We start from the raw sequence: 288,358 nt of genomic DNA on the forward strand, positions 1-288,358 counted from the left end.
GTGAAAGACCGTTGAGGTCTCGATAGGTCAAGCTTTGCCACTACAGTCCGGATTCTCTGTAGTCTCCCAATCAGGTACCTTAGGGACTCCAGCAGCAGCACATTGCCATAGCCCAGATGACTCAGGATTACACACCTTTCTACTTACGTTTGTGCCTGTGTTGGTAACAACGGAAGAATCTTCCGAAGTACTCTCATTAGAGAAAAACTGCTCCCCACAATCTTGTTTACTTGGGTTTCCAGATTCAGCTTATTGTCGAAGGTAATTCCTAAATTATGTACCATTTCAACGGGTATGAGAGGTGTATCCGTGGAGATGGGCCAAAAGCCCATTGGGAGTGAAAGTGGCACTATACCTTCTGCACAGCATAGTATCTCAGTTTTATCGCCGTTGAATTGCAAAGAGTTGTTTCTCAGCCAGTGCTCAGCATGGGAGGAAATACTTGCCCACTTTGTGAAGTCATCTGTGTTTGGCTTTTAAATGCAGGCACTCTTATAAGCAGGAAACCTGGCTCTAGCATAACGGTCATTGCTATGAAGAACATATACATTTTTTATGGGATTTTTGTTTTGAGCATGAGTGCTGCACCCTCCTCGCTTTGAGTACCTTCAATCTGCACATTTTAATGAGATTTACTCTACTGTTATATGAAATGCTTTCGCTTGGCGAAATTCAACAACATGTGACGGCAAATCATACTTAATAAAGCAGTGCTTTTAGTGGGATTGAAAAACTGGGCGGTCTCATAAAGGGGCGTGGTCAGTATAATTAAGGGTGTGGCTTAAACATGTAAGCTAAAAATCTGTGTTTAGCATAGTGTGCTGCCCTACTTGCATTTTGCGTTTTTTGTCATATGATACAACAAGTAACATCATACCTACAACAAGTCAGGACTATTGGCTTTATCAATGGCTGTTAGTTGCCTGAGATAAATAAGCAGCAACTATGGCTTGTTTATAGTATTGAAAAAGCTTCCACTTGCAGCCCTAGTGACACCACGACAGTGTTGCTGCTCCTGAGTTTCAAAAAGAGAAGGGAAATCCATAGAAAAAATAACTCTCTTTGAATGATTTCCCTTCCCCCTAGAATGCCCAGCTGGCATGACGTCATGCCGTAACTTCTCCACTATTGAGAAGTAAGCAGTCTGAGTATGCGCACATTGATATGCCTGCAGTCACTCCAGTCTGTGCCAGGGAATAAAAAAGAGCCCGATAGAGAAAAGTTTCGAGGCCCCCTTTAAAAAACTGCTGGTTCTCAGCACCGGTGAAACCTGGCCCACTTAAAGCCCTGTATTAAAGTAAGGATTATCCCTAGTTTAAAATCGTAAAGAAATGTGGGTCAAGAGAGGAACGCGCACGACACTGCTGCAAAGCATGAACTAACACATTTGAAAAGAACGTTAATTTGTTAATAAATGACCTGCATATTTTCACGCACCAAAAATGCTGCATGGTTACAACATAATGCAAAACAACATCGGGCTAAGATGAAATAATTGCTGCTGGCTGAGCTTGTGATAGGATTCGAGCTCTTCTTCCATGTGTGCTGTCTGCCGTACCTCTGCACCGCCGCAGAATCCGCCGCAGTAGCAGTTCTTCGGGCTGTAATGAAACAGAGTTACCGCGGCAGATCCTGAGACAATGTATTTGAAATAAACGAGGCTGTGCTAGCTAATTGTGTTGTAAACAGATTATGTAAGCAGCAAAGACACTTTCAGGATATTAAGTTAGGTTTATTAAATTACATAGGATAAGACAGCAGAGCAGTAAAACCCCACAGCTGACCAGACCAACTGCCAGGGGTGGAATCCTCCACACCACAGATAGAACACACAAAGGTACTATGGGAGATAGAGAAGGTAGGAACACTAAGAAAGTACTACAGACACCAGGTAGTCATATTGATGTAAGTATAAATATACAACAAATTGCTTCTATGTTTTCAAACGCACTGAAAATATGGGAAGATTGCCTTATCAGCAAATGATTTACAGATTAAAAGAAAGCAACGTTAAACAAACCGTGCCAGGAAGATCACTCCGAGTAATAAACATGTGTATTCCATACATGTTCATTGCGTGCCATACCCCTGCACTTTTGTAGAATCAGTGCTGGGATCTTGTTGCAGATGAAGTATTTAAACCCGTAATCGGAGAAAGACAATAATCGTGGCGAACATGGCAGAAGAAAGTGTCTCTACAGTGTGAAATGAATGGCATTCGTACATACCCTCGCTGAAGCAAAATCGTTACGTAGAGCCAGATTTTAGTCAATAAACAAAATAGTGCTCACCCACATATAACGTCGACCGTGTAACTAGCCAAGTAAAATGCTCAGTGGTTATGGGCGCTAACAAATGGGGGGAGAGTGGGAGGGGCTTCCAGTGCATACACTAATACGGCAGGCGGGCCTCGCAGAGCGAGCAGCACGTGTGAGCTGCCCTAGTCTGTCTTTTAGCTTTGTTGTCTAGCAGCACATCTGCTGTTTAGCATGGCTGAAAAAAGCCCTATGATGCGGCCATCGCAAACCACGTCATAAAGCTTTTTTGTGTGAGGAGAGGCAGGAAAAAAAACTCAACATTGGGGCAAAGAGACTTGGCGTTGGCTCATGATCCTGTGATTCTGGGCTTTCAGTGACTTTCAGCCATGCTGAACAGCAGATGTGCTGCTAGACAACATGGATAAAAGACATTAACATTGACAAGGCCAATAGCTCGGGCATTGCCGAGACCTATTGTCTTTGCCAATGCTTGTCTAGTTCCTGTTCTGTGCTCTTCAATAGTAGCTCTATCACGTACGAGATCTGTCAGTCCACACCTTTAATACATCATCAAGTTAAAACAAGCATTGGAAATGCAATAGGTCTCGCATTAGGAAAGTTTGAGCGATTGTTATTGTAAATGATACTTTTTTATTTATGTGTTGGTTTTGAAAATAGCTTTGTCAGTTACAATGTCAATAGTTTTAACTTTCGCAAATGTGACATCTATAGCATTTGTAATGCAATGTGTGTTGTATTTACGTGACTTAGATGTATTGATATTACAAATAACAATGGCTTTTATTTTTGTAAATAATTAATACTTAAATAAAAGTTATTGTAATTTATAATGGCAATACCTTAAACGTTTGTAAATAACTTTTGTGAAGATTATGTTCAGTGTATTTTATTGTGACGAAAATCCAAGAACATTGCATTTGCACCTACACACACACAGAGCCACACACACACACACACACACACACACACACACACATATAGATGTGGTGGTGGTGGATGTGTTGGTGGATGTGGTGGTGGATGCGGTGGTGGATGTGGTGGTGGTCATGGATGCGGTGTTGGTGGATGCAGTGGTGGTGGATGCGGTGGTGGATGTGGTGGTGGTGGATGCGGTGGTGGTGGATGCGGTGGTGGATGTGGTGGTGGTGGATTCGGTGGTGGTGGATGTGTTGGTGGATGTGTTGGTGGATGTGTGGTGGATGTGGTGGTGGATGTGTGGTGGATGTGGTGGTGGTGGGTGTGGTGGATGTGGTGGTGGTGGGTGTGGTGAAAGTGGTGGTGGATGTGGTGGTGTATGTGGTGGTGTTGGATGCGGTGGTGGTGGTGGATGTGGTGTTGGTGGTGGATGTGGTGTTGGTGGATGCCGTGGTGGTGGTGGTGGATGTGGTGGTGGTGGTGAATGGGGTGGTGGATGTGGTGGTGGATGTGGTTGTGGATGTGGTGGTGGTGGATGCGGTGGTGGATGTGGTGGTGATGGTGGATGTGGTGGTGGATGTGGTGGTGGTGGATGCGGTGGTGGTGGTGGTGGATGGGGTGGTGGATGTAGTGGTGGTGGGTGTGGTGGATCTGGTGGCGGTGGATGTGGCGGTGGATGTGGCTGTGGATGTGAAAAGTTTGAGCTTTTGGTGTGTAAAATGTAAATACATTTTATTTTTTGTTTATGGATCTACAGATGAGCACAAACAATGAGCTATGGAAGGAAAGGGCTCTACAGATTAGCACTGAAACAGTTAAGGAAGGAAAGGGCGCTACAGAGGAGTACTGAAACTAGCTTAGTTAGGAGAGGGTTCTGCAGAAGAGAGCAGCATCAACAAACTTAGGAAGCAGAGGGCTCTACAGATGAGCACGGAAACGAGCTTAGGAAGCAGAGGGCCCTACAGATAAGCACAGAAACAACTAGCTTAGTTAGGAGAGTGTTCTGCAGAGGAGAGTCACATCAAAAACTTAGGAAGGAGCAGGATCTACGGATGAAACTTGAAATGCACAAAACGGCATGCTAGCACCTTCAGAGATGAAGGTAAACTACAGTGTCGTATTCGATTTAGCTTGGCTAGGCTTCAAGTGAAGAGTGGCCTTCAAAAATGCGTTTTATCGGCAACCAAGGATAAGAGACGAGCTAAAGCACATGCATGACGTGTTGCGACAACCTAACTGGTCATGTGTGATTATATTAATTTCAGGTTCACAGAGAAATATTTAGGCAGTGCACCCAGGCTTACAGTCGTGATTCGGGTGGGGGGACAACAAGTGAAAAGGTTAAGAACCGCGGGCGTACTGCATTGCTTGGGTTGTGCATCAAGCAGCGCCCACAGTCTGAACTTCCGACAGCACATACCAACAAAGCTTGCCAGAGGCGCGGCGCCCGTCTCGTCCCCGATGCAGAGGGCTTTACCTCGGTGACCCTTACGACTCAAGCCAGGTGTGCAACAGTCACAAGCGACGCAATTCCAACATTCTCGTTTGAAGAACGAGTCTGTTTAAATTCAGCTACGTACGTGCTATAACGAGGGAAAAGGAGAGTCCACTTGAACAGAACGAACTATGTAAATTAATAAGCTGATACAAACTTGAATTCTGGCGAAATGCAGACTGGTGATGGCAGAATAAAACGAGAAAGCAAGCTTGCTTAACAACATTCAAGCATACACAATGCAAGAATTCACATAATTGCCCGAAAATACGCAAAGATAGAAGAAGACGGAGGGAAGGCAGAGAAGGGGAGGGGAGAGGAGAAATGCGACATGGCGGGCAGGGGAGGGGGCGGAGCGGGGAGAGGGTGTGAAAGCAGCAGGGGCCTGGAGTGCCATACGTCGTCTTCATGTCATGTTAGATAGGGGGTGGCCTCCCCCAACCAAACAAGCTTGGTTAATCCTCGAGCTGGAATGAACGCCACACATCCTGTTGTTGCCAAAATATGGCGTTTCTCTATCTCGCATCTTTAACTTGCTACGTACGTGCTATAACGAGGGAAAAAAAGAGTCCACTTGAACAGAACGAACTATGTAAAATAATAAACTGATACAAACTTGAATTCTGGCGAAATGCAGACTGGTGATGGCAGAATAAAACGAGAAAGCAAGCTTGCTTAACAACATTCAAGCATACACAATGCAAGAATTCACATAATTGCCCGAAAATACGCAAAGATAGAACAAAACGGAGGGAAGGCAGAGAAGGGGAGGGGGGAGGAGAAATGCGACACGGCGGGCAGGGGAGGGGGCGGAGCGGGGAGAGGGTGTGAAAGCAGCAGGGGCCTGGAGTGCGGCTGAGGGAACGGAAGAAATGCGACACGGCAGGCAGGGGAGGGGGCGGAGTGGGGGTGTGGGAGGAGTGCGCCTGGGGGAGGCAGGCGGCTGGGGGCATGTGCACGCGCTTTCAAGCTCAATGCGCATGCGCATTGAGCTTGAATTTCACGGGCACTGCAAGGAATCGCCACGATTCCTTGCAAGTTGGTTAAAGAGTGTTTAAGCCCCCATAGTCTCGCAAGCTCGATGCGCATGCGCATCGACAGGTGAGAACTAAAAAGCACCACTTCTAAGCTGTTATGCTTAGGCAAATGGGTACATACACCCATGCAGCTTCACTTACGTCTTCCTAGTCTTGGAGTCACTCTATCAAATCTGTTCTTTTAGTATAACTTGGTCGACTTTGCAGTATAATTCGGTCCTGAATTGCCACATAATACTGTGGCCTTGAATATAATCAGGGCCACCGGAATTATGCTATTGTGCAGCCGCTGCTATTTTCGCCTAACTATTGATTTGCCTCAGTTGCCACTTAATTCATCATCTGCTGCATAATCTGCAGATTTTAACAAACAAAATGTAGTTTGTAGCTCAAACGGTTCAAAAGTTACTAGAAACGCAGCAACATATATGTTGCTGCGCCACGGAAGGCCTTTTGCAAAGATTGACTGGTCATCTTTCTGTTGCTTATTCCTATATTTGAGTGATAAACTGGTACTAATGAGATGCACCCAATGCCCAGACAGTGTTAACAAGTGTAAAATGTTTAAAATAATGAAGTAATACTATGATAAAATGTGCCTCATTAGGCGGCATAATATGTCTTTTCTAGCAGCATAATTTCCTCAACACTACTGCATAATTTGGCCTTCATCTGCTGCATAATTCCAGTGGCACTGATTATTAGGCATGTGATAAAGTGGGGGACCATATCCTTTACTGCTGTATGTCCAAGTGCGCTCACAGAGTGTATTGGGTCTTGTGCTCTGTGTACCTTAACATCTACCATGATTTTGCTTAAAACCAGGGCTTTAAGTGGGCCGGGTCTGAGCACCGGCAGGTATTTAAAGGGGGCCTCAAAACTGGTCTCTATCGGGCTCTGTTTTGTGCCCTGGCACTTTGACTGCAGTGACACAGTCTGTAAAAAAAATGGACAGCTTGTGCCAGGGCACAAAACAGAGCCCGATAGAGACCTGTTTCAAGACAGAAGGCACATCATGTGCGCCTGCTTACACTGCTCACTTCTCACTAGTGGAGAAGTGATGGCATGACGTCATGTCATGTGAGCATTGTAGGGGAAGGGAAATTTTCTAAAGAGAGTCATTTCCTCTGTGGATTTCCCTTCTCTTTTTGAAACTCAGGAGCAGCAACACTGTTGTGGTGTCACCAGGGCTTTAAGTCGAAGCTTTTTAGGTCTCGACTGGCGTACACTGCGCAGCAGTGTCGCGCAGCTCGAGAAATTTTGTCTTTCAGTTACTCGGGTTGAACCCGCCTCTCTCTTCCATTGGCTAGCTCCATAAATGGAGGCTAACCATTGGAAGAGAATAATGTCACTCATTCTTGGAGCAGATTCGTGGGCGTTTCTGTGTTTTTTAAAGCCCCGCCCCCTTTGTTTCGTCATGAAGAGGTGGCCCATTGTGGGTGTTTCCTTTTTTTTTTTTTTTGCCAGGGCTGTTTTTTCGTCAGTCTGTGCCAGCTCCCCGCTCGCTCGCAGTCTCCTCCCTGTGCTCCCACGGGGGCGGCTCTGACAAAGCTTGTTATTATTGTTTGTGCCTTTCCACTGCAGTGCTTAAACACCCGACGATGGCTGTTTTAATCTGGTTACTTTAAGAACTGCCGGAAAATCAGGAATGGATTCGCACTTTGGCCTTTGTGTAATCGCCAGGGTCAGTTTGCGAAGTTGACGCCTCTGTCGTGATGTTCCTCTGGTCTCCCCTGCCTTTGAAGTTCCTCCCTTTGCCTAACACATGCAGTAGGAGACCAGGAGTGGAGGTTGTTGTTCAAGTGCCATGCGGTGGATGGTGCATGTGAAATGGTGTGCTCGGTGCCGTGACATCAGGCGGTGTCGGGTTTCCTGGGCTCTGAGGAGCAGCTTCAAAGGGTCTGAGCGCGCGCCCCGCCTCTGTGTGCCGGACCTCCGTGAGCCTGCACCGGCCCCGCCGTGAGCGCGTCTCCTCAGCGCAGAGCGCCTCGTCCGACAGCGGCAGGGCTGTGAGTATGGCTCCCCTCGTACCGTGGTGTTTGTCTGTTGAGCGGGACATGAATGTCAGTTCTCGAGTGGGGTGATGGAAGCGGTAAGATAGTTGTGTGTGGATTTTCGTTGCCTCTACCCCCCAGTGCACTGCTTTTCCAGCCACGCTGCTCTGCTTTGATGAAAGTTGCAGCCTTTGCTCCACTCGTCTGAAATGCCTTGATATGAGGGGCACTCCTGCACTCTCTATAGCACATTTACTTCTGAATGCCGCAGCTGTGTAGCCGTCGTTGGAGGGATATTGGAGGTGTATGTACATGTTTTGTTTTTCTTCATTCAAAGTTATCCAAGTCTGTGTGGTGTAGCGGGAACAGCGACAATCTTTATCTTTAGAGTTAAAGGGGTAAATTTCCAGAGGGCCCTCCTCGCAAGCAGCGATCTATGCCAGAAAACTGGCATTCTTGCGCTCGATTGGCACCTTGAGACATTTTTCAAATAAATTGGGGGGGAAACCAATCAATGAATTAATTTATATCTATAAAGGAAAATGCATCTCTACTGCAACCTACGGAGCTGGTATTTGGGGCATCGAAAAAGCACCAGGGCTACAAAGTTGTGAAAACCAGTTCCTAGCTTACTTGTTGGGGGTATCTAAGACCACATCCTCATACATCTCGCATATAGAAGCGGGCTTTTCCCACATAACGGATATAGTAAGGATTTCCCCAATCCTTCTTTGGCATAAGATCTGGGTTACCCCAGAAACCCTATTAAATAGGGAGCTAATAACTGATTGCTTATTGCTTGACAGGGTGTCCAAAATCAAATGGCTACGCCATGCTAGAAATATGTTTAGCGAGCTCGGTCACCCGGAATATTTCATAAAACCTAGCTCGATGAAGAAGGTACCCAGAACTCAAATTAAAAAGATGGCTTTACATCATCTTGTTACTCAGAGGTGGAACGCAGTAAAAGGAAAACAATCTATCCTTAGATACCAGCAAATCACCCCTCATGAAGGGCTACAAAAATACCTAACTCGAGTGATTAGACCTTATGCTCGTTCATTGCTTACCCGTTTTAGGTTTGGCTTTTTCTTTCGACTTGTTACTTTCCCCCAACCTAACATCTGGACCATGTCTAATCTTGTTTGTCCCTGCGATGACTTGTCGTATCAATCTGATATTCATTGCGTTTTATTCTGCAAGTACTATCAGGCACCACGCAGGGCTTACCTACTACCAATCTTAAGGACATGGGGGATTCGAACATGTAAACGAGCTTTTATAAAATTGCAACAACTGGAGGAAGATAATGTTATTCACGCACGGAGTTGCTTCTTAAAACTTATAGTAAAGTTCCGTACATAATGAACTGATTATAGATATACCCTATGCATTTTTCACTGGATAAATATGAACTGTTTTCGATTTGGATATGTGTATTTTAGCAATGATTATCTGTTTTTAACTGTTCTTAACATGTTCGCTTTTATGATTTGTATTTCTAAATCGAATAATGCATGATTGAACTGAACTGAGTTACACATAATAAAACCAAGCTGGATTGCTATAACACTCATACTTTGCTATGTTATAGCTCCCAGACTTCCTTCTCATCCCGAATGTAATTTCATTAAATTACAATGCGTCCTTTTCATCATCAGACGTGTTTCTGTTGGCACCATCAGCACGTCTAGCGTGATTATGGCATGGCACGTATGCCCAGTTCAGCATTGTGTCCTGTAGTTACATTCTGTACGTGTTGAGTTTACTTAGTGATGGACGCAAGGAGAATCATGAAAAACAATCTTGCTTCATAGGAAAGCAGGCGGTCTCAGAAAAACAATGCAGTCAACGCGCCCCCTGTTGTGGGTTTATAGCCTCCTATAATGCACACTATATGTTGATGCTGTTTGGATAGATCCTAGATTAGTAATGTGAAAGCGTGAAACGAAGCCGACTATCTATTCCTGAGTACCTGCAGTTGATTGGAGCCAGTGGCCTCCTAATGAAAGTCACACACCCCTCAGAGAAGAGCTGACACACACTCCCTCCTAATGAAATTAAGCCCTGGAATGCAAAGACTGAGGGTATATACAGATTTCAAATGCTGTCCACATGTTCTGCCAAACTTGAGAAACAGATGCATTTTCCCTCGGTGATCTATTGGGAAGTGGCTGGGCACAATAAGCAGCGCTAAGCTGAAATACACATTGCCAGCTCTCCACATCATAGCAGGCGATTGTAAGCTGTGTATTTGATCGGTTCCCAAGACACATTCACCAAGGTACTTAATGCCTCCCCTTTAAAGCGCGATCACTCCCGAATCACTGAAAATAAATGGTCTCCAGGGGTAAAAGCAAAAGATGTGCCTGGTCACCAAGTTCTTAATTTATGGTGAATTCAACATGTTTCTTAGTGCTTAGGCTTTCTACAGATAGACATTTCTACTAGTCCGATCCATTGGAATTGTTACAGGAGAAAATTTGTATTTTATTTTTTTCATAAGTGCACTTCAGCTCAAGGTGAAAGAGCACTCCACAAGGCAGGGGTGTGGGCAGTGAAAGAACTATTACTCTTACATTGCCTGTGTAAATGATGGGAGCATGGGGTGGGGGGGGGGGCAGCACTAGTAGGCCAGAATTTGATTAGTGCTAAAAACAATTGAGGGTGTGTTTATAAATCCTGTCTTTGGGCGGGGTGGTGCAGGTGGTGTACCAACAGTTGTGTGGTGCCTTAGGAAAGCACTTAAGTGGTAGCCTGGAGGGTGTTCGAAGCAGGGGGATTTCTTTTTGTTGCAGCTGGCCCAAGAGATAAGGGGAGCAGCAGTGTCCTTAACAAGCTTACAAACTTTGCAACATGATCATATGAAGGGCCTGGTATAAACCTTTGCAGTAGTCAATTTGTGAGTCACCAAAGCAGAAAACGCAGAGATGTGTATTGGTGGGTGTAACAAGGAAGAATAGGTTTCCGAGTGTGCAGTGCACAAGAACAGGGGTAATGCTACTCCATTGACTTAAAAAGAGCATAGTCTGGTCTGCCTCGAGGTTAACCCCAAGGTTCTATACCACGTTTACAGGGAGTGACAGGTAATGATAATCTCATTACTTCAATCAGGCAGTAGCCACTCCACTCAAAACACTATATTTGTTCAAACCTTTTCCTGCAGCTGAGAACACACCCTGTTTTACAACACATGTTGTGTAAGTCAGAGAACCTGTCATGTTTGAGGCGGTTTACCAATCTGTTGTCGCAATGCCTCTGCTATTGTCACTAGCTCATCTACAGTGATGGGCCGCACGTAAAGTGACTGAGCGTTACAGAACACACTATCCCACTGTTCTGGATGGGAGTTTTCTCTTTCAGTGCACAGCTATGGCTTCCCACGCATTGATATTGTGCAGGGAGGGAGTGTCCCGGTAAAGAGGTGTAACTGGCCCTGTGGTGTTTACTTCATCACACTGTGTATTACTCTTCCCCTTGTACTTAGTTGTAAAACTATTAATATTGTCTGGTGTATGTTAGCACTTGAAGTGTGTTTTAGAACCAATAGGCGCAGCTCAAAGAACTATGTACTTCAAAGGTCATTTTATCCATTGGTAAACTGCTGCATTTTGATGCATACACTGACATTTTAGCTCAGTGCACAGTGCAATGGCCAAGTGTGCTTGTTTGCTTTTAAATGTAATACATTGAGATTGATGTTTTAAACAATATAGTTTGAGTGGAATTTTAGGAGATGTTTATGAAATCGGAATGACCAACAGTTCTGCTGCCGAAGCCAACATGCTCCAAATCTGCTTTCTCCATCACTTGTAATGGCCATACAATATTGCACATTTTTTGTAGGCTATGTAACTGAGAATGTACAAAGGGTCTTTTGAGAACGCTGCTGGTGGCTGCTTGCTTGACATCAGCATCCTGGTATTCTGAAAACCACACACTACTTTGAGATGTGGTCTCTAGTGATGACCTATTTGTAACATAATTAATAGGATGCCTCACCCTCACACCCGCACCCTCACACCACCTCACCCTCACACACCCTCCCCCTCAATCCCCCTCACACCCCCTCACCCTCACACCTGGCGCTCTGTATGTGTGGCGCTGTGTGTGTGTCTGTGTGGCGCCGTGTGTGTGTGGCACTGTGTGTGTGTGTGGCGCTGTGTGTGTGGCGCTCTGTGTGTGTTTGTTTGTGGCTCTGTGTGTGTGGCTCTGTGTGTGTGTGTAGCTCTGTGTGTGTGTGTGTGGCTCTGTGTGTGTGTGTGGCTCTGTGTGTGTGTGTGGCTCTGTGTGTGTGTGGCTCTGTGTGTGTGTGTGGCTGTGTGGCTCTGTGTGTGTGTGTGTGTGTGTGGCTCTGTGTGTGTGTGTGTGTGGCTCTGTGTGTGTGTGTGTGGCTCTGTGTGTGTGTGTGTGGCTCTGTGTGTGTGTGTGTGTGGCTCTGTGTGTGGGTGTGTGTGGCTCTGTGTGTGTGTGTGTGTGTGTGGCTCTGTGTGTGGGGGGCTCTCTCTGTGTGTGGGGGGCTCTCTGTGTGTGTAAGGGACTCTCTGTGTGTGTGAGGGGCTCTGTGTGTGTGTGTGGGACTCTGTGTGTGTGGGACTCTGTGTGTGTGTGTGTGTGGGACTCTCTGTGTGTGTGTGGGGCTCTGTGTGTGTGGGGCTCTGTGTGTGTGGGGGGGCTGTGTGTGTGTGTGGCTCTGTGTGTGTGTGTGTGGCTGTGTGTGTGTGTGTGTGTGTGTGTGTGGCTCTCTGTGTGTGAGTGTGTGTGTGGCTCTGTGTGTGTGTGGCTCTGTGTGTGTGTGCGGCTCAGTGTGGGGGTGCAAATGCAATAGGTCTCACATTTGCGAGAGATTAAGCTATTGGCATTGTAAATGACAGTGCCATTTATTTATCTGTTTTCAAAACCAACACATAAATAACAATTTTGTCATTTACAATGCCAATAGCTCTAACTTTTGCAAAGGCGAGACCGTTGCATTGTAAATGCTTGTTCTTTTTAAAAAAAAATTCTTTAATGATTTTATTTCAGCGAACAGTCAGGCATTGTACAGAGAATACAGCAAACTTATCTTTGTACAAGACATAGAACACAAAATAGACACAAAATGAAAGGGAGAAGAAGATACACAGTATACAGTAAATTAATTCATTTGACAACATATAGCTTATATGAGCTAATAAATTGATAGATTAAATTAAATCCAGTTCTGGATTGGTGCCCAAATTTTTAACCCAAATCTTTTCTTTACCACGCTCTTAGATCTATAAATGGCCATTTGGAGTTGATATATAGATAACATTTTGGCTTGCCATTGGCTAAAAACAGGGATTCAGGATCAAGCCAGTGAAAGGTGATACAGAAACGGAAAGCTGCCATACAAATGAATAAGAAAACGTCTTCAGCTAATGTCCTAATTCCTATTTGATTAGTTTCCAAACCGATAATGACCATTTCCACGTTTAATTTGACAGGAATACCCAAACTATTATTAATAAAAAATTCGATATCCACAATGAATTGAGAAAGTTTAGGACATTTAAAAAACATGTGACTAGAATCGGCAGCTATTTCATCACATCTATGACATTTATTACCATGACTCCCTTTCCATTTTGCCAGCCTTGCCGGTGAATAATACAGATCATAAAAGGCCATGAAGTGTTGGCTCTGCAATGAGCCGTTAAACAACACTCTAGTTGATAGTTTGATGGATCTTGCTATATTAACTTTAGCAATTCCAAATTTTCTTTGCCATTTAATTTCGGTTAACTTCAGATCATCGTCCATTTGATTCACTACTAATTGATATATTAAACCAGATCTCCCCCCCTTCTAATTGCTTCCAGACCATCATTTTTATTCATGCAAATATTGTCGAGTAGCCCTTTTATTTCTAGAAAGTTACGAAGCTGAAGATATTTTAAAAAATCACGTCTTGACAAATTATATTTTGCTTGTAGGCTGGAAAAAGAGCAGAGTTGAGTACCGTCATAAAGATCTCCCAGAGTACGAATCCCTGAAGCATACCACCTTTTCATAACTTGATCATTAAAAATCTCGGGGAGTACCCTACTCTTCAAGACTGGAGTATAATAATTAATATCTTTAAGATTAATAATTTTCTTTTTAAACTGCCTCCAGATTATGGCAGCCGCTGCTACAATTTTAAACTTTGTCTTTTTATAGTAACTGATTTCCAAGATTTTAACCAAAGATTTAGAAACATCCTCGCCCAGTAATATTTCATAAATTGACGGATATATCGCTTGATCAATAGTAATTCCAGGAAATATTAGTATGCCCATATATTTTAATAAAATGAGCCAGTAATATAGTCAAAAATTAGGGACCCCCCAGCCACCTTTCATCCTTGGGAGAGAGCACCAATTTATAGCACGTCTAGTCCGATGGTAGCTCCATACAAATCTGGATGCCATTCTATCCATTTGAGAAAAATAAAATGTCGAGAACAATGAAGGGATTGTGCGAAATAAATATAAGAATTTTGGGAAGATCAACATCTTCAAGATATTAGCCCGGCCATACAGGGAAAAGTGTAGATTATTAAGCCTTTCCAACGTGGCATTCGAAGATTTTATTACAGGTTCAATATTTAAACGTACAATATCCTCAACTTTAGGGGATATTGTGATTCCCAAATATTGAGCCTCAGATGCAAACAACATATCTTTAGGGCGACCATTTTCGGAATGAATTATCTGCGTTTTTTCTATATTTAACTTATAACCTGATAGCTCCCCGAACTCTTCCGCCAAAAATATTATCTTTGGTAATGCACTTTTAATGTCTAACGTGGTAATAGCGACATCATCCGCGTAAGTGAATATTTTAAAGTTGTTTCCTCTAATCGTTACCGGGGTAATTCCTTCCTCAGTTGCCAGTTTACGGAGATAGGGCTCCAAATACATAGCGAACAACAAGGGGGAGCAGGGACAACCCTGCCTAGTCCCCCTTGATATCCCAAAAGATTCAGAGACTGTATCAGTGATCCTGATAGCAGCTTTAGGTTGGTGATAAAGTGCTCTAATAGCATTCAGAAATTCATCAGGGAGTCCCATCCAGGTCATAACAGCCCATAGGAACCTCCATGTGACCCTGTCGAATGCTTTTTCAGCGTCCAACAGGGCCACTGCTACGGGGATTCCGATGCTTGCGCCCAGTCTAACAAAGTTATTATCTTTTTGATATGATCCGTGGTGTCTCTTTTCGCAACAAATCCGTGCTGCCTTCTAGATACAAGAAGCGGCATCACGTTATTTAGTCTATTAGCTAGAATTTTGGAAAGAATGTTGCTATCAGCGGATATTAGAGATATGGGCCTATAAGACCCCAATTCTTCACTAGGCTTCCCTTTCTTTTTAAAAATGGCAATAGTAGCTAACGACCATGACTCTGGAGGAGTGCCAGAAAATGCCAACTGGAACAGTTTTATGAGTTCTGGTTTTAGCACTCCCCTAAATATTCGATAAAATTCTAATGGTATACTGTCCGGCCCTGCTGCTTTACCAAGATCCAATCCCATTATTGCTGCTTCAATTTCTTCCCATGATATTATAACCCTAAGAGGTTCCCTCTGATCTTCCGTTAGCTGGGTTACGTCTACGCCCTCCAGATATTGAGATATTCTAGCTTCTATATCGTCTTTATTTTTAGGTTGACAATAGGAAGATTGATAAAACTCGCTAAAGGCAGATAATATTTCCTTCTTGGATACTTTGACAGTCCCACTAAGATCTCGAATTTTAAGAATTTCATTTGCTGTTGTTTTTTGGCGCAGTCTTTGAGTCAAAATCTTGCTTGTTTGCTCACTTAACTCATAGCTTTTGGTTCTATGTTGTCTATATTGCGAAATCACTCGCTCCACAATATGGGAATATACCATGCTGCGTTTTATAAAAAGATCAGTTTGGGATTCTTCAATATGGGTGTTAGACTTAATGCTTTCTGCTAGTTTTCTCTCTGCCCGTGAAACCATATCACAGTCTTTTATGAATTTGTCCCGTTTACTTTTACCTTGAAAGTTCAAATACTTTAAGGTTTCTCCCCTTACTATAGATTTAAATGCACCCCACACCACTGGAATAGGTGCACTATCATTGTTAATATAAAAAAATTCCTGTATGATTTTGGTCATATATTGAATATATTCATCATCAGATAATAGACTCCTCTGAAATGACCAAGTTGTTTTAGGCCCTTCCCAAGCTGATGGCAGACTAATGTTCATTACTAAAGGATTGTGATCCGATAATAATCTGGGGAGAATTTCCATCTTTACTTTGTCTAAAAAGAATTGGGATACATAAAAGTAATCAAGACGAACATGCTTCCGATGTGGGGCAGAGAAAAAACTATAACCAGGGTCTTTATTATACATAGAGAACCAGACATCCGTAGGACAATTATCCGTCAATAAATTCCTCAAGGCTCTGAAAGTCCGGGGTTTAAGGCCCGTATATTTATCGTGTCTGATGTCAAAATTAGCTTCTAAGTGAATGTTTAAGTCCCCACAAAGAATAATAGAAGAAGTACAAGTAGATAGCTCCTGATTTAAAGAATTAAATAGCTCGGCATCTTCCAGATTGGGGCCGTAAACAGTGTATATTACAAACTTCTGTTGATATAATAACAGTTCTGCAGAAGCCCATCTTCCCCATTTATCCGCAGTTGTTTTAATACAAGACCCTAAATTATGTCGGATGAAAATCGCCACTCCCCGCTTAATTCCCGTTTGTTTAGAGCAAACCAATAAATCTAGTCCTAAGTTACTAAGGAGCCCCCTTTTCTCCCATGCAACATGAGTCTCTTGCAGACAAAGAATGTCTATTCGAAGTAATTGTATCATTTTGGCTAGGGTCCCCCTTTTTTATTATCATTAAGACCATTAATATTCAGAGAGCATATTTTTATTTTCATTTCCATTTAAAGAAGCAAAAAAGATTCCAGGAAAGAGAAACCTTCGACAACATTAAGTTCCAAACAAATTTTCTTATTATTTCAGACTTCGCTATCATAATACTTCTGTGTCAGCCAGTCCCTGGGAGCTCAGGATGCCACCCCTACCCCCCCCTCCAAGTTCTGAAGGAGAGATCCAAAATTACTTCCGGTCAAATCTACTGTCTAAAGCATTGATACCATCAATAAACAATTAAAGTTTTTACAGTCTCAGTGAAGTAACAACAAATATTCATAATGAGGCCAAATAATCCTTAGCAACAATTTCCGAAAAGAAAAATGTTGTTTGGCCTTTTACAATGACCTTTAGTTTGGCAGGACTTTGCAAAAATACTGTGGCTCCCTTCTGCTGAAAACCAGCTATCAGCTGTCTCAGGTGCCATCTCTTTGACACAGTTGCCTGACAATAATCAGGTCTGACAAAAAAGCTGAAATCCTTGCCTGAACGTTTCTTATCTGGTCTCGCTAGATTGAATACAGCTTCTCTTGCCAGAAAATTACTGAATTTAACCAGGATAGCTCTAGGATAGACATAATTTTTCTGCTTATTTCTGAGAACAAATGGGAAACGATAAGCTTGTTCAACCACCACCGGCCAGTCCCATATTCCTAGTTCCGGAAACGCATCAGAAAAAAGTTTGCAAACAAATTTCCGGACATCAGAACCACCCAAATTTTCTGGCACTCCTAAAATTCGCAGATTGTTTCGACGAGCTTGATTCTCCAATTCAGTTAATTTTGCACTGATGTCATCTCGTTGATCTTTCACCAGAGAAAGTTCTTTTTTGTGAGCCACAACCTCATCTTCTAATATTGAGATCCTGGCCTCAGCTTCTGAGACTCTTGCAGCCATGTCAGTACATATTTTTGTGATACGTCGAGTAGCATTCTGTACCTTCTGACAGGTAGCCTAGGTGCGTGCAATCTCGCTTTTTGTATCAGACCTATGGGTTAGCAAGGTTTGGTATATCATTGTTAGTGTGACTTCCGAATTAGAGACTGCTTGAGTCAAATGCCGCGGGTTGTTCATCTAGCGAATTTAAGTTCTCCGATTCGTTACTTATCTCTCTTACAGATTGTGCATTCCGAATTGACTTTTTCTTAACTGTAATGTCTGAGAGAGGTGATGCTTCACCCTCCCCCACTTCTTCCTCTATACTAGTATCATCCGCTGGGAAATCAGCCCAGTCTTTATCCAGGCTTTCCTCCGAGGTCAGGGCAGACATTGAGTAAAATTGATCGTTAGTGTCTTGCATCATATCTTGACAGTGAGCTGCTGAATGTTCTGGACTTAGATTATTTTCTAAGACAATATTTAGATTTTTGTTCACACCATTAGTTCCTGTTTCGGATTGAGCTACTGAACTGACAGGGACTACATCTCCCATAATCCCATTCTCACATTCAGGTGAAGAATTAGTGTTCGGCACCGGGTCTGGCTCCGAATTAATACCAAATGATTCAGGCACCCCTTATGCTGTCTGCGCATTATTATTGACTTGAGTCTGTAAACCTGGATCTGCATCACTACCTTTTTCACTTAGTTTAACCTGATGTTCCTGGTGTGTAATTACTGGGGTAATTACTGCTGTTCCCCCAAGCAGTGTGCGAACATTGTTAGCAGACTGTTTCTGGAAAAGTTTGGGTACTGTTTGTACAGCACGCTCAGCCCCTTTCTTAGAAGTTTGGGACCTCAAATTAGCAGTTGAGTCACCGGATTTTATGTTGCCCGGTGATCCGCTTATTGAATCCTCTTGCTCGTCGTCAGCTGCAACAGTTACTTTGTTTCTTCCGCTCCGTGTGGAAGGCACTTTCGCATTTTTGGGAGGCATGACGATATTACTCCCGCTGGATGCCGAAAACGCTTGGAATACCTCTCCGAGCCGAAATGGGATACACCAAGCCCGAATGGAGCACTGAAGTGCACGGGCAGAGAGCAAAGCCACAAACACCATCAAGGGCGGAGCCGCAGGTCCGATACTTCGTCTTCGTCTCAATCACAGGAAGTACACCACCATCCACGACAGCCAGACCGCATCAACCTGAACGGCAAAACGTCCAAAGCAATCCCTTCAAATCAGGTCAGCAGCTCACTAGTTCATTCCTTCATGGGGAATACGAAAGTCAGTCTTCGTCGTCCACTCTTCCCCTTCAGAACGGGAGCGGAGGAGCGGGCAAGCTTACACCGCTAGCGTCGCGGTCGCCATCTTGCCTCTACCATTGTAAATGCTTGTTCAATATTATATACAAGCCACAGTTGCTGCTTATTTATCTTATGCAACTAACACCCATTGACAAAGCGAATAGTCCTGACTTGTTGTAAGTATGATGTTACTTGTTGTATCATATCTGGATGCAATGACAGAAACAGCAAAATACTAATCGGGTGGCCCACTATGAGAACCACAGATTTTTAGCTTACATGTTTTAAGCCATGCCCCTAATTACATTGGCCACGCCCCTTTGAGAGACCCGCCAGTTTTTTCATCCCACTTAAAACCCTGCTTAAAACTAACTCTCCCTTTGATCTTAGTTCTAACTTTAAAAGATCCCCCTGCTGCATTCTTAGCGTTCTTTCCATTTTGCCACACAATTACATTATTTGCAAAGCACCCGGTGCTCCATTATCTTCTGCACTCCGTCTGTTACTGCAAATTCTTCTGGCCCCTTTTGTTTCCACATTCTTTGTATTTCACTCTTGTTAAATTCAGTAAAATATAGATGATGGGTCCTTGTTGTAATGTTCATGTAGTATATTTATTCTTGAGATTAGATAGAAGGTACAGCATTAAAGTAGAAATGTAGTCTGGTAAGAAACCCCACCGGGAGCAGATAACTTCCTGCTCAGCCTCCAGGTAACTGATAAATCGCTTGAACAGCAACAGGTAGAATCCTGGATGTCATCACAGAGACATGATATAGACAAGCAGACACTAACACTAAGGAGGGGCAAAGAGAGAGAAAGAGCAGGATATAACAACTCTGCTGTGGGGTCCTAGCTCCTCCTCACACACTTAAGCATTTCTTTCACTTTTCGAAGCCTTCACAAGGGCCTGCATAACGATTTGATCTGAAGCTTCCCGATGATAGTGTGTGGGGCCCCACTAAACCATAAGCCATGTTCTATCCTTCTACTCAATGCTAGTGTTCCCGCGCAGCAGCATTTTATGTGTGAGCAGTCCGCATCCATGCACCATGCTCACGGTGGCAGACATAGACACACTCCATGACTTCCGCATGTTGTGCTGTGTCCCGGTATGTTGTACTGTTTGCATTTGTACATTGTTAGGCCTTGTGTAATGTAATGTAATGTAATGTAATGGACATTTCTACCGCGCTACTTCCACTCCAAGGAGTATCTTGGCGCTTACACAACTCAGATGGAGAGTTGGAAAGGAAGAAGGTGTCCTAATCTCTTCACACACATTACACCAGGGTCCGGCACACGGCATCAGGCAGAGAGAAGATCCAGGTTTTCAATGCCTTCCTGAAGGGGGCTTCTTGAGAGAAAGACCGCAGGGAAAGGGGGAGTTTATTCCAGGCCTTAGTTCCCAGAACGAAGATGGATTTGCCACCTTTAGTGGTCAGTTTGAAATGGGGTGTAGAGAGTAGGTTCTGGTTTGTGGATCTCAAGCAACGCGCTGGGTGGTATCTTTTGAACCCCTTTTGTAGGTAGGTTGGTCCACGTTGGTGGAAAGCCCTGAAAGTGATTAGGAGAAGTTTGAATAAAATTCTCTTCCCAATTGGCAGCCAATGCAAAATATTCAGGGCTGTTGAGGCTGACGATCTACGGGGCAGACGCAGTACAAGGCGGGCTGCCGCATTTTGGACCATCTGCAATTTGTGGAGAACGATCTTATTTGCTCCAGCATAGAGTCCATTGCAATAGTCCAGCCTAGAGTTAATTAAGGCCACTGCAACTGTTTTCCTGGCCGAGAGAGGCAGAAGGTCAAAGAACTTCCTGAGTGCTTTAATGATTTGGAAGCACATGCCTGCTACTGCTATAGCCTGGGGTTTAAAGGATAATTTGTTATCAAATTTTATACCCAGGTTCCGGGCGGATGCGATTGTGTTGGGTGGCACTTCAGCATCTAATGGCCAGCATGCTATAGGGGAAAAAGGATTATTTGTCCCTACAGGTAGAATTTACGTTTTACCGGCGTTGCACTTTAAATGGTTGTTGTTCATCCATTTAAATGTTGCTGCAAGACAGTCCCTAAGGTCTTCCTCGGCACCTGGCCGTTCTCTGTCCAGCACCAAAATCAGTTGGGTGTCGTCAGCGTATAAAATAGAACTGATCCTAAATGACTCGATCAAGTTCATCAGGGGTGTCATATATAGATTAAAAAGGGCAGGGCTCAAACTGGAGCCCTGTGGCACCCCTGAGCTGACGTTTTTAGCCTCAGATTGATATGGGCCTAGCACTGTTATTTGGCGTCTGTCAGTGAGGAAATTCCTACACCAGGCTAACACCTGTCCTCCTACCCCTGCGGCAGCCAACCGGTCCAATAAGATGTTGTGGGACACGGTATCAAAGGCTGCCGACAGGTCAAGTCGGATCAGGACAGCCTGTTTTCCTTGGTCCATTGCTGCTCTTAAAGTTTCAGCAGTGTATAATAGAGCTGATTCGGTAGAGTGTTCTGACCGAAATCCTGACTGATTGGGATGGAGAACGTTATACTTCTCCAAAAAGTTAGTCAGTTGACTATTGACAAACTTTTCAGTCAGCTTAGATAAGAAGGGCAACAAGGAAATAGGGCGTAGGTTGGAAAGGGTGGTGGGATCGGCAAGGGCCTTTTTTTGGAGTGGCTTAACAGCTGCCAATTTCCAGTCATTGGGGATATTTGCTGTTGCTAGAGAGGAATTGATGATTTTGTTAATGATAGGATTGACCATCTCTATTAAGTAATGCAACACCGGAGGGGGACAGGGGTCGAAGGGGGAACCCGATTTGCTGGCTAAAATAGCTTTGGCAGTTTCTTCTAGAGACACTGGGGTAAACTCATCAAGACGGAAGGGGGAAGTTGTCTTCACTATCTCTTGATCATCCATTATCGTAGTGTTTTCCAAAGGAAAAGTCTTGGTAATAGTCAGGATTTTATTGTCGAAGTAATCAGATATCGCATTACAGAGTTCTTGGGATGGAGGGATCTCTTGCGATAGAGCTGAAGGATTCATAAAATTCTTAACAATCCCAAAGATTGCTTTTTGTTCTTGACCTGCTAAGGAAATGGCTTGTAGATAGTGAGATTTTTTTGCTAGTTTTATTTCTGCGTGATACTTCCGTCTTGCTGCAATATAGACGTGACGAGCAGCGGTGTCGTAGTTACGACGCCACCTTCGTTCTAGTGTCTTTACTTCACCTAGTTCAGACTTAAGAGCTGGTGAGAACCAGGGGGCATTTTTCTTATTTTTCTTATTTCTAGGTTTAGAGTTCTCCTTATTAGATGGTTTAAGCAACATGCCCACGCCAGCAATCCAATCACAAAAGATCTGATAGTCTGAAGAGGTGCAGTCAGCAGGGACAGGTAGCCTATCTTTAAGTTTTTCGGCAATATCAGCTCTCGTGGCTAGCGATTTCCAGTCCGGGGTGGATTTCGTGTGGGATTTATCCTTACAATTTGAGGAGTTTATTGTGGGTTTCCGGGTCCCAGCTATAGAAAAGGGAATAAAAAAGTGATCTGTCCAAACCTGAGGACAAGGGGATTTAGTTGTCAACGTGGGGAGATTAGAACAGATACAGTCCAGTAGATGTCCTGCCTGGTGAGTGGGTTCACAATTCACAAGCGTAAGGCCCAGCACTTCAAGTGTGTCCAAGAAGCAACTAACTCCAGGATCATTTAGGGTTTCGAGGTGCAGGTTAAGATCACCTAACACCGTAAAGTTAGAGGACCTGAGAGCTAGATCACTGAGCACGTCACCGACAGAGTCCAGAAATTTAGAAGAAGGGCCGGGAGGACGATAGATAAGGGCTCCAGAGAATACAAGGGAATCATGGATTGCTAAAGAGAAAGCCAGTGCTTCTGAATCTTTTATTTCAGTCAATTCTTCTATAGAGCATTTAAAAGTATTTCGATAAATGATTGCAAGTCCCCCTCCTCGTTGATCACGTCTGTCCAGACGTTGGATGTGGAAGTCAGTTGGTAGTGCTATAGCTAAGGAGGGGTTGCACCACGGCTTCAACCAAGTTTCTGTAATGAAAAGACAGTCCAGTTGAGATTCAGTAATTAGATCATAAACGTTCTGGGCGTTTTTTACTAAGGAGCGTGCATTAATTAGCCCGCCTCGAAGTAGAATAGAGTTTGTGGGTGTCACAGTGGGTAAGTCGTGAATTAGGGTCTGATGACAGTGGGCACAGCGAAACGGACCATGCCAGGTGTGTGGGGCCAAGGAGTGATGACAGGAGGCTTGGGGACCGCGAAATGATAATAAGAGCTCACGTGACATACCTGAAACAAGGGGTTTTGGGGGACGGCCAGGGACGTGAACTGAATCTCCCACCTCTCGCGCCTCCTTAGCGCTGACGGGCGCAGACGGGCAGACTCTGGCTTGACTCAGGCGAGAGTCAGGCGCTTCCGCTGCGCGTCTCCGCTGCGCGGGGGGGGGTGAGCATTAAATACAGGCTCACCTGGTGTTCAAAGCTGAGCACTAGAGCGCTCAGAGAAGTGGCACAATCGAATAGTGAGACTGCCCCAAGATGGCGGCCGGCGTCTCGAGTAACAACTAAAATACCGGAGTAGTCCGCTCTACAAGCGGTGAAGGCACAAATTTGAGGTGCAAGTATGTGGGCGTTAGGATGATTTTAAAAAACAGAGTTTAAGAAGTAGGAAAACACAATTCACAAAATTCGGCAAATTTTAAAATATTATTCTTGCACTGCGCGTCTACACACACGCTAGTTCGAAATGCGCGTTTAGAATGAGGCACACCTTTCCTAAGGTCGAAACTACTCCAGGTGCTCGCCTTAAATACAGGCTCACCTGGTGTTCAAAGCTGAGCACTAGAGCGCTCAGAGAAGTGGCACAATCGAATAGTGAGACTGCCCCAAGATGGCGGCCGGCGTCTCGAGTAACAACTAAAATACCGGAGTACTCCGCTCTACAAGCGGTGAAGGCACAAATTTGAGGTGCAAGTATGTGGGCGTTAGGATGATTTTAAAAAACAGAGTTTAAGAAGTAGGAAAACACAATTCACAAAATTCGGCAAATTTTAAAATATTATTCTTGCACTGCGCGTCTACACACACGCTAGTTCGAAATGCGCGTTTAGAATGAGGCACACCTTTCCCTCTCTGGGCAACCTATAGTCCGGATTTTGGGAGGCTGAAGGAAAGCAGTGTAAAATGTCCTGCACTTCATTATTTCATCACAGCATTTGTTCCCTATAGAAACTGTTTTCCAGATGTCTGCTGCTTTCTGCTTCCTCAGACTGTTGCACGGATACCCTCTCCTGTTACCCCTTCTGGGGTGAATGTTTGAAATCCTTAGGTTCCTAACAAATCCTCCTCTTCATATCACCTGGTGTGGTGTAGGTTGAGTTTATGTTTGTGTGTGTTTGTGTATGCATGTCTGGAAAGAGGGGTGGAGTAGTGTCTGTGTGTACAATTGTGTGTATGTGTGTTTTTATGTATGTATGATTGTGTGGGTGGGTACATGCGTGTATGCATGTGGCTATGATTGTGTGTGGATATATGTGTTTATGTGCTTATGCATGTGTGTCTGTGTAGATGTGTTTGCATGTGTTTATGTGTATGTGTGTGTGTTTGTGTATGATTTTGTGTATGTGTGTGCATACATGCATGTATGCATGTGTGTGTATATGTGTAGATGTGTTTTTGTGTGTATGTGTGTTTGTGTATAATTGTGTGTATGAGTGTGTATATGTGTGCATGTATGTGTGTATGGTTATGTGTGAGGGTCTGGGTGTCTGTGTGTGTGAGTGAGAGAGTGTGTGTGTGTGGCTAGAGGGGTGTAGAGTCTGTAGCTCTAACGCTGATGTACTGCTGTGGCTGCATGTTTGTGCATTAGAGACTTATCACAGACTCCATTAACAACAAAGCTTGAGACAGATCCCCTAACAATGCAGGTCATAAACAGTTGTACACTGTATTCTCCATTGATGTGTGTAGACATCCTGCGAGCACTGAGCAGCAACAGATGCTCAACAGCGCCCAGTAGTCTTGCTGCACTCACCGGATATGAAGGATGAATACTGTACAGTCACACCACGTGTGTTGGTAGACTTCGGTGACCCCCACCAGCACCACCCTCGCTACCATGTGCGGCATCCTCTCTCGATGACTGTACTGCATAGAAGCCCTTTTTAGGTCTCGACCTGCCAATGCGCTTGCGCATTGCTGTCGAGACATATAGAGGGCCACCAGCAAATCCTGCCAAGAGGTTTTGGATTGCGGATTCTCCCCAATGCATGTGAGGCATTCTAGCGCGAAGCTTCACCAGCGCGCGCTCGGCCTCACTTCTCACTCACACCCCATATGCTTGTTCCCTCCCACTCGCTCGCTCCCCTGCTCCCCCGCCCCCCCCATCCGACTTGAAAGGAAGCTGCTTGCACACCACCAGTCCACCATTTGTCTGAGCTTCGGCATCAGACTACAAAGGAATGCCTCCCGCTCTCCCGCCCCCTGACTCACCAGATGCTTCTGAGGGTGCCTGTTCCTGTTCCGTGCACTTCCCCCTCTTGTTTGATTTTGCGGTCGCCAATACATGTTGAGAGATGTTCTTCCTTTCCTGTCAGCATGAAATTGGACTATTGGCAGATAAGGGATTTACCACGCAGTGCTATTACAACGCAGGTTTTACAACGAAAACCATTACACCGCATTGCGCTGGGGGGCGCTCTAGGATAGGGAATAGATTTAATTTACTATCCAACACCTTCCCTAGTGTCCACGGGGACTGGAGTTGGAATAGTACATTAAACTATTCACTATCCAGCACCCCAAAGCGCTATGCGTTGTAATGGTATGCGTAGTAAAACCTGCGTTGTAACAGCATGCGTGGTAAACGCATGCGTTGTAACGTCATACATCCTGGGAAGAGCTGTGAATCTCATCAGTTTCTCACCCGAGCGTTTGATACTTTGCCTGTGTCTGCTGGAATCCTCACTTGCAACATTACTGTGAGTGACTGCGCTGCAGTACTGAATTCTTGTTCCTTTCGCTCTGTCACGTCTATCTCTTAACTTTCCCCTGCTCCTGCCTCTGTCTGTCATATCTGTCCAGCCTTCCATAAATATCTTCCTTCTACCCGCCTCACAGTGGCTCTGTATCGCACTGCTTTTCTTCATTCACCCGCCCCACCTTTCCTACACGTATCTCTCCATTTTCCCTTCTATCCAGTCTCCGGTGATGTTTCCATTGTGCGTTATGTCTAACTCACTACTTCTCTCTTTCTTTTCTACTACATTACGTTAGGCCCTTTTTTGTCCCCTTTCTTCTATCCCTTCATTTCACTCTTCCCTACGTGCTCCCATTATCCCCTCAGTCTTTTTATCCTTATTTACAGTTCACACATTTCTCCTCTTATGGTTTTCTTCTCTGTCTTTCGTTCTTTCTCTCCGCTCCAATTCCTCTTTCTCTGCTCCCCTGATTCTACATCTCGCTCCTGAACATTTCCATTCTCCCTTGTATCTCTGAACCCTCCGTTTTTCTCTGCACTACCTGTTTTTCTTCACTCTTTCATTTGCTCTTCACTCTTAATCTCTATTCTCCCTGGGATTTCTCTGTTCTCTCAACTCTTTCTCTCCTTCCCATATCCCCTGCGTCTCTCCGCACATTCCTCATCTATCCTCTCCCTTTTATCTATCCATTCTCTGCATTATCTCTTTATTCTTTCATCTATCTTCACTTTGTCTGGTGTATCCCTCCATTATTTCATTCCTTATCCTTTTGACGTGTAGCTCCGTCGCATGGCTCCCTTAACTGTTTATAGTGTAAACACTGAGCCAGGCCCCAGGCAAGTGCTGGAAGAAAAATATGTGCGTTCGACCTGTTAAGTAAACTGCAGCCTAGACCCTTTATATTCCGTAGAGGGCTTTTTATGTGGGACAAAAACGGGGTTCCTCTTTCTCGCCCTACGATTGATGGATAATAATGTGACTGTTTTATATTGATCTATGTACCCCTCCCTTCCCTTCTTGTCCCGCTCTTAATGAGGACATGATTCCTTTCCTTGGAACTGAAATATATTGTACGGTATCATTGAAGACAAATATTGGAGAACTTTGCAGTAGCCATCTTATGTTTAATATTTTTCTTTTTGATCTATAATTGCTAATAAAGACATATATGAACAGAAAACTGCAGCTGATGCTGACAGGCTGTGCCGCACACCCTGGTGGGACTCGGTGCCGCTGAACTGCCTGCACCTCTAATAGCTACGCCGTTGGTGCGGACCAGTGAATAATGGCTGCTGGGAGTTTCCCTGGAGGGCCACTTATTTCTTCTTTCCATCTAGTTCACATCAAGGGAGCATGTTGTTTTATATAGCTGGTTCTAGTTACTTTAGGGAGGATGGATGTGGCAGGTTACACAACATTCCCCAGTTACACACTTTTAGCTAGATTCAGTTTTCACAGTGGTGGCATCATCCTTGTACTATTGGTCTGAGTGGCACATTGCATATGGGCACAAAGGTCCCATGCTGCTTGCACGTTATTGGATCGAGCTGAATTATCTTGGGTGAGGTGCCACTGACCGCTGACTTGTTACACTGAGAGCACAGGCCCACATTCTTGACTACCTGCAAGTCAAGGGTCTTAACCTAATCCTCTCGAAGGTGGGAGGGTGCACTAGTGCCTTCTTGTGACAGTTCACAGCTAAGTATTTTTGCTGGTTAAACAATGTTTACTGTACTCTCATAGCCACACACAACCCCCCCCTCACACACACACCAAACACACTCCCCACACACACACAAACCCCACACACACACACAACCTCTCACACACAATCCCCCACACACACACAACCCCACACACACACACAACCCCACACACACAACCCTCCACACACGTACAACCCCGCACACATGCACAACCCACCCCCCACACACAACTCCACACACACAACCCCACACACATACAACCGCACACACACAACCCCACACACAACCCCCCACACACAACCCCCCACACACAACCCCCCCCACACACAACCACACACACACAACCACACACACACAACCACACACACAACCACACACACAACCACACACACAACCACACACAACCACACTCAACCACACGCACAACCACAGACACAACCCCAAACACAACAGACACAACCACACACACAACCGCAAACACAACACACACAACCACTCACACAACCCCAAACACAACACACACAACCACACACACACAACCCCACACACAACCCCACACACACAACCACACACACAACCACACACACAACCACACACACAACCACACACACAATGACACACAACCACAACCACACACACAACCACAACCACACACACAACCACACACACAACCATCTATCTATCTATCTATCTATCTATCTATCTATCTATCTATCTATCTATCTATCTATCTATCTATCTATCTATCTATCTATCTATCTATCTATCTAATGATCAATCGTCCTCACTCTATTTATCTATCTATCTATCTATCTATCTATCTATCTATCTATCTATCTATCTATCTATCTATCTATCTATCTATCTATCTATCTATCGCCCTCACTCCATCTATCTATCGCCCTCACTCTATCTATCTATCTATCGTCCTCCATCTAACGCCCTCACTCCATATATCTATCGCCCTCACTCTATCTATCTGTCACCCTCACTCCATCTATCTATCTATCTATCTATCTATCTATCTATCTATCTATCTATCTATCTATCTATCTATCTATCTATCTATCTATCTATCTATCTATCTATCTATCTATCTATCTATCTATCTATCTATCTATCTATCTATCTATCTATCTAACTATCTATCTAACCATCTATCTATCTATCCATCTATCGCCCTCACTCCATCTATCTATCGCCCTCACTCTATCTATCTATCTATCGTCCTCCATCTAACGCCCTCACTCCATATATCTATCGCCCTCACTCTATCTATCTGTCACCCTCACTCCATCTATCTATCTATCTATCTATCTATCTATCTATCTATCTATCTATCTATCTATCTATCTATCTATCTATCTATCTATCTATCTATCTATCTATCTATCTATCTATCTATCTATCTATCTATCTATCTATCTATCTATCTATCTATCTATTTATCTATCGCCCTCATTCTATCTATCTATCGACCCCACTCTATCTATCTATCGCCCTCACTCTATCTATCGCCCTCACTCTATCTGTCTATCTATCTATCGCCCTCACTTTATCTATCTGTCTATCTATCGCCCTCACTCTATCTGTCTATCTATCTATTGCCCTCACTCTGTCTATCTATCGCACTCACTCTATCGCCATCACTCTATCTATCTATCTATCTATCTATCTATCTATCTATCTATCTATCTATCTATCTATCTATCTATCTATCTATCGCCCTCACTCTATCCATCGCCCTCACTCTATCTATCTGTCTATCTATCTCCCTCACTCTATCTATCTATCTATCTATCTATCTATCTATCTATCTATCTATCTATCTATCTATCTATCTATCGCCCTCACTCTATCTATCTATCGCCCTCACTCCATCTATCTATCGCCCTCCCTCTATCTATATATCGCCCTCACTCTATCTATCTATCGCACTTACTCTATCTATCTATTGCATCACCACAGCATCACTCAGCACCACCACAGCATCACTCAGGGTCACCACAACATCACTTTGGGGCCCACCAGTAGGTGGGGGGGGAGAAGCACTGACCACAGACTCCAGAATAGTGTGATAAAGGCTGCTTTATTGGAATCAGGTACACCCTGAACAACACCCACCTGGCCTGTGCCGAACAAAACTAATGCTCACTAAATAACAACTGCCTGACAGCCCCCCACCCCTAAATGGACCCCCAACCTTGCAACCGAAATACAAACATCCACTCTGCAACCTACCCCCTACACACCAAACTGCAATGACCTCAGTGACCTCAATGACCTCAACCCCCACCTACTGAGAAAGCCCAAGGCCTCCTACAAATACCCCCTTTCTTATTAGGAAAGCGCCACTCGAAAGCCGCTTAGCGACTTTCGACCCCCCCATAGGACTCCTGCCCCCTAGGATACCTGAGCACCCCCAACGCTCCATCCAACGCCTCCTTCAACTGCACTATGTACAATTCCATGCCATACCTAGATAGGTGAACCCCGTCCTCCCTGAAAAAATAGACCGCCCCCGTAACGCAACTCCGGGTGCTCCATCCTACCTACCCCTTCCTTGGCACAGAAATCCCTCATCTCCCTGTTAATCTTCCTCCTAGCCCTGTCAATAGCCCCTGGGCGCTCTGCTCCTCTTCACATCCGCCTGGGGATAAACTCGGACCAAATCACGTAACAGCCCGCCCATTGCTTCTTGATTTCCCTCAGGTCCCTCTTCATTTGCCTGACCAACGCCAGCCCCTTACATTGCACCAGGTCATTTTCGCCCAAATGTATCACCACCACATCCGGGCACACACCCCCCCTGACCACCGTATTCAACAAAGGCATTAACTCATGCCAACGCCTACCCCCCTTTCCCCTCCAATGACTACGATACAATCTTTCATCCAATCCCAAATTGAGTTTCCGATGTCTGTCCCACTTCGCCTGTTCTGCCCGTTTGACAAATGAGTGTCCCACAAAGTACACATTCAAGATTGCCACCTCCGGCCCCGCCACAGCACCTGCAAAGACACACATATCAGAAGGCAAAAATCAATTCAAAACCCCCCATCCACCTCCCGCATCCTCACATACGTCCGGTAGCAGTCCGACTTCCATCTCCCCAGCCTCTTTATCTCCTCCTTCCCCCACCCCTTCCGTGCCGCCTCTGTCGCCGCCCCGATCCGAAAGGAATGCGTCCCGAAAGCCAGTGGGTCCTCACCCATGTACCGCAGGGCGTGTCGCAGAACCTATAACGCCTGAGCCGCCGTCACTCTGCCGCCGCCACCTCGACCAAAAACCTCCCCCTCCCCTACACACCAGCTCGCCACCAACCTCCTCCCCACGCTGCGGGACACACCCCCCTCCTGACCGCCTGGGCCCAACACCACCCAGGTCCCCACCCCCCGTTGGTCCGTCTTGGAGCGACGCAAGCGCACCGCCACCTCACGTGCTCGCAACTCCACATCATCCCACAACACCCCCCGCCCCCCTCTCGCGCCCACCAACTCCGACACTCGGAACGCTCCAAAAAACAGCCAGGACATCAGGGTGGAAAACAACACCGTCTCGCCCCCATCCTTACACACCGATGGCAACGCACCAAGGATCCCCTCAAGTAAAACCACCGTGATGGGTCGACGCAACCGCACTTTTGCACCCCTCTCCCTCTCCCACCCCTCCAGCAATCGGTTCCCCAGTTCCCCCGCCGACGGGGGGTACCCCCACCACAGCTTCCCCATGAACGCCACCGCCGACAGCTTGCCCGCAATTGTCACCCGCGACAAACCCTTGTCCATAAGCACCAACATGAACCTCACAACCTGCTCCTCGCGCTGCCACCGGTCCCCTCACCTTACCGCGCCAGACAGAAGGAATTCCTCCCAGGCTTGCTCATACACCTTCCAAGTAGAGACTGCTACCGACGCCTTCACCGGCTGAACGACCCGGCCTCGCCCACCGACCACAGTTCCCTCGAGACCGGCGTCTTGACTTCTCCCGCTGTCGTGGCTAGCCCATGGAATCTCTGCCACTGTGAACGAGACAAAGCATCCGCAATGTCATTGTCCACCCCGGGGACGTGGCGCGCATGAAACAGGATGTCATTCTCCAAGCAACGCAGAACAAACACCCTCATCAACTTCAACACCTGCGGGTTCCGCGCCAACTGCCTGTTCACAACCTGCACGACGGACATGTTGTCCACCCAAAACAATACTCGCTTGTGCGCCAGCTCCGCCGACCAGACCGAGACCGCCACCACCAACGGAAACAATTCCAAGAAGGCAATGCTCCGCCCCCCGCTTGCCACTGCGCCGGCCACTGCTCCGCGCACCATTTTCCATCCCAGTACAGACCGAAACCACTGCCGCCCGCCGCATCAGAGTACAGGGTGACGTCCCACTCCCAGTCCTCCGCCGGTGCCATGGGCACCCCATTGAAACGTCCAAGGAACGCTCGCCACATGCACAGATCCTCCTTCATCCCCACCAACAGGCGCACATGGTGATGAGGCAAGGTCAAACCGGACAACGCCAAACCCAACCGACGGCAGAACGTTCAGCCCGTCCGTACCACTCGACAAGCAAAATTCAGATGCCCCAACAGCACCTGCACCTCATGCACCGTCACTTTCCTCTTCGCCAGCATTCCATCCACTAAGGCCAACATAGCTGACCTCTTGTCCTCTGGTAGGCGTGCTTCCATGGCGACTGAGTCGAGCTCAATACCGAGAAAGGACAACACTGGACTTTGACCGTGCGTCTTCTCAGGTGCCAGGGGAACACCAAAATCCCCCATCAGCCCGGCCAAACCGTCCAGCTGCCGCTGGCAGTCTGTTGCACCGGGCCGCCCCACCAGGAAAAAGTCACCAGGTAGTGCGTCACTGACTCAGAGCCTGTGCGCCTGGAAAAAACCCACCGCAGGAAGGAACTGAAGCACTCAAATAACGCGCACGAGATCGAGCACCCCATAGGCAGCACCTTGTCCACGAAAATTAGACCATCAAACTGAATCCCCAGCAACTGGTGATCTGCTGGGTGGACCGGGAGTAAACGGAAGGCCGACTTGACATCACATTTTGCCATCAGCGAGCCCCGCCCCGCCGCTGACACGAGCCTCCACGCCACATCAACAGACGAGTAGGTTACCGATGACAGGTCCGCCCGAATGTAATCATTCACTGACTCCCCCTCCGGCTAAAACAGGTGTTGTATCAGCCTGAATTGACCCGCCACCTTCTTGGGCACCACCCCGATGGGGGAGATGATCAAGCCCAGCAGCGGCGGCTCCGAGCAGGGGCCCGCCATCCGGCCTTCCCATACCTCCTTGAACAGCTTCTCCCGCCCGATGCCCTTGTGCGCATTCACTGACTTCAGATTGTCCGCCCAGCGAGCAATTCGCGGGCCCTCATAGCCCAACCGAAAGCCCTCTAAAAACCGCGACACAGCACCGCAGCATCCTCCACCCGTGGATATGCCGCCAACCAGGGCTCCATCCGCTCCAGCTTAACCGGTGTACGAGCCTTTGCCCAAAGCTCCGGCTCCCCCCCTGCCTACCCCCTGCCCACCACCTTGCCCCCCCCCAGATTGTGCACTTCCTTGGGCAGGCTGCGGCCCCGGGGCCGACCCCCCAGCAGTGCACCACTGGGTGACGCCGCCCGCATTTGGAGCACTCATGCCGGAAGCGGCACACCGTCCGCCCGCACGTTCCCTTATTGAAGTCCCAGCAAGCCCCGACCGTGGCCTGGCTGCTAGACTCGCCCTGCCCCACCCCCCCACGGGAGGGGCGGGCCGCAAAGGGGGTCGACACCAGCGGCAAACCGCTGCCTGTATAGATGGTGCGGCCAAACTTGGCCCCGCCCATCATCTGCTGGTATAAGTCTGAGTCCAGCTCCCCCCATGGTGCCTCCGGGTCGGCTGCCATGCGCGCCCGAAACTCCTCGTCATAATGTGACCATGCGAAACCGCCGTAGGTCACCTGTGCCCTCCGCACCACATCCATGTATTTGAAAAGCGCTACGGACCGGTCCGGAAACTTCTCACAATACACACTGGCGTATATGAGGAAAGCCGCCGACCAATTGTCCAGCGTCAGGGGCACCTTCGGACATCTAGCCAATTCCTGCTCCTCTTCTTTAGAACCCTCTTTAGACGTCAACTCCCTGTGCAGTAGCTTCAGGATGTCGATGTACTCCCCTTTCCATATCTTCTCCTTTGGCGCTAGCGAATGGTGCGCCCCCAGCGGCTTAGTCAACCCCATGTATGGCAGCTTACGCACCGGCACAACACAACTCTCCTTGCCCCCTCCCGTTGTGTCTTTTGCGCCGACCGCCGCAGACCGGCCACACACGCCTGACCCGTCGCCACCTGCTGCCGCGCCGTTCGTACCCACTCCTGCGTCCTGCACGTACCTGCCTCTCACTAGACGCCAACCGTCTTCCCCCCGAGCCTATCCCCACCGAAACCTGCACGCAGCGCCGCTTGCCACTCCCCGCTCCATTTCCCACCTTACCTGGCGTCAAGGTCGGCGTCCGCGCCGGATCCTGCTGCCTAACCAGTGGAGCTGAGGGGGCCGTCCCTCTGAGCGCGTTTTGCCTTGCCGGTACCTGTAACACACTGCCAACAAAGTTACTCACCCCACTCCTCGCGGATCTCCCCCTCCTCTTCAGACTCCCCCTCACCAACATCCAGGCTCTCCCGGCCACCCCCTAGGGGTTCCAGCGTGCTCAACCCCGCCTTCTCCCTACACACCCGCATCAAGTCAACCAGATCCACGCCCCCCCCCCTGCCCATCTGCCACACTCGCACCAAAAGCAGAAGTATGCGCATCCACAAGCATCCCCCTGCCCCCGGCGGCCGTAGCGACCCTTTGGGGGGGCGGCGGAGACATCTCCCGCCTCCGTCTGTTGCGGTCCCCTGCCAGGTCCCTCGTTGGAGCTCAACCGCCCGTACTAGGCAGAGCCGGCCCATCCTCTTGGTGGTGCGGAGCCGCATGCTGCTCACCCGAGCGCCTCACTAACAGCTCCTGCCAAGGAACAAAGGTGGAGTCCAGCATGCCGGGGTGAAAAAACCCACCCTCCTCCCCCACGCGCTCCCCCCACGCGCCACCACCCCCCCATCACCGTGACGCCCCCCGTACCCACCCCGCCGAATGACCTCCGTGCCTCGCCGGGATCCCCCGCCCACACGACCCCATCCCCCCTCCCAGTCCCAGCCCACCGGCCCCCCCCACCCTCCAACCCCCCAACTTGGCCCCGAGCCCACCCCACCCCCGCCACTCTCCTGTCTCCCCACGCTTCTCCGCCACTCCCCCCTGGCACACAACCCCCTCGCCCCCCGGCCTGGCTCCTCCCCCCACCCCTCCCCCTCAGTGCCCGCCCAGGCAACGGAGACCTGCTCGGGCCCACCACTCCCCCTCCCTCCTCTGATGACGGTGACCCCCAGTCCAGCTCGGTATCCCCCCTCCCCCCCACCCCCCGCCCCCCACCTCCTCTGGCTCTGACTCCTCAATTAAGAGCAGGGACCCCGCCCCCCCAGCGTCTCCCCTCCTCCTGGTGCCCCCCCACTCCTCCCGGGGGACTACTGCTTCTCTCCCAGCACCCCCCCACTGCCCCGTCTCCTCCCCCTACCCCCAGGACCATACCCCCACCTTCCGCACCCCCCTCCACTGCCATCTCTTGACCCCCAGGGCCCGCACCCACCCCCCCTTGCCCTCCTACCCCCGAATCTCCAGCTTGGGACGTCCTCTCTCCCCCGGTCCCCCCAGGAGCCTCCCCACTCCCTCCCGCCCCCTCCACAAAATCAAGGGCCTTCTTAGCGCCCTTTCGCATGCTCCCCCCAGCCCCTCCTCGCGCCTTCTTCCACAGCACATCCCTACCACGCTTCCCCCCGCCCCTCGCTCCTCCGCCCCCACTCCCGCTACTTGGAGCCGGCCGCGGTCGAGACCGCAGCGGCTCACAGGCCAGCACCGCTGCCACGGCGCCGTAGGCGGCGCGCCACAGCAGCCTTACCTGGAGATCGGGCCGCACCAGGTCCATGCGCCCCGCCTCTCCCCAAAGCCTCGGTCACCCTGGGGTCCTTCAACGCCGCCATGACCACACAAAACCGCCGCAATCCGCTCCGCTAACCGCCTAGAAACAAGTACTGCCACCAGCCTTCCGCGCCCGCCGCGACAACACCTCAGGCCTACCCTTAAAAAACTCGGGGCCTCACTACACCCGGCTGCTGTGTCACTGTGCCACAAATGGTGAGCAGTGACACAAAATGTCCGGTTAAATACGGACCAGCCCAAAAAGAGCCCAACAAGCCCACCTACAGTCCAACCAGCCCAACCACGTATGGCCTACAGTGCTCCCCTAACCCCCCCTCCTACTGCCCCAAATTTCCCAGGGGGGCAAGCCTCCCGCTGGTCGGCTGCCCCCCCAAATCCGCAATGTGCTACCCCAACATCACTGAACGCCACAGCATCTCTCGTCGCCACCACAACATCACTCAGCGCCACCACATCATCAATCTGTGCAACCATTCAACAAAAACTGGTTCAAATATGTTCTCTCAATGTTTCAAGCTTTATTACAAATGTATATGAACATCGTCTGAAACGCCCACAATGAACCATTGTAACTAAATGGTAAGACCAAGTAGGGGATACCCTTATCTGTTGTATGTGGCATAAGACCACACACCCAACAATTTGTTGTGTTCACTACTAATTGGTGTTGGTGTAAGAGCTGAATGAAGGAGTTATTGATTAACTCTAATCTTCTAGTGGACTCATGCTCAGGCAGAGGATGAAAAGAATGCGAGGAAACAGTAGAAGGAGGTGTGGGCTGTGTAGTGGGTGCAAAGGTCACTTGAAAAGAGAATAAAGGTTCTCCCCACAACCTGTCGTCAGAATAAGGGGTGCTTCGAATTCATAAGGTCCAACAGAAAGAGACATAGGACTAGAAATCAGGTTTCTAACCGGGGGGCCAGAAAAACCTACTGAAACATTCATTTCGCCAGACAAAGGTGAGCCAGGGAGTTTAGAGTGCATAATAGAACTCTTTGTAGCACCAGTATCCAACAGAAAAGGCTCTGACACACCTGATGTAATCACCTCAACATAAGGTCCATTCTGATCTACTGGAACTGAAACAACTCCCTCTCTTTGTCCATGGCTGTCCTAACAATCATTACCATTCGCTTTGTCACCTTCAACATAGTAATCATCATCTACATAGTACTGTGCTGTCCTACCAGATGAACTTTGCTGCTGATCAAAACTATTCATTGAGTTCTGTGGAGGCAAAGGACGTACGTTCTGTCCGCGACCTCTACCTCTAGGCACTTGTTGAGTACCTCTACCACGTACACCAGAAGCACCATTTGTACGCTGCAACAAAACCGGACAACTATTCTTGTAATGACCCTCTTCTTTACAATACGCACACTGATTAGGACCATATGGGAAACGCTCTTGAGAAGACTCGTTCCTTTGCGAGTTTCCCGAATATTGCTGAGGCTGCTGATAGTCGCGCTGACTATTAGTACGGGGTGGATAAGCTTGTTGTAGAAGAACTTTAGTTTTCAATTCCTTAGTCTTCCTATCCGCTTTCTCTAACTCATCTTTGCGCCTATTTTCATAGTACTGGGCAGTAGCCAAAATTTGTGCTGATGTGGAAACAGCCCAAGCACTTTCAAAATCCTTCAACTTATTGCACAATTCAGGAAGCAAATTATGTACAAATTTGTCAACAAACAATCTCTGACCACCCTCGGTAGCCATATCCTGACCACTATGGTCGACGAAGGTCTCTTCGAACCTCGTGAAAAAGTCAGACACCGTTTCGTCTTTCTTCTGCTTACATGCAGACAACTTGTCCCAATTGACACGCAATTCGGGCATTAAAGTCTTCATATACGTAATAATCTTATCAGGAAGATCAGTAATCAAATCCTCAGGCTTAGCACCGCCTACTTGCCTATTGTCGGCATCTCTAAGATTAACCCATGTATCACCCAATTCAACCGCATGATCCGTATGACGAATCTTACTCCAAATAGGTTGTGGAACAACATTGCCAAACAACATGTCGATGTCCGCCAAATTCATAATACACGAACCCACAGTCTGAGTCAACTCTTTATAGTACCCTGCTGGATTTTTGCGTGGATCAGGCAAAGACTGCTTAATAGCTAAAACTTCAGCACGTTTCCAGGGAACATGCACCCAGACACGCTGAAAATGAGCCGGTACAAGTGGCGGATTATTATTTGCACCAGCAGGCACTTCTTCCTTCCACACCGGAGGAACCTCTCTCATTGGATATTGTCGTGCCTTTCTCCCAACTGAAGAATCAGGCCCGAACAATTGTCGAGAAGGAGACTCACTCCTCAATGACAACAACATTGCGACCGCTTTCCCAATATCAGATGAACTTACAATAGTTCCTTTCGCAAACTCGGAATGTATGCTATACAACTCGTCAGGAGCTTGTCCCACTTCCTCATCCCATTTTTCAACAAGAAAAGCACACATCGTATCGAAAACGTACCGTTGCTTCGGCGCTTCCCATTGAAGGAAAACATGCATAACACCCTCAAGATCATACTGTGTATCATACATAATCCATTTACGCGCCATGTGGTCCAAGATCGTACGCTCATCCATATTGGGCAACTGACTACGTGACTGTCTACGCTCAGTAACAGGGGACATACCCAATTGTCCCAACAAAGGAGTAAAGAAACCAATAACTGCAGTAGTCATTCGTTGTCTAGCAGAAGGAGAAGGTGAAACAATAAGAGAAGACGGAACAATAGCAGAAGAATTCAAAGTCGGAATGGAGGGAGCATTAAGAACAGGCGTAGGAGTAGCAGACGAAGAAGGAGGCAAAGTTGGCGGCCCCTGAGGGGGCTGCGCCAAAGGAATAGTAGCCAACGGAAAAGGAGCTGGCTGTGGTGGAATCACAGGTGGCACAACAACGGGGTTTTGTGCAACCACAGCTGGTGGCGGTGGTGCCGTAGCATTTTGTGCATAAGGAGGTGGCGAACTCAAGAGATGTGACATTAAAGGATCTTTCTCAAGATCTTTCTTTTCTTCCTGTTCTTTACGCGGCAAAACTGGGTAGCATCTATCTACCGCTAACTTCTTCACCCTAAGCATCTGTTCGCTTTCTTGCTCTTCCTCATTATCCCTAAACGCAACAGCAGCTTGTACCATTGACATACCTCGTTCTCGTTTATTTTTCTTCGCTAATGTAATTTCTCTCTGTTCGGCTTCTTTGCGCCATATGCGAAAAGAGTCAAACATTGCCGGCCGGGCTTTCTTCTTAAAAAGTTTAACCTCCAGATTATCCAAAATCTCTGTGTCATAACTACCATGTTGGGGCCATTTTAAAACACCATCTTTCCTGGTGTATCGGATCCATACTTCATTTTATGCGATAGGGCTTACGCCGTGTTTCACATAAAGTTCATAGGTTGGAGTTCCAATCGGAGGAACCGGACACGAGTCCTCCAATCGGGATTCCCTATTACAACCAAGACAAAACAGATTTCCAAGTCTGCTAAGACCAGGCATCTTCGCTCTCTAGTCTAGCTTCAAACTTCAAAGGATTATCGAATACGATAGTCTCGTGAATACACGAGTCCCTCGGCTTTGGTACTTGCAAGTTCTAAATCAAAGCGATCCCAAGGGGATACCAAACTAAGAACCAAACTAAGGACTGGGAGACGCTCCACTTATACTTAACTGAGGTATAGATGACGTCACCAGAAGACTCGTCCATCGTTTCGCTCTACCAATCATCAAGGGTCCAAAACAGAGCGATAGTCAGGGCAGCAGTCCTTCGTAGCCGTCGGGAAGCGGGGAACCTCGCAGCAAAGACTTTCGGACCACGTCGACATAAGGGGGCGATGAAGTGGCGGCCTTCCTGCAGAATTTTCACACGAAGCTCCTCACAAACCTCTGGCTTGGACCGGTACCGCTGAAATCGCCCCACGTTGGGCGCCAACTGAAGTACTGGGTTTTTAGAACCCAGCGGTGCCAGGGAACACACCCTAAGACTTCGAGTCCTTCCTGTTTCAGACTACAGAAACACAGAGTCTTCTTGGTGAAGTCAAGGATCGTATTTATTGGCTGCAGCCAGTAACAGGTATCCTAGAAGTACAACACAGTGTATATTCTCAGGAGACTGCTCAACCTTACAAAGCCAGCCTTCCCTTTTTATACAAAACATTATGCTTTAGGCAAACATTCCTTATTTTACAGTTGACCATTCACATATTTCTACTACAAAGAAAAAGCAGAGTATTGATAACAAGCCCATATTTCAGTTTGTTCAGCCCACAATCAATTACTCGGCAAGGCCCAGTATTTTCATCAGATATCGACGGACCCCCAATAAAAACGGGCACCTCCTCCTCGTAAAGCAAGTCATAATGAAAGAAACAGGGACAGGTGTGTGTAAGATTAGGCATGGTTTGTGTGCGATGAAAGGTTTATGACATGTTGTGCCTTGATACTAATCTCATTCGGCCACTGGGAAAGGAACTGGCCGAACAGGTTTGGTTCAGACAGTGGAGTCAGCTTGCCCAGGTCACAGAGGAGTCAACAAAGGTGTACGTGTCCTTCAGACTCGTTTTTTGGTCCTAGTCATATGGCCTATGTGAGGGCAATCACAAAATGGCTGCCGTTCACAAAATGGAACCCGAGGGTTCAGGACGGAAACTCTGTTTTCAGGGTGATTTCGTAATCCGAATATGATGAAAATGCTTGTGCATAGTATTTTAATCATTCTCGGTCTGATGATACCAAAATCGTCATGATACTACGATGTTTTTAACACGGGTCCGGAATTTTCAGTACCACAACTCCCAAGGGCAGGGACAAGGACAGTCAAAAGACTAAGGCACCTCAAAAGAGCAGGGACACTCCCAAGGACAGGGACACTACTAAGGAAGGGCCCACTCCCAAGGGCAGGGACAAGGACAGTCAAAAGACAAAGGCACCTCAGAAGAGCAGGGACACTCCCAAGGACAGGGACACTACTAAGGAAGGGGCCACTCCCAAGGGCAGGGACAAGGACAGTCAAAAGACTAAGGCACCTCAAAAGAGCAGGGACACTCCCAAGGACAGGGACACTACTAAGGAAGGGGCCACTCCCAAGGGCAGGGACAAGGACAGTCAAAAGACAAAGGCACCTCAGAAGATTAGGGACACTCCCAAGGACAGGGACACTACTAAGGAAGGGGCCACTCCCAAGGGCAGGGACAAGGACAGTCAAAAGACAAAGGCACCTCAGAAGAGCAGGGACACTCCCAATGACAGGCACACAACAGAGGAAGGGCCATCTCCCAAGGGCAGGGACACACACAGGGAGAAGGTGTCTTCTGGAGACAGGTACACCACAGACGACAAGTCTGCTGCCAGGAACAGGGCACCGTCCAGGGAACAGGGAAAGTCCAGAGACAACACTCCTCCTACGGACAAGGCACATCCAAGGGACAAGGCTTCTCCCATAGACACTGGCGCAATCAAGGACAGGCATACATCAACCCTGGCTTCACTGAGGCTGATGTTGTTGAAGGAACGGAAACAGATGTCTCCGCGGCGGAGTACCCCCATACCTCCACTCCCATCCTGGCACGTCAGAAGCAGAGGAAGGAGACCCCTGTTGTTGCATCCCCCATTACACATTATGCTGAGTCCAGGCGGCAGCCATACAGCATACGACAAGCAGGGTCCAGCACGTCCCCAGAGAGAAGAGCCCCAGCAGCAGATGCTCCACCTTTGGTGGGTGATGTTTCATTGGAGTCCGCACCACTTGCCAGTCCTGTCATGTCCAGGGTGCCCTCACATATCCCAAAAAAACGTAGACACACACCATTGACACCTGACCACACCAATGTGGCTCAAGTACAGCTATCCCCAGCTCCCAGAGCCAACCTGCCACCTGGCCCATACAGCCCTGTGCCTCATCAATCCGGTGTTCTCAGTGGCGCATCAGAGGCTCACTCTCAGTTGTCAGATAGTGGCACTGTGTCTGTTGTCTGCTGTCATGCATCATCTTGTGGCACTGTCTCAGTTGTGCCCTCTCCTGTTTCTGGTGCTGGCAGTGTGTCTGGGTCTATGGCTCATGTGTTAGTCACTAGAGCTGTGGCTGTGTCGCACACTCCTATGTCTGGTGCTGGCAGTGTGTCTGGGTCTATGGCTCATGTGTCTGTCACTAGAGCTGTGGCTGTGTCGCACAATCCTATGTCTGGTGCTGGCAGTGTGTCTGGGTCTATGGCTCATGTGTCAGTCACTAGAGCTGTGGCTGTGTGTCACACTCCTATGTCTGGTGCTGGCAGTGTGTCTGGGTCTATGGCTCATCTGTCAGTCACTAGAGCTGTGGCTGTGTCGCACACTCCTATGTCTGGTGCTGGCAGTGTGTCTGGGTCTATGGCTCATGTGTCAGTCACTACATCTGTGGCTGTGTGTCACACTCCTGGTTCTGGTGCTGGCAGTGTGTCTGGGTCTATGGCTCATGTGTCAGAGCCTGGCACGGCGGTGGTGTACCGGGCCTTGCACGGCGGTTGTGGACGGGGCCTGGCACGGCGGTCCTGGGCCGGGCCGGGCCGGCCGGTGTACGGTGGATGATGCAATGTGACTGTAAGGGAGGTCATGAACTGCCATGTCCATTGACATCATCAGAAGGTTGTGTTGGCCTGCACCTCCCCCGCGGAATACGTGCACCGCCATGGTGGCGCCAGTGATGGGACAATGTTGCAAAAGTAGCATCCATCCCGGAAGCTTGCACATGCGGTTGCCTATGTCTGACCGTGACGGTCCCTGCGCATGCAGCCAATGGGAAGAGGGAACGCGGCCCGCGTATGCCCAATCGAAAATAGCGGAAGCAGAGCACCACAATGGCGGCGCCAATGATTGTATCTTTTCAGACGCTGCACCGTGGTGTATAGTCTGCACTTGCGTTATGAGGGTTGTGAGCGTGATTGCGAAACTTCATATGTCATGCTCTATTTCATGTGTGTTCATACTATGCCCATCAATGTGCACACAATGTGCTACACATGTGCATGTTGACGAGTTGACGTCTGGTAGTTCCCTACTGTCGTATCAACTTCTTCACGTCTACACAGTACATCACGGCTGTATCACCACATTCTGAATCTGTTGTCAGTGTGTGGTTAATGTGTGGTAATAGCAATGGTGGGGGTAGATATGCATTCAGTGTATGCGTATGTGTGTTGCCTGTTGTGTCACCATGCATGTAATGTCCGTATGCTCACCATTTTTGGTGTTGTCATTGGTGCATGATGACATGGAGCATGTGTATCATTATTGTTTTGTGCATGCATGTGTGTCTGTGATAAGGCTTCTACACATTTGGGTACTGACACATGTCTTGTTGGCAGTAATGTTGACATGAGACTAAGTTGCATTGCACATGTAGACACACATCATGTTGCTAGTGGCTGCACATTGTTCTTACAGCACTCCGTGTTGTAGTGACATTCAGAGATGTCAAACATATGACAATTGTCCACTACATTTTTATTGTTGCTAGAGTTGGATGACATGTCATTGAGTTGCACAGCCATGCGTTGTTTGTGAATTGACTTCCATTACATCTACTCCCACACAGGAGGGCTCCAAATGTCCATCGCCCATACACTGTGCTGGAGGATATGGTTGACAAGGAGGTGATCAGAAAATTCCGGCTGGATCGACGTAGATTGATGGAGCTTGTCGACCAATTGTCTCCTCACCTGCAGCCACGAAGAACGTATCCAGGTTCCATTACACCCACAGCAAAGGTGATGGCGGCACTACACTTTTTTGCAACTGGCACCTTTCAGTACACAGTCGGACATGCCGGGGGGATGTCACAGTCCATGTTCAGCATGGTACTTCGGGATGTTCTAAAAGCCATGATGCTGTACAAGGATGACTACATCCATTTTCCATGGCCGGAAGAGTTGACAGCAGTCAAAGCAGACTTCTATGCCCTGGGCCAGATACCACACGTAGTGGGTTCCATTGATGGCACACATATCGGTCTCATTCCACCACGGGCACGTGAGCAGGTATATAGGAATCGGAAGCACTTCCATTCCCTCAACGTGCAGGTGGTGTGCCTGGCCGACAACATCATATCCCATGTGTGTGCAAGATTTCCAGGCTTTGCACATGACTCCCACATCATGCGGAGCAGCATTGCCCCCCAACTGATGGCAAATCTGCGTCCAGAATGTGCGTGGCTTGTTGGTGAGTATGCTGTGGGGACAGTTGTATATTCTGTCTGGCATGGGGTACCCACCAATTCTGGTTGTGATATTTCTGTCTCTCATCCCCCTACATAGGCGACTCGGCGTACCCAAACAGGCCTTGGCTGCTGAGTCCCATACATAATCCAACTACAGCGGGTGAAATGCGATACAATGATGCCCATGGAAGGACACGTAGGGTGGTAGAATGTACTTTTGGACTGCTGAAGTCTAGGTTTCGGTGCCTGGATAAGACCGGAGGGGCCCTGCCTTACTCACCAGGCAAAGTATGCAGGATCGTGATTGCCTGCTGCATGCTCCACAACGTGGCCCTGCGCAATAACATTGAATTGCTCTTGGACCCTGAAGACCAACAAGTTCCTCGGCCTCCCATCCCACCCATGTCGACTGATGAGGATAGTGGTGAGGAGGAAGGTGTGGACCAGAGGCGGCAGCTCATTGATCGCTACTTCCCTTGAATGTGAGTGACTACCTCTTGTGCCGGTTGACAATGCGTTATGTATGTTTGCTGGTGGTGTGTGGATGTGGTCTGCATCAGCTGGGTGTTCTGCTATGTGATGTTTGCATGTGTGTGTGTATTTTACTTTGGACATGCAAGTCTCCATGATGTGTGTCCTCTCATCCAATGATTTTGTGATGAGTGTGGTTTGTGGAATGTTGCACTGCAGTGTGATGTGATGGGTGTGAATCAGTTTCCTGACGTGTGTTTGCTGTCTCTGATTTTCCCTAGGCCACTCCCACAGCGGCATGATTATGTACAACTTGGATCCCTGCACCTGGTAGCGTCTGTTTCTGAGACAATCATGTGAATAAACATGGAGGCAACACATCATTGAGTGAGTAAGTGAAATTTATTTACAGGTTGTGCATTGGTGCTGGTGGATATTTACAAGTAAGTGTGGGGTGGGGGAGTGTGAGTTGAAGGTAATGGCAGATGAAATGTCCGAGCTGACACCAGATTGGGTGATGTCCGGCTAGTCCAGCAGACCTGTGCCAATGCTTGGCTATGCGGGACAGGATAGTTTGCAGGGTGAATGGCAGGCTCAGCAGTGTCAGAGTCATTGTCGGCCCCTCTTTGAGCGTGTGGATGGAGCATTCCCACTGCTCTCACCCACTTCCAGCCTCGGATGGCCCCACCGTCTTGGAGCCGGAACGGAGTCAGCTTGGGGGGCAGGTTGCTCAGGGGCCACATCTGTGTCCAGGGGAACAGGTGGCGGTGGCGGTGGTGTTGCTGACCGTGGCGGCTGGACATTTGGTTGGGGGGGGGGGGTGTTGCGGGCTAACCATTCCCTCCACAGTAATATCTGCTGGCCCATGAGGTCCACTATTTGGCCAAGGCGGCTGTCAATGGCCCGCAACATATTTGTGTTGTCAACCGAGTCCTGGTGGGCACGATCAGCCTGTTCCTGGACATGCTCATAGGAAGCCTTGACTTTGAATAGGGCTTCCAGTGACTCAGCTACAGGATTGGGTGGGTGTCCTTCCCCAGCTCGCCGGGGTGTGGTACTCCTGCTTGTGTGATGTTGCCTCGGCTCTCTCCTTTCCCGTCCACTCTCCCTGCTGGGATGTCGATGGCCCTGCGTCGTGCCATGGGTTAGGCAGGGTGGCACAGGCAGGAGTGGTGGTACTGGTGGTGGTGGAGGTGGTGGTTGTGGCTCTACAGCTCACTGTGGCAGGTGTTGCAGGAGTGCCACAGGCGACGGTTGTCGAGGCAGGGATTTTCAGTGAGCCAGATGGCCCTGGCAGTGTGCTTGGGCCCGCTCCATCCTCCGCATCTGAGCTGCCTGTGGCATCGTCCCCAGAGAGTCCAGGATGTGAGTGAGGCGAGTCTTGCGGCCGGTTGCTGGTTTCACCAGTCAAATTACGATCACCTGAGGGACAAGATTGTGCTGATCAGTACTGTGGACATTACATGTTGATTTCCAATACATAACATTTCAGTGTCCTGTCGCACACACCCCACCCACCACCACCGCCCTCCCTGTGGACATGGGGGCCTGTTGGGAGTTGTAGTAGTGACCTCTCACACACCCCACCCACCTCTCGACACCAACCACCACTGCCCTCCCTGTGGACATGGGGGCCTGTTGGGAGTTGTAGTAGTGACCTCTCACACACCCCACCCACCACCACCGCCCTCCCTGTGGACATGGGGGCCTGTTGGGAGTTGTAGTAGTGACCTCTCACACACCCCACCCACCACCACCGCCCTCCCTGAGGACATGGGGGCCTGTTGGGAGTTGTAGTAGTGGCCTCTCACACACCCCACCCACCACCACCGCCCTCCCTGTGGACATGGGGGCCTGTTGGGAGTTGTAGTAGTGACCTCTCACACACCTCACACACCAGCACCGCCCTCCCTGTGGACATGGGGGCCTGTTGGGAGTTGTAGTAGTGACCTCTCACATACCCCACCCACCACCACTGCCCTCCCGGTGGACATGGGGGCCTGTTGGGAGTTGTAGTAGTGACCTCTCACACACCCCACCCACCTCTCGACACCCACCACCACCGCCCTCCCTGTGGACATGGGGGCCTGTTGGGAGTTGTAGTAGTGACCTCTCACACACCCCACCCACCACCACCGCCCTCCCTGTGGACATGGGGGCCTGTTGGGAGTTGTAGTAGTGACCTCTCACACACCCCACCCACCACCACCGCCCTCCATGTGGACATGGGGGCCTGTTGGGAGTTGTAGTTGTGTCCTCTCACACACCCCACCCACCTCTCGACACCCACCACCACCGCCCTCCCTGTGGACATGGGGGCCTGTTGGGAGTTGTAGTAGTGACCTCTCACACATCCCACGCACCACCACCGCCCTCCCTGTGGACATGGGGGCCTGTTGGGAGTTGTAGTAGTGACCTCTCACACACCCCACCCACCACCACCGCCCTCCCTGTGGACATGGGGGCCTGTTGGGAGTTGTAGTAGTGGCCTCTCACACACCCCACCCACCTCTCGACACCCACCACCACCGCCCTCCCTGTGGACATGGGGGCCTCTTGGGAGTTGTAGTAGTGACCTCTCACACACCCCACCCACCACCACCTCCCTCCCTGTGGACATGGGGGCCTGTTGGGAGTTGTATTAGTGACCTCTCACACACCCCACCCACCACCACCGCCCTCCCTGTGAGTATGTGGCCCATATGCATGGGTTGGGGCCTGGGAGATATGTCTTCTCAGTTGTGTGAGGCAGACCATGTTGTTGTGCTCGTGGTGCTTGGTTTGTACTTACCAGCCTCTTCTCCTTCCTCAATTCCTTCCAGGCTCTCTGGGTGCAGTATTCCCAGCACCTTTTCCTTCCAATCGGTGTAGGGTATGGGCTCCGGGGGTGTGCCGCCGCCAGTGTGTTGTGCTCGTAGATGGTTTTTGGCACGGATGCCTTTGACCCTGGTTTTCAGGTCATGCCACCGCCTCTGGATTTCGTGCTTTGTCCTTGGCACGGTCCCGACCGCATTCACCCGACTTACGATCCTGTCCCACATGTGATTTTCGTGTGCCACGGTGGTCTGCTGGACAAGAGCCCCGAATATGTGGGGTTCAACACGGATGATTTCATCCACCATTACCTTCAACTCTGTCTCCGTGAATTTAGGGTTTTTCTTGGGTGCCATGGTGTGTGGTGCTCAAGGTGTGGGTTGAGTGAGTTGGGAGGTGCAGGTGTGTGGTGTGTAAGAATGGTGTGGTGGGTGTTTGTGTGGTGGGTGTGTTTGGGTGGTTGTTGTATGTGTTCAATTGGTGTGTGCTGTCGGTCGTCTTGGGCCTCTTGCTAGCAGCTATGCTGTGATGCAAAGGATTGTGGTAGTGGGTGGGACTCATTTTATAGTCTGTGTCGTGGTTGTGGACCAATGGTTGTTGGCAGTCAGGTGCTAGGTGGGTGTGTTGACTAGTGTGGATTAGTAGGTACTTGGGCGGGTGTCATTGTGGCTTGTGATTGGTGTTGGTGTTTCAGGTGGATGGTAGTCCTGTTTCGTGTGTTTCCTATTTACTTCCGTCACACTTTTTGTCATAGGTTTGACGATAGGAGTGTTGTTCATGTTGGCATTCCGCTGAGATGCACCGTTTGTCGTTGCATTGTTTCCGCTGCGGCCGTGGATTGAGGTGCGTACCGGGGTACAGGCGGCGTTATCCTAATCGCGGACACGGAGCCTCCGCAGGTATTGCGGTGGCTGGGACTCTTCCCGCGGTCATGTTGGTCCGCGGCGGTCGGTGTTTATTCGGTTCCGTCCGCTTGCGGCGGTCTCAGGTGTACTCCGTTCGCCGCGGACGGAGTTTGCTGTGGTCCGTCCTCTGCGGTCGTAGTTTCGTCCCATTTTTATCCTAATCGCACCGGCGGTTTATCCCCGGTGCGGTCGGGAGTATTTTGTCCGCGTCCTTGGTGGACGGAACCCGTTTCCGTCCGCCATCCTAATCGACCCCTATGTGTGTTGAGACCCTGTCTCCACCCAATTATCCCAAATTTCCCAATATTTTATTTTTTGGGTAATTGCATGCATGGTCAAGTCCTGTCGTCCTTTGGATGGGATAAATCCACTCAATTTCTGTGGGAGGACATATTAATATCCATTTAATGCACAATTCCCTTCGTGCTAATAACATCAGGGTAAAAAACAAGGCATTATGTTTCTTTGTTAATATTAAATCACCCCCCCCCCCAGGAAGAATCCCAAAAATTACTCATTTCGGGGTTAATGTTATTTCTGTCCCCATAACATATGATGTGATCTTACCCACTTTGTTCCAAAATTCATATATTAACGGACATCTCCAAAACATATGGACCTCGTTTGCGTTGTCTTCTCCACATTTAGGACATTTCTTTATCTCCCGATTTCTCATCTTTGAGATTCTCCTCGGGGTCCAATATGCTATGTGGGCTGTAAAAAGGTGATTCTTTTTTAATGGTGCAGCATTAATACATGACCAAAGAAGTGACATTGATACTTGCCCCAAAGATTTGAGGTCTTCGTCTGGCAGGTCCTTCTTCCAGATTTCCATAAATGAGGTCTGCTCCTCTTCTCCCTTTTGTACCAATAACCAATACCAGACTGCCACCTCCTTTCCTTTATTGCTTTTAGAGCAAATCTTTACTGATAGATGTGAATTTCCTTTCAGATCTTTTCCCACTGCTTTTGCCCAATTTGATAATTGGTAGTATTTAAACTTTGAGATCGAGTTTCCAGTTATCGTTGATAAATGTGGCCAAGATATAAGATCTCCATCAATTAACAATTGGCCACACAGTAGGATTATACAGTTTCGCAAAGGCAATGCCAATGCATCTGTCAAGCATGCTGCCGTTCCCGGAGAGTTCCAAATGGGGGTAATATCATTAAAATATGGAATTTTCAAGAGGCGACTTACTTGTGATCAAAGTTTTATAGCTGTCAGTAAGGTCTTCAACTTCACCTTTTTTTTTTAATTTCGGATTGCCAAATTTTAGAAGAAAACCGTCGGTTTGTTGGGTTACTGGCTGTGTAAGTGCTTTAAAAAGGGTTGAAAATACACTGTGCTGCATCATTAATTGTCGAAGGTTTTTTATCTGGAATGCACACATATATAAATAGAGAGCTGGGCTGGCAATCCCACCGTAATCTCTTTTCTTTCTAAGTTTTTTCAGGGAGATCCTAGGACTCTTATTCCCCCATATGAATTTTGTAAAGAGACCCTGCGCCTTCTTAAACCAGTTTTTGGGAAATTCAAGGGGAACGGTGTTGAATAAAAAGGTGTATTTAGGAAGAATTGACATTTTTATTAAATTGGATTTACCCAGGAAAGAAAGAGATATGGTCCCCCAAGATTCTAGGAGTGAACTTACTTCTTTTGTAACCTTATCAAAATTGACTTGTGCAATTTTATCTATGTTTTGGGTTATTTGTATTCCCAAATATCTTATCTCCTTCTTTTCATAGGTACTTACAAACTCTGAATTCCACTTCATTAACTCTGATTTTGTTGATTTAACAGGTATCCAGAGGCCTTTCCAAACCTCTCTATCTCTAGCCAGATTTCTGGGTAAGATTTTTCTATGTCCCCACTGTATACCATGAGGTCGTCAGCATACAACCCTATTTTTTTTACCCATCTATTGTAGCTAAAGGGGATAATTTTCCGTGATGTTCCTAAATTAAAGGCTAAGGGCTCAATATACATATTAAATAATAACGGAGAAAGAGGACACCCCTGTCTTGACCCTCTTTTGATTTTGATTTCTCTAGACAAATTCCCATTGACCAAGATTTCCGTGGAGGGGTTTTTGTAAATATTTTTAATTGCTTCTAAGCAATTTTCTCCCAGATCAAATCGCTGTATTACCATAAATAAGAAATTCCAGTTGACTCGATCAAAAGCCTTGGCGGCGTCGAATGTCATTACCGCCAGAGGGATCTTATATGTTTGCGACACATCTATAGCTCCAATAAGATCTTGAGTCAGCTCACTTAACTGTCTCCCTTTCATAAAACCTTTTTGGTCCAGATGTATGAGTGACCCCAATACTTCATTTAATCATTGCGTGAGAACCTGCGCATAGATTTTATGATCGCACTTAAACAGCGAGATTGGACGATAGGATTCACAATCTCGCGGATTTCATTAGGTTTTAACAAAATTATTATTATTGCTTCCTCCCAAGAAACTCTGGGACTATTTCCTTCAATGAAACAGGAGTTAGGTAACTGTACTAATACAGGTGTTAGTTCATCCTTTAGGATCTTATAGATGTCGTTTGGGATGGGGTCGAGGCCAGCAGCGTTTCTTTTTTTTAAGGAGTTAATTACTTGATATATTTCCTCTGTTTTAAAGGGACCATTTATGACCTCTCTATCAGCTTGTTGTAGAGTTGGGAGATCTATCTCAGATAAAAATTCTTCCATGCAGGCTTCATCTATAATTTCCTCTTCTGTGTACAGATTTTTTTTAAACTGGGCAAAAGCTTCTTCAATTTCATTACTTTCAGTGACAATCCCTCCACTGTTGGGAAGTCTTATGTCTCTTATCCAGTTTCTTGTTTGTTCTGTCTTTGCTTTCCATGCAAGAAGTTTACTGCATCCTTCTCCGTACTAATGGTGTGGCAATTTGCTGGCATCCCATTTTTTATTTGGTATATCTTCTAAATAGTTTACCAAATTTTGTTTTGCAGCTGTTAAGCTACTTATTTATAGTCGGGTTCTCCTTATCACCCCTCCAAAATATCAGACAGTCTCTGTATCTCGTTCTCCAACTCTTTAGTCTCCTTTTTAATTTTTTGGGTTTGTGCCCAAGATAAACTTGATAACACCCCCCTCAGAGCTGCTTTGTATGTATCCCATACAATTTGAATTGATGCCGTATTCAGGTTTAGATAAAAAAAACTCTCTGGTTTCTGCTTTCAGCCTATCGATTGTACTCTGCTCCAATAATAGTGCTCTGTTTACAGTGAACCTTTTCTGTGTCTGATTTTCACAGACATTTATTTTTAGGCTCACAGCCGAATGGTCCGACATATGCTCAGGAACATGCCTAACTTGGCTGATGTTTTGTCTAGCTTTTAACCCAACAATACAAAATAAGACCCAGTCCAATGGTGAACTCATATATCAGTGACTGAAGGGGGGTCCAACAAGTCCTACTCCCCACTACTCTCCTATCCACATTATAATGAGATAATGCACTGTACTCCGCCGTGTTTAAAATACCTGTTCTCCAAGACAACACAACAGAACAAAGCACTCAGAGTGACCCAAATTGTAGTGGTTGACAATAGTCCACACTCCACATTGGACCTTACTCTGAATAGAGGAAAAAATGTGCGAGAAGCAAGTGACCCCTCACGGAAACACCGCCAACGGGGTAACTGGTATGCAATTTCCAGACAGGCCCCTGTCTCATCATCGGTGGTCACCCCCTTCTCGAAGAAAAATAAGATGAAAGGAAAGGAGAAGTGTCCAAAACAAACAACATATAAAGTGACAAAGTGAAGTGCAGAAAAATCTGCTAGTGACAAACACACACAAAAATAATAATTGAGTGCCTAAAAACACACACAGTCCACCAATCCCTTAGCCAATTTTATTCGTAGGGTGGAAATTGCATACCAGTTACCCCGTTGGTGGTGTTTCCGTGAGGGGTCACTTGCTTCTCGCACATTTTTTCCTCTATTCAGAGTAAGGTCCAATGTGGAGTGTGGACTATTGTGAACCACTACAATTTGGGTCACTCTGAGTGCTTTGTTCTGTTGTGTTGTCTTGGAGAACAGGTATTTTAAACACGGCGGAGTACAGTGCATTATGTCATTATAATGTGGATAGGAGAGTAGTGGGGAGTAGGACTTGTTGGACCCCCCTTGAGTCACTGATATATGAGTTCGCCATTGGACTGGGTCTTATTTTGTATTGTTGTCTGTGAGTGGAGGGCGACTCTTTCCGTATTCCCTCTGAGCTCCTATAGTGTTTGAATAGCTTTTAACCCAACCAAAAAGAAGTCTATCCTTGACCTATGTCTATGTTTTTTGTTATGGAAGGTAAAATTCCCACCCTTAACTTTAGATTTAGTGGCTAATTCGCTCCAAATGTCTATTAAGCCTAGATCTTGCTTTATTTGTTTTAAAGTTTTTCTAATTTTTTGTGTGTTTAATGTTGCTCTATGAGAGGTCGAATCCTTACTTGGATTGAGCACTAGACTAAAATCTCCTCCTAAAATTATGTGATTATCACCTTCTACTAGCTGCGGCATCAAGGCATACAAGTGGGTTGGGTTATCTATATTAGGCCCATAATAGCTTGCTAGCGTAAAACCAACTCCATTGATCTTTATTTTGGCAACGGCCCATCTTCCCCCTGGGTCTACTATACTTTCTTCCAGTACCGCAGCTGCTGAATTTGTAATAAGAATAGCCACTCCTTTCGTTATCCAGGTCTGATTTGTACATATATATTGTTCCACCCACTTCTGTTGTCTTAAAATTGAGACCCATTCTTCCTTTAATAGGTGAGATTCCTGGATAAGGAACATTTTACTCTCTGATAGTCTCATATATTCCAAGATCTTATTTCTTCTCTGCATGACCCTCAGACCATTTACATTCCAGGTCGTTATTTCTAATTCTTTTAGCCTGACGTTAGCCATAAAATGTTGTGTCTACTTCCTCTATGTCTTACATTGACGAATGAGGCCAGAAATTTACTTTCGTCTTCAAATGAGGATAATTGTTTTTTTTCCCACTTGCTCCCCACCCATTGTGAACTAAAGATATACATATTTTTTGACAGAAGAAACCAGCCCCCACCCCATGGGGAAACCTCCCCTTCTACTATCAGAGGAAAACCTCCGGTTTCAGGCTCTTTTTCTACGCAGGGTTTTTCTTTTTTTCAAAAGTGCTATACGGATGAAGTACTCTTAATTTTACACAGCAGGGCGTTTGCTTCGGCCGGATCTCTGAATGTGTACATTTTATTGTCCCACATAACTTTAAGGGAAGTTGGAAATCGCAAATTTGCTGAGGCACCTAGCTTTTTCAATTCCTGCATAACCTTCCCTAGCTCCCATTGTTTTTCTTGGGTCATGTGGGATATATCCGATCTAATGCGGAATGTCCATGCGTGTCTCTTATATTCTCCAGCTTTCAAACCTCCTGCCAATATCTTCTCCTTTAACATGTATGTCCTGAAATTAACCAGGATTTTCCTGGGTTTTTTCTTGCCAGGGTTTTTTATATATGGATCACGATGAACTCGCTGTATATCTTCCTCTAGACTTTTCTTATCAATATCAGGATGTAACTCTAGTAGGAGTTTTACTACAAAAGTTTTTACGTCTTCACCTTCTGCATCTTCAGGGATGTTTAAAAATCTGATGTTTCTTCTGGTAGCATTTTCGAGACTTTCTAGCTTATCTTTCAGGGATCTATACTCGCTTCTTAATGCCTGTATTTCTTGTGTGTTTTTATCCACTTGTTTTGTTAGGTTCTCCACCACTTCCTCTATAGCGCCCACTCTATCAGAGATTGCGTTCATCTTAGTTTCAAGTGTTTCGCAGGCGGATTGTATCTTTAGTTGGTTATTCTCAGAGACCGCAAACTTATCCCTGATTTCTGTTAACAAGGTTGTTAAAAGTCCCTCCGTTAGTGAGGTCGCTCCCTTTTCCCTTGCTATGTCTATGGTGTTTGATGCTCCCACTTTAATTCCTTTTCCATTCATGGTGGCGCGTTCTATATTGGCCTGTACAAATAAAGAAGCATGAGGCGGTACAGGAGGTAAGTCTATTGCGTCCTCATCTACCTCTTTCGTCAAAGGCTCATACCTATTCTCCAGTGGAACTGGCTCCATTAATCCCCTACTAGCACACCCTAATTGACAAGAGGGACTGGTTTCCTCTACTACTATTGCTATTTTTGGATCTGCCGCGTTTTTTGCTGATACTGATTGTGTATTCTGTACCTTAAAAAAAGACCTTAATGATGGAGTGACTCTTGTGCCTCACGTTCCGCTCGTTTTATTTTTGGCAAGCTTTTTTCGTTCCTTCTTTGAGGGGGTATTATTAAGGGGGTTTGCAGTTTTTACTTTTACTTTTCTGTTTGAGCTTGCGCTTTTTGCTACTTTCGCCTCTTTTATCTCTTTTATTGTTACTGTAGGTTGATCTCCTGCCGTGTTTAAATCTGAAATTTTATAGGCAGAGCTCTCCGCTCCCCAGATCTCCCTGCTCCTAAGTGTATATCGGTTTGGTTTGTTCTTCTCTGCTTCCGATAATGAATTCCTAGCTTGGTTTTCCTGTAACTCGCTCTCCCTTTCGTAGTGTAACTTTGGCCCCCAGTCTCTCCTCTTCTGCCTTACTGTCGACATTAAAGTACAGAAAACATTTTGTTCACAGGTTACTGGTGATAATCGTATCGGACATGCAGGAGCTAAGCTTGTGCGAAGTTCCAATCTGGCCGAAACTCCCCTTCTAATTGCCAGGCCTGCGGCTGCTTCAAACCAGCGTCCACCAGTAAACAGCAAATCCTCTCCTGTCGCCACTTCTCTGCTCTTTGGATGGGCTAGGTGCCTCTGCACCTGGCTGGTGTCTGAGCTGTTCGATCACTCGGGTCTGGCCTACATGGGGCTAAGTAGGTGGCTGCTCCAAATAAGTTAAAAAACAAAAACAAACTGCGCCCGGTGTCCCTGAAGCGTGCACCGCACTCCAAATAATAACAAAATAAAAATAAATAAACAGCGCGTGTCCCTGAAGCGGTCGCCGCGCTGAACGTCAAACTTTAAAAAATAAAATTTAAACTGAGCGTGGTGTTCCTAAAGCGGGTGCCGCACTCAGCATGCACATACAACAAAAAAAGCAGGCGCCATTGTCAATAAAGTAAATAGTGCTCACCCACTAGATAAAGCATGCCGTGTTAGGAGTGAAGTAAAAGGTCGAGTCCTTATGGGCGGCAACAAATGGAGGCAGGGAGGTACCAAGGCAGGACTTAGAAGCCTCATAATGAATCGGAAGTCAGCGTTTACCAAGCACAATGACACCAGTCAATGAAAAATATTGGAAGTGAGTAAGGGAGGCTTCCTAAAGCATACTTGACTACAGCATGCCTGGCAGAGCGAGCAGTGCATGCACTCTGCCGCTAGGCTCGACCTAAAAGGAAAATGCTACTTACCAGTATGCATCTGTTCTTGGCATGTAGAGCTGCAGAGTTACACACTGTGCATAGATCGCCACCTAGTGTTGAGCCCGAATGTTTGCAGTTTGTTTTTGTCCTGAAAAGTCTTTGGAAAACACAGGATAGGTGACTCCTCCTTCGGACCACATTGCGCATGGGCATTGGCTCCATCCTCAGATTGTTTTTCGCCACTAGGCAAATGATGGAGCTTTGCAAGAAAAGGAAGGATGTCCATGTATGTTGAATCTAATTAAGATAATACTGGAACAGATAAAGGCAGCCGGGGAGGCGGGTGGGCGTGTGTAACTCTGCAGCTCTACATGCCAAGAACAGATGCATACTGGTAAGTAGCATTTTCCGTTCGAGGCATATGAGCTGCAGATTACACTTAGCAGCAACTACCCGTATCTGTTGCAGTAGTTTGAAACAGTGTTTTGAGTACAGCTTGGCCCACAGTAGCTTGTTGTTTAGTTTGCACATCTACACAATAGTGTTTTGGGAAAGTGTGCGTAGTAGACCTTGTAGGTGCTTTGCATATGTCATCTAAGAGAATGTTCCCTAAAAATGCCATTGAAGCCCCTATCTTTCTTGTAGAATGGGCTTTAAGAGGAACAGATAGCATACGTTTAGCTTTGTAGTAACAAATTTGTATGCATCTGACAATCCACCTAGCTATCCCTGATTTTGAGATAGGGTTGCCTTTGTGTGGTGGTGAAAAGGACACAAAAAGCTGTTTTGTTTTGCAAAAAGTTTGTGTTCTTTCAATATAGTAAAGTTTTGCTCTTTTGACATCCAGGGTATGAAGAGCTCTTTCTGCTCTGTGGCTGCGAGAAGAATACAGGCAGCTCTACAGATTGATTTTGGTGAAAGGGTGAAATGACTTTTGGAAGGAATTTAGGATTAGATCATAGATCAACTTTATTGTGGTGCATTTGCAGAAAAGGCTCTTGAATGGTGAATGCTTGTATTTCACTAACTCTTCTGAGATAAGTAACAGCTACTTGGAAAGCAACTTTCTAAGTTAAGAATTGCAGTTCACATTTATGTAAAGGTTCAAATGGAGGGCCCATTAACCTTGTAAGAACAATGTTTAAATTCCACATTGGGGAAGGTGGTGTTCTAGGTGGAATTATTCTTTTGAGGCCCCCATAAAAGCCTTTATGGCTGGAACTCTAAAAGGTGATAGATGTTATCTATTTTGAAGGTATGCTGCAATGGCAGCAAGGTGCAGCCTAATAGACGTGCAAGCTAAGTTACATTTTTGGAGGTGTAGTAAGTATCCTATGATGTGTTGAGGAGACACATCTAAAGGATTGGTTTGTTTGTTTTGACAGTATATTACAAAACGTTTCCACTTGGCTGCATAACATGCCCTAGTGGTAGTACATCTAGCTTCTTTAATAACGTTCATACATTCAGGGGGAAGGTTAAGGTACCTAAACTCTATGATTTCAGGAGCCAGATTGCCATGTTGAACTGAGCTGGGTCCAGGTGTCTGATCTCTCCATGGTTCTGGGTTATAAAGAGTGGCGACAGGTACAGATTTTGGTGTGGTACCACAGAAAGCTGCAGCAGTGTGTTGTACCACGGTTGTCTGGCCCAAGTTGGCGCTACCAGAATGAGTGTGAGGGAATGCTGTTGTAGTTTGCGTACCACTAATGGAAGTAGTGGGAGTGATGGAAAAGCGTACGCAAATTTGCCGGACCAGTTCATCCATATCGCCTTGCCTTTGGACAGCGGGTGTGGATATCTGGCGGCGAAGCTTGGGCATTTTGCGTTTTCGTGGGTAGCGAAGAGGTCTATCTGAGGTTGTCCCCACATCTGAAAGAATGGTTGAAGAACTTGTGGATGAAGTTCCCACTCGTGAATCTGTTGCGTTTGACGGCTTAACAGATCCGCTATGGAGTTTTGTGCTCCTGGAACATGTTGGGCTATTAGAAAATATTTTAGTGGTATGGCCCATCTCCAAATCTGCTGCGCTAACTGAGAGAGTTGCAGAGAGTGTGTCCCTCCTTGTTTGTTGATGTAATACATAGCTGTCATGTTGTCTGGGTGGACTAAGACAGCTTTGCCTGATATTTTCTTTTGAAATGCGTTTAGGGCTAGAAATATGGCTAGTAACTCCAGGTGATTGATGTGGAGTAACTTTTGTTGTGGTGTCCACCTGCCTTGCATGGTGTGCTGCAGTAGGTGAGCTCCCCAGCCGGAGAGCGATGCGTCCGTTGTTATGACTATTTGATGGACTGGCTCTAGGAACGGTCGGCCCTTGGAAAGGTTTTTGGTGTTCCACCATTGCAGAGAGCGGTGAGTTTGTAGTGTAGTTCCTATTTTCCCAATAGGCTCTGCGCATTGGAATAACATAAACAATAGTTTAGACGTAGGACTGAGGTCGACTAGGTCTCTATTGAATTTGTTAGACTTAATTTAGCAGTCTTCTTTCTTATGCAAGAGAAATGAATTGCCACGATTGCAATACTTGTTATAAAGTAAAGTGCGTACAGTAAAAGGAGTATTATGAAATAATACTGTAAAAGCATTGATATGGTTTCTGAGCCATATGATACTTAAAAGGTATAAAATATATACAGTTACATACAATGATAAACGTTTGACTAAATGTACTCAACTGGTGCTTCTAAATACGCCTACCCCTTTGTACCTAACCTAAGCCTAGTACGTGGGAGGGAGTAAATGAGCTGCAGTTTAAGTTAAGTTAGTTTTAGCTAAGAGTCTGACCAAAGAATTCTCTAAGGATCTAATCTGCTCCGTACCTTGGTTTTAGAATGAAGGAGGTCTTGTATCTCGCTCTCAGGACTCGATCTCTCGGTAACCCGCAAGGGTGGCTGGAAACACTGGAGCTGGATTTTCTCGGCAGGAGAAAAAGACAGCGTCTTTCTCAGTGCGTCAAATGGGAGGGACGGATTCCTTCGGCACTCGCATCAGCTGGGCTTCGGATAAGTAGATAGCCGCTCTGTTCCACACCACTGTATGTTGCTTAAGGCAAACGCTGGTATATTTATACCTGGAAGGTGCCGTGTTTGACGTAAGGTTGGACATAAGACGTCAATAAAAGATGTCACTAAGAACTGGACGTTCTTTCAGTGCTCGCAGGAGTTCTAGGACAAATCAAAACAAAAGTATGGGGAATTCCCAGGTTGCTGGAGGTTTGGTTTGTTGAAAGAACTCGTTGTACTTTCTAGGAGTCTAAGGAAGTAGCCTTGCCGTATTTGGTTTGCATTGGCTATTACTAAATATGGATTTGATTCTTATGCCTTTATAAGGGTAAGATTTGATATAACCACATAAGGGTATACATTGGGAATATTTAATTAGGGTCCTAGATATGATCACAACACCCACTCCACGTATAATGTCCATCATTACTAAATACTAAGCAATATATAAACATATAGGTATGTATGTGTTTTCCAGCCCACCCCAAAATACATCAAATGCATTTGAAATGGTATAGATACACGAAAATGAGTATTATACTGTACGCATTCAAGCAGTGGTATCATTCAGATAATGCAAATATAAATATCAGCTGAATGGATTGCGAAAATTACATTTATGAAATGGCTCTTAATAGAGAAGAGAGGGTCGAGACCATTTCATCACATATTTATACAAGATTGTAAGTGTGCTACAGGCTGATTCAAAATATTGTCTCTACCGTCTCTAGGAATAGAAGCTCTGTTCTCTAAGAATAGTTCTACTTTAAGCAGAGTTACTTGTGCCAAAAAAAAGGTAAATATTTTGGAAGTTGCGAAAATAATTTTTCTTTCAGGGGAAAAAATAGTTCCAAGTGTTTTCAGCAGTGTTGTTTATAAAAACTGAAGGCCGAATTCAGAGTTCAGGGAACGCTGTGTGCTCTCTATTTCAATTGCTATTCTCATTGTTAGGAGAGAACATCACCTCAAATAGACCAGCAAAAAACGCGTCTACCGCAGTAGGTGAAAGTTGGGCCAACTCCGAAAAAGTTGAAATAGTGCATATATGAGATGCATTGCCATCATCGGTGTCTAGATTAGCAATGTTCACAGAGGGTTGTACCTGTGTGCTGCTGCTTTCATCTCGTACTTCACCGCCACCTGATCATAATGGTGAAGTCTCAATGAATGCCGTCATCAGAATCGGTAGCCGCTGGGGACAACACGTTGCGTGAGTCATTACCGGGCAAAGCAAAGCGTCGACATCCATTGGTACTGTTGATGGCAGTGTAAGACAGACGTCCAACACGCATTCTTCTCCGCATAGCAGACATCGAAGCACAGGTAAGATGCAATTTTGCCAGATCGGTCTGAATGAAAGAAACCAGGTAGTATTCAGATCTCTTAGCCGGGCCAATTCGAGGACCTTAGTGATACGGTCTCGGTATCATATTGCTAGGATCGTTTCTTCCATCGTAGCCTGAGTTTTGTCTGTGACTTGGCTTGCCATATTGGAGCAGAAGGAACAAAAATAAAATTCCTGCTACGAGTCCCAAAATAAGAGGCAGGCCACCGAAAAGAGAGTGCACAAAATTCGGGAAGATGCCCAGAACCGTTTCAAAAGGTGTTAACAGTCCTGAAAATATTGTCTTAAATACATGCGCGATGCCACTGGTATCTGACATGTTTAAAATTTGGCTTAACATTTCTACGAAATGCACGGGGCAGTTTGTTGATAATAGGGTATGTATCTCTGCTGTTATCCTTGCAGCTTGCAGGTCATACGTCTCTTTGGACGAGGTTAAAGGCACAGTTGTCTGTAAAAGAATAGACTTCATTCTGCTTAAACTATCAATTCGAATAGAAGAGATATTCACAGAAGACCATATTGCCGCCTCCATGTCTGGATTGCTGTTTGGATACAATACTTGCATACAACAAATGACCCAGGAAGTAACGCTCACGAGATAGGGTTTTCCTGGCATCATGCCACAACAGCTGTGGTCACTTAATATAACGTAGCTACCGTTGGAAAGATGTCTGAAAAATGGCTCTATCTGTGTAGCCGGGTTACCGTGCAGATGACATGAAAGGTTGTTTGATGAACCTCTGCAAGATCCATGCAAGTTTATACCTTCGCATAGGAGTGTACCGCTCAGTGATGTTTTACAATTAGTACCACTAAGAAATACCTCTTTCTTGCCCCCACTCCAACATCTATGTGTAAAAGGTAAATTCCAGGTTGATTTGATGTATCCTTTACCCAACCTTTCATACAGGCCTGCTGGTATATATTCTTGGCAGTATTGAAACTAAAAAGTTGTTATCGGGATTGTAATGGTGCCATGTATTATCCATTCAATGACAGGTCTTTCTGACATTGTCAATGGTAATCTCTCAAGTTTTTTAATGCTGAGCACCGTACAGTCTGCTCCTATTTGTGCCAACGAGATTTGTCTATCAGTAAGGTTAAAGATAGAAAATAATGACGTTATGTTGATTAGACGCCATGGCACGTGACCTGAACGAAGGTTTTGTAACGTCCAGCCTAGCTGTACAATAGAACGCAGTTGGGACTGACCATGTTGTAACATTATCATATCCTGTTCTATTATACCAATAGCAGATAATACAATACTGTCCAGTGAATTGATTCTGGAGGACAGAGTCGTTAACCCATTGTCCACTACTGAAAGTGTTTTTTTCCAAATTAATACGATCAATCTCTCGAATTTTTCAGCAGTTTCAATTTGATTTAATTTCCAAGCTTCATTGTATGCTGCATATATACCGGCGTATATGAAACGTTTTTGACACTGTTTGCGAGGTCCCAGTATGAAATCTCGCAAGTCAGCACCTTCTTTAAGTAAAGTTAAGTGTTGCTTAATTTCGGGAAGTGTGGATTTCTGTAGCCAGTCGAGGCATAGTTTTCCTACACTGTATGTTGTAACTATCCCTGGATGTTGTCTCTGGGAATATCTTGGGTCTGTCCTGTTCTGTTTGAACCCCTGTATTTTGTTCAGGAATCTATCATGACAGTTATTAGTGTCTGTGGGCCAGATCAACCATTTGTTCCAATCAGGAAGTGTTCTGTTTTGTTTTAAAATATAGGCCACGTCTAACCCTTCATCTGTAGTGGTGTTTCTATCAGGCATTGGCTTTAGTATAGACGGGTTGTTTAAATCTTTTATCTTGGCTAAACCAAGACAGGTTGTTTGCTGTATTCTGTCATTCAGGAACATTATTTGTTCTGGGATCATGCAGGCTCTGAACAATGCTTCTACACCTTGTACCTGCCATTCTTTAGTACCCCAGATGGTTTTTGTCTCAATGTTGTTTTTCCAAAATTCAAAACCACATGTAGACATTTTCTCATAACATTTTTCAGAATAAATCAGTTTAGTGTTTCTCAACATGTTTTTCACTCCTGTCTTATTGAACATTTTAAAATAGAATGTTTCAGGATCAGTGACATTAAATCCCGAGAAGTATGGAAATTTCTCATAAAATATTTTTGAGCTGACTTTTGGCGGGGTTGGACAATGTTCCCATTGATTATAACTGAAAATATTTGTAGGATTTTTTGCAGATTTATGCAGATAATGATGCCCAAAGTGGTTGAAACAGTACATTTCCTCATAACTTGACGAACCCTGTAAATAATCATGTGCTGTAAATTTTGCTGACATTTCTAAATCTGACATCATATTATTAATATTTTCAAAGTCCCAATCATCAGAGAAAGTACTAGGTGATACAAAGTCACTTAAAGAAATCTTAAATTGGTGTGGATATTTCAAGAGCTCAACCGGGCCATAAATTTCATAGACAGTTTTGTCCCATGCTATGCCACCAGGTATAGGGATGGCTGTGATGTTCACTGATGACAGTTCTCTTTTTTCGATGTGTGATGAGCTGTGTGGTTTCAGGACCAAGTTGATGTTCTGACTTGCTGTGTCCATTGTACTATATTTTCCATCAATAAATCTACCCAAACTTAAAACCAAGATGAGCCATAGAAGGAGGAAAAGTATGCCTAACACAATCCATATTTTAATCCATTGTGAAGTTAGATATGTTTCTCTGAGTTGTTGAAAGAGTTCTGTGATTTTTTCTTTGAATGTTTTTGTTGCTGGCTTGTCTCCATGTTCGCTTGGATCATCGGAAAAGTCATCAAAGTTGATAAAGTAGCCAGATGCCGTTCTGTCAATTGGTGGGATTGCTTCCGGATTTCCATTGATCTTTGTATTTTCTTTTGTTACATTTGTATAGTCCGAGGCTACATTGTTGTAGACTGGTGTTTCTTGTTGAACTGTTGCAATTTGGGTTTCAAGAGGCACAAGTTCCATGGCTTTGTTGCATAGTCCTTTTTAGGTCGAGGTACTATCCGCTTCGTCAGAACCGGAAGTAGCGAGATCTTATGTTTCTTAGAGGGGCTCTTCATCCCGCCTCTAATTTTGGCTCTCTCCCATTGGCTGGCTTCCTAAATGGAGGCCAGCCATTGGAGGAGAGAGCCGTCACTCCAAATAGGCTCCGTCCTTTTCGGATTTGGAGGTGGGTTTGGTGTTCTTCTTTCCACTTTTTAGCCACGCCCACTGAACACGCCCCCAAATCCGACAAATTTGGAACCTTCCGTCGGCCATTATTTGGTTTCTTTTCCTATGAGGATGGTCTCGCTGTTGGTGGCTCCCGCTGTCCCCCCTCCCGCTCCCTCCCGCTGTTCGTGGCTCCCGCTGTCCCCCCTCCCGCTGTTCGTGGCTCCCGCTGTCCTCCCTCCCGCCCCCTCCCGCTGTTCCCGCCCCCTCCCGCTGTTCCCGCCCCCTCCCGCTGTTCGTGTCTGTCCGCTAGTAGGATACATGGTGACGCTGCCGCCTTCCACCCACACTGGAGCCGCTTCCTCTGCTCTGACGCGGACACGGGCAGTCAGGTAAGTTTCTTTTTTTTAAAAATGTATTCCTCCCTCTGCCCTCCTCCGTTGCGCTCTCGCCTTTCCCCCCTCCCCTCCTCTGCTGCAGCTCTCCTTCGTTGTGCTCTGCCGCTCCCCGGCCCCCACTCCTCCCTCCTGCCTCCTTAAAATTATGTTGTGACCTCCCTGCTCCGCTCGCCTCCCCCCTTCCCTCTTCCGTCGCGCTCTCGCCTCCCCCCCCTGCTGCAGCTCTCCTCCATCGTGCTCTGCCGCTCCCCGGCCCCCACCCCTCTCCCAGTCCTGCAGCTCTGCGCCTCTCTTGGCACGAGAGACCCTTTAGCACAGCTGTGACCCGTGTGGGCCAAGGCGCTACTTGGGCAGTGGCTCCGTGAACCGGCTCTTCAGCCGTGTCTTTTTCCTGCTCCCCGCTGGTAGTGGAGTCCGGGGAGCAAGCACTGTTCAGTGACAGTCCAGTCACTTGCATACAGCGGTCTAACTGGGGTTCCGAAAACACATTCCAGGTAAGGGGACTGGGGCTGTGATTTGAGACATCGCGCCCAAAGGAAAGATCCGCTAGTATGAGACACCAGACTGCCTTGTGAGGGAGCGCCCCCCCATTTCCTCTGCCCGTAGCTCTCCTCTGTCCCGCTCTAGTTTAGGACTTATTATTTCTGTTTCACAATGTCATCGTTGCGGTTTCGCCACTTGCTTTGCCATCCCCTCGCTCTTCTCCTGTGTCGTTGCTCACCTGTTATTGCACCGTCCCCCACGTCGTCGCTCAGCAGTTGTTGTTCGTTCCCTGTCCTCCTCCCACATAGTTGTTGTTTTAATTGCCCCGTCCCTACTGTAGCAAAGCTTGACCTTCCTGGCTGGATTAACTGAGCATGATTTTATTCAAGGCAGTCCGTGAAAGATTCAAACAAGAACAACCAGATGTACTTTTGATTTTTTTCCACTAATCGCTTTACTGCTGCCCTTAGTTAACGACACTAGCTTACTATTCAAGTCAGTATAAGGTGCTGTTTAGGATTCTCTGCATTTTTAAAAGAGCTGTGTGGAAAGTAAAAACGATATCTCTCTTTGGCACATCTCAAACATAACACGAAGATCAATCCCATTCCTGTATAAAGCCTGCTAGCTGGTAACACACATGCACTGCCTCCATGCACTAAAAGAAACCAACAACATTGCTACCTCATACAGTTCACAAGTACCTTAAGAAGAAGAGATAGAAGGGCCATATTCAACTGAAGGATAAAACGTCTAAGATTAGTTGTGCAGATGGCAACAGCACATATGGAAACTTCATATACATGTTTTGCCCCCATACAGCATAGTGTGAGGTTCCCACCACAACCAGTTACATTTACAGGCAGAAAACGGACTAAAGCAGGGCCACTTCATCCGATGACATCCTAAATGATGAGACGTTCAGAACGAGCGTTGTGAGGGCTTGAACAACATTTCAAACAAGGGGTTCATTTCCAGCTTTTCAAGCCCCTGGCTACAAAGGGTTAGAACGATTTTATTTCTGGGCAAAATTGAAGGTTAGGTCCACATAATCGAGCGTAATTTCTAGGATAAAGAAGAACCTGGATTATGTTTTCACTCAATTTTACAACTCATTTTTTTCATGTACGCATGTTTTTACTTCTTTGGTTGTTAGTTAGGGATTTGTCATGCTCAAACGTTTTGCAAGCACAAAAATCTACTAAACCTTCGAGTTTTGCAGCAATGGTATGACTGAAAAGCCAGAAGCTGGCAGCAGTGACTGGGGATTGGAAAACACTAAAACTGTGGTAAAGCCAATAGGTCTCAACTAAGCGAGAGTTATTGACTTTGTCAAAGTTTTGTTTAGCCATGTTGTACAGCGGTGCACCTGCTGTGCACCATGACTGAAGGTAAAGGAAAAGAAAGTGCTGTGGTGCAACCAGCACTAACTGCCTCATACTAATTGTTTTACTGATGTAAGAAGTCTCTCACCCCTTCACTAAGCGAAGCTAGATTTTTTTTTAATTCATGTACTATTGACTGTAAAATTATGCAAAGTATTACCTAATGCCTACAAAACTTTACAATTCTGGGTTCAAAACATTAAACGCCTCTTAGATTACAGATTAATACTTCAGTAGGCATATAATGAGCTATTAGTCACTTTGTAATTTGCTTGTGAATAGTTTTCAAAATGTGCTGACGGGTCACCTTCGCATTCGACTTTTATGCAGCTGCACCAAGCAACCTAGAAGTCAAGCATATATGGACTGGAATTATTTGGAAAATACAATTGATTGTCAGAGGTAATCATCATTTCAGAGAAAATACTTCTTGTAAAACATAATAAATCGATGTTTGCTTCATTTTATATTGCTCTTCTGGTCTTTACAAGTTTTGTAAATAATTGGTGTTCGTATCACCAAATATGATGGTACCAATTTAGTAAACTGGGAAGGAGTTGGCCCTTAGGAAATTGAACTCCTGATTTACAGATCACAGAATATAACAGCGATGAGCATTTAATTCAGAGACCAACAAAATAATATGTAAACTACATCATAGCATATTCCTGTGTAAACAGCAGAGTAGTACAAAATGATTGAGCCGCAATCTTCGAAATTTAGTGAGGGGGCCACCAAAATTTCATTTAGCGTAGTTGCTTCACCTGTACACAAGTCTTGAGCCAAGTTTGGGGCCTCTGATTGGTGGGCACTGCTTGTGTTATTGTGGGCAATGCTTGTGTTATGCTCATGTTTGTAAGGTTAAGTAGGTCCAGTTCGAAGTATTTTAATTTTTTGAGAAGCATTACCTGAAACTTGAGGACATGTTAACTCCTCATGGACATTAATTCTACAAATAGTGTAATCTTTTCAGCAAGATTATTTTAGTTTCTCACAAATACTGCATCATTTTAATGCTGTATGGGCCAAAATCATAGAATCGATGATTGCAGCTTAGCCTTCAAGGTTTGTTTCCAACCCCAAACTGAACGTCGAACAATTTTAGTAGCATCTTGATCTGGCATGGCATTTTCAGCTCTACATAGCACTCAATCCTATGCAAATTTAAGTCATTGATTTACATGGTACAAGATCCAGTGTAAACCCTAGGGATCTGGCATCGGTGGTAGTATTTATCCTTTAAGCTCCTTAGTCACAAGTCAGTCTCGGGACTAGGTCTACTGTTAGGGCTGTTTGGTAAAGTTAAAAGTTTGGATACAGGTTTGTTATAACAATACACACTTTGAAATGCCATGTCCCTTTACATACTAGATACAGGCATAATTTATATATTTGGTCACAATTATATACACGTTCCTCTATACACAAAATGAACCCGCGATTGTAACAGTCCTGCACCCTGTAGAACTTCCAAAGCGGATTGCCGCATTTAAACCACAGAAAAACTACTTTTCTATCAACACCAGTTTTAGAATATAATATTTATTACCTATGGTCGCTGCACCCTGGCTCAGCCAGCACTGTATTATGGTTCTACACAGGGACCTCTAGTAACATACTGCGATTCTGCACCCTATTCACATCGCGCAGGAGCCTGGCTCTGTATATGCGAAAGCTGGGAATGATCAGCAGCTGAGCACACAAGTGGCTATTGTGTCTCTTATCATCTATTGAGGCTTAGGTTTGATTAAGCGTTGTTACGAGTGCTTCTTCGAAAACACAGGGTGTCTCTTTCACACGATTTAAAGCCAGCAATTAAGCCACGATATAACGTGCCGTATGTCAAAGTCGTTTTAAAGCATTACAAATGTGCAAGCACTATGCATACAACTAGGCTAGGGGTGCATCAGGTAACGACAACATAACATCGCATGCTTCAAAAGTAGCAAACTAAAGTGCACTTAACCTACGCCCAATGTTACGTATTTAGAAATGATTATGCGGGATACTCCTACTACAAAGCACTGCAATAGTCTGCGATATTTTACCTAATGGAACTGACTGCTACCCTGCACATTTGTCAACGCAGCGCTAGAGCACAGCTCTACAGGGACCTCTAGTCACAGACTGAGACACTTCACCCCTGTTCAGCCAGCGCTAGAGAACGGCTCTAGAGGGACTTCTAGTAACAGACTGCGAATGTGTGGTTGTGTGTGGCTCTGTGTGGATAGCTTTTTTTTGTAGGTGGCTCTATGTGTGGGTGGCTCTGTCTGTGTGAGCTTGGCTCTGTGTAGGTGGCTCTGTGTAGGTGGCTCTATGTGAATGACTGTGTGGGTGGCTATGTATGTGTGTGTGTGAGGCTCTGTGTGGGTGTAAATGCAATAGGTCATGCATATGCAAGCGATTAAGCTATTGGCGTTGTAAATAACAATGCCATTTATTTAACAATTAAGCTATTGGCAATGTAAATGACAATGCTATTTATTTATGATTTAAAAAAAACAAATGTCATGAGCAATGCCAATAGCTCTACCTTTAATAATGCAGAGACCATTGCATTGTAAATGCTTGTTTAATTACTGCAGGTTTGTCAAATGTGATTAATCTCTCAGTTTGAACCTCTTGGATTGTGGCAAGATTTGGTCTTCTGCTATTTCTTGGGAGTCCACTGGGCCTACTACTTATTATTGGCCACATGATTGTGGTTTCACTAGGTCGATTGATACAACTCGGTTCTCCTTTTTTCCAGCAAGTGGTGGTAATACAACTGATCTTGTTCCGCTGACAGCTAAGACAGGTACTGCTTTTCTGTAAGAAGGCCCAAATTCCTTCTTCACCGCGATCTTCTCTCTGACCAGATCCCCAATCTTTGGAATCCAGAAAGGTCTTGCTGGGACAGGTGGTTTTCTTCAGTGGTAGTTGGCTTTAGCTTTTCGTTACTCAGACTTTTTCTTGTTTCATTTAAATCGTGTAAAACAACCAAACGATCTTTGATATCAAAGGCTTTTTGTTGCACCACTGAAGTCTGACAATCCAAGTCCTGAATGATCATTCTGGTACCAAACAAAAGTTCATACGGACTGATACCTCCTAGAGAATTTCTTAGCGTATTATTAAGACTATGTTGGACACTTATTAGATGTTTGACCCACCCATCACTCAAACCTAATACCCTCGCTGTTATAGATTGCTTTATGTCCCGGTTTTTTCTCTCCACTACCGCATTTCCCTCGGGATGGAATGGACTAGAATACCGCAATGCAATGCCCATGCTGGCCATGGCCTCCTTGTAAGCCCGAGAGCTAAACGCAGGACCCTGGTCAGAATGTAGCATGCCAATTGCGTATGTGCAGATAAAGACTCGCAAATCTTTTATAACAGTTGTGGTGTCAGCCGAGTGCTGGGGCCACAGCCAAATGAATCTCGTCTTAATTTTTATGGGACCGCATTTGTCCGGTCGGACGTTTGCACATAGATAGCCTGATGCTGTCTAATAGTGGTGTCTGGGCTGGTGTCTGGTCCGGTTCACAACTGCGATCTCTGTTGTAGTCCTCATAATTCATTGCAAATTTATAAATGTCTACGCTCATCCCCGGCCACCAGTATTGTGACTGTAATTCTATTAGAGATTTCAGGATCTCTTGGTGCCTCAGACCCAATCCCATGTGTTCTTCTTGTATCAAGAAGACTCTCCGGTTCATGTTTGGAATTACTCTATCCCCCACTCCAGGGATTTGAGCAAACGGAACGGAGTTCGCATCAATTATGTAAGTATTGCCGATTGGATAGTTTAGAGGTAACGCCGCATAATTGCCTTCAATTGAGGCTTTTACAGCAAGCTGCGTTTCGCCATCTATCTGTTTTTTCGTACGCTTTTTTGTGGCTACGAAAGCCGAGTGATCAGCTGCCGCAGTGGCTCTGTCAGCCAATGAGTTCGCTGCAACGTGAACGCCATCACGTTGAAGACTCTGCGTATGTATCACGTGAGTCTTTTGTAGTTCTTTCTGTAAAAGAACTACTTGTTCCTATAGTTTTTTATGCTTTATTGGGGGACCTGTCTCATCTTTGTAACCATTTTTTATCCAGGTCTGCATGGAATTATTGTAAGATCGGACACAGTAATGTGAATCGTACACTATTAGTGTCGGGAATTCGCGATCAGCATTTTCCAGCGCCATCTTTAGAGATCCTATTTCAGCTCGCTGAGCTGTACAGTTTCTGAGAGATTCAGTTTTAGTGACCATCGGTCTGAATTTACCTAAGCGCCAGCAAGCTTTAACAATCGCGCATGCTGCATTGTAAATCTGTTTTTCCACAACGTAGTGTTGAGCAAATCTGTCCGTGTAGATTACACAGGTGTACTGTTCGAGAGGCAGAATTTCGATCGGCAGAGGACATTCATTTTCATATTCCAGATATTCTAGTTTTTCATTTTCGGATCAAATGCGTGTGTCACGTCTTTTGTTGCAAGAGAAGTTTCCCATTTTATTCATTTTGGATCTAGAGCTTTAGCATTAGGATTGCCTGGTATTGTTACTGCCTCAAGGGCTGATACAGCTGTTAAAACAGATATCCTTTTTTCCTGGACTAGGGCTCTTTCTTTGCTACAGAAGTTTGAACCGCAGTTAGAATTTTTCCAGTTGAACTGAATTTCATTTCAGCTTGTGTGTACAAATGTGATTTGTAAGCTATTGGTACAGTTTCTCCCTCATTAGAGGTCAGGTATGTGAATCCGCATCTTCCTGGGATGACTCGGATTACAAGGTTGCGTTCATTTGCGCGTGTTTGCAGTTTTGTTTTAGTTAACATGTCTGTCTGTAATGATCTTAAAATTTCTGTGTTTTTGAGTCCAATTAATTGGTTTGAACTAAGAGTTCTCCGCTTGACATTTTTTCAATGTCGGAATGTGGTGTGTAGCTGGCTATAACCGGCCATGTGGCTCCTGGTCTATCTAGTAGACCGAGCCTGGTAATGTGATTTTGATGTTTTAGGGCGCCATTAAACAAGAGCAGGTGCTCTTGGTATGCTAGTGGAATTTCAACTTCCTCGAAAGGAGAGTATTCCTCTGGAGATTCCGCTATTTTGTAGTAGTGGAACTCATGTGTTACAGCGTGTGCTGCTGGAAAATGTATCCAGGAATAGAATATCTCTGGCTGCCGAAATTCATGGGCCTCTACCACAAATATGACTGAACCACCTCTTGATGATACTCCATTTTCTATAAGTTTTATAGTTATGGTTTTCCTTATATTGACCGGGATGATTATTGCATCATGGTCGTCTTCATTGAACCCTGTAAGGTCTGAACCCGGTTGATTCGCATTTACTGCGGCTTCACCGGTTTTGTTGTTGTCTCCGTGATTTGACATTGTTTAATGAAAGTTTCTTGCAGAGCAAGCTTTTGAGGAAACAAAGATTAGGTGCACAATATTTTGGAACACTGTATCCTTCAACGTTGACTATACAGTAAACTAATACATATGATTCTCATCCTACTAAGTTTCGGCGGATATTAACCTTTCACCCACTCCAGACGTCTATTGGAGTTTTTACGGGAAAAGGGGTCTGTATGAAAAAGCACGACTGAGTTACTCTAGTATCCTGCGTTAGATTACCAAACGCTGGGCGCCATGTAGTGTAGCTCCTATTTTCTCAATAGGCTCTGCGCATTGGAATAACATAAACAATAGTTTAGACGTAGGACTGAGGTCGACTAGGTCTCTATTGAATATGTTAGACTTAATTTAGGTTTGCCAGCTAGCTCAGAGGTCACTAGAAACTTTCTCGAATGAACAGGGAGGAGTGAACTTCCCTGATTAGACAAGAAGGGATTCAGCTTCTGACAACCGCATAAACATGACAACTTTGCTCCCCCAGAATAAGGAGTATATCTCCAGAGTCGTGTGAAAACAATAGATAGCTATTTCACTCAGTCAAGCGTGCATACTTAGTTTCACCAGAGTGCAGAGAAATAGAGAGACGGGCGTTTTCAATAAAAGGTGTTATTTATTGAGCAGTCTTCTTTCTCATGCAAGTGAAATGAATTGCCACAATTGCAATACTTGTTATAAAGTAAAGTGCGTACAGTAAAAGGAGTATTATGAAATAATACTGTAAAAGCATTGATATGGTTTCTGTGCCATATGATACTTAAAAGGTATAAAATATATACAGTTACATACAATGATAAAAGTTTGACTAAACGTACTCAACTGGTGCTTCTAAATACGCCTACCCCGGTGTACCTAACCTAAGCCTAGTACGTGAGAGGGTGTAAATAAGCTGCAGTTTAATTAAGTTAGTTTTAGCCAAGAGTCTGACCCAAGAATTCTCTAAGGATCTAATCAGCTCCGTACCTTGGTTTTAGAATGAAGGAGGTCTTGTATCTCGCTCTCAGGACTCGATCTCCCAGTAACCCGCAAGGGTGACTGGAAACACTGGAGCTGGATTTTCTCGGCAGGAGAAAAAGACAGCGTCTTTCTCAGTGCATCAATTGGGAGGGACGGCTTCCTTCGGCACTCGCATCAGCTGGGCTTCGGATAAGTAGATAGCTTCTCTAATCCACACCACCGTGTGTTGCTTAAGGCAAAAGCTGGTATATTTATACCTGGAAGGTGCCGTGTTTGATGTCACTAACAACTGTCCGTTCTTTCAGTGCTCGCAGGAGTTCTAGGACAAATCAAAACAAAAGCATGGGGAATTCCCAGGTTGCTGGAGGTTTGGTTTGTTGAAAGAACTCGTTGTACTTTCTAGGAGTCTAAGGAAGTAGCCTTGCCGTATTTGGTTTGCATTGGCTATTACTAAATATGGATTTGATTCTTATACCTTTATAAGGGTATGATTTGATATAACCACATAAGGGCATAAATCGGGAATATTTAATTAGGGTCCTAGATAGGATCATAACAAGTTTGACCATCTACCAGCACCAGGTCTGTTAATTGACCTTGAGCCTGGTTCCATTGACGTGCTAAGCACTCTTGAATAGGACGCATTTGTAGCCTTGCATGAGGTACTATGAATATGCAAGAAGCCATCATCCCTATGAGTTGCATGAACACTCGAGCTGGAAGATAGTGTTGCGGTTGGAATTTTGTTAGTAGGGCTTGCATATTTGTTATCCTGGCAGGACATGGATAAGCAAGTGCTGTTGAGGTGTTTGAGGTGTTTATTGTGGCACCGAGATATTGTTGTACGTGAGACGGTTGTAGGTGAGACTTGGTGTGGTTTTTTTGTGAACCCCAAGTTGTGGAGTAATTGGATGGTGGTGTGAGTGTGTTGTACACACTGACTGTGTGAGCTGGCTTTTATGAGTCAGTTGTCTAGATATGGGAAGACACGAATGTGCTGTCTTCGTAAGTGTGCTGCTACTACTGCTAGGCACTTGGTAAACACTCTTGGTGATGTTGTGACTCCGAATGGGAGTACTTTGAATTGATAGTGCTGACCGTCTAGTACAAATCTGAGATACTGTCTGTGAGGTGTCTGAATAGGAATGTGGAAATAGGCGTCCTTGAGATCTAGGGTAGCAAGGAAGTCGTTTTGTAACAAACGAGGAAGAACCTGCTGAAGCGTGACCATGTGGAAGGGGTCTGATTGTATGTACAGGTTTAGTGGCCTGAGGTCTAGAATAGGCCTGAGAGAGCCGTCCTTTTTTGGGATAAGAAAGTACAGGGAGTAAACTCCCTTGTTTTGTTGTTGCAATGGAACTAACTTTATTGTGCTTTTTTGTAGGAGAGATGTTACCTCTTGTCTTAGTAGAACTAAATGTTCTTGTGACATTGGTCGCTCTTTGGGTGGTATGTTTGGGGGGTAGATGTTAGTTCTAAACAGTAACCTGACTGAATTATTTGTCGCACCCACCTGTCTGATGTGATGTTGATCCAGGCAGGAAGGAATTGTTGTAGTCTTCCCCCAACTGGAGTGGAATGTGGTGGGGGAAGTTGGGGAAAGTCATTGGGCGGGGGTGGAGGCAGAGTGGGAGTTATTATTTTTGCCTATGCCTTTGTTATTGTTACCCCTGTAACCTCCTCTTTGGTAGCCTCTGCCATAGCTGGATTGGGTAGGGGCTTTTTTAAGAGGTAGAGGGAGTATCTGAGGAATATCCCCTGTTGGTGCTTCTGTAAGATGAGCGACGAAAAAAACGTCTGGGAGCTTGCGACTGCAAGGCTCCCATAGATTTTGCTGTGTCTGTATCTTTTTTCATTTTCTCGAGGGATACGTCCACATTAGGCCCAAATAGGTGTTGCTCATCAAAGGGTTGGTTGAGGATGGCACTTTGTACTTCAGGTTTAAAACCTGAAATGCGTAGCCAAGCAGGTCTACGTAAGAGGACACTGGTATTAATTGCCCTTGAAGCAGTATAGCTGCATCTAGGGCACAGCGAATAGAGGTATTTGTGATGTTTTTACCCTCTTGTATAAGCTCATTTGCCCTATCTTTATATTTACCTGGAAGGTGCTGCATTATGGATTCTAATTCATCATAATGTGCCCTATCGTATCTTGCCGGTAATGCCTGAGTATTGGCAATACGCCAAATGTTTGCAGCCTGTGACGCTGTTCTTTTTCCTGATGCGTCAAGGAGCTTAGACTCTTTATCTGGTGGGGGAGCCTCGCCTGATGTTTGTGAATTTGCTCTCTTGCGTGCGTTGGAGACTACAAGGGAGTCTAATGGTGCAGGGCCTTTAATGTATGCTGGATCAGAAGGGGCAGCATTATACTTCTTTTCGATTCGGGGGTTGATGATTCGAGTCCTAACAAGATCTTTGAAGACTTTTGATGCGTGCTTAATAACCCCTTTAAGCATAGGTAAAGTTGAGGTGGACCTTTGTGTATTGTCAAAGGTATCCATAAGGAAGTCTTCCTCCACTAGGGTAGTATGTAAGTCAACCCCATGATATTGGGCAGCCCTATGTACAAGTTGGTTAAATTTCATAGTGCCTTCTGGTGGGGAAGGCCTGGAGAGATATACGTCTTCTTGTGGGACGTTAGGGACATCTGGGGTGCTATAGTCATTCCAAGGGTCAGGTGAGCCAGGAGGAGTTGAATTATCTGGTGACTCACTGTCTGCACCATCCCCTGTGTCATTAGAAGTGTCCCCATCATCATCTGGTAACGGAGTAGGAGATGGTATAGGGCAGTGATGTGGTAGGGGAGGATGTGGTGAGGGAATGTTAGATGGAGGGGTATCCTTAGAGGAGATGTTGCAATGTCCTTCTTCTTAGGATGAGGAGCCGGTGCAGGTGCATCTAGTGGCCTTTTCTTAGATGTAAGAGTCATTAGACCAGTCTTAGGGTCTTTAAATAGAGTCTTTTATGTATGGTGTGGACGGAAAAGGTCCTCTGTAGAGGGTAGTTCCCTCGGTGCAGAAGGTTTTTTGGGCACCGAGCTGTGAGCATCTTTTGGCTTTGAAACATGTTCCTTGGTAGTGTCTTTGGTTGATGGAACATTTGTTTTCTTTGGTTCCGAAGGTTTTTTTGGGTTCCAAGAGCTTTTCCGGCTCTAAAGCTTTTTTCGGTTCCGAGGGATTTTTTGGTCCCGAGGTGTTTTTTGGCTCCGAAGTGTGGGAGTCGGGTGCTTTCAGTGGCATTTTCTTGCTCGGCTCCGTGTGTGGTTTAGGTGCCGAGGAGCCGGTGCCAGTCTTAGACGCTGAATGCTTAGATGTGGAAGCAACTGGAGTGGAGGAAGAAGATGAATTCTTTTTCGGTGCCGGTAGGTGTGCTCCGGCGCTGGGGGTAGGCTGACTCGAGCCCAAGTCGCCTAAAGGGTTATTAGGCTTCTTTGCCGAGCTCGAAGGTGGGGCATGGGAAGCAGTCTCTTGGTGTGCCTGAAGGCGAGGGTGTGTGTGAGAAGTTGGCCTGTTAGGTAATGTTTCCAATTCTGGAACCACTTGGTAACAGTCCAAACAAACCCCAAAGATGTCTGGTTGTAAGTCAACCTTGTTAGACAAGCTATCCTAGTGGTAGCATGGACTAAGCAGCCTTAAAGGCTTAACTTAAGAGGTCGTGTTAAGCGAGCTGTTTTACCACATACAATCCTGTAATCAAATGAAAGGACACCACACAGGTATATATTATAAAAATATATGTATTTATTTCTAAATTACTCCCCAGTACTCTTTATGAGGAAAGGGGCACAAGCGTTAAATCAAAAGCACAGTGAAACATATAAAGTTGCACAATTATGGATGAGGGCGGGTGGCCACTCAGACCATATACTAAAAAAGTGGTATAAGGAACACTTATCGAACAGTGGTTAGGCCTAGGGCCTAGAGATTCGCTGGGAGCAGTCAGGACTAGCAATGCTGAAGTCGGGAGTAGCCCACAGGAGACGGGTGTAGCACGGAAAGTGCGGCTCGCACCAATGTAATGTCAATGGTGCGTAAAAGTTAGATAAAGTGAATTAAAAGATACTTCCGCTGAACCTAGAGGAACAAAACTTTAGACACAGACCCTAGAGGTGTGTACCAGTGTGGGAACACCGGCGTTGCAATGTTACCTCACCCACAGGCCGTGGGTGCACAGGGTCGAAGTGGCGTCGAGTTTTGACACGCAGGCTCTTGGTGCTTGAAGCTGTTGCAGCTGCAGGCGAGGTGAAGCAGAAGTGTCCGGTGGATCCAAGGGTGGATCTGAAGTGGTGAAGACCTGAAAGCAGAGGGGACAATGTTCAAAGTCACTGACCAGTGACCACCGTGGAACCAGATTGGAACCAGGCAAAGTCGGGTGCAAGCAGGTGATCAGGGGTTGCTTCTCTCTGCAGTTGCGTGGACACGAAGAGGTCAAGGACGTCCAGGAGTCGTTCACGAGCTGTCTCTCAAAGGCTCTAGCTGATGGCGGTGTCGGCAACTCGATTGACGCAAACAAGCCTTGGCTAATGCAAGCCACGGGGAAAGTAAAAAAGGCTTATTACTCGGACCAGCGAGGTCAGAGTGGGTACTTCTTTCTACAGGAGCGAGGGCAGGTCTGGAGCAACCAGACCCATAGTGTAAATTGTAGGTTTCGTTGCCAAGATGGCCGCTGAACACGTGACAAGCGGCCGGGATGGCGAGTCGAGTGGCACAAAACAAAAGGGCCCCACGCAGATCGTGGAGATGCTGGAGGGCTGATATTTGGTGCAAATGCTGCTCGGTTCTGGGGCTTCTTAAACCTCAAAGCACAGAGTCGAGGGTGCCTCGGGTGCTGCGCAGTCAGCGTCTCGGGGGTCTTTCAAGATGGCCGCTCCCACGTCTCTCGGTGCCTCCACGGGTCCCTTCTTTGCAGGGACTGTGGATCGGGCTAGGAGAAGTCTGGGAAGCTGGGTCTTGTCAGGCTCTGCACTCGGGCTCCGGCGGGAGGCGGCGGCAAATCAGACGTCGAGGTGCTGGGTGATGCCTGTGTTCACAGGGTGGCCCCTCCTAGGCCACAAGGGAGATGCTCTTCAGTCTTCTGTCATCAGAATGTCAAAGTCCAGTCGTATTCTTAGTTTAAAGTTGATTTCAGGATGATCTGAGTTGCATTGGCACTGCTCCCACTCTTATTCCAATCTGAGGGGTGGATCTCCTGCTAGGTCCCTCCCCTATGGGTGGGACCAGGAAGGGGGGTGGTTACACCCCCTTTCCTTTGTCCAGGTCTCACTGGAGCTGGGGCTGGGCTGCCCCAGAACCGGTTTGACCGGATTATGCAAGGGGAAGCCTTGTGCTCCCCAGGCACTGTCTGGTTTCATTCAAACCTCCCTGCTACAATCCACTATCTCCTGTCTGGGGTGGTGTCACACCTCCCTGTGGCAGGAAATCCTTTGTCCAGGCCTCCTCTGCTGAGTTTCGGTCAGCAGCAGGAGGTCAGACATGTGTCTGTGGCAGAAGCATCCATTTTGTGGATCTGAGGCTCTTTTAAAAATCAACCGCGTTTTAGCAAAAGTAACATGTCGTCCCCTCTAGAGGGGTGGAATGCTACCCCCGTCGCCAGGACTGGCGAGGGGGTAGTATTCCAAATCGTATGACACCTTACACGACATGTTTTGATAAAGCCAAACCAAAGTTGACATATAACCGCGAGGATTATAATGCACTTAATAGTATATGGTTTGGCATTATCCCGGAACAGCTAAGGGAATTGGTCCCGACAGCTGCAGACAGGCTCAGCTCATGCTAGAGCACCATCTCACATTAAACCACGCACTCTGCCTTCAGGATTGTTAAGGCCTGCCATAGGAGTGGCTCACAGGTTTATATGTGTCCAGATAGGTTTAGATATAGGCATACTATATCTAAGCAAGGGGTGATTACACCACCTTGCCCCAGCTGAGTGATCAGCCAGTTGTGTCAATTTTAGATAGCCAGCCAGGGGTGGCAAAAGATATGCTGCAGCCCCTGGTAGGCCTTGGATGCACCTATGCCCTGGGCACCTATAGTGCTCTGTACAGGGGCTGATAAGGTGACCCAAGCCAATCTAGTTATGCACCTAGGGTACATGGAATCCATTTTACAGAGAGAGCAGATAGCCTGGGGCCCTGATTAGCAGGGAACCAGGCCAACTAAGTCGAAAACCAGCTAAACACAAGGCAAAAAATCTGGGGTAACCATAGTCAGGTAGCCACCTTCCTACATAACCCCCCCCCCCCCCAAACGAAAGGAGATAAAGCTATCCTTGGCCAGGTAAGCCTTTATTGCCTGAGTGGCCATATAAGGAAGTACCTGCACTAGCATGGGTACCCCCTGTCTCATGGTCCACTAAGCAGTCCCTCACCCTAGGGGTATTAGAGGGTCTCCACCATAGGGAATCACTACCTTGGGTGTGTTTATGCAAAGTTAAAGGCTGGTTTGGATATGGAGTATTGAAGTGAGACTCCACTAATTTTGGGCTCAACTTCCTCCAATTATCTTCCACCATGTGGGGCTTTATTTCTTCAACTGAGTTGCACTGAGCTCTCAGGGTCAACCTCTGGCTACCTAAAGCTGGAGGCTGGGTCCCTCTGTTTAGCTTGCTGGAGGGACAGTTCAGGTTTGGGCCCTTTGGGTCCCAGGTTTGGCTGTGCCCAACAGAATCCATCTGTGGGAGGTCCCTAACTACTTTTAAGGGGGCTCCCTCAGGAGTTTTTAAAGTTTTCACCTTACTAGGGCTACTAGTTTTGGTGCCCCTAATCTGTTGATGGGGGTGCTTTATTTGACAGGGGGCCCTCTGGGTCTCACTGTCCTTCTTGTCCTCTGCAGCCCTGGGCTGACTAAGGCAAGGTAGAGAGGGGCAGGTTACCTGCTCCAGACTGGATCCCACCTGAGAAGGGTCCACTGCCATCAGAGGCTCTGTCAGGCCAGGCCTAACAACCTCTGGGGCAGTTCCTTCATCAGGGGTAAGATCAGTTCCCTGAGGAGGCTGATCCTGTCCTAATGTCTGGTGAGGGGAAGATTTATCTTCCTCCTCCATGCTCTCAGTTTGGGTGGAGTGATCCATCATTTCAGGCTTCACAACAACCGTATCTGTTTGAGTGTGGGCTGTGGCCATCACAGCCCCACCAACCTTTTCAGGAGGAGACTCAGTTTGGGTTTCTGCTGTTATCATAACAGCTTTGCTATTCTGGTTTGGAAGAGCTTCTGGTAAAGATGGGGCAGAGAGTTTCTCAGCCCTACCAACCTTTTCAGGAAGGACATCTTGAATTGGGGCTATAGCCAGTACAGCCCCACTAACCTTTCCATTGGAGTTTACCATTCTAGAATGGATTTCCTGTTCAACCTCAGCCCAGGCTGAGATTTCCAAATCATTACCCAGTAGACAGTCTACAGGCAAGTTTGGTGACACTGCCACTCTCTTTGGGCCAATGACACCTCCCCAGCTGAGACTTACTACTGCCATGGGATGATTTGTTTGGATGCCATCAATGTTTGTTACCTGGTATCTGGCACCAGGTAAAAGTTGCTTAGAGGGGACTATACAGTCAGCCACCGTGGTGATGCTAGCCCCTGTGTCTCTGAAAGCTTCAACTTTCAAACCATTGATGATGGGTTCTTGTCTATATTTGCTCAAGGTATTTGGGCAAACAGAGAAGTTGGCAAACCCCATGCCAGTCTCATAAACAAGATCATTTGGGGATGGGGACCTGGATAGGCCAGGGTCCCCTTGGGCTCCAAAAGTAAACCCACCCAGATTCCTGGGTGTGCTCCCACTTCCTGGGGGATTACTGCTGACAGTAACAGGAGGTGTTGGAACTGGTTTTGGAGGTATGTTTTCTTTATTGCCATTCTTGGGACAACAGCTGTCTGTTTTGTAATGCCCAACCTGTGTACAGGCATGACAATAAGGCTTTTTCTCAGTTGATGAAGTGTCTTGGGACCCACCCCCCTTCTTGGAGTTTTGGGGCCCTGGGGAAGTGTTTTCTTTACTTTTATCCCCACCCTTATCTTGAGGCTTGGTAGACTCCTTCTTCTGGTTATTGTCCTGATTCTTAGGCCTAATCCTGGTTCTGACCCACTTATCTGCCCTCTTTCCCAATTCTTGGGGAGAGGTCAAATCTGAGTCCACCAGGTGCTGGTGTAAGAGCTGGTTCTGACAATTACTTAGGATCTGCTCCCTCATAATCAAATTATACAATCCTGTGAAGTCATGTACTTTGCTGCCATTTAGCCAACCCTCCAGAGCCTTAGTTGCACAATCAACAAAATCAGTCCAGTCCTGAGTCTGTGTCTTCTGGGTGTCTCTGAACTTTAACCTGTACTGTTCAGTGGTTAAGCCAAACCCATCTATCAGAACACTCTTCAGGACTTTGTAATTGCTGGCATCCTCATGTCTGACAGTGAGGAGCCTATCTCTCCCTTTCTCTGAAAAGGAGTACCATAAGATTGCTGCCCACTGTTCCTCAGGAACCTGCTGTACCATGCAGGCTCTCTCCAGAGCAGTCATCCATTTGTGGATGTCATCCCCTTCCTGATAGGGGGGCACAATCTTTGTCAGGTTTCTACTATCATAGGACCTGGGTTTCTCTTTAGGAACTTTGCTGCCACCAGTGGCATCTAAGCCACACAATTTTCTTTCTCTTGCTAAAGCAAGTTTAGCTTGAGCCAAGGCTACCTCTTCCCTTTCTATTTGGAGTTGGACAGCCCTCATCCTGGCCCTATGCTCTTTTCTCTGGGAGGGAGTCATCCCTCTTTGAGATTCTCTTGAGGCACTAGAAAGATGAGAATCCCCTGATTGAGATCTCACCCTCCTGTTACCTGGAAGAATTTGGTTATGAGATCTGGAGTGGTGCTGGCCCTCTCCATTCTCATGTAGGTCTAGGTTGGCCTGGTTAAGCCTGGCAACCTGTACCTGGGTCACCCTCTGATCCTGATCTTCAGGCTCTTCTAAATCTGAGCCTTCCTCTTCCTCTTCCTCCTCCTCTTCATCTTCTGGAAGATTCTCATTCTCAGGGGAGTGTATCCCTTCACCTGATTCTAAGGGAGCCTGACTCACCTTATCTAAGTCATCCTTTTCCAGGATAGCTATTAGGGAAGGAATGGTAGGGCCTCTGCCCTTTTTTAGCCCCCTGGCTGTGCACAAGGCACTCAGGCCTTTGTGGCTAAGGTTGTCATATCTGGATGTTGTCCCTATAGGATCAACTATTACAGGAGCAGAGCCTGAGGCTCTACCTGTATCAGACATGACTGCTAGTGAGGTGTAAGTGATGCACTTACCTACACTAAGTGTTTTCCTACTGTACCTTGCTAGTGAGTTGTAGTCAGGGTGTGCTAATCCCTTTAATCTACAACTACTAAGTTCAGTAGAACTTAATATGCTAAGCTTTTGATTTATATGTACCTAAGGTACTTGATGTGATCTTTCAATTTGATGTAAAGATTGCAATGGTAAAACAAACAGCAAGCTCAAATCCGCACCGCTGCACACCAATGTGAGAAGTTGGCCTGTTAGGTAATGTTTCCAATTCTGGAACCACTTGGTAACAGTCCAAACAAACCCCAAAGATGTCTGGTTGTAAGTCAACCTTGTTAGACAAGCTATCCTAGTGGTAGCATGGACTAAGCAGCCTTAAAGGCTTAACTTAAGAGGTCGTGTTAAGCGAGCTGTTTTACCACATACAATCCTGTAATCAAATGAAAGGACACCACACAAGTATATATTATAAAAATATATGTATTTATTTCTAAATTACTCCCCAGTACTCTTTATGAGGAAAGGGGCACAAGCGTTAAATCAAAAGCACAGTGAAACATATAAAGTTGCACAATTATGGATGAGGGCGGGTGGCCACTCAGACCATATACTAAAAAAGTGGTATAAGGAACACTTATCGAACAGTGGTTAGGCCTAGGGCCTAGAGATTCGCTGGGAGCAGTCAGGACTAGCAATGCTGAAGTCGGGAGTAGCCCACAGGAGACGGGTGCAGCACGGAAAGTGCGGCTCGCACCAATGTAATGTCAATGGTGCGTAAAAGTTAGATAAAGTGAATTAAAAGATACTTCCGCTGAACCTAGAGGAACAAAACTTTAGACACAGACCCTAGAGGTGTGTACCAGTGTGGGAACACCGGCGTTGCAATGTTACCTCACCCACAGGCCGTGGGTGCACAGGGTCGAAGTGGCGTCGAGTTTTGACACGCAGGCTCTTGGTGCTTGAAGCTGTTGCAGCTGCAGGCGAGGTGAAGCAGAAGTGTCCGGTGGATCCAAGGGTGGATCTGAAGTGGTGAAGACCTGAAAGCAGAGGGGACAATGTTCAAAGTCACTGACCAGTGACCACCGTGGAACCAGATTGGAACCAGGCAAAGTCGGGTGCAAGCAGGTGATCAGGGGTTGCTTCTCTCTGCAGCTGCGTGGACACGAAGAGGTCAAGGACGTCCAGGAGTCGTTCACGAGCTGTCCCTCAAAGGCTCTAGCTGATGGCGGTGTCGGCAACTCGATTGACGCAAACAAGCCTTGGCTAATGCAAGCCACGGGGAAAGTAAAAAAGGCTTATTACTCGGACCAGCGAAGTCAGAGCGGTTATTCCTTTCTACAGGAGCGAGGGCAGGTCTGGAGCAACCAGACCCACAGTGTAAATTGTAGGTTTCGTTGCCAAGATGGCCGCTGAACACGTGACAAGCGGCCGGGATGGCGAGTCAAGTGGCACAAAACAAAAGGGCCCCACGCAGATCGTGGAGATGCTGGAGGGCTGATATTTGGTGCAAATGCTGCTCGGTTCTGGGGCTTTTTAAACCTCAAAGCACAGAGTCGAGGGTGCCTCGGGTGCTGCGCAGTCAGCGTCTCGGCGGTCTTTCAAGATGGCCGCTCCCACGTCTCTCGGTGCCTCCACGGGTCCCTTCTTTGCAGGGACTGTGGATCGGGCTAGGAGAAGTCTGGGAAGCTGGGTCTTGTCAGGCTCTGCACTCGGGCTCCGGCGGGAGGCGGCGGCAAATCAGACGTCGAGGTGCTGGGTGATGCCTGTGTTCACAGGGTGGCCCCTCCTAGGCCACAAGGGAGATGCTCTTCAGTCTTCTGTCATCAGAATGTCGAAGTCCAGTCGTCTTCTTAGTTTAAAGTTGATTTCAGGATGATCTGAGTTGCATTGGCACTGCTCCCACTCTTATTCCAATCTGAGGGGTGGATCTCCTGCTAGGTCCCTCCCCTATGGGTGGGACCAGGAAGGGGGGTGGTTACACCCCCTTTCCTTTGTCCAGGTCTCACTGGAGCTGGGGCTGGGCTGCCCCAGAACCGGTTTGACCGGATTATGCAAGGGGAAGCCTTGTGCTCCCCAGGCACTGTCTGGTTTCATTCAAACCTCCCTGCTACAATCCACTATCTCCTGTCTGGGGTGGTGTCACACCTCCCTGTGGCAGGAAATCCTTTGTCCAGGCCTCCTCTGCTGAGTTTCGGTCAGCAGCAGGAGGTCAGACATGTGTCTGTGGCAGAAGCATCCATTTTGTGGATCTGAGGCTCTTTTAAAAATCAACCGCGTTTTAGCAAAAGTAACATGTCGTCCCCTCTAGAGGGGTGGAATGCTACCCCCGTCGCCAGGACTGGCGAGGGGGTAGTATTCCAAATCGTATGACACCTTACACGACATGTTTTGATAAAGCCAAACCAAAGTTGACATATAACCGCGAGGATTATAATGCACTTAATAGTATATGGTTTGGCATTATCCCGGAACAGCTAAGGGAATTGGTCCCGACAGCTGCAGACAGGCTCAGCTCATGCTAGAGCACCATCTCACATTAAACCACGCACTCTGCCTTCAGGATTGTTAAGGCCTGCCATAGGAGTGGCTCACAGGTTTATATGTGTCCAGATAGGTTTAGATATAGGCATACTATATCTAAGCAAGGGGTGATTACACCACCTTGCCCCAGCTGAGTGATCAGCCAGTTGTGTCAATTTTAGATAGCCAGCCAGGGGTGGCAAAAGATATGCTGCAGCCCCTGGTAGGCCTTGGATGCACCTATGCCCTGGGCACCTATAGTGCTCTGTACAGGGGCTGATAAGGTGACCCAAGCCAATCTAGTTATGCACCTAGGGTACATGGAATCCATTTTACAGAGAGAGCAGATAGCCTGGAGCCCTGATTAGCAGGGAACCAGGCCAACTAAGTCGAAAACCAGCTAAACACAAGGCAAAAAATCTGGGGTAACCATAGTCAGGTAGCCACCTTCCTACAGTGTGACTGAAGCCTTTTTGGAAGGTGTCGAGGAAGGGTCGGGGTTGACGTTCTTACTTACCACCCTCTGCGCCGGAGTGATGTCCTTGACATCTTAGTCTTCGGCCTCGGAGTTGCTGTCGATGGAATGTTCTTGCAGTTGTTCTGGGACATCGATGCCTTCTTCGAAGATGTCGTCCGGGACGGAAGCTGACGAGCGCGTCATTGTTCTTCTAGCTCGTTGGTCCGGAATCATCTTCCTGGAGCGGAAAGAGGCACACGCAGAACAGTCTCTGGCCTCGTGCTCCGGTGAGAGGCAAAGTTTGCACACGTCATGGAGATCGGTGTGGGGAACTTTAAACCACATTGAGACATTTTTTAAATGGCGCCCTTTCCATGAGCTGGAAAATGAGGCCTGGGTAGGCCCGAATGCCTCGTCGACGACCGAAATCGAAGAATTCGGAGTTGAAGAGTAGCGTTGATTGGAAACGGGTTCGAAACAATACCGTCAGAGTAGTTGAGGATTGCGCGCCAAAGGAAAATCTGTTCCAATGCGGAGCGCAGGAAACACATCCGAGCCCGGTGGTGGAAAAAAACAATCTGAGGATGGAGCCGATGCCCATGCGCAATGTGGTCCAATGGAGGAGTCACCTATCCCGTGACTTCCAAAGACTTTTCAGGACCAAAACAAACTGCAAACATCCGGGCCTAACACTAGGTGGCGATCTGTGCACAGTGTGTAATCTGCAGCTTATATGCCTCGAACAGAGGGTTTCTTTATTTAAAAGCCAACACATACATGGTGGTCTGCTGTCCACAGAATGCCACCATCCCTATGTTATTACGCATTGCCAATGGATCACAAATTGAGACCAGCCTCATGAATATTGATGAGGCAGGTTCATTGGGACCCTATTGGGAATCACTATTGTGTCCGAGACACATCAGTACATTTCATTTTGGCAGAATCTTATTGCGAGTTGCAAGAAGTCGCAATTAGAGACTCGCAGAATGAAATGGTCGTACATGTGGCCCCAAATGTTTACATTTTGTGGATGGGTGATTGTGCCGGTAAATGGGCCTAATTGTATGGGAAAACGGGAAGCTTGCACAATTCTTAAATTAAGGGGTCACCCTCCATATCTCTCAGGCCTACCACAGATCATAAGTCATACACCAAAATGTGCTCACACCTTAATGTGGGTGTTCAGCGCGTACGTGCATCATAAGGTACTCATCAACTAGTAGACCTTGTCGACTGGGGTTTTTGCAACATGGGGTCACCATGTTGGAATTCCACACATCTGATACACCTCTTAGGTGACCCCCAATCATCCCCTGGCAGGCGTCCAAAGAGTCCTCAGGCGCCAGCACACCACCAAAGATGCACCCACTGTTGGCACGTACTGATAAAAGCAGTGCAGCCGCGCACTCACAAATGCCCCATCTCCTTTCAGCTGGGAGAGAGCCCGAGTTAGCTCTCTAGGCACCACCTGCCACTGAGGAGCCCCCCTGCCGCAAGGTGAGTGGAAAGGCAGGGAGAATAGAATGGTTACAGATCACTTTGGGGGATTACAGCAACATGGCATGAGACAACCAGAAAAACTGCCAATTCAGTTCAGGAGGAGATATGTGTTAAAGGAAGGATAATGTATGATTTACTTATACCCTATTTATTATTATTTGATCCTAACTACATAGCATACGTGGTATCTATGAACACAATTGTAAATCTTGCATTGATTCTGCTTTTCCTCCCAGGATGGCTTAATGCCCAGCAGATCATAGTGAATAGTCTCAAATACAACCAACATTACACAGATATTACTAAGAACATACTTTGACATCACTTCAGTCGACGAGAATGCCAAGAAGTTACAACTCAAAACAAAATATATTTTATGTAAGCCATGCCCCAACAAACACTCTGATACTCCTATGCATCACATAGCACCAAAGGCATATTTTGGGAAGGGTTGCCACATCAACAGCACAACCATCTGTAAATCAATTTACTCTAGACCTGGGATCTCCAAACTTTTCTGTAGTGAGCGCTGCTTAGGATAAATGCAAATCTTCCCCAGCTACTAATATTATTAGAGAAATAATAGTAACCACATCAGACGAGATTACATTAGTGGCCATCATATGCAAGAGGATCAGTAACGATCACCTCAGAACAATCCGGCACGGTTGCCAGTAGTAAAGGAAAACTGCTTTTCCAATATGGAATGCCTACACATTGGTAATGCTTTTAACAGCTGTAGCTGCAATACCCCTAGGACCGAGTTAATATTAGTAATGGCTAGGGGCGCTGCCCTAGATGAACCCTGGTACTCTCATGTTCATAACATAGCACCAGAGCTATGGAATTAGAAAAGCATTGTCAACTCAACAGCGCTTTCGGTTGTTTGATGTTACAACGCGATCTTTTAGATTGCGGTACATCACAACGCATATTTTACAACGCAAGTCGTTACCACGACTTGCGCTGCAGGGGGCTGGACTTAGGAATAGTAAGATTTACTATTCCAACTCCAGCCTACGTACAGTAGGGAAGGTGTTGGAATAGTAAATCTACTATTCCTTAGCCTACAGCGCCCTCCAGCGCAAGTCGTGGTAACGACTTGCGTTGTAAAAGACGCATGGTAATGGCAGCGCAGTGTTTTGACCGCATTGTTATGGATGTTCCCTGTGCTTTCCCGCTCCACATCAACATACATTCTTTTACTGTTAACTTAAACATATGACATCATCAAGTACACATCATATTAAAGATATATATTTGGACACTGTGTGGCCAATGAACTTGTGACACAGTTTTATCAACAAAATAGTCATCGGTGTTGTTTATGGTGTCCTGTGTATGGTATTTGTAGGGTCACCTTTGTCCTCACATCCGCAGAGCTTGGGGTAGCAATGCTATGCCGCTGGCCACGTGCCCTGCAGCGCGACACAGAAGAGATCGAATCTTAGCTTTGCTTTCCTGCTAGATAGGATGGGACGTTTCCGCTCAAAAAGGTAACTATAGGTATAGAGGGCTGCCCCTCCTATGTTCATTGTCTTACAGTGTCCGAAGTGGACAGGGTGAGGCCATGCGGTTTATAAGGAGTCAGGACCCCTTTTGTGGTTGGGCACCCCACTCAACCCACCCTATATAATAAAGAAAAAATAAACTAAATAATACAAATAGAAAAGAAAAATAGATTTTGTTTTGAATGTCCTCCTTTATTTTTGCAAGGAGGGTTAACAAGGGGATCCTAAAGCTTTATACAGCGACAAAGACCTCCAGGTAGTGTATCTTGGAGTCAAAAGGAAATTCCCCTGTAAGTCATGACCGTGGGCCTGAGGTGTAGTGACGGAACTCTTTAGCCCCTCAAGGGGCTGTTGGAATCCTGAGCATCTGTGGAGACTGCCCGGGCCTCGTTCTGACTTGTCGGGAGCATCACACAAACATGTGTCAAACTACGTTAAGTGAATGATTTGTAAAGAACTGAAATGCATCTGATTGGTGCTGATACCACCAAAACGACAGCAGCTCCGGCTTTCTCAGGGTGGGCGTCAGTTGTTCCGGGAAATCAGCAGTTTCGCCTGAATCGCTCGTAAGCGTCAAGCGAACCCATCCTGCGTGATCAATAAACGTACTCGAAGTGGCGTAAAACAGGCCCCTGCAGTGCGGGGGGGAGAGGGGGGGGGGCAACCTTTAGGGGGGCCCTACAGCAAAGGCCTCTGGTAGGAGGGCTCCCTATTTAGTCGAGAGGGGGCCCCTCCACGTACCGTACAAGGCCCCCCCCCCCCTCAAGTTTCGTTTGCCAGTGCTTACTTGCAACACAGTTCTATCCACAAGCGAAAGAGCTGTCAGTGTCATTTATTGTGTGACTTGTGTTGAATTTATTTGCAAGATGACCTTTGTCCTCAGATCCTCCAAGGGCAGCAATGCTAAGTCCCCGAGGCAGTCTGTGGGACTTACTTTGAAGGTACTCCTCGGGCATTTTTTGGGGCACTGATCTCCTCTGAGGTCATGCACCGACCTCATTAGGGCACGGATTCCGCCCCCCCCCCCCCTGAGGTCAACCATTTCAGCACACAACACGTGGCGAAGTTTAGCATTGTTAAGGCACAGAATGTCAGTTCCCACACCTCTTACCAGATATATGGTCATTTAAGTTTGTTTGTCTCTGCAGGATTTGTTAACCACACTCTCGCGAGAGCACTTCCTCTTCTTGGAACAGGGGGAGTTCCCAGTGCGGGTAGAGATTACACTATAAGAGGGAAGGGGGCAGGGACACGGTAAACCCATCTGAGCAGACACTTGCCTGAGGCAGAAACAGACCTGAGAGGACCCTCTGACCCAACTCACAGAGCCCCTCGTTGCAGGTAGGGAATGTTGCTCACCGAAGTAGACACATTTTACTTCGCCCCACTTTGAAAGAATGTTTGCTATATAAATGAGTGAAGCTGTCAGTGGTGCAGCCGGTGCAGTGGCACCGGGACAGCGAGGTTGGAAGGGCCCCGCCTGCCCTGCATTGTTTCCTGTTATTTAAGAGGATATTTTGCTCCAGTTTAAAAAAAATACAAAGCGTGTCTTGGGCCTGGTCTGTGTTTATCCCGTGTGAAGGTTGGGTGGGGCACGAGGAAGTAAGTGGATAAGAAATAAATTGACTGAGAAAAGGTATGAAATGAATGGGTGAAAAAAACAGAAAGGAGAGGCGGTAAGCAGAAGAGAAAAGAAGCTAAGGACGAACAAAAGAGGCAGCATTAGAGAATGAAGAGCCCAGAAAAAAAACAAGTTGTTAGGAAGGAATGAGATAAAGAACAGTGAGAGAAAAGAGACCGGAAGAGGAGGTGAGGGTATAAGGAAGGAAAGAGAAGAGTGGAGAGAAGGATCGAGAGAGAGGATAAGAGAAGGAAACACAGGTACAATAAATAATGCAGAGACCTGTAAACAGGGACGTAGCCATCATTAGTTAAACAGGTGCAGGGACACTGGAGTCCACAGTGTGAGGGACCAATGAAACTCCAGATATGTCTGTTTTTTAATTCAGACTCGATGTGGAGTATTTCTGTTGCTTGAATTAGGGCCCCTGACCTCCAAGCTACAGGCTACATCCAGGCTGTATGCGGAGATATGTTTCCTTAAGGGCTGCACATGTATCACAGGGGAAACAACCTTTACAATGCAGTTTTTTCATTGCACTACCTTTACAATGCAGTTATTTCAACGCAACATCCTTTACATTGCATGCCATTACAATGCAGCCATTACATCGCATGTCACTACAACGCGTGTCATTACAACGCATGTCACTACAACGCATACCATTACAATGCATACCATTACAACGCACAGTTTTTACCTTTACACTATCCAACACTTACCCTACCGTTGCACTCACTGGAGTGGGAATAGTCATTTTTACCCCTACACTATCCAACACTTACCCTAAATGCAATGTAATGGTATGCGTTGTAATGGTATATTGCGATGTAAGGGAATGCGTTGTAAATGTAGTTTCTAAAAATGCGTTTTGATGGCATGTGTTGTAATATACGTTATAATGGATGTTGCAATGTAAAAACTGCATTGTAAAAGCATGCGTTGTAAATGTTTGCGCTGTCACATTATACATTCATGTCACAGACCACCTCTCTGCTAGCTGGAGTGGATTGATGGTACAGGGTTCCATGCTGTGAGGTATTTATTACTGGGGGAGTGGGTCTCCTAGGGCCACATTGTAGCTACACCTTAGTTCGCGCTCGTTGGCTGTGTGCATATATGATTTACTTATTTGGATGGAGTAAGGGGAAAGCAACAAGACATATATACAGGATGCAATCCCACACCCCACCATTACCATCTTGATGCCCTTAACAGGTGGGTAGAATAGCGACAGCACACTGGAAATAAATGGGATGCCGTGACGCTGGAGTTCAGAGCCCCAAATGAAAAAAAAAAGACCCAGCAATGACTACACTCCGCAGACCCCTGCCGCATGCAAAAAACACAAACTTCTTCATTTTGTATAGCACCAGCCAACGAGCACCAGGCACGCAAGCTTGTCCAGCTTCAATCCAGACAGAAGTGAAAAAGCCTTAAAATATCTGGTGGACTAATTATCCTAGACTACTTGCAATGATAGCCCTTGCTCAGAGGAAGAGGGCTCACTACCTTCTCTGACCTTCACTTGAAGGGCAATGGCTCTATGCCTACTCAAAGCTGTAGTACAAACCTTCCTAAATATATTTTACATAGTGTTTAGACGAAATGTCAGAAGCAAAAATATTGGGGGACAAAATATATCAAGGAAGCAAACATTGTGAAGGCACATTTCTACAGGTGAAGTTTTACTGTATATAACTCCACATATATGTACCTTAATGATATATGTATCTTCAACGTATGTAGATGTGGAGTTAAGAATAGTAAATCTAAACTTTCCTAATTGCACTCACCTTTTCGATTTTTTGGCCCTCTATACTTTTGACATGATATTCTGTCCACACAATATTTTGGGTTTTAATATTGTCAGGGATACATATGACCTATAAATGTAAATATGTGCACAGTACATTTTCTTTTATTTTACTTTGGAGTTTTATAGAACACAGTCCATCTCAATCACAACTACAGAACTCTTGACACAGAAGGCAGACATACAAAAATCAGTATAATTCACAAATAAATAAATAAATATCATAGGTATACATGGGACAATAATAAACAGGTAGATTCACATGAACATCACACAAATATATACCTAAAGGGTAACCATCTTATCCCGTAGCCTAGCAGAAGGAACAGCGTGATTTTAATAAAGGATAAGTCGTTTTGCGTATCTGTTTTTTCATAGTGTTAACACGTGCCTCTACGATAATGTTATTAAACATAGTATTCTGGACTTCAGGCTAAGTAGGGTTGTGATTATATAATGGATAACATACCCCATGCTGCACATTATAAGGATATTGCAAGTCACAGAGGAGTTCCATAACCATATAGAGGAACGAGGCCGAGATCCTTTGTAAAGGTATGGACCTCCGAGGTGACTTGCAATATCTTTATCATGTATGCCATGGGGTACTTTATCCTATATAATACATGGTCACACCATCACCTTTCCCACAAACTACTTAAAACCTTGGTCCGTAGCTCTTTCATATGCAAGAGCAAGCATGTTTGCAAACATGGAGAATAAAAATAAAACCTTTAATGCTAAATTAAACGCACCAAAAATCTGTTAACTAACAGACCGATATTAAAAACAGTTGAATACAAATTCGTTTTTTTTTCTTCGTTTTTTAAACAAAAGCAGCTGCAGTAGCTCGAAATGTGTAGAAACATACAGAAAGATTCTAGCCTTTCTCGATGGAGTCTGCAGAGAACCACGCCTCTGCGTAGTCTCCCGTGACCCGGAACCTGGACTCCACCTCCACAATGGCGATAGCGGGACGCTAGCTGCTCTTGACCGGAGCTCCCTGCCTGAAAGCCAAGCAGAGTAATCCTTCGCAAAAAGGCATCGGATAATGGGCGGAGGACAAGAATAAACGCAGAGAAACGCCGAGAAAGTTGCTGCTGCTGCAGTTTCTGACACCACGCGTATCTGGACCAGAGCTCCCTACTTGAAGGTTAGACAGAGTAATCGTTCGGAAAAAGCTTTGGATATTGGGCGGAGGTTAAAATTAAACGTCGACAAAGTGGCTGCTTCTGCAGTTTTCTGCCACCGCGTGTATTTAGATGGACTGTGGAGCGGTGTGTATGCTTTACAGGAGGTGCCTCGCAATTTTAGCTATCAGCTATCAGGCGCACTGCTAGGGAACTTGAGAATATCTATTCTACTTTCTGCCTTCTGCCTTATGTCTGCCTTCTGTCTTTGAGGTGAGTAGCTGTTTGGGGTGGTAACTACTTGCAGACTGTGGATTGTTATGGACATCAGTCAACCCCGAACCAGCTAGAGCAATAGATCTCTGGACCAGGACCAGAGTGCACCACCCTGAATCCTGTCAAAACCCAGTGCGGATGCTTTTTTTTTGTTTTTTGGTTTGTTTTTTTGTTTTTTTGTTTCTTTAAAAAGCTGAAATAACCTTGGAATCCGGGGGTGAAGGAGAGAAGAAGGTGAGAAGAAGGTGAAAGAGCAAAAAAAAGGGAGATACCACAATGGGTAAGCCCATGAAGGAGGGAGAGGTTGTAGTAAAATTAAGTAAAGTCGAAATGGCAGCTCGTTTGAAGGAAAGGACTCGACTTGCTCAAGCCAAAAAAGCTGCACGTAAGGCAGCCAAAGAAGAGAAAAGTAAAGACAAGATTAGAGAGGAGAACTCAGCTGAAGACACTACGCCGGCATCCTCGGAGGATGAACTTTCTCCCCCCTCTCCCTCCCTCCCTCCCTCCCTGCAAGATGAAGGACACAGGAAAATAGCCATAGAGGGGTGTAAAAGTTTGGATTCTCTGGATCAACCTGAGGCAGGGGTTCAAGCGCAGAACCCCACTCCTACCCCTACCCGGGTCTCAGTTTTAACACCATCCCAGGCAACAGAGGAAAAAAGGAAGAGTGATAATGGAGGAAAGGAACTGAAGCACTTCCCTCTATTTGCCAAAAAAACCTACCCGAAATCTCTAGCGCCACCTCCTCCACAATCTTCTATTGTCTCCATTGACATTGTTGACCTCAGAGACTCTGTTCTAATGGAGGGTGAGGATCAAAGTTCCGAGGCTTTATTGATATCTGCACCACAAACCATCCACATGGCAACATAGGAGACAGCCATGGAAGGGGAGACTCGACAGAATGAAGCATCAGGAGCAGAAGAGACAGAAGATTCTAGTCTACCCAGCTCGGAAGTAAGATATCAGTTAGATATCCGTGAGATGTTAAACCTGATCCTAGACGAAATCCGGGAAATAAAGAACAACCAGCAAACCGAGATAGCTGCTCTCCATGCTAGGATGGATAAATTGGAAGAGCTATACATGGCGCTCCCGAGCAGAATTCAAGAGGCAGAGGGGAGGATCTCCGTCCTCGAGGATCGTATGAATCTAGCTTCGGGGGAGGCCAAGGAAGCAGCAAAGAAGAGGATCTTTATGGAGAACAAGCTGGAGGAGCTCGAAAATCACTCACGAAGATCGAATTTAAGGATTGTGGGGGTTCCGGAAGTAACAGAAGGCTCTGATACTGTCCAGTGGGTCAATTCCTTCATCCAGAAAGCAGTTCTACCTGAATTGGAAGGAGACCTGACTATAACTAGGGCCCATCGAGTTCCAGCACAGAGGTTCGCAAATTCAACATTCCCAAGAACTATTTTACTGAACTTTGCAGATTACAGGATCAAGGAAAGGATTCTTTCAAAGGCCTATCAGCAACGCCAATTTGCCGTGACTGAAACTACAAAATGTAGGATCTTTTCCGATATGACAGCGGCAGCTGCAAAAAGAAGGAAAGAATTCGTAAAACTTCTGCAGTTATTCAAAGCAAAGGGTGCTCAAGCCTCGATTGCTCAGCAATCAAAGCTGAAAGTCTTGGTCAGGGGGAAGTTTTTCTTATTTTTGGATTTAGATGAGGCGCAGTCTCTTTTGAAGGAGATTTCAGGGGGTAGGGAGTGAAAAGGTGGGAGAGGAATCTACTTTTCTCCTTGTGTTTTCACCTTTTTTTTTCCCCTTCCCCTTCCCAGCGCAATGCTTTTTTTTTGTCTTCTCTTGGTATCTTGTGGGTATCTTGCGGGGAAAGAAGAGGCATAGAGTGAACTAGCGTTCTATAAGAAATTTGGTAAAAAACAGGGTGGGTCCAGTCAGACGGGCCACTAAGGGTGTAGGAAGAAGACACCCAGTTGAGAAGGAAGGGAGGGAGGAATGTGGTCAGCGAGGAAGTACAGGGTGTTACCACATTCCTGGGGTGGGTGGGCGCAGGGGGAGGGAAATGCAGTAAAAAGGAACATAAGCAATGGATGTAACAGTTATTTTCTTAGCATTAGGTACTTGACAAGGACAAGACATTTCTTTCAAGATGAATCATGATATATGTAAGATACTGTCAATTAATGCTAATGGTATGTTGAACAAACAAAAGTATGGGGCTCTCTTGAAGTGGGCAATCTCACTAAATCCTCAAGTAGTCTACTTTCAAGAGACACATCTGAAAACAAACGACCCTAATTTATTTATTCCGAGATATTTAAGCCAAGGTGTTTTCTCATCTGCAGGGGTTGCCCAGAGAGGGGTAGCAATTTATTTCTCTAGGAATCTATCCTGGGAGTTTATCCAGACCAAAAGGGACTCCAAAGGAAGGTGGCTTTGGGTTTCAGTTAAACTTCATGGGAAGGCTCTAAATTTTGTGAACTACCACTGCCCTATTCTTGATGATGTTTCTGCTCTGAAAGAAATTTATGAGGCGTTAAGAGGTGTCCCAGGACAAATTATTTGTGGAGGGGATTTTAATTTTATCCAAGATCTGAAAAGGGACACTTCAAATAAAAATAAAAAACAGTTGAAACCCAGAACTAAAGGCTCTTTCGAAGCATTGGTAGGTGAATACCAACTACGGGATCCCTGGCGCTCCAGGAATGTAGAGAGGGAGCTGTTCACATGTTATTCTCATCGTTTCCGGACTGCATCCAGAATAGATTTTTTCTTGATATCAAGATCTCTGCAGATCTCAAATAATCTGATTGGATGCAATCCTTTCTCCGATCATGGCAGAATCGAATTGGATCTTGTTTTGGGAGGGGCCGATAGGGAGCGCCCAAGATGGCAGCTAGATCGTACTTTGCTTCAAGACCAAACCTGGGTATCAGGATTTAGATCATGGATTGTGGAATATTTTGAAATAAATCAAGATTCAGCCGAACCCTTCTCAGTCTGGGGCGGGTTTAAAGCAGCAGCACGGGGCAAGATAATTGCTTTCACAAGCGCCCAGGCGAAGGAAAGGAAACTAAAAATAGCTAAATTACAATCTACTGTCGAGGAGCAGTATTTATTACAGCTTCAGTCTCAGCCAAACCAATTGGAACAAGCTAAAGCATGCTTAAGGGATTTTTTTATTCTCGAAGAAATAAATAGCTCAAAAACTTTTCAGCAGAAAATTTACGAAGACAGTCAGTTGGTTGGGAAATTACTAGCCAACTCTGTAAGAAAAAAACAGGAATCTTCTCATATACTGAAAATTCAGGACCCTCTGAGTGGGAACGAAGTGGTAGAAAGTGAGAAGATCTCCGGGATTTTCCTAGACCACTTTAAGAGAATCTATTCCACAAACTACCAGGTAGAGGAAGAAAAGATACACGAGTATTTCGCAAATTTAGAGATTCCTAAAATCTCCGAATTTCGGAAGACTCAAATAGATAGTGAATTAACAGTTTCAGAAATTCGTACAAGTGATAAGGCAACTGCTGGTGCAAAGGCCTGTGGCCAGGATGGGTACCCTATTGAATTTTATAAAGTATTACTTGCGGAATTAGAACAACCTCTAATAAAATTATTTAACCATATTAAATTAGGGGGCCACGTTCCTGGGGTTTTCAAAGAATCGACAATTATATGCTTTATAAAAAAAGATTAAAAAAAGGATGATGTATATTCATATAGGCCAATCAGCCTTTTGAACTCTGATTATAAGATTTTTATGAAGATATGGGCAGAAAGATTTGTTCTGGCAGCCCAGGAAGTAATCCATTATGATCAGACTGGGTTTATTGCAGGACGTTATATGGCCACAAATACGGAATATCTAATTCAGGCATTGGACTGTCTGAATACCAATTCGGTGCCAGCTTGCATTTTAATGGTCGATGCCGAAAAGGCATTCGACTTGGTGAACTGGGAAGCCCTATTTTATTCTCTCGGCCAATTTGGATTCCCGGAGCAAATAATTAAGATGCTACATAATATATATTCTGGAGCTTCTGCTCAGGTAATAATTAATGAGAAACAGGCCGGGAGGATTAACGTAACCAGGGGCACCAGGCAGGGCTGTCCCTTATCTCCCTTGCTTTTTACCTTTTTTATTGAGCCCTTGGTGGCAAGGATTAGGGATAATGCAGCTATCGTGCCCCCCATCATCGGCATGTCTAAACTAAAACTATTTGCAGACGACATTATCCTTTATCTTGCTCCTGAAAAGAAGGTAGTTGAGAACTTACTGAAAGAGTTTAAAGCCTATGAAAAGATCGGGGGATATAAGATTATTGCTAAAAAAACTGAAGTCCTTGCTTTAAATACAGATGTAGGATTTCTCCCTAATTTCTTGCTCCAAGCTGCAAGAAGAGACCCAATAAGATATCTGGGTATTTTTGTAACTGCATAGTATGATAGGCTTTTAGAACTAAACTACATCAGAATGAAAAATAAAATCAAGCACATGTTAGATAAATGGCTTTTGCTACCACTGTCAGTGATTGGTAGGGTGACAATGGTTAAAACGTCAGTTCTGCCTTTACTTATATTTTTGTTTACTAATGTACCGATAAAAATGAATCTGTCTTTTTTTAAAGAATTAGAAACAATGTTAAGAGGATTTATCTGGGGCAATAAAACTCCTAGAATTAAGCTCCCGGCGGTACAACTCTCAATAGATCAGGGAGGGTTAGCGTTACCCCACTTAAAGACATATTACGAAGCTGCTTTTTTTGATATAGTGGCAGGTCTTTTGAGGTTTTATCAGACAAGAGATAATTTATTTTTGGAGAAGATGGTTCAAGAAGCAGGTTCCCAAATCCCAATTTTTTTAAAGACCGCAAAGCTTCCTAAAAAATCGAGGTATAAGACGTTGAAAGAATATACAACGCGCTTGTTGCTGCTTTTTAAAAAACATGGTTCTGATGGTTCCCAGTATTTAAGTTTGTCCGAATGTAGTAAAATAGGCCTTCCATTAAGTTTGTCGAAGATTAAAAAATGGGATTTGTGTGGGTTTCGGGAATTGAGAGACTTGTTAGTCCAAAATAGGGTTATTAGTTGGCAAGAGGTGATAACTAGAACGAACATTCTAAGGCGACCGTCCTTTTTTTAATATCTACAGGTTATTTATTTTATTAAAAAGGAAGTAAGTGGTCTGTTGAATACCCCTAATAACTTACTAAATACCCTTTATGGAAGGAAGAGCAGCGGGATAGGGCAGTGGTATAAATTGCTCCATTGCTCTGGTCAATCCCCACTGATCGATAAACATTTGAATAAAACAAGTCTCTCGACCCAGTGCTTTTTCTCCTTGAAAGATTGGGAGGCTCTCTGTTTACTGGGAAACAAATCCTTGCGCGCTGCCAACTATAAGAGGATGGCCTTCTTGTCTCGTTGGCTAGCTTATTATACGCCTGAGGCTATGGAAAGAATGTTTCCTGGAACAGAAAACAAGTGTTTTAGATGCTTAGCACACGGTCAGGGAGGATGGTATCATATCTTTTTTGCCTGCCCGATGTTGGAGTCTTTCTGGAAAGAGATATTTGCGGAAATTGAATTGGCCATTGGAAAATCATTTCCGCCTATGGTAGAAGTGGCCTTGTTTGGCATAAGCAAGGATAGAAGCAGGTTCAACAAATCTGAAGAGGTATTTATATTTATATCATGCGCGGTCGCCCGCTCTTTAATACTACAAAACTGGAAATCAAGGGAAATTCCATCACTGATAAAATGGTTCAATAAGATGAGGAGAACCTGTCTCTTGGAAAAAGCATAGGGCAGAGTAGGTTCTATTAGGAGGTTTGAAAGGAATTGGAAATATTTTGGGGATTTGGAACAACTAAAGGAGGGATGAGTTGCAAAAGAAGGATGGAGATAAGGAAAGGGTCTATACATTTGACTGCACTAGCACTTTTTTAGATTTCACTTTATCATAGCTTTTTGCACATGCAGTAGCACTTTATTGCAGGTTTTTGCAGTTTTTTGCAGTGTCACTTTATAGATTGCGGATTTTGCACAGACCCTTCTTGATAAAATTGTTGTTTGTATTCCCTTTCTGTGCTTGAGGAATTTCTTCTCCTTTTCCTAATTCTTGTGTCTCATGTCTGATATATATATATATATATATATATATATATATATATATATATAGATTTCTTTCATTTTTTTATTGCTGTTTTTAAGCCTGTTTAACTATTGAAATAACTATTGAAAAAGAAAATTTAAAAGATGCGTTGTACCATTGATTATCCATTGCTATGTTCAATAAAAAAATTATTAAAAAAAAAAAAAAAAATGAAAGATTCTAGGCTTACTCCATCTAAGGAGTGCAAAAAATAAACATGTTCTCTCTGCTTGTCATAGTAAGCTATTAAAATAGAGCAACGGAAAGGAAAGCAATGTTTAGTTTTCGTTGTTTTAAACAGCTGCTTGAAATATGTTCCGTGACCTCATCTGCCTTTCACCTCGGCTGATGACTCTGGCAGAAAGGCTCTGTGGCGTGAGAACTCGACTGTAATAACTTAGAATCCTGGAGTTCTGAAGTCTTTTCTTTATAATCGGTGACTGAGTGAGTCACCAGTCATAATTTATAAAGAAATTAGAGATGTGCATTTATACAGGGATTACAGAATTCCATGTATTATATAAGGGAACATTTATTATTACATTTTTGCTGTTACTTGAATTTCAGTATTTCTACAGTGAGTATTTCTTTGTTCCTTGAAATTCTGTCTTTTCCTAGAATTATTACGTTCTGAGTAAGATTGTGTTTAAAATAACAGAAATTAAATGTGAAAGGTTCTCTCTGGAGTTGCTCCTCAACAGAGAAATTCTGTAGTCAAGGCATGAAAGAACTAATGATTGTGCTGAGGGTTTTAAACTATGTCAGCAGGAGCAAGTACTTTAAGATTTGAAGGGTGCATTATGCAATGGTGCTTTCACATATGATCCTGTAAAGAGACGTTGTTGTCCATTAAAACATGCCTAGATTGTTTGCTAGATTTATAATGAAAAGCCTGCTTCTGAGAAAATTTGAGTCCAAAACTAAAGTCTGTTCAAGAGTTTGGCGGGTGTGGGGGGCATATTATCAAGGGGGTTTATCTCCGCTTTTTTGGCTTTAAAAGCCAAGAAAGCGGAGATAAAATTATCTCCCTATTACCTAGCTGTCGCTAACACGAGTTAGCGACAGCTAGTAGGAGATAGCGACCATCTTGGGCCCCACTTTGCATGTCAGTGATATTTATCACTAATGACATGCAAAGTGGGCGTGCCAAGATGTTAGCGACTGGAAACAATCGCTAACATCGCTATCTCCTATTACCAACTTTTGGAGATATTCGCGCTAAGCGCGAATATCTCCAAAAGCTAACACCTGCCCTGAGCAGTTCTTAGCCATGTTATCCAATGGGAGGTGGATAACATGGCTAAGAGCATTAGCTCGGTAATGCATGAATATCGCTGACTTTTCAGCGATATTCATGCATTGCGGCCGATTTTCATCGCATTTGCGATAAACCTTGGTAATACCAAGGTTTATCTGCGATAAAAATCGCCGCAGCTCAGCGGTAGATTTTTGTCTCTAACCAAGCAATAGCAATAATTATCGCTATTGCTTGGTAATATGCCCCTGTATTCCTTCACTACCATGACATACTTCCCCTTCTGCCTTATTACAAGTGCATTGGGTTGCAAGTAGGGCTCCCGGTATTATCCAATTTATTTTTTGAACATTTCCATCTGTATTTATCCATATTTGTTGTTTGGCCGTTTTATTGGTGTATATCCATATTTATTTTGAGAATAAACACGTAAAATTATATATTTCCACAATTATTTAACTGATCAACATGCACTCGTACTTTGATGACGTTCGTGTTTTAGCACATTAAGCAGGCACATATAACAAAACAAAACTCTGACAAGTAAATATCAGCAATATATACAAATAAATGTAAACATATGCCTACATTTAAGGATATCTCATGTTTTTAAATCCCCATGGTGTCTACCTGATTAGCAGTTGGTCTGCAATTCACGAAGGACAAGAAGAGTTACTCACAAGAAGCAACATTTTCAGTTTTTTCCTGCTTTTAAAAATAAATACAGACAGGAAATAGATTGTTTTCTGTCTGTATTCATCTGTAAAAATCTGTAAAAACTGAAAAACGGAATACTGGGAGCCTTAGTTGTAAGGCACTTGTAATAAGGTGGACGGTGTTATTGTAACATTGGGAACAGAGTACTCATTCACCAAACTCTAAATCAGACCAAACCCTAAGTCAGTGGCCTTCAAATATTTTAATACCATGCCCCCTCTGCTGTAAAAAAGAACCATTGGTGCCCCCCAGATTGAAAAAGTATGTTATCATAATTCTATAAAATTGGCAATGTTTAAATACGTGAGAATATTTAAATATTGCAGTTGTTTTTTTGTTTTTTTTAAATACAATCAAATACATTTGGAGACCCTCTCCCTTTGACACCTACTCCCAGCCAGGGTGTGAACGCCAACATATTTTGTTAATGGCGCATTACAGAGTGGGCTAGAGCTGCACTGTTGTTTCAGTAAAAACAAGGCACTGTTATCAGCATCAGGATTCTCTTGGAGAGTGCCTAGCGCCCCCCACCCTCTCCTCGCCGCCTCCCAGTCTGAAGAGCTGTACTTTAAGTTGAGACAGGATGCAGTTATTATTAGCACTAAAAAGCAAGAACATTTGGTACGTGGTTTGAGATCAGAATTGTGTCTTCATAAGGCTCAAATAGATTGTATCTGTCTGTGTCTTGTTTGGAGCTTATTTTCAGGTAGATTTCGGTGTGACGGGCACTTAATGCTTTGCGGGTCGACCGACTCGTCCCCGCAGGGGACCCTCATAAGAGGGCGGCCCCCTTAGTGCCACAAGATGGCACACTGAGCAGCCTAGTGTCTCCGGACCCCAGTGGGTCCCGGTCGTCACTCCCGGTCGGGCCGGGGGCCGGGAGCAATATATAGTCCTCCCACGCCCCCCCTGGCAGTTTCTTTGCCCCATCACCCTGACGCCGTTTGGGCGCCCTCAGGTATCACCGTCCAGAGGCCTGGTCTGGCATCAGCGTGCTGTGTTTTTCGCCGTTCACTGGCGCGCTTTTTCTTGCGGTGAGTCGGGGTGATTAGGTTGTGTGTCGCTTGTTTTCTTGTTTTCTTGGCTGCGGGACAGCGGGGGTGCATAGGCCTAAGTCGGGCTCCAGTGCCCGTTCGCGGGTATTCGGGGGCATGTGTGCTCGCGTGTGTGGGCCCGAGTCTGTTGTGTGGGCGCTGGTGCAGGACCCCACAGAGAGGCCTTGGAAGGCGAGAAGCAGCTTGCCGCCATGCGGGAGCGACAGAGGTTGTTCTCTCTTTGTGTAGGTGCAGTCGGTGCCCCGCCACCAGGGAGGTATACAGGTGCACGGCATCTGCAATTTTGGGGGCATGGGGGGGGGGTCACCTGTGTGGGCCCGCGCTTTTCTATTGAGTGTGCTTTGAGCCTCTGTCCTCGGTGAGGTCATGTTTGGCGAAAGGGGACTTGCCGGTCACTTTGAGCGCAGGCATCCTGGGTCGCGTGCGCCTTGACCCCCAAAGCCCCGCTCTCCTCCCCGTGAGATCAGCAGTCCCAGGAGGTTGGTTGGATTGCCATTCGATTCTCACCCACATGTTTAGTGGGGACGCTGTCCTTTCTCCTGGACAGTGTCTGCCCTTCGGAGTGGGGCTGTGGTATTTCCTTTAGCGCTGTATTTGCACTTCTCGGCGCGTGAGTAGCTGTACTGGTTCGTATAGCACAGGCACTTTTCATCGACTCTTGAGGTCTCCTTTCAGCGGTCCGAGTGTGATTGGAGGTTTGTGGGTACAAAATGGGTCCCCCTTTTGGTTGGCTTCGAGGAATGTTCGGGGAGGGGGCTGTCGCGGGACGGCACCCCTTGACTCTGCTTTGCGACGAGAGGGGGAGAGGCAGGCTGTGCTGTTTCGGTTAACAAATTAAGCGTACGGTCCCCACGTCGTTTACTGGTGGTGGCCTCGGAGTTGGCGTGCGGAGCATTGGGGGCTTTCGAAGAGATAAGAAGTTTCCACAAGGATTTTAGTTGGTCAGTTTGCCGACGGAGGAATTGTAATAAAGAGCGATAAAGTGTAGCGCTAATTATCCTTCTTTTCTTAATACACTGACTGGGTGTATGGGCCAATGCCATTCACCAAAGCTGCGAGGGGGTCAGGCTGTCAGATGTCTTTGAGGGACGGGGAGAGGCATTAAGGGCCTAGTGCGAGACGCAGTATTTGCGGTGTTTCAGTAGGGTCCCAGCGGAGCCCCCAATGGGGTTTCAGTGAAGCAGGTGACACAGAATCTGGTAGTCCGACACCAGTCTGGTGGAAGAATCAAGGGGCACACAGGTTGATAGCGGGACCGGACATCTGTGCCCGGTCTAAGGGTCAGCAGGCAGGGTAGGCTGCGTTTGTTGGCCCTTCACGTAAGATTCAGTGTCTTATAAACAGGCTACACACTCTCATTCCCTCCACCTTTTGTGACACCATGCTGTTTACGTCAGGGAGCAATGGTTTAGTACTGGGAACTCGCCTGGGCTTCGGGGCAAAGTATGCACCCTAGAAGGAGACCACAAGGGGCAAGTGGCAACCAGTCGGGGACGGGTGAACTTTTTTGGCCCGATTTCAAACCCCTTTGCTCCCGTGGCATGGACCTCGATTGGGGGGAAGTGAGGCAGCTGGCATTCAGGAGTTCAATCTGCGCTTTGCGGAAATTTTCGAGCAGAGATTTGACTTTGTTAGACTCGATGCAACACACCAAATTCACAGGGTGTTTCAGGATGATGGGTATAGTGATCCACGTTTTGCATGGACCCGCTTTGCTCAATAGGGAGGAGGCCCTAGTAATAGCAAGTAAGGAGGAATGCCAGCCTTGGTGGGGGGCCCTGGCTGCGACGGTCACCACACCCAGGGCTGTGGCGGAGGTACAGGGCGATCCAGAGGCGGAAAGGTACTCAGGGGTACCCTCTTCAGGAGCACAAAGGATGCTGAGGCCTAATATCCCCAGGAAGTCTGTGCGGTGGACCCTGGGGTGTGACGGCGCCCCGTTATCCTACGGGCGGTTGGAAACCTGTACAACCGGGGGTCGCTTGAACGCTCCGCCCCTCGTAGGGGGGGGGCGTGAGCAAAAGGGTGGACCGATGGTTCACCGGAATTGGGAGTGGCTACCCCCTCACCACAACCGCTAAGCACAGATTGACTAAGGCCACGATGCAAGTTTGGCCCATCAGGTGGTAGGCCGCGAGGGGCGGCTTGCCTTTGGATCGCCTGTAAGATAACCCACCTTGTTGGCATATTGTTATGCTAATAAACCTGCAGCAAATTTTTCCCAACAAAACAGTTGTCTTGTCTGCTTATTTATGCTGCATGTATGTTGCTACTGGAGGGATGGTCAGCGGGCCGATATTGGCACTATGTTTCAAGCTTCCACTTAGGGGTTGAAAGGTGTGGGGGCCAACATTGACCTCAGGAGCGGCTGGTGTTAATGGGCAAAGAGGGCGTTGCCCTACCACCAGAGAGAGAAGCAAGCAAGAGGAGCAAAAACGCCCAGCAGCTTGAAGCAAATGACGATTTGCTGATCTGCAAAAACATGTTGAATTGTGGATATGTTCTGCTCCGCATGTGCCAAGCAAGGGTGAGGTATTGCTTGGCTTGCAGGCACAAGCTGCAGCAGTCAGATCATTTTAGAGGGAGTGGTGAATTACAATTGCCATCTACAAGGATGCCTTCGGGGCGCACATACAATGGCCCGGGAAGGAGTCAACAAAACAGAGTTTATTTCAATGGGAGGGGGTGGGCCGGGCTGAGGCCGAAGGAAACAAGAGGTAGTGAGTGGATAGGTCATCCCAAGAGGGGGCGGGGTGCTTCTCCTGAATAACTTGCTGTAGCAGTAGCACATGTTTAAAACTGCAAGATTTCGCTTTTGAAAACGTTATGAAGCAGCCTGAGCCCGAACCTGTTTACGTTTCGTGTACAACAGAGGCCCGAAAGAAGGAACCGAGTCGACTGTGAAAACCAGTATAACAAATGTTGGAGGGAGCGTGGAGAGAAAGAGACGAGACAGCCATACCTGACTGACTGACCTCGTGGCCTAGCCTCCAAGCTTGATGCGAGGCATCGCACAGTCGCAAGCACTGGTGGAATTAAAAAGTGCTCTCTCTCTCGCTCTAACTCTTAGGAGCCCGTCTTCGTGACCACGGTGGTGTCTGGTCAGTACTACAGAATATCAAGATTAAATATACAGGTTACTGTGTTCTTTAGGACACTGTTGTTTAGGTGTGTACTGCTTGGTAGTGCCCCAGCAGCGTGCTGGTACTGCATTGGCATGTGATGCGACTATTCCAAAATACTGTATTTCGGTAATTCTAATTTGTTTGATTCTATGGCACGCTCAGCCCTGCCCAAGTTTCAAAAGTTAACGACTTTACCAGCCCAACAGTAACCCAGGCCTCACCTCAGGCTGCTCCATTTGCCGCTAGGCTGCATTTATTGATAACTGTAATCACATTGCACGTTTTCACTGCTTCGGTTTTATTAAATATTGCTTTTCACCTCCTCAGGTACATTCCATTTTGCGTGCGCGCGGTGAGGCTTTTTGAATCTCTGCCTTTCTATTTTCTTTTTTCTCTCACTTTTCTCATTCTCTCTTTTTCGCTATGTATTTTGTTTTTTCTACTTCTTTCTTTTCATCTCTCTTCAGTCTGTCTGTCTTCTCTCCCTCTAACCCCCTCCGAGCTTTCCACACTTTCTGCCTCTCTTTGCTCCTGTGTTTGTCTAGTCTTGCTATTCACCTGTTGATCTCTTAAAAAGGCGCCATCCAACACAGAGCTCATTCCGGATTTCAATCCTTTACAAATATTCTCTTTTTGTGTGTGTTCTCGAGAGGGACGTTCCCTCACTCGTGACTTTTATTACAAAGGGATATTTGTAAAGGTTTGAGCTCGGTGGTCACATACACGGGCTTTGCAGACATAATGTGACGTGTCGCAGTTTGTATTTGAAGGGCCATTTATCTCTCTGAGATGGAGTGGAGAGCATGTGGCATTACAAATGTTCATTGTTGCCAGCTTTCTGTGCACTGACTTTGGTAGATTTGTTATCATGAAAGTCAGTGCTGGCCCTCCCACCCCTGGTTCGGTCACAGTTAATGGAAAATTGTCCAGGGCGTGTTTTGTAAAGCAAGGGTGAAATCCTGCTCCATCATGAAAGGACTCAGCAAAAGACGGGGCGATGGGGCCCGGGAGAGGGTGGAGGATGGGGTGTGTTCACTAAGGAGGAACACAACCCATGCACATTCTATGGACTGCAGCATTTGTATAGCGCTTACTATGCACGTGTGAGGTGCTGACACGCTTTCGTTTTTCAATCATGCACTCCTCGAGTCCAATGGGCCTCCATTTTTCGATTTTCTCCTAAACTGCACTATGATTTCTTTGTTGATGTTAGTGCTCTGAGCCCCTGCTGCTCGCACATGTATTAAACCAGTAAATGCAAATGTCCCAATGGACTCAGGCTGTGACTGACAGTCATGCCTGTGTATCAAGGACTTTCTCCTCCAGCAGTTCCCAGCCTGCCCTGAGACATGTGTTCTTGTGTGTGTTTATGGCCTGACAAATGGCTTGCAGCCTATTTGTTGATGGGATGACAACATTGCCAAGGATGTACTCTGCTCTAGTGTAAACTTTGAGAAAGTAAAATCCCAGTAGGTCCCTCTTCCTTTGATGCACTGACCTGTTGTGAACAGACCGGTGAGTCAGCATAGCAGTTCGGTGGTAATACTGAATAAGCAGCTATCACCGACATTAGCATGTGAAGTCTTTTTATTGATGACATAACTACAGTATCACGATTGCTTTATTAACCTTCTTGTGCTCTCAAATTTGCTTGAAAATTCACCATTTGCCTATTTGTTTTTCCAAATATTCCCAGGGGGATAACTCCTCCCCTCCCCCCGACACTCCTTATGGCAGTCAGGCTCACTCGCTACCCTTGCTCGCCACAGGGCACTCATCACAAACTTTTACGCCTCGCCACTTTCAAATGTCACCAGCCGCCCCTGCTTGTGGGACACGGGCTAAGGGATGGGTAAATATATTCTCCTATTTTACGTGATTAAAGCAGTCCTTCAGGTAGATATGGCAGAAGCTTTGGCCGGGTTGGGAGTCAAACAATTTGCAGCTCACTAGTCACTACAGATTTTGCATCTAAATTGCAGTGCGTAGTTTTAGGAAAAGAAGTACACTGAGTAAAAGGAAACTACAGTGTATGGCGCCGCCTTGCGGTGAAGCAGCGTTAGCTGCAGCCCAAAGGAAAAGGTTAGGCGTTCATTTAATTATATCAACACGTTGCAACTAGGCCCAGGAGAAGTTTAAGTTATCAGGCGTAATTCATGTAATTTCTTTAATTTTGCATTAGTTTCGTAAGCGATATTCCCAAAATGATGCCATGTCCTGTAATTAATTGCATGCCACTTGCAGAATAAGGCAGTGAGTTAGAGCGTGAGCAGCGGGGGCTTATGCCCAGGGTTCAAGTCCTAAAAAGAAGTGGGAGGGACTCACCAGGTTAGGTAGAATGAGTGTGACATCACCGCGCATGACATCAACTGGTGTGACAACACAGGAAGTGACATCACTGTGTTTGATATCACAAGAGGGAACATGACAGCGTGTGACATCGAATGTGGCATCACAGAAAGTGACATCACAACCCATGACCTCACAAGAAGTGATATTAGATCTTAAGACCTCCCTTATGTTTAGAAGGTCTATAATGAGTACTTTTGAGCACATTACAATATTTAACAAATTAGATTTTGCATTGGGGCTGTGGCAAAATATTGACAACCCAGACTCAAAATCTGGGCCTTGATTTATACATTACGTTTTTTTAACCCTGCCACAAAGAAATTGGCAGCAAGGAGAAATGTGGCAGTAAATCTGTCCTGCTTAATTGGTTACAATGTCTCTTATTTTAAAATATCTTATGGGGTTAGGCCTGCTGCAAGGATATTTCTGTGCCAGCTAAATCTCAGAGAATAATAATAATGGTAAAATAACTATGGAGCACAACGTGTTTGCTGGAGAGATCTCCGTTTTGCCTAATCCTAGTTTAGAATCATAGTAGGTTAGAGGGTTAATATGTCTCCTGCAAAGCACATTATGTAACACACAGATGACAGATGTGTATGTTATGTAAAAGGGTCAGTGAGTTACTGCTTTTAAGACAGAGGTCCTTTTGTTACTTGCAGTTCATGAATTGTAATCCTTCTAATATAACACAGTGAGGTATGAAGGACATGTGGCTCCCACACATTGTAACCCTCCCTGTTTTATATAGCACATCATTTATATTGATATACACACATGATTTATTGTCAATGTATAATCTGTATGTGTGATGTAAAGCACTCGGACACCCTGCATTGGGATGAGTAGTGGCACTATTCACTACCCATTCCAATGAATGATGTCAGGTGCTTTAAATCACATGTACAAAAATTACAATTTATTTTGTTGTATTTCTTTTATTTCTTTTACAGCACTTTATAGCACTTTAGCACAACTCTAGTGCTAAAGCGCTATAAAAAGAATAAAATAAAATAGTGGTATTGCAATTGTTATTTGGGTATATACTGGGGTGACCAACACATCTGACATTCTTACAGTGCATGCATATTTCTTATACTGGGACTGAACAAAGTCAAATGCATTTCTCTCTTAAGTGCCTGTGAATTGAATTCTTTGTTTCCAGTCCATTGCATCTAGGTGTGAAGCTCCCGAAAGCTGCCCACCATGAAACTCCAACAAACAGAGGCCCAATGGCCCCTTAATTTCGGCCTTTGTTATGGGCCCAGCTTGCATATGATAAGCCCCCTCACTGCCTGCACGTTGCTGCTCAGAACAAAAGCAGACAACTTGCAGACAGTCCTGACGGGGATGAGTTCGGCATATTTCTGTAAATCCGGTTAAGTAGGAGGAACGTGGCCCTCCGCTGAAAGCAGCCAGCTTTGTAACAGGGTAGACGACGTCTACGCTCTGAAAATAGTGGGTAGACTTTGTCTACCCTCGACTCAATCCCTGCTTACGCAATGTGTCTCTTTTATCCTATTTTTTTTGTGCTGTTTTTATTTTAAAACGCAGAATGCTTCGTCATCGCACCAAAAATTGAGACAATGTTAAAATATTGAGTAAAATGAAGGACAAGCATGTTGCGAACATTGGCGTAATTTCCTGATATTTCACATAATTATGCAAGAGCAAATTATGAAAATATTGCACACCTCTGATTGTAACAGAAGTGCAGGGCCTTGAGTAAGTGCCGGGCCTGGGGCCTTTGTGACTATCCTGCCTCACGTAAAATCTACAACAGTTTAGTACAGCGCCGTGGAACCCCATCCTTTTTTCTCGAGTAGTTAGCAGGGTAGTATGGTGTGCCATAACAAGTCTTTTCCTGATACAACCTTCCCGGTAGCCCAATTGTTTTGAGCCTAGGAGGTTGTTTTCTGGAAATGTTTTTTTTTTTCCAGGCGACTGCTCGCAACGTTTTTCAACATTAGACATCTTCATATACAAGCTACACATTCACATCTATGCATTTTTTTGTCCATCAATACAAAGCAGCAGCATATGTGGGTGGCGATCAGTATTCAATAAAAAACAAATTGCCAGGGCAGGGCACCTGCAGGTGCCACTGCAGCTTGAACCACCCATTGCCCTTGCTGCCATAACAGTACCAACAAAACACACCATCACACTCCTACAAGTGAGATAATTTAGATTTTAAATATACATTAAAAGTGATAAACACCTGCCGCCCAAGCTTTTCATATAGTTTTGGGTGGCAGGTAGGAGTCACTTTAATGTTTATTAGAACATTGGAATGTTGGGAGCTCCATTGCAGACAATGGAGTGGTCCCTGCTTCTACGGGCCGGTAAAGGCCCGCAGAGCAACATTCCAATGTTCTACAAAGGCTTCTCGAAGCTCGAGGGGATTTATCCCTCGAGCTTCGAGAACCCTTTGTTTAATTTGTTAGAACATTCTGCCCTCTAGTGGCAGAATGTTCTAATAGCCTTATAGCCCTTCGTAGCAGGGCTATACCGGCAATTAAAGTCCCGGTGTCTCGTTAAAGTCCCTCGCCTTCGGCTCGGGCCTTTAACGATTCAGCTGGCCTTTAATAGCCGGTATAGCCCGCTACGGCGGGCTATAAGGCTATATTAGAACAGTGGAATGTTGGGAGCTCCATTGAAAACAATGAAGTGCTCCGGGCTTATAATGGCTGGTATAAGCCTGGAGCTCCAACATTCCAATGTTTCTTTGTTCACAGCTCTGGCTGTGAACAAAGGCTTCAGGGAGCCTGAGGGATTCCAATCCCTTCATGCTCCCTAAAGGCTTTGTTCTTTTGTGTTAGCACATTCTGCCCTCTAGTGGCAGAATGTTCTATTAGCCTTATAGCCCTTCCTAGCTGGGCTATACCGGCTACTAAAGTCCCTCTCCCTCGTTAAAGGCCCTCGCCTTAATAGTCGGTATAGCCCTCTACGGTGGGCTATAAGGCTATATTAGAACATTGGAATGTTGGGAGCTCCATTGAAAACAATGAAGTGCTCCGGGCTTATAATGGCTGGTATAAGCCTGGAGCTCCAACATTCCAATGTTTCTTTGTTCACAGCTCTGGCTGTGAACAAAGGTTTCAGGGAGCCTGAGGGGATTCCAATCCTCTCAAGCTCCCATAATGCTTTGTTTTTTTTGTTAGAACATTCTGCCCTCTAGTGGCAGAATGTTCTAATAGCCTTATAGCCCTTCGTAGCTGGGCTATACGTCTATTAAAGTCCCTCTCCCTTGTTAAAGGCCCTCGCCGAACGCTGGAGAGGGCCTTTAATAGCCAGTATAGCCCTCTACTGTGGGCTATAAGGCTATATTGAATTATTAAACTGTTGCTGTGCTCGACACACAATTAAGCAAACAGCGCCACCATGCGGCAGGCGTCGTAAGTGCCAGTGTTGACAAGAAAGTGCTGGTGCTGAGCACCGGAGACCACAGCCTCAAATTAAGCACTGGTGGTGATGCATGGCCCAACAATAAAACACATGAAGGCATATATCCCCACGTTTTTGTGGCTCTGTTTCTGCCACAGCGGCGCTCTTTGACGGTGCGGATTTGTGGAGACGGCGGAGCCCAGCCGTTATTTAATTTGTCAGGATTATCTTTGAAGAAGGATTCCAGACGCACTCATGGGTAAACTTATATTCCAATCCTCATTTATTTAAGGCAACAGCATTGTAGGAGACAAGTCCAACAGCCCTATGCATAGCGGTCTGTCAGCAGACCTTGATCACGGGTGCAGAGCGCCACTAATGGGCTCGTATTAAAAAAAAAAACAATAAGCAATTAAACATTCTTGAGTTAATATTAGTAAATTTCATGATTATAGTGTGACACCCTGAATTTGTAATAGTCTTATATAATGCGATAATCCCCAAAATAATCACTTTGTGAATATTGGATACTAGATTTGCATTATGTACACCTGCTTCATTTTATGTCATTCATGTGCATTTCACTAAGATGTATTTACCATGTGTCCGCTTGTTAATTTAGTCCTGCCCTCTAGTGGGCCTATATATCATATACTCATGGACTCTAACAACTTTATATCGGAAAATGCATCTCCTCTTGTCTAGTTTGGTGAGCAAAGTATATTGCCCTTGTTCTTGCATTTTAAGTTAACACGGGATTATCTAGTTAACAAGTTAATTTTACTGTTGTTGTCACACATATGAAATGTTATTTCCTGCATTTCAACACCATATTCAAGTGAGGCAAAAAGATAAACGATAACACTTAAAATAAGAACAAAATTTGAAAAAGAAAAAAGAAACAGAAATTAGAGTATAGAAAATCTAAGACAGGAAGTAGAGTAGAAGGGGCAAACCTAGAAACAGATCGTTTTATATCTTATGTTTCCAGTGTTAACTATATGTCCTGTTGGTACAGCCTCTCATTATAGGTGCAAGTGCATCTCTTCATCCTTATTTAGCCCATTAGGGACTAGAGTTCGAAAGGCCAAAATGTGACATGATTCTTTTTGTCTTAGGATACGTTCTCGATTGCCACCTCTCACATGGCGCTCAACCATTTCCACAGCGTAAAACTTGAACTGTTTCCAGTCCCCTCCATGATATTTCACCATGTGTTCGGCAAGAGCATAACTCTGATCTTCATGTGCTGTTGGTTGCCCTCACGTGTTCTAGAATACACTTTTTTGAGTTCGCAAATGGCGCTCTCCACATATTTGAGCTTGCAGGGACACTCAATTATATAGATGACATATTGGCTCTTGCAGATTTTCCACATCTCTTTATTTGCCATGCGGATTTCCTTGACATTTTGCGCAATCTGGCATACTTTACAGGTTGAGCATTTGTAGAACCCCTTTGTTTTCAGCCACGTATCGAACTCTAGCCCCTAATGGGATAAATAAGGATGAAGAGATGCACTCGCACCTATAATGAGAGATTATCGCATTATATAAGATGGCTACAAATCATGAAATTTACTAATATTAACTCAAGAATGTTTAATTGCTTATTGTTTTGCACGTATTGTTTGACTGCAATCACCAGAATGCAAAGCGCGCCTAACATAGGATGTGATGTATCATCCTGTGGTAATTTTTTTAATACAAGCCCATTGGTGGCGCTCTGCACCCGTGATCAAGGTCTGCTGACAGAGCTAGACTATGTCGGCGGGTTGCATACCAAGGCTGTGTCATCCTAATTCCACCTCCTACCTCTATTAATTCATCACCTCCTTGCCATTGTATCTCACTCTTACATGTTCCTGCTTTCTCCTTCTCTCTCCTTTTTCCGTCTTTCTTTTCCTCGTCCCACCCCCCAACCCAGTGGCATGGCAAGGTCAGGTGGTACCCGGTGCGGAAAATTTCTTGTCACCACCCCCCCACCGCCGCCCACATTAAAATGATTAAAATAAGGAAAAAATTATAGTTACACACAGTTTTGCCATTTTGTCACCCTCACTAAGTTCCATTTTGTCAGCCCCCTCAGTGATGACACCCGGGGTGTCTCGCATCCTCTGCACCCCACCTTCCTAAGCCACTGCTCCAACCCCCATGTGAGTTTTTCACTCTTGTTCTATTACAAAATCTGATTAGAAAAATTAAGTTACAGTCCCCAAAAATTAAAGCCGGTGGGCCCCCCCACTGCAACCTCCAGCTCAAATTAAGCACTGATTCAGTCACACAATAAAACCAATATCGGGGATTGCAGAGGTTTGAGAACAAGATATACACCCTTATGTTATCAAGGATCCAATCAAATGAACATGACTTCGCATATATGACGTTAAATCTATGTAATTGTGTCAGAGGTTTGTGATGATGTTCAGTTTTTTATTAGTGCTTTCACTCCACCCCCTCATTATGTGAGTGCTACGCAAAACAAACCGTTAGATGTTAATGGACACTATAGCTGGTCGTGTTGCTCATCATTCTGGGGTCGTAGCTGCAAGAAGATCTCTAAAGTGCTCTTTTCATATAAGGGACGTTGTTAGAGACCTTTAGTGAGTGTTCAGAGGGTGACGCTTTAACCTGTTGCGTGCTCATGACGAGCTCAGCTAGTCATGAGGCACGGTTGAGCTGCACTCATGATGAGCTGAGCTCGTCACGGCCGTTGGAACGTTCGCACGCAGGGATAATTTCCAGCTCCACTGTGCCTCATGACGAGCTCAGCTCTTCACAAGCACGGCGGCGCTGCGCGCAGTCCCCCTCCCCCCGCACAGCGGGTGAAAACGCCCCGCAGACAAGGGGTTAAATATAAGAGGTCTCGTGATTGAACTGCTCCCATTTAAAATAAAAACCTCGACGTTCAGTTCAATTAACTTTATTCGGCCTTAACAATAAGGCCATAAAAGTATAAAAAGACGAAGATACAATCAAGTAAAATATCTAATTTTCATAATAAATCATCACTCGTTAGGGAGCAACCTTCGAAGTGAAGTAGGCATTTTGTAATAAACTCCCTCCCCTGAGCTTGGGTTGAAAAGAGATCTGAACACCATAAGGAGTTAGGGATGTATGGATCTCACACTATCTCTACGAGTTCTAACATGATGTAATTAATTATGCTATGGTGCGACGCGTTGGGTGAATTTCTTTTACACTGAAGCAAAATAGCTGCAGACTCGCCCCCAAGCCTGTTGGAAGCGGAGTGCACGGCCCACTGACACTCCAGACGAAGAAACCAGCTTTGGGTTAAATAGTCACAAAGGTGCATCATGACTGCAGCACCGTTGACGAAGCGCTATTTTGCGTGACTTCGCATTTCAGTGCAGTGATGCGGATCACCGCAGTGGAATGCGGTTAATCTAACGCCTGATGCGTGGTACTTGGCAGGGCTGCTCATTGCTCGCCAACCTGCATTTGCAATATGGCAAATACATGAAAATGCTACTTTGCAGCCAGAACTGCCCATGCGAACTAAGAAACTAGTTCGGGCTGAACCGGTCACACATGAACAGGGACAAACGGTGGTCACTGAGGAGACCTACTTGTCTGCCAAGTCACATCTTGATTTATACATTTTTTCAGAGCTGGCAGGGGCTTATGCATCTGTGTACAGTGACATGAAATCTGGGGTTGGTTACAGGTTGCGTCCTGTGTTTGGTAAGCACCAGATAAACTGCGTTCACTCACCACTACAGTCCCCAAAATGCATCTCTGCACCATACTGAAAGAGCAGCGTGGGCTTTAGTTTGGAAAATGTGTCATTTGAGTACTGATTTTGAAGGTTCCAGATTGGCGCCTCTCTTCTTATGTTTTTGTGTTTTTTCCTCAGATCGCCGCAGATGTCGTTGGTGTCAGCGATGGACACAGGAGCGATGCAACTGTACAGGAGCCCAGGCCCTTTCAACTTCCTCGAACCGGCTTTGTCACTGACCAGGTAACTGTTCATACTTGCCAGGGCCTTGGCACTTTAGTGAAAAGGCACCAAGTTTTCGCTCGCGTCAGTGACAGAAACAGGCCTGGTCAGTGAGCAGGTGGCAGGTACTTATGTATCCCCTTCCATGCTTATGATGAGTCCAGCTCGTCATGAGGCACAGTGGAGCTGTGCTCATGACAAGCTGGGCTCGTCATAACCGTTGCCATCTGCCCACGTGCAATTGATTCCCCACCTGTGCGGAAGAATCAATCAGTGGGAGGAGTCATGATGAGCCCAGCTCGTGATGAGCAAAGCTCCACTGTGCCTCATGACGAGCTGGGCTCGTCATGAGCAGGGCCGGACTGGGAACCAAAACCGGCCCTGGCAAAGTGCTCTGCCGCCCCCCCCCCCTCCCCCCACCCCCACGGGGGGGTTGAGAGTGCGACCTCGCTCTTTGCCAGGGCCGGTTTTCGGCCGATTTTGTTAAAGAGACGTTTTTGCAGCAACGCTGCAAAAACGACCCTGTAACAAAAACGGCCCCCAGCGGCCAAAAACCGTCCCCCACCCTTACGGCGCTCCGGGGGATTGCCCGGTGCCCGCAACGGCCTGTCCGGGCCTGGTCATGAGCACCGCCCCGTGGGAAAATTACCCCTGCGGCGAAGGGGGTATACCTAGGACTGGCCTCGACAGTTTTACCCCTGCCAAGGACTGGACTTGTTACAGGACAGGTACCAGTCTTACCCCTACCAGACCCAGGCAGTCAGGACCTAACTCTTTATCCAAAGATGCAAGGGTTTCACACCTACCAGGAAGAGCTATCCTTCGAGAACAGGTATGAGATTTCACTTCTCTGAAGGCCAGGCCTTATAATTAATTCCATTGGAATTATGCAATCCTGCGGCAGTGCCGTTTTCCGCACAATTATGGATGTGCCACATTTGCCACCTCATCTACCAACTGCTGCATAATCTGCAGATTTTAACAATAACATTTGTTTCTCTCTCTAACGGATCAAAAGTTATTAAAAACTTGGTGAAAGTAGTCCCCCGAGCAGTAGAAAGCCCTTTGCAAAGGTTGACTGGTCATCTTTCAATTGCTTATTGCTGTAATGGGGTGTTAAACTGGCAATATGAAGTTGGCAATTTTGCCCAAACAGTGTTACCATGTGTAACAAGCATTGGCATAGCCAATAGGTCTCGGCTTTGGGACCTTTAGCCACAGCTAGTGGCTTTGTCAATGTCTTTAAGCTGTGTTGTAGAGCATTGTGACTGCTGTGCAGCATGTTAAAACGTTATTATAAAAAAAGTGTAGTACGCATTTTAATTACCTTACCTATAAGCACGAAAACATTATGTACAAATGAAGGATCTTAAAAGGCACAAAGGGCTGGCATGGAGTTAGTGGCATGATTCTGACTCTGTAGCAGCCCTACTGACCCTTCAGGGTTGTCAGTGTGTTATGAGATCTACCTTTTTGTCTGGATGGATGGATGGATGGATGGATGGGTGCAGCGGAGGCTGGATGGCCGAATGAATGAACAGATGCATCAATGGAATTTTTGTGGATATTTGAAATAATCAAAGGATGGATGAAAGGATGGAAAGGTGAAATGCCAATGAATATGTAGGTGGGAGGATGACTAGATCGCTGAGTGCATGTAATGGGGAAGGAAAGTTCATGGAAGGGTCGGGTTTATCTGGTTTAGTCACTCAGTATTATTAGAGGTTTGGTTCAAAGTGGGGGGTGTTTTTGTTTTCTGACAGCATACCTGAAAATACTTTTAAAATACTTCAGAGTCCATCTATAAATGCATCTGATGGTGAGTAACACAAAATGCGATGCTTTTATTTTCCCGAAAAATAAAAGACTCCATCAAGTAAAATCGCATTTGGCAATGTATGGACTTGCACTTCCTTCTGACCTCAAATCTACGATAGTAACATTTAAAAATAATAATAAGGAACACAGAACTAAGAGTTGTGTACTTATCGTATTTGGCACTGACTATATAATTGGCACAAAAAGGTGGAGAAGATAAAAATGACCAGTATGGTAAATATTCACGGACAAAGGCGTAGTCCCAAAATGACCTCTTGGTGAACCTCGGTGAGGTTCAGAAGTGGAGCAGAGACCCTGGCTTTAAAACATTATTCACAGCTGCCACAGTACTGCTGGTTAATAAAATACCACCCCCAAATGCCACCAATAAAGTAGACAATAATGCATTGTTTCCCTGCATGTAGACCTACTAAATCTTGTTACTTCTTTCCCAGTTCCTTAACCCCTTGTCTGCGGGGCGTTTTCACCTGCTGGGTGAAGGGAGGGGGGCTGCGCGTGGCGCCGCCGTGCTTGTGAAGAGCTGAGCTCGTCATGAGGCACAGTGGAGCTGGAAATTATCCCTGTGTGCGAACGTTCCAACGGCCGTGACGAGCGCTTAGCTCGTCATCAGTGCAGCTCAACCGTGCTTCATGACGAGCTGAGCTCGTCATGAGCACGCAACAGGTTAAACACAGGCAAGGGAGCTGTATTTAGGTTCTTTTTTTCTTTCTTTGAAGGGGCTCTAGTCGATCTTAAACTCTTCCCCTGGGCAATAAATAAGCTGCTCACGTGTCCCGATGCTCATACAAACTTAGAAGCCAACAAGCATGGGAAGTGAGAACAGCGCACATTTAAGAAATTAATCCACTCACAGAACCATAGTCCGCAAACTCCTGAAGATGCATTTAACGGTGTGACCATAAGGTACAAGACTGTTCGATAACAGCGTGTTACAAAATTATTATTTGACTCGGAAGTCACCTAGCCCGCTTTATTTACCACCATATATTAGTGTAGTCGGCTAGATATGGTGCGCGCCTCATACCACGCCACTGTCACACCGCTCTCCACAGACGCAAACATACACCATATGAAAACAAGTCACATGAAACATACCTACATATTAGTGACCTCAATTTTTTTCCTGCACTTTTTACGGTTCATCCACAATGATCTGATGAGGACCTTTATAAAATTTTAGTGGGGTTGAAACATAGATGAATCTCAATTTTTGGTCTGGATTAAAATACTTATTGTAGAGTGTACGATGTTTAACCCTGAAAAACTGGCCCTGACTAAAATCGAATACCCCAGACAATAACTGTTTCATTGAGTGTTGTTCTATTTCACTTCCAATAACTCTTTTCGCAACTCATGTTCAGTGCACTGTTTCACATTTTGGAGCATCTTTTCATGACATAAATATCATTTTCTTCAGTAATGGCATTCGAACACATGACTGTGAGTTCCAATATGTTCTTTTGAATAGGTTTCGTTTTGGGAATATATTCATGAATTTCCCTTGCTTATGTAGTATGCCCTCCCCCACCACATATCACGGCCGCTTGCGCATTTGCCAACCCCTCCCACTTCCTGCTTGTTTTTGTTGCAGTGACTGCCATGTAAGTCCCACACTATTGTGCATAGTCCATTGTCCCCACGTTTCTGTGCAAATTTCAATACCGCTTTTCTGTGCCTAGTACATTTTTTGTTTTATCGTTGCAGTTACTGTCTGTCTGTCTGTCTGTCTATCTGTCTATATATCTGTCTATCTATCTATCTATATATCTATCTATCTATCTATCTATCTATCTATCTATCTATCTATCTATCTATCTAACGCCCTCACTCTATCTATCTATCTCCCTCGCTCTATCTATCTATCGCCCTCACTGTATCTATCTATCGCCCTCACTCTATCTATCTATCGCCCTCACTCTATCTATCTATCGCCCTCACTCTATCTATCTATCGCCCTCACTCTATCTGTCTATCGCCCTCACTCTATCTATCAATCTATCTATCTATCTTATCTGTCTTGACTTGTCTGTCTGTCTGATCTGTCTGTCTTATCTGTCTGTCTGTGCCTGTCTGTCTATATATCTGACTGTCTATCTATCTATCAATCGCCCTCACTCTATCTATCACCTTCACTCTATCTATCGCCCTCACTCTAGCTATCGCCCTCACTCTATCTATCGCCCTCACTCTTTCTATCTATCGCCCTTACTCTATCTATATATCGCCCTCACTCTATCTATCTATCGCCCTCACTCTATCTATCTATCGCCCTCACTCTATCTGTCTATCGCCCTCACTCTATCTATTAATCTATCTATCTATCCATCTATCTTATATGTTTTTACTTGTCTGTCTGTCTTATCTGTCTGTCTTATCTGTCTGTCTGTGCCTGTCTGTCTATATATCTGACTATCTATCTATCTATCTATCTATCTATCTATCTATCTATCTATCTATCTATCTATCTATCTATCTATCTATCTATCTGTCACCCTCACTCTATCTATCACCTTCACTCTATCTATCGCCCTCACTCTAGCTATCGCCCTCACTATTTCTATCTATCGCCCTCACTATTTCTATCTATCGCCCTCACTCTATCTATATATCGCCCTCACTCTATCTATCTATCGCCCTCACTCTATCTATCTATCTATCTATCACCCTCACTCTATCTATCTATCTATCGCCCTCACTCTATCTATCTATCGCCCTCACTCTATCTATCTATCTTTCGCCCTCACTCTATCTATCGCCCTCACTCTATTGCCCTCACTCTATCTATCGCCCTCACTCTATCTATCGCCCTCACCCTATCTGTCGTATCTGTCTTATCTGTCTTATCTGTATCTCTATATATCTGTCTGTCTGTCTCTCTATCTATCTATCTATCTATCTATCTATCTATCTATCTATCTATCTATCTATCTATCTATCTATCTATCTAGCTAGCTATCGCTCTCACTCTATCTATCGCCCTCACTCTATCACCCTCACTTTATCTATCGGCCTCAATCTATCTATCGCCCTCACTCTATCTATTGCCCTCACTCTATCTATTGCCCTCACTCTATCTATTGCCCTCACTCTATCTATCGCCCTCACTCCTATCTATCTACCTATCGCCCTCACTCTATCACCCTCACTCTATCTATCTTTCGCCCTCACTCTATCTATCTATCGCCCTCACTCTATCTATCTATCGCCTCACTCTATCTATCGCCCTCACTCTTTCTATCGCCCTCACTCTATCTATTGCCCTCACTCTATCTATCGCCCTCACTCTATCTATCGCCCTCCCTCTATCTATCGACCTCACTCTATCTATCCCCCTCAATCTATCTATCGCCCTCAATCTATCGCCCTCACTCTATCTATCTATTGCCCTCACTCAATCTATTTATCGCCCTCACTCTATCTATTTATCTCCCTCACTCTATCTATTTATCTTCCTCACTCTATCTATCGCCCTCACTCTTTCTATCTATCGCCCTTACTCTATCTATATATCGCCCTCACTCTATCTATCTATCGCCCTCACTCTATCTATCTATCGCCCTCACTCTATCTGTCTATCGCCCTCCCTCTATCCATCCATCAATCTATCTATCCATCTATCTTATATGTTTTTACTTGTCTGTCTGTCTTATCTGTCTGTCTTATCTGTCTGTCTTATCTGTCTGTCTGTGCCTGTCTGTCTATATATCTGACTATCTATCTATCTATCTATCTATCTATCTATCTATCTATCTATCTATCTATCTATCTATCTATCGCTCTCACTCTATCTATCGCCCTCACTCTATCACCGTCACTTTATCTATCGCCCTCAATCTATCTATCGCCCTCATTCTATCTATCACCTTCACTCTATCTATCGCCCTCACTCTAGCTATCGCCCTCACTCTATCTATCTATCTATCACCCTCACTCTATCTATCTATCTATCGCCCTCACTCTATCTATCGCCCTCACTCTATTGCCCTCACTCTATCTATCGCCCTCACTATTTCTATCTATCGCCCTCACTCTATCTATATATCGCCCTCACTCTATCTATCTATCGCCCTCACTCTATCTATCACCTTCACTCTATCTATCGCCCTCACTCTAGCTATCGCCCTCACTATTTCTATCTATCGCCCTCACTCTATCTATATATCGCCCTCACTCTATCTATCTATCGCCCTCACTCTATCTATCTATCTATCGCCCTCACTCTATCTGTCTATCTTTCGCCCTCACTCTATCTATCGCCCTCACTCTATTGCCCTCACTCTATCTATCGCCCTCACTCTATCTATCGCCCTCACCCTATCTGTCGTATCTGTCTTATCTGTCTTATCTGTATCTCTATATATCAGTCTGTCTCTCTATCTATCTATCTATCTATCTATCTATCTATCTATCTATCTATCTATCTATCGCTCTCACTCTATCTATCGCCCTCACTCTATCACCGTCACTTTATCTATCGCCCTCAATCTATCTATCGCCCTCACTCTATCTATTGCCCTCACTCTATCTATTGCCCTCACTCTATCTATCGCCCTCACTCTATCTATCGCCCTCACTCTATCTATCGCCCTCACTCCTATCTATCTACCTATCGCCCTCACTCTATCACCCTCACTCTATCTATCTATCGCCCTCACTCTATCTATCTATCGCCCTCACTCTATCTATCTATCGCCCTCACTCTATCTATCTATCTATCTATCGCCTCACTCTATCTATCGCCCTCACTCTTTCTATCGCCCTCACTCTATCTATTGCCCTCACTCTATCTATCGCCCTCACTCTATCTATCGCCCTCACTCTATCTATCGACCTCACTCTATCTAGCCCCCTCAATCTATCTATCGCCCTCAATCTATCGACCTCACTCTATCTATCGCCCTCACTCAATCTATTTATCACCCTCACTCTATCTATTTATCTCCCTCACTCTATCTATTTATCACCCTCACTCTATCTATTTATCACCCTCACTCCATCTATTTATCGCCCTCACTCTATCTATTTATCGCCCTCCACAGCATCACCACAGCATCACTCAGCACCACCACAGCATCACTGAGGGGCACCACAACATCACTATGCGCTACCCCAGCATCACTGAACACCACTGCATCACTCGTCGCCACCACAACATCACTCAGCGCCACCACGGCATCAATCTGTGCAACCATTCAACAACAACTGGTTCAAATATGTTCTCTCAATGTTTCAAGCTTTATTACAAATGTCACAAAAAGATGTTAATATTTAACTTCTGTTCCTGGATTTTCGTCACAATAAAATACACTGAACATAATCTTCACAAAAGTCATTTACAAAAGTTTAATCTATTGCCATAATAAATTACAATAACTTTTAATCAAGTATTAATATTTTTAAAAAAAAAAGCCATTGTTATTTGTTATATCAATACATCTAAGTCACGTAAATACAACACATATTGCAGTACAAATGCTATAGGAGTCACATTTAAGAAAGTTAAAACTATTGGCATTGTAAATGACAAAGTTATTAATTTCGCTATTTTCAAAACCAACACATAAATAAAAAAAATGTCATTTACACTACCAATAGCTCAAACTTTCCTAATTCGAGACCTATTGCATTGCAAATGATTGTTTTGTATTGCGTCTCCCGTTCTTGGCCTCTGACTCATTGCTAAATTCCTCAGTCTTTACTATAAAGAACCAGCTTGCCTGGGCCGCATACTGCTTTCGCTCTGTTCTGTGATAACTGCACAAAGCATTGAGAATAAGCAGCGCTTTGCACTTTTCAACAACGCAGCAACTCCCCCAGCTGACATCATCATGAGGCACCCAGCGCCTCGAAGCCACATTGACCAACATGCTGTCTATCTAGTGTGCCAACTGTGAAACATATTGTAGCAGGTGAGGTGAGATCTGAAAATAAGGAAACTGATAATGAAGGCTTGCAAGGGCTCTGAGGGCACAAGGTTGGTGGTGGTAGAGAAGGTTGGATCTGCGGCATGCCATCCGCGTCCCCACTGTGCCAGCCTTACTACTGCAGTTGTCATTTACAATACCAACCTTGCCAATTACCAACCAGCCTGCAACTCCCCAGTATAGACAGGGAGGACTTGTGGCTAGGCCCTGGCATCTAGGGTTATTCATTCATTAATTCTCAGTGTCTAAGAGGTGAGACTTTTTCTCGGGATCACTCGCATTTCCTACCAATGCCTGCCAACCACCATAGTAGCCCTGCCCTTCACTGTCATACTAATACCCACTATCTGCCCAGCCCCTACTGCGGCTACCCTGCACCATCATCCAACAATAGTTCCCATCATATCATCTCTGCTGCCAACCACAATGAAAAAATAAAAACAAAACAATAATTCCTTTGCAATCATTCAATACAATACTTCCTCAAAGGCTTGATGTGGGGAGAGGGGCCACTGAATGAAAGTGCGGACTGTGAAAGCGCGTCTTATAGAAACGTGGAAGGAAAAGATGGAATTTCTAAATGCGCGTGCCTGCCGGGACAGTCGCAGTGGGGTAGGAGTGGAGAGCATGTGAGGTCACAGGTCACAGCATCTGCTATGACGGATGTCCATCAATTGTTGTTTTTGCAATTGTCACCCCAAGTGGGATGGGTATGCTCAGATGTGAGTCCCATGCTCTCCACACCACTGGAGTCAAGCTATCCTGGCTGAAGTCGGCTGATAGCCAGAAACCGGTCCTAGGATGCTTGATTCCGGTCCAGGAAAGACATGGCTTGGCAGTTTGGGCTGGACTGTTCCCATGAGGCATAGGGCCAAGGCTGATTTGCATATGGCCATGTCTGAACTGGGGTGGTGTGGAGTGCAAAAAAACGATGGATTTAGGCCCAGATCTCTATACTGGGGTGAATTGATGTCATTGTTCTGCATTCTGTCCATCAATTGTTGTTTTTGCATTTGTCACCCCGAGTGGGATGGGTATGCTCAGACGTGAGTCCCATGCTCGCCACACCACTGGAGTCAAGCTATCCTGGCTGAAGAATGCTGATAGCCAGAAACCGGTCCTAGTATGCTTGATTCCGGTCCAGGAAAGACATGGCTTGGCAGTTTGGGCTGGACTGTTCCCATGAGGCACAGGGTCACGGCTGATTTGCATATGGCCATGTTTGAACTGGGGTGGTGTGGAGTGCAAAGAAACGATGGATTTAGGCCCAGATCTCTGTACTGGGGTGAATGTATGACATTGTTCTGCATTCTGTCCATCAATTGTTGTTTTTGCATATGATGGAAAAACAAGCAGACTCCAAGGGGCTGCAGGTGGGCTCTGTCCGTACGAGGCACAGAATAGCAGCAATGAAAGTGCACAGAAAAGTAGGGATTAAATGGGAGTAACTGCAACGAAAAATAAACGAATAAATGTACGAGGCACAGAAATGCGATATTGAAATGTGCACTGAACGTGGGGAGAATGGACTATGCACAATAGTGTGGGACTTACATGGGAGTCACTGCAACAAAAACAAGCAAGAAGTGGGAGGGGTTGGCAAATGCACGAGCGGCCGCGATATGTGGTGGGGAGGGCATACTACATAACAAGCCAGATGAGGAGGGGGTAAATGCCTTGCTGCTTGTTAGTAATCTTCATTACTTATCAGAACTTCTCATTCCCTTACAGTTGTACAATAAAAAAACGAGAGAAAAACAAGCTCTGGCATTGCGCAGAGGGATGCCGGGGAGCGGCTTCCTTTGAAGTCTGATTGGAGGGGGGCTGGGGAGCGGCTTCCTTTGAAGTCTCATGCCGAGGCATGGTGTGGGATGTGGCTGGCGATGTGCACGCGCCTGGCTCACATGAACTGTACGCGATCCGCAGTTGGGTAGACCTTTCGAAAGCCTTACTATAAATCTCTCCTATCATCCCTACAGGATGAAAAAGGGGAGACCTAAAAAAACGAGGGGGAAGCAGGAGAAAGAGAATGGCGACTGGAAAAGAAGAAGATGCGGAATATGATAAAGGCAGAATGCTTTGGAGCAGAGACAAAGTAGAGAAGGTGGAGGGAGGAGATGGGGTGGGCAGCAGGGTAAGAGATCATGATGTGGGGTTAGGAGGGCAGATAGAGGCTGTCTCCCTGAGCTGTGGCCTGTAAGGCTGACAGGAGGGCTGTAACTAGCCCACATTCAGCAGATGAGGGAGACGGCTTCAAAAACACAAACCAAAGCACCGCTCAAAATAGATCTCGGCTGAAACCAGAGCGCCGGGATCAGCTGGACCGGCACAGCATCAGCGGCCACAGTCTAACAAACTGTATTCAACTGCAACTGCAACAACTCCACACAGTCTGAGGCCACAAAACAGCCCACAACTAGATTCCGCAACAATGCCTTCAGAGTGAGACTGCTACACTGACGAAAGATTGACGCAAAGTACAGAGATGGAACCAAACCACCATCTGCGCCCACAGAACAGCGACAGTATTAGAACCCCATGAGTGGTGTGCATGCGCAGTATGAGTGGAAAAAACCCAGCGATCTCAGAGGGATCGTGGGGGCATTACAGCCACCATGCTTCCGCTTCCGGATGACGAGCTGTGTGAATCACGACTTAAACAAAAGATTAGAGGGACAGGTCAGGCAAAAAAGAGTGCAAACCCACTCAGCCAATCAGAGGAGAAGGCAAGCATTTACAAATGCAATAGGGCTCGTATTTAAGCAAGCCCTATTACATTGTAAACAAAACTGCGATTGTGCAAGCAGGCAGGAACGGGAGTGGGTGGGGGGATTGTGGTGAGCAGAGAAGTAACAGACTGCGGGAGGGAATGGGGCGAGGCAGGGAAACAGAGCTGTTTTAAAAGTAATGGGGCCGATAGCCATGGAGGGATAAAAATGACATCATGGCTGTCAGGGGTCGGGACTAACTTGCCGAGCACCAATCAGAATGCAGCCTTTATGAATTCAGCCAATTAAAAAGATAGCCAGAAAGTGGGCAGAGCTTCCCCCACTATACTGTATACAGCATCTGTCGACGAGACAGCGCATGCGCTGCCTAGTCCGAGACCTAAAAATGACTAATGAAAACTACCACAGAATTAGGTTACATTACAGCGCACAATTGGCCTTTTCTTGCTGTAGAATTTAATCAACCAGGTCACATAATTTAGCCCTCATATGCGGCATAATTTATGGAGCCCTGCTTATAAGTGAACAGCAGCACAGGGTTCTGTTGAATATCTGCATTGAAGCTAGTAGTATGCTTCTGTGGTCACTGTCCATGCTCTTGAGATCTTTGTGTGATCTGCAGATCCTGGACCCCAAACCGCATAAAACAGCTGCGTGTTTTCAGCCTGGGGGCTGCCCATAGTAGGCCTGAACATGAGGGTGGGTCAAGGAAAAGAACTGAAGCGCCTTGAGACTCTCACGGGCGAGTAGCCGTGCTATACAAACTCCTGATTGACTGATCGATTGAAGCTGTCTCAGCCACTTGAAAAGTGTCCGTGAAAGCCAACAACATTTGCCATTGCACATACCAGGAAGAGCTATCCTTCGAGAACAGATATGAGATTTCACTTCTCCGAAGGCCAGGCTTTATAATTACTTCCATTGGAATTATGCAATCCTGCGGCAGTGCCGTTTTCCGCACAATTATGGACGTGCCACATTTGCCACCTTATCTACCAACTGCTGCATAATCTGCAGATTTTAACAATAACATTTGTTTCTCTCTCTAACGGATCAAAAGTTATTAAAAACTTGGTGAAAGTAGTCCTCCGAGCAGTAGAAAGCCCTTTGCAAAGGTTGACTAGTCAACTTTCAATTGCTTATTGCTGTAATGGGGTGTTAAACTGGCCAATACGAAGTTGGCATTTTTGCCCAAACAGTGTTACCATGTGTAACAAGCATTGGCATAGCCAATAGGTCTCGGCTTTGGGACCTTTAGCCACAGCTAGTGGCTTTGTCAATGTCTTTAAGCTGTGTTGTAGAACATTGTGACTGCTGTGCAGCATGTTAAAACGTTATTATAAAAAAAGTGTAGTACGCATTTTAATTACCTTACCTATAAGCACGAAAACATTATGTACAAATGAAGGATCTTAAAAGGCACAAAGGGCTGGCATGGAGTTAGTGGCATGATTCTGACTCTGTAGCAGCCCTACTGACCCTTCAGGGTTGTCAGTGTGTTATGAGATCTACCCTTTTGGATGGATGGATGGATGGATGGATGGATGGATGGATGGATGGATGGATGGATGGATGGATGGATGGATGGATGGATGGATGGATGGATGGATGGATGGATGGATGGATGGATGGATGGATGGATGGATGGATGGATGGATGGGTGCAGCGGAGGCTGGATGCCGAATGAATGAACAGATGCATCAATGGAATTTTTGTGGATATTTGAAATAATCAAAGGATGGATGAAAGGATGGAAAGGTGAAATGCCATTGAATAGGTAGGTGGGAGGATGACTAGATCGCTGAGTGGATGTAATGGGGAAGGAAAGGTCATGGAAGGGTCGGGTTTATCTGGTTTAGTCACACAGTGTTATTAGAGGTTTGGTTCAAAGTGGGGGAGGGTTTTGTTTTCTGACAGCATACCTGAAAAAACTTTTTAAATACTTCAGAGTCCATCTATAAATGCATCTGATGGTGAGTATCACAAAATGCGATGTTTTTATTTTCCCAAAAAATAAAAGACTCCATCAAGTAAAATCGCATTTGTAAATGTATGGACTTGCACTTCCTTCTGACCTCAAATCTACGATAGTAACATTTTAAAATAATAATAATAAGGAACATGTAGGGTCGGGCCTTAGGCCCTCATGCTTGTAATGACTGGACTACAGGACACACTGCATACTCGGTGCAACTGGCCCAGAGCACGTGCGCTCGGCCTCTTTTATTGGTACTGTGTCACATGACCTGTGACATCAGTGGTGGGTGGGTGTTCAGTGTGGATACAGGCTTCAGCACTAGACTGCTGACTTATGCTGGGCATTACATCCCTCCCCAAATTGGTTAAAAATTAACCCAAACAGAAAAAGTCCAAAAACCTGTGGGGTAAAGAAAACACAGAAAATAACACTGGACTCGCGCTTTCAAAACGAGTCTCTTTGGCTGCTTGCAAGCCGCAGGCAGTATAGTTCTTGCGTTTTGAATCAGCAGTTCTTGGTGGCACGGTTCTCAGTTGTTCGGCGGGTTCATTCTTTCTCTGTCGGCTGTTCACAGCCCTGCCTTTTGCTTTGCTCTCTTGGTGACGAATAGTTAAAGAGAGATGGATGGCATGGTTGTTGTTTGTCTTCCGGTTTCTTTTCTCCATGCTGGTTGCGCGATGTTTCCGGGCAGGCTTCAGTGTGTTTCTTGGCAGGTGAGAAGAGTAGGTGCGAACATCCCTCTCACTAGGATGCCCCTCTCGCCGGTTTTCTTCTGCCACAAGATGTCCGGGAGGACCTCTTTGCCAGGTTTCCGCTGGACTGGTGTTTTTGGTCGCGTTGCTCTACCATAGCCTTCGGGCCGCGAGCAGGGCGCTCCACGAGCCTCACCGTCGTGTCCTAGTTCCACCTGAAGGTTGAGTTGTCGACTCTCTTCATTGCTCGCGAGGCTTGCATCCTCTTGGGTCCTGCAGACGTGCTTCAGTAGGTCTGTCTCTCGTGCGGGACTTGCTGCCACCAGAGTCCCTCGAGGCTTCTGGTACTGGTTTGCCACGGGCTGGTGTGAGGTAGGTCAGGTCCTCCACTTCCGGAGTCCTGAGTAGTCTCGCCATCCAATCTTCCGCTCAAACCCCAGAGGTAGACGTCGCCAACAGTCTATCTTGCTCTCTTCTGCGATCGCCATGTGGATGGATGGCTCGTAGGTGGTTGTCTTGTTCTGCGCTGCCGGTGCTCTTGCCAGGTTTGTCTTCCATTGCACTCAGGTGTTCCAGTGCCTGTTACTTTCCTTCTTTCCGCAGGGGTGGCTTCTTTCTTCTTTTCTTAGTGGCGGCGGCCACTCTGTTCTTTCTTCCTTCTTCTTAACCTGACAGTCGTGCCACTCTGATTACTTCTTCCTCCTTTTCTTCGTCGTGGCGATGGCCACTCTGTTCCTTCTCCTTTCTTCTTTTCTTCCTTTCTTGGGTGGCGGCATGCCACTCCGATCTTTCTTCTTCTCTTCTCCTCGCGACGTACCCTGGTCCCCTTTTCTTCATCTTCTCTGGCCAGGCTTCCCCATGCAGCGCGCGCACTCTGCATGTGTCTTCCTGGTCTTGTCCTAGTCCTAGGACACTGTCTTCTTGTCACTCTCTTCCAGGGTTGGCGTCACGACCTTCACACCTTCTTCCTATCGCTTTCGTTAATTTGTGTGGTTGAAGTTCGTGGGTCCAGGTCCTCGGACCGCGCCTTGTCCGAACTTCTTGGACCTCGTGCTGGTCCCTTCTGCCGAGGTCTGGCAGGTAGGTTTCATGGTGCTGAACTTCTTGGACCTCGTGCTGGTCCCTTCTGCCGATGTCCGGCAGGTAGGCTTCGTGGTGCTGAGCTTCTTGGACCTCGTGCTGGTCCCTTCTGCCGATGTCCGGCAGGTAGGCTTCGTGGTGCTGAGCTTCTTGGACCTCGTGCTGGTCCCTTCTGCCGATGTCCGGCAGGTAGGATTCGTGGTGCTGAGCTTCTTGGACCTCGTGCTGGTTCCTTCTGCCAATCGCTGACAGGTAGGCTGCTAGGTGCGACCATCTGGCTGGTCGACCTCTTGCTTTGTGACCAGGCTGAGTGGTCAGGTTGCTTCTGTGTTGAATCTTCAGTTCTGCGGGTTGTCTGCACAACCATTTTCTTTTCATCTCAGTTCAATTGCTTTGGTGCGCAACTGGGTGCGCTCTTCGGGTGTTCCCTTGTGACTTGCTGCTTTGGGCTAGTGCTGGCCGCACTGTTGCGCATTTGCGTCATGCGCTTTCGCACTTCCTGGTGCTGGGTTCTAGAACCATCGTTGGTTCGTGTGGGGTGTTCTTACTTTCGCCATTCTGCTGCAGCGACGGCCTGTGGCCACCAGGCATCGCTGTCTTCTCTTCTGGCGTGGCGTAGATGCTTCTGGAGGGTTGCGTCACCACTCCGTTGACGTTCTTCTGGTCTTGCTTTTTCTGTTTGGTGTTGGTTGCGATTCTTGTGGATTTTCTCTGGGCGCACTTGCGGCGTGCTTTCGAGTGTCTTCTGAGGAGTTCTTGCACTCCTGTTGGCGGAGGTGCTCTTTGCGTTTCTGGCGCGCTCCTGCGCTGTCGCCTTGTGCATCTGGGTAGTGTCTCGGTACTACTGTAATCAGTGTTGCTGTGCATTTACCTTCATGCATGGTTGTGTTCTCAGTTGTGCTGTGGTCTTGTTCTGTTAGTATGGTGAGCTTGTTCGCTTTCTCCTTTCCTTGCCTGGAGGGAGCTGGTTACTTTTCCTCTAGAATGTCCTGCGTGGAGTTGCTGCACTCCTGACGCGCTTCTGGGGTCTCTGGCGCGTTCTCGGGGTCGTCACCCTTTTATCTCCTCGGGCTGTGTGATGATTTGGTGGCGTTCCGGTGTACCAGTGTTCTTGCGCTTGGTCAGTTTCTCCTGGCGTTGTTTCGCAGCCACCTGGTGCGGAGTTCCTTCACTCTTTGCGCCGTCTTGCGCAGTGCTATGCTGTCCTGGTGGCGCTGGCGTGTCGCTGTGCAGCGTCTTTGGTCGGGCTTCCTTGTTGCTGCGTAGCGTTCCTGCGCCAGTCTGGCTTTGCTGTGTGTTGTGGGGTTACAGGTCGGAGGGTTCCTTCGGGTTTTGGTGAGTCACTTCCCTCTCTGCAGGGGAGCTCTTTCCTCCGTGTTCAGTCAGTCTCTGTATTCTTACCCCTGGAGGTGCAGGAGCTCGAGGCACATACAGTGCTCAGTGTTTGCGTGTTGGTGGAGGGGGGCCTCGTGGTGAACGCGGGTGGGCTCCGCTTGGGACACTTGTACTTGGGGCGCTTAGTTGCAAATACATTTCTGGGACTGCAGCGCTTCCCTCCATCGAGCAGCTTCGCTCACGCTGCCCCTTGTACTTTGGCGATCACCGGCAGCCCGCCTCCTTAGTTCTGTGAGGGCTGCTGGGGCTGGTACCGCTCCGTAGTGTTGCTGGTTCCTCATTCAATTTCAGTCGCGCTGGCCGGGTGCGGCTTCCAGGCTATATTCGTGGGGCACTTTGATCGCGGGTGGGCTCCGCTGCCGCCTCTTCATCGTTAGGCACTTCACGCCTCATCTCCAGGCAGGACGCAGCAGGGTGAGCTCATGCTGGCTCTCGGCAGTCCTCTTCAGCGCGGGTGGGCACCGCTTGCATAGTCTCGGCGCCCGGCAGCTCCCTTCACGCTGCGGGCGCTCTATGATCAGAATTTCTCACCCCGCCGCCGCACTTCACACGCGCGGCGGGGGACTCTGCAGGCAGGCCGCGGGTGGGCTCCGCGAGCCTTGCTTAATTAAATGCGCATAGCTGGCGCCGCTCGTACTGTTGGGGCAAAGTCAGTGTTTACAGCGGGTGGGCTCCGCTTTCGGTGAATATATGCCCGGCAGCTTGGCACACGCTGCGGGGCTTATGCTTGGGTGCTGTTTGTACTCGGGCTCACCTTCGGCCGACGGGCCTGTTCTCATGCGGGTGGGCACCGCGATGGCTTCTTCGTCTTTCTCGGGGAACCGCCTCGGCAGGGCGGGCTACGGCAGGTTGCAGAGGTGCGGGGTGAGCTCCCGGTCACCTTCTCTTTTCCTTTCAGGCCCGGGGCTCGACACACGCCCCGTGGGCCTCTCGGCGGCTGGCACGCTTCAAAGGGGGTGTGCTGTCGATGCAAGCAGCTCTCCTCTTCCCTTTTCCTCGATGTTTCTTTTAGCTGGCACGCATGGGCACAGCTACCCTCGTCGCCATTGTAGGGTCGGGCCTTAGGCCCTCATGCTTGTAATGACTGGACTACAGGACACACTGCATACTCGGTGCAACTGGCCAAGAGCACGTGCGCTCGGCCTCTTTTATTGGTACTGTGTCACATGACCTGTGACATCAGTGGTGGGTGGGTGTTCAGTGTGGATACAGGCTTCAGCACTAGACTGCTGACTTATGCTGGGCATTACAGAACACAGAACTAAGAGTTGTGTACTTATCGTATTTGGCACTGACTATAATTGGCACAAAAAGGGGGAGAAGATAAAAATGACCAGTATGGTAAATATTCACGGACAAAGGCGTAGTCTCAAAATGACCTCTTGGTGACCCTCGGTGAGGTTCTGAAGTGGAGCAGAGACCCTGACTTTAAAACATTATTCACAGCTGCCACAGTATTGCTGGTTAATAAAATACCACCCCCAATTGCCGCCAATAAAGTAGACAATAATGCATTGTTTCCCTGCGTGTAGACCTACTAAATCTTGTTACTTCTTTCCCAGTTCCTTAAACACAGGCAAGGGAGCTGTATTTAGGTTCTTTTTTTCTTTCTTTGAAGGGGCTCTAGCCGATCTAAAACTCTTCCCCTGGGCAATAAATAAGCTACTCACGTGACCCGATGCTCATACAAACTTAGAAGCCAACAAGCATGGGAAGTGAGAACAGCGCACATTTAAGAAATTAATCCACTCACAGAACCATAGTCCGCAAACTCCTGAAGATGCATTTAACGGTGTGACCATAAGGTACAAGACTGTTCGATGACAGCGTGTTGCAAAATTATTATTTGACTCGGAAGTCACCTAGCCCGCTTTATTTACCACCATATGTTAGTGTAGTTGGCTAGATATGGTGCGCGCCTCATACCACGCCACTGTCACACCGCTCTCCACAGACGCAAACATACACCATATGAAAACAAGTCACATGAAACATACCTACATATTAGTGACCTCAATTTTTTTCCTGCACTTTTTACGGTTCATCCACAATGCTCCGATGAGGACCTTTATAAAATTTTAGTGGGGTTGAAACATAGATGAATCTCAATTTTTGGTCTGGATTAAAATACTTATTGTAGAGTGTACGATGTTTAACCCTGAAAAACTGGCCCTGACTAAAATCGAATACCCCAGACAATAACTGTTTCATTGAGTGTTGTTCTATTTCACTTCCAATAACTCTTTTCGCAACTCATGTTCAGTGCACTGTTTCACATTTTGGAGCATCTTTTCATGACATAAATATCATTTTCTTCAGTAATGGCATTCGAACACATGACTGTGAGTTCCAATATGTTCTTTTGAATAGGTTTCGTTTTGGGAATATATTCATGAATTTCCCTTGCTTATGTAGTATGCCCTCCCCCACCACATATCACGGCCGCTTGCGCATTTGCCAACCCCTCCCACTTCCTGCTTGTTTTTGTTGCAGTGACTGCCATGTAAGTCCCACACTATTGTGCATAGTCCATTGTCCCCACGTTTCTGTGCAAATTTCAATACCGCTTTTCTGTGCCTAGTACATTTTTTGTTTTATCGTTGCAGTTACTGTCTGTCTGTCTGTCTGACTATCTGTCTATATATCTGTCTATCTATCTATCTATCTATCTATCTATCTATCTATCTATCTATCTATCTATCTATCTATCTATCTATCTATCTATCTATCTATCTATCTATCTATCTATCTATCTATCTGTCTATCTATCTATCTATCTATCTGTCTATCTATCTATCTATCTGTCTATCTATCTATCGCCCTCACTCTATCTATCTATCTCCCTCACTCTATCTATCTATCGCCCTCACTGTATCTATCTATCGCCCTCACTCTATCTATGTATCGCCCTCACTCTATCTATCTATCGCCCTCACTCTATCTGTCTATCGCCCTCACTCTATCTATCAATCTATCTATCTATCTTATCTGTCTTGACTTGTCTGTCTGTCTGATCTGTCTGTCTTATCTGTCTGTCTGTGCCTGTCTGTCTATATATCTGACTGTCTATCTATCTATCTATCTATCGCCCTCACTCTATCTATCACCTTCACTCTATCTATCGCCCTCACTCTAGCTATCGCCCTCACTCTATCTATCGCCCTCACTCTTTCTATCTATCGCCCTTACTCTATCTATATATCGCCCTCACTCTATCTATCGCCCTCACTCTATCTATCTATCGCCCTCACTCTATCTGTCTATCGCCCTCACTCTATCTATCAATCTATCTATCCATCTATCTTATATGTTTTTACTTGTCTGTCTGTCTTATCTGTCTGTCTTATCTGTCTATCTGTGCCTGTCTGTCTATATATCTGACTATCTATCTATCTATCTATCTATCTATCTATCTATCTATCTATCTATCTATCTATCGCCCTCACTCTATCTATCACCTTCACTCTATCTATCGCCCTCACTCTAGCTATCGCCCTCACTATTTCTATCTATCACCCTCACTCTATCTATATATCGCCCTCACTCTATCTATCTATCGCCCTCACTCTATCTATCTATCTATCACCCTCACTCTATCTATCTATCTATCGCCCTCACTCTAGCTATCTATCGCCCTCACTCTATCTATCTATCTTTCGCCCTCACTCTATCTATCGCCCTCACTCTATTGCCCTCACTCTATCTATCGCCCTCACTCTATCTATCGCCCTCACCCTATCTGTCGTATCTGTCTTATCTGTATCTCTATATATCTGTCTGTCTATCCATCTATCTATCCATCTATCTATCTATCTATCTATCTATCTATCTATCTATCTATCTATCTATCTATCTATCTATCTATCTATCTATCTATCTATCTATCTATCTATCTATCTATCTATCTATCTATCTATCTATCGCTCTCACTATCTATCGCCCTCACTCTATCACCCTCACTTTATCTATGGCCCTCAATCTATCTATCGCCCTCAATCTATCTATCGCCCTCACTCTATCTATTGCCCTCACTCTATCTATTGCCCTCACTCTATCTATTGCCCTCACTCTATCTATCGCCCTCACTCCTATCTATCTACCTATCGCCCTCACTCTATCTATCTATCGCCCTCACTCTATCTATCTATCGCCCTCACTCTATCTATCTATCGCCCTCACTCTATCTAACTATCTATCTATCGCCTCACTCTATCTATCGCCCTCACTCTTTCTATCGACCTCACTCTTTCTATCGCCCTCACTCTATCTATTGCCCTCACTCTATCTATCGCCCTCACTCTATCTATCGCCCTCACTCTATCTATCGACCTCACTCTATCTATCCCCCTCAATCTATCTATCGCCCTCAATCTATCGCCCTCACTCTATCTATCTATCGCCCTCACTCAATCTATTTATCGCCCTCACTCTATCTATTTATCTCCCTCACTCTATCTATTTATCACCCTCACTCTATCTATCGCCCTCACTCTTTCTATCTATCGCCCTTACTCTATCTATATATCGCCCTCACTCTATCTATCTATCGCCCTCACTCTATCTATCTATCGCCCTCACTCTATCTGTCTATCGCCCTCACTCTATCTATCAATCTATCTATCCATCTATCTTATATGTTTTTACTTGTCTGTCTGTCTTATCTGTCTGTCTTATCTGTCTGTCTGTGCCTGTCTGTCTATATATCTGACTATCGATCTATCTATCTATCTATCTATCTATCTATCTATCTATCTATCTATCTATCTATCTATCTATCTATCTATCTATCTATCTATCTATCTATCTATCTATCTATCTATCTATCGCCCTCACTCTATCTATCGCCCTCACTCTAGCTATCGCCCTCACTATTTCTATCTATCGCCCTCACTCTATCTATATATCGCCCTCACTCTATCTATCTATCTATCACCCTCACTCTATCTATCTATCTATCGCCCTCACTCTATCTATCTATCGCCCTCACTCTATCTATCTATCTTACGCCCTCACTCTATCTATTGCCCTCACTCTATCTATTGCCCTCACTCTATCTATCGCCCTCACTCTATTGCCCTCACTCTATCTATCGCCCTCACTCTATCTATCGCCCTCACCTTATCTGTCGTATCTGTCTTATCTGTCTTATCTGTATCTCTATATATCTGTCTGTCTCTCTATCTATCTATCTATCTATCTATCTATCTATCTATCTATCTATCTATCTATCTATCTATCTATCTATCTATCTATCTATCTATCTATCTATCTATCTATCTATCTATCTATCTATCCATCTATCTATCTATCGCTCTCACTCTATCTATCGCCCTCACTCTATCACCCTCACTTTATCTATCGCCCTCAATCTATCTATCGCCCTCACTCTATCTATTGCCCTCACTCTATCTATTGCCCTCACTCTATCTATCGCCCTCACTCTATCTATCGCCCTCACTCCTATCTATCTACCTATCGCCCTCACTGTATCACCCTCACTCTATCTATCTATCGCCCTCACTCACTCTATCTATCGCCCTCACTATATCTATCACCCTCACTCCTATCTATCTACCTATCGCCCTCACTGTATCACCCTCACTCTATCTATCTATCGCCCTCACTCTATCTATCTATCGCCCTCACTCTATCTATCTATCTATCTATCTATCTATCTATCTATCTATCTATCTATCTATCTATCTATCGCCTCACTCTATCTATCGCCCTCACTCTTTCTATCGCCCTCACTCTATCTATTGCCCTCACTCTATCTATCGCCCTCACTCTATCTATCGCCCTCACACTCTCTATCGACCTCACTCTATCTATCCACCTCAATCTATCTATCGCCTTCAATCTATCGCCCTCACTCTATCTATCTATCGCCCTCACTCAATCTATTTATCGCCCTCACTCTATCTATTTATCTCCCTCACTCTATCTATTTATCGCCCTCACTCTATCTATTTATCACCCTCACTCCATCTATTTATCGCCCTCACTCTATCTATTTATCGCCCTCCACAGCATCACCACAGCATCACTCAGCACCACCACAGCATCACTGAGGGGCACCACAACATCACTATGCGCTACCCCAGCATCACTGAACGCCACTGCATCACTCGTCGCCACCACAACATCACTCAGCGCCACCACGGCATCAATCTGTGCAACCATTCAATAACAACTGGTTCAAATATGTTCTCTCAATGTTTCAAGCTTTATTACAAATGTCACAAAAAGATGTTAATATTTCACTTCTGTTCCTGGATTTTCGTCACAATAAAATACACTGAACATAATCTTCACAAAAGTCATTTACAAAAGTTTAATCTATTGCCATAATAAATTACAATAACTTTTAATCAAGTATTAATATTTTAAAAAATTAAAAGCCATTGTTATTTGTTATATCAATACATCTAAGTCACGTAAATACAACACATATTGCAGTACAAATGCTATAGGAGTCACATTTAAGAAAGTTAAAACTATTGGCATTGTAAATGACAAAGCTATTATTTTCGCTATTTTCAAAACCAACACATAAATAAAAAAAATGTCATTTACACTACCAATAGCTCAAACTTTCCTAATTCGAGACCTATTGCATTGCAAATGATTGTTTTGTATTGCGTCTCCCGTTCTTGGCCTCTGACTCATTGCTAAATTCCTCAGTCTTTACTATAAAGAACCAGCTTGCCTGGGCCGCATACTGCTTTCGCTCTGTTCTGTGATAACTGCACAAAGCATTGAGAATAAGCAGCGCTTTGCACTTTTCAACAACGCAACAACTCCCCCAGCTGACATCATCATGAGGCACCCAGCGCCTCGAAGCCACATTGACCAACATGCTGTCTATCTAGTGTGCCAACTGTGAAACATATTGTAGCAGGTGAGTTGAGATCTGAAAATAAGGAAACTGATAATGAAGGCTTGCAAGGGCTCTGAGGGCACAAGGTTGGTGGTGGCAGAGAAGGTTGGATCTGCGGCATGCCATCCGCGTCCCCACTGTGCCAGCCTTACTACTGCAGTTGTCATTTACAATACCAACCTTGCCAATTACCAACCAGCCTGCAACTCCCGAGTATAGACAGGGAGGACTTGTGGCTAGGCCCTGGCATCTAGGGTTATTCATTCATTAATTCTCAGTGTCTAAGAGGTGAGACTTTTTCTCGGGATCACTCGCATTTCCTACCAATGCCTGCCAACCACCATAGTAGCCCTGCCCTTCACTGTCATACTAATACCCACTATCTGCCCAGCCCCTACTGCGGCTACCCTGCACCATCATCCAACAATAGTTCCCATCATATCATCTCTGCTGCCAACCACAATGAAAAAATAAAAACAAAACAATAATTCCTTTGCAATCATTCAATACAATACTTCCTCAAAGGCTTGACGTGGGGAGAGGGGCCACTGAATGAAAGTGCGGACTGTGAAAGCGCGTCTTATAGAAACGTGGAAGGAAAAGATGGAATTTCTAAATGCGCGTGCCTGCCGGGACAGTCGCACTGGGGTAGGAGTGGAGAGCATGTGAGGTCACAGGTCACAGCATCTGCTATGACGGATGTCCATCAATTGTTGTTTTTGCAATTGTCACCCCGAGTGGGATGGGTATGCTCAGATGTGAGTCCCATGCTCTCCACACCACTGGAGTCAAGCTATCCTGGCTGAAGTCGGCTGATAGCCAGAAACCGGTCCTAGGATGCTTGATTCCGGTCCAGGAAAGACATGGCTTGGCAGTTTGGGCTGGACTGTTCCCATGAGGCATAGGGCCAAGGCTGATTTGCATATGGCCATTTCTGAACTGGGGTGGTGTGGAGTGCAAAAAAACGATGGATTTAGGCCCAGATCTCTATACTGGGGTGAATTGATGTCATTGTTCTGCATTCTGTCCATCAATTGTTGTTTTTGCATTTGTCACCCCGAGTGGGATGGGTATGCTCAGACGTGAGTCCCATGCTCTCCACACCACTGGAGTCAAGCTATCCTGGCTGAAGAATGCTGATAGCCAGAAACTGGTCCTAGGATGCTTGATTCCGGTCCAGGAAAGACATGGCTTGGCAGTTCGGGCTGGACTGTTCCCATGAGGCACAGGGTCAAGGCTGATTTGCATATGGCCATGTCTGAACTGGGGTGGTGTGGAGTGCAAAAAAACAATGGATTTATGCCCAGATCTCTGTACTGGGGTTAATGTATGACATTGTTCTGCATTCTGTCCATCAATTGTTGTTTTTGCATTTGTCACCCCGAGTGTGATGGGTATGCTCAGACGTGAGTCCCATGCTCTCCACACCACTGGAGTCAAGCTATCTTGGCTGAAGACGGCTGATAGCCAGAAACCGGTCCTAGTATGCTTGATTCCGGTCCAGGAAAGACATGGCTTGGCAGTTCGGGCTGGACTGTTCCCATGAGGCGCAGGGTCAAGGCTGATTTGCATATGGCCATGTTTGAACTGGGGTGGTGTGGAGTGCAAAGAAACGATGGATTTAGGCCCAGATCTCTGTACTGGGGTGAATGTATGACATTGTTCTGCATTCTGTCCATCAATTGTTGTTTTTGCATATGACGGAAAAACAAGCAGACTCCAAGGGCCTGCAGGTGGGCTCTGTCCGTACGAGGCACAGAATAGCAGCAATGAAAGTGCACAGAAAAGTAGGGATTAAATGGGAGTAACTGCAACGAAAAATAAACGAATAAATGTACGAGGCACAGAAATGCGATATTGAAATGTGCACTGAACGTGGGGAGAATGGATTATGCACAATAGTGTGGGACTTACATGGGAGTCACTGCAACAAAAACAAGCAAGAAGTGGGAGGGGTTGGCAAATGCACGAGCGGCCGCGATATGTGGTGGGGAGGGCATACTACATAACAAGCCAGATGAGGAGGGGGTAAATGCCTTGCTGCTTGTTAGTAATCTTCATTACTTATCAGAACTTCTCATTCCCTTACAGTTGTACAATAAAAAAACGAGAGAAAAACAAGCTCTGGCATTGCGCAGAGGGATGCCGGGGAGCGGCTTCCTTTGAAGTCTGATTGGAGGGGGGCTGGGGAGCGGCTTCCTTTGAAGTCTCATGCCGAGGCATGGTGTGGGATGTGGCTGGCGATGTGCACGCGCCTGGCTCACATGAACTGTACGCGATCCGCAGTTGGGTAGACCTTTCGAAAGCCTTACTATAAATCTCTCCTATCATCCCTACAGGATGAAAAAGGGGAGACCTAAAAAACCGAGGGGGAAGCAGGAGAAAGAGAATGGCGACTGGAGAAGAAGAAGATGCGGAATATGATAAAGGCAGAATGCTTTGGAGCAGAGACAAAGTAGAGAAGGTGGAGGGAGGAGATGGGGTGGGCAGCAGGGTAAGAGATCATGATGTGGGGTTAGGAGGGCAGATAGAGGCTGTCTCCCTGAGCTGTGGCCTGTAAGGCTGACAGGAGGGCTGTAACTAAGCATGGGCGGAAAATCCGTTACGCTCGCGGATTTTGCGGATTTTCAGTAAATTCGCAATCCGCGAGATTCGCGAATTTCCCGCAAAATCCGCAAATTCGCACACAGCGGATTTTTTTTCTTTGCGGTGTAAGTTCGCAATTGCGAACATGTAGGTGCGGCGGGCAGCAACAATCTCGCACTCGCGAAATTACAAAAATTGCAATTCCGCACAAGAAATCTACTAGCAAGCAGCATAGACCTTCTGAAAATGATTATTTTTATCAGAATAACTCCTCAGGTTGACATTTGCCTGCACTTTTTTAGATTTGAGGCCTTTTGATTTTCTTTGGATAACTTTTGGATTAGAAATCAACTTTCTCATATAAGCTTGGTGGGGCATTAAAGTTGCTGTAATGCTGCTCTGCAGAAAAACGAGTTTTGCAAAAGTGAAAGCAGGTTCAAAAGTTCAAACTCATCATTAGTAACCGTTCCCTGTAGTGCTTCCTGACAAGGGCCCCTCCAAAGTTCAGTTGCTAGTTGCAACAATTGTATGACCGTGCTCTGACCCTCACAGCAGGCTCATAGAATAGCTACAAGTAGGCCACAAAGGTCCTGGAAAAAAAAATTGCACTGCAACAGAAAGCAAATTACAGATAAGGATGCAGGTGCCAGACTGGAATTTTAAAACAGTGACACATTAATAAATCAACCCCAAATTAATTCAGGTCAGTTGAAGCAGGCAGGTGTGCTTTCTTTTCCCCCCATAATATACAGTGATGATGAACCAGAGGGTGGCATAAGGCATTGATGTACCAGAGGGTGGCAGGGGTAAAACAGAGGGTGGCAGGGGTGAAACAGAGGGTGCTGGGAACCTGTGATGATGAACCAGACGTAGAAACAACATAATCGTGACCGTTGCGAGCCGACATGTAAGTTCGCAATTGCGAACTGGTACAAAACCCTCGCGAACTGGCAGAAATCCTTGCGAACTGGCAGAATTCCTTGCGAACACAAAAAAAGCATTCAGCAGGTTCAAAAGTTCAAACTCATCATTAGTAACCATTCCCTGTAGTGCTTCCTGACAAGGGCCCCTCCAGAGTTCAGTTGCTAGTTGCAACAATTGTATGACCCTGCTCTGACCCTCACAGCAGGCTCATAGAATAGCTAAAAGTAGGCCACAAAGGTCCTGGAAAAAAAAATTGCACTGCAACAGAAAGCAAATTACAGATAAGGATGCAGGTGCCAGACTGGAATTTTGAAAACAGTGACACATTAATAAATCAACCCCAAATTAATTCATGTCAGTTGAAGCAGGCAGGTGTGCTTGCTTTTTCCCCCCATAATCTACAGTGATGATGAACCAGAGGGTGGCATAAGGCATTGATGTACCAGAGGGTGGCATGGGTAAAACAGAGGGTGGCAGGGGTGAAACAGAGGGTGCTGGGAACCTATGATGATGAACCAGACGTAGAAACAACATAATCGTGACCGTTGCGAGCCGACATGTAAGTTCGCCATTGCGAACTGTTACAAAAGCCTCGCGAGCTGTCAGAAATCCTTGCGAACTGGCAGAAATCCTTGCAAACACAAAAAAAAAATCCGCAAATTCACGAGAATTCGCGGATTTTGCGGATTGCGAGTTCGCAAATTCGCAAAATTCGCGAACGCCAGATTCGCAAAATTCGCCCATGCTTAGCTGTAACTAGCCCACATTCAGCAGATGAGGGGGACGGCTTCAAAAACACAAACCAAAGCACCGCTCAAAATAGATCTCGGCTGAAACCAGAGCGCCGGGATCAGCTGGACCGGCACAGCATCAGCGGCCACAGTCTAACAAACTGTATTCAACTGCGACTGCAACAACTCCACACAGTCTGAGGCCACAAAACAGCCCACAACTAGATTCCGCAACAATTTATTTTATTTTATTTATTTTGCGGTTTTTGTAGAGCGCATCAATCATCCCGAGGGATATCACGGCGCTAAGAGCCAGAGAAGCTACCGAGGTGAATGCTGGAACTTATGGCTTGGGGAAGAGATATGTTTTAAGATTCCTTCTGAACTGAAGATAGTTGGTGGTATGTCTTAGATCGGGGGGGGGGCTCGTTCCATCTTTTGGCTGCTAGGTGGGAAAAGGAACGTCCACCTGTTCTGACCTTATAGATGCGTTTGGGCTTTGCTAAGGCAGATTGGCATGATCGCAAGTTCCTATTAGGTCTGTAAAATTCGATCCTTCCTTGAAGTATCGAGGGGCCTGTTCCATGTAGAGTCTTGTGAGCATGGCTGAGTAGGTTAAAGGCAGCCCTCTGACGCATCGGGAGCCAGTGAAGTTTACTTAGGCACTCTGATGCTGAGTCACGCTTACTTTTGTTAAGGATGAGTTTGGCCGCCTGGTTTTGCACAATCTGTAGACGTGAGAATAGCTGGTCGTTCATCCCATTGAAAAGTGCATTGCCATAATGTTATGTTATGTTATGTTATGTTAAATAAATTTCTAAGGCGCAACTAACACCGTTAGGTTTCTTGGCGCCTTAATGGAGAGAGCAGATGAGGGAGCAAAGAGACCGGTTATTTGTAGGATTCAGTGAAAAGAAAAGTTTTAAGGGAGGATCTGAATTTGGGGTACGGAGTGGACAACCTAAGAGGAAGGGGGAGGGAATTCCAAAAAGTGGGGGCCAAAAAAGAAAACTTAAGGCCACCTCTTGTATCTAGGAATTGATAACAAGGCCAATTGGGAAGACCGGAGAGTACGAGAAGGAACATAGGGGTGGAGGAGGGAAGAAATGAATAGGGGACCCTGACCAGCAAGGGATTTGGAGATGATACAGCCCAGCTTAAATTTACAGCGGGCAGCTACCGGGAGCCAGTGGAGGCTTTTTAGGAGGGGGCGAACGTGTTGATCTCTTGGTAGAAAATGAATCAGGCGGGCAGCCTGGTTCTGGATCAACTGAAGCCTCCTAAGTTGGTAAGCTGGAATGCCTACATAAAGCGCATTGGCATAGTCAAGCCTCGATATGACTAGCGCAAGCAGGGCCAAGATGAGGGCCTCGGAAGTGAGTAGGCGGGAGATTTTCCGTATTTTCCTTAGTTGAAAATGGCTAGAGGAGACTACCGCGCTAATCTGGGGTGTCATGGAGAGATCACTGCTAATGACGACTCCCAGACTTTTGGCACAGTTAGCAGGGCGGGGTGGACTGCCAAGGCTAACAGGCCAAAAGGAAGAGTCCCAAGGGTTGGAGGGACCCCCGACAAGAACCAGCTCGGTCTTGTCGGGGTTGAGCTTCAGGTGGTTTGAGCTCATCCAGTTGCTAATAAAGCAGAGGGTGTTTTGGAAGGTGGAAATAGATTCAGCCGAGGAGTCAATGTTGAAAATTAGTTGTATGTCATCCGCGTAATTGAACGCTGTAACATTGAACTGTCGGAGGGCACGGATAAGTGGGGAGAGATACAAATTAAAAAGGAGGGGGGATAGGGAAGAACCTTGTGGGACTCCGCAGGTCAGTTTGACCTGGGCGGCAGAGAACTGGGATAGCCTGACAGCTTGATGGCGTTGGGTCAGGAAGGAGCGGACCCAGGCCAGGGCGGTACCCTGGATGCCGGCCTCCCCGACACGGTCGACCAAAATATCATGGTCGACCGTGTCAAAGGCGGCCGACAGATCCAGGAGGACCAGAGCCTGGCAGATGTTAGCGTCCGCCCCCCTGCGCAGTTCCTCCATAACAGAAAGAATGACTGCTTCTGTGGAGTGCGCGGGTCTGAATCCAGCCTGCTGGGGGTCCAATACACTAGAGTCTTCCACAAAAGAACTTAGAATGTGAGTAACGTGCGACTCTAAAACTTTACTAAGAAAAGGAAGGAGGGAAATTGGGCGATAGTTGCTGATGATGGAAGGGTCTGCCGAAGGTTTTTTTAGAATGGCAACCACCTCGGCCTGTTTGAAGGATCCAGGAACCTCCCCTGTAGTCAAAGAATTGTTCAAAAGAGCAAGGGGGGGGTCTGGACAGGAAGTAAAAGCTTCTCGAAGGGCCGAGGGGGGGCAACAATCGCTGGGAGAGCCAGAAGAAACTTTGTGGAGGAGTGATAGAAAGTTATCCTTTGAGATGGGGGGGATATGAGTGAGAGTGTGAGTGTGAGGATAGCTGGGGACACGGAAAGATGTGGGGACAGGTGGAGCTAAAGTGGAGATGCTAGTTTTGATTTTAATGATTTTATCCACAAAAAATTGGTTAAGGGAGTCGCACAGGGGCTGGGAGGGAAGGGGGGCTAGAGTGACTCTTGCCGGGTTAGATAGTTCTTCCACAATAGAAAAAATGTCTTTGGACTTATTGGACGAATTCAGGGTTTTACTTGAAAAATATCGTGATTTGGCCACAGTAATTGCTTCCTTGTACTCCTTCAACCGAGACGAGAAAATCTCTTTCGATTCGGGGGAGTAACCCCGGCGCCAGCGTCTTTCTGCCTGGCGGAGACCAAGTTTTTGTGCGCTGAGCTCAGCGGTAAACCACGTTTGGGCATCATGGCTGCGCCTCGTCTTGACAGGTTTTAAGGGTGCCACCGAGTCGGCCGCAGAGGTGAGCCAGTGTGTAAGGGTTTCGGACTGAAGGTCAGTGGAGGTGGTAGATCCAATGGTGAGTGGGGACGATGAGCTCAGAAGGGCAGTACATTTATTAAGATCGGCTTTATTCCAATTACGTGCCAGGAAATTGGATTGACGGGCAGCAGTAATAGGGGAAGACATAGCTAAGGTAAAAGTAATGAGATAATGATCTGACCAGAGACAGGGAAGAATGAGGGGGACAGAAATATCAAGGGAGGTGGTCCAAACTTGATCTAGAATATGGCCTTTAACATGCGATGGTGCATGTATATGTTGGGTACAGTTAAGACTCAACATTAGATCAGAGAAGGCGCGTGAGTCAGAAGTTTCATGGATGTCTGACGGACAGTAATTAAAGTCGCCCAGGACCAACACGTTGGAATTGTTAATGGTAAGCTGGGTGATCAGGTCACCAAACTGAATAGAAAAATTGGGCATGGGTTGAGGGGGACGGTATATCAGCACACAAATGAGCGAGGACCCAGGCTGCTCCAGTCTAAGTACGAGACAGTCTGTCGAGGTAATACTGGGAGAGGGCACTGGGGAGAACCTAATGGGGTGTCTGATGATGGCTGCAACCCCACCGCCCCCTTTACCAGGGGGGCGGTTGGTTTGCAGTATGTAGTAGCCTGAGGGAATGGCTGCCAGGATGTCTGGGGACGAGTCGTCTGTGAGCCAGGTCTCGGTCAGGAACAAGACGTCAGGCTGTTCCGATTCCAGAAGGTAGAATATTTCTGATTGATGGCGGACCAGAGACCGGGTATTGAGGTACATCACAGACAATGGGGGAGTAAGGGAGCATGGTGGTGACAGGGTCCGCACCTTGGGGCCCGAGGCAGGAGAACTGTTATAAAGCAAGATAGGGGCGATCTCAGGGAAGGAAGTTCTGGTCATAAACAGGTTGTGTAGTGCCAGTTTGGGAGCGGATTGGGGAGGGGGAAGGGCGGGGTCGTGAACAGATATAAGGAAACAACGAGTGTAAGTGGGGGGAGAGACAGAGTGACATGCCCCTTGCCCCGGCCTGGCGCGGACGGGCGCAGACGGGCTTAACTCAGGCGCAACTCCGGCGCGCCTACGTCGCGCCCGCTGCGCTCGTCCGCTGCGCTGACACATGAGGGCCGTTTAAATAGGGGCGGAACGAGGGTGGATTGTCAGGGCTACACTCCAGTGGAACAAGCCCAATCAAAGATGGCGCCCGCGACCGCTGGGAACCCGCGGCTAACCAGTAGGGCTTGGGTGACGAACCGTCTACAGTCCAGGGGTAACCAGGGGAATATTTTGGCAAGAAGTTTAAGTATGGCGAAACTTTTACCACAGAGTAATCTGACATGGTCTTTCATGGAAAGTGCATCGTCCATGATGATTCCCAGGTTCCTGGCGTGTTGACTGGGAGAAGGGGCCGCTCCCAGTGAGGGAGGCCACCATGTGGCATCCCACATGTGTTTTGCTCCCCCAAACAGTAGGATCTCTGATTTCCCGGCATTCAGTTTCAAGGAATGCTTGTGCATCCAGTGGGCCATTTCTCCCAAACAGTTATGTAGTTTGGTTTTAATGACCTCAGGTCCTTCATCCATAGTCACCATCAGCTGTGTGTTGTCTGCGTATGAGCAGACTCCAATGCCCCACTTCCTCCCAATGTCGGCTAAAGATGAAACATAGACATTGAAGAGGGTGGGGCTCAAGGAGGCGCCCTGCGGTACCCCACAGCTGATGGTGCTTGGTCTGGAGTGAAACTGTCCTATATGTACAGATTGGGTACGGTTGGACAAGAAGGCAACAATGCCTTCAGAGTGAGACTGCTACACTGACGAAAGATTGACGCAAAGTACAGAGATGGAACCAAACCACCATCTGCGCCCACAGAACAGCGACAGTATTAGAACCCCATGAGTGGTGTGCATGCGCAGTATGAGTGGAAAAAAACCAGCGATCTCAGAGGGATCGTGGGGGCATTACAGCCACCATGCTTCCGCTTCCGGATGACGAGCTGTGTGAATCACGACTTAAACAAAAGATTAGAGGGACAGGTCAGGCAAAAAAGAGTGCAAACCCACTCAGCCAATCAGAGGAGAAGGCAAGCATTTACAAATGCAATAGGACTCGTAATTAAGCAAGCCCTATTACATTGTAAACAAAACTGCGATTGTGCAAGCAGGCAGGAACGGGAGTGGGTGGGGGGATTGTGGTGAGCAGAGAAGTAACAGACTGCGGGAGGGAATGGGGGGAGGCAGGGGAACAGAGCTGTTTTAAAAGTAATGGGGCCCGATAGCCATGGAGGGATAAAAATGACATCATGGCTGTCAGGGGTCGGGACTAACTTGCCGAGCACCAAACAGAATGCAGCCTTTATGAATTCAGCCAATTAAAAAGATAGCCAGAAAGTGGGCAGAGCTTCCCCCACTATACTGTATACAGCATCTGTCGACGAGACAGCGCATGCGCTGCCTAGTCCGAGACCTAAAAATGACTAATGAAAACTACCACAAAATTAGGTTACATTACAGCGCACAATTGGCCTTTTCTTGCTGTATAATTTAATCAACCAGGTCACATAATTTAGCCCTCATATGCGGCATAATTTATGGAGCCCTGCTTATAAGTGAACAGCAGCACAGGGTTCTGTTAAATATCTGCATTGAAGCTAGTAGTATGCTTCTGTGGTCACTGTCCATGCTCTTGAGGTCTTTGTGTGATCTGCAGATCCTGGACCCCAAACCGCATAAAACAGCTGCGTGTTTTCAGCCTGGGGGCTGCCCATAGTAGGCCTGAACATGAGGGTGGGTCAAGGAAAAGAACTGAAGCGCCTTGAGACTCTCACGGGCGAGTAGCCATGCTATACAAACTCCTGATTGATTGATCGATTGAAGCTGTCTCAGCCACTTGAAAAGTGTCCGTGAAAGCCAACAACATTTGCCATTGCACTTTGTTAAATATGCCATTAAAAGGTGAAACAGAGCATCAACTGAAAAGGACTGAAGATTATGAATCTTTTCACATTTCTTATAGGAAAAACTCTGGAACCCCACCACAACGCTATAGCGTGTATGCAATATAGAACAGTTTACCGAATAATTGTTAGGAATGGTATGCTGTTTTGAGGAAACAACCAGACTAGGGGGCATATTAATGAGAGCCTTGTGTCACGTTTGCACCACGCAAAGAGGTACATACGTGACGCAAGGCCCGGAGTCCAAATTATGAAGCCACATTGCGTGACTTTAAGTGGCCTCATAAATCTTGACTAAGGCAACGCAGCGCAAATTGCTGTGTCGCTTTACTCTGCGCAAGGGAGGCATTCCATGGGTGTTGCAGTGGGTATTCCCACGCAACGTCCATGGGTTTTGTCGCGTTCCCAGATTTACAAGGCCTTGTAAACCTGGGTATGCGTCAAAATCTTACTCCTCCCCAGGGCAGGCGTAACAAAGAGTAATGTCTTTATTCTACAGACCACATAGAAGGAGGTAAATGCCTCTATGGATTGTTTTCGTGCAGAAAGGTGCTCCTTCCTGCACAAAAACAATCCTGCCTACAACACAGGCACTCTTGAATGGTGCAAGGGTGCCTGCGTTGGCGCTAGGCTCCGAAACAGAGCCAGCACTGGGGGTAAGAACAGGAATACACTATATTGGATACATATGGTGCACTCCTGCCCCTTCACTTTGACGTAGGTCAGCACAGCAAGGTGATTTGCTGTGCTGCCCTACGCCAAAACCCCATAAACGAGGCCCTACATAAGTTGATGTAGAGGTAGGTCGTCCATAAAAAACTGGAAGACAAAAACCAAGCACACTCGAGTGCTTAGTCAACCTGCTGCTAAAACCTACACATGATCTGGAAATCACTAATAACAAACGTAGCCTGAGCTACACATGTATGAAATGCTCACGAGCCTCCAGCAGAGAACTGGGGGCACCCTTTTGATCATGTTGAAATCCCTGCTAGGCTGGCTCAGCATTTCATCTTTTCAAGGTCACCTTAAATCCAGTCCAATTGAGCTGGATAGTACTAACAATAATACCTGTTGTTTTGGCTGCAAGAGAGAGAGTTCACTTTGGGGTGTGCATTAAATAAATATAAACGCACGTTTTTATCCAAGCTGTCAACCTACTGCAAGATGTTCAGAATGGATGGAGGGTAAAGGGTCGAGGGTGGATGCATTATTTTATACCTGCCCTGTCCCATTAATTAGCTACAATCAGTGCTTTAAAAAGAAGTTGATTGGGGTGGGACTGAAGTTGGGTCGTGTCTGAGGGGCCGGGGTTTGTCGCTGCGAGCCAGACATTTAAGAGCATCAGCCTTTTCTTGGCATCTTTGAGAGTATGGTGATCCTTAAGCTAAGTGCTGCAACATATTCACAAACATTTGCAAAAAATGCTGTAGGTTTTGAAAGGGCACAAAACAAACATCTTGTAGCACACACAAAAGTTAAAGAGCGTTGCAGTGAGGATGCAGTCTAAGAAATGACTACAAACTTGTCACCAAGAGACCCACACTTTAATCCCAGTTGCGTAAGTACACCAAATGTGTTTTCATTAGGATTTCTTTCTACCCGCCTGACACTGGTATTGTTCAGCCTTTATGACCCACATCCACACCTCAGGCCCCTGAACTGAGGCCTTCTATGCCATTAGGCTGCTGAGTTAATGCAGCACAAGCTGAGACCCTTCAATAGGAGATCTCTGTATGCGACAGAATAGAAGATGCAGCCTTTCATCCAGCATTTTATGTAATGGTAACCATCATCTGTGTATTGATGGGTTTGTCTGTGTAAAATATTCTGTACAAAATGCAATACAGAAGAAATATTACCCATACTCTGGAAATGGAGGTGCACGTGTGCCCTGTGCAGAGCTGCTCAAACCAATGTGATTTGTCTGAAAACATATCACCAATTGTTTATTTGCATTTTATAAATCAATGTTTCGCTCTCTGATCTAGAAAAACGTTTCCTTAGTTTCAGTAAAGTAATTTGCACTATGTAGAGTATATGAGCACCAAAGCATATTAAATCAGTAAACATTCAGATTCAGAAATGTTTAATAATAGTGCATTTGCGAAGGTCTTACGGTTTCTCGGCGCTTAACGAGGTGAGGATGTAATCAGAAAGGGACAAATTGAAGGCTTAAGCTATCCTATCAAGATTTTAACCCAGTGGCTAAAAGCAGATCTCTGCAGCAGGTGTGCACTTTAGAAATGTCTGTAGACAGTCTCTCACACACACAAGCATCTCTAAAAATGAACCGCTTTCCCCACCCCAGACCCTCGATGCCCACTACCAGCAGTTAAAAAAAAAACAGTCTTCAAAGGTGGCAGGCAGTGGGTGACATCGCTGGGGTGCTGAGGCCTTCAGAAATGGAGCATGAGGGAGTATGTGCCAGTTTGTCTCTTCCACATCTGTCACTATACGTGAGCCTGTGCCAGCATGGATGGGCACATACACACATGTACATGCAGGACCTCTCAAATGGGCACCTGCAGCAACGTTCAATATTATTTTTTTTGCACACCTGGCTGGGGTCCCGATTAGGGCTGCTGTACCTCGGCTCGCCGCCTCCTGGCTCTCCTTGGCCACACAATACTCACAACACACACAAAACACAAATGTACATGATGCTATCCAAGTATTGTGTGGCCATTGGCACAGGGATATTAAGTGATTTGTCCAGAATCAGAGGATGTTGAGCCAACGCCAGGATGTGGCCTTCCTATGACATAAAAACAAAAAAAGTATGGTTTCATGTAGAAGTTCTGCTCACACTCTTTTATGTGGCCGCCGGGGGGCGGCAAACACAGGGACCGCCACGGACGGTTAAACGTCTTAAACCACTTCCGCGCTGATGACGGAACCGCTCCGTCATCAGCCTCAGTAGCGCTGTGCTGATTTTGCGCCTGCGCGGCGCGTTCTATTGAGCGGGCAGGGCCATGACGGAACCGCTCCGTCATGAGCACAGCTCAACCGAGGCTGGTGATGGAGCGGTTCCGTCACCAGCATGGGTGCGCTGCGCGCCCCCCCCCGCCCCTTTAGCGCCGTGGAACAGCCGCCGCAGCGAAAGGGATATACACCACTGGTTCTGCTGTTTAGGTACGCAAAAGGAGAACACCGAGGAATGGGTCAGTACCGATTAACACTGCCCCATTTAAAGCACTGGCTACAATCATGTTAAATATTTCAGCAGTAAATGCGCAGATTGTGTCACAAGAGACAATTCCACTGTTTTGCATAGTACTGACATACAATATGTTTATGTATCAACAGTGTATCCCATGAAAACGACTATGAAATGGTCTGCACGTGTGAAACGAAGGTGAGCGCTTTAACAGTACCATGAGGCTGTTTTGGTTATATGGGTAAAGGGGTTCTGGAGGCAGAAAGCTTGAAAATGTGCATGTGTAAGAAAAGGGGAGCACCTGTTATGGTCAGTCTCATGAAAAAATGTAGGTACAGACAGCTATGGCATTCCCCGGCTGCTCCAGGACAGTCCCTTCATCTCTTCTCACTTTTACTTATTTTTTTTGTGTGTTTTAAAACACCACATACCACCTTACAACAGCTGTGAGTGTAAAATGAACTCTTATCCTCACCCTCAAAGAACCACAGAATCCATGCCCTTGAGGAAGCAGAGCTCTGTTCAGTGTGATAGCGACTAGCCCCCTCACTATGAATGGTCTGTAAAGCCTGATACTGGGGCTACTGAGCTCTGGGCGGGGGTGTTAGTGGGGATTCGAAAATGGACCTTGAGTGCCCCTTTTGGAATTGAAGAACAGGGGGAATCCGAAATTCCTACTTGCGTACCCAGTAATGCAAGCTTCACTGATGTTGCTAATACAAAAACCATCCTCCCCCATCCCGTAAGTGAACTGCCACCTTGAGTCTACTAGCCCCCTCCCCCGTCAAGACCAAAAATGCAACCTGCTCCACCATTCCCCAAAGCCCTCATTAGCCTATCACCTATTTTGCATACTGTTCCTAACCCTTCTCAACACATTCCTAACCTTGATCTCCTAGATCCTGGACCTATCCATCTGGTCTTCAATCCCGAATGACCTCCTGCTCGCTCCTCCTCTGAAACCACTGGACCTAGAGGTCCTCGCAGCCTACCAGATATCCATTCTCTTTCCTTCATGAACCATTCTACAAAGCGATCAGGCCAGACCTACTTTTCCATCTCTGTTCACAAGTCAACTGCATAATCGTTAACTAACAACAAACCCCAAACTCTGCGCCCTGATTCTAGCAAAAACATCTAATATCCTAGGTAGTTGAATCCCAGACGACTCCCTTCCCCCAACATCACCCACCAGTGTCAAAACTGCATCCGTGACCAAACACAATAACTGCTCTGGTTCACAGAGATATCTCCAAAACAACTACAAAACATATGTGTGTGGCCCATTGTTTAATTTTAAAGGAGCCATTCATTTTAAACAATCTTTGCTTCCCATTTTTTTAAAAAACAATCTTAGCTGTGCATACATTTTTTTTTTTAATAGAGCACTCGCCCAATAGGTTATGGGTCTCGAGCTGATGGGAATGCTTTCAGAGCAAGTCGCTCACTCACAACCTCCATGCGGAGGAGCAGAACAGGAGTAATTTAAGAGGATAGCTGTCGCTTACCGGCAAGTCCCTTGTGTGATCTCCGCATATTGTACTCACACGTGGTGGCGTGGTGAGAAGCCATTCACCTACCCCGGCTCTGTCTCCCGTACTGAGACGGGCCGGCTTCTTGGGTAATGTACGCACCTAATGTTTGGGATTGGTTTCAGGAAAACTAGAATGAGACTTGCAGCGGCCATCTTGGACCCATGACCTATTGGGTGAGGGCTCTATTAAAAAAAAATATTGAAAAATGGGAAGCAAAGATAGTTTTTTCAAAAATGGGAAGCAAAGATTGTCTTACATAAATGGTTTCTTTCCTGCAACTATACAAAGATAGCCACTTTTCACTATAACTAGCATAAGGACACTATGCGCTGGCAAAGGAACTGCTTCTTTACAAAAAACTAACGTTAAGCCCTTTTGGCGGCCGCACACAGATACTGCCTATACATTGTATGCCATACCTACGCACAAAAGCCATCCGCTTCACCGCTATAGCACCAACAATTTGACCGACATGGGGCTCCCATGCTTGATTAACTTTTCTAAGAGGCACCAATCGATAGCACTTGTTTAAGTAATGTTTATAACAAGCAAGTCTGTTTCATAAAAACTATATCTGTGTGTCCTACGTTTTGATACTGTCTCCTTTACTTATGTTATGTATGTTATTTTATTTTATATGTTATGCATGTTATTTTATATCCCCTTTTCGCCCCTTTTCCCAGGTCACACAAAAATTACAAGGAGAAAAAATCCTTGGAAACCACAGCACAACTGGTTACTCTATAAACCTGCACACTTGGAAGGACTAGCCTTACAGTAGCGTAAGATAATTAGAACAAGAATCCTTCTCGGTCCTGATAAATTGCCAAAAGACCCCTTAGGGGCTGGATGAAGCAAGAAACATGCTGAAGAAATTGTTATATAGCTATATAGTGTTTGATGCCAGCATGTGTTCCGTTCCTAGGTGCTCTCTGGCAGATTAATACTAAACATATGGCTCAGGGAGGAATATTATTTCTGGCTTGGATTACACATTGCATCTTTACCACCGATTTGTATTGAGACTTTGATTCACAGTATTACATTTCTGGCACCATTGCTGATGCTGGGGCCTCAGTTATAGCATTAGTGGCCCAAAACCTATTGCGGGACCCTTGAAAAGGGAATTCTCAGTGTCCTCTACCCCTCCCACCCCACTGGTCTGCAGGGGTACCCTATGGTTTTGACTGGACGCTTTACAGAGATGTTTTTATCCCTTGTTATGGCTGTTCTAACTTGATGCAGCATTTTCAGGGATTGACATTAAAACATAAATGTTGGTAATTTAGTCTTGAACAGAGATTCCGGAACAGCAGCCCCGCAAACCTCAGAACTGCCCTTCTCCAGTTTCAGGAAAGATCTGAGAACTCACCTCACCAAAGAACATTACCTCTCGATATGATATCAATCCCCTCCCATGGATGCTCGTCCAGCCTGAGACGTCCACCTAATCTCGCCACTGTGCACCGGCCATGTTAAGCCCTTCCTGCTCTCCAGATAATTTTGTGCTTCAAAAACATACATTCATACATATACACACGTTACTTTGCCATGGCAACAAGTTACCGTTTTCTGCTACCTGTCTATATCTTTCCATTTGATAAAGTAGTAAAAATGTCCCATGCCCGTGTTAGCTAGCTGCAAGTGAGTAACACCCAAAGAGATTTCCCAGAAGGCTTTCTCATGTTTGCAGTGAAAGCACACCTTCCTCAACAGTACTATAAAGCTCCATGGACTCGTATAATCTACATCTAAAATACATTTGTAAAATGAAGATCACAGGCCCAAACAGCTATTCATCCTTTCGAAATCAATGATATTACTCACATATGCCAGTATTAGTTTATTTTTCTTTGTTGAGTATGTTTTCAATGTTGGCATTCTTTGATATGTATGGTTGTAAGAAGCAACAGCATCATTTCCCAAAATGCACAATGTTATTAAATAAGCATACTCAGCACAGGGAGAATATTGTTTTTTGCTGGAGAGTAGATAACTTTGACCAAGACTCTGCTTCTGTCGATATGTATATGCTTGGTCCCGCCATCTCCATGATCGTAAATACATTATTTAATACTTCCTTGAGTGGCATACTTTCATTGATGTCAAGACTTTGAGGTTAGAATGAGGGGTAGGTCAGTCTGGCTATTTCAGCTCAATGTTTAATGTAACTAATCTTTTGATACCTTGAAGTACCAACTTTAGTTGTCCAATTCAGGTTTTTCAGTGTGTAACCCTGTACTTGCCAGTGGGGCTACTAGCCTTTCTTTAGCAAAAAACGACAACTGGGGGTTTTTGCTGTTAGAATTTATAGAAACACATATCCTACTTTTTAATATACAGCACCCTGCTTAGGGCACAATACGCCTACTGAAGGACTGGGTTTTTCTAAGACCCAGCGGTGCCAGGGACAACACCTGAAACCTTCGTGGGTTACCTGTTCCGGCGTACACATGACAGAGACACGGGACACTTCCTTCGGCGTCAAAGATTCAAGGTTTATTTACTGCAGGGAACACAGAAGTCACAAGAAGTACATAGCATGTAGGTTCAAGGAGACTGCTTCGAATTGTATCTGTGGATCGCTCCTTTTATACAGTTTTTCGTCATACCACAACATGGCAAACAAAACGTTACAACCCGGTTCCCACAGTAAATTTCATAGGGGGTCGCTTTCATGTATTCAGGGTCCCGGAACATAATTACAGTAGCATCGCCGGTTCCCAACTGTAAAAGTACATCTTCTCACCATTAGTGCATTCCATTCCGGCAGTAAACGAATCAAGGAAGAGTCAGAAACAGGTGCAGAGGAAGACGAGGATAGCGAACAGATTGAAAAGAGTGTAAGGGGGTGCTATCAGAAACACGATTGCAGGGATCAAAGGAGAGGTGCCTAATGAATGCACAACTGAGACAATAGACCGGCACGGCAAGATGAGCCTCGAGCGGGGCCATCTGCCTTGCAGTGTCATCCCCCTCGTCATAAAGACACCCTCAAAGGAACACGTGTCTTCCGCAAGAGTTTGGGAATCCCAGGGTCACGAAGCGGACAGTGTCCGTTCACTGGCTACTTGAGGGCAAGAAACAAAATGGATGCCGTATCTAAAATGGAACCCGTGGGTTCAGATGAAGAAACCCACGAACAGACGAACGGTTTAGGTTAGCACAGCGAAAACGCGTACACCCACTAAACTCGTCATTTGCGGTTCATAGATACCAGACTCGACCATATTCGAGCGAGGTGAAAACACCACTTACAATTGTCACGGAACCTCAGACGCTCCTTTTGCCCTCATGTAGGCAAGCACTAGTCGGAATCAGAATCGATCTCGATATTCATCAGACCATCCAGATGTTGCTGCAACATTATTCTATCCATCAGTGCTTCCTTGGTAACAGGTGGCCGTCTTATACACGTCGTAGCACAGAGGCCACATAAGGCGGGACCACACTGCACACAAAGACAACACGTGAACAGAAATGCTACAACAACCCCAATGATCATCAGAATTTTCCAACCCCACGTCGACATCAGGCCCCAAAACCACCCTAGTAGCGTCCAATCCCCTACGTCCACGTGTATGGACTCGGAGATCTTATGCAACTTCGAGATGGCTTGATAGACAGTTGGAGCGTTGTCAGGAATGAAAATGCAGCAACTCGAATGGATCACCTTACATACTCCACCTCTATCAGCAAGGACAACGTCTAAAACCATACGATTTTGTAACGTCATAAGCCTGTCAGCCTGGAGCTCTGCTGTAATATTACCAAGGGCGCTCGCAGTGATATTAGCGGTCGATTGCAACACTCAAGTCAAATGTCTCAGGTTCCTACTATTGATCATAGGTCCCCAAAACGGCAAGAAACCCTTAAAGAAGTCTCCTGCTTCTTGACCGGCAGTGTCCTCTTCGCTAATCACGCCTCTCACAACTCTGGTCTTGTGATAATCCGACCCAACAGTAAAGGTCGGCGGCAACAGATTCGCAATATAACATGTGCCTGAGAAGTCACGAGGCAACCATGTATATGCGCGGTCGTAACAAACAAAGTAAGTACCCTTGGCAGTCAGAAGAACAGGGGAAGAGGCCGTCGGCAAAACATACGTTTCGGTACAGGCACTCCTCCCGAGCTGAGCTCGCGGGCTTCGGCCAAGGCCTTTCAGACAGAAATTACCGAGATGGGGTACGATCCAGATCGGAGACGAGCTTTTAAGCTGCCGATCACCCGCTGACATGCTATACTCAGCCTCACTCAGATCTCTGTATGCTCGCACCTCTTCCTCTGGGATAAGCGATGCGTCAAAGATATCCCTATCTAAATCGGCAATCGCTCTTGCCAAAGGCTTGTGGTACGGGCCAGGACCATGATCTGCAGTGCGTGGCTCTCGATGGGGGTAGGAATCTAGTGCGCTACGAAACATTGTTTGGAATGCTCGAGCTGAACCCTGGGAACTGTAAGGAAGGACCAAGTACGGGATTCCCCTATCCGTGGTATGTGGCATTAACCCACACACCCAACAATTGGTAGTGTTCATCACCAACTGATGTTGATGAAGGAGCTGAACGAAGGAATTGTTCATGAATTCCGCACGTCTAACCTGCTCGTGTTGGGGTAAGATGTGAAAGGAATGAGGAGAAACAGTGGAAGTAGGTTTTGGTTCAGAGGAAGGGGTAGGTGAAGCAGAAGGCAATAATGATTGTATCGCATAGTATACTCCACCCACCAGTAACGAGGAAACAGTTAGGAACAGTAGGAACACCTGAAACATAAAGCATTTGGTGCGTACCACCCTATGCAGTTCGAATCTTTGCGCTTGAGTCTTCTCCACTTCCAACAACTTTGAGAATGCCATCCTCTAAAACCGTCCGCAACGTTCTTGACGCACTTCGTTCTGTGTAGCAATGGTCAATCCCCAGGAGTTCCCAGGAATCAACGGCCTCCGACCTAGTGTCAGGACCTACTAAACAGAAGGAAGTACCCGCACGGCCCTACGGTCAACCCGGATGTAAGGTTCTTTTAATCAAACAATATATACAAAATCTCCTAGCTGTGGAAAACACACATATGTGGAAAAGAACTCAGAATTTGATACAAAACCACAATTGTTCAAAAATGTTCAAAGTGGTAATGGGGGTAACGTGAATTTCAAAAAGGAAAAAGCAAAAATAATTTTATTTGTCTCTGGTATTGGAACGAAGAAAATATCTGCTTCTTCCAGGACGAGTCTGCTCTTCAAACAATTGGTCGGATTGTGGAACAGAGTCCTGTCGGTCAGACGATAGTTCAGATCTTGAATTCTCCAATGGCAAAGGTTCAACAAAGTTATCTGGCTGCACTGAAGTATCTCCCACAGGCTGAGTGTCACTGAACGGCACAAAGTTCAGGAAAGCTTCTGTCTCTGTTGCAGCGATGCCAGTCCTCACCCACGAGTCCGCTGGTAAAGGTATTGGTACCTTTTTAGTGTGGGTGGCGTGCACCCAATGCTTGCGGCCCTCCAAACGAACAGCGGTCCTTGTGGCGAGTAGCACTTGGAAGGGTCCAACAAACCTCGGCTCGAGGTTTCGCTTCCGGACAAAATTTCTGGTAACCACCCAGTCTCCGGGTTGGAGCTGGTGGCCTGGACCCTCCGTCTGCGCCGGCAGTGCTTCAAAGACCTGTTGATGAATTAACCTCAGTTTAGCAGTCAGATCATGAAGGTAATCAATTAGCATTGGATATTCAAGATTTGTGAATGAACTGGGTCTAGGAACCCCCCAAATATTTGCAGGACGGCCGAACACAATCTCATATGGGCTGAGCCCTACTCGAGAGTGTACAGTCGCCCTAGTGGACAAAAGAGCCAGAGGCAAAGCGTCGGGCCACGAGAGACCAGTCGTAGCCTGAATCTTTGCGAGTTTTAGTTTTAGAGTACCATTGTACCCCTCAACCAAACCTGCTGACTGGGGATGATTGGCGCTGTGGAATTTTTGTGTAATTCCAAGGCCCTTACACACACTCTTCATCACACTCCCCACAAACTCACTTCCGTTATCAGACCATACAATCCGTGGCATTCCATACCGAGGAAAGTACTCCTTCAGTAGGACTTTCGCTGTGGACAGGGCAGTATTGTCTTTGAGAGGGTAAGCTTCAATCCATCGGGATAATGCGCAAACCACAACTAAAACGTATTTTAGGTTATTACATCGCTCCATATGGATGAAGTCCAGCTGGATTACCTCAAAGGGACATGTAGGAGGAGCAAAGTGGCCAGGGGGTGTAGGAGTGTCCTTGCCAGGATTGTACATCATACATACCATGCAATTCTTAACCAATCTCTCAGCACATTTAGCGATACCATCATTCTTCCATACAGGGAACAACAACTTACAGATACCTTTCGCGCTAATATGTGACAAACCGTGTGCCATGGTCACAACAGCTAGCACATATGCATCCGGCAACATCCATCTTTGATTCTCCGACAAATCAATCCAACATCCATTCGCATCCAACTTTCCTGTGCTCTCCTTCCACTTGGTCTTTTCAGTTTCGGTGGCCTCATTCTGAATCGCTTTCACACTTTCGACAGTATCCTCACACATACCAGTTTCTGCAGGCCACCTTACCGAACTCGTCACATACATTCTAGTTGCAAGGTTTCTCGCAGTCTCCTTAGCGATCTCATCAGCAAACGCATTGCCACGACCAACATCATCCGTCACCTTACGGTGCGCACTGCATTTAATAATCGCCACCTGCTTGGGCAATGTGAGTGCGTCTAAAAGATCGTTCACAAGCTGTCCGTGTTGGATCTTCGTACCATGCGATGTCATAAAACCTCTCTCTCTCGCCACAATCGTCCAAAACTATGAGCGACGCCAAAGGCATACTGGCTGTCGGTAAACACATTCACCCGCTTCCCTTTCGACAAAACACACGCTCTCGTCAATGCAATTAATTCTGCCACCTGGGCAGAATTCTGATTCAATCTTGCAGTTTCCACAACCGTACTCAACGTTACCACAGCATACGCGGTCGTCACATCACCATTCGGCAACTTTAAACATGAACCATCCACATACAAGGTACCATCGGGGTCTTCCAATGGAGTGTTTTTTAGGTCAACACGACCCTTCGTTTCTTCCTCAGTTCGCAAATAACAATCATGTGGTAATACCTCGTCTGATTCCATATTGATGGGCAACAACGTCGCCGGGTTTAGAACATTGCAGCGCTTTATTTGGATGTGACTTGCCAAAAGCGTCAGCTCGTACCCAGACAACCGTGCGCTCGTCAAGTGTTGGGTTTTCGTACGATTCAAGAGAGTGTCAAATGCATGTGGAACCATCACCGTAAGCATATTATCCATGACCAATCCCGCAGATTGTCGGATGGACACCGCAGCTGCCGCTGTCGCTCTTAGACAACTCGGCAATGCTCTAGCTACTGGGTCCAAGGTCGAGGAAAAATATGCACATGGACGCTGCTTACCGCCAAATTGCTGCGTCAAAACACTCAACGCACAACCTTCCCTCTCGTGAACGTATAGTGTAAACGGCTTACTGTAGTCAGGGGTACCTAACACAGGAGCCGAACACAACGCATCACGCAGTTCATAAAAACTTTCCTGACATTCTTCCGTCCATGGCAAAGGAGTTGGAACATCCTTGCACGTGAGGGCTACCAATGGTTTTGCTAGCAATGAAAAATTTGGAATCCATTGCCTGCAGTATGACGTGATACCTAGAAAGGCACGCACATCTCTCTGAGTTGCTGGCACAGTCATTCGAGCGATCGCTGCAATTCTCTCTGGGGTCAACCTTCTTCCCTCCTTTGACAATAAGTGACCCAAATAGGTTACTTCTTGGCAACAATATTGCAGTTTAGAAGGTGACACCTTATGATGTAAGTCACAGAGGTGTTGCAACAAAGACACCGTAGCAGTTTTGCAAATTTCTCGCGTGTCCGCAGCCACCAATAAGTCATCGACATATTGGATCAAGGCCGCACCAGCCGGTAACACAAACGCATCAAGTTGACTCTTCAGGGCTTGGCTGTATATCGATGGACTCTCACAATAGACCTGAGGAGCGCGTTTAAACCTAAAGCTGCGGCCACCTAACGAGAAACCGAAAAGGTCCCTGCTTTCCTCAGCAATCGGAATGCTAAAGAAAGCATTCTTTAAATCGATCACTGAGAACCAAGAAGCAGATGCTGGAATCAGAGTCAGTAGAGCCGTAATGTCAGGCACCACAGGGAACTGAGGAACCACGATTTTATTCACCTCCCGTAAATCAATAACAAAACGATAAACAGGAGGTTTAGATGGATCAGTGCATTTCAGAATAGGTAACACAGGACTATTACACACGTTTCCCCGAGTCTCCTCGATAACATCTTTCTCGATCAAGTCATAGATGATCGCTAACAACGCTCGCTCACCATCAAGGGAGATACGATACTGGGGAATACGTGGTAATCGCACATTTGATTTCAATTGCACAACATAAGGGGAGATGTCAAGCAGGCTCACGTCATTGGGACCCGTTGCCCACAAAGATGCAGGAAGAGAACTCAATTCCGGTGGGAGCTTATCAGTTGACAAATACATAGGAGAGATCACTCTCTGACCCAATGTAAGCTCCACTCCCGCAGGAGAACAATACAAAGTCGCATACAATCGTTTCAGCAAATCCAGGCCCAAAAGATTTTCACCACAACCAGTGGTCAAAATCAAAGGAGCTTTGAGCTCACGAGGCCCAATTGTAAGGGGCAAAGGGCGTGAAACCGGATTGCTAACAGGGGCGCCAGAGAATCCAACGGAAACATTTGTTAAGCCAGACAAAGGTGCGCCAGGGAGTTTCGAATGCATGATGGAACTTTTCGCTGCACCAGTGTCCAACAGAAAAGGCTCAACTACGCCCGATGCGGCAACTGCGACGTAAGGCCCTCTCTGATCAACCGGAACTGATACTACTCCCTCTCCTTGTCTATGGCTGTCCTAGTAATTACCATCATCGGTACCCTGGTCGACATAATAATCGTCCACATTGTACTGTGCAGATCTACCTGACGATGACCCACGCTGATCAAAACAATTATTGGAATCAGAGGAGTTATTAGAACGCTCATTTTGATTCTGAGTAACACCACGACCTCTACCTCGTGAAGCCTGTTGAGGACCACTACGACCTCCTCTAGATGAATTGCCATTATTCCGATCGCGCAAAACCGGACAATCAAATTTCAAATGACCCTCACCTCTACAATAGGCACACTGATTGTACCCAAGCATAGATCTCTGCGAAGAAGAGTCATTCCTCAACTGCAACCTAGCGGGCTGCGATTGCGATCTATTCCGCTGTTGAGAATCGTTTTGATTTGAGCGCGGAGGATACGCTTGTTGTAACAAAACTTTCGTTTTGAGCTCTTTCGTCTTTTTATCCGCACGATCATTTTCCTCCTTCTCTCTATTTTCATAATATTGAGCCGTGGCCAATATCTGAGCAGAAGTAGAAACAGCCCACGCACTTTCTGAATTTTTCAATTTGTTGCTAAGTTCAGGCAACAAATTTGATACAAATTTATCCACAAACAACCTCTGACCTCCCTCAGTGCCCATATCTTGACCACTGTGATCGATGAATGCCTCCTCAAATCTCGTAAAGAAATCGGAGACACTCTCGTCCTTCTTCTGCTTACAGGCAGACAGTTTATCCCAGTTAACTTTCATAGCTGGCATAAGTGTCTTCATCAATGTAATTATTCTCTGAGGTAGATTAGTAATGAGTTGTTCAGGCTTAGCCCCACCAACTTGTCGTACGTCAGCCGCTGTAAGCGCAGCCCAATCACCACCTAATTCAGCTGCATGATCTTCTTGACGTATCTTCGCCCATACCGGTTGCGGTACGACATTGCCGAACAACATATCAATGTCGGCAAGGTTCATTATCGTAGCATCCACTAGTTGGGACAATTCTTTATAGTACCCTGCAGGATTTTTGCGAGGGTCAGGCAAAGTTTGCTTAACCTGCAAAACTTCCGATCGTTTCCATGGTAGGTGTATCCACACTCTCTGGAAATGTGGCAGAATAGCAGGATTAGCAGCAGGATTACCTGGCATCCACACTGGTGGAACTTCACGCATGGGATACTGACCAGGCGTTGCCATCCATTCCTCAGATTCATCTTTAAACAATGCTTGGGGCATCACAGTAGGACGAAAAGATAGAAGATGCTCGACAGCACGTCGAACATTGCTACCCACAATCATACCACTCGAAAACTGAAGCTGAAGGTCAGTTACAGCGGCCAGTACCTTGTCTACCGCGTCAACCGATATCTCGTCGCGTAAGAATTTGCACATTTCTTCAAACACGAATCTCTGTGTTGGCTCATTGAATTGAGAGAATGTCTCGACAACCATGCGTGGAGGATTCTTAAGGGGCTAACTAATCCAATTTTTCGCCATTTTAAATAGCGTATCACGTTCCCTACCACCAGGAAGCTGACTTCGTCTTTGGGGAGCATCAGAATCAGCAGACCCAAGAATCGGTCCAAGAGGAGAATAAAAGTTAGCAACAATATTAGGAATACGTCGCCGAACAGACGGGGAAGAGGAGAGAAGTAAAGGGGTAACAACAGGAGGACCAAAGACAGGAGGAGCAAGAGCAGTAGGAGTAGCCACAAGAGTGGAAGTAGCGGGAACAGTAGCTTGAGAAGGTATAGACGATGGAGCAGTGGGGACAGTAGCAGGTAGAGGAATAGGGACAGAAGGATTCGCAAGAACAAGACCAGCGGCAGGCTGATTAACAGCTGCCGGGACAACAGGTTGAGGAACAGGGGGAACCACAGGGACTGTGGTATCCTGTGCATATGGAGATGGCGACTTCAGTAGATAGGACAACAAAGGGTCCTCTACTGCTTCCTCTCCCTTCTTATCAGTACCCGTCGGTAAAGCGGGATAACATTTATCCACTGTCATACGTTGTAGTCTATCAAAAATTTCCTTTTCCTTCTCTTCTTTGTCTCGCTGAAACTGCTCTGCGTTTCTTGTCGTTGTAACAATACCTTCTCTCTTATTACGTTTAAGCTGTTTGATTTCTTTTTGCTTGGATTCTTTACGCCACAACCGAAAGGAATCAAACATGCCCGGCCTTGCTTTTCTTTGGAACAATTTAGCTTCGAGATTATCTAAAATTGGGGTCTCAAAACTACCATGAGGTGGCCAACTAAGGACACCGTCATCTTTAGTGTAACGAACCCAATAATCATTGAATGTGATAGGACCCATACCATGGCGACTATATAATTCATAAATCGGAGTTCCAACTGGAGGTATCGGACATGAGTCCTCCAATCGGGAATACGCACCACAACCTCTAAAGCAACTGAACAAAGTACTACGGCCAGGCATCGTGCACACTAACCGAGTTTCACAAACGTCAAGGGTTATTGGATTACAATGTCCCCGCAAAAGTGCAAAAACCCTCGTTTTTTGGCGACTGCAGTCGTCAAATAGAACAACTAAGAACAAAATACGAAGAACCACAAATGCAATGGAACCATGCAACAACTAAGCACCCACAACAACTAAGGATTCTGGGGAGCGACCCACAAATACTTAACTCAAAGAACAATGGCGTCACCAGGAAGGCCCGTCAATCGTCTCGCTGTACCAAGGTCTACGCCAGGCGCCAAAAAAGGTCGACAGTCAGGGCAGCAGTCCGTCGCAGCCGTCAGGAGGCGGGGATCTTCGCGGGAAAAGTCTTCGGGCCACTTGTTTCGACAACAGGATCGATGAAGCGGGGTGCACCTTCCCTCGGCGATTTCACACGAAGTTCCTCACGATCGTCGGGCTTTGGACCAGTACCGCTGATGCCGCCCCACATTGGGCGCCAACTGAAGGACTGGGTTTTTCTAAGACCCAGCGGTGCCAGGGACAACACCTGAAACCTTCGTGGGTTACCTGTTCCGGCGTACAAATGACAGAGACACGGGACACTTCCTTCGGCGTCAAAGATTCAAGGTTTATTTACTGCAGGGAACACAGAAGTCACAAGAAGTACATAGCATGTAGGTTCAAGGAGACTGCTTAGAATTGTATCTGTGGATCGCTCCTTTTATACAGTTTTTTGTCATACGATAACATGGCAAACAAAAGGTTACAACCCGGTTCCCACAGTAAATTTCATAGGGGGTCGCTTTCATGTATTCAGGGTCCCGGAACATAATTACAGTAGCATCGCCGGTTCCCAACTGTAAAAGTACATCTTCTCACCATTAGTGCATTCCATTCCGGCAGTAAACGAATCAAGGAAGAGTCAGAAACAGGTGCAGAGGAAGACGAGGATAGCGAACAGATTGAAAAGAGTGTAAGGGGGTGCTATCAGAAACACGATTGCAGGGATCAAAGGAGACGTGCCTAATGAATGCACAACTGAGACAATAGACCGGCACGGCAAGATGAGCCTCGTGCGGGGCCATCTGCCTTGCAGTGTCCTCCCCCTCGTCATAAAGACACCCTCAAAGGAACACGTGTCTTCCGCAAGAGTTTGGGAATCCCAGGGTCACGAAGCGGACAGTGTCCGTTCGCTGGCTACTTGAGGGCAAGAAACAAAATGGATGCCGTATCTAAAATGGAACCCGTGGGTTCAGATGAAGAAACCCACGAACAGACGAACGGTTTAGGTTAGCACAGCGAAAACGCGTACACCCACTAAACTCGTCATTTGCGGTTCATAGATACCAGACTCGACCATATTCGAGCGAGGTGAAAACACCACTTACAATTGTCACGGAACCTCACTACCTTAGTGGTCACTTATATATATTAACAAGCATTTGCAATGCAATAGGTCCTGCATTTACGCAAGTTTGAGCTCTTGACATTGCAAATAACAATGCCTTTTATTTTTGTTTTTGTCATTAAAACATAAATAAAAGGCATTGTCATTTACAATGTCGATAGCTTAAACTCGCGTAAATGCGAGACCTATTGCACTGCAAATGCTTATTTTTGTAGGCACAGGGAGAGCCAATGCCGAGACTCGAACCAGGTTCCCCAGTTCCAAAGTCGGCAGCTCTGGATTTTACACCACATCACACTCTCAAAATATTGCTGGGCATAGGAGTTCATCCCAAATTCAGTTTCATTGTGTTTGGCAGGGAGTGGCTCAGTTTTGTTATTTATTTATTTTTTCGCATCAAGCGAGGTTGCGTCATGTTCTCTTTCTGTTACTTTTGCTACCTCGGACCAGTGGGTGTGGAACACTCTGCCCCTCTTTCTTCGCGCGGCCAACTTCCTGCTTGGCCGGTTCCCCTCTCACAGTCAGTTGCTGCCCCCCACTGGGGCTCACGAGGGTTTGGCTCCGCCTGTAATGGCGGGCTTTAGAGTGTGACAAAAATCCCAATACTGGCACACACGTGCCAGGCTATTTCCTCGCTCAATAGGTAACCCAGTACAGATAATATATTATTACGTATTAAATGCCTAAACCCATCAATGACTGATGAAACATTTGTAAGCCAGACAAGTTGACCTTGAGTGTGAAAATGTGTTTCTAGCTCCAAAGTGAATGAAACTCTAATGCACATTTGCCCTGCAGTCGAAGGCTGTTTGCAAAGGTTAGCTAGTCACCTTTCAGTTGCGGAATGCTGTATTTAGGTGTTAAACAGCAACAACAACAAAACGTTGCGCAACCTATTGCCTTTGCCAGGGCTTGGTGTTTTTTCAAAGCAGCTTATGTGCTGCTCAACAAAAAGTAGCAAAAATGCTTATTTTACAATTTTAGCACAGTACAGTATCGCCATCTAGTGTTGGTGATGAGGAAACATACCCCATCATAGCACTACCCAGGCTTTATTTTTTTTGGAATATACATTTGGCATTTCTTGTATACAGAACATTTGTGCTCACTTTTTTCTTGGCTTCCCCCAGGTAAGAGGGGGGGAGAGGAGGGAGAAAGAAGAGAGAGAGGGGCGGGCGGGGGTTATTGCGTTTCCTTCAAGTGTTCGTCGAGTGGGCCCCACATAAGCCCTTTCGGGGTGTGCTCCTTAGAGAAGTTGCCTGTGATGTTGTCTGCACCTCTCAGGAAGGTGACCCAGTTAATCCATGTTTTGAAGTTTGCTTTGGCAGTGTTCTTCCAGTTCGTCAGGATTATTTTTAGGGCTGCTGTGAGTAGCAGGTCCAGTAGGTCTCTCTTTTCTCTGTTGTTTAGGTTTGCGGTCAGGTGTTCTGTTGCAAGGCTTGCATAGTTGATTGTTAGGTCTGCTTTGAGCATGTCGTTTAGGAATGCGTTGATCTGCGCCCAGAACTTCCTGACTTTCACGCATTTGAAGATGAGGTGCTCGAGGGTACCTTCCTCCTTTTGACAGTTCCAGCAGTTGCTTGATTCTGCGATGCCGACCTTGTGGAGCCTGGAAGGGGTCCAGTAGACTCTGTGAAGGAGCCAGTATTTTGTTTGTGCTAGTTGTGGGGTTACTTTGTTTGTTGTTGCCGAGCTCCACATTTTTGCCCGTTCTTTTTCATTTAGCTGCCTGCCTAGAAGTGTTTCCCATGAGTTTGTCATTTTCTTGTTTTGCGACAGTGTGGATGGGCTCAGTAGCTTATAGATCTTTTGGTGACCTGCTGAGTTTGTGGTCTGCATGTATTTGATGATGCCTGGTTCTTCTCTGTGTAGGTTTGCTCTAGTTATGGCAGTTTTGATCTTGAGGAAGTTGTAGAGCTCTTGGTTTGGGAGGCCATGTAGTTGTTGTATGTTTTGAAATGTCAGCGGCTTTTGCTTGGCTTCCATCTGTTTGGGGAGGCTGATTCCTTTCTTGATCCATGTGTCGTTGTTCATTGTTTCCCCTTGGTATGTCACTTTTGTGTTGAACCAGATAGATTCCCATGTTGTTCCTCTCAGCTTCTGCATCATTCGCCTGTCTATTTTCATCAGCGCTTCCCTGGTGTGTTTTAGTATTGGGTTGGACCTTAGGGGGTGCCTGTTTGCCGTTAGCAGAGCTGTCGGGTTGAGGCCTCCTAGGAGGTCTTTCTCCACCTCTAGCCAGACTGGTTTGTACGTTTGGGTGCCGTCTATCCAGGCCATCCCTTGTCTTGCCAGGCATGCTGTTTGGTATGTTTTAAAGTTTGCCAGGTTGAGGCCCCCGAGTTCTTTGGTTAGTCTCAGTTTGAGTAGGCTGATTCTGGGTCTTTTGTTTCTCCATAGGAAGGTGTTGATTAGTTTGTCCAGTCTCTTGTGGAAGCTTTCTGTCATTGGGAGTGGTAGCATGTTTAGCGTGTAGTTTATCGCCGGCGTTATCATCATTTTGATCGTTTCTATCCTTCCCCACCAGCTGATGTATTTTGGCGACCATAGTTCTAGCCTTTCTTTTATTTTTTTCAGCAGTGAGTCCTCATTATGTTGTAGCGTGGATGTTAGGTCTCTCCCGAAGTGTAGTCCTAGGTATTTGAGTGGTTTTGTCTGCCATGCCAGGCCTGAGTCTCCGAGGACCTCTCTTGTAGTGTGGACGTTTATTGGTTTGCACTCCGATTTGTTGAGTTTGTACCCTGAGGCTTCTGCGTACTCTCCTATTGTATCCATGAGTGCTGTTATTGACGTAGATGGGTTTGTGGTTGTGATGAGGATGTCGTCCGCGTAGGCCGCTAGTTTAACTGTTTTCTCTTTGATCTTAACGCCCGTTATCCCCTTATTGTCTCTGATTTTTGCTAGTAGGGGTTCTAGTGCCAGCAGGAAGAGGCCTGGTGAGAGTGGGCATCCTTGCCTGGTGCCTCTTCCTAGTGTGAGCGTCTCGGATGTGCTTCCGTTCACCACTATTTTTGCTTTGGGTTTGCTATATAGGGCCATCCTCATTGCTATGTATTTCTCCCCTAGACCGAATCTTGCCATGCAGTTCCTAAGGAATGGCCATGAGACTCTGTCAAAGGCTTTCTCTGTGTCCAGCGCTATCATGACTGCCTGTTCGCTGCTCTGTGTTGTATGGTTGATTAGGTGGCATAGTAGCCTTCTGTTGTCTTGCGATAGTCTGTTTTTGATGTATCCTACCTGTGAGTTGTGGATGGTGTCTGGTAGGACTTTGTTTAGTCTATTGGCCAGTATCTTCGCGTAGATTTTGCAGTCGACATTTATTAGCGAGATGGGTCTGTAGTTCTGCGGGTACTGAGGATCTTTCCCCTCCTTGGGGATTATTGTGATGTTGGCTTCGCTCATGGACTCTGTCATCTTGCCGTTGTGTATGCAGGCTGAGTATGTTTCTGACAATAGCTTTTTTATGTGGTGGCTGAACGTTTTGTAGAACATGGAGGTGTATCCGTCCGGTCCTGGCGCTTTGTTCTGTTTTAGCTGGCTGATTGCAGCTTCGATTTCTTCTTCCGTTATGTCTGCTTCGAGCGGCGTTCTCTCCTCCTCTTTGAGCTCTGGCACGTTGATGTCTTTTAGGAGAGCGGATCCACCGTCTCTGCTCAGGTTCTTATCTTCGGAATACAGTTCTTGGTAGAACTGTCTGAAGACTTCCAGTATTCCTTTGTTTGTTGTTTGCGATTTGTTTGTTTTGTCTGTTATTGCTGCTATTGTGTGTTGCCTTTGCTTCGCTTTTAGGTAGGATGCCAGCTGTTTCCCTGCTTTGTTGGCTCTGCACAAGTTCACAGATTTGAATTTTGTCAGCCAAGAGCCTGCTCGTTCGCTCAGAATCTTGTTCAGTTCGTATTTCTTTTTTGTGAGCGTGGTGAGTGTGTTTTTGTCTGCTATGTTTGCGCAGTGACCTCTTTCCAGTGCTGCTATCTCCTCTTCTATCTCTGAGATTTTTTTGTTCCTGCTTCTGTTCATCCTTGATTTGATGTTGATCATTTTACCTCTTAGTGTCGCTTTGAGGGCGTCCCAGATGGTACTCTTCCCCACTTCACCGTTATCGTTGTGTTCAAGGTAGTCTCTTAGTGCTTCCTCTATCTCTTTCACGTTCCCTTTGTTCTGTAGGATGTCGTCATTCAGTCTCCATCTTCTCGTTGGGTTCTCGTTGTGTTTGCCGCTTAGAGCGAGCGATATGTGCGCGTGGTCAGAGATGGTTATTGTAGCTATCTCCGTTTCTTCTATCAGGTGCGTGTGGTTGTTGGACATCAGTATGTAATCGATCCTGCTGTAGGAACTGTGCGGGTGTGAGTAGAAAGTGTACTCGCGCGCCGTTGGGTGCTGTAGCCTCCATGGGTCTGCTAGGTGGTGTTTGATGCATAGGTCTTTCAGGGTGTTGTTGTTATGATAGTTGTGGCTTAGTCTGCTTGGGTGCCTGTCCGTAGCCTGATCCATCGTCTTGTTCATGTCCCCTGCTACAAGCAGGAGGTCTTCCTGCGGTATGTCATTTAGCTTGGTATCCACTACTTGCCAGAACTGTTTGTCTTCAGAATTTGGTCCATAGATGTTGGCTACATGTATTCGATCGTTGCCTTTCTGGAGGCTTGTTATCAGCATGCGGCCGTCTTCGTCCGCGTTTGTCGTTTGTATGGTTAGGTTAGCCCTCTTGCTCAGGATGGTTATTACTCCCCGTTTCTTACCCTTCGCTGGCGAGCATAGGACGTCCCCTATCCATCTTGCTTTGAGTAGTTTTGCTTCTTCCTCTGAGAGTTTCGTCTCTTGCAGCGTGTATATGTCCCCCTTTAGTTTTGCCAGGTGCTCTAATATTTTCCTGCGTTTAATTGGATGGTTCAGGCCTTTAACGTTCATGGACACCACCTTCAAGTTCGTGGTTAGGCTAGCCCTTGTTGGGTCTGTCATGAGGTGCTGTGTTGTCGCTGATGTTTCTATCTTCTTTGTGATCTGGTTCTGGCATGTAAGTCCATGTTCCATGGTGTGCCATGTGGTCCCCCCCCCCGGGGGCTGGGATGTGCGAAGTGGGGTGATAGGTAAGGGAAAGATATAGCAAGGGAAGTAAAAGGAAATTATCGTTACACAAATGCCTGCTGTCTCATCTGCCATCATGTCCACCTGTCCCGTCCACCCCCTCTGTCCGCCCCCCACCCTCCCTCCCCCCTCCCCCTGCCTGTAGAAAATCGGGTGTGCGACAGCAAGGGTCCTCACACTCCCCCTCCCCCCAAGTCCTTGCATAGTCTCTTTCGCTGAGTTGGTTTCCCGCCCAGAGTGAAGGGAGCGAAAGTGCAAAACCCATTCAAGGAAAAAGGATATGGTTGTTGTTGTTGCTCCTTCTCCATCGCTTCCGTCGTTTCCGGCGGTTGAGGTAGATGCGGTTGCTTTGTGTGCGTTTGTTTGAGGTACATAAGTTCGTTTTGAGTTCGAGTTCAAGAAAACGCAGCAAGTGATAGATGTGGGCTCACCGCCTTCATCATATGTCCTCTCCTTCGGCTCCGTCTGAGGAGGCTCTTCTCTTTGCTCCTGGGCTTTGATGCTCCATGTCTTCCAGAACTGGGCCTTGCAGGTATCTGTGTAGCTCGTTGGGATCATCGAATATCTTGCTTCCATGCCTGTCCGTAATCCTCATTTTTGAAGGCCCTGCGAAGGTGAATGTGATGTTGTTTTTGCGCAGGATCTCTCGCTGGGCTAGGAAACCTTTCCTCACCTCCACTGTTAGCCTGGAGAAGTCTTGACTGATTGTTACCTTCTTTCCATTAATCAACATTGGCTTGCCCTTCCTGGCCACGGCGAAGATTGCGTCTGTATGATTGTCTCTTAATGGTTTGCATATTATTGGTCTGGGAGTGTTGCTATTCGCTGGTTTCTTTGCTGGTATGCGGTAGGCTTTGACGATTTCGAGCGGTTTGTCAAAATTGAGACCGGTCAGCTTGGGGATTATGTTTTCCAGCATCAGGGCGCACGCCCCGGGGTATCCTCCTCGTCTTCGGGCACCCCCAGGAATCTTATATTCCCTTTGCGGCTTCTATCTTCTTGCTCTGCCATAGATCTCTGTAGCGCTATGGTTCTCTTTATTACTAAGCCTAGGTCTTTATGAATTACATTTGCGCGGTCTTCAAGCTGGCTTATCCTTTTCTCCGCCTCGTCAATTCTGCCGTTAGCTCTGCTTTGCTCAGCTCTGATCGCTATCAGTTCCATCTGGATATTGTCCACTGTCTTTTTTGTGGCCTTTGCTAGATCGTTCCCCTCTGTTATCTTCCTCAGTAGTGTGTCCAGTGTGGTAGTTTCGTTGCCTTGGTCGCCTCGCTCCTTTGCGGGTGAGGCAGTTATGTCGTTTTTGCTCTTTTTTTGGTCATTTGTGATCTGTTTGCCGTCCCTCTCCGCCATGGCGTCGAAACCTCTTCTGACCTGATGTGTTTGGAGTCTCCCTTCTGTTGGTTGATGTTTTGTGGGTTCTTTTTTTGGTCCTTTATCTTCTTTGTTGCTTGGGGTGGTTGCTGCTGTTAGGTTGCTATCCCTGAATCTGGGTGGCCACTTGACCACTCTGGTCTTGGTCCTGGATTCCGCCAGCCTCCTGCGGTATCTCCCCCTTTGTGTCTTTCCCCTCTTTTTTTTTGTGTCCCCCTGTCTTAACTTTTTTCCACTCTGTAGTTATTACTGGGGTGGGGAGTCGCCACGCTGATAGCCGTCGGGGTGGTTTCCTGCTTGTTGGCCTTGCTTCGGCCGTGCGTTCTACCTTGCCACAGCTTGGTTAGGCGCCTCCGTCGTTGGCACACGTCTGTTTTGGCGGCTCGTTGTTTGTGCCTTGCTTCGTGTTTACCGTATTTCGTTTCCCCAAGTGCTTGCCCGCCTCCTTCCCTTGTCTAGAGTTGGCCACTTTCGTGCGTGGGGGTATCGTTGCGTTGTGCGCTGTTTCCGCTTGGTGCTTCACTTCCAAAGATGGCCGCTTGTTTACTCTCTCAACGACCTACCCAAGATGGCCGCCCCCTACGCCTCTGATTTCCCGGTGGATGGCGAGTGCTCCTGATCGTCCTCGGTTAGGCAGGGGTTAGATCTGCAGTCGCAGGCTTGTTTGTAGTCAGCGGGGGGTCTGTGTTTGCTTAAGGGCTTCCTTGCTTGGGTGTCGCCTCGTTCTTCGGTTTCTGCTTCTAGGTGACTTGCGCATTCCGCCTCGACCCGTCGCTTGCCTAGTTTCGCCTGAAGCCTTTTGCTTAGTGGTGCTTGGGATCGGGTGGAGGCGGCTTCAGTGCCGTGTCGGTTCACCCCCGAGATGGCTGCTTGTTTACTCTCTGTGCCCTACCCAAGATGGCCGCCCCCTTCGCCTGTGGTTCCCGTTGGATAGGGTGTGGTCTTGATCGACCTTGGTTAGGCAGGGATTAGATCTGCAGTCTGGCCTCGGCCCGTACCTTGCCTCGTTCTGCCACCCCTTCAGCGTCCGCTGACAGGCTTCGTAGCTTTGGCTTGTTTGAGCGGTGCGGCGGTCGTTCGGTTCTGTAGGAGCCCGCCTCGTCTTGCCTAATCAAGATGGCCCCTGCTGGCTTCGCTCCTGCCTAAGATGGCTGCTTCCCGTTGTCTCCTTCCTTTCACTCGTGTGTGGTATTGGGGTCGGCTTGGTGGTCTCTCAATACCTCTCAATACCTCGCATGTGGGGGTGCGCCAGTGTGGGGGGGTTAGCATGCAGCGTTTATGGCGTCTGCCTTGGAGCGTTCTTACTTGGTGGTTTTGCGATCCGCGTCCCAGGTTCCTCCTCTAGGAGCTTGCCGCCATCTTGCGCTTCCCTCTTCCTTTCCCCCTGCCGATTTCCTTTCGCTTCGGTCCGCCTTCCCAATGGACGTAGCCGGTTCTGGATGCTTCTGGCGGGTGCCCCTTATGTTTATGCACCTCTCCTTATGCTTTTTGTCGCGCTTATTGGCGTTTCACTTCTCCTGCTCGCCGTTCGTTTAACTTGGGGGTCGGGAGCTCCGGACTTAGGTCTGCTGCCTCCTTGCCATCCAAGCCACGCCCCAGCACTACCCAGGCTTTACTATCTACAATTCATCTTCAAAACTAATGAACAAGAACTGTAATCTCATTTAGGGCAAATACTGTGAGATTTTCAGAAATGCTTCAATAACATGGGATTACAAAGGCATAGTGTATACGTTTCTCTTTTATTTTATATTATATTGGTGCTTGTAGAACTGTTCGCCAAAATAACCCAAAGCCCTTGGAAATAACCCTAATTGGGAACTTCGAGGAAGCGGGAACACATTTTGAGAAATAAAGAAAAACACTGTGTATGAAGAGCTCTTCCCATAAACGTTAGAATTTCACTGGTAGATGAGGTAGTCCAGTGATTCTTAACCTTTTTACTTCTGTGGAGCCCCACTTAATCATTATTGGAAACCTGAGGACCCCCACTAAATCATTATTAGAATCTGGGGACTCCCACTGAGTCTTAACTGGAAGCCAGAGACCTCGGCCTCAGTCATTTTGATGATTTGAACTGCAAATAAAATACACAAAAAACAGAATCAAGCATGCAATAAACAAACATACAAATGATGAAACGCTTTACTTACTCACAAACATATATGAAATAATAACTAAAATTCTGATTTTAATCGGAAGGTTGGAGGTTTTCTAAATTCAATTGAGGTCTTTCATCATCCATGCTATAGTGGGTCTGATGCATTTGCACTTTTCCTACAAATCAATCTGAGGATAATAACTTATTTTTTAGACTCCATTTTCCAAATCATTCACATTTGCAGAACATTTTAAAATGTTTAATATTATATATATATATATATATATACATACATAAACACACATATACAAACTTTACCAAGACTCCCAGGTTAAGAACCACTGAGCTAGTGGCTTCAGAACGGCTTAAGTGCCCTATGAACATGACTGGATTGAGGCTGGGAGACAACAGGAGAGGTAAAGATGGGCTTGGGGAGGGAGGGAGAAGGAGACAGGAGGAGGTAAAATCCATAGGGGGTTAAGGGAGTGCAGTGAGTGGAATCAGGACATGACAAAGTTATAAAATGAAGGCAAAAAGTTTGAAAGATACGGGACTAAGTGCATCATGCACTAATATTTCAAAAATGAAATAATGAATTGCAACAAATACTAATTTGCAATTTTTGGATTCTTATTTGGAATATATTATAGCAGATTCAGATGAAGTAGTCCTAATTTGTGCACCAACTTCTACCGAATACATTGGTATTTTGTGATCCAACCTTTGTATTAATAGTTGGTTAGAAAAACACAGAATCATAGTGGTTCATAATAGAACCTACATGCACTAGGTGGTCACAAATTGCAACCCACTGCCTTTGGCTAGTCACACGCATAATGGCTTGCTAGGGTCAGCAGACCACCATGTCTGTGATTGCGTTTAAATAAATCAGTCTTACTTTTTATTTTTAAATGAAGTCCATTTGCATTTTAAAAAATTTAACATTTTACAACCATTTTAAGCAGACAGTGGCCCAAGGGACCACTGCCTGTTCCTAACAATGTTTCAGTCCACATTCAGAAATGGGAAGAGGTTCCTTGGTGTCCCCTTCCTGATTTTGAATGGTTACCACCTTCTTTGACTTGGTGGTAAAACATTAATGGTTTGCAACCGGATTTCAGTCGAAACACAATAATACATAACTTAAGAAGTCAGTATGTGGAAGGGACCACCCTACACGCCCCTTCCAAATACCAATTCGGTATTTACTTGCAAACCCAAATTGCAAACGTTTTCAAGTGCGAAGGCGACAAACTGATCTGAAATTCAAAAGGGCAGACACCCTGCTGCAGGCATGTATGTGCTATCATAGGAACTATCATAGGGATTCCTGCGGGCAGGGCTGGACTGGCCATAGCAGGCTTCGGGCGTTTCCCCGGTGAGCCGCTATGGTTGGGGCCGGTTTTGGGCCCCTGGGGGCCGGTTTTGTTACCTGGGGTCGGCAATATCGGCCCCGGTAACAAAATCGTCCGAAACCGACTCTCGCAAACAGCTCAGCTGCACCCTCCCTCCCCCAGGGGGGGCTGGCTGAGCAGTTTGCCAGGGCCGGTTTCAGTTCCCAGCCCGGCCCTGCCTGGGGGAGTCCCTGAGACCTCTTTTATACTCTCTCAAGGGCACCATTGAAAGTTGCCTTGACTTTACACCAGCTCTATGTGGTTTACACTCAGTGCACTCCCCGATTGCATCTGCCACTTCATCTGTAATATGGTGCTAGCATAAAGGCAATAGCTTCCCTCATTTGCATAAGGCCAAATCACCATGCAAATGGGAGGCTTTCCTTTGGATATGAGCCAGTGCATATTTATCACTGGCTCAATATGTATTACAGAAGGAGCCCCAAGTGTTTGTGTACCCTTCTGATATCCCAAAGTGCCCTGGGGGTGCAAATAATGTGCACATGCGTATAGCATGCCAGTGGCACTTTTTATATTACAATCTCAAATACACTGTACTTTAAAGGGAAAGAATTCCAGGTAAACAGTTTCTGGTCTCTGCAGCTTGGGAAAGTCACCAAAGATTTTGAATTTGTGATTTGCTAATGTAGAGAAGAAAAATGAGGAATATGTACTCCTCACAGTGCATTTTGAAAATGCTCCCGTCTTTAATGACGGAAGTAGAGTCTAGCGAGCCAAAGATTACCAACATTTTTGAAGTCATGCTCAGGGGTGAGCTTAACTGGTAATGTACATTTACAGCTGTGTTGCTGATGTGAATATGAAGGATGAGTCTGGAATCAATAAAGAATTCAAGGGATGTAGTGCATTCAGTGATGGCATGTGAGCAGCCAAGAAAATTGAAAACACAAGCACAATGTATGGGGAATGTGCAGAAAGTAAGCAGAGATAATGATGAGTGATGCACTCTTGGATATTATTGAGGGTAAAGCCATGGAAAAAGATCTCATTAGGAAAGGAGCCTCTTTATAGAGTCGCAATATGGTGTCATTGGCATACTGCTGATGAGTTATGGTGAAGGTGTGGAGATCACCAATTAGTTAAAAAAAGAAGACGAAAAGTGTTGGGAATACAATAGAGCCTTACCGGGACAGACAGACACAAACACACAGTTGCTTTACCTCTGCTGAGGTAAGTACTGAAGCATCCAAGATCTGCGCTCATACAGTCCTGTAGAGTATCAAAAAGAGTATTGAGGTTGATGGTTTCAAAGGCTACCACAGGTAAAGAAGGACCCGCAGACACAAATCACCATGTCCAGGAGTCATAAGACATAATTAGTTAATTAGTTATGTGAAGCATGGTCGTTCATATGCAGGAGGCCTGACCTAATCCCAATGTGTATGTCATCAAGGAAGTGATTATATCCAATGAGTCAACACAGCTCCCAATTAGGTTGGTCAGCTACTGCTGGAGACGGACGTATCTCAAATGGCTAATATGGGAGAGATTTGCCGAGTCCCACGTCAATCGAGTGAGGTGTACCCCATGGGGTATATGAACTGCATGTGCTTGGCCTATCAAGGACTGGGCTTGGCGTCAATGCTCAAGCTCTCTATCTAGGTTTTCCAATTGGCTGCTCCTGTGAGGTCCCAGTGCTTTCAGTCCAGCACGAACTGGAGTCTGCCGCAAGCTCGGCCCCACATTTAGAGAGTAGTTGGGTCTCCGGAAGTGTCCAAACAGAACTTCTTTGCTTCAGGATTCCTGAACAATGGAAAAAAGGCAGGTTTGCAGCACTTGAGCTGAATAGCAGATCGTAGGCACTATAATGGGAGAGCATAGTATTGCAACAATTCTATATAATGCAAACCCTTTTCTTGGCAAGACTATCCATGCAAGTTTCACCAAAGTAAGACCTAGAGGAACCAGGGGGTCATACACAGGTGGTGATGTTCATGTTGCCCAACCAGGCTGTTTCCTGTGGAATGTTACTTTTTCTGTGGTCAATGCCCTATGGAGTCTCCATCCTCAACTCTTTTGGTGATGTGATGTGCAGAAATTAATTATGCACTTCTCTCTTTCTCTCTCCTTAGAGATTAGCAACGGCCATGCAGAGTTTGGCACCTCAACGTTGTAACATATCTGCTTACACAACGCTGTGCAGGTGCAGCCCCAAGCCATCCTCCTCCTTCACATAGAGCCAGTGGTTGAAATGGAAAAATAGGAGTGCAGGTACCACCTACTAGAGTACTTGCCTACTTCTCAAAAGTGCCAGTACTCTCCTATTAAAAGAATTGAACCTCTCCTGAGAAGTGAAGGTACTTTTCCGCTCCAAAGAAAGAAGTACATGTACTCAGTACCTGACAGACCGAGCCATATAAAGCACTGGATAAAGCACTACTCACCGCTGGGGCCAAAGGCATCTGCCTCATGGCCTCTGCTTGCAGTGTTCTCTTTGGCCTAAAAGGATTCCAGGAGCTGTTTTCAATGTCAAGTGTCTACACTGGGTAGCCCCTGGGAAACAAGAGGACAATTACCCTGCAACACCAAAAGAAGGAAGCCTCTTTGGGGTGGTTGTCCGTGGGCACGCCGACGGGGGAGTCGGGCAAGGGTAAAAGATTATTGGGGTGTCCTTTGAAAGTACTGTCATGGATTACAGGGTAGTGTGTGAGTAGAGGGCCTTTCTCACATCTGATTGGTCTGATTGGGGGCGTGTCTCTTTGCATGTCGCTTGTACTGGGGCCATTCTAAAGAAGTATCATAAACACTAAAGAACCAGTCTAGATGAACAACACAGTTCCTTGTAGGTAGGCGAGTAGGCCAATGAAATACTACGGACAGGACAGAGCTTCTCTAGACTCAGACATGTAGGCCTACATGGAAATAATGATATGGCCAGATATGCCGCAGCCATTATGGGTCGACAGGGGTGGAGCAGATTAGACACAAATAGACCTGAAGTAGAATGTTCCCCTAAGTAGCATCTCATTCTGTTTATTTAATCCTCAGCCACCCTTGCCAGATGCCAACTGGGGTCTCTACTCAAAGACCTGCACCAGGTGTGGAGGATCCTGCCAGGTGAATCTGACCATCCCAAAGCAGCCGTTCGTTTTCCGCAGGATGGTGGTGATCGTGGTGGCGGTGAAGAAGATGAAGCGTGGGGTGACGGCCAAGTGTCTGTTTGGGGACAGTGATCTTCTGGAGATGCTCAAGAACATGCTAGTGGATGGTAAGATGCTGACCTTTCGGAAGTCTTTATTTCAGGAACACAATTCAGCACATTGGGGATTATGCTCTAAGCTACTGTAACACAGTAATGCAATTAATTTTGAACTACAGAAAACAATACGAGTCGAACCTGCCAAACACTTAGAGGGTTGAGTGCTAATTTCTGTTCTCTTAGAGCGACAGTCCACTTGGTGGTGTGATCTAAACAAATGGTCCTTCACATTATGTTTGCTATTTTATCAAAAGCCATCATTTTGAAAGTCACACTTTATATCCTTGAAATATCGTCCAGATATACCAAAAATGGCATCAAGACAGTTAATGATGGAATTCATCTAAAATGGTAGCTTCTCAATCTGATTCTATTTCTCTTCAGCTAATGACTTTGAGCCTGACAGCACATTTAGATAATGAGAACATTGAAAAGGCAACTTCATTGTTGCTCTTTGTTCCATCAGCATTTTCGCCACCAAAGGTAAGCAAAACCTGATGATTTTTATGTGAGCGGCTCGTTTCAGGGATAAAAGGCGGGGCAGGGGGAGGGGTGGATGGTGCGACAGAGAGAAATAAAAAATAGAAAAAACAACTATCTGCCGCCCTTCAGCGTTACGCTCTTCTGCTCCTCTTTTCCGCAGGCACAGGCTCCCAGACTGCCCTGCGGCCAATCCTGAGTCTGCTCCCATGCATGATAGCAGCTTCAGGATTGGCCTGAACGCCAATGATTTGTGCTCCCAGACAGACTGTGAGCCTGTGCCTGTTCTCTCCAACCTGGCAATGCAGCTCGGATTAAAGAGAACTCTACTGCGCATGTGGGGTTGGCCAAACCCACACTTGCAGTGAAGGCAGTGCCCAACACTTCCCCCTCCAGCCTGCCATCACCCTGGGCCCCGCCCCCAAGACTTAGCACAAGAAAAAGAAAGCAATAATAAAACGGGTTTTAAACCAGTTTCATTTTCATTTAATTTTTTTAATGTTTTTGAAGGTACTGGCGGGGTGGAGGGAATGCACCACCACCATAGCGGAAGAGTCGCCACTGGAATTTTAATTGCAGACAGAGGCCCATTGTTAGCTGAGCATTGCAGAGATCAGCTGTAAATCCTTCCAGTCTATTAACGACTATACCTCTTTTTTGGGAAATAAGGGGTGAAAGTTCCTGATCCCTTACTCACCGTAGATTTGAGCAGCAAAATATCCTTGTTTAGTTCCTGCCCATGACGGGGGGAAACCCCTAACCCCCTAATATGTACAGAGTTCAACAGGATTGTCTGGGCAAGGATGGTTATATGATTCTCTCCTGGAAAAAATTCAAATCACGCACTGATTTTTGCTGTGCATTATTTATGAAAGAGCTTTCACTCTATCCTCGAGAGTGAGTGGAAGAACAGCCAACACGTGTTTTGCCCCCTTACATGGCCTGCCGTCTACTATCCATCACGGACACGACTCAGGACCGTCATTATGCTTCAATAAAAAATCCTAGGACCTTTGAAGGCTATGTTTACTCTGACAATCCCTTTTTAAAATTCCCTGAAGAAGCCCCGGGCTGGCAGGCCATGTAAAGGGGCGAAACACGTGTTGGCTGTTCTTCCACTCACTCTCGAGGATAGAGTGAAAGCTTTTTCATAAATAATTCACACCAAAAATCAGTACATGATTGGAATTTTTTCCAAGAAAGAATCATATAACCATCCTTGCCCAGACATTCCTGTTGAACTATTGATGACTATACCTCCTGGAGTAACAAACAAGTCTGAAACAACATAATCAGACTTACTTTTAAGTATTTTCCTGTTTTAAGACACACCTAAATAGTATAGTACTCTATTTAACTGATTATTTTAAATAGCATGTTCTTGCTTGACATGAAGTGTCTTTGGTCAGCCAGCTGATCCAGATTAAACATTTAGGGACTGATTAAGAGTTTGGCGGAGGGGTACTCTGTCACCAACACACCAGGGCCAGACTGGGAACCGAAACCGGCCCTGGCAAACTGCTCGGCCGCCCCCCTGTGAGGCAGGAAGGGTGCGACCAAGCTGTTTGCTTGGGCCGGTTTCGCCCGTTTTTGTTACCGGGGGCAGATATTGCCGTTCTGGTACAAAAACGGTCCCCCAGGGGCCCAAAACCGGCCCACACCCTAGCGGCCCACGGGGAAACACCCGGTGCCCGCTACGGCCAGTCCGGGACGTCAACACACTTATAATAAACAGATGGGATATCCTTCACGTTTTTGACAGGGTAACCATTTGCCAAACTCTAAATCAGGATTTGTAAACAATGAATGTAGGTGGAGGTCGCACTCAGTTCAATAGTTTAACAAATTAGTTTGGTATGTGTGCTGTGCTGAATTACTGCCTGCTGAACAGTTAAATGAACATGAAATAGGCCTAACACCAACTAGTGGCTGTAAGGACTTCAGCACGCAACAACTTTAGAGAATGTAGTCATTCTAGAATATTTAATGCATATTCATCATGATTTCAAAACACTTTCAAAATGATTTAACACAAGTACATCATGGTATACATTTCACATTACATGACTTCTACAATAACATTGAAAAAATAGAAACCACAGATTTTTGTGCCCAATGCATTTCGGGACGCAAGGTCCCTTCGTCAGGGGTCCCTTAACGAACAAACAGAAATACTGTAGGGGTTTCTATTTACACCGTACCCTGCAATCTATTTTATCGATGCCAGGTACATAACCTGATGTTTAAGGGTGTAGCCTTAACCGATAGACAAAATGCGTGCCCGAACTACCGCCGTGGCCACACGCCCTGATCTCATCAAACAACCTCCGTTCAACTGCGGGATGACGCAGGTTATGTACCTGGCATCGATATAATAGATTGCAGGGTACGGTGTAAATAGAAACCCCTACAGTATTTCTGTTTGTTTGTTAAGGGACCCCTGACGAAGGGACCTTGCGTCCCGAAATGCATTGGGCACAAAAATCTGTGGTTTCTATTTTTTCAATGTTATTGTAGAAGTCATGTAATGTGAAATGTATACCATGATGTACTTGTGTTAAATCATTTTGAAAGTGTTTTGAAATCATGATGAATATGCATTAAATATTCTAGAATGACTACATTCTCTAAAGTTGTTGCGTGCTGAAGTCCTTACAGCCACTAGTTGGTGTTAGGCCTATTTCATGTTCAAACTCTAAATCAGGAACATAAAACAAAAAACTTACTTGAGGAGAGGAATTGCAGCACAAGTCCTCCCTCTTGCACCAAAATTATGTTTTTCCTACCACTGAAGGGCTTCCTTTATGGCCCAATGGATCACGTTTCTGGTCCAGGAGGGCCTACTTCCTGCACCCATTGAAGTTCCTTTGAGTCCCTATGGAGGCTTCACCCTCAAGTCATGGGGCCCTTCCCAGCCAGAGAATTTCTTTCTACAAAGGGCAAAGGAATTCCAAAGTTAACTGGGGTTGGAAAGATTCAGCGCAACTTCCTGGATCCCAAATGCAGGCTAAATCCCTCTGCTGTGCACCATATTAACCACCTGCCACTTTTTTCCAGAAGACATCCCCTACCAAACGTGTGAGGACACGTCCATGGTACAGTCGAATTACCGGTTCGCATCATGCACTCAATACCGGATCACAGACACAGCCAACAAAACCATGCTGCTGCAGGAGTTCTCGGATCAGGCCCAGCTGGTGGCCGTCTATCTGCAGGGCCCCAATACCTCGCGGCAAGGTGAGCATCAAGTTATGGCTATGAAAAGCGGTATTTGATGAGGAGTGGGGAGGAAAGGTATAAATACCGATTTGTACCACCCTTCAATTGTAAGTGACAGAATTTGAAGTAGGAATACTAGGTTTGCAATTTAGAGTCCCTAGTGTGCCTAATGGCGGCATACAGTGACGTATTATGAGCACCCAGGAACACCCCATTCACTATATGAAGCTGTGACATCACTTCTTTAGAGTGGGCCACAAATTCCACTGTGTCCGGTGACAGGAGTTACCGCCATTATGTCCCTGCCCTTGGAATTACAAAGACCTCAGGTAATAGTATTTCTAGGGAAGGGAAACTAATAGGCCACTTGTAATCATGGTCTAAATGGAGGGTGACTAGCGTGATTGCCATTAACCCCATCTCTTCTTTCTAAACCTGCAGTCAAGTTGAACATGACCTCCTACAAATCACTTCCGCCACCAAGCAACAGGAAGTTGCCCGTGACCCTGGGAATTGTGGGAAAGAAGCTCCATCTATCCTGCATGATGGTGGGCGGGCAACCCGAGCTCCGGCTGGAGGTGAGCAGGGAGCGGAGGGTGTTTCACAATTCCTGCCCCTGTGTGACTGATGCTCACGAGTGACTGCCACCATACCTCCACCCTTGTGCACTTTCATGTTCATACTTAGAGTGCTTCTCAGCTCGCAAAGCCACAAGAATGATGAGATTCTGTAGCCAGTGGATTTTCTGCGTGATTAAGGTTTGACTGGATTTGCCACATAATCCACTAACGGCTTCAAAAACTACAGATTTCAACAAAGAAAGTTTTTGTTTCTAGCACAAATGGATCAAACATTGCCACACTTGGTGCCTTGCATTGGCAGACCTTTCTGTGGCAGGCCCTTTGCAAAGGTTAACTGGTCATCTTTTCGTTGCTGTTTTCAGTTGTTTGGCTGGTACAAATGAGGTGAAAGATATACCCAGAGCGTACTAATTTGTTTTAAAATGACATAGGGCCTGATTTAGATATTGGCTAATGGGATACTCGATCACAAACGTGACGGATATCCCGTCCGCCGTATTACAAGTTGATTATATCGACAGGGCACTTGTGACAGAGTTTTCCATCCGCCAAGATATAAATCAGGCTCATAGTAACAAAATAATAGTGCCACTAAATGTTCCACATAGTACCACATAATTTGCCTTTTCTTGCTGCATGTTTTACTGTTGCATTATTACAAAGGCGCAACCGGGAACTTGGTCATGTCGCCAATATGGCGGTTGTGCCAGTCCCAGGTGCACTTTCACGGCGGGGCGGGCCAGTGCTGGTGACGCACGTAGGGCCCACCCTCCCTGCCCTCACCCATTGGGTAATGCAGGCGTGCCCCAGAAGCAGTTTCATGTGCTTCCGGGCCGCAATGAAAATGGGACCCGGATCTAGCCGGGACCTGTTTTGCCCCCCCCCCCCGTCACAGCACCTCGCCAGCACATGCGTAGGGCGCCTGGAGCCTCCGTTTTTGTTTCTGTGTTCCCTTTTCATATCCTCTAATGCTGCATAATTGCAGTGGTCATGTCTGTAGCTCAGAGTCCAAAATTCACCTGTCTCCTTGCCATACTGTACCTTAAGGCCCAAATTTCATGTGTTCCCAATTCATCTAAGCAGTTCCTTCTCTACCCATTCCTTAGCAGCACAAGATCTCTCTCTGTACTGAGGAACGCTGGGTGGGATAAAACTCCTTTCCAAATGGCCCTGGTGCAGTTTTAGCACTAATCTCAGTGAGCCGGTAAACGACATCCGGCCTCTTTTGAGGGATGACAAAGATGGATACACGATTAAACAAAGTGGAATCCACTCAAGAGGTGGTGGTGATCCCTAAAGTGATGGGGAGCACACAGTGTTGTTTAAATGCCCCTCACACACCAACAGGCCCCTTGGTGTCATGCTTCATCATCGGGGCCTTCGCATCCCTCTACGGGATGCGGCGTGCTACGACTGACGACTGCGTTGGAGCACTTACTAGTGGGCTATGTGAGGGTGTGTGTTTAAGGGAGAGAGTGTGAGTGAGGTGAGGTGAAAAAAGTGATTTAAAAAAATACCTGGCACGTAGGAAAAAATACTTTATTATGTCCCCGGCTGGTATTATTAAAAGGTGCAGAGTGAGGTTGATAATATACGTACTAGGGTATACCAACCACTTTAAAGTGTCAACATGTTTCGGAGCGCAAAGACTCCTTCTTCAGGAAGCACAACACTGTGTGCTCCCCATCACTTTAGGGATCACCACCACCTCTTGAGTGGATTCCACCTTGTTTAATCATATTACCAAGGGAGACCGAATCCACTTGCTCTCTCTCTCCCCCTTCCTGGTCATATTTAAAAAGATGGATACACTGCACGTTCAATCAGACCCTGCCTAAGAAATCCTCTATTTGTAAGCATAAACTTAAGTACCTACTCAACAACAGCAGGTTACTAAGTAAACAAATATGAAATTCATGAATGTTTGTCGACAAACAACTGGATGCCTTGTTTCTCACTGAAACCTGGCTGAATGAGTCCTCAACCCCAGAGATTCTAGAAGCCCTACCCCAAGATTATGGCATTTTAAGGTATGACCGCCCAATAAAGCGAGGCCGAGGGATAGCTATTATTCATAAACTCTCCCTTAATGCACTGTTAAAGCAGCTAATATAGATAACTGTGAAGCTATCTCCTTCACCATTGCTGCTGTAGACGACTATGCGATAGCCAGTTATTTTATCTACCATCCTCCTGGTCCGGCGGACAACTTTATAACGAGCCTCATGGAAAATGTGGTTCAATTAGCTTTGCCAAAATGTTGCTCCGATGCATTTCGGGCGGGGATCGCCCTTTCTCAAGGAGCCCTGGAATTCAAGACAGCAATGGTTTGCTAAATGGCCCATCATCATAACGAAATACATGCAAAACATTTATATCCAACATTCAAAAAATCCAGTGATGTTTAAACCAAAGTGACTGATGTTGACAAGGTGTTCTCATGCATAGTGTGCAATGTTGCTGTTATTTAAATAAAGTTGGTGGGTAAAAGTGCTTGCCCAAGTGGTATAGTGGCAATTAGCCTAAAACGGGTGCATACGTGGGGTGGGGGACTGGGGGAATACCAAAAGTTTAACGCAAAAGGTGCAAAAGAAGCTCACATGATCTTTGGGTTCAAAAGGGTTTGGAAACGCTGTAAGTAAAAACCAAAACAAGGTCAGCGTTAATGGCAGCTGTTACCGCGATAATAAGCTAGATTCATGGTCTTAATGTGCAGGCGGGGAAACCCGACTTACTGAAATGGTTGAGGGTCCGGGAAGTGTCCAGATATCCTACATCCGATCAGGATCGAGCTGCCACCTTCGCGGTGTCCGGAAGTTTAACCCGGCATTCGAATGCCGGGGAGATATTTAGCGCGATGACGCGTTAGTGACATCGAAAGGAGACTTGCAGCAAGCTGTTCGGCCATATTGGGTGAATGACGGATGTTCGGTATGCTTACACGCTGGTGACATCGAGAAGGGACTTACAGCAAGGGTGTCAGCCATATTGAGTGGATGGCCGAAGGGGATGTTACAGAAAAGAAAGGGGGCATTAACCGTAGGCGCGGGGCAAATGTAAAATGATAATGTAATGTGACATTGAAATACACTGATATGAAATGTGAACGTTTGACTGAAATCACACTTGAGAATGAGTTGGATATGTAAAGGTGATACGAGCAGTTGCACAACAGAAATAAGTGTCCACATGTACCACCATGGGTACTTATAAAAAACAACTAAGTTCAACACGGTCATTTAGACCAAATGGTTTCAAAGATTGCATGCGGTATATCCACGCAGTTTCTTTCTGTAAAAGAGCTTTGTTGTTGTCCTTGCCTTCTTTCTTCTCAATTAGTTCTAATACCATGAATTTTAATTGTGCCACACTGTGGTTGTGTTCCAAGAAATGCATGGCAACGCTGGATCTCTCTTGTTTGGTCCGTATGTTTGACTTATGTTCGTTTAGGCGAACTTTTATTTTTCTTTCAGTTTTTCCAATATAGATTTTGCCGCATGGGCATTTTAACAGGTAAATTAAGTTGGAGGAATCGCAAGTAGCATTCACTTTAACTTTGATCTCGGTACACCTTCATAGGATGGTTTATTTTGTTGCCCTTAATGATGTTGTTGCAACTGTTGCAGTTGAGACAGGGTCGCGTTCCTTTGTATTTGGTTTCTTGAACAGTATCATTAGATAGAATCTCTCTCATGTTGTTTGCTCTGGTGTATGCAAATATCAGAGGATGTTTAAACAGATCTTTGAATTCAGGTTCAGATGATAGGATCCGCCAATGGTTTAGTATGATTTTTTTGTATCTTCCACTTAATGTAGAGTACTTCGAAACTAACACCATCCTAGTGTCTTCTCTTTTAATTACTCTCGTGAGTGCTTTTTCACGAGTAATGTTTGATGCTTTGTTCATGGCTTCATTAACTATTTCCTGTGGGTATCCTCTCTCTGTGAATCTTGTGTTCATCTCATTCATACGTTTAACACTAACTTCTGGGTTTCAGACGATACGTTTGACTCGCAACATTTGACTGTAAAGCAAGTGGCGTTTTAATGAGTTCTGATGAAAGCTGGAATGATGCAATGTATTATTGCGGTCTGTCTCCTTTCTGAATATCTCGGTTTCCAGTCCTGTGTTAGTCGTTGTAATGGATACATCCAAAAAAGTTATGGTATGCTCACTCATGTTCCAGGTTAATTGAATCCTGCTATCTTTGGTGTAGAGTTCAACTAAAGCCTTCTCTAGATTCTCCTTAGTGTCTCTCCAAATAAAAAATAGGTTGTCTATGTAACGAACATATATGCTCAAATTCTTCATCCAGTGGGGGTTGCCATAAATGTTTATAGATTCAAACTCAGTCATGTATATATTGGCGTATGTTGGCGCGGCGCAATTGCCCATGGACATCCCAGACAATTGTTGGTACCACTGTTTTTCATGGGTGAAAAGGCTGTGATATAACGTGTATATCATTAGTTCCATGAGAAAGATCTGCATGGACCCAGAGATCTCGCTGTTTAGAAGAGCCTTTTCTACAGCATCGATTCCTCCACCGTGAGGGATAGAAGTGTAGAGGCTTTTAACATCTGCTGTACACAGAATCAAATTTTCATCCTCTTCAATAACCACTTCAGAAAGTTTGAGTAAAAATTCAGTAGTGTCCTTTACGTAACTCTTAAGTTTCTTTACTAATGGTTGAAGATAACGGTCCAGGAATTTCCCCACTGGCTCGTGGAGAGAACCCCTGGTGGAAACTATTGGCCGGAAGGGCGGATCCAACAAGCATTTGTGTATTTTAGGTAGCATTGTTATGGTCGGGCTTCTCGGATGTTCTACCACTAAAAACTTCTTGGTGCGATCATCAATTGTCCCTTGTTCATGTGCTTTTGTTACTAGATCCATTAGCGTTGCTTTGAATTGGCTTGTAGGATTGATTTCAAGTGGCATATAGGTGCTTGAATCCGAAATATGTTCAAGTATTTTGGCTTGGTACATGCTGGTGTTGATGATGACTAAGGCGCCACCTTTGTCAGCTTTGATGCACTTAATTGCTTTGTTTCCTGCGATTTTTCTCAAGGTATCACGATCTTTTTGGGTAATATTCATTTTCATTGTTTTCTTATAGTTGATTTTCTCCAGATCTTGTTTGACTAATGTTTCAAAAGTATAGATACTTTTGTGGCTGCTTGGTGGTATGTATGAACTCGAAGGGCGTAAACCAAGAAGTTGGTCAGGTTTCTTTTCTGTTGGTGGTGGAAGAACATTCTCAAAAAAGAGGCGTAACCGTAGTTTCCGTGTTAATTTAAACGTGCTGGTCTCCAATTCCAAAAGAAGGTAGTTGGAATGAATGATGTGCCTTTCTGTAAAAGGTTAGTTTCATGTGGTGATAGTCTGGTGTCTGAGATGTTTATCACTAGCGATTCACTTTCTTTTTGTTGTCCTTTTTGGTGCTCCTTGTCGGTGGGGCGCCTCTTTTCTTTTCTTTTACTCCGCCTGGGTCGTCGGTTTCGCTTTGGCCTCCCTCTAAAAAAGGCCCAGATGTTGATGCGTTTTCCTCAGATGAGATCAGTGTTTGTTCTTTATCTCTGTCATCTCCTGTGGTATTGGGACCAAATGTCGTTTTCTTTGGTGGGCGGCTGGAAGTGTCGCTTCCTGAAGAGGAGGTGTCAGTTTGTTGACTGTATGGTTTGTTACGTCGACGCTGAGCATATACATCAGCCCAGGTATAAATCTCACCTAACTTATAGTCGAGCGTGTCGCGTTGAAATTTCCGAATTTTTCTATCATTAATTTCTTTGGTGTGTTTTTCTAATTGTATGTTTATGTCTTCTAACATTTTTGATAGTTCCTCCGGTGCGATGGATTCTTCCAGCTCTTTCTCGATTTCTTTGATTTCTTTGGTCAATTCATTGAGGATACTTGATAACTCCTCTACTAGTAGGAGAATATGTTCGAGGCTACACTTGTTCAGGATAGCATTTCATTTCTCTTGGAAACTTTTTGAATTTTTGCATAGGGAAGGTTTTAATGCAATCCTGAGTCCACGGGGTATGCACAAAGCTCGATGATACTTGATCAGAGTGTTGGCGTGAAGTTGTTGGTTTATCCTGCGTTTAGATAAATACAATAGATGTTTGACACATTGTTCTCTTGTGCGACTGGTGGTTTCTTGTGTTAGATTGTCATTGATTAGGACATAGATCCGTTCTTTTTCCTCATCTCCATAGGTTAGAAGACTAGCTCTGACGTTGGTGCTTTTCGAAATTTCCTCATATTGCATTGTGAATTAACTAGCGTGCAACCCACCTTGAGGGCGGAGAAAATCGACTTGTACAATAAATCAATAGGTGCGGTGCACAGCTGGTATTTGTTGAAGTTTTGCTTTTGAATGTTTCTTGAAAGTTAATTATGTATGGGTGCTCCTGCAGGTAGGGTAACCGTCCATTTATGCTAATTAATAATCGTCAAGTGAGTGTGTTCATGAATTATGTACACATCCCTGCTTTGGGCACTCCACTTGGGTTCGTCACAAAGACAGACTCCACTGTACTTTAAAGTATGTTTGTTTATTGTTCATTGGATGTTAGCGTTATAAGTTCAATTCATTACTTTATCCCTTTATTTCATCAATATAGTAATTCCCAAAATGTTGCTCCGATGCATTTCGGGTGGGGCTCGCCCTTTCTCAAGGAGCCCTGGAATTCAAGACAGCAATGGTTTGCTAAATGGCCCATCATCATAACGAAATACATGCAAAACATTTATATCCAACATTCAATAAATCCAGTGATGTTTGAACCAAGTGACTGATGTTGACAAGGTGTTCTCATGCATAGTGTGCAATGTTGCTGTTATTTAAATAAAGTCGGTGGGTAAACGTGCTTGCCCAAGTGGTATAGTGGCCATCGGAGCAACATTTACTATATTGATGAAATAAAGGGAAGTGCCCAAAGCAGGGATGTGTACATAATTCATGAACACACTCACTTGACGATTATTAATTAGCGTAAATGGACGGTTACGCTACCTGCAGGAGCACCCATACATAATTAACTTTCAAGAAACATTCAAAAGCAAAACTTCAACAAATACCAGCTGTGCACCGCACCTATTGATTTATTGTACAAGTCAATTAGCTTTGCGCCACAACAATTTGATTATTTTTGGTGATCATAACCTACATTTTGACCCTAACACAAACGCGGAAGCGCAGTCCTTATGATAGAAACAACCTACCATGAAGTTAAATCTGAAAACCAATCTTCTCACACATCAGTTGGGCCATATATTAGACCCTATCCTCTCTAACTGTCCTGATATCGAAGTTGAGACCCCGATTGCAATCCCTTGGTCGGACGACCATCTGGTGGCCTTTTCCACCACTTTGGCTAGATCCCCCCTCCCGCCAGGATCTGCCAGAAAGTAGTTTGCAGGAAATGGTCTAGGTTCAACATGGATAGTTCCACACAAACTCTCCAGCAGACCTATCCCCAACTGGAAGATGATATTAACTCAGCCAATTTGGCTGTTATAAAGTGGATCTTAGAAGCGCTGGATGTAATTGCCCCATGGACAACCAACACTACTCAGAGGCAAACTAACTCTGCACCTTGGTTTAATGAAGACCCGATGACAGTCAAAACCTCCTGTAAGCACTTGGAGCACCAATGGAGGAGGGATTTTTCCAACATTAATAAAACTGCATATAAGAATGAGCTAAAAATATATCATGCTCTTATTAAGGAAAACTTGTGGTGTTTACTATACAGATAAAATATAGCAAGTGGAAAACTCCTCGAAAGAACTGCGGGCATATTATCAAGGGATTTATCTCAGCTTTTTTGGCTTTAAAAGCCAAGAAAGCAGAGATAAAATTATCTCCCTATCAGCAACAGGGTGCTAACACGCAAATTCGCATGTTAGCACCCTTTTTCTCTACACTTCCCCTTGCATCTCTAATGAGATGCAAAGGGGGCGTTCCAGAGAAAAATAATAGGAGAAATGTTGTTAAGCGACATTTCTCCTATTATCAAGGATTTTGCTAATCCTGTTAGTGATAAAAAAAACAACGCTAACCGCGGTTAGCACTGCTTTTTTTACACCTGGTATTTTCCTGACTTAGCCATTATATCCTATGGAAGGTAGATAATATCATGGCTAAGTTTGTGAGCTCCTATTATCAAGCTAACGCCAAACTTCGAGAGATTATCTTTTGTTTTCCAGCGATAATCTCTCAATTGGCAGTTAGCGCGTGTTAGAACCGGGACCCTGGCCGGCCAAGACTCGCGTCGAGGTCAGTCAGGGATCGCCACTTCTAAGTGTCAGGGCAAGGGAGTTACACACCAAGATAACCCCTCACTCGCCCTCTAGGTAACGTGGCGCGAGCAGTCAAGGCTAAACTTGGAGGCGATGTAAGTTAAGTATTTGCGCATGCACCCCAGCAACAACACCCAAGGCCCACCACAAAGAAACACTCCACACAAGGTTATATGAAAATAGCCTTTGTATTATAATAAATATACTTCAGATAAAACACACATCTTGTTACACTGTGCCAACAGGCACGGGCGGAATTTACAAGGGATATTTGTACAGGACAGGGCCACTTGAACCACTGTCCAGGGTATCAACACTTTTAGCAGCAATACTTTCAGTAATAAAGCAATACCTTCAGTAATAAAGCAATACTTTCAGTAATAGCACTTTAGCAATACCTTCAGTAATAAAGCAATACTTTCAGTAACAGCACTTTAGCAATACCTTCAGTAATAAAGCAATACTTTCAGTAATAGCACTTTAGCAATACCTTCAGTAATAAAGCAATACTTTCAGTAATAGCACTCAACCAGTAATCACTGGTAACAGGACCTCACTAGCACCACCTGTACTAGGGAGAAAACAACCACCTACATGTCACACTACCTGTAGGGGTGTAAAAGCAAAACACATGATGCCGTAACATTCAGAGGTGTAAAGGCACATGACGCATAAACAATACATTCAGAGGTGCAGAATCAATAACAATTGCCCCCTACTCACAAGTCACCACCTGTGACTGTCCCGGTGTCCCAATGTCAGGGCCTAAACGTGGCAGTTGCCCACAAAGTGCTGGGCAACTGGAGCAGGGAAAGTTAGGGCAACGTTGGAGCCTCTCTGGGCTCAAAGAACCACCACTGTGGCACTGGTGAGCCTCTCTCAGGCTCTCTTACAAATAAGCGTGCGGCTGAGCCTCTCAGGGCTCCAGCAACAAAAGGTGCAGCCTCGCTGGGCTGTGGGGTCCCTCTCTCTGGGGACCCGGAGTAAAGGCCAATGCCCTTGCGAGCCTCTCTGGCTCTCTAAACAAGAAATGGCGCCCTGAGCCTCTCTCAGGCTCTAGACACAACTGCGGCGCTTCTCTTCGGGGAGTCCCCCCTCTGGGGACTCGAAGTGAAGGTGGGGCGCTTCAGAGCCTCTCAGGGCTCGTGAAATAAGGAAATGCCCCCAGAGATCGTGGGAGCGGCCCGCTGCCAACCGGGGCCGCTCTGCGCACACTGATTGCCACCTCTGGACCCCCGGCCCTTCCCTGAGCAGAGGAGCGACCCGGAGCCCGCCCGCACTCACCGGCTGTTGGAGGCGGCGGCTCCTCGCGGCGTCAGCTCCTCTCTGCTGGGCTCTTCTGGGTGGCGGCTCCTCTCGAGAGCTTCCGCTCCTCGGGGGCTCTCTTCACTCTTCTCCCTCTCTCCCTGGGGCTCGCCCTCACTCTTGGGGGCCCCGGGGGACGGACGACCAGGCGCCGGCTCTCTCTTCTCACCGGAGCGCGGGGTGAGCTCCCGTCCGCTTCCGGTTGTCTCGATGTCCCGCCCCGGCCTGCCTGACTTCCGGTCTGGCAGCCAATGGCAGCGCGACCCCTTGGCCGAGCCTCCAGGCTCCGGGGCGCGCTGCTAAGATTACTGCGGTGAATTTCGAGGGGCAATGCCGGGTGGGCACCGGCTTCACTTTATCAAAAAAAAAGCGCTCCAAAAGCGCTAGCAACGAACCACTCAATTTCGCTGACAATGCCGGGTGGGCACCGGCTCCAAAGGTCAATAAAGCGCTCTTAAGCGCTAAGCAGCAAACGAAAGCGCTCCCAGGCGCCAGGGGTAAAATCCAGCGCTCTCCAAGCGCTAGGCAGGCGATCTCCGCGCTCCCAGCGCTGAAGGGCAGAGAGCAGCGCTCTCAGGCTGCAGGCAACGAAGTCCTCAGTGCTCCCCAGCACTGGAGGACAGGACAGGGCTCCAGCAGGGCTGGAGGCAGGCAGGGGGGCAAGGCTGGGCCAGAGCCAGCACACTGGGTCTCCAGGCAGGGAGACTCCCCAAGTGGCGGTCCTTCTGGCCCCAGCAGCGGCAAAAGCCCCCTCTGGCAGGATTCAAAAGTAGAACATTTTCCAAGGGGACACAGCCCCTTTTTATACAGTAAATCCTTTGTTACAATGTGCAGGGTGGGGGGAAAACCAGTCGCAGCTGGTTCTGGAGCACTCTTGATGGCCCAACCACCCATTTCATTCACTGGGGAGGCTAGGGTCGTTAGACACACCACAGGGGGGCGGAGCCAGCATTGTGTGGGGAAAACCCAGCCCATCCAGGACCCAGGTACACTCCTCCCACACATCACTCATGCTAATCTCCCACTCACCACCGGGCAAACCCATCTAGACTTCCTGGAGCCTGGCATGCCAGCCAGCTCCAGCCAATCATGCTCCAGCACCCTCACAGCACATGCACACATATCTCAATGTCCAGAAGTAGCACTTCCCTTCTAGACACAAACATGCCGCAGACACCATCTCGCAGCATTCACTCTCACGAGTTTATACATACTAAACTCGAGCCTGTACTCCCCACGCATCAGGAACTACTAGGGACACACACATTCCCCATGCATTCCTATGGGAGGGCAGGCCAGCCATACTACACGCACGCACTTTCACTCTGGGTCTCAGGGGAAAGTGCGCAGAGACCCAAAAATCACTAACGCAGGGTCACAAATAAGGCAAAAAGTCTAGGGGTGAACCTGCCCTGCGGGCCAAGTCCAACACAACCCCCTTCCAGCCAAAACGCAGGGGAGAACAATCACCACCGTGATGGACTTCCCTGCTTGGGGCGATAGAACACGGACGCAGGCCCGCCACTGCCGGGACACTCTCCTGTTCTATGCCACGGTGAACCCCTAGGGTTCCTTCTAAAGCTACTGTAAGGACCAACTGGGCTACCCCACTGGTACTCCTCAGCTGTCCGCGGCCAGGACCCGGCCCTGGGCCACCCAGGTGCCACCGGTCCTTGCCAATTCGCAGAGCGGGGGGTAGTAACCCCTGGCACATAGTGTCCATTCTCCACTCTCCCTGTCTGCAAGACAGGACTAGACTGCCACTGGTTCACCAGCCTTTGGTCTACAACCTCAGGCGGACCAGGAGTCTCAGGGAAGGCTCTCCTCCCCTTACCTCTTCTTTTAGGGTTCCTCCTCCCCGTGCGAGGGGGACACCCAGAACGCCACTCCAACCTAGGGTTTAACCCCTCAGGTTGCGCCGGGGTCAGAGGTGGGCTTTCCCACCCTCTGCACCCCCTTCCAGAGGTCTGCCCTCTCCCAACTGGAGAAGTTCCCCTGGGAGAACCGGTCAGGACACTGCTTACAGTCGTCCTACCCTTCAGGTCAGGCAGAACCTGAACCTGGCCTCCCAACCTCCGGTCTAAAACCTTTGGTGGAATAATTGCCTGGCACTCCAGGACTTCTGGGGACTCACACGCAATCCCCCTGAGGCTGACACATGACCCATGTGTCGTGTGACGGTCTGTCTGGCGCAGATCTCCCGCCTCCTGTCCACCTGACAGTGCGCAAAGATCCCCCAGACCAGAAGTGGCGCCACCCGGGTCCACCCAAGAAGATCTAGCCCCACTGGCTAGTCTCTGGTCCACTGGTGCATCCACTGGGAAACTCATCCCCCAATCACTCCTCGCTTCGGACTTCTGTGCCCTCCCAACTGGAGCGACACTGCCGGACACTGGAACCCCTGGAGCTCTGGTTACAGACGCTCCAGGCTCCCTAGACACTAGGAGATCCTCCTCAAATGTACTAACAGGACAGCCTAGGTCCCTAACCTGGTGTTCCCTCAAGAAACCATCCAAGCTCTGAGACAGGGCTTCGGGCCTCTGGGTGCTCTCAGCCACCCACTGACTCCTGCTCCACTGAGCCAGGCAGTCAGCCCTTCCACCCTTCTCACTATACTGGGACCTAGCTGGGCTACACCGAGCCTCTTCCACCACGCTGGGCTGGAAGCTCCCTGTACCACTACTGTTGGACTCACTCTCTAATGACTGTACAGCACCTCTGGCCCTCTCCCAGCGGTCTGCTTCTACTGCAAGCTTACATGGGTCAGACAATCCACACCCCAACAGGTGTTGCCGCAACCCTGGGGAACAACAACTGAGCAACTGCTCTCTGAGAAACATATCGAACAATATGTCCCAATCACATTTTGTGGGCTCCCGTACCCAATCACACAGGGCTCCACAACAGTCCTCCTCAAATTCCTCCCACGACTGGTGAGGCAGCTTCCTACTGCCCCTGAATTTCAACCTTAACTCCTCCTCTGGGGAAACAGGAACCATACTCTGGGAACTGGGAGTGGGACTGTCAACACCAACACTTAAAAAGCTGCCACCACTGGACTCCACCCTCCCTGGGGGATCCAGAAAATTAGGACTGCGGGCAGGGGATAACCTACACTCTAGGGCTATCTTCTCCCTGGCCAAGGCCCTCTCAGCCTCTGCAATCCGCTCATTCACACCCAGCTGCGCCATCTTCCAGGCATGCTCTAACCTGAGCTTCTTCATGGCCAGCTGGTGCTCCCTCTCTTCTCTCCTATCCACCCACTCTTCTGGGGACAGGGAAAGGGATGGGGGGCTACATCTGACACGGGACCCAGCAAGGGACTCCCTAGCTAGGGGGTACTCGCTCTCTGCTGGCGCCCATTCACTGTCAAACTCACTCTCCACATCAGACTCTTCAGGGCTCCCCTCAGACCCACCACCCTCATGGTGTGCGGTCCGGGCCCTCTCCCTCTCACTGTGCTCACGCTCCCAGTCACTCTTCTGCCACAGGATCATGTTATCCCTAAGCTTGGACTGGGTGTCTGACTCACTCACTGGGATGTCTCTCTCCTTACATAACCGTACCAGCTCATGCACACTGTACTTAGACAGGCCACACAGGTTAAAAGGAGATTCCATCTTGACAGGATGCTCACAGACACGTGCAACACAAGGGACCTAGCAATCTGAAGTAAAAGTACACAATTCCAAAACTTCCACTCTCCTTAAAAAAAGAGAACTCACTCATGCGTCCAGGGAAATACACCATTCATCCACACACACCCTCCCCTCGGATCGGTAAGGCAGTTTCTACCACCCCTGACTTCTCAACCTGACCACATGTGACACAGGTACCAAACTCTGGAAGCAGGGCGGGGGACAAATGTACTGAACCCAATTATCAAATGACACTCTTCAGGAGAAGGAATAATGGAACTTCACCAAAAACACAATAATCCCCAAAAATGTGGTCATCTAAAATGCAGAGCTTTGTAGTGGCCAGTTGCAACTGTGGTACAACGCAAACACAAATTCTTATCCTCACCGCTTGCCGCCAATGTTAGAAACGGGACCCTGGCCGGCCAAGACTCGCGTCGAGGTCAGCCAGGGATCGCCACTTCTAAGTGTCAGGGCAAGGGAGTTACACGCCAAGATAACCCCTCACTCGCCCTCTAGGTAACGTGGCGCGAGCAGTCAAGGCTAAACTTGGAGGCGATGTAAGTTAAGTATTTGCGCATGCACCCCAGCAACAACACCCAAGGCCCACCACAAAGAAACACTCCACACAAGGTTATATGAAAATAGCCTTTGTATTATAATAAATATACTTCAGATAAAACACACATCTTGTTACACTGTGCCAACAGGCACGGGCGGAATTTACAAGGGATATTTGTACAGGACAGGGCCACTTGAACCACTGTCCAGGGTATCAACACTTTTAGCAGCAATACTTTCAGTAATAAAGCAATACCTTCAGTAATAAAGCAATACTTTCAGTAATAGCACTTTAGCAATACCTTCAGTAATAAAGCAATACTTTCAGTAACAGCACTTTAGCAATACCTTCAGTAATAAAGCAATACTTTCAGTAATAGCACTTTAGCAATACCTTCAGTAATAAAGCAATACTTTCAGTAATAGCACTCAACCAGTAATCACTGGTAACAGGACCTCACTAGCACCACCTGTACTAGGGAGAAAACAACCACCTACATGTCACACTACCTGTAGGGGTGTAAAAGCAAAACACATGATGCCGTAACATTCAGAGGTGTAAAGGCACATGACGCATAAACAATACATTCAGAGGTGCAGAATCAATAACAATTGCCCCCTACTCACAAGTCACCACCTGTGACTGTCCCGGTGTCCCAATGTCAGGGCCTAAACGTGGCAGTTGCCCACAAAGTGCTGGGCAACCGGAGCAGGGAAAGTTAGGGCAACGTTGGAGCCTCTCTGGGCTCAAAGAACCACCACTGTGGCACTGGTGAGCCTCTCTCAGGCTCTCTTACAAATAAGCGTGCGGCTGAGCCTCTCAGGGCTCCAGCAACAAAAGGTGCAGCCTCGCTGGGCTGTGGGGTCCCTCTCTCTGGGGACCCGGAGTAAAGGCCAATGCCCTTGCGAGCCTCTCTGGCTCTCTAAACAAGAAATGGCGCCCTGAGCCTCTCTCAGGCTCTAGACACAACTGCGGCGCTTCTCTTCGGGGAGTCCCCCCTCTGGGGACTCGAAGTGAAGGTGGGGCGCTTCAGAGCCTCTCAGGGCTCGTGAAATAAGGAAATGCCCCCAGAGATCGTGGGAGCGGCCCGCTGCCAACCGGGGCCGCTCTGCGCACACTGATTGCCACCTCTGGACCCCCGGCCCTTCCCTGAGCAGAGGAGCGACCCGGAGCCCGCCCGCACTCACCGGCTGTTGGAGGCGGCGGCTCCTCGCGGCGTCAGCTCCTCTCTGCTGGGCTCTTCTGGGTGGCGGCTCCTCTCGAGAGCTTCCGCTCCTCGGGGGCTCTCTTCACTCTTCTCCCTCTCTCCCTGGGGCTCGCCCTCACTCTTGGGGGCCCCGGGGGACGGACGACCAGGCGCCGGCTCTCTCTTCTCACAGGAGCGCGGGGTGAGCTCCCGTCCGCTTCCGGTTGTCTCGATGTCCCGCCCCGGCCTGCCTGACTTCCGGTCTGGCAGCCAATGGCAGCGCGACCCCTTGGCCGAGCCTCCAGGCTCCGGGGCGCGCTGCTAAGATTACTGCGGTGAATTTCGAGGGGCAATGCCGGGTGGGCACCGGCTTCACTTTATCAAAAAAAAAGCGCTCCAAAAGCGCTAGCAACGAACCACTCAATTTCGCTGACAATGCCGGGTGGGCACCGGCTCCAAAGGTCAATAAAGCGCTCTTAAGCGCTAAGCAGCAAACGAAAGCGCTCCCAGGCGCCAGGGGTAAAATCCAGCGCTCTCCAAGCGCTAGGCAGGCGATCTCCGCGCTCCCAGCGCTGAAGGGCAGAGAGCAGCGCTCTCAGGCTGCAGGCAACGAAGTCCTCAGTGCTCCCCAGCACTGGAGGACAGGACAGGGCTCCAGCAGGGCTGGAGGCAGGCAGGGGGGCAAGGCTGGGCCAGAGCCAGCACACTGGGTCTCCAGGCAGGGAGACTCCCCAAGTGGCGGTCCTTCTGGCCCCAGCAGCGGCAAAAGCCCCCTCTGGCAGGATTCAAAAGTAGAACATTTTCCAAGGGGACACAGCCCCTTTTTATACAGTAAATCCTTTGTTACAATGTGCAGGGTGGGGGGAAAACCAGTCGCAGCTGGTTCTGGAGCACTCTTGATGGCCCAACCACCCATTTCATTCACTGGGGAGGCTAGGGTCGTTAGACACACCACAGGGGGGCGGAGCCAGCATTGTGTGGGGAAAACCCAGCCCATCCAGGACCCAGGTACACTCCTCCCACACATCACTCATGCTAATCTCCCACTCACCACCGGGCAAACCCATCTAGACTTCCTGGAGCCTGGCATGCCAGCCAGCTCCAGCCAATCATGCTCCAGCACCCTCACAGCACATGCACACATATCTCAATGTCCAGAAGTAGCACTTCCCTTCTAGACACAAACATGCCGCAGACACCATCTCGCAGCATTCACTCTCACGAGTTTATACATACTAAACTCGAGCCTGTACTCCCCACGCATCAGGAACTACTAGGGACACACACATTCCCCATGCATTCCTATGGGAGGGCAGGCCAGCCATACTACATGCACGCACTTTCACTCTGGGTCTCAGGGGAAAGTGCGCAGAGACCCAAAAATCACTAACGCAGGGTCACAAATAAGGCAAAAAGTCTAGGGGTGAACCTGCCCTGCGGGCCAAGTCCAACAGCGCGAGGATTTTTATCACTTCTGAGATAAACCTTGCTAATAGCAAGTTATCTCTGCGATAATTTCCGGCACTGCTTAGCGTTAAAAAATGTGTTGCTAAGCATCGTTAGCGATAAATATCGCTAAACGTTGCTAATATGCCCCTTCGATTTTTAAGTCCTTATCCTCACTGGAGTGAACTGCGACCCCCGCTCCCAGCTCTTTGGAGAATTGTAACAAGATTGCTGACTTCTTTGCTATGAAAGTAGCAATAATCTATGATGCTTTTCCACCCGATTCTCGAAAAGGCACCTGTCCCAATTCCCCTAATAATACCTTGTTTGAGATCACCTAGCACTGCTTTTTTTACACCTGGTATTTTCCTGACTAAGCCATTATATCCTATGGAAGGTGGATAATACCATGGCTAAGTTTGTGAGCCCCTATTAGCAAGCTAACACCAAACTTCGAGAGATTTTCTTTGGTTTTCCAGCGATAATCTCTCAATTGGCAGTTAGCGCGAGGATTTTTATCACTTCTGAGATAAACCTTGCTAATAGCAAGTTATCTCTGCGATAATTTCCGGCAATGCTTAGCATTAAAAAATTTGTTGCTAAGCATCGTTAGCGATAAATATTGCTAAACGTTGGTAATATCTATGCCCCTTCGATTTTTAAGTCCTTATCCTCACTGGAGTGAACTGCGACCCCCGCTCCCAGCTCTTTGGAGAATTGTAACAAGATTGCTGACTTCTTTGCTATGAAAGTAGAAATATTCTATCATGCTTTTCCACCCGATTCTCGCAATGGCACCTGTCCCAATTGCCCTAATAATACCTTGTTTGAGATCACCTATGTTGGAGGATCTTATAGGTCTGGCCTGGAGCATCAAATCTGGTTCCCCATTGGACCGAACCTCGCCCAAAATCTTAAGGCAAGGGTTTCATGCTATCCTGGCCTATCTACAGCATCTCCTAGATCTCTCTTTCCGCTGTGACAAAGTCCCACTGAAATGGAAACAGGCCATTGTTCTCCCGTTAAAAAAAAAACCTTCTGCCGACCCGGGTTTGTTAGATAATCTCCACCCCATTTCACTCCAGCCTTATTTTTTCCAAATTGCAGAGAAAATGGTGAACTTTCAACTAGTTGCCCATATCAATCGAAACAACTTATTCCATCTTTCGCAATCAGGTTTTCAAGCCGCCCACTCTACAGACAAGCCGCCCACTCTACGGAGTCGGCGTTCCTCCCCACAACTAAGACCTTGCGTAAGTGCACCGATGATGGTCAGACTGGTACACTGGTCCTGTTGGGCCTCAGTGCAGCCTTTGACACTGTCTCCCATAACGTGCTCCTTCAGAGATTAAGGCTCTGTTGGATCGAGGGTCCAGCTCTGTGTTGGCTGACCTCCTTTCTTCATGCTCGCAGCTTCCAGGTTTCGCAGCACCCGCATATTTAAAAAAACATTAAACTTTCACAAGGAGTCCAACAGGGCTCAATACTGAGCCCTACTCTTTTCAATCTATACATTGGACCCTTGGCAGGGATTGTTGAAAAATATAAAGTCACCATTGTTTCCTATGTGGATGACACGCAACCAATTGTCACCTTATCTCAACTAATTGTCACCTTATCTCAAAACTCGGAGGAAGCAACCAATCAGGTTTCTTCCTGCTTGAGCGAGCTTGCCACCTGGATGACTAATTACTGCCTTAAATTAAATGGCAGTAAAACTAAGGTACTGATTGTGGGGAAGGCCCCCTCTATTTGGTCCTCAGCATGGTGGCCGCAGACTCTGGGCCCAACCCCATCCCCTAAGGAGGAAACTAACAATCTTGGAGTCAGGTTTGACCCTAAACTCTCCTTTGAGACCCATATCAAGAAGGTTTTCTGAAAATGCTTTGGAACCCTCAAATTCCTGAGAAAAATCTTAGACTTACTTCCTCTATCGGCGAAGAAATCTTTAGTAAATGCCCTTGTCACATCTCAGTTGGATTATGGAAACAGGCTTTACTTAGGAGCAGCACAAAACATTTCTGAATAAACTGCAACACATTCAAAATGCAGCTGCACGCCTGGTTCTCAATCTCCCCAGAAGAGCCTCTTCTTCCAGAGCTCTGGACCCCCTCCATCTGTTGCCAGTAGAAAAAAGAATATTCTACAAAGCTTTGTGCTATTGTCACCGAATTTTGCAGGGAAAAGGCCCTAGCTTTCTTCATCATATACTAATGTCTTATCATCCAGCCAGCAATTTGAGATTGGCTGGAGCTCATCTAGTCAAAATCCCAAAGTTCAAAGGGCCAGAATGGGAGCGCGCTCTTTTGGCTACTTGGCAGCCAAAAAGTGGAACTCCTTACCTCTCTCCTTGCGAGCTCAGCCCTCGGAGATCACCTTTTGTAAAAAATTAAAAACTTGGCTTTTCCATCCTTGAGTCTCTTATTTGCATCTTTGCTCTGTTTAGTTTCTAGGCTTCTTTCTTTCCTGCTCCCTACAGGAGAGTGGTTTCCAGCGCGAGGACACACCTTTGGGTATAACACGGCGCTCTATAAATGGAGAAATAAAATGGAGCAGAGTGTCCGCTCCCATGGGCTATGTTCATCATCTGCAACCAAACTGCTTTCTGAGGACTAGATGAAACCCTGAACCCTGACCCTGACACTTAGCCAAGGGTTGCAGCAGCTTGTCCAAGTAGATTTGATGTTTGGTCTTGAGCTTCTTTGTTTGCCGAACAGAAAACACAAACTCACTGGGGACATTTTGCATTGTATTGAGATCAAAAAATGTAATGCAGAATTATTCAAGTCTATAAGAATAGATGATGAACGGAATGCTGAATCAAACATTCATGCCAGTCACTGATCTGGGTTAAATCTATTGTTTTTTGGCACACCATGCTGTTCCAGTTTAGACCCAGCCATATGCAAATCAGTCTTGATCCTGCTCCCTATGAGAACAGCCCAGCACTAACTGCCAGGCCGGGTCCTCCCTGGACTTGAAAAAAACATCCTGGGACCGGTTTCAGGGGTTCACCCCTCATCAGCCAGGCTAACTTGAATCTGGTGGCATAGCGAGCAAGGGACCCACGTCTGGGCATACCCTTCCGACATCTGGCGACAAATGCAAAATGTGTGCGTCCTTTGCTTTCTCACCCTAATTGCGCGAGGTATACCCAGATGTGGCTCCCGGGCTCACTGATTCAAGCTAGCCTGGCTGTTGAGGGGTAATACCCCGAAAAATGTCCCAGGATGCTTGCGTCTAGTCCAGGGAGGACCAGGCTTGGCAGTTAAGGCTGGACTGTTCCCATGAGGAATAGGGCCAAGACTGATTTGCATATGGCTGGGTCTAAACTGGAGTGGCATGGTGAGCAAAAGAACGATGGATGTAACCTAGATATGTTGACTGGGGGTGAATGCTTGTTTTGCTCTGAATTCTGTCCATCATTTGTGTGTCTGCTGTATTATTCAAGTCTGGCAGCTCCACCTGTGCCCAAATTGCACCACTTCGGGATATATTTAGGAACCTTTTCACCCTGTCACTGAGTGTTCCACTAGCTTTGCCCCAGCCCTCACTGCTTCTGTTGTTGCGGACATCAGCTGTGCACTTTGCTTCTAGAATCTGGTGAGCCAAAGGTGAGGTGCCAGAGACAATGCAGCAACTGTTGAGACATGCAATATATGTCACCTGGTAGTCATTCTCCACCACCTGGTAGTCATTCTCCACAACAACAGATGGTCTACACTTCAGGGTCCACAGGCAATACACTGCACCTCGAGGTCCACTCTTAAGGGGAGTCTTTCCAACTCTCAGCACCACACTTCATGGTCTTGCCTCATCTGCATCCTTAGCTCAAACCTCAGGTTCCCTATCATCTCTTCCTAGCTTTGAGGTCCTGCCCTTCTAATCCTCATCTTGAGGTTTGTGCTTTGGGCATCTGCTTTCGCATCTTGAGGCATAGACTTCCGCTGCCCCACAATCCAGATCATGGAAGCCCGCACCTCTTCTGCCCAAGCCTTCTCACCACACCGAGATCAAAGGTTCCGGTGCCCTCCTCTGATACACCTTGAGGGCCACATGTTACCTCCTCGGTTCACTCTCAGCACCTCAAGGTCCACATTTCCTGTACCCTAAGAACCTCCCTGCACTTGGTGGTTCAAGCCGCAGGTGTCCAAAGCCCTTTCTTCACCTCGAGGTCCAAATTCCATACATTCCTGGCCTATTGACTAACCTAACCCCACCATTCTGAGGGATTTTAGTCTACACCTAGTTAACACACTTCTCTTTTTCTACTCCTAAGGAAGTGAACTCCACATTGATCAACATCAAGAGCAACTTGCTGCACTTCCTTTTCTTCAAGGCAGACTTGACCGGCAGTGGCACCAGTTGCACCTTCGAGTCCGCCGCTTGCCCGAGTTGGTACATCAGCACCTCGCAGAACGAGAACGACCATGTGACGGTGAGGAGCCAGGCAGACCAAAGGGCCATCCAAAACTTTAAGCTCTTCAAAGAGTGAGAGGTGAATGATGACAACAAACTCGCTTCACTGACAGAGGAACGAGCAATGTTCACTGTTGTAAGATACTCCACGTAGACACAACAGCATCAGTGTGTGCAAGGAGAGCAAACGGAGCAATGAAAGGTAGAAAAGCGCTTGAATCTTCATGCCATGCATACAGCCCAGATGCCCGCTTCAGCATCATTTCAAGGATACGTGTTATCCGAGATAGTCTCAGTTTTTAGTAAGAGACACTCTTGCTCGGGTTCAACCAGCTGGACAGCGCCAATTTCAAGATAGGCCTTCTGTGTAAATAGTCCTTATTTCATATTCCAGGGAGATAATTTTCTAATTTTGAAACTGTTTTCTGTGCTTCTCCCTTTTCTCCACACCATCATAACTCTGGTGATTGAACCCTCAGAACTCCCTGTACTGTAAGCACAAGCTATTTAAGAACCTGTACTCAGAGACCCAGTCTCTCACCTTGTTCTACTTTTTATTCTGTGTTGTTACTATTATATTCATGTTTTTTTATTTCTAATGAATACATATTTACAAATATAGTTGACTTGGTGTTACTTGTTAGGACTGTAGAAAGTGGGGCTACTTTTTTTTCTTCTTAGGGGGGTATTAAGTATGAATTGTACTACTTTTGAGTAGCCTGGGTATCATATTTTTAAGCACTCAAACATTTTGCAATTCTGATGCATCTTGCCATTTAATTGTTGTACATTCCTGCTGAATTTATGTTGACATAAAAAAATAAAAAAGAAGATTGTAATACGGATAGTGGTTCTCAGTAGACTCATTTGCCCTTGAATGTCCCAACAATCTAAACTTCCACTCATTCTTTTCGAGGCACTCGTTGTCTGCTGTGAAGCAAGATGTTGGCCTTGGTCACACAACACTGTTCTGTTAATTCAGTTTAAAGGTAGATAATATGCAGCAACTGGACAACCTTCATGTTATAAGGCGAAATACAAATTATCCTAACCCAACAATCATATTCCACCAAACACATCAACCATCCCATTCGGTTCAGGAGAGGCCGAGATGCCTCTCACAGGAGATCCATTGGCTGGAAAACCCACATATCGAAGACTATAGCCTGTCCACACGAAGCAACAGGAAGAAGACCACTGTTAGCATCACTGCCCGGAGGCTCTCAACCAGAATGCGGATAGTCCACATCATGCACGGTGTTGCGGGGCAAGATGATAAGGCATCAGGCAATGCCCCAAGGTAGGGAATGGCCCGCCATCTTCCGTGTGTGAGCCAAGCGCCCCAGGCAGATCTCACAACGTCAAGAGGAGCTGATGGGCATGGCCTCCGGTCAAGGAGGTCAATGGTTGAAGTGAAGTAGGGATCGGGCTATTTGTTTCTGCCCTCCATGCCATGAGCACTGCCGCCTCCAGCAGACACCAGGTGCCACTGCAGGCAGGAAGCATATTTGCTCTTCCCTGGATCTCTGCTGCCAGCTGCTACTTCAATTGGCTGGGGGTGTGAGGGACTGCTACAGAGGCATAGGTGGCTCAGCTTCTGGATCTCTGAAACTGGAAGGGGGCGTTCTAAGCTCTACTTTTTCTAGCCCGAGGCGCCTTGTAATTTCCTTTCTGGTGCCCTTGGAAGAATGGTGCCTAGTGGGATTCCACCCCCCATTCCTGTCGATAAGGCATTTGGGGACGCAATAATTTAGTGGCGCAAGGGTACATAGGCTTGTTTGTTTCACTGGTTGCAGAGGTAAAGAGGTTAGCGAAGCATTTCCCAGATGCAGCGATTGCATGGTCACACATAGTGCCAATGCAGGCGTGGCGGGGAGGGTTGTCTGCTCTGATAATTACCGAACCCACAAAGCGCCTGAGCAGAAAAATCTCAAAATCCCTGAACACATCTAGGCTAGCGTGCAACCCACATGGTTATATGGGGGGCAGGGGGTTCTCCCTGATGGGGTGCACCACTCGGAAGCAGGTAACAACATTTCTGTGAAAAATATATTAAGCCTAACAGCACAATCTCATTAAATGACCACTGGAGTCTGTTGCTTACAATGCCCCAAAGTACCACGTACTTATAATTCCCATCTGCACTAGTCTAGTTGCTCATGAGACCTCAAAGTGGGCCTAATCTCAGGAAAGCTCCAGTCCGACCTCACAAGTGGAGTCATTGCTCAAGTAATAAAAGTAAAAATTTAAGTTTATTTGATCATGGTCCGTTAAACAATCAAAAATATTCCAAACATATAACGTTTATATTACATAAATATTCACATACATTTTTCTTTGATAATCAATCGAATTCATCATATACAGATTAAACCAAAGTTTGATCTACAACTAAATCGGTGCACTAGTATCGTTGTGGATCGACCAATTTCCAAAACGTTTTTGTGTCCTTTGTGACTAGTACTGCTGTCATTTCATCTCAGTTGGCTTTATGATATAATAACTTTTTTTCTTCCTTATTATGGCAGAATATTCTGCATTGGTTTATCGAAGCTTCTCTTGCCAGTTGGCATTGGTTGGGCTCTTGCTCAAGGTCACTGCACCCACTAGATCCAGAATCCCTAAACTTGGTCTGTCCATCATTGTTCCGTTTTCCTACTATCCTATAGTGCTTGCTTCTCACACTGCCAACCAGTGCCAGGTTATGGCACTGAAACCAGTGCCTCAAACAGCTCAGTTCATAGTGCCCACACCGTCATCCGCTCCCCCCCCCAACATTATGTACATTCTGCCCATAATGATTACACTAGACACATGGTTTATGGGTAAAGAACTGCTGCAGGTTTATTCTTTATACAACAAGAATATGGCATTAGTGGGTTATCTTACGGGTGATCCAGGTCAGGCAGCCCCTCGCTGCCCCGCCCGCCTAAAGAGCCAGCCAGCACGGTGGGTCAAAGTCCGGACAGTGCAGCACCTTATCGATCCTTATCGTACTACTCCAGCCCCTTTCAGGGCGGAGCGGTATGACACACCCCGGTTGGTTCGGACCCCCCAACCGCCCGAAGGACTAACAGGGCGCCGTCGTGGTTTCCCGGAACCTCCTGCGGCTCCAGGTCTTTGGCTCAGGCACCCTTACTGTGCCAGGCAGAGGTACCCTTACTGTCCCCTTCTGCCGCAGAGGTACCCTTACTGTACCCGTCTGCCTCCAGATCGCCCTGTAACTCCGCCACAGCTCTGGAGGAGGCTATCGTCGATGACAGTGCCCCCCCTACTCAAAGTGGTTCACTGACATCCTGCAGCTGAAAGTGCATCCTGTATGTCCAAGAGGAACATATCCATCCCCACCTCAGACAAGTGCACCCCATCCTTCTCATAATAACCTTCAATCTTTTCCTGTATCAGAGCATGCCTGATGAATCCCAATCCTCTCCGTTCCATGAACTTCTGCATAGACCTGTTGACCCATCTACGTGAATGATCCACTGCTACAGAGGATCTCGCCCCCCTCACCTCCCTGCGAGGGACGATCTCAGACCACCATAGTTCGCATGATTCAAGCCTGTTGTTAATAGCCACAATGTCTGTTTGCATGGCCTGTATCAGTGCCCTCCTCCCCTTGGTGACCAAGTCATTACCCCCTAGGTGGATTATCAAAATGTTCGGTAGGGATCCTCCTAATGTGATCCGCTGTTCTAAACTAATCCTCAGGCTGCTCCACTTCTTCCCCGGCGAGCCCAGCCATACAAACTGCATCTGTGCGAAACCCCGGGTCCAGTTCTTGTGTGCTGCCCACTGTTCCAACCTGGCAGCAGTAATATAACATGTTGGAGTTCAGATGGTGACTGAACAATAAGACGTCTTTGAATTGTCTAACATCATGTGCCATGTGCTCAAAGAAGAGGAAACATGCCAGGCTATGTCTCATGACGGATTGCGTCTCACTCTTTTAACTTGTTGATTAGTGTTTTCTTTTCTCTTTCTCAGACTGCAAAGTAAGAGGATTATGTAAAACAGTTTTTGGCAGGATTACATTAATAACAAAACTATTATAGATTTAATCCTGCCATACCTTGAGTAACTGTTATTTCATATGAAAAATAGAGTTCAGGGGTGTAATAACTGGATCTTAAACTTTGATTGTTTGAGCTGACTTTTAGCATCATTAGCCATAAGTAATACATTTTTTTCATTATATCTTTTGTGATTTTTTGTGCTGTTACATTTTGTACGTGGATATCAATATAACCTGTAAAAGGAGTAGCCAATAGCTTATGTTCACCTATCTATAAAACATCATTTGTGCGTTTTTTTGGGGGGGGGGGATATATGTATGCAACGTTATTTATAGCCTTGAAAAAGTGTGGTCCTGCAAAACTAGTGTTGGCTGCGTTGCTATTGTTTTTAAGTGCAGACATCAATCCAAGCTTAGAAGTAAGAAGCCATTAATGTTGAGCCTTAATTAATCATGTACAGAAGAATTCATCAAAAAATTAGATTGTATATACACGCTCAAATTAATCTTTTAGCATTAAAGGAATTTGCTTACAGATTGTCCTTTTTAAATAACGTCCAATAAAAGGACCCTTCAGATTTCAAGTTTGGATGTTGTGTATGTTAACTAATTGTTGATATGTATTTAAGTTTTGTGGGTGTGGCTGAAAAAAACAGTTTTTGTCATGAATTAATGTATCACACTAGTGGGGATCTAGTGTTTCAGAGCTCCATCATTCCACTGGGCCACAGAACCTACCTACCTCCATGTATGCTATAATGTATTATCATAAGCTTACAAATATTCATCCAGCCAGGCCATGCACTCGGGAGTCTGATCAGTGGACTTTAAACAGTGGGAAGCTTTAACAAAATATTTTTTTGCAGTTTTATATAGCGCAAACTTGACCGAAGGCACTGGATGGCTTTACACAATTGCCAGTTACATTACACAAGGACACATTGATTTTTTTGTAGACAGAGAGAGATGAAGGGATTTGCCCAGAATCACAGGATATTGAGCCGACGCGGAGACTTCAACCTGACTTTCCAGTTACAAAGTCACCAGTCTGGCCGTGATGTCACATCTACTCCCCAGCCAGTCTTAGGGGTAAAGGGTCAATGGGCCTGGAGTGAGGTGCGGGTAGTGCCATATCAAAAGCCTTTAAAAGGGGTCACGTATCCACAAGCAGGCGCAGACGAAATCCTGACTGACTACGACAGAATAGTGAAAATCATAGGAAACGAACTAACCAAGCCCAGAAAACAAAACAATACCCAAAGAAAAGGATGGTTTAACACCAAGTGCACAAAAGCCTACTCTACCCTAAAGGAAGCCTTAGCAAAGAAAGAACGAAATAGGGAAGAGATAGCCAAACTACGGAAAAGCTACGCGCAAGCACGTAAAGAACGGAAAAAAGAGATTCAACACAATCTCTGGACTCAGCTTATAGATAGTAGCTTGCAAAAAGACAACATAGCATTCTGGAGAATACTCAAGACTCCTTTTTTGGTGGGGAACAAGGAGGGTCCATCTCTAGACGTAGCAATCAACGCGAAAGATTGGGTGGTGTACTTTTCAGAAGTCTTCGGAGAGGCAAGAACTGAAGTTCTACCCACAGGACCAGCGCTCCCACCGGTGAAATATCCATTAGATATACACTTTACCATCAACGAGACACAGAAAGCCATTAATTCAGCAAAAAATGGTAAAGCGCCAGGCCCAGACTCTGTTCCAATGGACCTCTATAAATCTCTCCCTAACCTCTGGTCCCCACTTTTAACAAAAGTACTGAACGCAGCTAAAGAAATCACCCTCCCTAAATCTTGGTCAACATCAATCCTAATTCCCATCTTCAAGAAAGGTAACAGAGACAGTCCTTCCTGTTACCGACCCATCTCACTACTGGATTCCGTGGGTAAGATGGCAGGAAGGATTCTCCTTAATCGTCTACAGGAATGGTCCCAGGAACACGGGGTCCTCTCAGATCTTCAGTACGGGTTCAGGGCCGGCCTGAGCACCGTGGACCAAGTTCTGAACCTAACTCTACTGGCCGCAAAGTACACAAGTGTCAAAAAAAACAGTCTCCACCTAGTCTACGTTGACCTTACGGCAGCGTTTGACTGTGTGGTACATACAAAACTATGGCTAATAATGCAGGAAATGGGGATTGACCCCTCAATCATAGATTTTTTACGTGAGTTATACTCTGACGCCACAGGCAAGGTAAGATACGGGCTGGAAGGACAACTCACGGACAGCTTTCCAATACGGAAGGGGGTCAGGCAGGGGTGTGTACTGGCCCCCTTCTTATTTACGCTGTACACCAACGGTCTGGAGGCAGCAATGCTACAGGGCACAAAAGACTTTCCAACAGCAGGACGGCGACCAATTCCAGCACTGCTATATGCCGACGACGCGGTGATCCTTGCCCGAACTCCAATTCAGCTGCAAAAAGCCGTAAATTACTACTGTTCCTTCATGACCAACCTCAATCTGAAAGTAAACATAAAGAAAACTTTCGTGATGCATGTCGGCAGTAAAAGGAAAAAGATGAAAACAATTTTGGTAGATAACACACCACTCGAAACAACAAAAACCTACCCATATCTTGGAATTACCATCGATGAGGAGTTCAAATGGAAAGATGCAATTAATTCCCGCAAGTTATCGCTCATACGAACAGTCGGCGCCCTAAAAGCCTTCTCACTCCGTCTAGGGAAAAAACCCCTGGCGGAGATGCTAAAGATCTATAATGCAAAGTGCATCACCACGGCTATCTTCGGTGCAGGAGTTTGGGGAACGGCAAACGCCGAGCAAATCCAAAAGGTTGAAAACACCTTCCTCAAATTCTTACTAGCAGTCCCCAAGAGCACGACCACCCTCGGATGCCATTTGGAACTAGGACTAGAATATATCTCAGATCTGATAAAGATACAACCCATAATGCTATGGCGAAGAATATGGGCAACAGAAGAATGTACACTCACAAGGGCAATTATTGAGGACTGCATGGACTTAGAACACATGGAAAAGATTAGGTGGCTTCAGTACGTAAAAACCTTCCTCACAGATATTGGCTTACAGAGGTTTTTTAACGACCCACAGTCAGTCACAGACATAGCAAAAAAGGAACTAAAAAAGATATGTCTGTCCCACCTAAACCAACTAAGACTGATGTCAGAAATAGGCAAACCAGCAGTTCAACATAGCCTCATGATACAATCTGTTCCGTCCATGCAACCATATCTACAGGAAGACCTGACACACTTTGAAAAGCTACTGTTAACCCGTTTTAGGTTTAATCTTTTCCACATCATGGTTTCGTTTCCCACCCAAAACAACTGGACATACACTAGAACACCATGCCCCTGTGACTCCACCTCTCCACAGTCCACAATTCATGTCCTCTTCTTCTGTACCTTTTACACACCATTCCGGAAGAGATGGATTCTACCTATCCTAAAGGTAATGAAGATCAGAAGATGTCGCCCAGCGTTTTTGGCAATGCAGTATTTGGACAATCTACTAGTCTCAAGATCCGTGGCGCATTATCTTAAAGTGTGCCTTAAACACCGTACGAACTTATAAACATTCCGTGAACCCATCAAAAAATGGCCTCTAGTAAATGCATTTTTGCACAGAATACAGTGAATTAATTTTTAATCCATATTATGTACCTTTTAAATGTATCTATTTTTATCAGTGTTTTTATAGTATAAATTTGTACTTTTGTGGTTTTCATATTGAAATCCGAATAAAGTTAATTTTGATTTGATTTGAAAAGGGGTCACGTAGTCATTGGCGGCTCTTCTTTCGTGGAATGTGCTATTACCTGAAAATAAAAGAAACCGCTGGAAGAGGGTCTGTGCTTCTCAAACGCTTGTTTTCTCTCTGTCCCCCATCAACCCCACCTGCCGGTTGGCTGAGGGTGAAGGCCTGTTGAACCCCTGAGCAACATGGAACTACAACACTTCGACAAAGGAGACTATAAACCAGCTCCTGTCGTGTCCTTAATCCCGGGAGGGGGCAACGGCAGCTCCTCCGCAATGACTGAGGATCGTCGCCCCACTGCCTGACTCAGAGCCAGCGAACGACAAAATGGTGTTCTTGCATTTGCCGTCTCTGAGCCAGTTCTCTAGGGAGGGGTGGACCGAGGCATGGGAGGGGGGAGGAGGAGTGCTACCTGCACTCACTAAGTGTGCATATATGTTTGGCCATCAGTCTCAGGCCGACCAAAACACACATGCGCACTTAGGTTTCTCTAGCCCGGCCTCATTGAGCAGCCGTGCTGTAGAAACCACCACAGACTCTCTGACCTGAGCAGAACGTTTTTCTAGCCCACTTGAGCTGCTCTGAGGCCGTCCCAGGGACTGCTGGGACCAAGAAGAGGAGAGGAGGCGCGGCTCTGGAGGTGGCTAAAGGTTAAAAAAATATATATTTATATTATTTATTACCCCCTCCCCATGGGGTGACCGCCCCCGCCCACCACCCTTTGTTTGTGGCAGCCGCCACTGGGAGGGGGCATTGAGTAAGTAAGGTAATTGGTTACACCACATTCTGGTGCAACAGGAGGGTGGGTGTCAAGATGACCTCCAGCATGCTGGGATACAAAGTGGGGTGATGTGTGTGTTTGTGTGTGTGTGTGTGTGTCTATCTCTCGCTCTCTCTTTCACTCTCTGTGGGAGAGGTGGAAGTGGAGTGGGGTTTACAGGGAGGAGGGGGGTTGTATAGAGATACCCAGCCCGGACCTCACTCCAGAAAAGCCATGAATATTCCAAATGCATTTAGTGTAGGTGAACCCAGTGATTCCCTCGGTGAGTGGGCCTTGGTATGGGCCATGTCATGCCAGAAGTGTCTGCAGCATGCTTCAACAAGCATTGGCAAAGACAGTACGGCTCAGCAATGTCAGAGCTATTGGCTCTGTCAATGTCATCTAACTCAAATGGTACTTTCCCAAACAGACAGAGAGCTGGGGCGCCAGATGCATGTCGAGTAAAGCCTTGCATGCAACATACTCTGCTCCAGCCCTGCGTGGCAAGCAATAATTGAGGAGGAACGGGAGGAGAGGCAAGTAAAAACTAGCCATGTGACGAGAAGAGAAATGTGTAGAGCCAGCTTGATTCACAGGAAAACTGGTCGCTGGAGTCCCCTTTTGAGCTTCTAGTGAAAAGATCCTCGCAGAAAGTAAAATGAAGGCCTTCCATGAATAATATGTTTGAACAGTTTTTTCAATTCGCTTAGACAAAGTCTTGATGAATGTCAGTCTGCTGATGGTACAGCTTGTTGTTCACAAATCAGCTTTATATCTAGCAAGAAGGGTACACTCTAGAACAATGCATTATCTGTCCTACCTTCACTCATACACATGTAACCCGCTCTTTGGGTAGCCAGAGAGACCTATGTGCACTAAAAGCTAACTACTAAAAGTTAATGTTAACCTAATAAAGGCGTTTTCTTTGCAATATTGCCATTTTGTTTCACTGAAAATAGTGTGTTGGAGGTTCTGCCTGTAGGGACTCCAGCGTCTCATGTCAGCATGGAAGTTTCTCCTCTGTTTTGCCCAGCAAAGAAAAGGTACCCTCAGGAAGTCTACCTAAAAAGGTACTCTGGCCTGTTGTTCAAGGATGACGATGGCTGTGACTTTTGTAGTGTTATTATACAGAAGATGTTAATGCTGCTGTTATACTAAGAATCCTCATGCATAATAAATTAGGCTAGTTTTTGAGAAAAACCACACATCATTTATTCGGCACATAACTAGGTAAAAAGTCAGCTCCAGAACCGTCATCGAGAGCAAGGTATGACAAATGTAGGTAAAAGGACGTGCATCTACCTATGCTTATATTGGGGTACATTGGGACTCACAACACCCACTCCTCATTCGAAGAACGATAAGATACACTAAAGATAAAATATGCTTGTCTTAAGAAGCATAAAACAAGTGTTAAAAATAAATGTAAAAACATCCAAAAACATTGTATATGTAACACAATGATTTTTTTAAAAAAAGCTCTATAAGTCGTCTAGAAAGTCAATATACTGTTCAGCCCAACTGAACACCATAAAGGCATGGTGCTCAGTGAGAGGAAGAGAAAGGAAAAAAACAGAAAACAAAACTATGTTTTTCATTCCAATTTGGCTATTTTTTAAAAAAGGCCGAATTGTTCCCATCCGATGGGGAGCCAAATGTTTATGTGTCCTGTGTGGGAGACGCAACTTCACTGTTGCTTGCCTTCGCAGATAACGGTCCCTGTAACACCTCTTGGATCAGGTCAATAAAGCAAAGGTGATCTTCTCCGGTTCCCACAGCAGCCGCTGAGGAAGCACTCAATACCTGTGAGCCTGTTGCAGAGCCATTTTCCACTCCGACAGGAGTAAAGCATCCTGCGGTGGCCTTAAGAATGCCAACATCAACAAGGGAATATGCTGAGGACACTGTATTACGTGGGCCTTTAAGGGTTCCAGTAGTACGTCTGTGTCCGGTGGCCCAACCGATGGAAGTGTTAGACATATGTCCAACATGCATTCATATCCGCAGAATGGGCATCAGAGCAAAGGTAAGATGCAGTCAACACAGACTGATCTGAATGACAGGAACAAATGCTTGCTTAGCTCCCGAAGCAGAGGTGTTCCAGGATGGAGTACCATGCGTTCACAGCATCGTCGCACCAGGAGTGCTTTTTCCACCTCCTTAGAAACTGGGATGTCCATTGCATAGCAGGAAAATTAAAACCATGATACCCACTATGAGCAGTAGGACCAGCAGAAGCCCTCCAAAAACACCTCCCAACACTGAGTGTATAAATGATGGAATTACTCAGAAAATCGTCTAAAATGTGCTCAATAGTCCAGAACCTATGCTCTTAAATAGGTGCACTATCCCACTCGTATCAGACTTTTCAAAGATACGATGTACCATTTCTCCAAAATGAAGGCGGAAGCTTGTTCATACTAGTGCCTGTATCTCAGCGGAAGACCTTGCAACCTGGAGATCAAAAGTCTCTCGGGCTGAGGTTAAGGCCACATCCTTCTGTAAAAGCATGGCTTTCAGTCTGCTCAGAGAATCAAACCGTATAAGGGAAAGATTCATTGAAGGCCATAGCGGACTCCTTAACTGTGTGGATCAGTAGAAACAATACTTGCACACAACAAATAACCCTGGATCTTACTGTGACTACATATGCGATGCCTGGCAGCATCCCACAACAGCATTGATAATTGAACATCAAATAACTCCCATTTGAGAGCAGTTTCTACACCGGATGAATCACGGCAGCTGGGGACCCTTTCAAGTGACACAATAGGTTTGCAAATAATATCCTGACAAATTAGAGACCCGCTTAAAGAACTCACAGTCGGAACCGCTGAGAAAAACTTCAGTGTCCGCATTCCTGCATCCAAATCTGTGTGGTAATTCCCAAGATTCATGTATGTACATATCCCCCCCAACGCTTCATACCTACCTACCTAGTGATACTATATATAGTACTGAAATTTGAATGTCATGACTGGCAATGTAATATGGCCATGAATTAACCATTCTGGGGAGGGTGACTCAGCCGCGGTAAAAGATAATTGGTCCAATTTTTCAATGTGCAGCATTGTATATTTGACAACTCTTTGTGCCATTGTTGTTTATCTTTCTGTTAGATTGTATGCAGAAAACAGACGTATTGTTTATATACCGCCAGGGCACATGACCAGAACGCAGTGATTGCAGCGTCCAGCTCAATACTAGAATGGATTGCAATTGCCCATGTTGAAGAATAGACAAATCCTGTTCTATTATATTTATAGCAGAAGGCACAAGTGTTCAGTAAATAAATCCCAAAAGTCAGAGTGGTCATACCATTGTTGACCACTGCCAAAGCCTTTTCTATGTTAACCCTATCAAGTTCATGTAATCTCTCAGCAGACTCCTCCTGGGAGATTTTCCAAATTTCATTGTAAATAGGGTAAAGGATGCGCTTCTATTGTGGCTTCTGGGGACCTAGCTAGAAATCCCTAAGATCCATGTCATCGGAGAGAAAGATAGGTGTTGTTTCACCTGGGAAAGTGTTGAGGTTTCTAGCCACTCTAGGCATAACTTCCCAACACCAACCCAGAGTGTTCCGTTTGTACGTAGCGTAAGTCAGGCACATGGATACTAAACACTTTGGTAGTACCCTTGAATCTTGACTGCCACCTATTTGTGTTGATAGGCCAAACCAACCATCCCTTCCAAACGGGGTCTCATGAATTGTATGAACCATCATGTGTAATGCCATTTAAGGTATTCTCACTATGATTGGTATAATTTCGCCACCCTTGAAAGTGTGTGAGTGAGAGAATGCAAGGTACATCCAGGTCCTATATCTTGGCTAGTCCAAGACAGGAAGTATGTTGCACTCTGTTATTCAGGAAGATAATTTGCTGTGGTATGAGGCCTGCTCTAAATAAGGCCTCAGTTCCCTGAACTTGCCAATCTTTAGCCCCCCTGACATATTTTGTGTTTATGGTGTCCCTTCAAAAGTCGAAACCCTGGAAAGACAACTGGGAGAGAAAGGAAGCAGAATATATCTGTTTTGTTGTTAGTTAGCATAGTCTTCTCTGCAGGTGTAAGTGCAAGCTTATAATAATACAATTTCAGAACTGAAGTGTTAGATCCAGCAAAATAGGCAAACTTTTGTGCAAACGTTTGTGAACTACCTTTAGGTGGTGTTGGCCAATGTTCCCTTTGATGGTAAGAGAAAAAAGTGTGTGGGATACCTGATTTGTGCAGGAAATGATGACCATAGTATTGGTAACAATACATGGTTTCAAAATCAGATGGATCTTCAAACAACTCACTACTTGAAAATGCAGCATATTGTTCTAAATCTTGACAGCATACAATTCATAGTGTCAAAGTCCCACTCACCAGAAAAAGTACTGGAGTTGATGATACCACTTAAAGAAACTTTAAGCAAGTGTGGTATTTTCAAAAGTTCAGTGGGAACATATACATCATATGCAAACCTATCCCGTACATTTCCCTAAGGAACCGGAACTGCTGTAATGTTCACTAAGGACAGGTCCCTGCTTATGGATGGTGTGATGATGCATGTGGTTTTAAGACCAAGTTCACATGTTGCACTGCGGAGCGTTCTAAGAGATAATGTCTATTCAAGAACAAGAAAAAGACAGTCACAAAACATATCCAAAGGCCTAGGAAATGTAGACCAATTGCAATCCAGAGCTCTAGCCAGGGTGTCACAAAGTTAGTCTTTTTCAGCCAAAGATAGAAATCATGTTTTTTGTGTTTGTAGGAAACGGGAGCTGGCGGTGACTCTGGTTCAGTTTGATCCAATGAGAAAGTATCAAAATAGATGATGTAGCCAGACGCAGTGTGATCTATCTTTGGTAGCTCAGCAGGTTTTGTAGAACTGGCAGAGGATTCATTTCTAGACATATTCACATAGATGTCGGTATTAGGCCAAATTGAGATCTTTGTTCTATTTGTATTTCGTTGTTGCTGTTACATTTCAACAGGCGTGAGTTTCATTTCATTGTTAGCAACTCTGTCACTTCGTAGAACATTATCATCGAAGGTTATTAATCTTTCTGTCTGAACTTCCTATATTGTAGAGAGAGGCGATCGGAGGCAACCCAGAAGCCCATGTGGCCTATTATTCAGTATCGGCTACATAGTGTGGTTTGAGCAGATCAGTGGAGACAAATCTCCTTTCTATCTTGTTGGCAAGAGGCGGAAGAAGCACTTTTCTTGTTCCTTTGACATCCAGGACAGGTACAGGCACTCAGTAAGGTGGAATAACACAAAGGAGCCCAGAGGGAACAGAAAGGTACAAGAGGGATCGCCCTCCACTCTGATCAGTCAATTCACAAAAAGATCCCTGTACCAAGGACAGTTAGTAATGTCTAACTACTCAACATGAGTGTACACTATTCTGGATATATTACTACAATGTGCCAGAAAAACCCCCTTTCTCTTCACGGTGAGGTGTGTGTTCTCTAATGTCTTGCAGTCCACAACAAACCACTGTTTGTATCTAAAAACCTAGAGTTTCAGGGTAGCAATCAACTCAACATGTCCAACGATGTCTGCCCTCAATCAGACAGTACATCCACCCACAATTAAACAGATAAAATAATGAAAAAATGTGTGGTGGAAAGGAAGGCACCTCACGGGCGAACAACCCTCGGGGAACTTGGCAGATGTTACCAATTCTATGCCCCTTTTTCATCATTGGTTGCCATTCCAATTCCAAAAGAAATTAGTGTACAAAACACAGAAAATGTACAACACAAAAGCAAAAATGCGTGCAAAGAGGTGCTAGACAGAACGCTTACAACAATAGCTCACTGGTGTGACCAACATATAAGAGTGATATAAAATCATCAGACACACTCACTATATATCTTTATTATTCGTACTAGTGTGTACTGGTGAATTAAAATGGCTGGTAGCTTAATAGTGCATACCACTACCTGATACCGACATGTTTCACTGCCCCAATGCTTTTGGCAGATTCATCAGGGTATTAACACTCGGTCACTGCACAGATTTTGGACATCTCTTTTTGGATACCTGAGTCAGCCCTGTCCTCTCATACCGGCTGATCAAGCCACCGTCCACCCTTTTTTTTTTTTTTTTGTCGATTGATGCATCAATCGTACAAATGTGTAGCCAGGACCATAAATCATCCCAGGTTCCATGTTTTCATTATTTCATCTGTTTAATTGTGGGTGGATGTACTGTCTGATTGAGGGCAGAGCAGACATCGTTGGACATGTTGAGTTGATTGCTACCCTGAAACTCTAGGTTTTTAGATACAAACAGTGGTTTGTTGTGGACTGCAAGACATTAGAGAACACACACCTCACCGTGAAGAGAAAGGGGGGTTTTCTGGCACATTGTAGTAATATATCCAGAATAGTGTACACTCATGTTGAGTAGATAGACATTACTAACTGTCCTTGGTACAGGGATCTTTTTGTGAATTGACTCAATAAGGTGGCCCAAAATTCTTTCTTGTCCACAATTTTCTCTCTGACCAGGTCCCCAATATTCTGGACCCTAAGCAGGTCTTGCCAGAAAAGCTTTCACTTCCCCAGTGGCGGTGCGTTTTACTTACAGAGAACTTCTTGGCATAATATTAAGTGCCCTCTGGACCCCATATAGGTGATTGACCCAACTGCCACCCAAGCCTAATACGGTTGCTGTTAAGGACTGCTTTAAGTCCTGGTTTTTCCTCTCCACAATAGAATTTCCCTTGGGATGATATGGAGAGGAGTACTGCAAGACCACACCCAAACTTTCCACAGCTTCTTTGTAAGCCCAAGAGCTAAACTCAGGGCCACGGTCAGAATGTAAAGTGCCAATTGCGTATGTCCCTATAAAGAATCGCAAATCTTTTCAAACAGTTCGAGCATCAGCCGAGCTCTGTGGCCGATCTCACAGGAATCTAGAGCATTAATCCACTGCCACCAGGATGTAACTGTAAGCCCCATCAGATTGTAAGGGGCCGCAGTGGTCCAAATAGAAACATGCAAGAGGTCTGTCTGATATAAGTAGTGGTGTTTGCGGTGGGCGTGCTACGGTGGAACCCTTCATCTGCTGACAGATGTTGCACTTAAGGACGAAACCGTTGGTTTGTTTTGTTAGACCTGGCCACCAATAACGTTGTTTTAATAGTGAAACCATTGCAGTAATATCTGCGTGTGCTGAACCCAGACCCTAGTGTGCAGCTAGATTTAAAGCGAATCTCCGATTCATGTTTGGTATTGCTCTATTCCCCACTCCTGGAATTTGAGCATACGGAATGTTTTGAGCATCTAATTTGTAGTAGTACTCGAGTGGAAAACCTTTTGGCAAGGCAGAGCTGTTACACGTAGTGTTCACAGGTATCATTATATGTCCGTCTATTCCCGTACTTGAACGAGTGATTGCAGCAACAGTAGCGGTTCCCACTGTTGCCCTGGCGGCTTAAACAGGCATTGAATTCCCTTCAACGTGCACGCCAAAACGTTAATGACTCAATGTGTGAATTACATGAGTCCGTAGAAAGCCATTTTTCTGCTCTGCCACTTGTTCCCAAAGCATCTTATGCTTTATTGCGCAACCTTTGGAATCTCTAAGCCCATTCTGGTCCAAATAGTGAAGATATTCACTGTATGACTGGACAAAGTCAAACAAATCACACACAATAAGTGTGGGGAATTCCTGATCTGTATTTTTTAATGGATCAAAGAATGTCATGCAGTTTCTAAGGGAGAGAGAGAAAAGGACCAAGGAATGGGGGCGGAGAGAGGAGGGGAGTGAAGGATCAGAAGGGGGAGAGGTCCAATAAGGAGCAAGGGCCCTCACACACCCCAAGAGGTGTCATGTTTCATCATAGAGAAGATCCTCCTTGGGCCGACACTGCAAGGCCCAACAGGCCCCTCAGGGGGGCTCTTTGCCGGAGGACTTTAGATTGGTGTACCAGGAGGCCCTATGTGTGGGGCTGGATGGGCATAAAGTAGTGAGTAGAGTGGGTGCAAAACATGTATTAAAAATAGCTATCAGTGCTCCAGGGAACCTTTATTGACTTGGCACTATGCTATGGTTAATGTTAGAATTTGGGGTCTCCAGTTGGCACAAAATAGGGACCCTCTCCTCTAGTCAGGATATGGGGATTACACTCCTAAAATAACCCCTGCTCACCCCCTTGGTAGCTTGGCACGAGCAGCAAGGCTTTATCTCAGAGGCGTTGTAAGTTAAGCATTTGTGACCACATACAGTAACCCAGTGACAACATTACAAATGAACACCACACAAGGTTTTAGATCAAAAATAAGTATATTTTATATAGAGTTACCACAAGACCAATAAACGACAAAAAGAATCCACAGTACTATTAGACTTCAAGAGTTCTTGTAAAAAGGCTTAAATCAAGGTTCTGTGCGAGTCGGTAGCCTGGTACGGCTACAGCGTTGTTGAAAATAACACAGTCTAGCAAATCCAGCGGACCGCATCAGTACAGGCCCACTCAAATGTCGACAGACTCAGTCACAGTACCTTTTACTTGAGGCGGCTGGCACAGATGTGCGAGCCGGTTCCGGTGTTCGTTGTGGTGCAGAAAGGAAGTGTAGCAGGACACGTTGTCCCTCGATGCGGTGCAGGCAGCGGCCCGTTGACAGAGTCGGTGGATCCAAGGCTTGCGTTGCGGGAGAGATGGTGCTTCAATGCGCTGCTTGCAGCCGACGGTGCGGCGACAGAGCCGGAGTTCGGGAGCTGGCGTCGGTCAGTCCGGACAGCGGTGCGAGTCAGGCAGTGCGTTGCGAAGAGTGCGAGGCGAAACCCATCTACGGTGCGGTCACAGAACTTGGAGTCAGAAGCAGAGACCGCTTTGGTCAGATCAGTACGAGTCGGTGTAGCAAAGCATTGCACGTCGCGGTGTCCACCAGTCGCGGTGCAGGCTACGGCTCGGTGATAGCGTCATGAGGAGCCGGTGAGCTAAGAGCTCAGAGCTTGCGTTGTTCGAGGCGGACGTTGCTTGATACGGTGCCTACAGGACACCGGGCCGGTTGTGAGAGTCGGTCACAGCTCCCTGCCTCTGTAGCCACTGAAACAGCATTTCCAGCAGCAATTTACAAAGTCTGGTGAAGTCCACTGGTCCTGGGACTTCGGTCAGGGGGCAAACTCTCTTCCAAGCCCTTGGAGATCTTATGCACAAGTTGAAAGTAAAGGCCACAAAGTTCTTTCTCCTCTCTTTGGCAGTCAGGCAACCACTGCAGGCCAATCCCCCAAGCAACACTTCAGCTCCGCAGTTTCTTCAGGTTCCTTTTACTCAGCAGAGGTTTAGTCTTGTAAGTCCAGAAGTGATCTAATTTCATGGGATCAGGGTCCCAATACTTAAACCCCAAAATCCTTTGTTCTCTGAGGGGGGAGGGGTCTGTGCCCAGTTCAAGCCAGTTCTGAAGCACTCTGTTTACCAGACTTCTCCTTTCCTATCACAGTGCAGGGCAGGCACATCAGACGCCCCACAGGAGGTGGAGCCAGCATTGTGGAAGGCAAGTACAGTCCTGGAGCACTTTGTTGACAGTCTTCCTTCTATTCTTTCAGTGTGCAGGGCAGAGACATCAGACGCACCACAGGAGGTGGAGCCAGCATTGTAGAGGGAAGGCCCAGCCCTATTCAGGTCCCAGGTGCAACTACTCCCTCCCATCTAGATGCAGATCTCCCTATTCACCACCGGGCTGCCCCAGCCTGTCTCTTGGAATCCCCCAGCCCTGTCAGACAAAGGAATACACAACCTCGCAGAGGCAAGCTCAAATGGTTAGGCAAGCAAATAACTACTTTCTAAAAGTGGTATTCGCAAACACAGAATATTAAAATTAATTTCACTAAAAGATGTATTTTATTATTCTGAGTTCAGGCATACTAAACTCTAATTTCTACCATGTTCTCTGAGACAGTTAGGATTATAAAATGTAATAACTTTAACAGCCCATTCTGGCCTATGGAGAACAGGAAGCCTTGCAATAGTGAAAAACGAAAATGTCTGTAATTCACTATTACGACATGCCACACACATCAGGGCTTGTCCTACCTTATACTTCCAATGCACCCTGCAAGTGGGCCTACCATAGGGGTGACTAATATGAAGTCAAGGGAAGGTTTAGGGACTGGCAAGTGGATGCACTTTCCCAGTCAGCATGACAGTACTAGACTGCATGCAGGCTCTGCAATGGCAGACCTTAGACACATTTCACAAGGCCGCTTCTGTGGGTGGCACAACCAGTGCTGCAAGCCCACTAGCAGCATTTGGATTTACACGCCCTGGGCAGACTCAGTGCACTGTACTAGGGTCTGACAAGTAAACCAAATAGTCAATCATGGAATCACCAATTAAGACATTCATTTACAATAGGGAGAGCATATGCACTTTAGCACTGATCAGCAGTGGTAAAGTGTCCACAGTCATAAAATAGACAACAAGTCAGAAAAAATATAGGAGGATGGCAAAAAGTTCAGGGATGACCCTGCAAAAAGGGCCAAGTCCAACACAACCCCCTTCCAGCCAAAACGCAGGGTAGACCAATCACTACCTTGATGGGCTTCTCTTCTTTGGACAATAGAACATGGACCTGGCCCGCAACAGCAGGGACATATTCCATTTCTACACCAATCTGAACCCATTTCAATTCCTCTGACCATATCTCAGGGTCCACCAAGCCAATCCATGGGGAACCTTTTCTTTACCTGTGGACACCACCTGTGCAGCATCTAACCTTAACTTGTTCACAGGTGTGTCCCAACCGACAGACAGAAAGTCACAGTGGCAACTGACAGTAGTGAGGGATGAGACCCAGGCCTTATGCCTCTCAGGGCTCTCAAACCTCTGTGGCATCCGAGAGCAGGAGGCAGTAGCCCCAGATGCTTGGCACCCTTTGTCCACTCTCCCTCCTGTCAGGTCAGGTATGACATCCTGACACTGACCCACCAGCCCCAGGCCGGTACCCGGTGGTGGACCAGAGACTGGGGTGGGCTCTCCCACGCCTGGTCCTCCTCCTTGGGGCTTTGTACCCTCCCACCTGGAGCGATACCCCCTTCCAGAATTGTCAGGGCACCTGTGGCAGGTGCCCTGCACAATTCGCTCACCAGTTCAGGGGTTCTATCCTGCAACTGGGCAACCAGGTCAGGGGGGACACCCTGAACCTGGCCCTCCAACGCAGGGTCTAGACCAGGGTTACTCATAGAACGGCCCGCGGGCCGCCAGCGGCCCGGCAAGCCTTCCCTGGCGGCCCGGGGACCTTGCAGACAATTTACCTGTGTTTAAAAAAAAAAATTAAAGAGTGTCAGCAAACACTGCCCGCGACTCGGAGGCTCTGTGGGGGCCCGGGCATTCCAGTGATAGTCAGAGGGCAGCTGCTGGGGCTAAGAGGTGAAATACAAAAGCCTCATTAACATACAAATTGTCTTTTAAAGACCTGTGAAGTGCTCAGGTGCGGCTGTGTGTGTGTGCCAGGAAGGTGTCTCAGCCCAGGCACACACAAGCAGGTTGAGATGAAGAGGGTGACAGAGGGAGGTAGAGGGAGGGAGACAGAGGGAGGGAGGGAAAGGGAGGGAGACAGAGGGAGAGTGAGGGAGGGAGTGAAAGGGAGGGAGAGAGAGGGAGAGCGAGGGAGGGAGTGAAAGGGAGGGAGAGCGGGGCAGGGAGGGAAAGGGAGGGAGGGAGAGGGAGGGAGAGCGAGGGAGGGAGGGAAAGGGAGGGAGACAGGGAGGGGGAAAGGGAGGGGGAGGGAGAGCAAGGGAGGGAAAGGTAGGGAGAGCGAGGGAGGGAAGGAAAGGGAGGCAGACAGAGGGAGAACGAGGGAGGGAGGGAAAGGGAGGGGGAGGGAGAGCGAGGGAGGGAGAGGGAGGGAAAGGGAGGCAGACAGAGGGAGAGCGAGGGAGGGAAAGGGAGGCAGACAGGGAGAGCGAGGGAGGGAGGGAAAGGGAGGCAGACAGAGGGAGAGGGAGGGAGGGAAAGGGAGGCAGACAGGGAGAGAGAGGGAGGGAGGGAAAGAGAGGCAGACAGAGGGAGAGGGAGGGAGGGAAAGGAGGGAGGTAAAAGGAGGCTGACAGGGAGAGTGAGGGAGGGAGTTGGAGGGAGGGAAACAGGGAGGGATGGGGAGGGAGAGCGAGGGAGGGAAAGGGAGGGAGAGCGAGGGAGGGAGTGAAAGGGAGGCAGAAAGAGAGCGAGGGAGGGAGAGGGAGAGCGAGGGAGGGAGGCAGAGCGAGGGAGGGAGGGAAAGAGAGGCAGACAGAGGGAGAGCGAGGGAGGGAAGGAAAGGAGGGAGGGAAAGGGAGGCAGACAGAGGGAGAGTGAGGGTGGGAGGGAAAGGGAGACAAAGAGAGGGAGAAGGAGGGAGACAGAGAAAGGGAGAGGGAGGGAGACAGAAATTGAGAGGGAGGGAGACAGAGAAAGGGAGAGGGAGGGAGACAGAGGGTGAAAGACAGGGGGAGGGAGGAGGGTGACCGACATAAGAAGGAGGAAGGGAGGAGAGTGACAGACAGAGGGAGGGAGGAGGGTGACAGACAGAGGGATGGAGGAGGGAGGGAGGAGAGAGACAGACAGAGGGAGGGAGCAGGGTGACAGACAGAGGGAGGAGGGTGACAGACAGAGGGAGGGAGGAGGGTGACAGACAGAGGGAGGGAGGAGGGTGACAGACAGAGGGAGAGAGGAGGAAGGGAGGAGGGTGACAGACAGAGGGACGGAAGAGGGAGGGGGAGAGCGACAGAGTGAGGAGGGCGACAGAGTGAGGAGGGCAACCGAGTGAGGAGGGCAACAGAGTGAGGAGGGCAACAGAGTGAGGAGGGCAACAGAGTGAGGAGGGCAACAGAGTGAGGAGGGCAACAGAGTGAGGAAGGAGACAGAGTGAGGGAGGAGACAGAGTGAGGGAGGAGACAGAGTGAGGGAGAGGGAAGGCGCGAGAGGGAGACAGAGAGGGAGAGGGAAGGAGAGAGGGAGACAGAGAGAGAGAGAGAGAGAGAGAGACGGAGAAAGAGAGAGAGAGTCAGAGTAAACGAGACAGAGGGAGTCAGGGAGGGAGAGGGAGTGAGAGGGAGTGAGACAGTCTGAGTGAGACAGAGGGAGAAATAGGGAGAGATGGAGGGAGAGAGGTTGGGAGAGGGAGAGAGAGGGAGAGAGAGAGGTGCGTGTATGCCAGGTCTGGTGGCTCGGTGGACGAAGGCGTCCGCTGCAGGGACCTGTGTTCAACCTCATGGTCACAGTTTTTTTTGTTGCTCCAGCCCCGCCCCCTCCCCCACAGACCCCGCCCCCACCAGTGCGACCCTCGGACACAAACCACACTGTACATTTGGCCCCCGAGAGAAAGTTTGTGAGTACCCATGGTCTAGACCCTCGGGCTGCACCGGGGTCAGAGGTGAGGACTCCCTCCCTCTGCACCCCCTTCCAGATTCCTGGAGTGGTACACCAGGAAGACACATCGGTCAGGACACTGATTACAGTTGCCCCTTCCTCCAGGTCAGACAACACCTAAACCTGGCTTCCCAACCCAGGGACCAAGCCCTGCGGTTGAACACTTGTCTGACAAACCAGGACTTCCTGGGGAGTGCATATACCCTCCCCGAGGGGGACACATAACTCATGTGTCGTGTGACAGTCTGCCTGGCGCAGATCTCCCGTCCCATGTCCATCTGACAGTGCCCGAAGAACCCCCAGGACAGAAGTGGTGTCACCATGGTCATTCACTGGTGACGCAGCCCTTCTGGCTGGCCCCTGACCCACTGGTTCTTCCACTTTGGACTCTTTCCCCCTCTCGCCCCTCCATCTGGACTTCTGCACCCTCCCAACTGGAACAGCACTGCCAGACACCAGAACTACTGGAGCTCTGCTTACAGAGGCTCCACGTTCTCTAGACACTGGGAGATCGTCCTCAAATGGCCTACAAGTACAGCTTAGGCCCCGACCTGATGTTCCCTTAAGAAACCATCCAGGCCCTTAAACTGGGTTTCGGGTACCTTGGGACAGAACCCACACTCACTCCTCCTCCTCTGATACCGGACGTGAGCCCCTACACCCCTCCCACTAAAATGGTACTTCGCTGGGCTACACTGAACCTCTCCCATCACACAGGACTGGAAGATACCTGAGCCACTCTTGTTGGAATCACTCCCCAATGCTTCTCCAGACCCTCTGGAATCCACCAAAGACCAAAGAAGATAAGTCTGCCCTATATATTTTGATTAAACGTTCATAAAGAGTCCAACAATTTTAATAAACACAACTTTGAGCTCACTAATGTTCAAGGCCGCGGCATTTCAATTGATCACACAAAAATAGAAGAGATAGAAAAAATATATCATTATTTTCATTTTCAGGATATAAATATTATTAAACAAATATACGAAAGATTCATCATCCAAATATCTGTGAATAACAAAGAATTTTTGATCACTATAGACATAAATACAACGCCCCACAGCACCCACTCATTTTTTATTCATCATCACAGAATCATTCCACTAAACTAACATCACACATTTCATCAATCACACCCAGTTAACACAATGCAAGTACCTCAGTACACATCGTGCACTGATACACTGAGGTTGTCCTGCGATATCCTCTCAGCAACTTGCTGGGGAATAAACATGGTACTAGCAAGACAAAAGATGGTCACGCCGACGCGCGTTTCAGTGCTAGGCCAGATCTACGGCCGCACCTTCATCAGGGCAAGTACACGGTGTGGAGCAAAAGGGGGGCAACAAAATATCAAAGCAGCGGCCACTCTGTGATAAACAGAAAACAAAAACTTTTAGAATCATACATGGCAATTGAGCTTTTTTTCTCATGTAAAGGTTATTCTGCAATCGTATATTTAATAAAAAGCTTTTTTTGCATAGAAAAAGAATCCTTAATATCAAGATCATAGGTTCATATTCTTATAGTCATCATTTTTACAGATACACTAGCGGCCCGTCCCGACGTTGTCCGGGTAAAAAAAGGCTAGGCAGCAATGGTTTTAGTATCATTGTACATTCGTCCCACATGATAAGAGACACATTTTGAATCAGTGTCCCCAAAAGTCCGTTTTTCTGAATAGAGCATATTGAATCCCTTTCAAGGGAAACTATTAGAGGCAGTTCAAAGGTAGAATGTGCTGTTTTCCCAGCTGTTAGCAAAGTGGCAGCTATTAATAATAATAATAATAATACAGAGTTTTGTATAGCGCGAACAGCTACCTCACAAGGAGGTGTCCCGGCGCTGTGAGAACAAGATGTAATGACCGCGGAAGCAGGAAGAGGGTGGCATCTAGCGTGGCTGGGCAAACAGCCAGGTTTTCAGCAAATGCTTGAAACAGACTTGGGATGGGGCCTGTTGAAGAGCTATTCCAGATAAAGCAACAGCTAGAGCCAAATTCCCAGAAGATCGAACTTTGGCAAGTATGAGGTTGATTAGGTAAGTCTTTCCTGTGCCACCGGGGGCGTCTATGAACAATAGTTTGCCTTGCTTCTTTTCAACACTATCAACTATGGTGTTGTAGGCGAGTTGTTGATCGGGAACTAAGTTAGGCAAGTGTTGAGCAAGGTAGTTATTTAGCTCTGGAATATTGTGTGCGGTAGCGATATTGTGGTATCCAGTCAGGTTAGTTCGGACCGCTGGCGGCAGGCTGAAATCTTGAAAGGACTTCTCGCTTAATAGATACAGTGAGTCTTCAATTTCTATAAGTCCTTGGTTTATGATTTCATTGTTGTTAGCAGCCCGTGCCGACGTTGTCCGGGTATGAATTGCTGCCGGCCAGTAGTATATTGTTTTGTAGGATTTTGTTTTGATAGCATTTCTTATCTGTGACAGGCCTGTGAAACGCTCCGATTCAAGGTGCACTGCTGATGTACTTAAGAGTGCGCGTTCAGTAGTGTGTGAACTCGAGTTTCCCTACTTTATATTTCTTTGCAATACTATATAGCGCAAACTCGACAACATGGCATGAGCGCAATTTACATTACAGAAGAACACATTCATTTGTGGTAGGCACGGGGAGACAAAGCGGTTTGCCTGGAATCACAGGATGTTGAGCTGATGCCGAGATTCGAACGTAGCTCCCCAGCTCTAAAGTTCGCAATTCTAGAACATGTGGCGGGAAGTGTGTCTAAAAGTGTATGTTGGTGCTGGCCAATGGCCATCAATGAGAGAGACCTGTGCATTTTTCAAATGGGTGGTGAAAAAATATGAGTATGTTGCTGGAGATGTGGGCCGCCGTGCCACCAATGTACTTACCGGGGGAGGGTAAACACTGATTATTCCGCAACTTTCTTTCCGCATACCATCACTCCGCATACTTTCATTACGAAAGTACCATGACTCCGCAATGACATTATAACGCATGGCATTACATTTTATATGCTTTTACTACGCATACATTTACAACGAAATTCGTTGTAAATGCATGAATGGTAAAAGCATGTATTTTTAAACGTTTGGATAAGGTAAGTATGGGTATAGGGGTATATGTTTTGGGGTACTGAGGTATATGTTTTGGGGTGTTTGGGTATTTTAAGGGTTCAGATATAGTTTTGGGTTATGGGGTACAGGGGTAGTTTTAGGGTTTAGGGATAGGTATGGGTTTTGGGGTACAGGGGTATTTTTAGGGTTCAGGGTTAGGTTTGGGTTTTGGGGTATAGGGGTATTTTTAGGGTTCAGGGGTAGGTTTGGGTTTTGGGGTACAGGGGTATTTTAAGGGTTCAGGGCTAGGTTTGGGTTTTGGGGTACAGGGGTATTTTTAGGGTTTAGGGCTAGGTTTGGTGTTTGGGGTACAGGGGTATTTTTAGGGTTCAGGGGTAGGTTTGGGTTTTGGGGTACAGGGGTATTTTTAGGGTTCAGGGGTAGGTTTGGGTTTTGGGGTACAGGGGTATTTTAAGTGTTCAGGGCTAGGTTTGTGTTTTGGGGTACAGGGGTATTTTAGGGTTATGGGGTAGGTTTGGGTTTTGGGGTACAGTGGTATTTTTAGGGTTCAGGGCTAGGTTTCAGTTTTGGGGTACAGGGGTATTTTTAGGGTTCGGGGTAGGTTTGGGTTTTGAGGTACAGGGGTATTTATAGGGTTCAGGGCTAGGTTTGGGTTTTGGGGTACAGGGGTATTTTTAGGGTTCAGGGCTAGGTTTGGGGGTATAGAGGTATTTTAGGGTTCAGGGGTAGGTTTGGGTTTTGGGGAACAGGGGTAGTTTTAGGGTTCAGGGCTAGGTTTGGGTTTTGGGGTACAGGGGTATTTTTAGGGTTCAGGGGTAGGTTTGGGTTTTGGGGTACAGGGCTATTTTAAGGGTTCAGGGCTAGGTTTGTGTTTTGGGGTACAGGGGTATTTTAGGGTTCAGGGGTAGGTTTGGGTTTTGGGGTACAGTGGTATTTTTAGGGTTCAGGGATAGGTTTGGGTTTTGGGGTACAGGGGTATTTTTAGGGTTCAGGGATAGGTTTTGAGGTACAGGGGTATTTTTAGGGTTCAGGGGTAGGTTTGGGTTTTGGGGTACAGGGGTATTTTTAGGGTTCAGGGGTAGGTTTGGGTTTTGGGGTACAGGGGTATTTTAAGGGTTCAGGGCTAGGTTTGTGTTTTGGGGTACAGGGGTATTTTAGGGTTCAGGGGTAGGTTTGGGTTTTGGGGTACAGTGGTATTTTTAGGGTTCAGGGCTAGGTTTGAGTTTTGGGGTACAGTGGTATTTTAGAGTTCAGGGGTAGGTTTGGGTTTTGGGGTACAGTGGTATTTTTAGGGTTCAGGGCTAGGTTTGAGTTTTGGCGTATAGGGGTCTTTTTGGGGTTCAGGGGTAGGTTTGGGTTTGGGGGTACAGAGGTATTTTAGGGTTCAGGGGTAGGTTTGGGTTTTACGGTACAGGGGTATTTTTAGGGTTCAGGGCTAGGTTTGGGTTTTGGGGTACAGGGGTATTTTTAGGGTTCATTGGTAGGTTTGGGTTTTGGGGTACAGGGGTATTTTAAGGGTTCAGGGCTAGGTTTGTGTTTTGGGGTACAGTGGTATTTTTAGGGTTCAGGGCTAGGTTTGGGTTTTGGGGTACAGGGGTATTTTTAGGGTTCAGGGGTAGGTTTGGGTTTTGGGGTACAGGGGTATTTTTAGAGTTCAGGGGTAGGTTTGGGTTTTGGGGTACGGGGGTATTTTTAGGGTTCAGGGCTAGGTTTGGGTTTTTGGGCTAGGTTTATGTTTTGGGGTACAGGGGTATTTTAGGGTTCAGGGGTAGGTTTGGGTTTTGGGGTACAGTGGTATTTTTAGGGTTCATGGATATGTTTGAGTTTTGGGGTACAGGGGTATTTTTAGGGTTCAGGGGTAGGTTTGGGTTTTGAGGTACAGGGGTATTTATAGGGTTCAGGGCTATGTTTGGGTTTTGGGGTATAGGAGTATTTTTAGGGTTTAGGGATAGGTTTGGGTTTTGGGGTACAGGGTATATTTATAGGGTTAAGCTGGGTTAGTGTTTAAGGGTGTTGGGGTATTTTAAGGAGTAAGGGTGGGTTATGATCATGGGGTGCAGGGGTATTTAAAGGGAGCAGGGTGGGATTAGCACACAATATGAGACATGGCATGAAGGGTGGAACGTACCACACGCCCCCAGTGTTTGTCACGCCCCCAGCACACGCCCACAGCACACCGCAGACACGCCCACAAGGGACTACTTTGCTGGCACGATTTTTTTACCTTTTAAATGTATATGGTAGGCGTCTGTATAGCCTATGTCCTTCTGCTGCAATTGCCCTTTCCAACGCTGTATTGGGTGTTGTGATTGGTGCTGTGGTTCCTGAGATTACCCGCCTCAAAGGTTTGGGCTCTCTCTTTATATTATTAGTATGGATTGTGTGATTAAGGGAGTATACATAGTGAGCTCAAAGAGTAAGGCACCAGGATATGGAAGAGTTTTTTTAAAACAACATTAAATATACCATCGGCCCCGCAGGGTCGATGAGCACAGGAATCCCTTGAGATGGAAAACTGAATTTATTCATTCACACAATATTAGGGTCAAAGAAAGAGAAAAGAACATGTGCAGCAGTCAGAGGGAGGGAAAAAAAGATATTTACAATTGCAGGACTCCTGGTTGTATAGTAAGTCACAAGAGTAGTTTAATTCCCTTAAACTATATCCAGCGTGCACAAAGGTTTGGGCTAGCTGCTGGGAAGCTCTCTTAATATTTACCTCAAACCCGGGTGGAGCAGGACGCTATCTCGCACAATTCTAAGAATTTTACGAAAGTTACAAATTCATCAAAGGGGATGCTCAGTTCAGCCGATATACACACGATCAATCCAGACAGGGGGCTCTGTTTTAAAAAAGAACGTAGTTAAATGGCCATCCTGCCAGTTACACGAATATCGAGGGTTAAGGCCAATGGGAAGAGTGCACTCATTCGCGACATGAGACTTACTTTTCGATCGAGAAAAGACGGAGGCAGGAGGCCGCTGCGTGTACACAGTATCAGGGTGTAGAAATGAAGAGGTAGGCCAGTCTGAAAAAAGATGCAAAAAATATATCAAGGGCCAGAGTCGCATCATCTTTATGGGTTTCGTTATCCTGTATTTTTACCCGGCGATACCTTCAATAACTGAATTCTTACCCTCCAGGTGTGGTCCGCACGCTGGGCTGCTTTCAATCAACTTGTTTCACTGCTCAGAGTAAAGTATATAACCAGCGAAAACCGGCATCCGCGATTCGGGCGTCTTGAGGCTCTAAAAATGGCAAGGAAGAGATGGCAGATTCAAGGATGGCTAAGAACACATCCAGGGAAAGATTCATGGCTACTTCTAAAGCCACCCCCACTTCTTTTCACTATCAGGCATGGCGGCAATCCTGGGACGGTTGAATCACCCATTCATTTAACACAAGGAGCGACCTAACCCTCGATATTCGTGTAACTGGCAGGATGGTCATTTAACTACGTTCTTTTTTAAAACAGAGCCCCCTGTAAATGTAAATGGAAATGTGTGGGACTTGTAAAGCGCACTGTTGCCCGTGAGCGTCCTGGCGCTGAAGACCGCTGGGGAACCCGTCCTGGCTTTTCCTGTGAGATGGTCCCTTCTGGGTATCTCCAAGGTGAAGCCAGGCATCCCCCGCGTCTGTGGGGGGCCGTTGTAGAGATGAGGCAAGCTTAATGCCCAGAGTTGCCAAGTGTGACTGGATTGATCGTGTGTATATCGGCTGAACTGAGCATTCCCTTTTCAGGAATTTGTAACTTTCATAAAATTCTTAGAAATGTGCGAGATAGCGTCCTGCTCCACCCGGATTTGAGGTCAATATTAAGAGAGCTTCCCAGCAGCTAGCCCAAACCTTTGTGCACGCTGGATATAGTCTAAGGGAATTAAACTACTCTTGTGACTTACTATACAACCAGGAGTCCTGCGATTGTAAATATCTTTTTTTCCTCTCCCTCTTACTGCTGCACATGTTCTTTTCTCTTTCTTTGACCCTAATATTGTGAGAATGAATGAATTCAGTTTTCCATCTCAAGGGATTCCTGTGCTCATCGACCCTGCGGGCCGATGGTATATTTAATGTTGTTTTTAAAAAACTCTTCCATATCCTGGTGCCTTACTCTTTGAGCTCACTATGTATACTCCCTTAATCACACAATGTATCTATAAAAATGATGACTATAAGAATATGAACCTATGATCCTGATATTAAGGATTCTTTTTCCATGCAAAAAAAAGCTTTTTATTAAATATACGATTGCAGAATAACCTTTACATGAGAAAAAAAGCTCAATAGCCATGTATGATTCTAAACGTTTTTGTTTTCTGTTTATCACAGAGTGGCCGCTGCTTTGATATTTTGTTGCCCCCCTTTTGCTACACACCGTGTACTTGCCCTGATGAAGGTGCGGCCGTAGATCTGGCCTAGCACTGAAACGCGTGTCGGCGTGACCATCTTTTGTTCCGCTAGTACCATGTTTATTCCCCAGCAAGTTGCTGAGAGGATATCGCAGGACAACCTCAGTGTATCAGTGCACTATGTGTACTGAGGTTCTTGCATTGTGTTAACTGGGTGTGATTGATGAAATGTGTGATGTTAGTTTAGTGGAATGATTCTGTGATGATGAATGAAAGATGAGTGGGTGCTGTGGGGCGTTATATTTATGTCTATAGTGATCAAAAAATCTTTGTTATTCACACATATTTGGATGATGAATCTTTCGTATATTTGTTTAATAATATTTATATCCTGAAAACGAAAATAAAATGATATATATTTTTTCTATCTTTTCTATTTTTGTGTGATCAATTGAAATGCCGCGGCCTTGAACATTAGTGAGCTCAAAGTTGTGTTTATTAAAACTGTTGAACTCTTTATGAGCCTTTAATCAAAATATATAGGGCAGACTTATCTTCTTTGGTCTTTGGTCATTTTTTCCCCTGCCAGTCTGCCTTGTATTTGTCTCAGGGGGCCCCTACTTGTATTAGTTACCTCTGGAATCCACCAAAAGGTCTGACTCCAATGTGAGTTCCCTGGGGTCAGAGAACTCACTCTCTAACAGGTGTTGGCATAGCTCTGGAAAACAGGGCCTTACAATATGCTCTCCCACAATTGCATCACACAGCCCCCCACAGGGGTTAACCAAACTATCCTTCACCTCACCATCCAGTGCCCCGCACATGTACTCCATACCACTCTCCTGAGACTGGTAAGACAGTATCTGACTGTCTCTGTCACACAACCCACACTCTTCTGGGCGGTCTTCCCACTCGGGGAACATCCTTTACAACGCAACTTTTGCCAGGCAGTGCCTTTACGACGCAACTTTAACAACGCAAACCATTACAACGCATTGCGCTGGGGGGCGCTCTAGGATAGGGAATAGGTTTAATTTACTATCCACCACCTTCGCTACTATCCACGGGGACTGGAGTTGGAATAGTAAATTAAACTATTCACTATCCAGCGCCCCAAAGCACTATGCGTTGTAAAGGCATGCTTTGTAAAAACCGCGTTATAAAGGCATGCGTGGTAAAAGCATGCGTTGTAACGTCATACATCCTTCACACTCACATACCAGGACTTCAACTTTAGCGGAACCCCTCTCCCTGCACCTCTCATCTATAGTCAGTAGTGCATCCCTCCTACCATTAGGACCATGAACCCCTGCACCAGTTGCCCTATTCCTCTCAGGGACACTGTGCACTACTGGAGCTACCTTATGTCCTAGAACTGTCTGGTGTATGTTAACCTCCTCCAAATCAGGTGCCTCATCTCTGGGTGTGTGTACTACTCCCTCAGCACTAGAAAATCCAATGTTGCTGCCACCATCTGAGCTGGACTCCACCTCCAACTCAGCAAAGCTCAATCTCTGAGCTACACACCTTTCTTGTTGCTGGGCTGAGACACCCATGGACCCAAGCCTCTCGAGCTCCAAATCAAGCTTCCTCATTATCAAGTCATGCTCAAACTGCATTTTTTTTTCTTCCAGGGCTAATTTCCTAGTTTCTAGCTCCACCTCTAGAGCCATCTTCTTGCTTTCTAGCTCCAGTTGCCCATTCAATTTGAGCTTAGCCATCTCCATTTCATGCAGCCTGTTTTCTTTCCTGTCTGCCAACTCTTCTGGGGTCAGACCTCGGGCAGAAACACTGCTACCCAACAGGGAGGTTGCACGCCTCCCTTCTGGACCCAGTGGTCCCTCCAGCTGCTGCTCTGCATCCTCAAATTCAATCTCATTTCAGGGGCATTCCTTGCCTCGACCCAGGCCCTCAGCGCCTTTTGGAACTGCTCCTTTCTGGAGGGTCCGGTCATTGAAATGTAGAAAATTTTGCAGAAGCTCCTGAGCTGTGTTACTTGGTGTAACTTTCTAGTTTCTCTTCCTCCCAATCACAGTCAATAGATGCCATGTATGCTGCCTTTTCCATTCTGACTGAACCGGGCATGATTTTAAAAAAAATGGAGATCTCTAGCAAAAACGAGTATCAGAAGTAAGTCGTTGCGTTATGGTCTGCACTCACTAAGTAGTGTTCACCAATCACTGTACACGAGTCACAAATGCAAATTTGGAATCCCTTCCACTGACTACCAATGTTAGAATTGGGGGTCTCTAGTTGGCACAGGTAGGTACTTGTAACAAAAGAGGGACCCTCTCCTCTAGTCAGGATATGGGGATTACACTCCTAAAATAACAAAAGCTGTGGAATCAGCACCCATCTACAAAGTGTAATTTCAAATAATGGCCTTTAGAACAATAGTAAGCATCTGTTTCAAATGAACAGGTCCGAGCTTGGCAATCGTATATTTTGAATCCTTTATTTTGACTTCACAGTAGAAAAATTGATCCAAGTCACAATGGATTTTCTTTTTTTCTTTTTTTCTAGCCAACGCGTTTCGTCTCTTACAAATGAGACTTCTTCAGGGCTCAAATATCTGTCTTATGATATGCAGTATGAGCTGGCGAGTTCTTAGTATACTTGAAAACTTGTGAGAAATCTGTCATGTCACGCGAGTATTCAGAAATGACTTAGAGACGGCATGGTGACCCGCTGGAGCGAACAGCACGGATTGAATCCTAGGCACTATGAATTTAGCCTGGGTGGTGGAGCGAAGAGTGCGTGATGGCAAATAGGGTTTGACGAGATTTTGCAAACACTGAGGAGCCGTGCCCTGCTTGACCCTGAACATGTAGCTCAGAGCTTTAAACTTCATCCAGTTCTCCATTCTCAGCCAATGGAGGTCTCTCAGAGAGCCCAAGATGGAGGCCACTCTAGGAACCTGACAAAGCAATCTTGCAGCAGAATTCTGCACCAGCTGCAGCTTGCGTGTCATGTCTTTATTGGTTCCTAAGTAGAGAACGTTACCGTAGTCCAGTCTAGACGGTACCAGTGCCTGGACTACGGTTCTCTGGGTGGAGCTTGGCAACATCCAAACATTTTACTTTAACCATTTCAAGATGGGGAAAGCAGGTTTCAGCTACCTTCACGGCTTGTTGACACATAGATAGTAAGCCGTCAATGATAAAGCCAAGGTTTCGGACATGAAGAGGCGGGCGAGGTAGAGCACCCATTTCTGCAGGCCAATGGAGAGGTCCCTAGAGATCTTAGGTTTTTTCCCAAGATCAGGACCTCAGTTTTTTCACCATTAAGTTTAAGAAAATTTGCCTGCATCCAGGATGCAATTTTGCTCAGCCCAGCCAGGAGAACAGATGGTGCCGCCTCCTTGCCCGCAGAGAGAGATAAAATAATCTGGGTGTCATCAGCGTAAGAGAATAATGACAACCCAGCATCCTCTGCAACCGCTGCCAGGGGTCTGAGATATATGTTAAATAATAGGGGACCAAGGATAGTCACCTGGGGAACCCCATAGGGAGAGAAGTGGATGGTGGAGGGGGCTACAGAAGAAAAGACCTGAAAAGTGCGTTCGGTAAGAAAGGAAGTTAGCCATCTAAGTGCTGAGTCAACGATTCCTAGAGATTATAGGGCCTTTATTAACACGGCGAGAGACACTGTGTCAAAGGCTGCGTTTAGGTCAAGTAAAATAAGGGCCACCGTGTCTCAGGCATCCAAACAATGATGTATCGTTTCAGTGGCGCTGAGAAGAGTGGTTTCAGTTGATAAGCCACCTATAAACCCAAATTGTGATGGATGAAGACATTTTTGGGTCTCAACAAAATTGGACAACCGCCCATTAATGTGCTTTTCCAAAACCTTGAAAAGTGCTGGAAGTAAAGAGATTGGCCAATAGTTTGAAGAAAGGGTAGGGTCAGCGTTGGCCATCTTTAGTAAAGGAAGGACTATTGCATGCTTCCAGTCAGAGGGAACGATGACCTCCTTTTAAGAGGAATTAAGAAGCTCCATCAATATTTTGAGACAAGTTAGTTCAAGCTGCCGTAGAACTGGTATAGGAAGGAGATCACGGGGGGAGCCTGATTTGATGCTACCTAAATACTGTCTAAGGGCCGTGATGTCTAATGTAACCAAGCTTCCAGCTTGTTGGCACGTTCTGTGATGCATATGTCTCTACATTTGAACATGCCTGCTCCCTGAAGAAGAGTAGGTGGAGATGAAATGGTGTTAGCTGTGTTATTACCATTCAGGGTTCAGTATATTGTTTCCACTTTGTTAATAAAAAATTGCGCAAGATCCTCACATTGCCCTTCATTCAGGCTGGGAGGAATGGGCTGGCTTTCAGAGTCTGATAAATCCTTCACCATTTTGAACAATGTTTTTGAGCATTCCTGTGCTCCAATGATAGTGGAAGAAACGTAGTCAGCACGGGCAGCCCTGCAGAGAGAGTGATAATCTCTCTTAGCTCATATGTAGGCAAGTTTGGAATCCGGTGCATAGTCCCTCCTCCAGCGTCTTTCCATATTTTTACATTTTGTTTTCTCTGTTTTGAAATTGTCTGTAACCCAAGGGGCTAGGGGGCAATGATTATTCACCCTCTTAATATAGGGTGGAAGGCTGACATCAATGGCTTTCTGGATCCAATTCTGAACGGCCACTGAGTCAGAAGTAAACTTTTTATTAAGGGTGGGGACATTAGTGGATAGAAGGTTGTTAAAGTCTTCAATGTCCAGCTGTCCCCAGTTCCTAGTTTGTTTTTGAGTGATAGGAATAGCTGCTGGCAAGTTGGCTGATAACTCTAACCTGAAGCCAACCGAGAAGTAGTCAGACCAACAGAGTGGAGTGGCAGTGAAGCAAACAATATTAGATACATTAGAAAAAATGGGGTTCAATAAATGACCAGCTGTGTGGGTAGGACCTGAATTACAAAGCAGCATATTCATTGCTGCCAGGTCAGAACTAAAGGTGTTACTAATTGTGCAAGAGGGATCATCCAAGTGGAGGTTATGATCCACAATATGGAAAAGTTGGCAGACCTAAGAAGGAGAGGGGTATACAGGTCTGGAAAAGCTGTGGCCCATGGCCCAACTGGCCCCGGAGGGCGATACACTAGTGTCCCCGAAAAGGTAAAACGAGGAGTTAAGGTCAGTTTAAATAACGCAGCTTCACAACCAATAACAGGCAAACTCTCAAATCTACAGCTATAGGACTTGATGTAAATTATAGCGATCCCCCTACCTATTCTGAGATCCCTGTCTTTCCAGACTATGGCATAATTAGACAGCAAAGCTGAGGCTACATCAGGGCCAGAGATAGCATGGAGCCATGTTTCTGTGAGAAAGATAGCATCTAGCTGTTTGCTCGTGAAGAAGTCAAAGATATCAGCTTGGTGTTTTTGGGAGAGAACGGCATGTTGATACTAAAAAAGGAAAATTCCACGATGAATGGGATGACAACATTTGGAAAGCAGATTTTCGTGCAATTTAACAGAAGTAACAGGTGTTAAAGCGCTGAGCTCCCTACATAATCCTGCATGTAGTGAGAAGTTGAAACCCAGGCAGGGGACGACATCGTCCTCAGGGCGGAGTAGCGTGCAATTAGTATGCTGGTTTTTGCAATACGCCAACAACTGTGCAGACGAGTATACTATAGTATCCCTGCTAATTAGACCAGGGGTCCTGGTCCCAGGCCCCGATCGGGAGCGGATGTGTGCAGATGAGCTTGCCTTTGGTGCGACTCTGGTGCTCCCACTGCACATCCAGTATGGCATCTTATTTTAATTTTTTTATTCTTTTTATTGAAACAAGAAACAACCAAAAAAGACATTAGGTGACATATTACAGGGTCATACAGGGCAATAAATGACATTCCATACTTCAAAATATCGTACAAGTATTAAAAGTGGAGGATTAAGGGGATGTGCGCTCTTCAGTCTCCTCGGGACCTGTCGGGGGGGGGGCGTGCAGATATCCCCTATATAGCGGTTCCATGCCTCCCAGTTCTTGCCCCACTTCCCCGGGCAGTCCCTGGTGGAAAAAACTGCTCTTTCCCTGAACATGCAATAATTCAAATCCTCCCTCTATTTCTCGACCCCAGGCGGCTGACCGGCTCCCCACAGTTGTGCAATATTGCGCTTCGCAATCATGAATGCCATCGTTGCCCATTGCTTTTTGTACACATTGAGGTCAGTTGGTTCCCAGACATTCAGAATACACCTGTGAGCTTCCAACTGCATTTCTGTGCACAGGACTGTTTGCGGCGTGCATGGATTCTCCCCCAAAACTCCTGCAATATGGCATCTAATTTAAGTAGAATTCGAAACAGCCCGCCACCAGCCAGAGAGCCAGCCGGAAGTGGGGGTGGTCTTAGTAGGTGGGAACTATATCACCAAGCATTTCTCTGTACAATCGGCACAGAAAAGCCGTGACGGAAGGAAGCGCTGAGAAACAGATTCCCCCAAGGTAATTACCGTGCAAATGAGAAAAGTACGATTAAAATTCTACATTAAAAGCCTCAAAGCAGAGTGCAAAATTAATTACGAGCCTCAAAGCAAAGTGCAGTAGTGATTTAAAAACTAATTCCAAAGGTGCCCCTCCCCTACTAAGCAAAGCTTCATCACATTACTTTTGCGCTCTACTGATGAAGGACAGAACCCAGAAACATGTGTCTAGAGATAACAGCACTACCTGTACCAACTTTGGTGAAGAACTACAGCAACTTTGAAAGTAAGCGTACTGCATTTACCAGGATGAAATGGGGAGAACTGTGCTGGGATGAGAAGCAGTGTGCTCCAACTCCCCTTGTGTTTGAAAGGCTCCCTTGAGCCAATGAGCTGACGAGCTCTCCTGGAATGCACCTGTGTGCCTCTGAAGTGGTACTGTGACCTGGCAAGTCTTGGGAACCGTTTCAACAATCCATGACTTTTCTCTGCTCTACATTACTTTTGCTCTCTACTGATGAAGGGCTAAACCCAGAAACACGTGTCTAGAGATGACAGCACTACCTGTACCTATTTTGGTGCAGAACTACAGCAACTTTGAAAGTAAGCGTATTGCATTTACCAGGATGCAATGGGTAGAACGGTGCTAGGATGAGAAGCAGTATGCTCCAACCTCCTTGTGAGACATTATTGTACTTTCATTGATATAGCTATATATTACTAGGTGTCAAAGCACTTTTTCGGCAAGCAGCATGCTACTCCGGAACCCAAAAAGGATTAGTGGTGAATTAGTATAGTGAAAATATGTAAGTAATTTTAGTGGTGTATATATTAGTCAGTTATTTGGATTGAGAAGCATAGTGGAGGGATAGAAGAGGGAAAAAAGTTTGCATTTAAATAGCACTTGTAACCTTGATGAGTTTGTGAAGTGCTTTTTCCGACAAGTAGCATGCTACTCCGGAACCCATAAAGGATTAATGGTGAATTAGCATAAGGAAATATGCAATTAATTTGAGTGGTGGATATGGTAGTCTTTTATTAAGATTGAAAAGGAATAGTGGAAGGATAACAGAGGGAAGGGTCTTTTTTTGGGGGGGGGGTGTTTATAGCCATAGCAGGGGAGTTGGGAGGAGTAAAGAGTTGAGGGACAGAAGGGAAGGATTACGAAATCTTTTTTTTTGGAGCTTATGGAAGCAGGAGGTGACTTGGGATGAGTAAAAGGGAGGGGGATGCGCAAAGGGGAGGAGCAGGGGGAGTAGTCTGAGGGAGGGTTTCGAAAGGCTTGTTTTGGAGGATCGGAATAGTAAAATGAGGTACAAGATGATGCAAGGAGGGGTGGAGTAGGGAAGAGTCTCGAAAGGGTTATTTTGGGGATCATAGTAGTGGTATGGAGTTTGGGTTGAATGAGAGAGTGTAGGTAATGGATATATTGACATTATGAGAGGAAGTATTTTACAAAAAAGAGATAACTTTAAGCACAATGTAGGGAACTATAATCCTTCAAGCCTGAATGAACCTATAGACAATACACAGGATATAACTACTCAGCTGCAGTTGATTTTCCCTTCCCACCCCAGACGTCTCTGGGTAAATGTGAGTAGAGGTCTCTGAGAAAGCCCGAGTGAACTACTCAGATTTTACCGTTAAATAAGAACCAAACCAACTTTGACTGCACCATGTCGTGTAGTTCTTAATAATACATAGGATCTGCATGTTTAGACAACATGAACTAAGGGATTGGTGTCCAGACAGATTCCAGACACCCCCAAAGGATAAGTTAGCCTTTAGACCAGCAAGCTCAGAGTGCAACTATAAGCACCCTAACCTTACCAAGGAGCAAAGAGTTTCTGGCAACTATCTAACATGACAACCCTCGATCCTTTAGGGATTGTGGAAACAGTACAGTACTTTTTGTTCAGTCATTCATGTTCACTAGTTATACAGAAAAAATTATGGGGACGTTTTTAATAAGCATTTATTGAACCTGCGTCATTCTATGAAATGAAATTATGATTTCTAAAGTGCACTACTAGCCGCCGGTGTCTAGGCACGGCCTTCCAAACAAAAAGGGGGGCCGGGTAGGGAAAACACCAGACATCAGTGAGGCACAAGAGAAGTGGAGGAGCATATTAAGCAAATAATTATAAAGCCAAAGTTTTAAGACCTTTACGAAAAGTATGCAGATTTTTTGAGGTTTTGAGAGTTAGCGGCATCGTATTCCAGAGCGTCGCAGTTGCCTCTGCAAAACTCTTGTCTCCCCAAGTAGCTTTTTTAAACTTAGGAACAACCAAGTTAGCCTGAGAGGCGGATCTTAGGTTTCTGGCTGGGATGTAGCGATGGAAGAGTTGCATAATAGAAACTGGACACTCAAAATGGAGGGCTTTAAAGCTATACACATGGATTTGAACATAACCCTTTTTTTGACCGGGAGCCAGTGGAGCAAGGGGAGAGACTTGGGCACCTACTGATATTTTGGTATCCCAAAAAGTAACCTAGCGGCTGCATTCTGGACCATTTGTAGTTTATCCAGAGCTTTCTTATGTGCAGTCAGAAAGTGCCCATTACAGTAATCAATTTTAGAAAAGACTAGTGCAGTAGTCACTGTTTTACATAGGTCCAGAGTGATAAAAGGGAAAACCTTCCTGAGTGATTTAAAGATGAAAAACATGACAAGGTGATGGCATTGGCATAACCCACAAAGGAGAGTTTTTCTTCAAACTGAACTCCCAAATTTTTCACCTTTAGCACAGGAGTGGAGAGTGCACCCATTTCTTGAGGCCACCAACTAGGGGACCAAAATGATGGTTGATTACCAAAGAGCAGCACCTAAGTTTTATCTAAATTCAACTTTAAATAGTTGTTGGACATCCAACTCCTAATCTGTAGCATAAAGTTGTGGAAGCATTTAGCTGTGTTATCAGCATTCTCTGTGACTGACACTACAATTTCTAGTATAAAATACGTGTGCTGCGCCAACCATTAGAAACAGATATATACGATTACATGCACCAACAGATTAAATAAAAGGTAGAATTTTACCATGGAGCTTAAACAGTGAATATATGCCGGCATATAGATACATGGCAATAATCAAGCCTACCCCTAAGATGCGAACACTAGCTAAGTGCACGTAATTGTACCTAGCATGTATGTAGCTGTGAAGCTAAGAATCCCCCTAGGAAAGAGCCACCCCTTTACATAATGGGTAAGAACAAAGGACCCTGTCTTAGTCTAGAGTTGGACATACCGCCAGGGATGTCAGACCACTGCATGTTGGAGGTTCTGCGTGTAGAGACTCCAACGTATTGTGTCAGCATGGAAGCTTCTCCTCTGGTTTGCCCAGCGAAAATGTGGTGGTTATATACCCAAAAGGTTCCCTCAAGGGGGGGGGGTCTATCTAGATTAGTACTGTGGGCCTGTCATTCAAGGTTGACGATAACAGTGACTTTTGCACAGAGTTATTATACAGAGGATGGTAATCCTGCTGCGATACTAAGAATCATCATGGATAATAAATTAGGCTGGTTTTCTGAGAAAACCACACAACATTTATTTGGCACATAACTAGGTAAAAGGTCAGTTCCAGAACAGTTCTGTAGAGCAAGGTAGGACAAATGTAGGTAAAAGGTTGTACATCTACCTAGGCCTACATTGGGGCTCATAACAAGGTAAGAAGCAAACAAAACAATAGGCGGGATGGAGTGAGGGAGCAGACAGACAGGGGAGTTATACAGGACAGAGCCAACTACAAAAGATGATCTCTGTAGCGTGCACCAGCAACAAAACAAAAAAAGTTCTCAAAAATACAAGCAGTGTAAGGACACAATTACTTTAGACATGCTGTAGGGGAGGGCCACACAGAAGAAGAGGATTTGGCAACTGCAGAGCTGACCAACAGAATGCAAGCAATTGAGAAGCAGAATGATGGCAATTAATGGGTGACCTCCAAGCCCACTGAATAGTAAACAAAATGCCTGGATGAGACTGCACATGCTCTGTCTAACCGATACCTAAAAATGCCTGTATATTTTGGACATGGCGCGCCTGCTGTCAAACACACAGTGGTAATGCTGGTCACAGGCACTGGAGCAGCAAAGGTCTCATGGGCCCTGGTACAAGCAGGGTTCATTTCCACCATCCAGTGGTTGAATAGTCAAATAAAGCCATTACTAAGGGGGCAGGGGCCACTAACACACATTGGACCAGTGCCACTAAACCTGCTCACTATATAGCTATGCTTGTGGCTACCAAGTATTTACACGAGGCACACAAACTGGTTGGTAAGCATGGCATGTTGCTACCTGGCACACCTTCCTTATACTGGAAGCTCAAAGTTCACAATGCATTCTCAATGTTAACCCTGAGCTCAAAACCATATAGAGGGCAAATGTTTGTAGTAAAGGAAACAATGTCTGTGCCATAATCGACACACCATATGCATGCAAAACTTTTGTCGTGGGTACAAAGATTAAGGTAGGTTTATAGTGTAAACAAAGTATGAATGAGGTGCACTCAATGTTTCTATGGACACACAGTTATAATACAAAAGTGCAGTACCCAGCACTCAGTTTTTACTTTCCATAATAATCAGTGTATACTGCACACACAATGCTTTCACTGTGACCACATGACTTGAGATAGGTGCACTGCTTAAGGCGGGGGCAGTATTTAGAGTTTGTTAACTACATATTATAGCAGTCCTTATTTGCATTTAAACTAAAAATGGTACAATGTGTACAAGGGCAATCAAACACTTGGTAATCAATATCAGTGTTGTGCAGCTTTAATGCACGACATTGTAGACCATTATATTACTCTGAACATCTCACAGGTAATTAGGCATTAATGGCAACAATCCCATCTTCATCAAATTGGTGCACTCCTTTAAGCTGGCCACAAATGGCTATCCATGACACATAATTTTCTAATACAGGCGCATAAAGCTTGCTGCTGCTGAAGAGCAATATATATTCTTCATACAATACTTTTTAGGCCGAAGCCTACCAGACAGCACAGCTGTCTGGTTGGTAAAGCATTCTTAGAGACATTCTGAAAACTGATCTAAGAATGCATTCCACCCATGACTTACTATTGGCTTTGTGGTTTGTAACTCACATATGCTTGCTTTTCAGTTGCTGACTTTGTTTTGTGCTGTCCAGCATATTGTTGTCCCTCCCATGGACCATAGCCTGTTTACTCTATTCTTCCACAAGGGCTCGCTTTCTGTAAAAAGGCCTTTATATTTTGTTCTTATCTTGTCACCTCTGCTGTGACTTCAAAGTCAGAGGTCAAATGTCAGGCTTGGTCTTGGTGTTTAATGTGCTTTCTCTGACTTCAAATGGAGAGGATTTATATGACAATATGAGTAGGGGCGGAGAAAGGTTTTTTCTGGCACACAACAAAATTTAAAGGTCTGTAAATGAACTGTGCAAATACTTCAGTCTATCAGGATTAGTAAAGCACAAATAAATTAATTTTTTTTGTAATTTTAAAGTGTGCTGGAAACAAGTATTTTAATGTGATCATAACAAATCAATACACTAGTTGCTGCCATTTCCACACATTCTCGTTTGAGCGCTGTATAGTTTTTTTTTTAATGTTTTTATTAAGGAAAAAAAACAAGGAAAAACAGATGCATAATAAACAATAGTTACATTGGCAAATAGATTGAGACAGCATAGTTTCAGGCAATCAAACGGTACACATGACAGCAGGCCCTATGATCATTCAGGTTTAGGGAATTTTACAACGCTCAAGACAGGCTGTACATCATGTGTTGCAGTGTGAAATCAACAACTTTCTTTCAATGCGCGCATCATTACTCCTCCATATCTTCCTCATCTGAACTACCCACATCATTTTCCGGTAGTAAACTGCATATCTCCCCCCTGTATGTGTTCCAAGGCGCCCAGATTTTGTTCCATTTGCGTGGGCTTCCCCTGGTTTCATAGACTGTGAGTTCCATCACCATGAGTAGATCCATATTTCTACACTACAGCGCCAGCGTGGGGGGATTGCTACTCCCCATTTCTGCGCTATATCTCTCTTAGCTACTACAAGACCGAGTGTAGCCCAGGTCTGTTACTGTCGAGTGAGGTCTTTGGGGTCCCATATATTCAGGATGCATTTTCGGGGTTCAGGCAGAAGGGAGATTCCCAGCGTTTGTGACGTAGCGTGTATAATCTGGCGCCAGTAGTCGACTATGACTGGGCAGTCCCATAGGGTGTGAAAGAGGGTGCCCTCTTCCCCGCATCCCCGGAGACAAAAGGGATGTGCCGCCCGGTGTATCCTGTGGAGGGTGGTTCTGGTGTAATACACTCTGTGGACTATTTTAAGTTGCACCAGTCGGAACTTAGCTGATATGCCCACCTCCTTAGGGGATGGTAGAGCCATCAGCCAGTCCGTATCATCCATTTCACCCACTTCTTCCACCCATTTTTCCCGAAGTTTAAGTGTGGGGTCGGGCATGGTATTAAGTAACTTCTTGTATGTAAGGGATGTTGCTCGCTCTGGCATGAAATCTGTGAGTAGGCGATCTTCCAGTGGCGAGGCTGCTGGAACGTCCGTGTCAGGTGGGAGTGCTTTCTGCAACGCGTGGCGAATCTGTACGTATCGATACATCTCATTCTGACCCAGGCCATATTGTTGCTGAAGTTGTGTAAAGGGGATTACTGTCCCTTTATCCCACATGTCACCCACCGTGGAAATCCCAATGTTGTCCCATTGCGTAAAACCTTTGCTGTTCCTTAGGTGTCCCAGCGCCTTGGTGTCCCACAGAGGGGTGAGTTTGGTGATAGTATTTTTCCAACCCAATTTTGCCTGCGCAGTGTACCATAAGGCAACTGTCAGTTTTGTAGGCCCTATTAATATTGCGGCCTGACTTTTATTATACAGTGCCGCCAGCAAGTTATTCGTACCCAACTGCCACCTATCTGTTCTGTATGCTGGGTCGTCTTGGGGGGCGTGAATCCAGCTATTGATGGTTTTGAGTTGTGCCGCCCAGTAATAAAATTGCAGATTTGGCAATGCAATACCACCATCATACCAGCTCTTATTTAACTTAGTTTGGGCAATACGCGCCGGCAGGTTGCTCCACATAAGGGTTGATACTTGAGCTGCAACTTGTTTAAAATATTGTGGCGGTATCGGGTACTGCCTGTTGTCAAGAGCATAGAGGAACCGTGGAAGGGCCATCATTTTGTAAAGTGCGCCCTTCCCAGTAGAGTTAGGGACAGGGGAGCCCAGTGTTTGACATCGCGCTTCAGGCGCATCAGGGGAGGAGTCAGATTCTTTTCAAGGAAGTCTGCAGCATTTCCAGTAATATGTATACCTAAGTATTTGAAGGAGTCTTTGGCAATAATGATCGGGCAATCGGCCGGAAACAATGGGTCTGGGCCTTTCAGAATATATAGTACCGATTTGTCCCAATTTATCCTGTACCCTGACGTTGCCCCTTGCTCATTACAAATGTTAAGGAGTTCAGGAATGCTACGGTCAGGGTCTTGAAGGTATAGTAGCATATCATCTGCGTAGAGGGAGACTCGGTCTTCCCAACCTGCCGCCCAGCTAATACCTTTCAGTAATGGCGTTTTTCTAAGTAAGGTTGCCAATGGCTCCAGCGCCAATGCGAATAACAACGGTGACAGCGGACAACCTTGGCGTGTTCCTCTTGCCAATTGTATAGTATGGGATATGTGGCCGTTGGCCGTGATCTGAGCCACTGGAGCAGTATACAGGAGTCTTATCCAGCCCTGGAATTTGAGGCCAAAGCCCATAAGGGTCAGGACTGCGAAAAGGTAGTGCCACTCCACTAAGTCGAAGGCCATTTTAGCGTCTAGCAACATTATTATTGTTGGTTCGAGGAGGAGTGAGGCCTGTGCTATCACTCCGTGGACCCTCCTAAGATTAAGAACAGTGTTACGGTGTGGCATGAAGCCCGATTGATCTGGGTGGATCAGCTGCGGGAGGTGGGGCATAAGCCTATTTGCTAGGACTTTCGCCAAGATTTTGGCTTCCGCATTTAGAAGCGATATAGGCCGGTAAGCCGTGCAATCAGTAGGGGGTTTACCCGGTTTGGGAATAGCCACAATCGTTGCCGTACGTTGGTCTAGCGGGAGTATAGCTGACTGGAGGGGACGCCTTGCAGAACGGACGCTGCACTGAGGATTTTTGCTGCCTCTTACCTCTGAACCTTTACTCCCACTGCTCGCGGTACCCGCTCCGCGGGTCCCGCTTCGTGAGGGGAGTTGGATCATCGCTGGGGGCCACTGCTGAGGACTGTGTGAGGCGGGGCTGCGAGCGCGGGTGCTGGGACTCTGATTCCCAGGAGCACCCGCCTGCCCGGATAGAGATCACCTGGGCTGCTCTCCCCGACCCCTCCCTCCCGCCCTTGAGCCTTCTAAAGCTGCGTTGCTGGACAAGATCAGTGGGACGCCTTGCAGAACGGACGCTGCACTGAGGATTTTTGCTGCCTCTTACCTCTGAACCTTTACTCCCACTGCTCGCGGTACCCGCTCCGCGGGTCCCGCTTCGTGAGGGGAGTTGGATCATCGCTGGGGGCCACTGCTGAGGACTGTGTGAGGCGGGGCTGCGAGCGCGGGTGCTGGGACTCTGATTCCCAGGAGCACCCGCCTGCCCGGATAGAGATCACCGGGGCTGCTCTCCCCGACCCCTCCCTCCCGCCCTTGAGCCTTCTAAAGCTGCGTTGCTGGACAAGATCAGTGGGACGCCTTGCAGAACGGACGCTGCACTGAGGATTTTTGCTGCCTCTTACCTCTGAACCTTTACTCCCACTGCTCGCGGTACCCGCTCCGCGGGTCCCGCTTCGTGAGGGGAGTTGGATCATCGCTGGGGGCCACTTCTGAGGACTGTGTGAGGCGGGGCTGTGAGCGCGGGTGCTGGGACTCTGATTCCCAGGAGCACCCGCCTGCCCGGATAGAGATCACCTGGGCTGCTCTCCCCGACCACTCCCTCTCTTACCCAGCGATTACTATATTTTGCGGCCTGTTCTCCCGCGGCGCGGGAGCGCGCGGGAGGGTGCCGGGAGAAGCCCGGGACAAGGGCGGGACCGTCTGTGGCCGTCAGGGGCCGAAGGAGGCCGGGCTGGGCCTATTCTCTTGGCCCCGCCGCCCACCCCCAGGTACAGGCGTTGATAAACAACCTCATTGCTTGTATTACACCCTAAGAAACAATGCCGTCCCCGGCAAGGGAATGTACCCCCTTAAGACAGGCAGGAACAAAAAACATGACCTTAGATAACTACTTCCCACGGGCGGGGGGAGAAGGGGACAAGGAAAACATGCTAAGTCGGCTTAGGGCTGAGCGGAGACGCTCTATAGACAACTTGAAAGGCCGACCCCTAGGAGACTATCCCCCTACACCTACCTCAGATCTAACACTATTGGAAGACGTCCCTATCCTGCTTAGGGATGTCACAAAAACGCCCCCAGAAACACCAAGGACCTCAACTCCAGTGAGCGAAAGCCCAACCAGGGAGACGATTGATCTAATTTCCCAACCCCCCCCACAATCAAAGTCTAGAAAAGCTAAACCTAAACAAATCGCTGCGCAGGGTGTATTTGGACCCCCCCCAAATAAACGTAGGAGGAAGTCGAAGGGTGCCCAGGTTAAAAATAAACCCAAGACTCCCACTCTGACTTTGGGAAGCTATCTAAACATACCACACCAACTGTGACTGTGGCGGGTGAGTTACACCCCATACCCACGGCTCAGGACGGTGGGGCCCCCATTTTGCATAACGAGATGGCTAGTAACACCACCAATGCCCCTCTTTCTGTTGCCCCGTTGGGCAACCTGGAATTCCTGCTTAGGTCACTTTTGCTACCTATTAGTGAAAGCATTAAAAAAGTGGAAATAAGATTAACCATCCTGGAGGCCACACTAAGTAGCATTAAAAACCCGCCCAAATCCCATGAAAAAGTCCTTAAACCCACTGTTAGTCCAAAAGCCCCGAATAGCGCACTACACCTGGCTCCCCCACAGGCGCCCATTACGACCATCCCACCACAAACTCAGAGGAACAATCCTGCCTTAAATAAACCATCCAACTGTACAGGATCTAGCCCCCCTGCAAAGGTAAACAGCATTCCCATAGTACAGCCGAAAGAAAGTGTAGCACCTACCCCATCAATGAAGCCCCCCACTAGGCCACGCAGACCCAACTTACCACCAGAGGCGAATGACTTCACAGTAGTTATGGCGGGCGTCCCCCCATTAAAGGAGGGTGAAGCTGAGGATTTCTGCACTTTAAAAACTAGGGTGATTAAGTGGCTAAATCAGAATAGACCCTTACCTGTACACTTAAGTAACGAGATAATAATGGTCAGAAGGGTACCCTGGATAGGGAGAACACGTAAATCCATCATAGGGGACTGCATATTGGTGAGCTTCAGGGATACTGGAACAGTTGCTCACATATGCCAGGGAAGGAATAGATCACTAGTGACAACAATCCAAACACTCCATGTGTCCTTTTTCTTTCCTCCTGTCCCGGTTCGCACACATGGGACCCGCTCTTATGACAACTGGGAAAGGATGGGCCGAAGGGGCGCCCAGCATCATGAGTTCAATCCCAGGCCACCACTTAACCGGCCATTACCACCCTTCCAAACATTTAATCGGTTCCATTGTTTGGATGGACTCGAGGGGGTGGACTGACAAACAGAACACTGCAGGTGGGACAGCGGGGACAGAGGTGCCCAAAATGCAGAGCAGGAGATTCCCAGCCACCTATCAACAGGTAGTGCCCGGAGCCAGGTGTTGGATGAACCTAGGGTCGTAGACAATGCACGCATGGGTGATGCGCAAGGACCAGTCCCGGGGGAGGAAGGGCGAGAACCTCTAGGTGGGATGCAACGAAGTGGGGTCCAGGCGGGGGACGCACTAAAAATTATTTCATGGAATATAGCCGGTTTGGCTGGGAAAGTCAATATCAAGGAGTGGCTTGAATATATCAGGAAATTCCACATAATATGCCTGCAGGAGACCTGGGCCCTGGAGAATAATTTCCATCTAGAAGGGTATAAGTCCTTTGTTGTACCTGCGCAAAAATCAAGATCAGGGAGAGCCATGGGAGGTTTGGCTATTTATACAGATCTGAGCCTACCGGGAAATTATGCTTGCCTTCAGTGCAACTCCCACAGGATTCAGGCTGTTAGGTTCACTGGGAAAGGTCTTAGATTCGTCGCTGTAAACCTCTATAATAATGAGATTGCGGGATCTAACACCCCCCTTGCCATCGAACTAGATAACAGGTTGGGCCAGGTACTAACAGGTCAAAAAAACGGGCTCCCATATGGGCTAGTGGTCATGGGAGACTTTAACTGCCATTTGTGCCCGGCACTGGTCAAAACAAATATAGATTGGTCCCGATGTCCAATGGAGAAGGGACCGCATTTCTCTCATACGCCGTTGGGCTTAGCCCTTAGGACGTTACGGCTTAAATATGATCTTGGACACACCATTAACATGGTAGGGATGCAGGAGGGTGGCACACTCCCCCCCACATTTAAGGGTAGAGGATGCTCCTCCTTTATAGATTATATCTTGGTTTCTAGGGCACTAATGAATAAGACAATCAGTGTAGGGATTGAGTGGAGTGGTTTTAGCGACCACAACCCTCTTGTCCTGGAACTGCTGTACTTGGCAGGCCCAAGAACTAGTGCCCACCCTACTATCACCGAGAGAGCAACAGACCAGGGCAGGAGATTAAAATGGGCTAAAATAGATGGGGAAAAGTTTTATAAGGGCTTGGTGGACGCAGGGAAACTAGCTATTAATGATTGCCTGGACACCGAAGTCCATGGACCGAGGGTAATGGAAGCCTTCGACCAGATTGCTAAGCTGGTCGACGGTTTATTAAAAACCAGTGTGCCTCTCAAGACTGACGGGAATCCCCGTTGGTTTGATAAAGACTGCTCTAAAGCTCTGAGGGAGCTGAAAAGCAGCCTTAAAGCCAAACCAAGGGTCCCCCACAAAGTTAAAGAGTGTAGAGATGTCTACAAAAGAGAAATTAAGAGGAGGAAGTTTGCCTTGCAGGCGGAAGCATGGGCAGATTTACGAGAAGCGGGGGAAAAAAAGGACCTAGCGGGTTTCTGGAAAATAATTAATAACCCAACCTTCCAGGAAAAAGATTCCCCGGATATAGGGGCTAATATTCTCCCAGAGCAGTGGATTAACCACTTTAGGGGCCTCTATAATCACGAGCCAGGTTCCATTGTAGACTCCCCGGCCAGTTCTATCGAGGCCACACTGGTGGAATTTTCCATCAAGGAAATAATTGCAGGGATTGAGGGTCTGACCAAAAACAAAGCACCAGGGCCTGACGGAATCCCCCCTGATCTTTTCCTGAGTAACATCGAACTGTGGGCCCCCCTTATGACAAGGGTAATGAACACTGCTATTATTTATGGCCTGCCCCGATCCTGGTCCACGGCAGTAATTGTGCCAATTTTCAAAAAGGGCAATAGGGATGACCCAAAGTGCTACCGCCCGATCTCCCTGATTGATGTGTCAGCAAAGCTTTTAGGGAGGGCAATCCTTAGTAGATTGTCCGAGTGGACCGAGGAAAGAAACATCTTCTCGGACACCCAATACGGCTTTAGGGCAGGGAGGTCCACTAGTGATCAGTGTCTGAATCTATATATGCTGACTGCCAAGTACACCATAGCTAGTGATGAATCCATTTATATGGGTTTTATGGACTTGGCAGCAGCATTTGATCACGTGAACAGGGAAAAACTGTGGGGCATGATGCTCAGCATGGGGATAGAGAGCGGCCTAATTAACATCTTGAGAGAATTGCATAGTGATACTACTGCCAAGGTCTGCTTTAATAGGGAGGGGGGGCTGACTAGTTCTTTTCCTTGTAAGAGTGGAGTCCGTCAAGGCTGTATTCTCGCTCCCTTTTTGTTTTCCCTTTATATCAACAACCTAGAGCAGTTTCTGCTAGGATTGAAGACAGATTGCCCAAGGGTGGGGTCGCGTCACATTCCCGTTCTGCTCTATGCAGATGACGCGGTTTTGATCGCACGCACACCGAGGAGCCTTCAAACCCTGATTGACGGATTTGTCAGTTTTATGAGTGCCCTGGATCTTTCTGCAAATCTCAGTAAATGTTATGTGCTCCTGGCAGGAAAAAAAAACACCTCTAAATTTACCTACAAAATAGGGAGCCACATTTTGGAAGAGGTTAAAACGTTTCCATACCTTGGTGTTACATTTGATGGTGCCTTGCGGTTCGATACCTTGGTGGAGGAACGCTGTGGTAAAATGGTATCATCTAACGGGGCAATTGCTAGTTATGGCAGGAGGCTAGGAAGATGGTCCCCGGAACAGGTGTTAAACCTGTATAGCTCTGTATCATGCTCCAAGGTAATTTATGGGGCAGAGGTATGGGGCTTTGTTAATACCACTAGCATCCAACGAGAAGAAAACAAATACTTGAAATCAGTTCTGAGGGCCCCACAATGTACTGCTGGTTTGATTGTCCACAGAGAGTTAGGGAGATCATACATAGAAGATCTGATAAAATTGAGGCCAATTATAGCCTGGTTAAAAATTTGGGTGAACCCGGAGGCGACACTAAGCAGAGAAATTTTATCAGATTGTCTAAAGAGGGACAAATGTATGCGCATCCCTTGGCTCCTTTATGTGAAGAATATCTTAGAGGAGCTAGGCCTGGGGAACCTCTTCTTTCACCCTGCATCGATTGTAGCCCAGGACAAACAGCAAGTGGGGAGAATATTCCTGGAACAGAAAACCATGTCCAGAGAGGAGGCTGAAGGATGTAAAAAGACTGTGAGGGCCCATTGCCAAGTAAAAAGCGTTGAAGGTATGGAGCCATATTTGTTTCTCATGCACAATGCCCAGGATAGGTTCCTGATGTGCCGATTCAGACTAAACTTACTCCCATTCATGTTGGCATCACCAGCGGGGTTCGTCACAACAATAGACCAGAAGGGGCCCTGCGGCTGCGACAATAGGTCTCCGCAGGATTCCCTTCACTTGGTCTTACTTTGCCCTCTCTACTCTATGCCCCGGCGTAAATACCTTGTAAATATCTTGAAAAAAGCTAATTTGGTCCACGCTAGGGAGGCATTAGTTTTCTTACAGAAAGCAGAGGACCCTTTGACACTGTGTAGCATTATGAATTTTATTAAAGTAGCACTAAGACTAAGGCTCACTAGAGGTGTAGATTGAAATCTTTTATTCTCATTTTTAAATGTTAAATATGGCCATACTGCTGCAGCTATGTCTGTAAATTTATTGTACAAAGAATTCTGAAATGTTTAATGCTTTTTTATTGTGTAAATATGAATGTGCTTTTATGGTGTTTTTTAATCACCGAATAAAGATTCTTTGAATTGAATTGAATTGAATTGACTGGAGGCTATCATGTCTCAGACATGAGTTTGTACCACTCTATAGGGATCCCATTGGGGCCCAGTGCCTTTCCTGATTGGATTGCTCCTATGGCTGACTGCAGTTCGCCAGGTCTGCTTCTAAGTCTGTGACCGCCTCGGGCTGGAGGGTCTGGGTTTCTATGTGACTGATGGAGCTGAGTGCCTCCGACTCCAGGACCCTCCGAGTCGGGGTGTAGACTTCCTCAAAGTGTTCGGCCAGTGTAGTTACTATCTCCTCAGGGTGGGTCTGTAGCCTACCCGTCTTTGAGTATAGGTGTTGTATACCCTTGGATCCTTCCCCCTTTTTATCCAGCCACGCCAGGCTTTCCCGCTTTGTCCCCCACATCATATATTCTATGCGTCGTTGCAGTGATGTGGCCTATGGTGAGGGGCTGCAGGTGGTCCTTGTAACGCTGTTGTTGCAGCTGCAGAGCATGTGTCGTTTCTAAGGAGGGATCTGCCATGTGCGCTATGTTTGCCGATTGGACGGCGAGTTCCAAGTCTGCCAATTCTTTTTGCTGAGTTCGCTTGTGTCCTGTAATGGACGCTATGGCTTGCCCTCGAAGGACCGTCTTATAAGTTTCCAAAGGATGGACGGGGATTCTACAGAGGTGGTATTTTCTGTAAAATAGTGTTTGGTCGCGCGTGTGAGGTCTTTTTTAATATTGGGGATTTTCAAGTAGCTAGGGTAGATTGGGTATATTCTCCTGCGTGATGTTTATCTGGAGGAGAGAGTCAACACTATCGGGGGATGCCCCTAGGTTTGATTTCAACCTCTTCTACATTTTGTATCTCTGACCCCACCATTAGGAAGTGGTCTATCCTTGAGAGGCTATTGTGCACTGTGGAGTGGTATGTATATTGGTGTGTCGTTGGGTGTGTCTGTCGCCAAATGTCGATGAGCCCCATCGCTTCCAAAAAGCCCTGGAACCGGGAGGGACCCGATGGTTGCGGCTGTGCCGGAAACCTATCTATTTCTGAATTTATAGGTGCGTTAAAGTCACCACCAATAATGAGGTCGCCTTCCGGCAACGTTAATATAAACACCCCCAGCGCCGGCATCGCCACCAACTGCAGTGCCGGAGGTATGTAAACTGAGACTATGTTAAGAGACTTGACCTCACATTGCCCCTGTATTGCTGCGAATCGGCCCTGGTCGTCGGTCTTAGTCTGTAATAGTAGAAACAACGAGGTTTTCTTAATCAGAACACCCGTTCCCCTCGACCCTGAAGTAAACTCAGCGTGTGCCGCTATTTTATAGCCTCATCTATCTAGTGCCCGGCACGCCTTCCCCGTGAGATGGGTTTCCTGTAGGAGGATTACTGTGGGGTTAACTCTTTTCAAGGCTTGTAGTACCAGGCCCCTTTTTATTTTATCACCCAGTCCTCGCACATTCCACGTTAGAATTTTCAGTGGGGGCACAGGGGTCATTTGCGTCATTTCGCCGTGGGCGTCTCTTTGCGAAGTGCGCGCCAGTATAAGTCTATTCAGTACTGTGGCGTTGTTGTCGTGCATTGACTTCGCTGCGTGCATGGTGAAATCGTGGACCTAATATGTGTGTCTCATCCGTCTTAAGCATGATGTAGCCGTCATCTCTGCGCGTCTGCCATGTGTGCCTGCTGTCTGGTCTAGTCAGTAGAAAAAATAAACATTGTCCAACAAAAACTTTCCCATCCCCCCCATCCCCCCCACCCCACCTCCCTGCCTCCCTGCTTAACGGACATGGAAGCGCCCGCCTCCCCAACTTAGCAGAGTGCTTTCCCCCAAACCCAACCATGATACTTGCTTGTCGGGGTATAAGGTCCGTAGAGGCTGCAACCCTGCCTGCCCCCCGGGCTCGCCTCAGTCCAGAACTCAGAGCCAGTCCAATGTCCAGTGTTTAGTACATTATGATGCCGGTGAAAAGCGGGATGTCATCATTCCTGGCCCAGTCCAAGGTCCTCAGTGTCCGCCTGTGGCAAGTGGTCTGACGTTTCCCGTCGTTGTTCTTGAGATCCCCGGTGATCTGCGTCTTGCTGCTGCCGAGGATTCCTGTAGGTACGTCGCTGGGAACCCACTGGTCGCCATCCCTCTAGTCAGTCGTATGCCAATTCCGGAGTGTCAAAAAACCATGTCTTATTATCGGCTACTACTCGGAGTCGGGCCGGATAAAGCATGGAGTAGGGTAGGTCACGCTCCCTCATAGCCTTTTTCACCTCCAAAAAACTTTCACTGCGGCGGGCCACCTCCGCTGTATAGTCCGGAAAGAAGGTAAGCGTTGAGTTGAGTACACGGATCGGTTGGGACGTTCTCGCTGTTTGTAGGATTGCGTCAATCAATCAATCAATCATAACACTTGTATAGCGCGCTAATCACCCGGAAGGGTCTCAAGGCGCTTGGGGGAAGGGGGCCGCTACTGCTCGAACAGCCAGGTCTTGAGTTGTCTCCTGAAGGCGAGGTGGTCCTGGGTCAGCCGAAGGTGGATGGGAGGGAGTTCCATGTCTTGGCCACCAAGTAGGAGAAGGATCTGCCTCCGGCGGTGGCTCTTCGGATGCGTGGTACGGTGGCAAGGGCAAGGCTAGCGGATTGTAGCTGGCGGGTGGGCGTGTGGAAGGTCAGGCAGTCGTTGAGGTACTTGGGGCCCAGGTTGTGGAGAGACTTGTGTGCGTGGTTGAGGAGCCTGAACGTGATCCTCTTGTTGACGGGGAGCCAGTGCAGGTTCCTCAGGTGGCCGGAGATGTGGCTGCGTCGAGGGATGTCCAGGATGAGTCGGGCGGAGGCGTTCTGGATGCGTTGTAGTCTTTTCTGTAGCTTGGATGTGGTTCCGGCATAGAGGGTGTTTCCGTAGTCCAGCCGGCTGGTGACGAGGGCCTGGGTGACCGTTTTCCTGGTTTCGATCGGGATCCATCGGAAGATCTTGCGGAGCATGTGGAGGGTGTGAAAGCATGAAGGGGAGAAGGCGTTGACTGGTCTGGTCATTGAGAGGGAGGAGTCCAGGATGAAGCCCAGGTTGCGTGCGTGGTCTGTCGGCTTGTGGGCGGTGCCCAGGGCTGGGGGCCACCAGGAGTCGTCCCAGGCGGTGGGTGATGGCCCAAGGATGAGGACTTCCGTCTTGTCTGAGTTCAGTTTCAAGCGGCTGTTCTTCATCCACTCGGCGACGTCTTTCATCCCTTCGTGGAGGCTTGTTCTGGCGGTGTCGGGGTCTCTGGTGAGGGAGAGGATCAGCTGGGTGTCGTCGGCGTAGGAGATGATGTTGAGGTTGTGTTGGGGTGCGATGGCTGCGAGAGGGCTCATGTAGATGTTGAAGAGGGTGGGGCTGAGTGATGATCCTTGCGGGACACCGCAGATGACTTCGATGGCCTCGGAACGAAACGGGGGGAGGCGGACTCTCTGTGTTCTTCCAGCGAGGAACGAGATGATCCACTTCAATACCTTCTCTTGGATGCCGGTGTTGCTGAGGCATTGGACTAGGGTGCGGTGGCAGACTGTGTCGAACGCGGCGGAGAGGTCCAGGAGGATGAGTACCGCTGTTTCCCCGTTGTCGAGAAGGGCTCGGATGTCGTCGGTGGCTGCGTTGATGGCGGTCTCGGTGCTGTGGTTGGCTCTGAAACCGGACTGCGAGGGGTCGAGGGATCCATTCGTCTCGAGGAAGGCGGCAAGCTGTCTGTTGGCGATCTTCTCGATGACTTTGGCAGGAAAAGGGAGGAGCGAGATGGGGCAGAGGTTCTTGAGGTCGGTGGGGTCCGCTGTTGGTTTCTTCAGTAGGGCGCTGAGCTCGGCATGCTTCCAGCTGTCCGGGAAGGTGGCGGTGTCGAAGGAGGTGTTGATGACGTCTCGGAGTTGGGGTGCGATGGTGGAGTCGGCCTTGTTGAAGACGTGGTGGGGGCAGGGGTCAGTCGGAGATCCGGAGTGGAAGGTGTTCTTCGTGCGGGCTGTGTCTTCGGTGGTCACTGCGGTCCAGGTGCGGAGGGTGGCGGTGGGGTGCGTTGGTTCGACGGTTGGGTGCGAGGATGGTGTGCCAAAGCTGTTGTGGTCTGTCCATCACCACCCCCTTTTCTGAATCGTTTTGTCCACCATAAGCGTGGAAGGGTATACTCAGATGTGAGTCCCTTGCTCATTGCACCATCAGGATTCAAGCAAGCCGGGCCGAAGACGGCTGTAATGCCAGAAACCGGTCCCCGGAAGCTTGTTTCCTTCCCAGTAAAAGAATTGGCTTGGTAGTTTGGTCTGCCCTGTTCCCATGATGCACTGGGCCAGGGACAGACTAATTTGCATGTAGCCAGGTTCTGAGCTGGGATGGTGCAGTGAGCTAAAAAACGGTGATGGATCAAGCCCTGATCTGTTGACTGGGTATGAGTGTTCTGTTTAATTCAGATACTCTGTCCATCACCACCCCCTTTTCTGAATCGTTTTGTCCACCATAAGCGTGGAAGGGTATACTCAGATGTGAGTCCCTTGCTCATTGCACCATCAGGATTCAAGCAAGCAGGGCCGAAGACGGCTGTAATGCCAGAAACCGGTCCCCGGAAGCTTGTTTCCTTCCCAGTAAAAGAATTGGCTTGGTAGTTTGGTCTGCCCTGTTCCCATGATGCACTGGGCCAGGGACAGACTAATTTGCATGTAGCTAGGTTCTGAGCTGGGATGGTGCAGTGAGCTAAAAAACGGTGATGGATCAAGCCCTGATCTGTTGACTGGGTATGAGTGTTCTGTTTATTTCAGATACTCTGTCCATCACCACCCCCTTTTCTGAATCGAAGCTGTTGTGGATGTCGGCAATCTTGCGTGGAAGACCGAGGCGAGGGAGTCGCAGAGATCTTGTGAAGGGGTGATGTTGTTGTTGCCGGTGCTGGGGTTGGAGAACTCCTTGACGATGCTGAAGAGTTCCTTGCTGTCGTGGGCGTTGTTGTCCAGTCGATCCTTCAGTGATTTCTTCTTGGTGGTGCGGATGAGCTGGTGGTGCTTGCGGGTCGCGCGTTTGAGGGCGGTCATGTTGTCAGTGGTCCGGTTGAGGAGCCAGGCTTTCTCAAGGGTGCAGCAGGTCTTCTTGGAGTCCTTGAGTTCGTCGGTGAACCAGGGGGCCTTCTTGCTTCTGGGTTTGCTGGGAGGGTTCTTCAGTGGTGCGAGGTCGTCGGCGCAGGCGGTCAGCCACTGCGTGAAGTTGCGGGCTGCTTTGTTGGGGTCCGGTGTGCTGGCAGGTGGGTTCTGGCTGAGGGGGGCGGCGAGCTGGTCGGCGGTGATCTTGCTCCAGCTTCTGTGAGGAACCTGTTGCGGGTGGTGGTGGGTCGTGGTTTTCTTGAAGCTGAAGTGGACGCAGCTGTGGTCGGTCCAGTGAAGTCCGGTGGAGTGGCTGAAGGCGATGTGCTTGCTGGATGAGAAGACGGGGTCAAGCGTGTGGCCGGCGTAGTGGGTGGGGTGTTGACCAGTTGCTTGAGTCCGAGGTTGGCGAGGTTTGTGGTTCTGAAATTCTGGACCCTGCTGTAATATGGTACCGAGGTCCAACATTCGTGTTACAAAATATCATCGTACCATGACGAATTTGGTGTCTACAGACCGGTAATGGTTAGGACATTATCCCTATGCATTTGCGTCGTGATTGAGTGATGCTATCACCTTTAAATCATGGTTTCCGTCCCGAACCCTCAGACTCCATTTTGTGAACGGCATCCATCTTGTGGCTTGCCCTCATATAGTCAATTGATTAAGGCCGAGTTTTGATCTGAAAGGACACGTCCACCTTAGCTGACTTCCCCGTGACCTGGCCGAAGCTGACTCCACTGCCTCCAGCCAAACCCGTTTGGCCAGTCCCTCGCCCAGTGGCCGAGTAAGATAGCATCAAGGCGCAACATGCCATAAACCATTCACTACATACAGACCATGTTTTCTACACACATACACCTGTCCATGCTTCTTGTTTATGGCCCATTTTATGATGAGGAGGTGCCCGATTTTATTGGGGTTTCATCGATATCTGATGGTAGTTCTGGGCCGGGCTGGGTCATCCATCACGAACTGGACATCTAAAATATGGGTTGGCCGTCATGACTTCGCTTTCTGGTTTATTTTGGAAATATGTATATGACCGTATTGTAAACTAAAGAATTCTTGCCTGCAGCTGTTATTTTTGTATAAAAGGAGAAGGCTGGTTCTGTAAAAACGAACAGTCTCCTGAGAACTTACGACCCGTGCTGTCGTGCTTCTAGGACACATGGTACTTGGTTGCAGCCAATAAAACTAGATCTCTGACTTCACCTAGAAGACTCTTGGTTTCTGTGGTCCGGAACAGGGAGAATTCAGAGGTCTTCGGGTGTTATCCCCTGGCACCACCGGGTTCCTAAAAACCCGGCACCTCAGTTGGCGCCCAACTCGGGGCGGTATCAAGCGGTATCGGTCCAAGCCAGATGTTCGTGAGGAGCTTCGTGTGAAAATTCCAGAGAACGGCCAGCCACTTCAGCGACCCCTGTATGTCGACGTGGTTCTGAAGGTCTTTGCTGCGAGGTTCCCCGCGTCCCGACGGCTACGAAGGACTGCTGCCCTGACTATCGCCCTGTTTTGGACCCAGTGATCCTTGGTAGAGCGAAACGATAGACGAGTCTTCTAGTGACGTCACCGATCTTCAATACTTCAGTTAAGTATAAGTGGAGCGTCTCCCAGTCCTTAGTTTTGTTCTTAGTTTTGGTATCTTTTAGATACACCTTGTTTGGAACTTGCAAGCGCCAAAACCGAGGGATTCGTGTATTCACGAGAATATCATAAATAGATAAACCCTTGAAGTTTGAAGCTAGACTAGTGAGCGAAGATGCCTGGTCTTAGCAGACTTGGAAACTTGTTTTGTCTTGGTTGTCGTAAGGACTCCCGATTAGAGGATTCGTGTCCGGTTCCTCCGATTGGAACTCCAACATATGAGTTATATATAAAGCACGGAGTAGGCCCTATCACGTATAATGAAGTGTGGATAAAATACACCAGGAAAGATGGTGTTTTAAAATGGCCCCAATATGGTAGCTTTGATGCAGAAATTTTAGACAACCTCGAGGTCAAATTGTTCAAGAAGAAAGCCCGGCCGGCGATGTTTGACTCTTTTCGCTTATGGGGCAAAGAAGCCAAACAGAAAGAAATGAAATTAGCAAAGAAAAATAAAAGAGGTATGTCAATGGTGCAAGCTGCCATTGCATACAGGGATAATGAGGAAGAGCAAGAGAGTGAACAAATGCTCAGAAGCAAAAAATTAGCAGTAGATAAATGCTACCCGATGTTGCCCCATGAAGGACAAGATTCAAAGGGAACATCCGAGAAAGATCGATTAATGTCCCATTTATTGAATTCACCACCCCCATATACATCGAGTATTACTGCACCCCCGAAGTGTTTTGTTATACCGCGCCCCAGTACACGAAATACAGCTCTTGCACAAGCACCAGCTCCTCTTCAGCTGGTTCCTACTTCTCCGGCGCAGCCCTCTCAGGGGCCGCCGCCTTTGCTACATACTCCATCTACTTCTCCTACAACTTTGCCTACTGCTCCAACTGTTTACCCTGGTACTACTTCTGCCACTGCCTCGACTTCCTCTGCTATTGCCTCGACTTCCTCTTTTCATCAGCCTGTCTTTTCCGGCACATCTGCCTCTCCGCAAGCTTCTCCTTCTGTTCGACAGAGAGTGGCAAGTACTGTCACTGGTCTGTTCTCACCTTTCTTTGGGTCGCCTAAAACGACCCCTAAAACAGGACGTAGACAGTTGCGTAGTCAACTGCCTGATTATGAGGAAAGAGAAGTGCTGAATGAGTTAGCACGTAAATGGGTTACTGATACTGTAAAATATGATGTTCAGTCTGTTATGGAAGTTTTCCGTCAGTGGGACGCACCCACTCAGAGATATGTATTTGAAGAAATGTGTGTATATCTTTGCGAAGATTTGGAGACAAATGATCCCGAACGCAAAATGCAGGAATTATTCCGTATGCGATTCAAATTCTATGAAGGCATGATTGTAGGTGCTGATGTTGAACGAGCAATAGACTTGTTGTTGTCCTATAGGAGTAAGGGAAACATTTCCAGATCACTATATGAGGATGACATGTCAGGTAGGAAAAAGGCGCGACAGTACCCCATGAGAGAGGTTCCTCCAGTTTGGAGGGAAGGTGATGCGAACGCAAACCCAGCAATTCTGCCACATTTTCAGCATGTATGGGTACATGTCCCCTGGAAAAGATCTGAAGTCTTGGCGCTCAAACAGACATTGCCTGATCCTCGTAAAAATCCTGCAGGGTATTATAAGGAGTTATCACAGACTGCCAGCTTATGTATAATGAATTTACCAGATGTAGACATGTTGTTTGGGAATGTTGTTCCACAGCCTTTATGGAGTAAGATTCGTCATACAGATCATGATCAAGAATTGGGCGACACATGGGCTAATGTTACTGCTGCAGATGCTAGACAAGTTGGTGGTTCCAAACCTGAGCCTTTAGTAGCTGAACTTCCTGGTAGAATTATCACTTACATGAAGACCTTAATGCCTGAATTGCGTGTAAATTGGGACAAGTTGTCTGCGTGCAAGCAGAAGAAAGATGAGAATGTGTCTGACTTTTTCACAAGATTTGAAGAGACTTTTGTCGACCACAGTGGTCAGGATATGGCTACCGAGGGTGGCCAAAGATTGTTTGTAGATAAATTTGTACACAATTTGCTTCCTGAATTGTGCAATAAATTGAAAGATTCAGAGAGTGCTTGGGCTGTTTCCACGTCAGTGCAGATTTTAGCCACAGCCCAGTACTACAAAAATAGGCGCAAAGACGAGCTAGATACGGCAGACAAAAAGACTAAAGATTTAAAAACTAAAGTTCTTCTCCAGCAAGCCTATCCGCCTCGCACTCCTAGTCAGCCCAATTATCAGCAACCACAGCAGTATTCGAGAAACCCGCAAGGAAACGAGTTTTCTCATCAGCGTTTACCGTATGGTCCGAATCAGTGTGCATACTGCAAGGAAGAGGGTCATTTCAAGAATAATTGTCCAGCTCTGGCGCGACGTCTAAATGGTGTTTCCAGTGCAAGAGGTAGAGGTGTTCAACAGGCTCCTAGAGGTAGGGGCCGTGGAAATTTCCCCCAGAATACCACTTCTTTTCCGCCTCAGAATTCTATGAATAGCTTTGATCAACAGAATAACGCGTCTTCTAGGTCAGCTCAGTACTATGCTGATGACTATTACGCCGAAAACGAGAATGAGGGTAATAATAGCTAGGACAGCCATGGACAAAGAGAGGGAGTTGTTTCAGTTCCAGTAGATCAGAATGGACCTTATGTCGAGGTGATTACATCAGGAGTGTCAGAGCCATTTCTGCTGGATACTGGTGCTACAAAAAGTTCGATTATGCACTCAAAACTTCCTGGCGCACCTTTGTCTGGCGAAATGAATGTTTCAGTAGGTTTTTCTGGCGCCCCGGTTAGAAACCCGATTTCTAGTCCTATGCCCCTTTCTGTTGGCCCATGTGAATTAGAAGCACCCCTCATTCTTACAACAGGTTGTGGTGAAAATTTGTTAGGTTTGGATTTGTTAAAGAGATTATATGCAACTCTGTACTGTTCTCCTTCAGGAGTACAACTTACCCTTGGTAAGAAAGTGGTTTCTCCGATGTATCTGTCAAAGGAAAATATCCCAACAGAATTGTCATCTCTCCCAGATGTACTTTGGGCTACTGGTTCTAATGATGTGGGTCTTTTGGAGATAGCGCCATATGTCATAACATTGCGAGCCAATGTCAGGTTGCCACGTATTCCCCAATACAAGATCTCTAGCGAATGTGAAAAGGCGTTGTTAGCGATCATTTATGATCTGATTGAGAAAGATGTAATCGAAGAGACAACAGGCAACATTTGTAACAGTCCTGTTTTGCCAGTCTTAAAGCGTACTGATCCTTCACAGCCCCCTGTGTACAGATTTGTGATTGATCTCAGAGAAGTGAATAAGATTGTTGTGACACAGTTTCCAGTTGTCCCCGACATTACTGCCTTATTGACAATGGTTCCAGCTTCAGCCACTTGGTTTTCGGTGATTGACCTGAAGAACGCCTTCTTCAGCATCCCGATTGCTGAGGAGAGCAGAGATATTTTTGGCTTCAATTTAGGAGGACGAAGCTTCCGCTTCAAACGCGCTCCTCAGGGCTACTGTGAGAGTCCATCCATATTCAGTCAAGCTCTGAAATCACAACTTGACACGATTGTTCTACATGATGGTGCGACTCTGATTCAGTATGTAGACGATCTGCTGATCGCTGCAGATACTGAAGAAATTTGCAAGCAAGCCACATTGTCGTTGTTGCGTCATTTATGTGACATGAAGCACAAAGTCTCTCTTTCAAAACTGCAATTTTGTCGACAAGAAGTGACCTACTTAGGTCACATCTTATCGAAGGAGGGAAGGAGACTGACCCCAGAGAGAATACAGGCAATTGCAAGATTGAGTGTCCCAAGGACACAAAGAGAAGTGCGTGCTTTCTTGGGCATTACATCGTACTGTAGACAATGGATACCGAATTTTTCACTATTGGCCAAACCTTTGCTGGCACTAATCCGTAAAGACACACCCGATCCTATGCCTTGGTCTGAAGATTGTCAGACAAGTTTCCACGAGTTGCGTGACGCATTATGTTCGGCTCCTGTGTTGGGCAACCCCGACTACAGTAAGCCTTTTACATTATATGTCCATGAGAAGGAAGGTTGCGCATCATCAGTCCTGACACAATACTTTGGGGACAAACAGCGCCCATGCGCGTATTTCTCAGCGACTCTAGATCCTGTAGCTAAGGCATTACCAAGTTGCTTGAGGGCCACTGCCGCAGCAGCTGTCTGTATTCGACAGTCTGCTGGGTTAGTAATGAATAACACTCTGATCGTTGAGGTCCCACATGCAGTAGACATTTTACTAAACAGAACGAAAACACAGCACTTAACTAGTGCTCGACTGTCCAGCTATGAGCTGACACTATTAGCGAGTCACATACACATAAAGAGGTGTGATACACTCAACCCCGCTACGTTATTGCCCATTCCCGCAGAGACAGATGAGGTTGAAAAACATGATTGCTGCTTTAGGACAGAAGAAGAGACAAAAGGGAGAATAGACTTGCAGGACACTCCCCTTCCTGAATGTAATGATACTTTATGGGTTGATGGTTCATGCTTCAAGTTGCCAAATGGTGATGCGACTGCAGCATATGCTGTAACAACATTGCACACAATTGTAGAGACTGCGCGCATTCCCCATAATTTCGCGCAAGCAGTAGAGTTAGTTGCACTTACAAGAGCGTGTGTGTTGGCAAAAGGAAAGCGAGTGAATGTGTATACTGATAGCCAATACGCCTTCGGCGTGGCTCACAGTTTTGGAAGATTGTGGCGTGAACGTGGGTTCCTGGCGTCACTTGGTGCAAGAATCCAACATGGTCAGCTAGTTAACGAGCTTCTCGAGTCGTTGACCTTGCCACTACAAGTTGCTATTGTAAAATGCAGTGCACACAGAAAGATTCAAGATGATGTTGGTCATGGGAATGCATTTGCAGACGAAGTTGCGAAAGAGACTGCAAGGAACACGATGAGTCGAATGTATGTTGTAGGTCCTGCGAGATGGATTGCTGATGTGGGTATGTGTGAGGACACTATGGAAAGTGTGAAGTCCATACAAGCTGATGCCACTGAAAAAGAGGTGAATGAATGGAGAGAAAGCAAGGGTAGATTGGATGCGAATAGTTGTTGGATCGAATTGTCAGAGCATCAACGATGGCTGTTACCCGATGCATATGTGCTTGCAGTGGTGACAATGGCCCATGTAATGGCTCACCTTAGTGCAAAAGGAATCTGTAAGTTGTTGGCCCCAGTATGGCAGAATAGTGGTATCCCGAAATGCGCAGAGAATTTGGTCAGGAACTGTATGGTGTGTTTGAAGTACAATCCCGGTAGGGGAACCCCAACTCCAGCTGGTCATTTTGCGCCTCCAACGTATCCGTTCAAGGTTTTGCAGCTCGATTTCATCCACATGGAAAGATGCAACAATCTGAAATACGTGCTCGTTGTTGTTTGCGCCTTCTCCAGATGGGTGGAAGCGTATCCCCTTAAGGACAACACTGCCATGTCAACTGCCAAAGCCCTTGTCAAGGAATTTTTCCCTAGATTCGGTATGCCTAGAATGGTCTGGAGTGATAATGGAAGTGAGTTCGTGGGACGAGTGATGAAGAGACTGTGCGAATGTCTAGGCATACACCAGAAGTTCCACGCTGCAAACCACCCCCAATCAGCGGGACTAGTAGAGTGCTACAACAGCACGTTAAAGTTAAAATTGGCCAAGATCCAAGCCAGCACAGGTCTTAAATGGCCTGACGCCTTGCCTTTAGCACTCCTATCGACCAGAATGACTGTCCATTCTAGACTGGGACTTAGCCCCCACGAAATCGTGTTCGGGCGCCCAGCAAACATATGGGGAGTGCCAAGGCCCAAGAAACTAAGCGAGATAAAGCATCCTGTACTGCTTGACTATTTGTGCGAATTGACAACTAAATTGCGTGTTTTACACCAACAGGTTCACAGTTCCTCTCCGCCAGCATCTGATGATCCAGGTCACGCGATTGAACCTGGCACCTGGGTCTTGGTGAAGAACTTTCAGAGAACGAAAAACGAACAGCCCAGGTGGACCGGCCCGTACCTCGTCCTTCTTTCCACGAGATCAGCCGTTCGGGTGGAAGGAAAGAAGAACTGGATCCACGGGATCCATTGTAAACGGATCCCTCTGCCTCTCCCATATGACCGGGGGGTCCAGGAGGTAATTGCTGACTGTGAGACCGAGTCCGTACCACGCTTTGCACCCTTCAGCGATGCACGATTTAAAGGAACTGGTACCGATAATGAGAGTGATCATATTTTGCAAGGATTTGTGCCACCGTCAATGCAGTTGGACACTACAGAACCTGAAACATTGTTTGAAGACCACAGCGTACCTGGGAAACAACGATATAATCTAAGGTCGAGAAAAAGGAACTAATAAAAGTAAATTAATGCGATTTCCCTTTCCCCCAAGAACTATTTTTGATTTTACAGCTCTCTCGCCCAGGGAACTTGCTCATTTTTGATTTTTCGAACCGCCATCCGGTTCTGCTGCTAGGGTCGCGGTTGACAGTCTGGGGAGTGCAGCTGGAGACGTTTAGGTCAACGGTTCTGGTTGGTCTAAGGGAATTACCCTGGGCTGAACAGAAAGCACTCTTTGGCAGAATCAATCTCCCACCGCGGGCAGCAACTAGAGGATGGAGTTTCCTAGGGTAGGGAGACCTGCTAAACCCACGAACTCTAAAAAGAAAATATGCACTGTGATGGCCAGAAAAAGATTCTTGATAATATGTATTTTAATGTTGTGTAGCATAATGATGTTCTTGATTGGCTATACTTTATTCACATTTCGAGTTACCTTTGTAAATAACACTCAGCCCACACCTCCTCCTACTGTTTCCCCGCACTCCTTTCACCCCCTACCAGAACACGAGTCTGCCAGAAGACTAGAATTTGTAAATAACTCATTCATCCAACTCCTACACCAGCACCAGTCTATAATGAACACATCAAACTGTTGGATATGTGGACTTATGCCGCACACAACAGATAAGGGCATCCCTTACTTCGTCCTGCCATTCAGTTACTATGGTTCTCTGTGGGCTTTCCAGACAATGTTCCTGTTTGCCATAGAACCATATCCCCCGCGTCCCACAGGAAGCAATTCCAGCAACAAGGCACTAGTGGCAGGAATAAGGAATATGAGCAGGGATATCGACACGTATCGAACGATTCCCAGAGATGAGTTTACCCCGTACAGTAGATGGAACATCACTAAGTATGGGATTTCCTTGAGTGAGAACAAGAAAACAAAGAAATCCTCCCCGGTTTGGATAGTACCCCACCGAGGTCACCTATGTCTGCAAGGTATTGGCAGGGATCCCAAGGCACAATTGGGGAAGAGCATATGCACGGAGACGTATGTGTTTGCATCCCGAACTTCCCCTCCATTCTTAGCGGCTAAGGGTACTTACTTCGTCTGCCATGACAAAGCATACACATGGTTGCCCCCTGACTTCTCGGGCACGTGTTTCATCTCGTTTCTGCTGCCACCCACCTACACGGCCGGGGCAGATTACCATCGGACAAGGACAGTTAGGGATGTCGTGAGTCAAGACGACACTGCGGGTCAAGAATTTGGAGACTTCGCAAAGGGTTTTCTGCCATTTTGGGGGCCTATGGTGAACAGCAGGAACATTCGCCTGTTAACGAGGGTAGTTGAATCCGCCGTGACCGAAACGGCCGGTGCCCTTAGTAACTTGACAGCTGAGCTCCAGTCGGACCGACTCATGACCCTTCAGAACAGGGTTGCCCTAGATGTCATACTTGCAGACCGTGGTGGTGTATGTCGAGTGATCCAATCCAGTTGCTGCATTTTCATCCCTGATAATGCTCCGACAGTGTACCAGGCCATCTCCAAACTGCACAAAATATCTGATTCCCTGCACGTGGATAAAGGGGATTGGTCCCTGCTAGGGTGGTTCTGGGAACTGATCTCTGCCTGGGGATGGAAAACTCTGATCTTCATTGGGATGATCTTAGCCATTCTGTTTATGTTCTGCCTGTTTGTGCAGTGCGCTCCTGCAATATGTGGCCTCTGTGCTACTTCATGTGTAAGGAAGCCTGTGTCAAGGGACGAATTGAGCAACAGAATGATGCTACAGCAGCATCTCCATGACTTCATGAATACAGATTTGGACTCAGATTAGCATGAGTTATTGCCTAATATGAGGGCAAAAGGAGGGCCTGTGGTTCTGAAATTCTGGACCCTGCTGTAATATGGCACCGAGGTCCAACATTCGTGTTACAAAATATCATCGTACCATGACGAATTTGGTGTCTACAGACCGGTAATGGTTAGGACATTATCCCTATGCATTTGCGTCGTGATTGAGTGATGCTATCACCTTTAAATCATGGTTTCCGTCCCGAACCCTCAGACTCCATTTTGTGAACGGCATCCATCTTGTGGCTTGCCCTCATATAGTCAATTGATTAAGGCCGAGTTTTGATCTGAAAGGACACGTCCACCTTAGCTGACTTCCCCGTGACCTGGCCGAAGCTGACTCCACTGCCTCCAGCCAAACCTGTTTGGCCAGTCCCTCGCCCAGTGGCCGAGTAAGATAGCATCAAGGCGCAACATGCCATAAACCATTCACTACATACAGACCATGTTTTCTACACACATACACCTGTCCATGCTTCTTGTTTATGGCCCGTTTTATGATGAGAAGGTGCCCGATTTTATTGGGGTTTCATCGATATCTGATGGTAGTTCTGGGCCGGGCTGGGTCATCCATCACGAACTGGACATCTAAAATATGGGTTGGCCGTCATGACTTCGCTTTCTGCTTTATTTTGGAAATATGTATATGACCGTATTGTAAACTAAAGAATTCTTGCCTGCAGCTGTTATTTTTGTATAAAAGGAGAAGGCTGGTTCTGTAAAAACGAACAGTCTCCTGAGAACTTACGACCCGTACTGTCGTGCTTCTAGGACACATGTTACTTGGTTGCAGCCAATAAAACTAGATCTCTGACTTCACCTAGAAGACTCTTGGTTTCTGTGGTCCGGAACAGGGAGAACTCAGAGGTCTTCGGGTGTTATCCCCTGGCACCACCGGGTTCCTAAAAACCCGGCACCTCAGTTTGTCCAGCAGGGTGGTGGTGTTGCGGTCCTTGGTGTTCTCTAGGTGGAAGTTGAGGTCCCCTAGGAGGATGTAGTCAGCGGAGGGGAGGGCGTGTGGGCTGATGAAGTCTGTGATGTCTTCGCTGAATTGTGTGCGTGGTCCTGGGGGTCCGTAGATGAGGGTGCCTCTGAGGGTCGTCTTTGGGTCGGTGTGAATCTGGAAGTGGAGGTGTTCGGCGGCGGTGTAGGTGTCGTCGGCGTCGGTCGTGATGCGGATGGTGTTCTTGTGGACGATGGCGATGCCTCCTCCGGTCTGGTTGACGCGGTCCCTCCTGATGATCTTGTATCCATCCGGGATGGCGATGGCGATGTCGGGGGCTGAGGAGGCGTTCATCCAGGTTTCAGTGAGGAAGGCGACGTCTGGAGATGTTGTGTCGAGCAGGTTCCAGAGTTCGACGGCATGTCTGTGGACGGAGCGGGTGTTGAGCAGGATGCACTTGAGGTCGCTGCTGGGGTTCGGCTTGGCGGGCGTGGTGCATGTTCGGAGGCAGGTGAACTTGCAGGTTGTGCAGGTGAAGGGTCCGTGGAAGCATTTCAGGGCGGCCCGGCATCAGGCGGGGTTCCGGCCGGCATTGAGTGCGTTGAGGGCTGCGGCGTGGTAGGTCTGTCGGGTCGTCTGGCTTTGGTGGGGGCCAGGGGTCCTGGCGCTGGGCGCGGTCCAGGCGCGGACGGGCGCAGACGGGCTAACCTTTGGCGCGCCTTTGGCGCGCCCGCTGCGCGTGAGCGCTGCGCATCCGCGCGGTCGCCATTTATGGTGAAGTGGGAGGGAGGGAGGAGCAGCTGGGAGGCGGGAGCGGGGAGGGCACAGAAGGAAAAGGGGGCATGGCCGCTAGCACGGCGGCGGGAAGCGGGGAGCGGGGCGGGCAGGCACAGGGGGCAGAGAGACAGCACAGGCAATAAAAAAACAAATATTCACTAACTGCAAATGGGAAACAAATACATTGATTACCAGGATGCAGGGAAAACAACAAGGATACAAAATTAAAACAACAGAACACGCAAATACGGCGGGGGGCGAGGCAGGCTCAGCGAGGCTGCGGCAGCAGCGGGGCGAGTTGCACACGCAACAGCTGGTGGCCGTGCGGCGCGGGGGTGTCCTGAACAGGTCACACTCACCTGCGCCGCGCGGTCGCCATTTATGGCCAAGTGGGAGGGAGGGAGGAGCAGCTGGGAGGCGTGAGCGGGGAGGGCACAGAAGGAAAAGGGGGCGTGGCCGCTAGCACGGCGGCGGGAAGCGGGGAGCGGGGCGGGCAGGCACAGGGGGCAGAGAGACAGCACAGGCAATAAAAAAACAAATATTCGCTAACAGCAAATGGAAAACAAATAAATTGATTACCAGGATGCAGGGAAAACAACAAGGATACAAAATTAAAACAACAGAACACGCAAATACGGCGGGGGGCGAGGCAGGCTCAGCGAGGCTGCGGCAGCAGCGGGGCAAGTTGCACACGCAACAGCTGGTGGCCGTGCGGCGCGGGGGTGACCTGAACAGGTCATACTCACCTGCGCCGCGCGGTCGCCATTTATGGCCAAGTGGGAGGGAGGGAGGGAGGAGCAGCTGGGAGGCGGGAGCGGGGAGGGCACAGAAGGAAAAGGGGGCGTGGCCGCTAGCACGGCGGCGGGAAGCGGGGAGCGGGGCGGGCAGGCACAGGGGGCAAAGAGACAGCACAGGCAATAAAAAAACTAATATTCACTAACAGCAAATGGGAAACAAATAAATTGATTACCAGGATGCAGGGCAAACAACAAGGATACAAAATTAAAACAACAGAACACGCAAATACGGCGGGGGGCGAGGCAGGCTCAGCGAGGGGGCGAGGCAGGCTCAGCGAGGCTGCGGCAGCAGCGGGGCAAGTTGCACACGCAACAGCTGGTGGCCGTGCGGCACGGGGGTGTCCTGAACAGGTCCCGATCTCTAAAGTTAAATAGTCTGGCCAGCACTGGTCTTGGGGGCGCTCCTGGTTTAGGTTTGCCACCTGGGACTCTATGGGCTCTTTCAACTGAGAAAAAATGGGACAGACCCTTGGGTTGCATCTTGGTTTTGATCAAGTCTTCTATGTATAAGTCCATAGCCCGGGTCCCCTCCGTTTCTGGAATGCCAAGGATTCGTACATTGTTCCTTCTCGATCTCCCTTCTTGGTCGTCCAGCTTTTCCTTTATTTGCTTATTTTCCCTCTCGATCCGTTCCACTGCTCTCTGCAATTCTGATGTGTCCTCTACCAGCGATTTTGTGACAATTTCCACTTCTTTTATCCGTTCATTTTGTGGAAGTCCGACCGCAACAGAGAAACATCTGTAGATATTGTCCCAACTGTCGCCTGAACTGTTGTAAGGGCCTTCATTATATCTTCCAACGTGAGTTTTTTGGCGCCGTCGCCGTCTGTTGATTTCCCCCCCGGGGATGGACGTCCCTCCGCTCCCTGCGAGTTGTTCCTATCATATGCGTACTTGTCCAGCTTAGATTGCGCTGATTGGTTCCTTGGGCCTCTGCCCGCCATGGCGACCCCTGCGAATGTTCGCCGCGGAGTAGGGAGGGAAGAGTGAGCAAAGCCGGCCCCGCAGGTCAAGTCGTGAGGAGCAGCTGTAGTTGCGTCGGAGCCACTGTTCCAATGAGTGTTTATATGCCGACAGGTGAGCACCGCGTCTCAGAGACCTACTCCCAGTGGTCGTCGGGGCAGATGAGGGGGCCGTGACCACGGCTCCGTGGTCCGCAATAATATATGGTCAGATTGGAGAACTCTCGTAGTTGGGATACTGTGTTCAACAATGTATACGAGGCTACAGGCAGGAGGGGGGGGGGGGAGAGGCTCAGATCACTCCAGTTTGGAACTCACGGTCTGCCTGCCTGCCTGTCCCAACAATGTCTGTCGGCACTCCCTGTAAACACCTACTGTGGGCCACTTGAGTACTCCGGTCCCGCCCGTGGTGCTGTGTGGCTCGCCGCACTCCCAACCGGCATTCCAAACCTTCCGGTGCACTCCTCACTCCCAGCCTGGCGCCCCAGGCCCGTAACTACCCGCCTCTATAATTGTCGTAATGCGGGTGCCATGCGGGGGGCGGGTGACTATTCAAGATCTCTGCCGCATATTTTCACCCGTGTTATGCCAGTGAAGGAGGCGGGTTTATTGTAGGCAGTGCTGTTCGCGGCACTCACGATCACCGAGTCCGCCGCCACTGTGTGTGTGCCGTTGCCGGAGGAGCCCAAGGCAGTCTCAATCATTCCCCGGACAGGTCAGGGGTCCATCCGGTCGCGCGGCGCCCGGCCGCTTCCACTTCCGGCCGGGCTCTAATATACTGCAGGCCGTGGTCTGGGACTGGCGTGAAGGCCCTCAGTGCGTGCCGTTTACCATCCCCGGCATTTCATCTGAGATCGCCGGTCGACTTCACCGATTGTTCCGCTAGGCTCCGGACCTCGGTTATCGCTCCGGGGGTCACTGCAGTTCACGGATACATGAGCGGATAGATGTGAAAGGGCGCTTCGCTCGTGGAGCTCGGTAACTACGCCGCCATCATGATCGGCTGCTAGCCACGCCCCCCTGCGCTGTATAGTTTTAGCAGTAAAACCGTATTTCTGAGCAAATGTAATGGTCATTTTAATTCAAAATGTGTTGTCTGTAGTTGCAGTGTGCTACCACATCATTCATACTCGACTCTATGCCCTTCCACCCTACTATACGCTACACCACTCCACTCTATGCCACTTTACTTCAATCTTTCAATCAATCAATCAATCAAAGACATTTATAGAGCGCACTACATACCCGTAGGGTCTCAAGGCGCTGGGGGTAGGGGGGTGCCGCTACTGCTCGAACAGCCAGGTCTTCAGCTTCTTCCTGAAGGAGAGGTGGTCTTGGGTCAGGCGCAGGTCGGTCGGGAGGGAGTTCCAGGTCTTGGCGGCTAGGTAGGAGAAGGACCTTCCTCCTGTCGTTGCTCTTCGGATGCGGGGGACGGCGGCGAGGGCGTGGTTGGCTGATCGGAGGTGGCGTTTGGGAGCGTAGAAGTTGATTCGGTTGTTGAGGTAGCTCGGGCCTTGGTCGTGTAGGGCTTTGTGTGCGTGGGTGAGGAGGCGGAAGGTGATTCTTTTGTTGACGGGGAGCCAGTGTAGGTCTCTCAGATGTCCGGAGATGTGGCTGGTTCGTGGGATGTCGAGGATGAGTCTGGCAGAGGCGTTCTGGATCCGCTGGAGTCTCTTCTGGAGCTTGGCGGTGGTACCGGCGTAGAGGGCGTTGCCGTAGTCCAGTCGGCTGGTGACGAGGGCCTGGGTGACGGTCTTCCTGGTCTCGGTGGGGATCCACCAGAAGATCTTCCGTAGCATGCGTAGGATGTTGAAGCACGCCGAGGAGACGTTGTTGACTTGCCTGGTCATGGAGAGGGAGGAGTCCAGGATGAAGCCCAGGTTGCGTGCATGGTCTGTCGGTTTGGGTGCGGTGCCCAGGGCGGGAGGCCACCAGGAGTCGTCCCAGGCGGAGGGAGAGGAGCCCAGGATGAGGACCTCCGTCTTGTCTGAGTTCAGTTTCAGGCGGCTAGTCGTCATCCACTCGGCTACCTCTTTCATTCCTTCGTGCAGGTTGGCTCTGGCGGTGGCGGGGTCGTTGGTCAGGGAGAGGATCAGCTGGGTGTCGTCGGCGTAGGAGATTATGCTGAGGTTGTGTTGGCGTGCGATGGCCGCGAGGGGGCTCATGTAGACGTTGAAGAGGGTGGGGCTCAGCGAGGATCCTTGAGGGACGCCGCAGATGACTTCGGTGGCCTCTGACTTGTACGGTGGTAGGCGGACTCTCTGTGTTCTTCCGTCCAGGAAGGAGATGATCCATTCCAGAGCCTTCTCCTGGATTCCGACGTTGCTGAGGCGCTGTACTAGGGTGCGGTGGCAGACAGTGTTGAATGCCGCGGAGAGGTCTAGGAGGATGAGGGCCGCTGTTTCACCGTTGTCCATCAGGGCTCGGATGTCATCGGTGGCGGCGATGAGGGCGGTCTCGGTGCTGTGGTTGGCTCGGAAGCCAGACTGTGAGGGGTCGAGGGATCCATTTGTCTCAAGGAAGGCGGCCAGCTGCTTGTTGACGGTCTTCTCGATGACTTTGGCTGGAAACGGGAGGAGCGAGATGGGGCGGTAATTCTTGAGTTCGGTGGGGTCCGCTGTGGGTTTCTAGAGTAGAGCGCTGAGTTTGGCGTGCTTCCAGCTCTCAGGGAAGGTGGCGGTGTCGAAGGATGTGTTGATGATGTCTCGCAGGTGGGGTGCGATGACAGCGTCGGCCTTGTTGAAGACGTGGTGAGGGCAGGGGTCGGTCGGCGATCCGGAGTGGATGGAGTTCATCGTGCGGATGGTGTCTTCGGTGCTGATCGGAGTCCAGGCGTGGAGGGTGGTGGTGGGGGGTGGTTGTTCGGTCGTGGTGTGCGTTGGTTGGTTGTTGAAGCTGTTGTGTATGTCCGCGATCTTGTTGTGGAAGTAGGAGGCGAGGGAGTTGCAGAGGTCTTGCGATGGGGTGATGTCGTTGTTTCCTGCGCTGGGGTTGGAGAGCTCTTTCACGATGTTGAAGAGTTCCTTGCAGTTGTGTGCGTTGTTTTCCAGACGGTCCTTGAATGCAGTTTTCTTGGCGGCGCGGATCAGCTGGTGGTGCTTCCGGGTGGCAAGCTTGAAGGTGGTTTGGGGCTCTACTCAACACTATTCTACTCCACTTCACTCTACTCAATGACACTATTCTACTCCACGACACTCCAGTCTTCAGCACTCTACAACACTCTACTCTACTCCACTCCACTCCACACTACTCTACACACTCCACTCTATCCCACTCTACAACACTCTATGCCTTCCTACTTCTCTCTACACCACTCCACCCTATGATACAACACTATACGATATTCTGCTCTCTAATACACTATGCAAGTCTGCTCTATTACCTTCTATGCCACTCCAATCTACTTCACTCTACGCCACTCTACCCAACAACTCCACTCCACGCTACTCCGCTCTACGACACACCACTCTATGACGCTCCAATCTACAACACTTCACTCTATTATGCGCCACTCTCCAACACATTAATCCACTCTACAACAGACCACTCCACTCTAGGCCACACCAATCTTCTTCAGTCTTACTCTACTCTATGGAACTCTCTCCATGGCACTCCACCCCACTCTAGAACACTTTCAGCCACTCCGCTTTACAACACCCTGCTCCACTCTACTCTATGCCCTTCCACTTCACATCCCTCTACTCTCTGCCCCTCCACACCGCTCCACTCTACTCCACTCCAAGAAACTCCTCCACACTGTACGCCACTCAACAACCCCCACTCTATACCACTCCACTCCATGACACTTTACTCCACTCTACATCACTCTGCTCTATGACACTCCATGCACCTCTCCTAGACGCCACTAACTTTTAGTTATGCTGAACAGCAGCCATGCTGGTGTGCATCATGGCTAAATCACATTGGCAAAGCTGATAGCTCTTGCATTGGCAAGACCAATTGGCTTTGCCAATGCTAGTTAAGAAGGTTTCTGTGACTTCTTAGGCGCTATGTTAGAAAAAGCTACACAAAGTGTCATTGGGATGTGGCTCAGGAAAGGGCATCTTTCAGGGGCCCTCTTTCAACCCAAGGCTATGAGTATCTGCGAGATGTTAGTCTCTGTCACCCCTCGTCATATTCTACTGGTTGGGCGGCATTTACATTACACCACTGAACAGAATGTCCTGGAATAAAGGAGTCTACACAAAGGCCCCGAGGCCAGCACTGCAAAGGGACATAGAGGGCCACAGAGGGATAGGGGCATAACTGGACCAATGTCCAAAAGTCGGAATGGAGGAGGGCAAAATGGCACCAGGGTCAATTGCCCCAGGCATGGGGTGGGTGGGAAATGCATGAAAACTAAAGTAAATGACGCGAAAGGCGCATCTTTCCATTGGTTGTGTCCCCCGCTGCAACGTACAAACTGACCTATTGGTCCGGGGTTGGTGCCACGGCACATATAGCAGCAAGCAAACCCCAGCTGCACAATCACAGCCATTGTAATGAGACCCACCCACATATGAACAGGTAAGAAGGGGGTTGCGCGAAGTCACAGCCGATGATGCAGGGATAATGCACCCAAGAGAGGTAGAAATGGGTGCCCGGTGACCCAGTCAGACCTTGGCATGTCATACAACAGCAAGGCACCCTCCACCCCTGGGCTTCAGAGTGGGAGGCTACGGAATTGGGCTCGTCACCTGCTGCCCAATCCGCGGCCTACACAGCACAGAGCGGACAAATCAGTAGCAGGATTAAGTCCAAAGGTCAAAGTGGGCAGGATCTGAGGGGGTTCGACGAGACCATACATTGTTTAATTCACAAAACCTGCTCCTGTACTTTATGTTAAAAGGCAACCTTTCTGGGACAATTCATTCTTGAAAATTGAGATGCCTCAGTTGAAGTGGAGGGGAGAGAGTCTCTTGATCTGTGAAGCAGAGGAAGAAACTGACCGATGAACAAGAAACAGGACTTCTCCTTCTTGCCAAGGTGTGGTCTCCCTGAAAGAAATGTAGATGTGCACATTTGTTTACTTACTCTGCAAATGTAAAGGCTACTTTGAAGCTCGGGCTGACTTTAATTTATAGAGTCACTTGAAGAGAATCCTTTTTGGGAGGTATTGTAAGGTAATGCTGATTTACATACTCTACCACGCAGATTCACTACTGGATCCATACGGTAATATAGGTTTGTCAACTGTTTTATTTTATGTACAAAACTTTTAATAAGCAGATAAACAAAAACAAAACAAGAGATTTCACAACGTAAAATAGAGCACCTCTCACTGATTCGTTTAACTTGTGATTATTTTTCAGTTAAGGTTGAGTTATTTTACATGCACTTACTAGGAGATGAAAGAACAAAAACATAGATACAGAATATTTTTTTTCTTTTTAACCACTCCTTTAATCTCACTTCTCATGCTCACTGACCCCGTCCCCATCGGACTCAGGATGACAGCTCTCCTCTGTGTGTTTTAATGCACTTCGATCGCCGATTAAGCCTTGAACCCACAAGGAGGCCTCCCCCACATAAGTGACAGAATGCCATCTTATATCAGATGTCCAACAAGTTGATATGTGATGATAATGCAACGATGTTCATGTGACGGGAATATAATAAAAGACTGCGGCCTTTTCCCACCAAATAGAGACTGCATGTGTTAAAGTGGGGAACAAAGAGGGTCGCAGGGGGGTGTTTTCTTTAAAGAGAAAAGTGGCAGAGTGGGCGGTGCGTGCAAAAGAAAAATCGCAAAGCGGGCGGCATACCCCCGCCCCCTCCCTTTGTACCACAGACTGCAGGTGCTGGCATGGGACCCGCCCTGCTGAGAGGGAATGTCCCCATTCAATACGCGTGACACTGCGTCACCTCTGAGGGGGCGGATATTCACAGCTCGACCAGCAGACAAAAGGGGCAGTGGCGGGAAGGGCAGGGAAACCACGCCGCCTGGGAATTCCCAATCAGGTATCCCCAAGGCCCCAATATACGTCAGATAGACGCGTAGCTATTGTGCTCGCATAAAAGGCCTGTTAGCAACCTGTCCCTGAGGCTAGCGTTCCAGTAAGACAGCCCGGTGGGTCAATGTGCCTGACTGAGAGATCTGATCAGCATTCAGAATTGACACCTTTCGATTTGAGCTGAATACTACACATTGTCTGTACTGAATGTCAAACACAACCGGGAAAAAGACAGTTTGTGCCGGTACCCACAACAACCTGGTCAAGTCGTGAGCCTGGAAGTTACAAGCTATTTGCACTATAGGCGCTGGCCTAGAAGTGACCGGCCTGTTGTGTCGGAGTGCGTGTCAACGAGCGCTCAGACCGTGCGTATCAAGTTGAGGGCGCGGTGGTGAGCAAGGCCGCTGAAGAAAATACATGGCACTGTGGATTTATTTATTTATTTTTATTTATTTATTTATGCAATTTTATATAGCGCGGACTTTACCAGAAGGTGTCAGAGCGCTTCACAATAGGAACAGAAAAGATACAAACTGAGAACGTTACACGAGCAACAGATTGCAGAGGCATTCGTTACGTTACATACGGTAAAGTGATAATTGTGAGCAACCAAGAATACATGAGGTAGTAAAAATTGTGAGAAACAAAAAATACATGAGGTAGACAAGGTAATTGACACTTGTGAGCAAACAAAAGACATGAGGTAGTAAAAATGTGGGCTACCAAAAATACATGAGGTAGTAAAAAGTGCACAGGAGGGAAAAGTGACAAGTGTGCAGGCTACAAGAGAAAATAGAGTATAATTTGTGGTATAATACTGCAATATATGTTACACACTCAAGCACAAGAACAAACGATTACGTAGGCAAAAGTGGCACTTGTGCAAGTATCAAAGGTAAAAAACCTGTGAGAGGAAGCAAACCGTGTGTTACAGGGGCAAAGTGGTGAGTGCAAGTTGCAAGAGGGTACCAAACACAAGTACATGGATAATACTGCAATAAAAGGCAAACACTCTAACCGCAAGAACACACTGGGAAGGCACTTCCATGGACATGAGAAGTAGAAATTATCAGTAGTGGGAGATCTTCCTTCAGACAGAAGAGAGTTACTTTTGGAGCTGTCTCTGGAGGAGGAGAGCTTTGAGGTCCCTTTTAAAGGCCTGGGAGGAGGCGGTGGTCCGGAGCTGAGGCGGCAATGAGTTCCAGATTCTCACTGCGTTGCCTGAAAATGATTGGGCCATCGTTCTTTCCTTCTTGAGAGTGGGAGGTTCAAGCAGTAGATTCTCCGCATTGCGTGAAGGTCTAGAACCTCCAGAGAGTTTCAGTTTATTCGCCAGGTAGAGAGGAGAAGAGGAGTGCAGGGCTTTGTGGGTGATACAAGCGGTCTTGTAGATAGCTCTAGCCTCAAAGGGAAGCCAGCGGAGGGTAGATAACATTGGTGTGATGTGATCGCTTCTTTTGGCCCCATAAATGAAACGGGTTGCTGAGTGGAAAACAGACTTAAGTGGGGACAAGTGGGATTTGGGGAGGCCAGTAAGAAGAGAATTGCAATAGTCGAGTCTGGAGAGGACCAGTGCTTGCACCAGGGTTATAAGGTCCCGCTCCGCGAAGAAGCGACGGATTCCCCAAAGAAGGCGCAGTTGGTATCGAGCTGATTTCGCAATGGAATTGATGTGGGGAATTAGATTAAGTTTTTTGTCTAGTATGACACCAAGGGATTTAGCGCTGTCGACAATGATGGGTTTATTGTTTAGTAGATTCATCTGATCCATCCATGATTGAACCGGGGGAGGAGAGAGTGAGGAGGAGAAGAGGAGGAATTCAGTTTTGGAGGGATTCAGAATCAGTTGATGAGTTGACATCCAGTTTTGAATGGAGTCGAGAGTGGAGCTTAGGATGGAAAGATCGTGAGTAGAGGCAATCTTGAGGTAGAGTTGAGTGTCGTCAGCATAAAGATGATAGTGAATCCCGGATTTACTTAGGAGATTTCCCAGTGGTTCTAAATAGAGATTGAACAGTGTGGGAGCAAGTATCGAGCCTTGGGGAACACCTTGACCTACCGCCACAGGAGGTGAAAGACTGTTCGCTATTTTGATCATTTGGGATCTGCCAGAAAGGAAGGATGCAAACCATTTAAGCACAGTGCCCTCCATGCCCATTCTCTGTTGAAGAATATTGAGGAGGGTATTGTGATTGACAGTGTCAAAGGCTGCGGAAAGGTCAAGGAGAATTAGCAGACAGGACCCCCCTGAATCGAGTATCCTCAACGCGTCATCAACCACTTGCAGTAGGGCTGTTTCCGTGCTGCAGTTTTGGATGAAGCCGGACTGACAGTGGTCTAGAAGGTCATTGTCCTTGATATGACAGGAGAGTTGTTTAGCTACACATCTTTCTGTGATCTTCGCCAGAAAGGGAAGGTTAGTGATGGGGCGGAAGTTGTTGAGGTCATTCGCATCAGCAGTGGGTTTTCTCAGAAGAGGTGTGACCTGCCCAGTTTTGAAGGAGGCAGGAAGGGAGCCTTGCCAGAGGGAGATGTTGATCAGAGTGGTCCAATAGGAGAGGGAATGGGTATAGAAGTCAAAGGCAATGGCACTGGGGATAGGGTCAAGAGAATGGTTGGAGGGCTTTGTTTTGCGTATGCACTTGAGAAGGGCATCTTCAGATATGGGGTCAAAGCTCTGCCAAATGGCTAAGGATTTGCGCTCCTCTGGAGGTGTAGGATGAGCAACCTGATCCACAAGTGATTTCACTTTTTCATCAAAGAAAATAGCAAAATCCGCTGCTCTCTTTGTAGAATCATCCACCTTGGAGGTTGGGGGAGAGCAGTTAGGCATTTTGATGAGATCGAATAGTTTTTTGGGTCTATTTTTGGCGGAGTCAAGGAGGGTTTTGAAGTGGGTCGCTTTCCCAAGGAAGATGTGCTTGTGGTACTTGGATCTTGCTGAGCGAAGCTTGGCCAAATTGTCGGAGGAGGGCACTTGCCTCCATTGTTTCTCCAGGGATCTTAGCTGCTTCCTTTCCTCATAAAGGGATTTGTTGAACCAAGGTGCTGAGGGAGTGGGCCTTAACCTTTTGCTTTTGAGTGGAGCGACTTTATTAATTTCAGCTGCAAGAACTGTGAGGCTTTGAGAGGTGAGTTCGTCAACATCTAGGTTCGGGTCGAGCCTTGGAAGAGATAGCAAAGCTGATTCACAGAGGGGACCGACATCAATATTTTTAGCATCCCGGAACCATGAGATGGCCCTCTTGGGTTGGCCAAGAGTTATAGAGTGTGAAAGTTGAAGAGAGAATGGGATGAGGAGGTGGTCAGACCAATCTACATGAATTGGGGTAGTGGTAGAAAGCATGCCTGCTTTAGAAATAACAAGGTCCAGGATTGCGCCCTTAGAATGGGTTGATTCAGTGCAGTGTTGGATAAGATCGTTAGTAGATAGGAAAGTGGCCAGTGAGTTCGCAGAGGAGTCTTGCGGTACTCCCCAGTGGAGATTGAAGTCACCCACGAAGGTCTGATTGTCACTTCGCGAGTATTGGTCGCTGATGAAGTCGGTGAGTTCATCCATAAACGAAGGGCCACTACGAGGCGGGCGGTAAATGACATGGAATCTGAGGGGTGAACGGTGTTGCAATTGAAGCTCAAGAGAAAGGCATTCAAAGGTTTTGGAGGAGCTGTTAGGAGAGGCCTTGAGTTGGAGGGTGTTTCTAAAGATGACTGCAACACCTCCCCCCGTGTTGTCAGTTCTGTCATTCCTAAGTAAAGAGTAGCCTGTGGGTAATAGGAGATCAAATATAGAGTGAGATGTATCTTTGAACCAGGTCTCTGTGAGGAAGAGCATGTCAATATTATGAAGGGTGATGGTATCGGAGATTTCAAGTTTGTGTTTTACTGCAGATCTGCAGTTGTGAAGCATGCAGCGCAGCTCTGTCAAGACTGTTTTGGTGACGGGGGCACTAGGGCTCTGAAGGGTGATCGGGATATTGTACTTATGAGGGGGTGCTCGGTGGGGTTTAGGTGGATGCTTTGTTCTGACAGAGGTGATGATCGGAATGGCGTAGATAGTGGGGTTGCTAGGGCATGTCGGTTGAGGAGGGGTGGCGCTCAAAGGCTTGAGTGAGTTAACAGAGTTTCCCGACGGTAGGTTAAGCTTGGCTGTACTGGGGTGAGGGGGCGAGGTGCATCTCGTGGGAAGTTGGGAAGGAGTAGCGGTGAAAGAAGGGGTGACAATCTTAGAGCATAAAAGTGAAATGGCAGCTGTAAGCTGGGAGATGGAGGTGATAAGAGAGCCTAGTGTGTTTTCCAGAGAGAATGGGGCAGAGCACGGAAGGTTGGGTTGGGGAAGGTTGGGTGGCTCTATTGAAACAAGGGGGGGTGGAGTGGGTGGTGGCAGGCAGGGAGAGGTGGCAGGAAAGGAGGTAATTTTGGGTGTAGGGTTCATAAGTGGGGAAGGGTAGTGGGTGAGAGCGGGAGTTAGTGAAACGGCGGTTAAGGGAGAGTTGTCTATGTTGGTGTTGCAAGAGGGAGAGGAATTAAGGACAAATTTAGGGGGAGAGGTGTGCGGAACTCGGCGGTTGGGTAGAATGAGAGGGGAGGCCTGTGTGGCGTCATGAGAATGTAGGAGGTTTGGGAGGAAAAGAGGTGAGGTGGTTGTGGAGGACCTGTCAGCTAGGAGAGGTGGCTGCGAGGGAACGGGCATCAGGCAGAGTGAGGGGTGTTGGGAGAAAGGGGAGTTGAAGAGAGGAAGTGGTTCTACTGGGCCCGAGGGAGGGAAGTGGAGGGGGTTACCGGGCGGGGAAGGGGAGTAGAGCAGCATTCCTGGCGGAGTAGGAGGGAGGAGAGAGATGCGGTGGGATTGAGGAGAGGACGGGGTGAATAACGAGGGGAGGAGGGGGTAAGGGGGAGGGATGGAAGTGGTGAGGGGAGCATAAGGAAAGTACACTTGGGGAGAGGGACGGAGGAGAGGTGGGCTAAAAAGGGGGGTGATGGGAAGGAAGATGGGGGAGGAGAAGAGATTGGAGAAACGGGATGGTGCAGATGGGACGAGGAGCGTATTGGCTTGTGGTAGGGTTGAAATGATGTGTGAAGGGATATACTGTGAGGGGGGAGGAATAGGAGGGGAGGTCACAAGGGAGGGGGAGGGAAGGGGGCCGACCTGTGCTCCTCGAGGGAGCCGCCAATTGGAGTGAGGTGGGGTAGGATAGGTGGGATAGGTGCAGTGCGATGCTCGCGTGTGTCGGCTCTGGCGCTGCACGCATGCGCATTGTTATTTATTAACCAAATCCTCCGCTATGCAGGACAAACCAAACAATGCGCGGCACCCCCGCATGTGCTCAACAGTAAATGGGCACGCCCAGTTATCAGTATCGGGATGAGCGATATAACATTCCTCCCCAAAACTGAGAAAGTATCATCAACAACAGTTAACACTTGGCAAAGTCATTAAACCGTGACTATGCATCAATCATAATGAGACCGTGAGGCACTCGTAACACACTGTTACAGGCTCTAACAGTGAAAGTTCTGGAGCCGTGACGAGGGTGCAGGATTACCCCGTAGTCTGTATCGGGTGCAAGTTTCACGACACTCACCAGAGCCAGTGGCGTCCGAAGAGGGCTCACGATAACATCACTGAATACTGATCGGAGGGACAGACTCAGTCACTCCTTCAGCTCCTTGGACATCATGGCCAGGGTCAGACCACACAACTGATTGACAGTCGTCAGGAATAGGCTCCACCAAGGTGGTTGACAAACAGGAGTACCGTGATACTTTTTAAACGCCGACACATTTCTAGTAAGCACCTCACCAGCTTGAGTGGCCGAGACCTGATTGCCTCTAATTTGTGTAATACGCCAGGGATCTTTCTCAAAATGAAGGCCAAATTTACTGCCAGGATGCCGTCCTGAACAAGTACCGAGTCCCCAGTTTGAAGCTTCGACGTTGCAACTCTGCGTTTCAGGCTGACCATATCATTAAGGCTTAAGTGGATTGATGAGTGATGGAGTCCTGAACGATGGACCGGGAGACCAGACGACCGCACACGCACGCGACGAAGACGCCGACTTTATGGCATATACTTTGTTCTTCTCTTAACTCTACTGGATCCCAAAACGAATGGATGATTATTAAATCTGCCAACCATATAACTATAAAACCTATTGCCTGTACACCTGCCAGGACGGATGGGACGTTTAACATAAGAATACACTGCGCAAAGCCCTGAAGAAGTCCGGTTTCGGACGAAACGCGTTGGCTATTTTTATCTGCGAGTTTTTGAACAAATAAAGAAAGAATAAAACGAAGAAAACTGACTTGAAAGATTTCTTGGGAGGACAGTTGGATTTTATCTTTGTTACAATACGAATGTTTATTGAGCACTAATATTGTGTTTATCATATAGCCTTTTTGGTGTGCGAGGTCAATTTGTGAAATTTCAGTCATGATAGGTGCATGAGGATTAGGTTCACATGTAGCTTGACACCACTGACAGGACCGCTGTCAGAGGCGTAGCTAGAGCTTGTGGCGCCCGGGGCTATCCCTCAGATTGCCGCCCTTGATGAGGAGGTGGAAGGGTACTAGGGAAAAAGGACAGAGAGACACATAGTATTGCCACTAATAGTTACCTCGATCATGCAAGTTACATGCACATACATGACACGGTCCAAGGCTACACAGTTAAATACACCGGTGACCGGCAGTACAAAGGAGAACACACAGACTGCCACCCTGCAGAATTTCAGGAAGGGCCTAAAAACATGGTTATTCGATTAACGTCCCTCATCAGCAGCTCCGCCCCCAGTGCCTAGATAACCTCACAGGTGATAAGTAGCGCTATGCAAATCCTGTTTGTTTGATTGATTGACACCAGATTTCCACACATCGTCTGTTCGCTATATTTTATCTGTAAAACTGTATGTCTTTGCAAGTTAGAAATTACCAGCATTCGCAGGGTTCTATACTTTATGGAATGTTCTCCAACACCCCACTGTACAACAGACGGCCATGTCTACGTTTCTGCAGTTGCAGGGCAATGCCTGCAATGTTCAGCTCATGGTTTGTGCACGTGGAGGGACGCAGCTGGCACCAGAAGTACGTCTAACAGCAGGCCGGACATAAAGGAAGCATAGCTGCCATGGTTTCAGATTGCTAAGTGTGACATTTTTATAATGTCAGCGTAACTATGAGTGACATTTCAACAACTATGAGTGACACTTTTTTCGCTAGGATTTGCTGCATATAAAGGAAGGCAAACCTGGAAAGTACACCAGACCTCCGTCCCTGCATTTCCAAATGGGAACATTTTCTATGCCACCTGTGTCCATTGAAGGGGCAGGGTCTATTTTAAAAAATGTTTCCCATTTTGGAAGACATCCAAGGAGGGACATGCATTGGTCGTCCGAACAACTGCCTGCTCCCCTCTATGCCACTGACACAGTTTCGAAGTGGGAAGCCTACCCAGCTGATGAGGGGTAAAACCCCGAAACCGGTCCTCGGAAGCTTGTTTCCAGTACCGGGAAGACCTGGCCTGGTAGTTCGGGCTGCACTGTTCCATGAGGCACAGGGTCAAGACTGATTTGCACATGGCTGGGTCTGCACTGGGGTGGCGAAGTGAGCTAAAGAACGAGAATGAATTCAACCCAGATCTGTGACTGGGGATTAGTGTCTGAAAAGTATCAGCGCTCCGTCCATTATTTCTTGTGTTTGCCCCAAGCTGACCGAAAGTGACAGCCTCCCCTCTGCGAACCAGTTACCATCCCGACTATAGAATCTTGTAAAAGAGCAATGGTTTGCGGCTGTAGTTGGAGTCACAAACCACTATAACATACCTTTCCGCTCTTAAATAAGAGGTTGAAGTCCCTTTCACTTCCTCTCCTATTTGCTATCAGGAACCTTTTGACAGGGTCACAAAAGTCCTTTTACAAGTCAAATACTTTTATGATACATTAAAGGGCTTTTGTACATTGAAAATAAGCCCTTTTGCTGCCGCAAACCCTGCAGTGGGTCTTTGTACATCTGGCCCTTAGTGATTCATTTCTAACAGTATTGGTGGTTTCAAATACAAGATTTTTGTACAATCAGATTAAGATTCATTTTAATAACAAGAAGTTATATATATAAGAAGCCCTTCAGTTTTTCTTACTAATATATAACTTGGGCAGTAATAATATATTTAAAGGTTTCACACCGCATTCGTTCTGCCTCAGCCCTCTGATCAGTCAGCCATAGCTTCCAGGTCACCAGCCAATCACCACCGGTTAAACACCTTGTGAAGGTTGATAATTGGCTGGTCACCTGTACCCGTCTCTGTTATGAAACAACCAGCACAGCAATTACTTCAGATCATTTTGATTTCAGCATATATATCAGATATTTCCTTCTACCAAATGACACTAAATCTGGTTTCCACAAAATGGCTCCTACCAACGTGTCCTTCAAAACTGCTTTCATGACAAATCTTTCACTATTCCTAAAAACACCCAAGTACTCAATATCTGACATCTAAAAACTCCTTATCTCCGACAGTAATCCCTCCACCACCAACGTTCATGACTTTACCACTGCACATCTTATATATTCTTCTGTATATCTTGTGGAAGATTCCTGGCCACAAATGAGCGTGGAAGTTAGGCTGTCGCGCACTTTAGAATTACTGAAAGTGCAGCACAAACCTTTGCGGGCGGCAGCTGACCCCCGCATGACTGCGAGACGTAACTCGTTCGTGTCTTAGCCAGTGCCTCTGTTCGCGGATTGCCCGGCAGCCCGGGAGAGACAGAGACTGCATGCTCTGACCTCGCGCACGCACCACACTTGCGTGCAGCGTAGGTCACGTGAGTTTGCTTCAAACGGGGGCTGCGCGCGCGCGGCACTGGTGGCCCATTGCGGCGGCCTTTAGAATTTATTTGGGGACAATGACTGACAAAGTGTCAGACAGTGATTGTCCCCAAATAAATTATAAAAGCCACCGCAATGGGCCACCAGTGCCGCGCGGCCGCCGCCTCCAAAACAGTGCCGCCTAGGGCGGTCTGCCCCCCTCGCCCCCCCTAGCTACGCGGGTGACCGCTGTACTTCCTCCACCTTGTTATCCATGAGAGGAAACCAGAGCTTGGTTTGCAATCTGTTCTTGGTTTTCACCATCCCCTGGTGTCCCGCATGTGCCAGACTAACAACTCTATCCACCAGAGTTGAAAGAACCACAAGCTGGTGACCTTGTAGTAAGCATCCATGGGGATCCACACACAGCTCATGTTTCACATGGTGCAAACTTTCAATAATTTTTTTCGCCATGGGAGTAAACGTGGACATTTCACTTCTTAGGTGATGCCATTTGTTTGTCCTCACAGCCTTCATCACTTTCTGCAAACATCCGTCTTCAGCTGTTGCTTTGCATAATTCCCCTAGGGACACTGGCAGAGGACATGAACGGTCAGAGATATACCTGACGTATTCTTCTGTTTCTTTGGCTTCATCCACCTCAACACTCGTAGCCTCACAAGGTTGGCAAAACAAATAATCAGCCAAATTAGTAGCTCCAGGGTGATATTCAATCTTGCAATCGTACTCCTGCAACTCAACATCCACTTTTCTATGTGAGGTGGTGACTTGGACGCTGTTCTCATGAAAAGAGGTATGAGAGGTTTGTGATCAGTGGTGACAAAGGACAGTTTCTTGTATACATTTTTTGTAAACATTTTTTTAAAAACTTTATTTTTGCAGGTTTTGTTATTGGTACAAACTTAGAAGGTGCATTTGTGTCCATATTCACAGCAAGAAAAAAATGGCAATCAATACATTTTACAGCATGTGTCACCAGTCATGAAGAAATACAAAATACCGTAATATCTTACAGGCAGCCCCTCCAGGGAGAACTTTCCCGTACAATTTTGCTTGTCAGGAACAATGGTGTTGAATCTACATATTTTTACCATGTGAGGCAACAGTATACTTCCCATCTGGATATATATACAACGTGCATGATGCTCGGTATTGTACATAACAAACATCAATACAGTTCCTGTTGGCCTTGTGTCGTATATTCTAGGTATCCCTTTCTTCGTAATATATCAGGAGCGGTCCATGCAGCCTCCCTCTAACAAACTCGCCGCTCTCCATCTCTACATACAAAGTAGTTTTAAACTGCTAACCATCAGCCTGAATGTAAGGAATGTGCTCCGTCTGAGGGGTCAGTGTTGGTGTGCTCTATTAAGTAACACTGCAATGGGGCCCATATGTCAGTTGGCCTGGAGGCCAATGGCAATAGCTCAGCATATGTTGCGATTTGTTCTTGAAAATAAGTGAGATCATTTATCCATTCTTTAAATTTGGGCGCTCTCCCCCTGCCCCATCTGCATGCCACTCTTCTTTTTGCCAGAAGCAACGCCAGCACGACAAATTTGCGGTGTACTGCCTGTATTGGTTCTACGTAGCCCAAGAGTGCTAGAATCGGAGAGGGTTCCACTTCAACATTAATCATTTTAGACAGGGCAGTGAACACTTGTTGCCAGTATGCATGTATTCCTGCACAGGCTCATGCTATGTGTAAAAAGTCAGCTCCTGAAGCATGGCATCTGTCACATGCATCAGAGTCACGCAGTGGGTACCTGTGCATTCGAACCGGCGTGTAGTATAACCTGTGAATGAATTTATAGTGGATTATTCTAAGCCTACTACTAGATGAGATCCGTTCAGTCTGTTGCATGCAGAAATCCCATTGCCTATCCATCAAGTCTACACCCAGTTCCTGATTCCATCTTGCTCTGGCGGCTGGAGCATGTAGGTCCCTCAGTGAATGGACTGTCTTATATATTGTTGACACTAGTCTCTTGGGCGTTGCATCGCGGAGAATCCGCTGTATCGGTGCAAATACCTGGGGTTCATTGGGGAAATCGGGCGTAACAGATCTAAGCCCCTGGCGAAGGCGAATGTATAGGAAAGTGTCGAGTGGCGATCGCTGTATGCCAAGAAATAATTGGTCTAGTGTGCGAAATGTCCCTTCTTGATATAGGTCACCCCATGTCTTTACATTCGTGCGTTCAGCAAGTTTATGAAATATAGCCTCCTGCAGCAATGTAATGTAATGTAATGTAATGTATGTGTCTTGTAAAGCGCACTGCTGCCCTGAGGCGTTGTGGCCCTGTAGACCGCTGGGGAACCCGTCCTGGCTATCCCTGTAAGATGGTCCCTACTGGGTATCTCCAAGGTGAAACCAGGCATCCCCGGCGGATGTAGGGGGCCGTTGTAGAGATGAGGCAATCTAATGCCCAGAGTTGCCGAGTGTGATCTCTGGTTAGAGTAGGCAACGAGGCGAGAATTATCGAGTCCGCTGACCCTGGTCCACGACTCTGCCGTGTCGGGAATTGAACCCTGGTCCCAGGCCATTCTCTGCTTCCCGGTCTGCCACTTCTAACCAGTGAGCCACACCACTCCACTCAAGGACAGACAGCAAGGGCATGTCTGGATGATAAGTTAGTGGGTGGAGGGGAGAGTATATCAGATGTGTATCTAATAGCTTGCCTAGTTGGGCCCAGGCATTGAACGTGCTCATCACTGTTGTCGGTGTCTTGTCTTTGCCCGGGTTCGGCATACATAAAGCACCCTCAATGGGAACAGGCAGAGCCAACCAATGCTCTGCCGCTACCTGAGGCATGTACCGAGGTTGGTGTATCCAATAAAAAGCGTAGTGTGCCTGAGCACTGTAGTAATACAGTTCAAAGACGGGTATGCCAAACCCTCCCCGTATGTACGGTCTAGTGAGAATCTTCCATTTAAGTCGTGGGCTTTTACCTCCCCATACCAATCGGGTCAGTTCCGATTTGAGCTGCAGGAAGAAATACCTTCCGGGGTGAAAGGGATGTTCAGGAATAAGTAGAGCAATTGTGGCAGTATCACCATTTTTATTAAGGAAGCTCTTCCTGCCACAGACAAGGGAAGTGTAATCCATTGTGTGATTGTATCCGAGATACGGTCCATAGTCGTACCATAGTTGATTTGCATGAGTTCG

The 288,358-nt window shown here is 46.8% G+C and overlaps 1 protein-coding gene across 3 annotated transcripts; it reads left to right on the plus strand.

Annotated features, from left to right (window-relative positions):
• Nucleotides 1-87,988: 87,988 nt before the first annotated feature.
• Nucleotides 87,989-202,858, plus strand: LOC147679838 (interleukin-1 beta-like). 3 transcript variants are annotated; one of them, XM_086943395.1, is made up of 7 exons: nucleotides 87,989-88,106; nucleotides 113,500-113,604; nucleotides 149,518-149,566; nucleotides 176,658-176,877; nucleotides 180,406-180,585; nucleotides 181,009-181,145; nucleotides 201,876-202,858. In XM_086943395.1, the coding sequence occupies exons 2-7, from the start codon at nucleotides 113,510-113,512 to the stop codon at nucleotides 202,089-202,091; spliced, it is 897 nt and encodes a 298-aa protein (XP_086799521.1). In that variant the 5' UTR covers nucleotides 87,989-88,106; nucleotides 113,500-113,509; the 3' UTR covers nucleotides 202,092-202,858. The 3 variants fall into 3 exon arrangements, with proteins under 3 accessions (XP_086799521.1, XP_086799520.1, XP_086799519.1); XM_086943394.1 differs by having other exon boundaries at nucleotides 88,004-88,106; nucleotides 180,409-180,585; XM_086943393.1 differs by lacking the exon at nucleotides 87,989-88,106 and adding an exon at nucleotides 103,745-103,860.
• Nucleotides 202,859-288,358: the final 85,500 nt, after the last annotated feature.

The sequence above is a fragment of the Lissotriton vulgaris genome, chromosome 11 (genome assembly GCF_964263255.1).
Source record: "Lissotriton vulgaris chromosome 11, aLisVul1.2, whole genome shotgun sequence".
Taxonomy (NCBI): domain Eukaryota; kingdom Metazoa; phylum Chordata; class Amphibia; order Caudata; family Salamandridae; genus Lissotriton; species Lissotriton vulgaris.

What these genes read in the sequence shown, in the direction of transcription:
- LOC147679838 (XM_086943395.1), top strand. Translation starts at nt 113,510, where the DNA reads ATGTCGTTGGTGTCAGCGATGGACACAGGAGCGATGCAACTGTACAGG. An exon ending in CCCCAATACCTCGCGGCAAG is followed by an intron (nt 180,586 to 181,008) that starts GTGAGCATCAAG and finishes CTAAACCTGCAG; the next exon opens with TCAAGTTGAACATGACCTCC. An exon ending in AACCCGAGCTCCGGCTGGAG is followed by an intron (nt 181,146 to 201,875) that starts GTGAGCAGGGAG and finishes TCTACTCCTAAG; the next exon opens with GAAGTGAACTCCACATTGAT.